The sequence below is a fragment of the Sebastes fasciatus genome, chromosome 12 (genome assembly GCF_043250625.1).
Source record: "Sebastes fasciatus isolate fSebFas1 chromosome 12, fSebFas1.pri, whole genome shotgun sequence".
Classification (NCBI taxonomy): Eukaryota; Metazoa; Chordata; class Actinopteri; order Perciformes; family Sebastidae; genus Sebastes; species Sebastes fasciatus.
Window position 1 is genome coordinate 11,702,120 of NC_133806.1, and position 287,064 is coordinate 11,989,183.

General features: G+C 40.5%; 17 protein-coding genes and 4 long non-coding RNA genes across 32 annotated transcripts in view; 14 read left to right on the forward strand and 7 right to left on the reverse strand.

The window, feature by feature from the left end:
* zc3h12aa (zinc finger CCCH-type containing 12Aa) overlaps positions 1-1,607 on the forward strand; it is a 10,005-nt gene extending 8,398 nt beyond the window's left edge. Inside the window, exons 6-7 of one of the 2 annotated variants that reach the window (XR_012596121.1) lie at positions 1-553; positions 603-1,607. The exon at positions 1-553 is cut by the window's left edge and continues 724 nt beyond it. Coding sequence is in view for 1 of the 2 variants with exons in the window: in XM_074653110.1 (XP_074509211.1) it covers positions 1-316 (316 nt within the window). In the remaining variant the exon portion in view is untranslated. The other variant, XM_074653110.1, reaches the window with a different exon arrangement.
* A 1,173-nt stretch (positions 1,608-2,780) lies between these two features.
* Positions 2,781-9,840, reverse strand: LOC141778705 (uncharacterized). Of its 3 annotated transcripts, none has more exons than XM_074653112.1 (8): positions 9,750-9,840; positions 7,032-7,142; positions 6,835-6,919; positions 6,130-6,314; positions 5,004-5,091; positions 4,762-4,909; positions 3,860-4,099; positions 2,781-2,919 (listed from the first exon to the last, which is right to left on the reverse strand). In XM_074653112.1, the coding sequence occupies exons 2-8, from the start codon at positions 7,104-7,106 to the stop codon at positions 2,862-2,864; spliced, it is 879 nt and encodes a 292-aa protein (XP_074509213.1). In that variant the 5' UTR covers positions 7,107-7,142; positions 9,750-9,840; the 3' UTR covers positions 2,781-2,861. The 3 variants fall into 3 exon arrangements, with proteins under 3 accessions (XP_074509213.1, XP_074509214.1, XP_074509212.1); XM_074653113.1 differs by lacking the exon at positions 9,750-9,840 and adding an exon at positions 7,864-8,060 and having other exon boundaries at positions 7,032-7,138; XM_074653111.1 differs by lacking the exon at positions 9,750-9,840 and adding an exon at positions 7,864-8,048.
* A 14,990-nt stretch (positions 9,841-24,830) lies between these two features.
* LOC141778244 (uncharacterized) lies at positions 24,831-29,767 on the forward strand. Its single transcript, XM_074652433.1, has 5 exons — positions 24,831-25,003; positions 25,238-25,397; positions 26,328-26,401; positions 26,632-26,727; positions 27,733-29,767. The coding sequence occupies exons 1-5, from the start codon at positions 24,905-24,907 to the stop codon at positions 27,982-27,984; spliced, it is 681 nt and encodes a 226-aa protein (XP_074508534.1). The 5' UTR covers positions 24,831-24,904; the 3' UTR covers positions 27,985-29,767.
* Positions 29,768-30,171: 404 nt separating this feature from the next.
* Positions 30,172-59,710, forward strand: inpp5b (inositol polyphosphate-5-phosphatase B). 3 transcript variants are annotated; one of them, XM_074653114.1, is made up of 23 exons: positions 30,172-30,439; positions 31,964-32,043; positions 32,340-32,437; positions 32,594-32,623; positions 32,734-32,844; positions 34,744-34,887; positions 41,743-41,836; positions 43,810-43,980; positions 47,306-47,407; positions 47,619-47,733; positions 49,211-49,327; positions 50,832-51,019; positions 51,315-51,426; positions 51,531-51,640; positions 52,961-53,096; positions 53,387-53,497; positions 53,748-53,913; positions 55,667-55,902; positions 56,073-56,180; positions 58,046-58,130; positions 58,464-58,591; positions 58,698-58,809; positions 59,239-59,710. In XM_074653114.1, exons 1-23 carry the CDS (start codon positions 30,383-30,385, stop codon positions 59,346-59,348), a joined length of 2,721 nt encoding a protein of 906 aa, XP_074509215.1. In that variant the 5' UTR covers positions 30,172-30,382; the 3' UTR covers positions 59,349-59,710. The 3 variants fall into 3 exon arrangements, with proteins under 3 accessions (XP_074509215.1, XP_074509216.1, XP_074509217.1); XM_074653115.1 differs by lacking the exons at positions 30,172-30,439; positions 31,964-32,043; positions 32,340-32,437; positions 32,594-32,623; positions 32,734-32,844 and adding an exon at positions 33,544-34,391; XM_074653116.1 differs by lacking the exons at positions 30,172-30,439; positions 31,964-32,043; positions 32,340-32,437; ... (1 more) ...; positions 32,734-32,844; positions 34,744-34,887 and adding an exon at positions 37,773-37,930.
* Positions 59,711-59,891: 181 nt separating this feature from the next.
* On the forward strand, positions 59,892-84,544 carry mtf1 (metal-regulatory transcription factor 1). 4 transcript variants are annotated; one of them, XM_074653119.1, is made up of 12 exons: positions 59,892-60,002; positions 64,049-64,584; positions 69,540-69,778; positions 71,573-71,704; positions 72,835-72,908; positions 75,058-75,191; positions 76,087-76,164; positions 76,377-76,479; positions 76,563-77,230; positions 78,211-78,280; positions 79,662-79,901; positions 80,001-84,544. In XM_074653119.1, exons 2-12 carry the CDS (start codon positions 64,114-64,116, stop codon positions 80,177-80,179), a joined length of 2,388 nt encoding a protein of 795 aa, XP_074509220.1. In that variant the 5' UTR covers positions 59,892-60,002; positions 64,049-64,113; the 3' UTR covers positions 80,180-84,544. The 4 variants fall into 4 exon arrangements, with proteins under 4 accessions (XP_074509220.1, XP_074509218.1, XP_074509221.1 ...); XM_074653117.1 differs by having other exon boundaries at positions 79,662-84,544; XM_074653118.1 differs by lacking the exon at positions 59,892-60,002 and adding an exon at positions 60,166-60,359 and having other exon boundaries at positions 79,662-84,544.
* A 37-nt stretch (positions 84,545-84,581) lies between these two features.
* Positions 84,582-85,223, reverse strand: LOC141778711 (uncharacterized). The gene is made up of 4 exons (XR_012596122.1): positions 85,083-85,223; positions 84,959-85,008; positions 84,778-84,879; positions 84,582-84,704 (listed from the first exon to the last, which is right to left on the reverse strand). It is a non-coding gene; the product is annotated as an uncharacterized LOC141778711 (long non-coding RNA).
* Positions 85,224-87,820: 2,597 nt separating this feature from the next.
* yrdc (yrdC N(6)-threonylcarbamoyltransferase domain containing) lies at positions 87,821-93,336 on the forward strand. The gene is made up of 6 exons (XM_074653121.1): positions 87,821-88,013; positions 89,371-89,566; positions 90,526-90,640; positions 90,735-90,854; positions 91,145-91,275; positions 92,233-93,336. Exons 1-6 carry the CDS (start codon positions 87,875-87,877, stop codon positions 92,300-92,302), a joined length of 771 nt encoding a protein of 256 aa, XP_074509222.1. The 5' UTR covers positions 87,821-87,874; the 3' UTR covers positions 92,303-93,336.
* Positions 93,337-95,233: 1,897 nt separating this feature from the next.
* LOC141778720 (glycoprotein endo-alpha-1,2-mannosidase-like protein) lies at positions 95,234-112,030 on the reverse strand. Its single transcript, XM_074653129.1, has 4 exons — positions 110,944-112,030; positions 106,501-106,610; positions 97,363-97,439; positions 95,234-96,133 (listed from the first exon to the last, which is right to left on the reverse strand). Exons 1-4 carry the CDS (start codon positions 111,434-111,436, stop codon positions 95,497-95,499), a joined length of 1,317 nt encoding a protein of 438 aa, XP_074509230.1. The 5' UTR covers positions 111,437-112,030; the 3' UTR covers positions 95,234-95,496.
* A 4,555-nt stretch (positions 112,031-116,585) lies between these two features.
* On the forward strand, positions 116,586-128,780 carry lin28aa (lin-28 homolog Aa). 2 transcript variants are annotated; one of them, XM_074653130.1, is made up of 4 exons: positions 116,586-117,081; positions 117,515-117,687; positions 121,373-121,557; positions 124,301-128,780. In XM_074653130.1, the coding sequence occupies exons 1-4, from the start codon at positions 117,051-117,053 to the stop codon at positions 124,521-124,523; spliced, it is 612 nt and encodes a 203-aa protein (XP_074509231.1). In that variant the 5' UTR covers positions 116,586-117,050; the 3' UTR covers positions 124,524-128,780. The 2 variants fall into 2 exon arrangements, with proteins under 2 accessions (XP_074509231.1, XP_074509232.1); XM_074653131.1 differs by lacking the exon at positions 116,586-117,081 and adding an exon at positions 117,261-117,402.
* On the reverse strand, positions 117,452-121,566 carry LOC141778722 (uncharacterized). Its single transcript, XR_012596124.1, has 2 exons — positions 121,364-121,566; positions 117,452-117,712 (listed from the first exon to the last, which is right to left on the reverse strand). It is a non-coding gene; the product is annotated as an uncharacterized LOC141778722 (long non-coding RNA).
* Positions 128,781-130,577: 1,797 nt separating the features above from the next.
* mecr (mitochondrial trans-2-enoyl-CoA reductase) lies at positions 130,578-136,014 on the forward strand. Its single transcript, XM_074653124.1, has 10 exons — positions 130,578-130,925; positions 132,720-132,817; positions 132,983-133,114; positions 133,204-133,347; positions 134,208-134,310; positions 134,474-134,576; positions 134,839-134,912; positions 135,008-135,068; positions 135,163-135,235; positions 135,638-136,014. The coding sequence occupies exons 1-10, from the start codon at positions 130,723-130,725 to the stop codon at positions 135,799-135,801; spliced, it is 1,155 nt and encodes a 384-aa protein (XP_074509225.1). The 5' UTR covers positions 130,578-130,722; the 3' UTR covers positions 135,802-136,014.
* A 273-nt stretch (positions 136,015-136,287) lies between these two features.
* Positions 136,288-141,246, reverse strand: smpdl3b (sphingomyelin phosphodiesterase acid like 3B). Its single transcript, XM_074653123.1, has 8 exons — positions 141,140-141,246; positions 140,843-141,056; positions 140,025-140,122; positions 139,238-139,381; positions 138,944-139,113; positions 138,424-138,604; positions 137,458-137,591; positions 136,288-137,096 (listed from the first exon to the last, which is right to left on the reverse strand). Exons 1-8 carry the CDS (start codon positions 141,198-141,200, stop codon positions 136,734-136,736), a joined length of 1,365 nt encoding a protein of 454 aa, XP_074509224.1. The 5' UTR covers positions 141,201-141,246; the 3' UTR covers positions 136,288-136,733.
* On the forward strand, positions 137,643-138,373 carry LOC141778716 (uncharacterized). Its single transcript, XR_012596123.1, has 2 exons — positions 137,643-138,200; positions 138,282-138,373. It is a non-coding gene; the product is annotated as an uncharacterized LOC141778716 (long non-coding RNA).
* Positions 141,247-142,844: 1,598 nt separating the features above from the next.
* Positions 142,845-150,894, forward strand: rpa2 (replication protein A2). 2 transcript variants are annotated; one of them, XM_074653126.1, is made up of 9 exons: positions 142,845-143,006; positions 143,171-143,265; positions 144,025-144,126; positions 145,788-145,901; positions 146,776-146,850; positions 147,085-147,199; positions 147,874-148,010; positions 149,155-149,249; positions 150,418-150,894. In XM_074653126.1, exons 1-9 carry the CDS (start codon positions 142,991-142,993, stop codon positions 150,503-150,505), a joined length of 837 nt encoding a protein of 278 aa, XP_074509227.1. In that variant the 5' UTR covers positions 142,845-142,990; the 3' UTR covers positions 150,506-150,894. The 2 variants fall into 2 exon arrangements, with proteins under 2 accessions (XP_074509227.1, XP_074509226.1); XM_074653125.1 differs by having other exon boundaries at positions 147,085-147,195; positions 147,864-148,010.
* An 897-nt stretch (positions 150,895-151,791) lies between these two features.
* themis2 (thymocyte selection associated family member 2) lies at positions 151,792-158,776 on the reverse strand. Its single transcript, XM_074653122.1, has 6 exons — positions 158,573-158,776; positions 158,042-158,182; positions 157,535-157,960; positions 155,182-156,401; positions 154,792-154,909; positions 151,792-153,421 (listed from the first exon to the last, which is right to left on the reverse strand). The coding sequence occupies exons 1-6, from the start codon at positions 158,673-158,675 to the stop codon at positions 153,309-153,311; spliced, it is 2,121 nt and encodes a 706-aa protein (XP_074509223.1). The 5' UTR covers positions 158,676-158,776; the 3' UTR covers positions 151,792-153,308.
* Positions 158,777-161,309: 2,533 nt separating this feature from the next.
* Positions 161,310-169,390, forward strand: ppp1r8b (protein phosphatase 1, regulatory subunit 8b). The gene is made up of 7 exons (XM_074653127.1): positions 161,310-161,452; positions 163,738-163,798; positions 164,858-165,011; positions 165,870-166,087; positions 166,519-166,663; positions 167,049-167,113; positions 167,297-169,390. Exons 1-7 carry the CDS (start codon positions 161,400-161,402, stop codon positions 167,648-167,650), a joined length of 1,050 nt encoding a protein of 349 aa, XP_074509228.1. The 5' UTR covers positions 161,310-161,399; the 3' UTR covers positions 167,651-169,390.
* Positions 169,391-172,722: 3,332 nt separating this feature from the next.
* On the reverse strand, positions 172,723-183,376 carry cyp4t8 (cytochrome P450, family 4, subfamily T, polypeptide 8). Its single transcript, XM_074653128.1, has 12 exons — positions 183,185-183,376; positions 181,704-181,848; positions 181,492-181,536; positions 181,258-181,385; positions 180,136-180,260; positions 179,849-180,003; positions 179,562-179,668; positions 176,960-177,150; positions 176,731-176,864; positions 176,311-176,375; positions 175,585-175,667; positions 172,723-173,250 (listed from the first exon to the last, which is right to left on the reverse strand). Exons 1-12 carry the CDS (start codon positions 183,374-183,376, stop codon positions 173,073-173,075), a joined length of 1,548 nt encoding a protein of 515 aa, XP_074509229.1. The 3' UTR covers positions 172,723-173,072.
* Positions 183,377-185,639: 2,263 nt separating this feature from the next.
* Positions 185,640-188,368, forward strand: LOC141778245 (uncharacterized). Of its 2 annotated transcripts, none has more exons than XR_012596020.1 (7): positions 185,640-185,774; positions 185,896-186,210; positions 186,331-186,600; positions 186,676-186,900; positions 186,991-187,107; positions 187,247-187,287; positions 187,427-188,368. It is a non-coding gene; the product is annotated as an uncharacterized LOC141778245 (long non-coding RNA). The 2 variants fall into 2 exon arrangements; XR_012596021.1 differs by having other exon boundaries at positions 187,247-187,291; positions 187,434-187,568.
* Positions 188,369-189,654: 1,286 nt separating this feature from the next.
* On the forward strand, positions 189,655-192,546 carry med18 (mediator of RNA polymerase II transcription, subunit 18 homolog (yeast)). The gene is made up of 4 exons (XM_074653132.1): positions 189,655-189,726; positions 189,991-190,065; positions 190,226-190,319; positions 191,876-192,546. The coding sequence occupies exons 3-4, from the start codon at positions 190,247-190,249 to the stop codon at positions 192,430-192,432; spliced, it is 630 nt and encodes a 209-aa protein (XP_074509233.1). The 5' UTR covers positions 189,655-189,726; positions 189,991-190,065; positions 190,226-190,246; the 3' UTR covers positions 192,433-192,546.
* A 7,607-nt stretch (positions 192,547-200,153) lies between these two features.
* LOC141778725 (forkhead box protein O6-like) lies at positions 200,154-235,791 on the forward strand. Its single transcript, XM_074653133.1, has 2 exons — positions 200,154-201,709; positions 231,582-235,791. The coding sequence occupies exons 1-2, from the start codon at positions 201,212-201,214 to the stop codon at positions 233,307-233,309; spliced, it is 2,226 nt and encodes a 741-aa protein (XP_074509234.1). The 5' UTR covers positions 200,154-201,211; the 3' UTR covers positions 233,310-235,791.
* Positions 235,792-261,884: 26,093 nt separating this feature from the next.
* Positions 261,885-287,064, forward strand: part of LOC141778726 (polycomb protein SCMH1) — a 79,642-nt gene continuing 54,462 nt past the window's right edge. The window contains exons 1-2 of the mRNA XM_074653136.1: positions 261,885-261,991; positions 262,515-262,604. The gene's annotated coding sequence lies outside the window, so the exon portion shown is untranslated. The remainder of the gene's footprint in view (positions 261,992-262,514; positions 262,605-287,064) is intronic.

Sequence of the window (287,064 nt, forward strand, 5' to 3'; positions counted from 1 at the left end):
GCAACATTACTGGTCCGATCCCTTTCAGGGGCTGCCCCAAGCAAGGACGTCATGTAGTCTCCCGTCTACAGTCCAGTCCTCACACTCCCACAATAACTCCCACTCTTACAACGGCCACCAGTACCACTCCTGGGGCCAACAACAGTCGTCCTCTGCTGCGTACGACCCACAAAGGTTGGAACTCCGCAAGAAACTGCAAGCCATCTTCAACCCGCATCAGGTGGATACAGTCATGGAAATGTTTCCACACGTGATGAATGCGGAGAAACTGGCTGCGGAGATCCTCAACATGAAGGCTCAAAGAGGGATATTCTGATAATTCTTCTAATGTTTTTCTTCCTTTGCATCCTCTCAGTCAGAACTAACATGATACTCGTGTTGACTGTCTATCATAGCAAACAAGGAATCTCTAGAGAAGCTTTTATGGCAGGCTGTTCTCATACACCGTTCTTAGCTATACCTACGAAAAGTTCAAAATTCACGCCTACGGGCAATTTAGAGTCAACAATTAACCTAACCTGTATGTCTTTGGACTGTTGGAGGAAGTAGTTTTGTAGCCTAAACCTAAATAAGTTGATCTTTTCCTAAACCTAACTAAGTAGTTATGTAGCCTAAACCTAACTAAGTCGATCTTTTCCTAAACCTAACTAAGTAGTGTTGTTGCCTAAACCTTACTAAGTTATTTCCTGTGAAGACAGAAGTTTATTTTGAAAAGAGCGGTAATTGACACGTGTTGCTGGACATTCCTAAGAAAACGAACGGAGAATGAGGAATAACTTTTCATAAGATATCATACAAACCGCTGTTTAAAGATATGTTTTTTATAGTGTCTATAGTTGAGTGATTTGAAAGCTAATTGAAAGGATGTTTAATTCTGTGTAATGTACCATTACAGAAGTGAGATTTGCCTTCCTATTTATGAACAGTCAATCTGTTATATGTATTTTTATGACATTGTCAAATGTGACCTTGTCATCCAATGTTTTGGATGAAAAGAGCCTCGACAACCAAAATGGTTACGACCGAGTTTCTAGAGTTTTGACTGTTGATGCATATTGTGTCAAAAATAAGTTCTCATGCAATAAATCGCTGGAATGGAAATCGCTCTATAAAGTATTACTTTTTCTTTTACTTTAACTGTAGTTCTCTAGAACAGATTGTTGTTCAATTTTATCTCTGTGAGGTGTAGCTATAGTATATTTTCAATATGCTGTGGCCGCCCGATGCATTCAGTTGGTGTCAATCCAGTCAAGGATCCAGGCTTCCAAATTATATGTACAGTAATCCTAAGTAAATAAAACCTAACAAAGAAACTGGGAAGAAGACTTTGACACTAGCGAAGGGAATTTGCCTGTGTGTCATCACCCTTTCCTGTAAATCGGCATCAGTTTCAGGAAACATTCTCGGAACAAGTGTTGCTGTAATACTACAGTGAATGTGTATCTGGCTCACTTTGTGATTCAAAAATGACAATAAAAATGTAGAATATAGTTCTCATGGACATGCAGATTTATGTTAGAAAATCTCTATGTACTTGTATACTGTAAGATAAGTTCATAGAAATTATATCTAGGAAAAAATAAACTAAGTAAAAATAAGAATAAAAAGTGTCAGATATTATGTGTGTCAGTTGGGTTAGTGCTGTCTTTCTTGTGCTTAGCTAATGCATCTGTAAATATGTCTCCAAAGTTTTTCAGGAACTGAGTAACTCAGTATTGGCACTCAATCATGCTTACATCATAACATATTGCCTAAGATTCCTACCAAACTCCATACATTTCACAATACATCTCCTACGCACAGACCTGTCTACTACACCCATTTTTCTGAAAAAATCAGGGAGAGCCCAAGGGTTTTTCTGCAGTACAGAACATTTCTGTACTGCAGCTCATGTTGCAAGCTTGAACATATCAGAAACTTGGTTTGTTTTTCCACTGTCTGAAGGTCAGACTGTGTGTGTGTGTGTGTGTGTGTGTGTGTGTGTGTGTATGAACAGTATGCTGAATTGACAGACAATTCAATTGAACAAAGTTTACGGCTTTTCTGGAGTTACTGTTGAGTGACACAGTTTAGCTCGACAACTATTTTATGGATTGCCACGAAATTTTGTACAGACATTCATGATGCCCACTGTATGAATCCTAATAACCTTGGTGATCCTCTGACTTGTCCTCTAGCGCCATCTTCAGGATGGATTGCTGTCAATTTAGGTAAACACATTCATGGTGCCCAGAAGGGGAATTGTAATCACCTTGATCTGACTGCCTTGGTTTATGACCAAATACCTGCATAACGAATGACATTCCCATCAGTCCCTGCTGTACTTTTGTAGTGCTAATAAGTGAATGTCAGCATGCTAACATGCTAAACTAACATGGTGAACATGATTTACCTACTAAGCATTGACATGCTATAATCATTGTGCATGTTTGAGTATTTAGCTTAGGGTAAGAAAAAAAATTTTTGTTCTCAGTGCTCAACCGGTTTTAAAGACCTATGGTTGTCATTGTTGAAGTTTCTTAGCCAAACCTGCTTGCGCTTGAAATTCAGCATTTCTCAGTGAGACTTATAGACACTGTATTGTTTGTTTAGTGAGCAAACTATTCTACCAACTAACCCAACAAAAGAACAGGCAAATACTTTCTGCAACTCCGTTTCTGTCCGCCCAAGCTCACACAACGGAACTACTGTATTTGATGAGATGGTATTTTTATTGTGAATAATATATACTAGGATAGGTATATACTTTGATACAAAAAATGATCTCATTATAATAAGTTATCAAATCAATGGATGTAACTGTTCTGCCTTCTTTCCATGCATCCAGATGGGCAGCTCTACATCAGCAGTCTGTGCTTGTGTTATTCCCAGGCCATCAGTAGTTTGTGGAATGATACAAAGGCACCGTAGCCAGGCTTGCTGCAAAGGAAAGAAACAGAAATAACAAAATATTAATTATGACCATGTTTGACGATAAGTTAAAGGTTCTCTACTGTATATGATATCCAGAGCATTAATTAGCAGCAAACATCGATTTGCTATGTCAAGATATAGCAGTGCTTCACTGTGCGTTATTGACATTGCCGGGGCCGGCCGCACCTGCCTTTTAGTGCATGTGAACGTGCTCCACGAGCTAGCTCGTGTCCCCCGCTCTGCCGTTGTTACCACTGTTAGCTGCAAGCAACCGGCTCAGCTGTCACCATGTTGAGAGCTGTGTGGAGGCAATAGCTCTGAATTTCAAATTTAGCACCTTTAAAATTAAATCTTCCTTGAGTTAATGAGCTAAACTCATGAGAACGAAAAGAAAGAAAACCGTATAGAAGTTTTTTTTAAAGATATTCATTTGGTTTACCCATGTGTAGAATAGTTCATGTGCTTGTTTGTGTATTTCACTACCGGGTTTATGAAGAAAAGACTACATTTGAGCCCTATTTCCAACATTTGTCGTTGCTGCAGGCAAATGAGTTTCCACCTCACATTCCAAGTTCATGCCTCACCTTGAATGCAGTAGTTTGAGGGTTTATTTGCTGAAGCGTGTCTGGAGGCATTGTTTGGCTGTTAAATACCTGAGGGCCACAGTGTGATGACTTCATTCAGAGAGACACTTCAATGTGATTTTACGTATTTAACCCATGTTGTGGGAATCATAATTTAATAACAGATGTTCCTGTCAGAACATTACAAGTTAATTTTAAATGTACTTTGTAAATCTGCAGTTTGATATCTGAGTGAAGCAGTGGTGAATACAGGACACAATAAATCCCAGTCTAGCAATGAATGTCAGGTTACACACCCTGAGGCGCATTTAGAAACTACATGTTGCTTGTGTTCACACAATAAACAAAATGAGATCCGTTACCATTCAAAGTAGCTGTATCCCCTGTGGCTGCCATCATGCAAACCGTGATCAGGTGTCTGCAGCTCCACCCCAAGGTGGAGATCTGCCTCCCCCTGCAGGTGGCCCAGGAAACGAATGGTTCCTGTGCTGATCCGTCCAGATGGCAGCATGATCCTGACCCGGTGACCAAGCTCCAGGTCCATGGGGGAATGGGGTACAAAAACCCGGTAGGGCCCTTTGGACGTCCTCCATGACCTCACACTGGAGGAGGAGAGGGTTCAATCAGTAATAAAACAAAGATAGAGAGGATCAATTCTATAGCACTTTAATTTACAGCTTTAAGAACATCAGTGATATTACATCATATTGATGGGTGTTTTTTCTTTATTGAAATATCTAACTTATGACGCGAAATAAAATAAAATATTAGTAATGCTTATTAAATCTGTAAACCATGTAGTGTAGTTTGGCATTTTGGGAAATACACTCAGTTTCATCAGAAGATTGATACCACTTTGATGCCTGTACAGCAAGCCTGACTCTGTCCAAAGGTAGCAAAATCCTCCTCCCAGCAGCTGTAAAGCTCACTAATTTGCATATCTCCTTTGTCTAATCCTCACAAAAGACGAAGAGTAAACATCATTTTACAGGGGGTCATGTGCTGGACTATTTCTTGCCTGGGAGCAGTTGTCAGGTAACCTGTGAACTCTCCAGGAAGACAATGCTCCCTCCCAACCAAAGAAATAGTCTTTCACATAACCCCTCGTAAACCGTCAAATGTTGTTTTTACACAAATTACCTACAAGGTGTTGAGTGAGCTTTAGAGGTAGCTGTTTCCCCGTTTCCAGTCTTTGTGCTGAGCTGTACAGATATGAGAATGGTTAAACTTCTCATCTAACTCAGGTGGAACTATTTCTTTGTACCTGGTGGCTGAAGATAAGGAGGAGGAAGGTCTCAAGCTCAGTGCCGATGATGAGGATAACTGACTGCCTGATAAACTGTGTGCATAAATGTCCCCTCTTGATGACGCCTCCGACCCTCTGTGTTGGTACATCCCTCTTGAGAGACCGCCTGTTCATTAGAGAACAGCAGTTGACATCACTATTGAATTCAAAAGAATGCATGAAAAAAACAATAATTCTGAATGAGCATCACTGTCATTTACTTGAACGCTCCTCAAATGCTTCTCCATTGTCCACCGCTGACTCTCCCTGCTCGTCACAACCGCCCTCTTTCACTAACACTCCAGCCAGCTAAGGAAAAGGGAAGCTATCATTACTGAAGTCCAGTGGTAGAAAGTAACTAAGTACATTTACTCAAGTTTTGTACTTAAGTAAAGTACAAGTACCTCAAAATTGTACTTGAGTATTTCCATTTTATGCTACTTTATACCTGTACGTCACTATATTTCAGAGGGAAATGTACTTTTCACTTCACCACATTTATTTTAGAGCTATAGTTACTTTTCAATTTAAGATTTTACATAAACATTTAATGATCCATTGTTATGGATTAGACAACCAAAATTACCAACATAAAGTTTCGCTTACATAGTAATACATCAATAATAATGATCCAATAATATAATACTATAACATTGACAGTGGCCACTCTGCATTACAAGTATTTTACTTTTATACTTAAAGTACATTTTGTTGCCAATACTACTTCTGTACTTTTTTTAAAGATTTTGGAGTTGGAGTATTTTCATACTGTGGTATTGCTGCTTTTACTTAAAGGAACAGTGTGTAGCATTTCGGGGGATCTATTTGTAGAAATGAAATATAATATTCATAACTATGTTTACATTAGTGTATAATCACCAGAAACTAAAAATCGTTGTGTTTTCGTTAGCTTAGAATGAGCCATTCATACTGTATATACATAGGGAGCGGGTCTTCTTCACGGAGTCCACCATGTAGCCCAGAACGGACAAACCAAACGCTGGCTCTAACAAGAGCCTTTTGCCACCGTAGTTCTCCGACACACATGTGAAACTGCGATAACGTGAGCCGCAGAGTGCAAAACCGTGGTACCACCAGCCGCTGTCTGACCTCCGTTGCTCCTAAAGTAATGTTATTATAGTAAGGATGGCCTCTGAGCGGGGCGAACGGCGTTACCACGGTTTTGGAAAGGGAGGAGTGAGCGGAGGGGTACTCAGTTGGTTGCTATCTGCAACCACACCACTTGATCCCACCAAATCCTACGCACTGCTCTTTAAGTAATTGATTGAATACTTTTTCCACTACACATAGACAAGACTTCAACCACACATACATTTACAAGCACACCTGATTACGTATCTCTTCCTGTTTTCTTTGCAGCTCTGCAAACCTCCCTTCCCATGATGCTCTCTCACAGGTGACCCTGGTCTTGAGTGTCAGGATCTCTTTCTCAGTTTTGGTTAGTCTCTTATGAAGGGCAGCTGTACGGTCAGGGCTGCCTGGTATGGCTGCAATGCCTTTACTTTCAGAACCTGACAAATGAAGTCAAATGAGGTCATCACATCATATCTCTACTTACACATAGTTGTGTCTAGAAGGGAACCAGCAAATTGTTAAGGTTAAGCATTGACCTCAAAGAGTTAAAGTTAGATATTGATCTTAGATAGTTAAGGTTAAGATAGGTCGTCGGGCAGCAAGTCTCAAATTCTTTTGCAAGTTTTTCCAGATCTCAGATCAGATTTTGCAATTTGTGGGTTACCTTCTAGACAGGACCCTTACACATGTGCTGAGGAGATGTAAAGTAGATTTATAGTAGAACACAGATAGACCTTTTGGCTTCATAAACTAGATAAGACCATACAGCTTGTTGTTGTTTACATTGAACCCTGATAGACGTCACAGATAGCCTCTAACAATTCATTTTGAGGAATACTGAAAGATAGAACACACCAGAATCTCTGAAGAGATTTAAGCCAGATAAGTTAAGTATTTTCAATTGAAAGTAAAGATTTTATGGGGCAGTTTTTATCCTTGATTTTATGAGATCCTTACCCACAACTTGTTTCAGCTGTCGGCCTGTGTCCTCTGTGATGTACCGCTCCCTTGGAAGGAATTTGATTGCATTGTATGGGCATATCTGAAATGCAAATAAGCATTATTTAAGCATTAGCATAACATAAGCAAGCACACCCTTATCAAAACGTATCCAAATGTCAGTATGTGACACATTTCACAGAGCATACACTCACCCAAAGGAACCTGCAGGTGCACAGTATCCCCTTGAATGTCCATGTAAACGCAGTCCACAGGATGTATGTCGTCATGTTGAAGCATGTTCACCTCACATTGTGGTATTCTGACTGGGGAAAGATGTGATTTATCTATTACAGCTCATAAAGGGGTGAAGTAATTCAGCTGAAATGATGTTGGATCTCTACCATACAGTATATTGATGGCCATATTGAACTGTGGTCTAATGAGTCCAAAGGATCAGGTTGCTAAAGAAAGTATGTCACCTGTAATCTGATGCTGCCACGCTATGACCTAAACATACACACGTTCATTTAACCTTTATTTATACTAGAGAGATCATTGAGGAGCGACGCTCATTTACAATGACATTGAGTCAATTACAAAAACAAAGAAAGAACAACAGCAATGAGATATACAAACAGAGAAGATGCAATATCATTATGAAAATAGTAAAAGCTAATAAAACTTTTCAATTAGGAAAAATTATTTGATAGATGCATTTGGATATTTAAGACGTACAAAAGCAGTAATTTTGCAATTACAGTTTATAATTTGACAGATTAAAATGTAAAATAAAACATGGTTATGTAAAACAATTACAAGTACAAGTTGGGAGATTAAAGATCAAATTTCTAAAAATGTCCAAAAGATATAGGTGAATAGATTTTAAGGAGATACTGTTTTTTCAGGTACACTAAAATTAAAAGCAGGTTTTCCCAGTTCAGACCTTCTGGAACATGAAGCAGGAGACAGTCAGGTGTCTGATAACATAAAAACATGGATGGAAGCTTACTATTGTAAAATGAACAGACAGAGCTGGAGACTGACCTTTGCCAGAAGCTCAACTGTAGGATGGGAGGAAACAATCCCATGTGAGGTCATGAGGAAGCAGTAGCTCCCATTTCTGCTCAATGGTTCTCTGTCCTAGTCCATGTTGAATGCTAATGTAGCGCACGAAGTTCGCTGACCTTATTGCTATGCACCCAGCCTGTGTGAACAGCGCTGCTGACGACTGCTGGGTAGGTAAATCTTGTCTAATCCTCTTAGTCATGCAGTTACACAGTCCAGTTGCATCCAGGCTGCTTAATTTGGGCTACTGAGCCTTATCTATAAACAATGTGAATAAGCCTCCACATGCAGTGCAACTGAAGGAGGATTCAGTGTCAGCATCCATCTGTTCTGTCTGTCTTTTGATTCAGTTGTAAGAGCTGAAGAGATAATAAACAAATGTTAGGCCAACAATTAGCTCTCTTTTTATCTTTTCTTGATTTCACATTTAATTTAAAACATACTTTTTTTACATTTACATAGTGGGATAACATCACATGTATTCTATGTGCTTGTTCCAGCTCTTCATTACTGCTTTTTTAAACTGAGTAAAATATTAAAACCCAAGGGTGTGTAGACTTTAGACCATTTTTTCCTCAATAACCCCTCATGGACGTATGTGGACATGGTTAACATATAGACAGTGACACTTGCTGTCGTGTAATAGGCAAATAAAATACAATAAAAAGAAAATGATAAGTAAAGAAATACTGTAAGTAAACAAATTACAATTGAGCAAGCAAACACTTTCGGGTCAATGTTCAATAGTTACTTAAAGGAAGCCATTATTATTATTATTATTATTATTATTATTATTATTATTATTATTATTATTATAAAAATAGCAAGATCGCTCAAAAATCATGCTCTTAAAATTTTTTTTTTTTTTTTTTTTTAATTTAACTTAGATTAATTCTAAGGCAAGTTTATTTATATAGCACATTTCAGCAACAAGGCAATTCAAAGAGCTTTACATAAAATGTCAAAAGCATCCAGACAAAAGAAAACACAAAAAAGCATTGAGACAAAGTGCAAAAGAAACACATCATAAAATGACATTTAAATACAATTAAAAACAGTCATTAAAAATCCAAGAGAATAGTAAATATGTATAGTATAGTGTTGTTTAACTGATCTGTTTATGTCAGTTGTTCCCAAACCTTTTCTGCAGGGGCCCCCTTTTGTAGATAAAAAATATTCTCCATCCCTCCCACCCCCCAGGCCAGTGCAGAACATGCATCATTTATATTTAGCCTAGCCGCGCCCCCCCTTTTACAACTCTGGGCCCCCTTAGGGGTCCCGTCCCCCAGTTTGGGAACCACTGGTTTATGTCATTGTAAAAGCTAGGACAATAAATAAATACATATTAAGTATAATATCAAATACTATAGATTTCACTTTATATAAATGTTCCTAAAATGTGTTTAGGAGTTCTGTGATCGCCACCTGGTGGTATTTTGTTTCCCTGCTGTTTGCTGACCAGCAGGTGACGATGATTTAAGTTGATTACTGCCTCTACAAGAAACGCTTGTTTCTCTCTCACATGTGCCTGAGGAAGATCTGTACAGAATGAAACGTTACCTTTCAAGGGAAAGAGTAACAAACCATTTGGAGCCTAACAGTGTGCACCTAAAATCCAGACATGTTTGGTATCTTTGGTATCTCCACTAGATTTTAAAATGAAGGTCAGTAAGTTTGAACAATGTTTGAACAAACAACATTAGTTAGTAAAGACTGAACCAGTGGTGGATCCAGGAGAGTTACAATGGTTGAACATCACAGAAATCAAAGCCCTTTTCTAGCCACAGTTTTAGGACAGTGCAGCTGGACAATGATGCTAAACATACAGACAAAGCAACCAGGGAAGTATTGTGGGAACTGTAAACCTGCTGCTGTGTTCCCGGAGGAACTGAAGATTGCCTCTTGGCTTGGGAGAGCTCTGGGTAGCCGAGGAAAGCCTCGAAACGATGCCTGTCATCACCGTTCCAGCAGAAACCAGACAGTGGTTGGTGGATTTTAAACTCATTATAATTAATTTGGTGAATAATGTTGTGTAAACTGTAAATAAAGACACTCGGGGACCATGAAATAATGCACAAAACATTGTAAGGGTTAAAATATAAAGATTTTAATTACAATATAGGAAGTCAGGCAGAGCATCTCATGGATTGTTTTACACAGTACGATACAGTATATACACCGTAAAAAAAAACAGTTTTTTTACAGTTTTTTTCAAGAAATTTTAAAATTTTTGTCTGTATTTCAAAATGACAGAAACAAAATGTCAAAATTACATGTTTCATTTGTGATTTATATGTAAATGGTCTTAGATTTACAGTATTTTTTGTAATCACAATCGTAATTATCTGTATTTAAGCTTTTCTTGATCATTTTTAAAGATGATTATTCTGTTTTTTAGAGGTTTATGACTCTATTTTAACAATTAATTTAGGTTAGAAGAAAAGGATTTCGTGGAATTCTAAAATTATTTCTTGTAAAAATACAGATTTTTTTGCAAAACTTCTGAGTTAATGTAAATGTGGGCTTTTGCAACGTAAAATTACATATTTAATTTGTGATTTATATGTAAATGGTCTTAGATTTATGGTGTATGACTATTCTAAGAATAAATATATGTTAAAAGTAAAATATTTCTTGTAAAATTACAGTAATAAAGTCTAATTATATAAAGATAATTACTGGGGGTTTTTACAGTTTATTTATGTTAATTAACGGACAGTATTTTTCCGTGTTTTAACAGACATTTTCCGGTGCCCCTGCTGCCGGAAAATTTCCGTTATTTTACACTTTTTTCTTTTACAGTGTAGTATCAGTATATCAGAGAGCCGAAATACTGTTGGCTCCCTAGCCAAAAGCAAAAATACATTCATCCAATCCTAAACTTTCAAGTTGACAAATGATCCCCATGCCCTCAGCTCATTCTACTGATCATCTTATACACATTCACATTCCTGAACATCATAAAAAACAGTCTCCAGTAAGCTGAGTTGAACAGTCACAGTAATCAACTTTTAAGGGATGGTGATTAGGAGGCCTCCACTGACCCCCTCCTTTCTCCCACATTCTGTTCATTGAGTGTGTATACAGTCTATGGTATTAATCAGTCATTTGTAATTAGTTTGTGTTGACCTTGATTAAGCACCAAGCACAAGATATACTGAAACGATAAAGACTTAAAACTAGATTGAACCTTTAGGCCCTTTTACAACATGGGAACTCTTATATTTTGATTTAGTGGTGCACACAGTACTAATGAAACAAATGGTCAATAAATTAAATTACCCTAAACTCAAGGGTCCGGGGCCCATTTTGCCTGATCGGTAATCCAGCCTTGAACCAAGGATGTTTTTTATGGTTAAACAGTGTAAAGCAGTGCGAGCCCGTCATCGGTGTCTGCTGATGTCTGTGGATTATAGACTTCAATTAGTTATTGACTACAAAGGATTTACATATTAAATATTTATTAAATTCTATTTAAATTTCCTAATTTTGCTTCTGTGTGTATAAAAAAAGGCTGCAGTTTTTTCTGTGTTCATCTGACGTGGATTTTAACACTCTCAAATTAGAGCTGAAAGCTGGAAGTTTAACATTGAACTAACAGTCTCATTTCTTTTCCAAAGTGTTGGAACACGAACCCAGAAAAAATGTGTCACCGTCCAACGCGTTCTCATCCTAACTCTTCATATTCTGACGCTTTGTCCGACCCTTCGGTGTCACTTTTCAGTCGCAGTAAACACGTGGTTAATGTTGTGAATTGAACAAAAACACTTGTTTAGGGTCAGGCAACAAAACCACTTTAGTTAGAAAATGACACTGAACGATGTGAACACGGGACATGAACGAAGAGCTGATTGTAATGTGAAAGTGAAACTTGAAGCACGGGACCCGAACAGCGGTCTCCGCAACGCATTCTCATCCCAACTCTTCATATACCGACACATTGTCAGACTCCTTGGTGTTGCAGTAAACACGTGCTTAATGTTTTGAAGTAAACAAAAACACCTGTTTAGGTTCAGGCAATAAAACCACTATAGTTAGGTTTAGGAAATAACTACATGGTTGGGCTTAAAACTACTATATTTGTACAGTGAAAATGACAATGAAGGTTGTGAACACGGGACATGAACGAACAACGGTTGTAAAGTGAAAGTGAAACTTAACACACAGGATGCTGGCAGCGGTCTCCTTGATGAAAGTCCTGTATGTGTCTTTTCGCTCTTAAGACTACATCACCACACTCCTGGAGCACTTTCCCTGAGCGTTTGTATTGATGCAGAGGGGTTTAAATTGTAGTTAATGGAAAGCGTCTCATTCCGACGCTAAAGGGTTCCTTGTGTGTTCTATCTAACGCCGACGGCCGTGACAAAGCGTCATTATTGACGCCCTGGGAATAAGAACGGGCTACATATTGTGACACTTTGTCAAACCCCTCGGCAACTACATGATCGGGCTTAAAACTACTCCATTTGTAAAGTGAAAATGACACTGAACGTTGTGAACACGGGACACGAACGAACAGCTGATTGTAATGCGAAAGTGAAACTTAACGCACAGGACGCGATGAAAGTCTTGTGTTTGTTGGACCCATCCACCTCCCCTCCTGCCCGCCCTGTGTGTCTCTTTCGCTCTTTAAACTACATCATCATAGCACTTTCTCTTAGCGTTTAATATTGACGTGGATATGTTAACATCGTAGTTAATGGAAAGCCCGGTGTGTCTCATACTTGCACTAAAGGGCACCTTCGAACACCGCCAGGCCCCGGCAACGTCGGCATTTGACGTCCTGAGAATGAGAACGGGCTGCACTGTCATACTACTGTACAGTCTGCACAATAAAGGGTCACTGTTCCCTAATGTTGTTTATTTTTGTTTTGTGTGGACACTGTGCCCTTTGTTCAATATTGCCAAGACAAAGTTTCCAGGCAATGCAAATCTTCATCGTCATATATTCCTCATGATTTGGTTTTGGACGTCATCCATTTCCTGAAAAAATTTGCTCAGAGGAACTGAAACAATGGCATTGGATTAAAGACTTTGTATATGACATTAGACAGAAGGTCTATAGTCAAATGTGAGAGGTGAAACTGCAACCCAGATTTTCATAACAACAAACAAAAACACATTTAAACCTCTGGACCCTCTGTATTTGACACATATTAAATAGCATATAACAGGATTATTTAAGAGACGTGTTCAGCCTAAACTACCGCGTCATGTGTGTCACTGTTAGGAAATCTGGTGTGAAAAGAGGCAGCATTTCTTCCTCGCTGATTATCCTGTTGAGTCTTTGGTTTCAAAGTAAAGCTGGTCATTCAAGGGAAATGTGAGCCTACAGGCAATATCTACATGGTTAATTGTTGTGTGTGTGTGTGTGTGTGTGTGTGTGTGTGTGTGTGTGTGTGTGTGTGTGTGTGTGTGTGTGTGTGTGAATAGGCGTATGAATTCAGCCCTTACATGGTCCGCTTCCGTTCAGGTGTGCTGCGTATATCTGTTGTATGCTTTCAGAGAGACAGAAAAACACTCTCTCAGTGAAACAAATGGTGAATAATACAGAAAACAATGTATACCCAGGAGAACCTGAGACAAATTCCTAAGGACAGTAAAATAATGTATTTCGATGAAGAGTGTGGATTGGAAATAGAAATTTATGGAAATGATGATAGTCCATGAGCCAGACCCCCAAAATTTAGCTGTCGTGCCACTTTGGAGGGACCATGTCTCATAGTGATTTTTTTAAAGGTCTATGTCCCTAGTGTTGGAAAACGCATGATAGCATTGCAGCAATGGTAGCTTTCTATGTGCTACCACTCCTCTTTTCATCCCTCCATCATTAAAACTTTTCCATCTTTTTTCGCCATTTTACACATAGATCCAGTATAAAAGAGGGAAACCAACACACAATATCATGAAGTCATATATTGGTGTAAAGCTTAGACTATAATCTATCCTTCAGTCAAATTGTCATGACACTGAGGTCAAGAGAATTTTACCTTTGACCTCTAATGCTGCAATGGGGCAAATTTTGAATGCAACTCCAAATGCCCTTATAACTAACTCCATATTGATCGATTGTGCCCATGGATAGTTCCAGCATAAAGAGCACAAAAAGAGCTTTAAATTGATATATTATATGACTAACAACATTTCTTATCAGAATAAACGTAACTTTGTGCAGTTTGTATCTGATAGAATGTTCAGAACTTTGCATTGGATTCTGTTATTGGGGCCGTTTGTAAATGACTTTCTTAGCAGCAGAAACACAAAATAATACAAAAACTCAAAAAACTTAACTAAGAAATTAATTCTCTATCCATTATTTTATGTTTTCCCACTCTTACCTCATGGTCAATATAAACATGTTCCAACTGATGAGGCCCTGACTCAGTGGCAATGGGTTATATTCCAGGTGATATGTGAAAATGATGTTCACTTTTTTATATAGGCATGAAACTTGGTACACTTGAACAGTTTGGAGCCCCTTTTTAGGCTATACTCCCGTACATACACCTGTATTAACGGGGTGGTCTAGCATAACAGCACCATAAATTAATTTTATATTACCACAACAGAAAATCATATTTTCCTCATTTTTTATTGTGATAACGTCATAAAATATGACGCCAGACATTCAAAGTTTCAATCGAACACCTCAATCAAAGTTTCAGATGTAAAAAATATGACAGTTGATAGAGCCTAGGCAACAGTTAATCCTGATCATTTTGTCCATTTTCCCGATTGGGATTAATAATCTGCTCTATCTACACGCTAACTACTAGCTTCTGAGAGAAGGCACTTTACTCAAATTATCAGCGCATACAACGGGGAATTTAGCAGCAAGTTGAGGAGAACAGGTATGTGCTCAGTCTGATAATCAGCCATGTGAAACTGTGTTGGAAATGTGAAATAGTGCATTATATCGTAAAGTCATAATTGTGTGTAATTTCCTGGATTTGCACCTGTCCAAAGTAGTTGCTGCCCCACCAGTTTCCCCCACCTAAAAACACCACTTTATACTTCTGACAGAAGTTGCCAGTCTTTTGATATGTGAAAATGATGTTCACTTTTTTATATAGGCATGAAACTTGGTACACTTGAACAGTTTGGAGCCCTAAACATTTTGAGACATGGAGTCATCGCAACAAAAATTACCATAACCAAATAACCAATTATGTATTTTGCATCATAGCTCCTGTGCCAAACATGATAACACAGAAAAGGTGATGTCTGTCCCTTTGTTTGGATGGCCAATGTATACAATGATACCATTCACAATATCATAAACTGTTCAGGTGAATAGTTAATGGTGAATTCAGTGATGTTTTATGAAGCAAATCACACTATCTGAGAACCTAGGCTAGACTTAACTACTACTACTTAACTAGACTATAATAGACTAGCCTCTTGATCCAAAGCCAGTCTGGTGGCTTTCTCTGCAGCTTCAGTAATGGATCTGATGGCCTTCCTCTATGGCCTCCCCGGTGATGCCCATTGCCTAGTGCCCAAACGCTTTGCAGCCCACCTCCACAGGCTCACAGCGAGTTCGCCAGCCTTGCCTTCTACATTCTTACACTAGCTCCTGGTACTTGGTCTCGCTTCCTCTCATTGGCCTCATCCATACGCTCTTTCCAGGACACTGTTAGTTCCAGCATGATCAGTTGTTTGGTAGAAAAATTACCATAACCAAATTATGTATTTTGCATCATATCTCCTGTGCCAAACATGTTACGGTAAAAGTAAGAGTATTGTTAAACTCTTCACAGTCACTGTATTGTCAGAATTAATAAACAAAAGGATTAAGACTTTATATGCAACAGACAGGATATTATAAAGTCTAGCCTAGATTCTCAGATAGTGTGATTTGCTTCATACAACATCACTGAATTCACCATTAACTATTCACCTGAACAGTTTATGATATTGTGAATGGTATCATTGTAAACATTGGCCATCCAAACAAAGGGATAGACATCACATTTTCTTTGCTATCATGTTTGGCACAGGAGATATGATGCAAAATACTTAATTTGGTTATGGTCATTTTTGTTGCGATGGCTCCATTTCTCAAAATGTTTAGGGCTCCAAACTTTTCAAGTGTACCAAGTTTCATGCCTATATAAAAGAGTGAACATCATTTTCACATATCACCTGGAATATAACCCATTGCCACTGAGTCAGTTGGAACATGTTTATATTGACAATGAGGTCAATATAATAAAGTCATAAAATAATGGATAGAGAATTAATTTCTTAGTTAAGTTTTTTGAGTTTTTGTATTATTTTGTGTTTCTGCTGCTAAGAAAGCCATTTACAAACTGCCCCAATAACAGAATCCAATGCAAGGTTCTGAACATTCTATCAGATACAAACTGCACAAAGTTACGTTTATTCTGATAAGAAATGTTGTTAGCCATATAATATATCAATTTAAAGCTCTTTTTGTGCTCTTTATGCTGGAACTATCCATGGGCACAATCGATCAATATGGAGTTAGTTATAAGGGCATTTGGAGTTGCATTCAGAATTTGCCCCATTGCAGCATTAGAGGTCAAAGGTGAAATTCTCTTGACCTCAGTGTCATGACAATGTGACTGAAGGATAGATTATAGTCTAGGCTTTACAACGATATATGACTTCATGATATTGTGTGTTGGTTTTACTCTTTTATACTGGATCTATGTGTAAAATGGCGAAAAAAGATGGAAACATTTTAATGATGGAGGGATGAAAAAAGGAGTGATAGCACATAGAAAGCTACCATTGCTGTAATGCTATCATGCGTTTTCCAACACTAGGGACATAGACCTTTAAAAAAATTACTATGAGACATGGTCCCTCCAAAGTGGCATGACCAACGGACTATGAAGGGTTCTCTACAAGAGCAGCAAATACAGCCAAGATACTCTTTCAACATATAGCTATGCAAACCGTCATTCACTCCCAGGACGTCAAATACCGAGGCTTCGTCACGGCCATCGGTGTGATGCTGCAGCACGAGGCACCCTTTAGCAGCGGTATGAGACGCACCGGGCGTTCCATTAACTACAATGTGAACCCATCCACAGCAACAACAAATTCTCAGAGAAAGTGTGCCAGGAGTGTGGTGATGTAGTTTAAAGAGCGAAAGAGACACACACAGGGTAGACAGGAGGGGAGGTGGATGGGTCCAACACACACAAGGCTTTCATCCAGGAGACCGCTGTTTGTGTCCCCTTGCTTTAAGTGTCACTTTCACGTTACAATCAGCTGTTCGTTTGTGCCCCATGTTCACAAAATCACATTTTCACCTAACAAACGGAGTCATTTTAAGACCAAACATGTTGTTTTTTCCTAAATCTAACTAAGTGTTTTTTATTGCCTAAACCTAAGGAAGTGTTTTTGTTTAATTCCTAACATTAAGCACGTGTCTGCTGCGACCGAAAAGTTACGCCGAGGGGTCTGACAAAGCATCTATGTGACGAGATGGGATGAGAACGTGGAAGACCTTTTTTAGCAACAGCGATGATGCCCAGATGATACAGACCCAGTCTTTTGGAAACGTAGTCTTCTATTTTTATATAAATATGTCCTAATAAATATAGGCCCTCTTTACAGCAACCGTTTTGACATGTCATAGCAGGGTAAACATAGGTGTAATTGATCAAATGAACTATGGTCCTGTTGTAGTTAGTATCACAGCCATTCCAGTGAGTCAGCATGCACAATCCCAGGCCCTGGCCCACCTCAATGGAACAGGACCATAATTATTGTTATTAGTTACGCCTGTGTTTATCCTGCAATGACAAAATGTAAAAATGTCTGCTGTGAAAAGGGCCTATGTTGCCTTTAGAGAGCTCCATAAATTAGAGAAATATGACAATACAAATACAATTCAAAGCCAGACTTGAATCCTGTGTATCTTCAGTAACAACAGTTTGAATAAGAAGCCGTACACAGCAGTCAACATTTCGTGTGTGTCATGCTGCTGTGATGAAAAACAGGAAGGACTCACCTGAATTGTGCCTTTTGTGTCGTGCCCAAGAATTCTACGTTCTTTAGGCCACAAAGGGGTAATTGTAGTGTGTGGGGGTTTTACGGCAGGCAGAGAGAGGGGGTCTGATTTCACATTGTGTTGAACAGAAACTAGGAGTTCCCTATACAATCACCCCACAGGGCTCTGAAATCTCACCTGTACTCTTATAGACTCACAAAGGCTTAATCCACTGAGTTATTTTAGCAAATCTTTAAATGCTGGGTGCACAGTTTGAGTTAACCTTCACCGAAGCCACCACACAATGTGATGTAACGTAATATATTCTTTTTATGTTGAATTGGCACACTGTAAAGTGGTATTAAAAGACATTTTGATCGCAGAAACTGCAATTAGAAGTATTTATTAACCTGTTGTATGTTTGTAGCACAATAGAATGTAGCATAATTTTACTAAATGTTAGATTTTTTTGAATAATTCATTACAATTTCACTGAAATTGTGTTTAAATTAAGCGTTTAATTTGATCTCCCCTGGGTTGATCAGATTCCAGGTACACAACAAAGCTCATAATCATTCATAATAGGATAATTGTGAAATAAGTGCTTCCAGTTTTGACGCATAATGCTGTAATTTAACCTGCCCATTATGAAAGTACCCAAATGTTATCCTGGAATCATTACAACATCACTTCTGTGGCATGTTTAGACCCACCCAGCAACCACAGGCCTCTAGTCTCCTCCTCTCACACTAGTATAGCTGTGCAGGTGAGAGTTTCCACTTGTTACGTTGCCTCTTCAGTGCTTTCGGCAGGAAGCAAAGGGGGGAGGTGACGGGGAGCAGCAGAGAAAGGGAACGCCAGAGAGAGAGAGAGCTCCTTCACTTCAACCACAGCTGACACAAACAAATAAACCTACAAAGTGCACCGCAGGTGAGTGGGCTTTTATAGAAACATTAATGATTTTAAATGTTGTGAGCAGGATTTAAATTCAGCTAAATAGAGCTTTGATTTGTGCACAGGGAATCACGACAGTGGTGCTGTTGTAAATGATACAGCAGGGGAATGTGGTGGTATCTGTTATGTTTTAACGTTTCTGTTACAAATGTTATTTTATCTATGCATTATCAACATGTTATGAAAAGTCAATCACTAACAATTATTTTTGATTAAATATGAGTGAATTTTGTCTAATGATTATAAATATTGGTCACAACAAATAAATTTTTCAGTCTCAAAAACAATGAATTGAGTCATATCCTTAAAATTATGCAATTTTGGTTGATTACAATATTATTCAGAAAACATTGTCAGGTTTTCTGTTTATATGGAAACATATAGACGCCGTTTTTCCCCTTACATCCATCAACAGTCTCTTACTCAGCAGGTGATACTGTTGTCATTTAACTAGTCCTATAATTAAGTCTTGAACATGATTCACTAGTACAACATGATGGAAATCTACATAGTGAGTTTATGTAAGGAGATCAACAGGAAGATGTGATTTACAGCATAAGAATTGAGTGCCTGAACACAGCTTTTGATGCACTTTTTCAAATTGAATTTCCTCTAAGAAATCTAATCTTCACTTTTTCCAATTGAACTCTGCATTTTCACCTGGAAGCCAAAATGGCCGCTGTTGTCACACAGTTTCCAGGGTGTAGAGCCCATAGGACACCGCGCTGGGCTCCGAGGGAGAGGGGAAAAAACAACCCGTGCTGCTGAGCGGTTCTCCCAAGGGGACTGATGGAGGAACAAACACATTTTAATTGTGTTCACTGATAGACCATTGCAAACAGAGACACTAATATAAAGTGTATGTCATTACACAGAACTAATCTTAGCAGAAGTGACCTGATGAGGCGGTGACCACTGATGGAAAATGCTTAAACTTAAAATGTTATGACCAAAGCTTTTTGTTTTGTTTGTGAGAAACGGTGTGTAAAAATATGAAAGAAGTTGAAGTGCAGCTTTAAATCACACATTTATCAATTTCTTATTATTGTAACTCAACCAAACAATGACATCAGTTCATGGGGAAAAAAAGGATTGTAAACAGAGGAGACCACAGATGACACACAAATCAAAAGAACTGCTCAGGTCAGTTACTATGAAAGAGCACAACTGTAATTGAGAGACGTATTAGTTAGCGTGGGTAAACAGTTTGCATTGTGCCCACATTACCATCCATCATACAGGTCTTTTGTCAGCACACAAATTAAGTTTGTTATTGCTCGGTTTATTCTGCAAGCAGGAATGTGTCTTTGCATCTGAGTAAAGCAGAACATCTGTCAGCTGTCTCATTCATGTTAACTGTATGTTTTACTCGTCCTTTTACCAGGATACGACTTCATTACAGGCTGGACAAAGAGCTCTCTCCCTTTCTGCCAACATCATAATGGCCTCCGCTACTTATAGAAAAAACACAGGTATGAATGTTTGCTTGTTTAAAATCACTGTTAGTGGTCACATACATGCTCACTCTCAGGTACATAAATCTGTTCTTTCCACCAACCTTGTCTGCAAAATCAAGTCAATTTTGTTCATGTAGCACAAAATCATAGCATTTGACACCCTTTATCTTCAGATTATAAATAAGGATAATGGAAAATTTCCCCCAAAAATTACATTTAACAAAGAAAAAAGAAAGAAATCTCAGGAAGAGCAACAGAGGAGGGATCCCTCTTCTAGGATGGACAGACTTGCAATAGATGTCGTACGTACAGAGAAGAGAAAATTAAAAATAGTGAAATTACAATATGGACAATTAGAATTACAAAATTAGGTGTGTCAAAGCACAATAATATTTTAACAGTTGGGATTTAGCTGTCCTCTTATGCGGAGCGACACTTGCATGTACTGCAGTGCAAGTCTTGCTCAAAGACACTTCGACAGGCCACGTGGCTGTTGTGAGGGTGAAACCTGAAGTTTCTCTCTATTACATGCCTGTTGGTTGATGTTTTCTACCCAAAGCATCACATATTAATGTATTGTACTGTAAAGTGTATATTGTGTGCCACGTAGGCTGCATAATGTATTGGATGATGAAATAACAGAGTCATAAAGCGGGTGTTTGTCAGGAAATAAATGCAGGTAGAGCCACTGAAACTCTGGGACTCCACTGTCCCAAAAGCAAAGATGTCATACTGTAGCTCTCTCATGAATAGATGATGTTGGCATAGGTACTGTGCACCAGTGTGGCCACACACTCATACAAGCATGCATGCTTACATAGGTTTACACGCACTTTATCTTACATTTTCACTTTTCCCATTACCTCTGATACTTGAATTTTTCTTTATTATTATTATTCAATTTTTTTCCTGTGGTACACCCTGGCCACGCTGTAGACTCTTATTGACTAAGTGTTGCTTTGAGTTTAATGTTAACATCAGCATGCTAACATGCTCACAATGACTTGTTAACATGCTGATGTTTAGCAGGTATAATGTTAAAGGAACAGTTTGTAACATTTTGGGGGATCTATTAGCAGAAATGGAATATAATATTCATAACTAATCGTTGTGTTTTCGTTAATGATCCCTTCATATCTACATGGAGTGGGTCCTCTTCACAGAGTCCGCCAAAGTTGCTGCGCTATGTTTCTACTGTAGCCCAGAACGGACAAACCAAAAACTGGCTTTAAAGAGAGACTTTCATGTTTTTACGTTACCTGAAGGCCACCGTAGTTCTCCGACATGCTTATGAAACTGTAGTGCTATTATGGTAAGGACGGCCTCTGAGCGAGGTGTAGGGCGTTACCATGGTTTTGCACTCAGCTGCTCATGTTACCACAGCCTTGGAAAGGGAGGAGTGAGCAGGAGGTTTACTGAGTTGGTTGCAATCTGCAACCACACCACTAGCTGCCACCAAATCCTACACACTGTACCTTTAACCCTTGTTCATCGTCTTACTTTAGTTTAGCGTGTTACATTTGCTAGATAACACCCAGGTCAAAGTATAGCTGAGGCTGATGGTGATGTCATTACAATTACAATTTTTGTCATTATACACCAAAGGGTTGGACAGATTAAAATTTTGACCTGGTGACGGCACTAGAGGGATCACCAAAGTTCATCCTGAGGGGAACATGAATCAGGCAATCCATCCAATAGACATTTTGCCAAAATCACAAATGTCAGCCTCATTGTGGTTCTAGAGTCAGACCCTGATGAAGATCACCAGCCAAAATGTCACAATCAAGTGTTCTGGTGTTGCTGGAAATGAACCTCTTCAGATTTTTTTCTCTTCTCCAGCAACTTTGAAGTAAGTGAAGTTGTGCCAGAAATCCCTGCTCTGGTGCTTGAGGCACAGTCAACTCAATACATCACCCGGAAACCTTGAATGTCTGACACAATTTCTAGACTGACAGACTGCTATCCTTAGAGCCAAAGTTTCTAATATTAGCCTTCAACGGGTGAGATATTGATATTGTTGAGATATTCAACTAAAAACCAAAAATGTCAACCTCATCGTAGCGGTAGAGGTAAAGTCATGGAATAACCAAAACCAGTAGGCTTTATCCTCAGGGGACCATGAATTTCTGTGCAAAATTTTGTTGGCAATCCATCCATGGATAACAAAAAGGCTTTCTAATAGTTTCTAATACTTATGATGGAGAACTGGAAGGCTACTCAAAAGCGACACATTGGCATTTTAGTATTTTGTTTTGTATTGATTTGTATTGTTAATCCTAATATACTTCTTTTTTTTTTTTTTTTATCTTTGAGCCATTTTAAGAAATTATTCCAGTGTTTATTTTTAGGGTAACCAATGCAAGACAAATGCAATTTCCCTGATATTAATGAAAAAGTGCAAAGCTAAGCTTAATAATTACAAATAATTTCACATCTGGTTTCCATACACTTATATACATATTTTCCTTTTGCACAGGCATCCTGTGCTTCCTCCTGTTAGGACTACTTCTGCCATCAGTATTAGTGTCAGGCCAGTCAACCGCTTCTACGACTTCAATGCCCTCCACAACAACCAGTACCACCATGTCTCCCTCTACTGCGACCACTGGAGGTACAGCATCCACCACCACCATGTCTCCCTCTACTATGACCACTGGAGGTACAGCATCCACCACCACCATGTCTCCCTCTACTATGACCACTGGAGGTACAGCATCCACCACCACCACCATGTCTCCCTCTACTGCGACCACTGGAGGTACAGCATCCACCACCACCATGTCTCCCTCTACTATGACTACTGGAGGTACAGCATCCACCACCACCACCATGTCTCCCTCTACTACGACCACTGGAGGTACAGCATCCACCACCACCACCATGTCTCCCTCTACTATGACCACTGGAGGTACAGCATCCACCACCACCACCATGTCTCCCTCTACTATGACCACTGGAGGTACAGCATCCACCACCACCACCATGTCTCCCTCTACTATGACCACTGGAGGTACATCATCCACCACCACCACCATGTCTCCCTCTACTATGACCACTGGAGGTACAGCATCCACCACCACCACCATGTCTCCCTCTACTATGACCACTGGAGGTACAGCATCCACCACCACCACCACCATGTCTCCCTCTACTACGACCACTGGAGGTACATCATCCACCACCACCACCATGTCTCCCTCTACTACGACCACTGGAGGTACAGCATCCACCACCACCACCACCATGTCTCCCTCTACTACGACCACTGGAGGTACATCATCCACCACCACCGCCATGTCTCCCTCTACTACGACCACTGGAGGTACAGCATCCACCACCACCGCCATGTCTCCCTCTACTACGACCACTGGAGGTACAGCATCCACCACCACCACCATGTCTCCCTCTACTACGACCACTGGAGGTACAGCATCCACCACCACCACCATGTCTCCCTCTACTACGACCACTGGAGGTACAGCATCCACCACCACCACCATGTCTCCCTCTACTATGACCACTGGAGGTACAGCATCCACCACCACCACCATGTCTCCCTCTACTATGACCACTGGAGGTACAGCATCCACTTGCATGTTGATAAGAGTATTAAATACTTGACAAATCTCCCTTTAAGGTACATTTTGAACAGATAAAAAATGTGATTAATCGCGATTAGATATTTTAATCAATTGACAGCCCTATTTTCACATATAGAGCCCTGCACAGTCAAGCATCTAAGTACATATCTGATCTGCTCCATCCTTATATCACTTACCACCTCACCACCACCTCCATAACCACCTCTGGAGGTATAGCAACCACCACTACCATTCACCCGCAACCACTACCACCTCTAGTGGGTCAGCAATCACCACACAATCTGGGATCAGCACAGTAACCAAAGCCAATCCTGCACCTTCAACTTCTATCACCACTTATAATTCAATCACTGCTAATAATTCAGGAACTTAACTTCCCAGGCTTTCTTTTTCCATGTGTTCATTTTTATTTTTCTGTCTTTCCCTTAATGTTGTATAGCGTGTTTCCCTTTTAGCCTCTCATCTTGATCATGCGCCTTTCATCTACATTTTATATCTCATGAGTTATGACTGCATGTTTATGGCTCAGTATCCACCACTACCGCCCATTCACTCGTAACCATGACCACCTCCGGGCGGTCAGAAATCCCCACACAGTCTGGCACCAGCACAGCCACCACTGCCAATTCTGCATCTTCAACTTATTTCACCACTTACAATTCAATCAGTGCTAATAATTCAGGAAACACCTCCACCTCTTCTACAGCCATGACCCAGACCAGCCCCACCATGACCACAAATGGGACCAGTTGGACATCAAACTCCACTGGTATGTTTTAATCACCAAATAATTAGGTGTTAACTTCCAGGGCTTTCTTTTTCCACGTAAAAAACACTATTTTTATTTCTCTGTCTTTCCCTGTCTTTGATTGTGATATCCATCTTTTTTCCGCAGATGTCATGAATGGAACCACTATGTATCCTACTCCAATGAGCATGGCAAGTCAACCTCACTAAAGAGATGTGTTATGTTGTATAGCATGTTTCCCTTTAGCCTCTCATCTTGATCGTGCACCTTTCATCCCTCTCAAACACAGATGTACTGCCCCTCTTTCACCTGTAACTACTCCGACTGCTATGCAATGTACACCAGGCAGAATGAAACTGCATGTGCTGCTGGTGTCTGCTGGTGTCAGGTAGGAAACTGAGCAACTGAGGCAATTTAGCAATAGAAATATGGAGTGGTATCTCTTAGTAACTAAAAGTAAAGGCTAATAATCCTTTTTCATACACTTTACACTGTTAATCATTATAATGTAATTAAGTATTATATCTTGATATATACAGTAGTCAATGACATTTATAGAAAGTAAAAAAAGACAAAAGCGAGTAAAATGCGTTTTCTAATGTGTCATTCTGCAACGTCTCAGGTGTGTAGACAGACAGACATGTACTACACTGTTGGCTGCGTCGCCTCCTGTTTTGATGGTTGCGTCAACAACTCTCAGACCAACTGCTCTGTGAAATGCTGCAATTCCACTGGCTGCCTCAATAGCACTCTTGAATCCATGATGATGACGACAACCACAGGTAAACAGATTAATCGTTAACATCCCCATTTTAGGACTGTCGTCATTGTTTTATTTATTTAACCATCCTCACATTGTCCTTACAAATGATTACATTTTATCTAGGGCTGTCAATCGATTAAAATATTTAATCGCATGATTGTCCATAGTTAATCGCGATTAATCGCAAATTAGTCGCACATTTTCTATCTGTTAAAAATGTACCTTAAAGGGAGATTTGTCAAGTATTTAATACTCTTATCAACATAGGAGTGGACAAATTTGCTTGTTTTATGCAAATGTGTGTATATATTTATTATTGGAAATCAATTACCAACACAAAACAATGACAAATATTGTCCAGAAACCCTCACAGGTACTGCATTTGACATAACAAAAATGCTCAAATCATAACATGGCAAACTCAAGCCCAACAGGCAACAACAGCAGTCAGTGTGCTGACTTGACTATGACTTTCCCCAAACTGCATGTGATTATCATAAAGTGGGCATGTCTGTAAAGGGGAGACTCGTGGGTACCCATAGATCCCATTTTCATTCACATATCTTGAGGTCAGAGGTCAAAGGACCCCTTTGAAAATTGGCCATGTTTGTCCACGCTAACATTTAGCGTAAGTTTGGAGCGTTATTTATCCTCCTTCGAGACCAGCTAGTATGACATGGTACAAATGGATTCCTTAGATTTTATAGTTTCATACCAGTACCGCCACTCTAGCTTTAAAACTGAGCCCGCTACAACATAAAAATCGCAAGTTGCCTTAATGTGTTAAAGAAATTAGTGGCGTTAGAATGAATTTGCGTTAACGCGTTATTATCGCGTTAACTGACAGCCCTAATTTTATCTCATGAGTCATGACTGCATGTTTACAGGCGTTCACTTTTAGTTTGCAATTTGTTTAATATTTGACTCTTTTCTTTTTTCATGATTTTAGTAATCCCAACCACGACGACAACAACACCCACCCCAGCCACTACAATGACCAGTCCGCAGACAACAGTAGACAATGTAAGATCAAAAGGCTGTGTATGTGACTGTGTGCTGGCGTGTGAATGGATGCATGTGTGCGAGCAGAAGGCCAGAGAGTTGTGTGTATCAATATAATCAGTTCATTCTGTCTCCTCTTGGTCACCTTGTCTCAGACAGTTGGCCACAAATTGTCTTTGTGACAAACAGTATACATCAGGCCCGGTGTGAGATTCGTATCATCTTTTCTTCTGTGTTGTTTTTGTTTTCAGGGAAACAAATGCCATCAAGGTACATGTACCGGTACAGACTGCTACACAACTTTTGCAGTAGCCCAGACATGCTCCTCCTCAGAGCCACACTGTCAGGTGAGAACTGATCACTGTTTAAACCTCTGAAGTTCAGGTGCATTTTGGTTCATTTTTGCCGGCTTTCTACGCATTAATTTGTGTCTTTTTTTAGCACCTTTTAAATTGTCCTTACCCCACACTTTTTTACAACTTTCACTATTAGTACACACAAATACAGCAGAAAAATGAAAGGAAAAAACTATAACCAGAATCAGAAATACTTTATCGATCCCCAGGGGAAATTGAGATGTTACAGTTATTCTTATATAAATAAAAGCATAAAGAAATATAAGAAAAATTGAAATAAAAGAGTATGTAACATGTAAATAATGAACATAATGCTATAATATATAAAACAATATATGTAGATAAATATAAATAATAAAAAAATGAGAAATATGTGCATCAAACACATAAATATGTAAATAAAACATAAAAATAAAAAATGCTGAGAAGTGGGTTAAATATAAATGCAAGAACAGTATAAATAACAATTAAATAAAAAATACTTGAAATGTACAGTATACCTGCAGTATTAATGACAGAGTGTTGCACAGTTAAATTATTGTACAATTTTTTGTACAGTTTAATCAGTATTGCTCAGAGCTACAATACTATTTATTTACATGTAAAGTGATTTTCATCGAAAGTCTATGTATGCCTGTAAATCACTGAAAATATTGATGATTCATAGTTTATAAATTCTTTCAAAAATATTTGACGTCTACAGACACAAATGATATACTGTGTGAAAGCCTCCCATCGGCACTTTCAACTTGAACTTTTCTCAGCTTGTCTCTATAGACCTTTTCGTTGCCCATCTGTTGCTAGGGCAACAGCTTACTTTCTGTCAGCTACTGCATTAACAAACATTGCAACAGGAAATACAGAGGGGACATATGTCACTAAAAAATGCTCAGTGTTTTCAACAATAGACAGAAAACAATATGTCATATTTAGATTTTCAACCACTTGTACTGTAGGTCCTGCACTGCTCCTTCTCACTCACTATTATCTTTGCAGCTGAAAAAAGAGACCATAGATACTGGTTTGCAGTGGACAGCAGGTTGCACCACTAACTGTTCTGAAGAAACCGCGTGCAAGGCCACAACTAAACCTCCATGTCATCTAGAGTGCTGCAACGCCACTATGACCTCCTGCCTTTGGTTGAATGGTACAATGAATGTCCCCAATTTTGCCACAAGAGGTCCTCATCTTCACACAGAATTGATGGCGTCCTTACTTTGCCTGCTCGCCATCACTTTGCTGCTGTGAGCAGACTGAGTAGGAGCTGGCTCAGCTGCTGTGTGGGCCATTAGGTAATCAGAGCTTTGTGTAACTCTCAGTTCCTACAGAAAATAAAGCTTAGCAGTGCAGAGGTTATTACACCCATTTATCTCACTGATATTCATATGTGATTGTAATGTATATATGTATGGAATAATGTGAAGCCTCAGTTACAATGTTGACTTTGTTTCTTGTTTTATTCAAATTTCCCAATCACGTTTTTATATCTGGTTCAAGACCAACGGAAAATAGCTTTGAACAGTATTTCTGAATGGAAAAACTATATCAACTTCAGGAATCAAGAAAAACATGCCAGACGCAACTCAGTCTTCACTTCACATTTAAGGTGCAAACCTTCCAGAAATCATTTCAAATAGCTAAACACCTTGTGATTTGTTTGAGCCATGACCTTGCCAATAACTGTAATTGAATTCAAATGCTGTCTTCTTAAAGGAACAGTGTGTAACATTTCGGGGCATCTATTAGCAGAAATGGAATATAATATTCATAACTATGTTTTCATTAGTGTATAATCACCTGAAATTAAGAATCGTTATGTTTTCGTTAACTTAGAATGAGCCCTTCATATCTACACAGGGAGCGGTTCCTCTTCACAGAGTCCGCCATGTTGCTCTGCTATGTTCCTACAGTAGCACAGAACAGACAAACCAAACACCGACTCTAGAGAGAGACTTTCGCCTTTTTAGGTTACCTGAAAGCTACCGTAGTTCTCCGACACGCTTGTGAAACTGCGGAAATGTTAGCCGCAGAGTGCAAAACCACCATCTGACTTCCGTTGCTTCTAAAGTTGTACTATATGTTGTTATTATGGTAAGGATGACCTTTGAGCGAGGCAAACGGCGTTACAACGGTTTTGCACTCACGTTACCACAGTCTTGGAAAGGGAGGAGTGAGAGGAGGGGTATTCAGTTGGTTGCAATCTGCAACCTCACCACTAGATGTCGCCGAATCCTACACACTGTACCTTTAAAGAAAGCCAAAAACTGTTTTTGTTTGTCTCACTTTAAACAAATTGTAAACATCTTTTAATTTTGAATGGTTGAGTGAGCTTAAACACAACATTTTATGTTAGCACAGTTATAAATGTTTTATTACCAAAACCTCTCCCTAGATTATCATCTCTTCAAGCCATTGTGAGAGTGACGCAGCTATGACTCTATTATGCACTTTATGAAACACAAAGCTGTTACACGGTGTTGTGAAGGTTTGCTGAAGCATTTCTGTACGTGTAATCATAATGAAATGTGCAATTCAGTACTTTTGGCTACTCTTTGTCTTATATTTTTGTGAATCGTGAGTTGGATGTCTATACTGTGTGGTTTACAGAGTATATTTTAAGGTATAATGGTGTCATGTAAATGTTAAATGAAATCAGAATTGTTACAATTTATTCTAGTTTTGTGTACTGTGTAAAATATAACTGTGCCTAAAGATGAAGTGAATCTAATAAACTATATGTCAGATAAATCTACATTTGATTTAGTCACATTTTTGCCATAGAAAGAGGTGAAAGGTGATGACATTTCTAGTGGCAAAAAGGCCCACAAAATTCCAATAAGATTATTTTTATCATAAAATGTTTAGTCCTGTGAATTTATTTTTTTTCCTCGATGTTGTCCACTTTTCTTAAACCAACGTGATCAATCAAGTGATTCCTCACATTTTTATATATATAATTCTGAGTATAGGCTAAAATATCCCAATATGTTAATTACTGGATTTTTAGTCTGTATAAATATATATATTATATACAAAAAAAGTTTGCTAGCCCACTGAACAACAAAATTGACCCAGGAATGCTGTATGACCCCTGTCATTTTAAACTGAATAAATACAGTATATGTCATGTTGGTTTTAACTTAAACAAAAGTCACTTTCACCTCATTCCATAACACCTGGTCTCCTTTCCTGCAGTACATTCAGAGGATATGTTATTAAAGCAAAAATTAAATAAAAAAAAAAACTTAAACAAAAGTCCACTTCAACTGAATTGACCTGATGGCTTTGATAAAATAACTTTGTAGAAATTGGGACTGGTGCTCTATTGTAGGATATAATCCTCTTTGGCTCAAACTGCTCGAGGCCTTAAATCCAAACCAAACTGAGCTGATGACAGCCCAGGTGTGACGTCACCGCGGCTGCACACACATATCAGTGCGTGGCAGTCAGTCAGACTGGGTCGGGCCAGCAGCTGGGTGGAAGGAGAAGAAAACATCTGGATCGAAAGGGAATAATGTCGGATTACACGAGGAACCTCTGAAGAGTCTCTCCTCCTGCTGCTGCTGCATTTAGAGAGATATAAGTGGAGTTACTGGAGTCTCCTTCGGGTATTCGTGGAGGAGTTGTCACGCAACAAGTCTTCACTATGGATCAGTCCGTCGCAATACAGGAAACTTTGGAAAGGGAAGAAAACTGCATCATAGTATCCTTTTGAGACGTTCATTTGTGGATTATCAGGACTTCAAACAGAGGATTATTACCTGCTGCAAACTAAACATGTTGAATAATACCAGAGCTCGGAGAAAGAAAGAGAGAGAGAGAGAGAGAGAGAGAGAGAGGCCTGTATAGGATTAAATCACATGGTTTGACATCTATGTGAATCAATATTAGCATATGACCTCACTCAGGCTGTGATTTCAATCCAGACAGTGTATTTACAGCGGGTGTATAGTTTACAGCACTCGTGTAGGCTTAGTCGGGTGTGACTTCCCAGGGATTTGTGCCAACAGGTGTAGTGACACCTTTCAACCACTAGATGGAGACTTTGTGTCACCAGCTGCTACTTTCTCATATAGGCCTACTGCATATAGGCCTACTGCATATGGGCCTACTGTAGGTGGTGGTGGAAGAAGTATAGATCCTTATAGTAAAATCAATCAATCAATCAATACTTTTATTTCCATGTCAACCCATAGTTGATTGGAATTTGTTTCGGTGCAGTGCTCATTAAAAACAGACAAAAGACAAAAGCACACACATATAAAAAAACATAGTGTACATAGGAGACAACCACCTACATTTATACAGTCATTCAGACCAATAAAATCATAAAATGCTAAAATACTGAGCCTTGTGCTATTGCAACTTCCCCTAAAGTGTCTAGGGCAAAAGTAACAACACCAGTTGGAAAAAAAAAGTTAGCCAAAGTAAGAGTCCTGCATTCATAATGTCACTTAAGTCAAAGTATTATCATGTGCATGCGCTTAAAGTATCAAAAGTAAAAGCAGAATTATATAGTATAATATTTGACTATTATTAATGACCACTAACATGTAAACAGCATTTTAATGTTGCATGTGGTCGAGGTCTAATCTTATAAACCATTTAACATACCGAGTAGTTTGATATATAAGAATGTATCATATTTTATAAGTTGTGTGGTGGGGTTAACATGTAAATTATTAATTTGTAAAGTGGTGTCAGATAAATATAGTGGAGTGAAAAAGTGCAATATTTTTAGGGCTGCCCCCTCTTAGTCGATTAGTCGACTAATCGATCGTTATGGTCTTAGTCGACTAAGATTTCTTTTAAGGTTTTTTCTTGCTGAATGACTTATTTCCAAGAAACTTATGAGCACATCTCTGGTAAACACAAGATTTAAAGTGGTGCTTTTGGAGCTCGGTTTTACAGATCTGTCGATTAAATCAACTGATCGATTAGTAGACGACAAAATCGTATAGGTGTTAGTCGACTAAGAATTTCCTGGGTCGAGGACAGCCCTAAATAGTTCCCTGTGAACTGTAGAGGAATTAGTATAAAATGGAAATACTCAAGGATAAGTACCCTAACCACTTGTTATGCTGTAGGAAACAAACGCCCATTGTACCGGAACACTGAGTTGAAATGAGAGGAAGGTCATATTTCCTGGTGATATATACTGTAAAAGGTGCAACTGAAGGAAAACATGAACATATTTCCACTACATCCTTAACTAAACTGTGAACATGCTGTCCAATGCGATGTCTTCTTTGATGACGTTACAGAGAGCAGACTGCTGGGATTGGTGGAGTCTACAAAAGAGCATGCGTGAGTTTTAAAAATGAGCTATAATATGGCTTCTGTGTGTGAGCAATAAGCTTATATTCAAAGGCTAATGCAATTTTGTAAGGAGTGGGAGCAACAGGATTATGGCCTAAAAATGAGTTGCATCAACCTGTCTGACACAGTAACCAAAATGATATATTATTATGAAAATGGTAGTAGTTACTGCAGAACTGCAAGGCTACTGTATTGGCTTGCATTATATTTTAATACAGGTGTCTTTTTATTGTGTCCACCCCTGCATATGCCATCAGACTAAATCTAACTGTAATATTTTGCAGAATCTTTATTTATACCCATCGGAGGATGGCTGTTACTGCTGATGACGTGTCACTGGAAGACATCATACCCATCTGCCTCGACTTTGCTGTCGTGGAGGGTGAGCTGCTTTCATATGTTGTACCTTACAATTAAAAGGAGAATGCCACATAATAATGTGTTTCTCAAGATAACTATTGTTTCCAGTGAATAAGGACATGACAGTAATTTCTCTGAAGTACCCTTACACAGTTCTCACGCTGCACTCTTTTTTTAGTTTCCTCACCAGAGGAACTTGCGGTCTTGGGTGAGTTACCCTCATTTCTATCACAGTTTATTCATAAAATGCTTCGTAACTGATCCATTGCATGAAACTGAGCATCGCATTTTTTCCCCCTGTTCTTAATCCAATTCTAGGTGCCGATACTAAAGTGAGACTGAGCTACCAGGAAGAGGAATTAGAGCTCAGACTTCCTTTTGGTTCCCACTCGCGGCTCTTCCTCAGCGAGGTCAACAGGGCGTGGAGCGGTAGGTCAGCCCTCAGAGATGTGGGATATTTTCACATGACTTCCAGCTGCATTTATTGCTTTAACTGAAGATCCTCATAGCCATTGAAAATTCCCAGAGAGTTTGTGGAAATTTTAAGAAAATAAGCCCTTTGAAAATGAATTTAACCCTAAAACACCCACATACTGTGGACCTATCCTAGAGCTCACAACAGGTCATTTTATACAGTGACGTCAAGTTTCAAAAAATGGTCTCACTACAATGAAATGGCTACTCTGGGGACTAACATTATCACATATGAATACAGTTGGGCTCATTGAATCCACAAGAGTCTCAGCTTTCCAGTCATACCCAATTTATGTAATTTCAAGACTGTTTAGTGACCCCAGTATGCAGAAATATTCAAATACTCCATTTTAGAATAGGCGAAAATAACACATTTATACTGCATGCATAACAACTGGATAGGATTGTCATAAAGTGGGCATGTCTGTAAAGGGGAGACTCGTGGGTACCCATAGAACCAATTTTCATTCACATATCTTGAGGTCAGAGGTCAAGTGACCCCTTTTTTCCCTCTCCAAAATATAGCCCAACTTTGGAGCATTGTCTAGCCTTTTTCCCAACGTAGCATGACATGGTTGGTACCAATGAACGCCTTAGGTCACCTAGTTTCATATGGTACAAGTATCTTCACTCTCTTTAAAAACAAGCCTGCTACAGCCTCTTAAAGAATGTACTGTCAGATCTCATCTTAGATGACATTGGCAAGGTGGAAAAATAATAATTATTCACACAGTGCAGTAACATGGACCCTGACGTCTTTACATACATAGTAGTTCACACTGTATTTCCTGAACAACTTCTTCATGTGTGAAGAAGTACAAAGACAAATAACCCTCTAACCATTTTAAAGGAGGAAACCTGCTCAGCCAGTCTTCAACTTCCTTGAGGTTACGTTAAGTGGCAAACAATGACATGCGTTTATTCTTAAAATTTGACAGTTCACAGGAAAATAAATTTAACATGTACAGAAATACATGTGTGAGACTGTAGGTGGCTGTGGTTCACAATTTCCGGCAATTTTAGAACTACAAACTGTTGGAGTCGATGCATCTGTCAGTTACTGGGTGTGTACATGACGCATGTCTTACTAACAAGGAAGACAGACAGACAGAAGGGGTGGAGTTTGGATGGACTCTGTCTTTTTTTATAAGTGTTTACAGAGGGACAAGATGAGAACAGTTTAAAAAGGACGTGTATCTTCCTCTTCAATACTTTTCTCGAACTACTTTTTACCTCCTGCCTCCTGTTGATCTGAATGGAATGGACCATTGAAAGGTTAACAGAGGGTCTGTTTTGTCAGGGATGTGTCACCTTTGCCGCTGGCTCACTATTTTTCAAGGTGGAAACAACACGTGAGCTCAGGCGAAAGGCTGACATGTGTGTGTTTTACGGTATTCTCGATGAGCCACAAAGGCTTTTAACCTGATGAGGGACACCAGTGATGGAAAGATTGAATGACCAGGCAGTTGTTGTTACAAGGAAGAGTGTGGGAAGGGGTAAAGGTAAGCAGATAGAAGTGAGATACAGTACCTTTAATACACTGCAGCAGCTGTCACTTGTAGTCACATTTAAAGCAGTAGAGTACACAATGTGAAGGTGATCTTACAAACTAGATGTAAGAGCAAGAAATAGACAGATGTAGCTTAAAAATTACTTTTTTTCTATTTCTTTAGTACAAGTATATAAATAAGCACTCTTGTTTAAACCATGCACCTTACCATTGCTCTTGCTCTAGCTTCTCCACTTTTGCCTGAAAGTTCAGATCAGGCTCTTGCTGTATTCTTCACTCACAACACATTGTGATTATCCAAATGTATTCTAATTATCTTGCTATCTCTGTCTGTCTTTCTTCAGATGTTTGCAAGTCGCCCACACAGGCACCCAAGTTTGAATGGACCAACAAGTACCACAAGTCCACCAAAGGCCAGGGAGTGGTCAAACAGGTCCTTGCTCCACTTGGCACAACACTCACTAAACTCAAACAGCACCGGAAAACAGGTTCGTCATCTTTTTCTATTTACAGAATTTTACTGCCAGTATCTTTGTGTCCAATAAATTGGGTCTACCAGTATTTGTGCAGCGGATGACCTGAGATGCTCGTCTTTATCTCTTTAGTGTTTGCTGTTGTTGAGCATAGATAGCCTCACACAGATAAAAGTCTACATCAAAGGGTTGCATGATGAAACTAGGCGGTTTTGCAAGTATCACTTCCTTTAAATGTAATTGGCCCAACGTGCATATGAGGTGTAACTCAAATGTACTCACAACTGGCAGAGAGCCATGTGGAGAAGGACGCCAGTCACACACTAGGTTAGACGTGTCATAGCAGAAAAGACACTAGTGTCACTAATGACGTTATTTATGTCTCCATTCCATTTAAGTGTAATGACAGCGAGCCAGCATGGACGACAGCAGTGTAATGGGCCTGGCAGAACTAAATTGAATGAGTCATTATGTTGTTATTAATAACACTTGTGGTTTTCCTGCTATGGAAATGACTGACAGGAAAGTAAGTCAGTAAGTAAATAAAGTAAATAAGTTCAGGGAAGGGTTTAACGTTATTGAAAGAAATGAAATAAAAACAACATAAAATCATCGGAGTAATAAGTTATAAAAATGCCGGCCCAACAGATAGGTTTTTAAAAGCCTTTTAAATTGTGGCACAGAGTTCGCTGAACTGATAATGAGAGTCAGTTCCACACCCATAAAGGGTGCGTTCCAAATCTCATACCTTTTACTTTTAATAAGTAATGCAGCTGCCCTTACAAAGTACGTATTGTTGCATGCAGTATGCACACAACTGGGACATACTACTTAATCATAACATTGTGTCTTGAACTTTGACCCTCTTGCTCATAATTTGTAAATTGTACATTTTTATTATTTTATTCTAACGTTTTTATCTATTCTTTTGTTTTTATCTATTCTTTTGTTATTATACAGTTTGTCTCGCACCAAAAATGCCAAAGAAAATTCCTAGTGTATACCTCTTACACCTGGCAATAAACACCATTCTGATTCTGATTCATATATCCGCTGTGCAGAGGATTGTGGGTCAGAATAGCCAGAAAAGCATGCTGGCTTTCATACTGTAAAATGCGACTGAATGTAGTAGGACATCCTGGTATTGTTGGCATTCTGCATTTTACATACTATGTATTGGGACATACTAAACCTTTTTCTGGCATAATAAGTACTATGGGTATTGGAACGCAACATTTGGTTGCAAAGGTCAAATAATGGAGGGTTTTAAAAGTAAACCTATGAAGTATTTATACACAATATACACAGAAAAGGCAACAACATATCTGCAACACGATTCCATATGAGATCTGTGAAATGTACAATTTGTATGCTTTGCATGTAAACATACAAGTTTGTGTAATGGCCCATTTCACACAGATTTCATACATTATGTTTTTTCATGCTAGATTAGAGCCATACTGTTTATGATATGGATGTCATATGCAACACATATAATGTAAAAAAAAGTATGTAAATAACAAAAACAACAAAAATGTAATGTTCATATACAAATCATACCATATTTTTCATCTAACTGGCCCTTACAGAGTTTAAATTGGCTATAAATTCAACAGTTATATAAACAAAAGGCTGTTTACTCAATGTATATGTCTTCTTGAAATGCATGAGCTTATAACTTCCTGATGTACCACTGATGTGGTGTAGCGTTTTCCGGTTGCATTTTCTGCATAGTATATATTTGTTTGTTCAGCCTCCTGTCTCTGCAGCAGGGAGGCAGGCAGTAGTGATGGGAATTAGGCTCTTTTTAGTGAGCCAGTTCATTTGGCTCACCTCACCAAGAAGAGCCGGCTCTTTCGGCTCCCAAACGGTTCTTCATTTTACCACTTCTGCCTTTTATAATTCAGCCAAATTTAGCGCTGTTTTGACCTATGATTAGTATGTGTGCAGATATATCACTTAAATTATTCAATATAATTATACTAAACCTTATAATTTCCAGAATACCGTAATTTTACATGCTGCTTTGTTTCTGACTGTCACTCATCTTGTCTGCTATTCGCGCACCACACTTGTCTCTCTATTCTCTCCTCCTCTCCCTCCTGCTCTGTACCTGTAGACCGTCAGCGCGCCGCGCACCCCCGCCCCTCCCTGCTTGATGTTATGCACCTTATCTGTCATCACCTGATTGGTCGCACGGACGTCATTAACACAACATTCATGGTACGTGTCCACAGGGGCGTTTTTTCGCGAGGGGACACAACGCTTCCCAACATTGGACGCTTGGTGAGCTGTCAATAGACACAGGCTGTCCCCACCTGTTTTGGACGAACGCTTTCCCTCCGTTGGCTGCTGCTCCCAGCTTTCAAACCGTAAAACAGTATTGAGGCTCATTTGGAAACTTTCTTCTCTTATTTCACGAAAATAGTTCACCGAAATGTGTTTCTGAAAACATTTGAGGCAAGAAATAAGCCATGCAATTGATGAATCTGTCTTTATTTTGGATCGACAACGTTTATTTTAAAGGATTCTTGGGAGTTTCGAGAGGTGGCGAGTCGCGTCGGACGCCCGTGATTTACATAAAGTAGACGAGCCCTCAACTTTATGCAAATGAGGAGCGAGCGTTGCAACGCTCTGTTTCTCGAATCGCGACGCCACCAGAATGCATTACGCGGCTGCTTACGTAGACAATGAATGGGGAGCGTGGAAAGCACGGAGCCTGTGGACACGTACGATCAGTCACGTTCAGTGCATGGAGTGCCCGTGGCGCGGAGAACATCATCCTGTTATTCTGCCTTGAATTAATTAAAAAAACAAAAAAAAACGGCTCTCGGTCGGGAGCCGACTCTTATCGTTCACTTAAAAGAGCCGGCTCTTTGAACCGACTCGTTCTCGATCCACACATCACTAGCAGGCAGCAGAGGATGATATCTATCTAAACTCCTCCTACAGCAGCACAGTTAGCATGGGCAGGTCTGACACAACCTGGACATTGCTCTTCTAGCACAGTATGCGTGGGAGCGGTCCATGGAGATGTCTAGAGAGATGAGGGACTCTGGTATGAAAAACATTCCTACATTTGTTGATTTCTGTGTTGTAGTTAAGGAGACGCCATAACATCACTCTGTAGCATCCAGTCTAATGAGCTAACTAGCTTCTTAGCTAATGCTAGCGAGTAGTAGTTGTTATTTCAAAGAAGCTAACTTTAGCCACATCAGCTAAAGGCTCAGTATTCGTCCAGGCAGAGTAATGTTTTATATTCTGGTTGTATTATTAATGTTATGATGATATGAAGCTACTGTGGATGCTACCTTGATACAGTAGGTAAAGGCTAATATCAGCTAGTCCTGACTAAATGTTGTTGCTATGGTGCTGGAAGATGACACACCTGCTGTGGTTTGGTGGTGTAATAACGTGTTTTAGTGACACAGAGTTGTGTCATTCAGTGAAACAATGTGTGTTTGTCTTGTTTCATAGGCACTGTGCTGTTTTATTTTCCAGATCATGTTAAGAGACTTTCACTTTGTGGCTTCATCCTTAACTTAAATCAGTTGTCTGTAAACTTTCTTCAGTCTGATTCAAGATTCAAGATTCAAGCCCTTTATTGTCATTGTGGAGGTGCTAATGAAAAGATAATAAAAAAAGAGATAATGCAATATAAATATATACAAGATAACACAATACAAAAAGAGATAGTACAATATAAATATATAAAAGATAAAACAATAAAAAAGAGATAGTGCAATATAATTTTAAAAAATATAAAAGATAATACAATTAAAAAAGAAATAGTGCAATATAAATATATAAAAATATATAAAAGATAATACAATATAAAAAGAGATAGTGCAATATCAACATAAAAAAATATATGAGAGTGCAATATAAAAAAATATATAAAAGATAATACAATATAAAAAGAGATAGTGCGATATATATATAAAAATGTATAAGAGATAGTGCAATATAAAAAAATATATAAAAGATAATACAATATAAAAAGAGATAGTGCGATATATATATAAAAATGTATAAGAGATAGTGCAATATAAAAAAATATATAAAAGATAATACAATAAAAAAGAGAGTGCAATAAAGATAATACAATATAAAATATAAAAATACAATATGTATATTGATGAGGTGACAGTTTTGCCAGATTATTACACAAAGTGTCCGTCAGATAACTATATAATTATTGCACAGCATCATATAATTATTGCACAGAGTGATCAGCATATGTTATTGCACATATCCATAACAGTAGATTAACAGCATTTACATTGCAAAAGTGACACAAAAGTGACCAACGTGTTATTGCACATTTATATTGCACGTGTTCAACTAAGACAGAGGAGATGTCACAGTTCAGGAGGTTTATGCGTCTCAATGAGATAAAATGTGCTTACTTACTGCCTGCTTTCCTTTCACTTGTGAGAAAAGTCTCTTTGTTATCCAAGCCTTTTATTAAGGCTTTTTTTTTTTTTTAATTTACAACAGTTGAGAATACAAAATAAATCGTTTCTCCTGCAGTTTTATTACCTATATTATAGTTTTAGGTCATGAGAGGAAGTTGTGCAATGTTGAACTTTGTGCAGTTGTAGTTTAAAAAAAAAGCTGTGACTGTTTTAATACTGAGGCGCCTGCATGATCTGATATATATCTTGACACTTATGCTGACTCGTTGTGATCAACCGCAAGATAGATAGAGAGGCATAGTGTGAAATTGCAGTTTGACACACTTCATGCAACTTACTCCTTGGTGGTTGAAAGTTTAGTTAAGCTCATTAAGAATACTAAAGCAAGAGCAGGAATGTAAAATATGCCATGAAATGACCACTACTACTTACACACAACCCTCATGAAGTCAGGTGCCTGGTTGAGTTGCAAAAACTGTTGCAGTATTGGTTTAGGTGAACTGTCATGAATGTGTTTAAGGACAACACAGGCGTTATTGTTCATCTGAGATCTGTGTGTTTTCACCATCTCATATTTAGCATTCCTATGCACATTTCCAAAAGCATTTCACAGTTTGCTGGCGGTTTTCTCAGTCAAACAAAGGTCTGTTTTCTTTTCCTTTTCCTGTTCCTGTTCCCGCAAACAACAAAGTCACTGGTTTGGAATTAAATTGTCAATCGATCGTACTGGGATTTTTTAAATAAATGATGGTTGAGCTGACTTATCCTAACCTCTTTTTTGTTCTTTTACAAAATGAAACAAACACCGTAAGCATTTCTGACAATGTTGACCTTTTCTCCGGGTCTAGTCAAACAGGTCACAACACAATCTGTTTCCTTAAGTAAAGTTGGAGTAATGAGAATATTTCCTTTGTAAAACTAAGTCACAGCAAAAAATAATTTTGTATGCCAATTGGGGTAATTGTGATAAAAGCAATAGACCTTTTAGTTATAACTGACTCAGACTTCAGTGCTGCTTTAGACGCAGCTGTGACAAAAATCACACCTTTCTAACAGAAATTGTGCTGTGAGCATGCCAGTCAGACTTATTTTAACTTTAATTTGCATTGTTTGAATAGGATTTGTTTTATGTTTCTCAGGTTTATGACTTCTCTGTTTTATTTCCTTACCTCGGTGACCTTTTTTTGAAAATAGTTGTATAATTTTATTAGTATTGGCACTGTTAATATCCATGTCCAGTCAGTTAATGTCAGTGTTTTTGAGCCATGGGGTTCTTGCATTGAATGCTGCAGTGCACACAAACAGATCAGAAAGGAAGTGCATCATGGGTTGTGATTAGTGCTGGGTAATATATCGATATTACATCGATATCGTGATATGAGATGAAATATTGTATTAGATTTTGGATATCGTGATGTGGCGTAAGTTCCTGGTTTTAAAGTCTACATCACAGTAAAGTGATGTATTTTTCTGAACTTACCAGACTGTTCTATCTGTTGCCTTTACACACTTTATTAATATATAACATATTACACACATTATATCCACTATACTGATGATTATTTATACAAATCTCATTGTGTAAATATTTTGTAAAAGCATCAATAGTCAATCCTACAATATCGTCGAATCGATATCAAGTTATTTGGTCAAAAATTGCGTGATATTGGATTTTCTCCATATTGCTCAGCTCTGGTTGTGATCCCATTTTAAGAGACAAACTGGCTTTCAGTTTGCCAAGTAGAGCTCATGTTAATAAAATGTTTACAAACATAGAAGCCTATTTGTATCTCATATTTTGGGTCATTGGTTTTGTTGGTCAGGTGCACTCTTAATGTGGCCTACTAAAACTTTGTAGAGTTTAATTTCCTGTTCAAAGAACTTGGCTTTCCCCTTTCAGAGCAGCCAGCTGTGTTCCCTGCCAAGCTGCAGGAGACAGGGACCATTGCTGTCTCATACTTCACACTCGCCCATTAAATCCAGCTACTTAGGATGCGATAACTGTAACCAACTGCAAAAGGCAGCCTCAGTCGATTGACCACAACAACTGAGCACTTTTGATTGATGATTGAATTGTGTGTTACTGTGCGTGTTTGTTTTTATTCTTAGTGATAATTAGCTTTAATCTAGTCTCCATATCAGTTGTTAATGAGTTGAAATATGGGTTTGCTCAGGGCTGGGTTGTTTCTTCTTAGAGTGAGTTGTCCCGGGTTGTCAATACCTAGGGCAGAGTTTAAGATAATGTTGATGGGAAGGTCTCCTAGCAGCTGGCAAATCACACACTGACACAGAAACTGGCAGCCTGCAAACAATATCTTAATGTGGCAGTTCTGATGGACATATTGCAGAACTGTGCTATAATGCTGCCATTTACCTTTATGTTTTGTGTTTAACATTGTAAACAAGTTAAAAGAAATTAACCTTCCTTTTCTCTCCTGCTCTTCCCAAACAGAGAAATCATCAAACAAAAAGGGAACTTTAGAAAGGGAGAAAGGCTCAAACAGTGGCACGCAGAAGTCCAAACAAGCCGCTTCCAGCCCAGAGAGGTAAGGCCTTTTTATTTATTCACATGCAGGAGCTCTCTAAACTCTTTACACCGCTATTTATTTTTACATAGTGGTAGAAAGAGTCTTACGGTGCTCTCACAAGCCACAGTCAGTAATGTCTGAATCAGGGTGAAATTGATACTTTTGGTTTGTTTTCTATTAAGTCTGGTTCGGTTTCACAGTGCACATATTAAAGTGGACTAAATAGAAAAAAATATGTTGCTGAGGGGCGTGTACGAAGGAGCGGATCTTTTTTTTTTGCGTCTCGAGAGCTGCTACTTCTATGCAGGGAAAAGCAGACTTTGAAATATTGCTGTAAAGATTTTTCACTTTGACTCTGCACTGATCTACTGTGTGCACAAGTCCTTTGTCCAGTTTATCTCAAATGACTTTATAAACATCCATCTCAACAAATGCCCATGCAGGCAGCCCGTAGTCCCCTGCATTTTGGTTTACTTCCTGCAATTGGGTCGGATTATGTTCTTTCTTTTTTTGTGAATACGTTTTTATTATTTCATGCTGACAGAAAAGAACATGTATACATATACAGATATAGTTCCAAAACAATTAAACTTAAATTGATTCATGGTATATTGTGCCCGTACATAACAATACCTAGCGTGCAAATAATAATATAGAAACATGCAAATCGTGATACAATATACCTTAACATGAATTGGTATGTCTGCACAAACGGATACAGGCGTACCTTGCACCTACGTACACATGACCTAATTCCATATACTTATATGCATGTATGCACACACACTTACACATGCTGTAAGTAACCCTCCAGCATCGCAGCTCCACTTACACTGCGCATGTGTCATAACCGATAGCTCAAGACCGTGTCCCAGCCTCTATTCAGCCGCCTTGGTTTACATGCCAGCAGTCTTCTTCTTTCCTGCCTTTTGTTGGTTGTTCTTGGTGCGTTAGTGCCATCTGTAGATAAGTGGAATAGTGTGAAACCATTGGCAGGAATGTGTATCCCATCACCTGTGTGCTTGTGTGGGTAGATGAGAACAATCAAAATTGGGACGCACTCACAAAAAAAACCTGTTGTGACCTCTATAATCACAGCCTCATGAAACTTTACAGCCACAAACTAGAGACCTAGGGCATGAGCTGCATCTCAAATTAATCTTCAGGTTCCCAGCTTTAAGATGATGTACACCATTACTATGTGACATCTACTGTTGACCTGCTATCTCCCTCTAAAGACACCCCCACCCACCCCTAAAAATTACAAAAATCGGTCCAAGTGGGTCTCAGAGGGTTAATATTACTCCAATAAAAGTATTAAAGTAGCTATTTTGAAGATTATGCCCAGTAAAGCCTTAAACATATACTATGTTGTCAAGGTTTTGAGTATAAGTGCATAAAAAAGCAGAATTATGGTGATTTGAGTACTTTCCTCCACCAGTTTTACAACAGATACTGTGTGCGTGCTTGGCAGCAGCTTGGTGGTGATGAGTGTTACATTTATTTAAAGTTGTTGAAGTCTGAAATGCAAATTTTCTCAGCTCAGTTGTTTAACCTGGAAGCCACTGCTGCCACTTTTGGAATGAATGCCTATACTCTAAGATGGAGTTTAGTTGCAGCATATTCCTGGAAGACTACAGGGTCCAGGCATATTACATTTCTTCCTCTCCCCTCAGCTTCATTCCATATTGACAACATGGAAATAGAGCTCCACTGCATAGCCTGGGTTTCTGTTGTCACATCTACTGTACACTAGACTGTTAGTCTGGATCAGAGTGTAATGTCTCTAATTTGACATCATTTTATTTCTAGCTTTGAGAATGAGTATCCTGATGTGAACTGGCAACTGTTCATACAAACAACCAAACACATAGTTTATGATAATTTGTTCCCTCTGAATCCACACCAGCATGTCAAAATGACCCTATTTCTATCTTGGTCTGTCTCTCACCCCCACACGTAACTGTTCCTTCTTCTCTCCTGGTGTTCAGTCAGGGCATCCCCAGTCGAGAGGACCGGGATGACATGGTACGCTCCTCCAGCCACACCACATCTAACAAAGCTCAGATACTGGCCATGCCGCAGTTCGGCCTGCGCGACAACCTCATCAAGTGTGAGCTGCTGAAGAATGAGTCCCGTTACACTTACCCGGAGGACTTCAGGTATTTCATTCTTTACTGCTTGTTGTGTCAGTTTTTGAATCTGTTTTAAAAAAGAAGTACGCGTTTGGCAGATCGGTGCAGGCACATGGGCGTAGAACTAGCTGATCATAATCGAATAGCACACCGCTATCATCATATGAAATCTAACATTTTTACTTCCTTGATATCTTGCACAGTTCGTGCAGGAACAGTGTGAGCCAACAGTGTAAGTGTGAGCACAGTTTCGAGCCTAGAAGCGTTATGTAAAATGAATGAGTCAACATCTGTGGGTTTGTATTTCTGTGTGCTTAGCTCTTTGCTAAACGAAGCTCCACTGTCTTAGACACTGTCAAGAAATGCACCAGTGCAGTGCATTAATATGCGTTAGCTCAGGTTGTAACTCTTCATCTAATTCCTTATTTATTGTATTGTATGAATGTCCCTGTAGAGGCCTAGACATTTTTATTGAGTTTGTTTCAGTCAGATGGTTGAAAAATAAGCATTTGCCAGAGTCAGCATCAGAGCTAAACCATGATGCTGACACTGCCTCCTGCTGGTAGATCTGTGCCTAAATATTCACACACATATAAAGAATTATAGCAAAGAATAAACAGGAATATATAATGAGAATGGAAGAAGTAATTTTAAAGGTATGATATGCAAGAATTAACTAAAAAACAATGTATGGACAGATACAAAAATAATCCCTCTCAATCATAACTTATGCCCCACTAGAAGTGTGTGATGTCTGTTTCTGCAGAGACTCGCTCAGTGCCTGTATTTCCACTTTTCTTCTTATCTTTCTTTACTCGGGACACTGTTAGGCGTCTGCAAACAGCCTTTGGGCCCTACGTGAAGGTGTAACCTCTAGCCAATAACAGCGCGCAGGGTGTGCAGCCCCTTCATGTGGTCAAATACCGCCTCTGTGTCAAGCCCCTCGGCTTCTAATACCGAAGCACAGTGGTCAGATACAAAACAGCCGTATTTCACGGATGATAACGGGTGGTGTTATGTGCATGTGCTCCAGCGATCCCACTGCTCCTCTGCATCTCATCTGCTGTGTGCAAGTGCTGATATGATCAGTGTGTGTGTGTAGTTTGACGAGAGCAGCGCTGAGCCACAGCCAGCAGACAGGAAGTTTGTTGTTATTTATGTTTTAGAATGTAGCCGCCAGGAAACGATATGAAAATAACGTTTTATTTCTCTGGTCTCTCACTCCGTTCACTCTATAGCTCGCTCGACCACCACTGCTCTTTCTCTCTCTCTCTCTCTCTCTCTCTCTCTCTCTCTCTCTCTCTCTCTCTCTCTCTCTCTCTCCCTCGCACGTTGAGCCGAGGAGGTGGAGCCAACTTTGAATGCCTTGTGTTTACAAACAGCAACCGACAACAGTTACATATTATACCTTTAAATATGAAAAAGATTAAAATACAAAGAAATGAACAGGGAAATACTCTATATGCTGTGTTAAAACATGCAAAAACATTAATGCTATTCAGTGTAAAACTGAAGAAATATAATAAGAAGCACTATATGTTGCATTGGCAGCATGTTGGCACTGTGGATGGTACGCCAAAATTTGTTTCTGTGTGGAATTTACATGTTGGGTACAGGTTTCCCCTGGGTGCTTTGATTTGCTCCCACACACCAGACATGAAGCGCAGGTTAATTGTAACCTCTAAATTGTCTGTACGTGTGAGTCTGAATGTGTGTTTGGCATGTGACTGACTCGCAACCTCTCCAAGGTGTTGTTACCTACCTTTTGCTCAAAGCCTGCTGGGAAGGCCCCTGTACCTGCATGACCCTGAATAGAAATAAATAAGCTTCAGCAGTTGCCATGTGCACACATGTGCATTGCCTGCTTTCATCTCATATTACAGTACATTCTGAGAATGTACTGAAAATCTATGCTGATGTGCAGATTAGGTAAAAAGTTCAGGAAAGCAGCAGTCCAAGATGATTGTATAAAGTCTGCCTCAGCATCTTTCTAGTTAGCTGAGGGTAGGGACATTAGGGCCGAAAGTGTTGTACAGTGCGATCATGGCGGTCAGTACAAAACACAGAGCTCTGTGCTGCTTGTGTGCAGCAGCATGAGCATAGCAGCAGCTGCCTGAAGGTCAGAGAAGGGGGCTATTGAATGGAGAGAAGCTGATTTTCAGTCTGGACCTGCAGAATAATTCTCAGTGGGGAGGTAAACGACAAAGGCTGGGTCCTCTTACCATTTCTCACAATGTAGATACCCTTCAGCAAGGCACTCAAGATCCAGTGGGGCTGCTCAGAGGTCAAAACATGAGACTATTTTTATTCTCTACTGTTACTTTGTACTGTAGACAGCTCCTAGTTGTAAGACTGCATTCACACAGATTAAGCATTGCAGTGATTCGCTATGTTGTGCGGCGGTGTAGGAGAGTCACTTTAATGGCCCATTGACTGTGACAATTAATGTCTTTTGTTCCCTCATGCCTGGGTTGTACAGCTCTGGATTGCCGGTTACGTGATAGGCCACTGCAGCATGACGGGAGGTTGTGTTTCTCCAAAAGTTGATTCTATTTCTACCTTTCTGCCGCAGACCGCTGCATTTTTATTTTGGCACCCCCTGCACCCCCTCAGTCGCAGCCAAAACACACTGCCCCATCCAAAATGAATGGGAGGACTTGCGTTTTCGCCGCACCTGGAAATCGAAAGCTTTTGTAGTTGTTCTGTACAGCTACACACAAAGGCGGAGTGAAAAGCCAGCCGTCATAGAGAGGGGGAGACGTGATATTGTTTAAATGTAGAGATAATAGCACACATTTTCATACAGACTCTCCTGCAAGACATTCGTAGTGTTGCACTCGGTTGTACACACAAAAAGTGACAGAAATAGTTGTGTCAAGAACGAAAAAAATTGCTCTCACCTCCACACAGCTGACCAGTGGGTGTGACTGTCGTATCATCAGTTTTGGAAAGTTACAGAAATGGTGAGACACAACCCCCTTATCTAGCGTTGGGAGGGGGTTTCTGAAGCTATTCGAACATCCGACAAGCAGCAGTGACGGAGTATACCGGCCCCTTAAATGAATAGGAACCATGCTGAAAAAGGGCAGCTGTCCTCATTCAACCTACATAAAATATTTCTAGACATGAGCTGGTGGGCACTGCAGTAAAGCAGCAAGGCATCATCTTAATATAGATTGAGGTCACTGTTTCACTATTTTAATCTCCCCTGATGTGAACTGAAAATGATTGGTCGGTTTTGCTAGAAACCCTAGCAGTCTGCAGGATAAACTCCAAATAGTTGGCAAACAAACTTTGGCTCTGTATTCCTCTCTTTTGTGCCAACTTCTCACCTCTCCCCGTTCTGTTTCAGCTTTTTTCTCGGCACATACAATGTGAATGGACAGACGCCAAAGGAAAGCCTCCGTCCTTGGCTGAGCTGCACTCCGAGCCCTCCTGACATGTACTGCGTGGGGTAAGTCACATTCACCCTGCTGGAGAATAGCCTTGCAGTTCTCCGCTTAATCCCATTACACAGACAGACATCTACTGCTCAAACCTCTGACAGATGTATGCAAGGAGAACATGCCCACACACAGATTCAGCTCTATGTGTAATCCTGCCTTTCAGTTTGTTTCATTTTACTAATTTGGTGTTGAGTGAAAAAGTTTTGTCCTTCCTGGTAGTTTTCAGGAGCTTGACCTCAGTAAAGAAGCTTTCTTCTTCAATGACACCCCCAAAGAGCTGGAGTGGACGAAGGCTGTGTCCGAGGCCTTGCATCCAGATGCCAAGTATGCCTTAGTAAGGAAGTCTTTTTTTTTTTCTTTAATCTTGTTTTTCCTGTATTAATATAGTTATAGTTGGTATTTGGACTGGGCCTTGAATGTTATGTTATGCACAGCCCTCTATATTCTTCTGTCGAGCTTTTTTAGCTCTTTTTACCGTGGAGGCTGGTACTGTATATATTTATTACCTGAAATTAATTAACAACACAAAACAATGACAAATATTTTCCAGAAACCCTCACAGGTACCGCATTTAGCATATAAATATGCTCAAATCCTAACAGTTCAATTCAGCAAACTGACGCCCAACAGGTAACTAAAACGGTCAGTGTGTCAGTGTGCTGACTTGACTATGACTTGCCCCAAACTGCATGTGATTATCATAAAGTGGGCATGTCTGTAAAGAGGAGACTCGTGGGTACCCATCGAACCCATTTTCATTCACATATCTTGAGGTCAGAAGTTATGGGACCCCTTTCAAAATGGTCATGACATTTTTTCTCACCAAAATTTAGCGTAAGTTTGGAGCGTTATTTAGCCTCCTTCAGTCTAGCTTTAAAACTGAGCCTGCTGTAACCAAAAAATGCAAGTTGCGTTAAAGAAATGAGTAGTGTTAAAACGAATTTGTGTTAACTTTGACAGCCCTGGATTGAAGTGTTTTGTGTTAGAGTAAACTGGCAGATAGTTCATGCATTTTATCCCTGTGGGCAAAGTAACTGTCTACATAACACTGTACCATCACATTATGCAGATTATTACACAGTATATTCTTAAGGAACCGTCCTGATATCCCTGTTTATTTGATGAGCTTAGGGACGCCTTATAACTTAAGTTACTTTTGGTCTTTCTCTTTTTCTTCCCCCTATACGCTTTCACCTACTTCCCTTTTCTCAGAGTGCTGACTCTAACTCATTAGCTTCCTCCTCTCACGGCTTGGCTGTTTTGTTCTGGTCATTTTAGGGCTCACAGGATGTCTGCAAAGTCACGTAGGCAGCATAATGACATTTCATTCAGTCATTTCTTCATCCACTGTCAGTGCTCTCACTAAAGCACACTTAGCTGATCTGTAACTGACACTGAACAGCTCAGAAAGCTTCAAAATAAATGTTTTCACCTTCGTCTCTGAATGTTGATTCATGTAATGTTGACAGGAAGGCTTATCAAACTATTTATGCTTCCTCCCAGGCACAACTGCTTCGTATTCTGGGATGTACTTTTTTGCTTCTGTTTTCTTTGAGATAAGACGGGGGATGACACTAAATGTCTTCAACTTTAAATGTTGTCGTTGTTCATAGTAGTTGCGGTTGAAAGACAGTTACGGTGCTGATACAAGCAGCAAAAGCTGTACGAAAGCACTTCTGAGCCTGCTTCATGTGGCTCCACCGACTACCCATTAAATAAAAATATCCAGCAAATGTGCAGGTTACATTACTCTGTGAATTGTTGTGTATCTTTTCCCATTTGACATTTGTAAATCTACTCATCTTCCACAGGTGAAGTTGGTGCGTCTGGTGGGCATCATGCTGATCTTCTATGTGAAGAAGGAGCATGCAGAGTTCATCTCTGATGTGGAGGCTGAGAGTGTGGGCACTGGCATCATGGGAAGGATGGTAAGGCCTGATTTTACATGCATGGATCCTCATGTAGATTTGTGTTGTGTATATTATAAGATATTACGACATTATAAACAGTGCTGAGCAGCCGTGATCAGAGTCCATGCTTCAAGCTAGCTGTTTGCATGTCCACAGGGCAGATACATAAAAGAAAAGGTGTCACTCCTCTCCATTCATTTCCTCTTTTTGCTGACGTACCAAACGTCAGTCCTTGTTTTCTGATTAATTCTCCTTTATCTTGCTTCGTCAGAGATGTAGTAAAAATGCATTTCATCCTTTCAGAGTTTCAAACCAACTTCCAGCCATCAGGTGCCAAAAATGGCAAAATCAATGTTTAGATACACTTTAAGTAACGTCCCTCGTATTGTCTTTGGCTTCACATTAGGACTGTCGGGTTATCAGATTTTATCTACACGATTATTGTGGCCAAAAGAATTCACGATAATGATATATCTATTGAAAATTTGAAAAACATGCTATCAGCCAATTCATCTTTGTTTATTGTGTGTTTTTTTTTCTAATTTTTGGCAAATTAATTACACTCAAAATACGAGTGTAGGGAGGAGGAGACAGAGTCTGTAACCATAACTGTACAAAGAGAACAATTACACTAATGAATAGTGAAAGGGCAACCAGATGAACTGATAAGCAAAAAATCTACAAGACCATCATCTGCCGTCAATACAATGTCATTGTCAACTGAAACAAAATCACGAGCGGAGAGCAGGGGTTAGAGATTCATACGATATTATCATATGTTTAATATTAGCATTATATCAGTTTTTCCTTTTTTAAATATCACGTTAATACCGGTATATCACGACACCCTACTTCACATTAAAGCCCTTCCATTGCCATCATATAAATGCATTAGTTATGCCACACAACAAGTGTTGAGTTTGTATCAACAGTAGATTTACACATCAACCCTAGACTATCAAATGAACGAAGCGGAAAAAAACAAACATTCAGGCTCCTACAATGACAGTGTTGTTTCATTGCCACAACAGCTGCAGGCAAACCGCAATGAATAAGGTAATATTATGCACAAGGGTTTTACTGCTTGTCTGGTTCCTCCTTTGAACTGTTCTTCACTTTAGTGCTTCATCAAGTGCTATGTCCAGCAGCCTCAACTTAACTCCTTATGCACTGCTGCAGAATAGATTATTCTTGTCTTGTATGTGGCCATGCTTACTTAGCAGTCCCTGCAGTGTAGAGCAGATGGCTGGCTGGTGACCAGTGGGGGCCTTTGTAAGGTTTCTCCATCCTTTCCTGCAGTAATGAGAGACTGATTTATGACCAAGAACTATCTGAAATACGTCAATTGTCAAAGTGTTTGCATAATATCAGACTACTGTCAAGCAGAGGAGCATATATAACTACATAACACATTGTGTTTCCTCTGAATCTTTTTGCAGGAGTTTTAGTTGTGTTGCATACAGTATATTATCCTGCCTGAATTTCTCTTTCTCTCTCTTTCAATCACTCTTTCAATTCACAGGGAAATAAGGGTGCTGTGTCGGTCCGTTTTCGCTTCCACAACTCTGATATCTGCGTGGTCAACTCTCACCTGGCTGCCCACATTGAAGAATTCGAGAGACGTAATCAAGACTACAAGGACATATGCAGTCGTCTCCTGTTTCGCCAGCTTGACCCCACCCAGCCTCCACTCACTATCATGAAGCATGAGTATGAAACCAATTTAATATTATAGAGTTACACTGTCATCATATGTATCAAGTGGTTTCTTTTAACATTATGCCACAACATCAAGAATTTGTCGTGCAAAACTTTGATCATAAAACTGCTTTTGCTGCCTTTTTTTGCTTTAAATCCAGATATCTATGTTTAGGATTAGTATGTAACGTTTGTAATAGCTGCGTGACATATTGCAAATTATTATCCAATATCTAACTGTGACAACATTTGCTCCATATTCAAGTTATCTCCATGTTTCTTCCTCTGTGTCTCTGTCCCTCACCAGTGTGATTTTATGGATCGGGGACCTCAACTACAGGATCAGTGAACTTGACGTCTCAAACGTGAAGGAGCTAATCAGCAATAAGGACTTTGAGACGCTGCACAGTTATGATCAGGTGATATCAATAACTTTCATCTCTTCTTTCGCCTATTTAAATCGTCTTTTCTCATCATTCTTGTTTGTGAGTGGTGATACTAACCAGCTTCATATGGTCCTCAGCTCAAGAGGCAGATCGATGAGGAGGCCGTGTTTGTTGGCTTCGCAGAGGGAGGGATTGATTTCCAGCCCACCTACAAATATGACACCGGCTCTGACAAGTGGGATACAAGGTAATCTCATACCAAGACCTGACTGCAAGTAACAGAATGGAACATTTTTAGTAATTTCCTCAATGATATGGTTATGTTCATAGTTAAAGTGAGGATAGTTGAAATGTGAAGTACTCCGACACTGAAACTACTTGTCTGAATGTTTGTGGAAGCTTTCCAGTCTACAAACCATCAAACATTTCTCAATTTATAGAGCAATGTCTTTGTATGCTTTGTTCTACTATTTTAAAACCACTTTAGTGGAGTATTCACAAAATTGCCACAAGAATATATCACAGTAGCTTTATGATAGAAATATGGGGTTCAGGGAGAAAAACTGATATTGTAATGTAATGCAAATATAACGCACCCACAAAATGACCATTTGTCATCAGTTACTCACCCCGTGTTACCTTGAATTCTTGAAGAAAACTTTTTTCTCGCATGCCTCCGCGGGGAACAAAGAATCAAAACATTTAGATAAGTCTTGATGAATTGCTGAGTTTAAAGCAAAGCTCTATCAACTCACACACAACTTGTGCCACATAATTCAGGTCTCATTTATCCAGTCGTATGATCAGTACTTCCCAAACACATGCATCTTTGCTAAAACCTCACTATTTAAAACACTTCAGACTTGCACGGATGAGTAGCGTGCCTGTGCAGGCGTGAGACTGTGCAGAAGTGTTTTAAATAGTAAGGTTTTAGCGAAGATGCATGTGTGAATGCATGTGGAAACGGTGAGCATGCGACTGGATAAATGAGACTGGTATTATACTTCACGAGTTGTGTGATGGTTTGTAAACGGATGATTTGATATAGTTTTGCTGTTGTTAAACGTAGCCCCCATTTAATTCAATTCATCAAGACTTTTCTCCGTTTTTGTATTCTTCGTTCGCCGTGGAGGCTTCAAGAATTCAAGGGGTGAGTAATTGATATACAAATATTAATTTTGTGGAGGAAGTATTCCTTTGATTGGACTCTGCTCTGTAGCAATGTTAAAACGGCTCTCCTTACATGTTTCACCTGGTGAACATGAGAAAGGGCTTCTTACATTGAAACAGAAAACTACAACATACTTTACTTTGCGCCGGTGGCCTTAATAGATCAATAAAGCCACCCAGTTTTCAGGCCATTAATTAACATTATCAATAAACATGCCTTACAGTTAATGTGGCCCTAAATCGCAGGAGCAGTGTTGTGTGGCATCTTTTGCTTTTTCACCTCATTAACTTTTTGACGTATGTACAAATACACTGTAATACAGATGTAATGTATGTACAGTAAAATATGTAATAAACATACTTGAGTATTAACATCTGTTCTTTCTTCTGCATTTAGTGAAAAATGCCGCGTGCCTGCGTGGTGTGACCGCATCCTGTGGAGAGGGAAGAACATCAAGCAACAGCATTACCAGAGTCACATGGCTCTGAAGACCAGTGACCACAAACCAGTCAGTTCCCTGCTTGTCGTTGGGGTAAATAATTTAACCTTCTTCTAACTGGTTTCATTTTGTTTGAAAGAGATGTAGTGAAACATATACTGTACATACCTTTTAAAAAGTAGGGGAGGAGAGAACAGATGATACATCAATGAAAATGCATTAAGATATAACTATCGGTTCACTTCACGTCAACAGGGTCCTTTTTTTTTTGTTGCCATACCACATATACTGTATATTGCAGTATTATTTAAAGGTCATATAACACAGATGTCTATGCTGCATTGTTTCTTTGCCTCTTACATCTTTCTTGTCTGTCCCTACAGATCAAGAGAGTAAATGCTGAGGCCTATAAGAAGACCTTTGAAGAGATTGTACGCGATATAGACAAAATGGAGAATGAGTGTATTCCGTCCGTAACCTTGTTCAAGCGAGAGGTAAAGTTCCCTAACACATTCAGTCCTATTACAGTGAAATGAGAGCACTAGTACCTCTCTGATACACCGTGTACAATCAATTTCCTTCTCATTATGTTCCTTTGATGAATTCAGTAAGTAAACCGCCACTAATGAAGCTGTGTATTGATCTCGGGCTGTGAGCCTAATGCACATATTTAAAGGATACATTTACATGAAATGGAGTCTAATTTTTCTATCTTGCCTCACAAACCCTTCCCTCTTCTTTCAGTTCCACTTTCTGGATGTGAAATACATGCAGCACCAAGCACAGACATTGAACCTCTTCAATGACGGGCAGGTCCCGTGTCAGTTTGAGTTTATCCAGAAGCCGAACGAGCCCACGTACTGCAAGCCCTGGCTCACAGCCAACCCCCCTAAAGGCTTTATCGCTCAGGGTGAGTATCACATAAAGTCAACGTTTCATCTCCGAGTCACATATTTCATTTTGATAAAGCGTCATTGGCCTGCCTTTAGGTTTTAGAAATTGTTAAGTACACAATAGCTGCGTTTACACCAAGAAGGTCCTAGTCATTTTAGTCCCGGGTACTACTCTTCAAGAAACTAAAAGGTTCCTTCAACCCACTGATGTCTGTGTTTCCATAGCAATCTAAAGACATGCGAAGATTTGACAAGCAACATGACATGGGACGAGGGCTGCTGGTGGTCGCAGGGGTAATATCTATGGGGTAAACAAACTGCAGCCTGCAGATCGGTGTGCCCGCCTGTTTCATCTAAAAAACATGTTGAAAAATAATAAACCTTAGGTTTAGTCTCACTGCGACGACATTTACTGCCGCCTGGTATTTAGTTTACAGAGAAGCAAAATGAAACTAAAAGCTTCTGTCTCCAAAGTAAATCCAAGTGAAGGAGTTTAAGTATCTCGGGGTCTTGTTCGCGAGTGAGGGGACGATGGAACGTGAGATTGGTCGGAGAATCGGAGCAGCAGGGGCGGTATTGCATTCGCTTTACCGCACCGTTGTGACGAAAAGAGAGCTGAGCCGGAAGGCAAAGCTCTCGATCTACCGTTCAATCTTCGTTCCTACTCTCACCTATGGTCATGAGGGTTGGGTCATGACCGAGAGAGACCAGGTCGCGGGTGCAAGCGGCCGAAATGGGTTTCCTCAGGAGGGTGGCTGGCGTCTCCCTTAGAGATAGGGTAAGAAGCTCAGTCATCCGTGAGGGACTCGGAGTAGAGTCCTTGCTCCTTTGCGTCGAAAGGAGCCAGTTGAGGTGGTTCGGGCATCTAGCACGGATGCCTCCTGGGCGCCTCCCTTGGGAGGTGTTCCAGGCACGACCAGCTGGGAGGAGACCACGGGGAAGACCCAGGACTAGATGGAGAGATTATATCTCTACTCTGGCCTGGGAACGCCTCGGGATCCCCCAGTCAGAGCTGGTTAATGTGGCCCGGGAAAGGGAAGTTTGGGGTCCCCTGCTGGAGCTGTTGCCCCCGCGACCCGATCCCGGATAAGCGGTTGAAGATGGATGGATGGATGGAGGTTTAGTCTCACTGCGACGACATTTACTGCCGCCTGGTATTTAGTTTACAGAGAAGCAAAATGAAACTAAAAGCTTCTGTCTCCAAAGTAAATTATCTGTTGAGTGTTTGATGGTCTCTCATTCGAAGCATCGCCGTGCTGTCTCTCTCTCTCTTCTGCGGTTCGCCCTCTCAGCTTGTTTGCCTGATATCTCTCTCTTTTTCTCTCTCTTTTTTAAAATGAGTCGAGAAGCAGACAGCAGAGCCTAACTTTACTTTTAATGTTATCAAACAAAGAGAAATGCTCTCCCCTCGTTGTAAAATGGTCCTAAATTGACACTGGAGTATAGGTAAAACCGCTGCGCTGTGTGTGTGTGTGTGTGTGTGTGTGTGTGTGTGTGTGTGTGTGTTTGACCAATCAGCGATGGTCATCCCTGAAAATCCCACAACAAAAGTTCCCGTACTTTCAGAAAGTAATACCCCCTGACCACAGCCCCAAAAAGGCCGTGGTCAGGGGGTTTGGAAAGTTAGTGCTTTACAAATCCTCAAACAGTACTACCTCAGTAAGTGATTGTAGTGACCACAGCACAAAATAACAACTCACTTGGGCAGCAGGCATCAGTTCCTGAATTATGACAGTTTCACTTTATGTGTGCATCTCTCTCAACATCTAGGTGGTTCTGTGGACATTGAGCTTGAGGTTTTTGTAAACCGCTCAACAGCAACTGAACTTAACTCTGGCAAGGAGCAGATCGAAGACATCCTGGTGCTCCACCTGGAGCGTGGAAAGGACTACTTCATCTCTGTGACAGGAAACTACCTGCCCAGCTGCTACGGCTCCTCCATCCGTTCATTGTGTCAGCTGAGGGAGCCCGTCCAGGACATGCCGCAAAAAACCCTCCGTGAAGTGGTTAGTGCTCCCATGTGCAGAGCAGGGACTGTGTCCTTGAAATGCCTCTTGTTGTCTCATAGGCCACAGCATAGTAGTTTCTTTTGTACTGTTTCATATTTGAAGTTAAACACTGTTAAGTCCATTTTGACTTAACTGTTTCGCTTTTCTCCATTTGTCCTCAACATCAGGCGGAGATGTCTGGAGATGAGAATGCAACAGACACTGAAAAGCCTCTAGACATTCCTAAAGAACTCTGGATGATGGTGGATCACTTGTTCCGCAATGCACTTAAACAGGTATGAAAATGTGTTGCTGAAGCTTCTATTTTGGTGCTATAATAAAATTTAAAAAACACTATAATCCAATTTTGTATTTTTGAGGCAGTTTTCTTGTTTGCAGGTTCATATCCTCAAAGTGAATTATATAACTTGGCCTCCTTCCAAGCTTTTTGTGTCTTTTGTATAAAGGACAAATAAATGAAAGTTACTGCATGCCACAAGTATTGAGCAAAATAAAAAGTTTCAATGTTCTTGAGTCTACAAAGACAGTGGTATGACTCAATAGTTGTGCGTAAGACAAACAGTGTTGGGTATGCACATCCAAAAAACTTCTACAGTTGCCTGTACTATGAAGCAGGATTTGGGGTAAACAAGGTAACTTCAGGGTTAACCTTGGGTTTTCTGTCCTACGACGGTGGTTCACTTCTTACCGGGGTAGATTCAATTTGATTTGTATAGCCCAAAACCACAAATCACAAATTTGCCTCAGGGGACTTTACAATCTGTACAGGATACGACACCCTCTGTCCTTTACAGTGCAACCCTCTCATCGGATAACGAAACCCCCCCCACCCCCCCACAAAAAAAAAGAGGAAGAGCAACAGATGAGGGATCCCACTTCCAGGATTGACAGATGTGCAATAGATGTCGTGTGTACAAAGTAACAACATAATGAAAATAGATTGCCATGGTAACTGATGCTGAACACCTAACCTGCTCCGGAGCAGAGATAAGAGATCAACTCGTATAAAAGCACCGCTTACTGACCAATCAGAGCTCGGTGGGCAGATCGTATAAAAAAATCACACAAATACAAAGAAGTTCAAAGTTCAAAGAAGTCCAGCATTTGGCAGCTTCAACCGTGTTATTATTAATCTGGATTAACGTTTCAACTTGTTTGTATTTGTCTAATATTATAGTTTGCTCCTCCTTTGTTAAATGTGCCGCTCTGCTGACAGTAGACTTGTCCATGTTTGTGATTGGTTATATTCAGCAAACACCACAACAACAAAAAAACTGATCTGCAGATCTTTGTCTTTGTCTGACTTTTACCTTTAAGTGGTGCCAGCAAGCCAAGTAGCTTTGTAGAGTTAAGGGATTGATTCTGAGAAGTAAAGTAATAAGGATGCACCAATTCCAAAATGATGGGCCGATACCGATGTTTGAAATACAAATTTAGACAATAGCCTATACCGATGTTTTGTTGTTGTATATTTTGTTGTTACTTATTCCCCTTTGGTGCCAGGGAAACAAAGCCATCTTCATAATAGTAAAATACCTGAATTGTCTTCACTCTTAAAGCCATTCAGCCCTTCATTCATATATTGAATGAGCACAAATTAAATCGTACAAATTTATGAAACAAGCTTTAAAATATCTTCTGTCACATGAAAAATATCTGCTCCAAAAGCCCCTTTAGCCTGTACACACCTACTACCTACTAAATGAGAGGAATTTGTCAACAAAAACAAAAACATTTTGTGAAACAAATTAAATGTAATTAAATCAGCAGCTAACAACACAACATTTACTCAGCACAAAATTAATGCAACACGACACACAAACCACAGCCTCTGCCATCAGTGAAAAACATCTCTTTTGCCGATAGGATGATTGCAGTCACCGAGTTGAAAATCGTCCAATACTGTTGTTTGGCCAATAAATCGGTGCATCCCTCGAAATTAATATTTACTTTTAATAATTTAAACATAGGATTGTGCTTTTAATTTTAATTAAATCCATTGCAACTCCGCTACGCCTCAAACCAAAAAAGCATTTTATTCAGCCCACGTGAACCTGTTTGTGATATAACTCATTGTCACCATTAATAACTGTGTTTTTTTAAAGAAACAAATATTTAATATTTACTGTCCTATTTGCAGGAAGACATATTTCAGCAACCTGGGCTCCGGAGTGAATTTGCAGAAATAAGGGATTGCCTTGACACTGGCATTCCAGATTCTCTTCGTATCCTTCAACACTATTGTCATCATAACCATCAGTGGGGAAAAAATGTTTATCTTTATAGAATATTTGAAAAGTAACGCAGGGTAGACCATACATATTTGTTTACATACATTTTGTTGTTTTGACAACAACCTTTTATATATATATTCCCCTTTCCCCCAGTTAATTTTAGGTGCAATATGCAGAAATACTGAGGTAATGGAACAAAAATGTGATGTGTCTGATGGTTAACCTGTTCCTTTGAATTAATCTGGGGGATTACTAGTGTATTAGATTCTTATTTTGCAACTACTACATTTAGCATTATATCCTTGACTCTGTATTGACCTGCAGCGGGCAGTAACCACTCAGTGGCAGAGGCGTTGCTTCTCTTCCTAGACGCCCTCCCAGAGCCTGTGGTTCCCTACTCCTTTTACCAGCAGTGCCTAGAAAACTGCTCCAATGCCAGTCAGTGTGAGAAAGTGAGTGAGACAGCCTGATCACCATTATCTATTCCAAGATGTGTTAAATTATAAAAGTTAATCTCTATCTTTTATATAATATAATGTTAATGTCTTCTGTCTTCAGGTTATTTCCATGCTACCTCAGTGCCATAAAAATGTGTTCAACTATTTAGCTGCCTTCCTCCGTGAGCTGATGAAGAATTCTGCTAGCAATCGATTAGATGTCAACATCTTGGGTAAGAAAGGGAAGCAGGTTGCACTTCAATTTCTTTAATTCATGAATGTGTTATTATTAGATGCTGCTTTGTGCTTTAGTCAGCTTGTTGAATAAGTGAAGAGAAACTACCAAATAAAGCAATAGAAAGTGAAAATGAATAAAAGTCCTGTTTAATATTCTGTTTATGACTCAAGGACTTTTGCACTTATCTCTTCAATACTTGGAAAAGAGAATGTATGCTCTCTGTATAAATAATGGTTGAATATGAACTAAATTATAGCAACAAAAGGAATTGTAGTGACATCTAATGTACATAATGATAATTACTTTAAAAAACAAAAAATAATTTCTTCTCATCTTCTCTGGAAACCCTGCTAATAAAGATATAACATTACAACCCTTTGTTATACCATGCAATATAAATAATTAACTTTCTCTCTTTGCATAGCCACCATTTTTGCCTCCTTGCTCCTGAAGTCACCTACGAAGCAGGATCTTCTAGAAAAGAGGAAAACTCAGGAGTTCTTTCAGCACTTCCTGTCCCAAGGCTCCTCCTAGACGGAGGACGTCTCCCTCCCTCTTGTCCATCATGCTGAAGCTGAACACTAAAACCCTGTACAGTCCCAGTATTTGAAATAAACTATAATGATTTCTTATATTCTTAGATTGGCTCTTTGTTTAGATATGTAGTATAATTGCAAGTGACAGATCTTATTTGATATTACATGTTTCACACACACACAGCAATGTGGTGATCTGTTGATACAGAGTTTATTGTATATCATGGAGCATCTGTAGAGACCTAACAATTTTTAATGTATGTATATTTTATTTAAAAAGAAAAAAATAATTTGTATTTTAATGTTTCTGATCTCAACAGCATATTGTTTTTATATATATATAAAAATGTTGGAAGCAAAGTGTGTCAGTGGTGATTTTTTACCAATCAACAAAGAAATTAAATTATTTTTTCTAATAATGTGTGTTTGTGTGAGAATGCCCTTCCCTTAAAATCACATTTGGCACATAAATAAGTCAATAAGAAAGAATAACATTTGATGTTTTAATCTGGCATTAAGTAATGATATTTAATTTCCCATAATTCATCACGAATGAGTGTGTGACGTTGTTTGGTATCCTAGGGAGGAGGAGAGGAAGAAAAGTGCTAAACATCCAGAGCATAGTGGATATAAAAGGCATCAAACTGAACAGGTAAATATATTTTAATGTAATATCTGTGTAGTCGATGAACTTAAGCTTCAGCGCAATACTGTGCGTTAGTCAGTTTATCACTTGGTTTGTCATGAAACTAGTTTAATGCAAGAGAAGGGAAGATAGGTAGTCGACAGCTAAGCTAACTAGCTAGCTCCCTAGCTAAGTCAAATGATTGCTAGCTAGTAAATATCTGCACGTGTAGAGACATAAGTGATAGTTGACGTTCATTTAGCTTTCAAGCAACATACTAAAAATGTTTGCTGTTATGTTGACTGTGAAATCAAGTCGCTAAGAAGTGCTTCTAATGGATGTGTGTTTGTAGCATGAGGCTAGCTGTGAGGCTAGCAACATCAGGTCAGTATCAACCAGCGGGTTTGTTAACTGCTAAGTGTAAAAGGCTGACAACAACATCTCAGTAGCTTTACGTATTAAAGTTATTACTGTGTATTGTCAGTCTAAAGGGGTTAAACTCGGTTGTGTTCATGTAATCAGGCCACTCTTGTGTTTATTATACATGTTAGCTAGCAATGTAATGCAAAAGTAAACTGTCATTGTCCTGTGTGACATGTTTTATACACAATGTGTTATAAAACGCAGTATGCGGGGGATTTTAATCGATTAATCAATAATGTGAGTTAACATTTAGCTGATTTTAGCAGCTGCTGTTCTCGTGACTTCTATTATTGAAATCAGAAAGTTCTAGATGAACTGTGAGGTCTCTTAGTGTCCCCTGAAGAGGGATTTGTTTTATTGACACGTGATTACATTAACATTAAATACAATCAAAGCCCCAAATCTAGACATAGCACAAACACATTTGAGGATTGTTGGTAATTGTTCTGTCAAAACAGGCCTTCATGATGCCAGTGCTCTCTAGGAGTGTATTATTAGGTGTTATGATGAACCTAAACCTGTTTAATGTTCAAGCTGAGCTCTTTTTATTTTGAATTGAACTCATCTTGGTCCACTGCTACCGGTAGATCTGCTGCTATGTTAAGGTACTGTCAGTCCAAACCTCTCATCATTCAGGATAGCATTACTGGGAAGCAGCATTCAGGCTTTTTACATCACATATCTGGAACTAACTCCCAGAAAACATGAGGTTTTGAAATCAGAAAAGTTCTAGATGAACTGTGAGGTCTCGGTAACGTTAGTGTCCCCTGAACAGGGATTTTTTTTGATTGACACACTGATGTAATAACATTTCATATAATGAAAGCCTAGCTCTAGACATATAGCACAAACACATTTGAGGCTAACCAGTTGTTGGTAAGTGTTCTGTCAAAACAGGCCCTTCACCATGCAGTGCTCTCTAGTAGGTGTTATGATAAACCTAAACCTGTTATTTAATGTCCAAGCTGAGCTCTTTTAAGAAAGGCAATATGGCTCTTTAGTTTGAATTGAACATATCTTGTCCACTGCTACCGGTAGATCTGCTGACTGTCAGTCCAAACCTCTCATACAGGATAGCATTACTGGGAAGCAGCATTCAGTCTTTTTTACATCACATATCTGGAACTAACTCCCAGAAAACATGAGGTTTGCTCCAGTTCTTTTAAATTTAGACATTTCTGTTTGGCACTGCCTTTTATTGAGTTAAACTCAGGACTATTTATTCATATCCTGCGATCATAAAGTTCTAGATGAACTGTGATGTCTCGTAGTGTCTCCTGAACACAGATTTTTTTTTGATTGACACTGATATATTGACATTAGCATTAAATACAATCAAAGCCCCAAATCTAGACATAGAACAAACACATTTGAGGCTAACCAGTTTGTTGGTAATTGTTCTGTCAATACAGGCCTTCACGATGCAGTGCTCTCTAGGAGTGTATTAGTTGTTATGATAAACCTGTTATTTAATGTCTAAGCTCTTTTAACAAGGCAATATGGCTCTTTTTATTTTTAATTGAACTCATCTTAGTCCACTGCTACCAGTAGATCTGCTGCTATGTTAAGGTACTGTCAGTCCAAACCTCTCTGATCATTCAGGATAGCATTACTGGGAAGCAGCATTCAGTCTTTTCACATCACATATCTGGAACTAACTCCCAGAAAACATGAGGTTTGCTCCAATTCTCTTTTATTAAGTTAAACTCAGGACAATTTATTCATATCCTGCACTTCACTCTAATTGCACAGTGATTTTCGTGATTACATTAACATTAAATATAATCAAAGCCCAGCTCTAGACATATAGCACAAACACATTTGAGGCTAACCAGTTGTTGGTAATTGTTCTGTCAAAACAGGCCCTTCACCATACAGTGCTCTCTAGGAGTGTATTAGGTGTTATGATAAACCTAAACCTGTTATTTAATGTCCAAGCTGAGCTCTTTTAACAAAGGCTCTTTATTCTGAATTGAACTCATCTTGGTCCACTGCTACCGGTAGATCTGCTGCTATGTTAGAGACTGTCATTCCAATCCTCTCTGATCATTCAGGATAGCATTACTGAGAAGCAGCATTCAGTCTTTTCACATCACATATCTGGAACTAACTCCCAGAAAACATGAGGTTTGCTCCAATTCTCTTTTAAATTTAGACATTTCTGTTTGGCACTGCCTTTTATTAAGTTAAACTCAGGACTATTTATTCATATCCTGCACGTCACTCTAATTGAACAGTTATTTTCATTCCCCTTGTTTATCTGTTTTATATGATTTTAGCTTAAGTCTATCTTCTATTTTATTTGACTAGTTTTAATCCCCGATTTGTGTCTTTTTATGACATATTGTGTTTTTTTATTAACCTTCTGAGACCGACTTTACTGTCTTTCAGACAGAGCTAGCATGAAGATACTGATCTCATATGAAACTAGAAGAATTAAGGATTTGATACCAACCATGTCATGCTATAGCTTGTCGGGAAGGAGGCGAAATAACGCTCCAAATTTGGGCAACGTTTTGGCGAAGAAAAACTGGCATGGCCATTTTCAAAGGGGTCCCTTGACCTCTGACCTCAAGATATTTTAACAAAAAATGGTTCTATGGGTACCCACGAGTCTCCCCTTTACAGACATGCCCACTTTACAATAATCGCATGCAGTTTTGGGCAAAAACCATGTTGTTTTTTGCATGCAGTATAAATGTGTTATTTTCGCCTATTGTAGAAACGAATTGTTTGAATATTTCTGCATACTGGGGTCCCTAAACAGTCTTGGATTTGTATAAATTGGGTATCGCTGTAAAGCTGAGACTCTTGTGGATCCATTGAGCAAAATTGTATTCATTCATGTGTGATGACGTTAGTCCCCATAGTAGCCATTTCATTGTAGTGAGACCATTTTTTTAATCTTGACCTCACTGTATAGAATGACCTGTGGTGACCTCTAGGATAATCACAGCCTCATTCAACTTTACAACCACAAACTAGAGACCTAGGGCATTCAGAGGATGTATGTTTTTTGGTATTTTGACAATAAGGGGGTTTCTGAGCAGCTTCCATAACAGAAGTGCTCGGCATTTAATCGTCGAAAAATGCAATTGCAGAAATCTCAAAATGTCAAAAGCTTTTGAAGCCAAATCACATCATGGCTTTTTCTATGGTGTTCCTTTAGTTATTGGTGTCATAATGTGGTATTTGGAGATTTTATTGATCATTTTTATCAATTCTCGATTGGTAAAAATGTTAAGTTTAGCACCAAATCTGTATAACAAATGGTATTAACAAAAAAATTGATTCAACAACATAATAGAGCATGGGAATAGCCATCATATACTTTGATCATAATGTTCTAAGCTTTTATACACTTTCACAATTTAATTAATTCATGTTTATTTCTGATTATGACTAGAAACAACTTGACACAGTGCTGAGCTGCATTTCAAATTAATCTTCAGGTTCCAAGCTTTCAGATGATGTACACCACTTCTATATGACATCTACCGTTGACCTGCTATCTCCCCCTAAATACTCCCTGTGCCCCCCTAAAAAAAGAGAAAACGGGTCTATTGTGGGTCTCAATTTTATGTCTCATGTAAAGCTCTTTGAATTGCCTAACTTATATATATTAATAATTTTGCAAATTTATATTTCAGGCTGTAACGTTTAACAGTGTGAGTGTGCAGTCCTCCCTGCCAAGGAAGGAGACGCACCAGGGACCATGAGTGAGCATGGCCCTCATACAGAGGCGCAGATGTACTTTGAAGTGGAGGTGGATCCACTGGGGCGGGACGACGACGAAGAGGAAGACAAGATCCCCTTTGACAAAGATGATGACGACCTGATCGCTGAACCTTCATCGTCCTCTGGTCGGGTTTACGACCGCACCACGGTACTCATTGAGCGGGACCCTATTCGGCTAGATGAGGAGGGCGAAGAGGAGGGCCACTGTGGAGGAGACGATGATGGGGTCACTTTCCTAACTGAAGGGGAAGGTGATGGAGATGAGGAGGATGGCTCTCTGGCCTTTATGTCAGACCCTGATGGCATGTCACAGGGTTATGTGCACCACACCATTTCTCCAGACCAGATCCAGTTCACAATAAATCCAGGCTCCACCCGCATGCCACGCAACATAGAGGGGGCCACCCTCACCCTGCACTCCGAGTGCCCAGAGACCAAGATGAGAGAGGTAAGCCTAAATACATGCATCTCCTGCAAATGTAAAGGATATACAGCAGCTACATTTTAATGAAATGTGTATATGCTTGTTGGATGAGCAAGGGCATCTCTTTTGTCGAGTTCTCAAAAAGATATCTTTTACTTTGAATGTTTAGTGTCAACACAGGTGCACAATGATTTCAATAAGCAGTGTATCAAAGGTGTTGTGCTTCTATTCAGTAACCTGTGGCGTAAATACATTTTCACACCAGTAACAACACAGATGAGGTTAGATTGTGATTACTAGAAGGCTGTCGGCTATTACTGCTGAAGAATGCTTGGTTTTGTTTGGTTAGTGCTGAAGTAATTGCTTGGTTTGGCTCATGGAGGCTCTTCCAGTCATTCCTGCTAATTGGTTTAAAGATTAATCTAACATGTCTAATGGCCTTACAAACTGTGAGATGCATAATGTAACAATATAGCAAGTGTTATTACTGACATGCTTTTCTTTGGTGAAATGCAAAGTACAATTGCAAATATGTTAACATGCTGTAAGGTCCACAACTCACTCTGCCTCCTTTCCGTATTCATGTGGTGAATTTGCCTTATATTGACACCTATCACCAGCCTAATTAGTGGAAGTAGACTGTAAAACCATCTGACAGCATGTGTGCACTGGTAACGCAGGTCCTTGTGGAAGGACTGCAGGGAACAACTCAGTCCTGTGTTTAGTCAGTTGTTTCAAATGTCAGATGATGCACACTATATGCCTATTAAGGAAATGCCACATACAGTTCTTGTGCCAAACACACCGAAACAAGAGGTTGTTAATTATTGACCAGTTGCCTCAGCGTCTATTATAATGAAGCGTCTTGAGAGGATTGTAATAAATCCGGTTCCTCGTGGAGTTTCAAATACATTTGACCCATTACAGTTTGTATAGGAGGGACGGAAGCATAGGGGATGATATTGTGGACATCCTGCATAACATTTACTGTCATCTTTATAGACCCAAGCCATATGGCCATGTTCTTTTTGTTTGTTGTCAATATGTGGTTAATATAGGGCTGTCAAAGTTAAAGCAATAATAATGCTGCAACTTGCAATTTTTGATCACCTCTTAAAAATCCGACGGGCCGCTGTCGGGCCCTGCCGCTATTCAACCTTTCGGAGGTTGCAGCAGGCTTAGTTTTAAAGGTAGAGTGAAGATACTGGAATGATATGAAACTAGAAAACATTGATACCAACCATGTCACACTAGCTTGCCACGATCTAAATAACGCTCCAAACTTGCGCTAAATTTTGGCAAGGAAAAGCTGGCACGGCCATTTTCAAAGGGGTCCCTTGACCTCTGACCTCAAGATATGTGAATGAAAATGGGTTCTATGGGTAAACCCATGAGTCTTTCCTTTACAGACATGCCCACTTTATGATAATCACATGCAGTTTGGGGCAAGTCATAGTCAAGTCAGCACACTGACACACTGACAGCTGTTGTTGCCTGTTGGGCTTGAGTTTGCCATGTTATGATTTAAGCATATTTGTTATGCTAATGCAGTACCTGTGAGGGTTTTTGGACACATTTGTCATTGTTTTGTGTTAATTAATTTCCAATAATAAATATATACATACATTTGCATAAAGCAAGCATATTTGTCCACTCCCATGTTAATAAAAGTATTAAATACTTGACAAATCTCCATTTAAGGTACATTTTGAACGGACACAAAATGTTTGACTAATTTGTTATTAATCACGATTTAAGTATGGCCAATCAATCAAGCAATAAAATATTTTAATGGATTAACAGCCCTAGTTTAATACTGTTAGACTGTATTTTAATGAAGATACTTCTACAGCTAGATGTGATTAATAGCATCCTTAGATGGGTTGAGTGCTGCAGTGTTTTTCCCTAATATTATTAGGAGGCCTCACAAGGGAGCACTTTCTCTCCAGTGCTGTTTTTAATCTGGAATTTTCTGATGACATAGCCAATGTTGGTATGATCAATGAAGATGAGACAAAGTATTGTGGATGGACTGTTTGTTAGTTGGTATCAGCCCAGTTTTTGACACCGAGAAAAAAAATCTCAGAATTTCGTAAATACTAAGAAAATTGTTTTGTTTGAATTGTAGACCCCAATCACTGCAATAGACTGCAATCACCAGGAGTCATTTTGTCATGTCATTGTGACTGTGAATGAATACACATTTCTCTGGGAAACAATAGAAACATACTGGTTCTCGTTTACTGTGAATTTATGAAGAGTTTGTGGTACTTGTTCTTGTCTTCAAGTAAGAAGAAACTGCACAAATAGTTCATATTTCTTGCAACAACAAAATGATGCAATACTGTTCTGATGGTTCTGAGTCAAAAGGAAATGGCACACAATTCCTGGTTATGTATCATATCCCCTTTTCAGTGAAAATAATTTCCTAACATGAGGTTTAGGGTACAGGGTGCTGTCTTTGTGAAGTAGCGTGCCTGTAAGGTTTTTTAAAGCAAAAGCATAATATCACTAAACAAACAAAATATGATGCAGTGTGTGTGGCGGTTGGTCAGTATTTGTGGGTGTTACTGCTGTACGCCGAGCACAGTGTTTGTTTAATCTGTATGTAATGTTGGATTGTCTTGATCACCGCCATTGTCCTTGCATTGTTGGTGGGTTTTTATCTGTATTGTTATCTTTGCCAATGTCATTGTTATGACGTTATGCTTGATTTTCTGTGTCATTGTTATGATGATTGCCACAGGCACAGAATAAATTTCCAAGAGGACAATAAACTTACTTATCCCTAAACTGAAGTGCACACGGAAAAAAGTGGAAGCAACCTCAAACAAAATGAAGCACCATCTTGCTTCTTTGTCAAATATTATTTTGATTTAGCAGATCAAACTGTACGTCTTTTCAATGGAGTCTTTACATTAAATCACAGTGGGTAGTGGCAGTCACATGCTGCGTTGTGATGTGGTGCAAAGTATGCTGTGTGCATTCAATTCAGTGTGTACTACACAGAAAAAAAAAACAATTTTAGCCACCCTTTGAAAAACATGATGAGTAGAGAGGACCCAAGAGTGGCTATTTTCTGTGAACAACAAATAAAAGATTCCACTTCAACATGTTTCAGGGGAAAAAACGATGACAAGGAGCAACGTCAGACAAGCACTTAGTGATATTGCTGTAAATACACTCGCATAACCATTTAATTTGTAATGAAGTGGTCTTTTTGCGCTATGCATGTGGAGGACCAAAGTATACAATGCTCTCTCACAATGATCGAACTGATGGTGGAGTCACGATTGTGTGGGAGACGAGTACAGTACTGAGCTATAAGCTTTAGCAGGCCTCCTACGGTGGCTTCGCATGGATGTTTGCTTCACAAATGATCCCTCCCACATCCTTGAAACCAAAATGAATGGCCTTAGATTACCCATCACTCAGATTAGTGTTTGCTAGTAAGACTGAAAGGAAATTGAATCAGCTTTCTATCACTTCCACTGTATGTACAACAGCTAAGCAGGTTTTGTCTCTTTCATGGTTTGATTAGGTGTGTTGGACAAAGTCCTCCTGAAGTAAAGCATTGAGGCTGCGAGGATGAACAATGTAGGGTTTTCACTGATGTGACAGTTATTTTCCAAACTAACAAAGGCATCACTTGCACCATAAGAAATGTTAAACATGAAGAAAATGCTTTTGCTTCTGAAAATAAATATCAACATGCATTAGCACTTAACTGCTAAGTGTATTATCATTCACAGTCAGGCAGTTTTTAAATAAATTGTTCAAAACTTTGTTTGAATTTGTCATCAGGCCTGTCATACAAATGTTATTTAATTCTTTTGTGCTGCAATTTTTTTCCAAAACTCTTGCAAAACTAATATTTTGATCTCAAATATCTTCAGCAAAATGAAGATTTCATAAACATACATTAGAGTAGAGCTGCAACAAGTAATCGATTAGTTGTCAACTATTAAATTAATCGCCAATTATTTCGATAATTGATTAATCGATTTGAGTCATTTTTTAAGAAAAAAAATTAAATTGTCTGATTCCAACTTCTTAAATGTGAATATTTTCTGTTTTTTTTACTCCTCTATGACAGCAAACTGAATATATTTGAGTTGTGGACAAAACAAGACATTTGAGGACTTCATCTTGTTATTTTCTGACATTTTATAGACCAAACAACTAATCGATTAATCTAGAAAATAATTGAAAGGTTAATCGACAATGAAAATAATCGTTAGTTGCAGCCTTACTTGTGTAAAAATGACATTACAATAAAAAGTTTTCTCTCACTTTCTAATTCTCCCACTTTGCTGGCTACTCAGCATTTGGGAATTACCTGATCTATTGCAGTCGGGGGTAAACATGCAGTTTTCTATCTTGAGTCATGATAATGGGACATTTTATGGTAGGATTTTTTTTTTAATACAAGATCTCTAAGAGGATCAAGACAGTGAATAACAGGAATAATGTTAGCTGAGAGAGGGGGTCCTCTTGTCGAGGTAGCCCACCACAAGCTTTCTCCTCCTGACTTTGTGTTCAACACAGGATAGCATTTTTGTTGAGGAAGAGAATGAACTGCTTTTATTCACATTGCCCCAGGGCTTTTGTGTGAGAAGAGAGCAGGAGACTGCCACACTGCAGTGCAGATTGGTGCTGTGAAACAGAATTGGATGGGATGTATTCCATGGGGGGTTAGTCATCATCGCTGTCCTTTGTGCTCACCCGCTTCATGTGCTGATGGTTGGCTGAGTCATTGAGTTCAGGTCCCGTCTGAAAGGTCACACTGAGTCAGACTGTCACTTCATCGTATGACTAGGCTGGTTATTACTGAGAATTAGCAAATTACTTTTTCACTGGCTTTTTTGAAATACAGGTTTAAGACTATTTAAGTGATTTTTAAGAGAGGTGATGTTATCTGTTTCTTTAGTTTCAGGTTGATAAGCGCTGATGTCCTCCTCCTCTTCTTCCTCTATCAGGTGAAGCGCTACCAGTGCATGTTTGAAGGCTGCACCAGGACGTACAGCACGGCGGGAAACCTGCGAACACACCAGAAGACACACCGGGGCGAGTACACGTTCGTGTGTAATCAACAGGGCTGTGGAAAGGCCTTCCTCACCTCCTACAGCCTCAAGATCCATGTCCGTGTTCACACCAAGGAGAAGCCGTTTGAGTGTGATGTGCAAGGCTGTGAGAAGGCCTTTAACACGTTATACAGGTAAGCCTTTACACAGCTTTGTTGATTACACACGAACGTGCTGTTCAGATCATTATCACCACTGTAGGTTCTGATAGCGGTGTCTAGAAATTGTAGTTTAAGTAATAAACATTGGATTGTGTCATAAAGTCAATTGTTAGGCAGTTCCTGCCATAAAGTAGATCAGCGGTTCTGAGGTTGTCAAAATTAGATCTGCACATGTATAACTATAATCATAATAACACACTTACTGGACAATTTATACAAAAGTCTGTATATAAAACTATTTAAAAAGATATATTTTTTTGCTAAACCCGGTGTTTCTACACAGTTGCGGATAAAGATCAGGCTAATATTATTAGTATTATACTATTTGTAGATGTAGATTCTAGTGATGGCTGCGTAGGATTGTTTCCGACTCCTGTGATCCCAACATGTCCAATAACTCCAGAGTGTCCAAAAGTCCAAATTTATTGGGAAAAGATAGATGTAAACATTTCCAAAATTCACGTTTTTATCTAATGAAATATCCATATTTGTTTGCGTTTAGCTTGACGAGTGATATTCATTAAATAAGGTTGATTTAATAAAAAAAGACTAACTCATTTAATACACCAAAACACCTTATTCAAATGAGGGATTTGTTCGAGGATTTGCAAATTTTGGGTGATGACGCCAGAAAATATGGAGGGGGGGCTTCGAGAAAGATAGGTTGGGAACCACTGAATTAGATGGCCTTACTAGTGTTGTCAAATACTGTCATGTCTTACTTTTGTTCAAATAATACAATATGAGATGGACACAATTTATTATAATTTAAATATATAATTTTCTTAGCTTTTATATAGAGGTGTGCTGTGTGTTGGCAATTCTTCTGACAGTATTTTAAAGTTTTTTTTCCGTGTAGCCTACAAATCTCAAGTGTAACTTTATTATCCAAAGAAGGATATTTATGTGGTCAGAGGTGTACATAATACACAGGGTCAGCACAAAAATACATAATGTAAAGCAATCGAAACAATCCATAAAAGGAACAAAACCATGAAAAAGCAGAACATTGTCACCTCAGGGTGCTCTGGCCTGTATGTTCTCTCTTTCTAATCGCTGGCTTATCCCTAATTACCAATTCTCCCTAAATGAAAATATCCTCCTATAATCCTGAAATTTTCAGTTTCCGTTGCAATTTGTGTGAGTTTGGTCATTAAAGATGTTGCGTATTGTATTTTAAAATTAGGTAAATCTGCCATCTGAAATGTTTTTGTCTGTCTGAAATGAGAGTGATACTGCATCTATTTTTGACAACACCAGACTCAATTAAAGTTTTAGTCTATTTTGACCAGTGCCGGGCATTTTCTTCATTTGTAGCGTTTTCACTGTTCAGATGTTGCTGTGTTTTGCCGTGATCTTAAGCAGTCCACATCCGAGACCTCTGGTCTGTATTGGTTCGGTTGCTATGACAACCTGTTTGTAGCTTGGTGGCGCTGTGCCACTGCCAGCTCCACCTGGCAGTCCACCAGCCTGTCAGAGGCTGGTACGCAGGGCAGCCAACCAATGCCACACATGGGTGGACTCTCCTTTTAATAACATTGCATTCCTCTCCCCATCTTCCATGACACCCAGATTTCTCTCGTTTTCTGTCTAGATTCTGTTTTCTGAATGTGGACTCTACTCTCTTGTTCATAATGCTTTTTAGACATTCTTTAAGAAAGTGCAACAGGAATCAACACATGCCGTTTAATGCCACTGTGCTTAGTTTGTTTCTCTCTGCATGTCTCCCGTTGTGGTTTAATGAAACACACTTCATTGTCTCTGCAGACTAAAAGCACACCAGAGACTTCACACAGGCAAGACATTCAACTGTGATTCAGAGGGATGCACAAAGTACTTTACCACACTTAGCGACCTGAGGAAGCACATTCGCACACACACTGGGGAGAAGCCATTCCGGTGAGCATTTCCATTATCACACCAGGTTTAATCCACCCCCTAGTAGAAGATAAAGGAACTGTGATGCTAATTGATACTCGCAGACAGCTCTTTTAGTCTGTTTTAATGTTTTGCTTGTCTACACCAATGAAATGTTTAGGTTTTTTTCTAGGGCTGTCAAACCATTAAAATATTTAATTGTGATTAATCACATGATTGTCCATGATTAATTTCACATTTGTTATCTGTTCAAAATGTACCTTAAAGAGAGATTCGTCAAGTATTTAATACTTTTATCAACATGGGAGTGGACAAATATGCTTGTTTTATGCAAATGTATGTATATATTTATTATTGGAAATCAATTAACACAAAACAATGACAAATATTGTCCAGAAAACCTCACAGGTACTGCATTTAGCATAAACATTTTTTCAAATCATGGCAAACTCAAGCCCAACAGGCAACAACAGCTGTCAGTGTGTCAGTCTGCTGACTTGACTTGCCCCGTATTGCACGGGAATATCATAAAGTGGGCATGTCTGTAAAGGGGAGAATCGTTGGTACCCATAAACCCATTTTCATTCTCATATCCTGAGGTCAGAGGTCAAGGGACCCCTTTGAAAATGGCCATGACAGTTTTTCCTCGCCAAAAGTTAGCATACATTTAGAGCGTTATTTAGCCTCCTTCACGGCAAGCTAGTGTGACATGAATGGTACCAGTAGATTCCTTTTCTAATTTCATATGATGACAGTATCTTCTCTGTAGCTTTAAAACTGAGCCTGCTACAGCCTCCGAACGATCGATTGCGTTAAAGAAATTAGCGGCGTTAAAACGAGTTTGCGTTAGCGTGTTATCGCGATAACTTTGACAGCCCTAGTTTCTTCATTTTCAAATTTGTTATGTCTTTAACTCACTTTTTTGTGGGAGCTGCATTTTGGTTAAGCAGAGGCCTTTCCCATCTGCTGTACATACAGCACCTGTGACTCATCATATACACATAGCCAACTATATATGATGATTCACAGGTGCTTGCTGTTCTAGCAGGCTTTACTGTAGATACATTATCAAATCTAGTGTATTGAAAATGTATCACTGTCTATTTGCATATTTCTGACATGATTTTTTTTGTATCTGTTTTTGCCTTCAGGTGTGACCACGATGGCTGTGGCAAAGCCTTTGCTGCAAGTCATCACCTAAAAACACATGTACGGACGCACACAGGTACATATTACTGGTTTGTTTCATGTATCCTTGATTGTTCTAGAGAAGCTTGAACAAGGACATGTTTGTTTTTCAGCTTTGCCTGATTTGCATTTACAGTTTTACCAGTGCCTCCCACACTTAATACATTTGAATAGCCCAAACAAATAGATTTTTTTCCTGCAGCCAAAAACATTTTATGTGGTTTTGTTTTTACTATGTCATTCTTTCAAAAGTCTGTAGAATTGTAGTTAAAGAAGCAGTAACTAAAGAGCCTGTGCCCACGTGTACTTGTATTGATTGGACAAATAACTTTCCTAATCGTTGTTGGCTGTGCTCCTGGATCTGATGGATTAGAGACTAAGTTTAATATATAATAAGCTCCTCAAGTACTTATTTTCCTACTTGCTGACTTATTTAATTTGTTCTTATCTAGGCCTACATGTAAACTTCCATCTATTTGTAAAAGTGCTATAGTTACTCCTCTTCATAAAGGAGGTGATCTTTATATATATATATAGACCAGTTTCTATTGTTTGCACAACAGCTAACGTATTTAAGAAGCTAATTTCCTTCTTCTCATGACCTCAAGGCTTATTTGCTTGTTTTTAGTTGTTTTTTAGTTTATAGGTAGACTCAGTACGTTGACTTAATGTTATTTTGTTTGTTTGGTAGCATTTTTTTTTTTTATATATTTAATATGTTTATTGGGTTTTCTTATTTTCACAAACACAACAATAAGAATAAAAACAACAACAACAACAAACAAACAAACACTGGTACAGCTCAGATCAAAAAACATATATAGGAGGTCATAGGAAATAGTCCATAGTGCAGGGAAGTCACAGGATATATGAGTTCATGTTCAGGAGACTCCTTGTGAGATAATGGAGGAGAGATCAGATCCAATATAATTCAGATAGGGCTGCCAAATATTGTAGAACTGATGAACTTTGGCATGTAGAATATTTGTAAGATATTCCAAAGGGACCATCTCAAATATGACTTTACGCCAGCCTTGGACAGAGGGTTTCTTATCACTAATCCACTGGAGTAATATATTTTTTTCTAGCAGCAAATGTAAGAATGTTATATAACCTTTTGTTGGCTGCAGTAGTTATATTTGTACTTGGGATTCCTAAAATCATTCAATCAATTGGATTCATTTCTAAATCCTTATCAAATATCTTTTCCATTTCACATAATATTTCAGACTAGTACTTCTGTAATTTATGACACGACCAAAGGCAATGGGTTATGGTACCTAATTCGGTTTTACATTTGGGACACAGGTAGCATTTATTATATTTCTCATTAGTTTTGTGCAGATTACCCTTTAAAACTTATTTTTGTTTAAATGTTTGTTAATTTCCATGTTTTTGCATCTTGAGGAACCCTTTCAAAACGAGATGATGGGTCTCAAGCGGTTTATCCTCAAATTAAAATTTGAAATAATAAATAAATCGGAAGTTCCCAGTTGAGCAGATGAAGCAAAGTCCTTTGCCCATATTCTTTGCCTTGCAAATTTCCCCTCTGTGGGACTAATAAAGTAATATCTTATCTTATATCTTGTTCGGGGGGGGGTTTCTAATATGTGGTTCCCTATATGTAGTTTTTTATGGGTGATTCTCCCAAACTAGATTGAAAGAATGTGGTAGAGCATTAGACCAACCTATCAATCTCCTAAATTGAGTCCTGTTCCAGTGAAGGAGAATATCCCTTTGGTTTTTAATGCTATGCATCCATGAGAACTTCCTGTTGGATAAAAACAAAAGGTGAAACATTAGATTCTGAGCTCAATATGCTTGCCTGTGTTTACAGTTGCGTGCATGCTAACAAATTAATCAGATATAAGTGCAATATCACAGCACTAAATATGACAGACATGAATATATTCAATGGTTGTGTTTTTGTTTTTTCGGTTTTATTGTATCATAAGTTGCAAAAGCCTCACTCTGGTGATGAAAAAGTAACCAGAAAACAGCTGTAGTTTACCTCATATTATAACACGGCGTTGATATAAGGACATGTTACATTTTTAGTGTCTGCAATAGGAAATGAAATATCAGCTTTTATCTTGGCTGAAGTTAATGATTGAGCTGTAAAGATTAGCTTTTACCTGTCAGCCTCCTTCTGTATTCTTCCCTCATTGTCTCTGCTCGTTCTATAGGGGAGAAGCCATTCAACTGTCCGAGTGACGGCTGTGAGAAGGCTTTTAGCAGCCAGTACAGTTTGAAGAGTCACGTCCGGGGCCACGACAAAGGACAGCCCTTCACCGTCACCCTCACCCATCCGCTCTCTGAAGTGAGTCCCAGTACAGCAACTTCATCTCTCGATGGCGCATGTCCTCCACGCACAGCGGCGCACAGCTGCGTCTCTTCTAGAGATTCGAGGTCTCGCCTATTTATTCCATGTGCGGCGCGGTTCACAGCAAAAATAGACAGTGAAAATGATCTTTTGACAGTATATTGACATCATACCAACAACATTACTACAGTTTCAATGTCCATATCTGTAGAATATGTTACACACATGAAAAAAGTAAATATTTGATATGATATTGTGTGGCGCGGGCATGAGAGCTACATGACACTGTGGTCCTCATAATATTCACTTAATTTAAAAACGTGTAAATTTTACGCTTGCTATATGTGTACAATGTGCCTTTTGATGTCGGGGGCATTTTCACATACACAACACCTGTGTTATGCTGTCACACACATAACATTCTACAAAATCTACATACCTGCATGATGTGGACACTTTCAAATGTCTCCAAAGACCTGAGTTAGAGGGATTCACACTACACTGCGTTAACCACAGTAAATCTGAAAGTCATTATGAAAAAGAAGTAGCTTTAGATTAACTTTCCGACTGGATTTAGGGATTTTGGAGCTAGTGCTGCTAGCTACTTTCATTGGAAACGAGTTGGCAAAACTGGGCTGCATTTTTTGCTTGGATAATTTTTAAAAGCTAGCATACTCTTACTAGTTTCTCAAAGTAACCAACCCTAGCTTTAATTATGTCATTACCTGCTAGTTTACCTTTTGTGGTAAACTGTTTCTTTAAAGTAAAACTATTTTTACATTTACATGCTCTAGATGTTGCCTTTTGTTTCCCAGTTTCACTCCCATATCATGACGCTTGATCCAGTAGCAGTGGCAAGTTTAATCAGGTCCATTTCTTCTCTTAATTACAGGATGCAAATCACTCGCTGTGCCTCAGTGACTTGAGCCTCATCTCTACAGACTCAGAGCTACGGGAGAACATCCATAATGTAAGTCTGGCCTTTGTTTCAGATTTGTCAAACAGACAGTGGATTAAAAATGTTGAGGAGTTGTCAAGATAGTCTGTAAAGATGTCAATGAACAGGCAGGTATTTTGACACCTAAGTTTAGTTGTCACTGTAATAAGAATTTACAAGAGTTTCTGGCTGTAATACTTAGCAAAGTCATTTATTGCATTTATTAAGTTTAAATTGTATTGCAGGCTCAACATTTGGACCTTAGCAGTGTCACCCCTGTGAAAATCTTTGAGCTCATGTTCCAGAGTCCTGAAAATAGCATCAGCCAAGATGATGCCCATCCAAACGGTCAGTATATTTCCAAATCCGTCAGCTTGAATTGCATTGAATGTTCTCATTTTCACTGATGGGAGTTGTGTTTCCTTCCTCAGAGAGCCTTGCTGAATCCTTCAGCCTAGAGACGCCTACCCATCTAGGAGACGGATCGTCTCTAATATCTTTCTCTCTCCATCCTACCTGCTCATCTTCCTGTTCCCACTCAACCGCAGCCTCGGAGGCTCCTTCCCGGCTCAGTCAGAGCTCTTCCTCTCAGGCCTCCACCTCTGTCTCTTTCACGGCTACTATCAGCTCCACGCGGCCTCCCCCTTTCATACAAGTAACCAGGCCTCAGCAGATCTCCGATGTGCCTGCCCAAGCATCTGTCCAAGCACCAGACCATGTCGCCCCCCAGCACTTCGTGGCACTGCCACCCACATTCCTGCAGCCGGACAGTGCCACCCAGACCACTCCTCTACCACCAGACATCTCCGCTCCTCCTCCTCCAGTGACTCCAGCACTGACCACCACAGCACCAAGCGCTGCTCCTGTGTCTGTTGTTGCAGCCACCGCAACAGACGCTGCTGTGGCAGCTGGGGCTCTACCTGTGCCTTTGGCCAACAACCCTGTCCCCAACTCTGGCCCTGGTTTGGCTACCACCCCTGCCACCATCACCATAGCTCCCACCCCGAACCTGCTGCAGCCCAGCCTAGTCATGTCGGACCAGAACCTCCAGTGGATCCTCAGCAGCGCTGCCAACAGCCAGCAGAACCCAGAACAAGGAGTGAGTAATGCTCCCACACAGTGTTTTACACAGAGAAATGGTGACTTCATTTGTACTAGTCTTGATTTTTGTGATACATTCAAGTTTAAAAAAAACATTCCTATATGCATGAAATTAGGGATTTCTTGCATTTTGTCTCCTAATCCTGAATATATTCATGTGAGAGGATTAGCAAGGAACATGCCATGCACTTATGTTATTATGCAAAAACTGAAACTATACATTTAACAAATGTATATGTAAAGTAAACCAGTGTGGTTATGGCAGTGGTCAGCACTGACTCACTATTTGCAGTTAGTTTAGCAAAAGAATAGGTGTTACTTTTTATCAATACAACTTTTAAAGGTACAGTGTGTAGGATTTGGTGGCATCTAGTGATGTGGTTGCACATTGCAACCAACGGAGTACCCCTCCGCTCACTCCTCCCTTTCCAAGACCTCGGTAACGTGAAGCGCTGAGTGCAAAACCATGGTAACGCCGTTCACCTCGCTCAGAGGCCATCCTTACCATTAATAACACTACTGAAATCAGACGGCGGCTGGCGGTACCACGGTTTTACACTCTGCGGCTCACGAGAACTACGGTGGCCTTCAGGTAACTTAAAAACGTGAAAGGCTCTCTCAAGAGCCAGTGTTTGGTTTGTCCGTTCTGGGCTACTGTAGAAACATGGCGGAGCAACATGGTGGACTCTGTGAAGAGGACCCGCTCCCTATGTAGATATGAAGGGCTCAATCTAAGCTAACGAAAACACGACGATTCTTAGTTTCAGGTGATTATACACAAATGAAAACCATTTATGCTAATAGATCCCCTGAAATCCTACACACTGGTCCGTTAATACAACACAGATACACCTCACACATCTCTTCAATACAGTTAGAAATCTGGTGCAAATCAACCTCATGATACTCTAGCATGTCCCCAGCTGTTTTTTGTTTTTTAATCCTGCTTGAGACGTGGTGTTTAATGTTTGTTTGCAGTCCCATCAAGGAGCTCCAAAAGTGGAAAAACTTTTCTTCACTACAGCCATACCAGTAGGAGGAAACGGTGGTAAGTCAATGAGTAGTGAATTATTATATATTTTTATGTTTTGGACATTGGCCAAAAGGCTGTAATGAAATCATAAATTTGTTTTGACATCTATTGCGGTACTTGGCTTTAATAGGATTCATTAAATAGTAGATGGGTGTCCGGAGAGCTCCGCTAAGATACTGTCACAGTGGTTTTATTATACAAATGCAGTTCCAAGATGCTGACAGTCAATTAAGGCACAGTGCTAGAACAGTTAAAACGGTATCCCATTAAAATATGAAATAATAAATTGACACGTAAAGGCACAGGAGCAATAACATTCAAAATATTCAGGACAAGAAGAGGACAAGTACCGTCGACTAATCAATTCATTGACCTCTTGTTTCAGTTTATTGTCCTCTTCAAAAGAGTTATGACGAAGTGTCTCTGATTGATCTTAAAAGTGAACTGCTCAAATGCTGCGGAGGAACAAGATTTAAATGTTGATGTTCTTTTGAGGAAAAATGTTTTCCCTCCGTCACATTTGGTACTTTTTATTTGTTGACCAAGAGGTCTATCAGTACATGTTCTCTTCTCAGTCAACAACTGATGAATGACAACTCGTTACTAAGCAGTTAGTAATTTCTATACTATACTATTTATACTTCTACTACTTATATTATAGTAAACTAAAACTAAAATAAGTGGTGAAAAATATTTGTAGAAAACTGAAACTTAATAAAAACTAAATCCTTTTAGTAAAACTAAACTAAAACTATATTTCCTGGTTAAAAACTAATAAAAAACATAATAAAAATGAAGGTAAATTTGTTTCAGTTTTATTTTTTTTTTAGCTATAATATGTCCCCACTGACAAAAGGCGACAGCATGAATTTCTCTCAACTCTCATGATATTGAACCACAGAAATTGAACAAACTTGACATTCCAGAAGACGGTTTCATGCTGCAATTGCTTCACATTGGACATTAAAGTAGCACAAATACTAGACATTAAACATTATGGCCATTCCTACACAGTTCTCCAGCCACGTATTTTGTATGTATTTGTAGCTACATACTTCTGAGACATTATACCTGGCCCTAACAAAAACAAACTGCTGAACTGCAAAACTACTGAATGTATAAAAACTAACCCTTTCTGAAAAACTTAAACTAAACTGAAACCAGCAAACACTTAAATCTGAAGTCTACCTAAAACTAAACTAAAATGAAATTGGAAAGTTAAAATTAAAATATAAAATTTAACTTAAAATTAAAAACTATTATAACCTTGTTTCTCACCCCTTGCAACTTTCTTTTACCTTATATATGTTCATTATCTTTTGATATGCTTTGCAGGACAATTTGGAAAGCAATTTGCACTTTTCATTGTAACTGAAATGGTGTTTTGTGTTTTCAGGCAGCTCAGTCCAACAGATCGGCCTCAGTCTGCCGGTCATCATCATCAAACAGGAGGAATCCTGCATTTGTCAGTGTGCATGCAGGGACGCTGCTAAAGACAAGATTTCAAAGAGTGCCTCCTCCACGGTTTCAGCCCCAGCACAGCCACAACCACCAGAGCCCCCTCCTTTACCACCACCACCACCACCACCACCACCCCCAGAGCCTCCACATCATCCAGCCACCTCATCTTCCTTATGTGAGTCTTCCTCCAAGGAGGGTGAGCTGAGGCCGGAGGCCCCCTCTTCTTCTTCTACTACTACTACTACTTCTTCTTCTTCTCCTTCGTCCTCCTCAGCTCAGACTTTCTCCACGATAGTGAGCAGCACTGCCACAAACCCTCCCTCGTCTGACGGGTTAGCCAACATGGATGTGTCGGACTTCCTCTCCATGCAGAGCCCTGAGACGGCCGCCAACATTGAGGCTCTGCTGCTGGTGGCTGAAGACTTCAGTATGGCCCCTGATGGCAATCCTTAGAAGAGCTGCCTTCTGAGTCTGGCACCACGTGTTCATCTTTTTGCACCCACTCATCCACAGGCATCAATTCCACCCACATCTCGAGTCATTCTCCACAGCCTCGCCTCTTCTTTCTCCCTATATAGTGTGTATATCAAACCCCCCTGTACCTGCAGTGCAGTCTGTTCTGTATGGCATTTTGCAACATATATATATACACAAACTATGAATACTTTTTTCTGTTGAGTCTCATTGCAGTAGTTGAGTTTTTAAAAACAGGATTATTTTGCTTAACGAGATTTAGCAATGTTAATGCTAATGAATGCAGGGAAAAGGCAGTAGATCCTCTTTGTTATGAACATAATCAAACTGTATATAATAACCTTCGATATCCACTCTGAATTGATCGAATGAAACAAATGAGTGTTGTCCAAGCACTGATAACTTAAGAGTTCCATTTTCCTTGAAGGTCAGACACCTTAGGAAAACAAAACTTGTCTGTATATCCTTGTACTGTACTACAGGTTCTAACAAATGCTTAAAGCTGGTATGCAACTGACCAGAATGCACTGTATATTAGAGGAATTTAATTCTAACAAGCATCGCTCCCTGTAGGAATTAGAAGGGGTTGGCTGTCATATAATATGAAGTGATTTCCTCAGTATTTTTTGTTTTCTAGGAAGACCGATGTAGTTCAGAAAATGTGATTATTCTTTTTTTTACTTCTTTTTTAAAGTTATTTACTAATCGAGAAAAGAACCTGTGATCTGACCTGCCTGTCTTTAAGTGAAATTAATACATCAATAAGTTGCCTATAACTTAAAAACTAATTTAAAATTGTAAATGTTAATTTATTTAAATACTTGATTCTTTTTATTATACTGATAATACTATTATCCACAAGATAGCAGAACAAATCTATTAATTTATTCCAATCACTTGTATGTTTAAGTTGAGCTGTTTTTATGTTACTGAATTGCTTTTATTTTTTTTATTTAAAGAACATAATGGGTATTGCTAAAAGCAAGTTTGAGAGAAGAGGCACCTATAGGAGACTGCACAGTGAAACAAATTGTCCTCGAGGATCTGCTTGTTTGCAAAAAAACAAATTGTCCACAATGAAACAGTAAGGAAACTGTCAACATCCCATGTTTTATAGGGTTGTGACCCTCTCAGGGATGCATCAAGTCATAACTGATCCTGGTTCCCTTAATTTGTTACTCAGACATACGTTTTTTCTCACCAGATGCCCCTACACTTGCAGTAGCCCTACGTTTTGCTGCACTCTTCCCTGTTTATTGCACACTAACTTGTAAAGTGAGTAATCTGAGGTGCAGCACCACTACAGACTTTTTTGTATACAACTGCTGTAAAGTAGCATTTAAAAAGATGGTGTCCTGGCGACCGTGTAAATACAGTACATTTTAGTGTAAACATCTTTGAGAAACTTGTAGATTATTCTAGAATTTGTATTTTTGTATAGACTTTTGAATTACTAACTCTCAGAGTTTGGAGCTAATGTATACCCCCTCTATCCTTGCGTTCTCAGCCCCCCTCGTCACAGTTATGCAGAAGAGTTTTGCTGTGTGTTAGTTGAATAGTTCTTCAAGCAGCTGGGCTTTTGTACAGTCCCCATAGCAACAAAATATATGTAACACATAGCCTCCTGCTCAGAGTATAATTTAACAGTATTGTTTCACACGGGACACAATGCAATGATGATAGAACGAAAGGCATTATGCCCTGTATACTATAGAGTGTAGAGCTACTTGGCCTTACAACATAACTGTTCTATGAGCCTCCTTGCCTTCACAGTCTCTGCTTCAGACAGACTTGCCATCGACATGCCAACACACTCGTCTTCATTGAGTCTCAGGCGATCACTTCCAGCAGCAGATCACAACAAGGCAAAAAAAAATGATGAAAATTGACAGAAAAACTTATGTTTTTTCCTAGAAACTGTATTGTTTTCCAGCTAGCTGCCTGTTTGGAAAAGTCATGAATGGCTATGCAGCATAATGGTTACATGTGATATGATACTACATTTTAGATCCATGTTGTAGGATCAAACTGACATGCATGTCACATAAACTCATGTCTTTTCTTTTTGCCAAAATTTAGTGAGAGTGGAGCTTTCCCTCGCTTCACAGGTGCCATGAAGGCAGATAGATATGTTGTGAGTTCTCCAGTCACACATGTTGTGCTCTAAACCATTCCATGTATGCAGTATTAGATATCAGGAGTGTCTCTACTTGGTTCCATTGGATTACCAAATGTTGATAATTTACTCACCATTTCCTTCTTAAAGGATAACTTAGGTATTTTTCAACCAGAGGCCTGTACTATACTACGAAGCAGGATTTGGGGTTTGGGAGGTAACTTCAGGGTTTTCAGTCCCACTGAAGTGGTTCACTTCTTACCGGGGTAGATCGCCACGGTAACTTATGCTGAACACATAACCTGCTCCGGAGCAGGTTATGTGTTCAGCATACAAAGAAGTTTTAAGTCATAATCCAGGCTGAAAGCAACACAGTTTAAACTGACAAATGCAGGAAGGACAGCTGGCTGTGGGTGCTTACCGCTTTGAATAATGTTTTTATATTTGTTTTTTTTGACTTGTTCTCAAGTCTGTTTCACACCGCCGGAGTCGGGGACGCAGCTGAAAGAAGGCTAAAATAGTCATAGGCGCCACATCCTTACCAATGGGCATAATGAAGTGTAATCTATTCATCCATTATGTTCTGAAAACTTTTTATAATATCACTGCCCCAACTAGACGAATAAATCCGACTTTTGAGTATTCAGTTAAATTAATAGGTCTTCATTCACACTTTTGCCAGTTGTCCTTCCTGCATTTGGCAGCTTCAATTGTATTACTTTTAGTTTGGATTATGTGTTTAACTTCTTCATATTTGTCTAATATTATAGTTTGCTCTGTTTGTAAAATGTGCCGCTCTGCTGACAGTAGACTTGTCCATGTCTCTGATTGGTCACATGCTGCAAACACCGCCCCTTTCATGTGAACGCGCTCATAGCCAGATTGAGAAACCCTGGGTTGACTTAGCGAGTTGATAACTACCTTCGTAGGACCGCTTAGCAGGATCTCGGTTGTTAGGGTTAGTCAAGCCAGATAACGAGAAGATACCCTGGGTATGTGGAGCTCGCTTCGTAGTACAGATCTCTGGTCAGACACTTATAACAATCTGCCTGTCAGTGGCTAAAACAAGCACTTTTAGTGGACGTAAATAGACGGTGTCAGATTGCCCCAAATGATTACATTACATCCCGTTTAGTGGCCGGCTGCAGCGTTCTCCCTCAATACTGGACCAATTTCAAAAAGTGTTGTCCGCATTAGTCATTTAGACACAAAAACATGGGAAAATAATGTCCAGGTTGAAAAATACCTAAGTTACCCTTTAAGGCACTTGTGAAAAATTACTGCCAGGAGTCAAGTTCATACCATCAATATATATTTTAATACATGCATACAGTCAGAAAACGCAACTATGCAATTTTACATGTGGCATTCACAAGTTTAAATACCGACTCCAAGACAAAAAGATTTATCCCTCCCTCCATTAAATGATATTCTGCCACAACCTTATATGCGGATCTTCAGAGGCAAAAAGTTGCCTTTCCAATGCATATAATGTTATGCATGTTTCTTGAACTCCAGTATATTGCATTTCATATTTGGAGTGGTGTGTCCAAGTACTGTTTCCCATGAATGTTGCAACACATGCTGTTTAAAACCAACTGGATTTGTTTGAAGGAGTATTTAATGAATGAATGATTCTGTTTTAAGAATTATTTTTGGTCAAATGTATGCAGCTTTTCCTTTTTTTTACTTTACACATAATGCGTAAACATGTTTCTTTTGGGCTCACTCCATTTATATAATCATCTCTGCCTTTCACATATTAAAATCAAATTCGATGTGGATAATTTGTTGGCTCATCTTCACAAATGAAAGTCAAACTTACTGCTGCCCATATTTGTTTTAATCAATAAGCAGAGAAATGGTTTATGACATGTGACCCAGGTTTGAAGTTTATCTGAAACGGAAACATCAGCAAATCACTGATGGAGACATTAGTTTGGAAGCAGATTGTTTGATCATTAATGTTATAGAGTGTGTTCTGATAATTGAGATCCATAATTTACCATTATTTTTTCCAATTGGGCAATATTAAAAGAAAACTATATGCTTCCAAAGGAATGTCTTGACACCCAAAGAATGAGGACTTGTTAAGGATTTGTATTTTTAAAAAAGAATGTATAATGTGAAAATGTTTGCTTATGCTTGTTTCGTATAAAGTAATATGATAAATACATTTCTGAATTGAGAGCAATATAATACTAATAAAACCTTATCCTTGTCACTGATATGTTTGCTTCTTCTGCTCAATGAAGTGTTTTACAGTTCAAATTAACAGTTGGATTTATTTAGTCATAAAATAAAAAGAAAATGGGAGGTGGAAGGGGGATACTGTTCCACTTCTGGTCACTTCTGCGGCGGTAAGGACACATCCTCGAGAGATTTTCTCTGTGGGAAATAAAGATTGACTATTAAAATCTACATTAATCACAAGCGTCCAAGGAGAGAAAAGCGAGCTCACCACTAGAATATCACTCAGAATCTTCAAGTCATTCAGGACTCTGTTGCACAGGGTCATCTTATCAGACAGGGTGCCCAGTCTGTCCTCGACGTCCTGCAGGTCCTGTGGAGGACAAAACATGTTGGTCATTAGTTTTGGGGCAGACAGCCATCAAAAGTTCAAGCTTCAGATCGTGGCTGACCTGTTTGGTCGGTGAAATACCCTCATCAGTCTGCAGGGTCAGGTCTGTAACTGTTTTACAAACATACATAAGAGAAATATGAATAATGTAACTGTTAAACTGAAAAGTGCATGTATTATATTACCTGTGTCTGAAGCCATGATCATAGATTTATTATCTGTCCTGTAAACACTGCATTTCCATTTTGTGTGTGCCTTCTGTGTTTTTAAGGAGGTGCTCACAGGTGACTTAAATTCCCCTAATTAATGAGTAATGAGGTCAGTGTGTGCTCTGTCAGAGGGTTTGAAGAGGTGCCAGGAAATGCTTTACCAGATATTTTCAAAATAACATAAAGCTTTTAAGCAGTGCAAATGTATTTATTTCTATAGCAAAGTTATGTAATGCTAAACTTTAACGATAAAAACAAGGGTTCGGGGCGTAAATAAAAGTAAAGGAAAATAAAAAGTAATTTAACAAATTTTCGGCAGTCCAAACAGTGATCTTGAACAATTAAAATATATTTAAGAGTTTTCAAAAAGGTTGGGATCATTTGAATACAATGTTAATTTTTTTGTTGTTTTACATTTTAAACAGGGTTTCTGTGTTAATGGTATTTTTTTGGTATGTGAGTTTGCTAAGATGATTTAAAAAATATTTTTAAAATGTTCTCTTTTTTTACCATCAAATCCACAAAAAAAGAGCATTCATATCTTTTCTTTTTTTGCATAAAATGTTTTGTTCAATATCATCAATGGAGTAGTTTAATTCAAAACTGGCATCACACATCAATTCTCCAAAGTCAAAGCTTTATTTTCCACTGTATATCTGATACAATGGTAGTTTTTTGGATATAATATTTTGCTAAGATGATAAAAAAATATATTTATAATATATACTGTTTTTGTTATGAACTGCAGACATAATAAAAACGTGCAGAAATGTTCACAGAGTATCCACAAAATAACAGGACAGCTAATAGAAAAACAGACTTTTTTTTACCATCAAATCCACAAAAAAAGCATTAATATCTTTTCTTTTTTAGCATAAAAAGGTTTTGTTCTATATCATCAATGGAGTAATTTAATTTGAAATGGACATAACAGATAAATTCTCCAAAATTAAAAACTTTATTTTCCACTGTATATCTGATACAATGGATATAATATTTTGCTAAGATGATAAAAAAAATATTTTTAATATATACAGTTTTTGTTATGAACTGCAGACATAATAAAAACGTGCAGAAATGTTCCCAGAATATATCTGGAGAAATCTTTCCACAAAATAACAGGACAGCTAAAAGAAAAACAATTTTTTTTTTTTTTACCATCAAATCCACAAAAAAGAGCATTAAAGGGACTGTTTGTAACTTCTTACATGTATAAATCAATCCGGGTCGGTGTCCCATGCACGCCCGCGTGTAGCTACTCTGTTCAGGCAAGACTCCAACACAAAAAACACAGAAGCACCAAAACCGCAAAGTTATATCTAGTGAAGCCGTCTTGCAAAACGGTTTTGGCCGCGTTTTTTTTCAGACTTTTTTTTAAGACATTTTTCAGATCTTTTTTTTTCAGATCTTTTTTTCAGATCTTTTTTCGGACATTGTTTTTCAGACTTTTTTTCAGACTTTTTTCAGACTTTCTTTTCAGACTTTTTTTTTGGACATTTTTTCAGATTTTTTTTTTCAGATCTTTTTTTTCAGACTTTTTTTTTTTTAGATCTTTTTTTTAAGACTTTTTTTTTAGACATTTTTCATATCTTTTTTTTCAGATATTTTTGCAGACATTTTTCAGATCTTTTTTTGCAGATGTTTTTTGTCTGGCATTTCTCAGACTTTTTTTTCAGACTTTTTTCAGATGTTTTTTTTCAGACTTTTTTTTCTGATTTTGTTTTCAGACTTTTTTTTCAGACATTTTTTCAGACTTTTTTCAGATCTTTTTTTTCAGACTTTTTTTTCAGATCTTTTTTTTCAGACTTTTTTTTCAGACTTTTTTTTCGGACATTGTTTTCGGATATTGTTTTTCAGACTTTCTTTCAGACATTTTTTCAGATCTTTATTTTCAGACTTTTTTTTTTGTCATTTTTCAGATCTTTTTTCAGATCTTTTTTTCAGACTTTTTTTTCTGACATTGTTTTTCAGACTTTTTTTTCAGACTTTTTTTTCAGATTTTTTTCAGACTTTTTTCAGATCTTTTTTTTTCAGATCTTTTTTTCAGACTTTTTTTTCGGACATTTTTTCAGATCTTTATTTTCAGATCTTTTTTTTCAGACGTTTTTCAGATCTTTTTTTGATGCAGAAATAACTGCTGCAGCTCCTCCAGACCAACAGGTGTTTCCCGTGTCTTGTGAAGTGGCGGGGCTCCGCAGCGAGAAACGTTATCGTCTCCGACCGGGTGCCGGTGTCTTCCCTGTTCCCTTTGGCACCCGGTCGGGAGGCTGAAGCAGGAAAAGCAAACACTAGGATCAGCAGTGATTCATGGAGAGACCTCTGTCTGTGGTTTAGGCTGACATTTGTCGCCTCACTGTTTTGAGCGATGCTCGTTCATGTCTATTTAGAGCGAGCACAAGCGAGAGCCCGACGCTGACTTTCGGTTGACCTAACGACCACAGGTGTCGCTGTTAACAAGCATTTCTGATTCTTACAAACAGTCCCTTTAATATCTTTTTTTTATTTTGCATAAAAGGTTTTGTTCTATATCATCAATGGAGTAATTTAATTTTAAACGGACATAATAGATAAATTCTCCAAAGTCAAAACTTTATTTCCCACTGTATAATTCTGCTATAACGGGCTGCTGCTGGCCCTTTAAGAAATGTGGCGTCATTGTTTGTGGGCGTAACCCGGAAGCTCTGTCATTTCATCAGGCAACAACATGCTCTCTGCTCCTCCGGGCTGTGAAATGACACATCCGCCGCTGACTCTGTAGCTCTGGGTTTATGAAGTCAATTTGTAGCATCGCAGTTGAATTAATCAAATCGAGAAGAGCTCTGAGTTCAGCCGGAGGAGAGATGATGTGTAAAGAGCTCAAGACCAAAGTGCTGCGACTGTCGTCCGTCCATCAGGAGGGAAACACAGGTGAGCTCTCATTCACTGCACAAGTCCACATGCATCCCCATAGACTGCAGGTTTTTGACCCTTTCTTTTGATAGATTTGAGCTGCAGTAATAAAGAGAGATGTTTGCCAGTAAGTAACACAAAAACATTGCAGCATGTTACATCAGATTCCTGATTTTCCTGTCATGCATGTCATGGTCCTGTCAAATACACACCCACACACAGAGCTCACCTAGTACAGTAAAGTTAATATACTTTACAATTAAACACCTGTCTGCCCACACTTGACATCAAGGCATCAAAGCTTTATATACAATGTCATCAGGTGAAACTTGAGAAACTCCATGACATCAGATGTTAAACAGCTTTGGGAGCAGTATCCTATCTTTATATGCAAAAAAAGAAAAGGGGCAGTGTGTGTAAGAAACTCCTTTACAAATCTGTACTTAATGTAACACATTTAAGTATACAGTCCATCCACAGCACAAGTCCACGTGCATCCCCATAGACTGCAGGTTTTTGACCCTTTTTTGTTGATAGATTTTAGCTGCAGTAACGAAGAAACATGTTTGTCAGCAAGTAATGTAAAAACATTGCAGCATGTTACATCAGATTCCTGATTTTCCTGTCATGCATGTCATGGTTCCTGTCAAATACCCACCCACACACACAGAGCTCACCTAGTAGTCCAATACAGTAAAGTTATACTTTATAATCAGACAGCTGTCTGCACACACTGGACATAATAATAATATAATAATAATAATTTGTATTTGTAGAGAACTTTTCAAGCCCAATGCACAGGAAATGCACATCATAGACAGCAGAATACAATGAAACATAAATAATTAAATGAACAATAGAATGGGAAAATAAAGAAACAAGCATATACATATTCATACAATTACATATGCACATACATACATACACATCAGCACACAAGCATACAAAAAACTAGAATTCAGCTGATTGGAAAAGCCTTTCTATATAAAAGTGAGTTTTAAGACTGGATTTAAAAAGTCATGACAGAATCTGCTGATCTAAAGCTCAGTGGAAAACTGTTCCAGAGTCGGGGAGCCAAAACTGAAAAAGCTCGATCACACTTTTTTTTTTAACCTCATTATAAGTAAATAGACTTTCACATGTGAAGTCAGTGGAGTGCTCTACATGTGCACTTCTAGAGCAATGCATATCATTGTTACCGTCCACCTCTGCAAGTTTATCTCCCTTCACTACCCCCAAAGTCAATTTCCAATATACAACTGACCTGTTCGATACAGTATGATTAAAAATGGCATATACAGTATATGTTTTCTACCCTCAGTGTTTGTTTTCATGTGTGATGCCTCCATTGACCCTCCTTGTTTTTGAACTGCAGATGGTGCTGACATCCTGAGTTGCACGGCGAAGGCTCTGAAGGAGGGTAATGTGGTCGGCGTGCCCACAGACACCATCTACGGCCTGGCGTGTCTGGCCCAGAACTCCGCAGCCGTCAGTAAAACCTACGACATCAAAGGACGAAATGGACACAAACCGCTGGCCATTTGTGTGGGAGAAATCCAGGATATCTATAAGTAAGTGTGTGTAGTACGGGTGTCTGCTGCTGCTGCTTTAATCTGATACTTCCAACAGTTTGAGTGCAGATTTCTATTTGAAAATCATTTTTTTAAATATCAGTGGTGACTGTTGGTGTCAGTCCATCAGACAGACAAACATATTAGTCATCCACAGATGAGTCATACGCTGTCTCCACACCAACAAGACACATTTTTTACATTTCGAGTCACAGGTACACCTGCTGTCACAGAAATACCCCGGTGTTCTTTAATTAATTTGATAGGTAATAAAGTCTTAAATTAAAAGAACAGTTGTGGGGGATCTATTAGCAGAAATGGAATATAATATTCATAGTTATGGTTTCATTAGTGTATAATAGCCTGAAATTAGTAACTGTTGTGTTTTCGTTAGCTAAGAATGAGCCCTTCATATCTACATAGGGAGCGGGTCCTCTTCAGGGAGTCTGCCATGTTTCTACAGTAGCCCAGAACGGACAAATCCAACACTGGCTCTAGAGAGGGGCTTTCGCATAATTTCACATTACCTGAAGGCCACCGTAGTTCAGCGACACGCTTGTGAAACTGCGGTGACGTGAGCCGCAGAATGCAAACCGTGGTACCGCCAGTCTGTCTTCGGTTGCTCCTAAAGTAGCGTTAATATGATAAGGATGGCCTCAGAGCGAGGTTTTGCACTCGGCGGCTCACGTTGGAAAGGGAGTAGTGAGCAGAGGGGTTTACAGTTGGTTGCAATCTGCAACCACACCACTAGATGCCACCAAATCCTACACACTGTCTCCTTTAAGGCATTTGTAAATAAATCACAAATTAATACAGAGGAGATGAGGCAGACTACCAAATGACAACATCTTCTTCACAGACTTCCGATGTGGAACTGTGCAGTAATATCATAACTTCCTGTACCACTGGCTTTAAAAGCACTGCTCAACTTCAACATATTTTTTTGTTTCCATGGTCAGGTACTGTAAGGTGAAGGTGAAGGAAGCGCTGTTAGGTGACCTGCTGCCAGGTCCCGTCACTCTGGTGTTTGAAAGATCCGAAGTACTAAACCCAGATCTCAACCCCTTCACTTCAGTAAGTCCACTCCTTTTTAACTGGATATTACTGAAAATAAAACAAATGGTTTATGAATGAATGTCTGTTGTTAAAATGTCCATGTGCCCCTCAGCTCGTAGGCGTTCGTATCCCAGACCACGCCTTTATGAGACGCCTTTGCCAGATGTGTGCTGAACCTCTCGCACTTACCAGCGCCAACATCAGCTCATACACCAGCACTGTGGCCGTACATGTAAGTGGAGAAATGATACACGACAAGTTGAGAGATGCTTTTATCAGAGTCTCACATTCACTATGTTTTAAAAATGTCATTCAGGTAGGTTTCCCTGCAGCTTAATTCAGGTTGGAAGGATCTCTGTTTTATCTCTTTGTCTCCGTTTGTTTTATTGTCTTGTATTTTAACGTGTCTGGCTGCTATGGCATTTTAATTTCCCTCTGGGGATTAATACAGACATCCGTCTATAGTCTGTCTAAGTTTACAAGATTGCTTTTTAATGCTGCTGCTGTGTTCTTCCTCTGAAGGAGTTTCAGGAGCTCTGGCCCCAACTTGCAGTGGTGGTGGATGGCGGACCAATAGGAGACCAGAGCCGCCTCGGATCAACAGTGGTCGACCTATCGGTACTCGGCAAATACCGCATCATAAGACCTGGCTGGTGAGTTCATGCCGTTACTGGGACCCAGTTAGCTTTTACTTGCTGCGGTTATATGTACCATTTTTCTCTCTCCAAATGAAATCATACCCACTAATAATATCAAACAAAATGGTTTACAGAAGCACTAAACCTTTAGCAAAGAAAAACTCTGTCACCGCACCGGTGACAGCTGCTGGTGAAGGTATTATGTGTTCCGGTTGCCCATCCGCCTGTCTCTCTAGCTCAGGAATCGCCTGGAGGGAATTTTATCACATCTAGCACAAATCCACTTGGATTCAAGGATGAACTGATTAGAATGTTGGAGGTCGAAGGTCACTGTGACCTCACAAAACACGTTTTTGGCCATAATTTAAGAATTCATATGCTAATTATGACAATTTCACACTAATGTCTAATACGGGGTTATTCAATTAAAATTTAGAGAGGTCCAGTTAGAGAATATTTCCTCAAGCAAAGGTCCAGAACATCAGAATGACTATCTTGTGTCATGATTCAGTACCCTATTGAAGTAGCAGCTCAGTTAACCCCCGTCACTCCACTCAGCTGTCAGGAAACAAGACACACCAAACCTCTCTTGGTCTCGAGCAGCTGCAGCATTTATTTCTGCACAAACTGCAATTTCCACTGTACATTCACTTGATATTCTCAGAGGTAACTCTGTCTCCTGCTCCATCCATCAGCTCCATCCACCAGCTCACTTGTTCTCTATTCTCCAAATGATCTCCTCTATTCTTACAACAACTGGCTTTAGACAGGGTCATTTGCATTTTCACGTCGGCCACCATAGTTCTCCAAAGCGCTTGGCACACTGGAGACGTTTCATTTGGTTACAATCTGCAACCTCACTACTAGATGCCGCCAGATGTTACACACTGTACCTTTTAATCAGCAGACTAAAACACGGCTACAGCCACGATTGTACCTTTGACTCTGAAATGACTGTAATTCTGTTTTCAGTGCCTTTTCTTCCACGGTTGATGTGCTGCAGCACAAATATGGCCTGTCAGAGGACTCGGGGGAAGTTTGACCTTTGAACTCTCCACACTCCACAACATACGCTGAGACGCACAACCAGCGCTGACCACGGGGCTCCTTCAGAAAAGATGAATCCTTCTCATGTTCACAGGGAAGAACGAGTCTTTCCCTGGAAGGATTGGAAACTCAGGAACAGCTCGATGGCCGATATTGTTCTGGTGGCTGCTTTAATGTCTGGAGTAACTTATTTTTCTTTTGATGACCATATTTTCTGCCGTACTATGCGTCAACTATCATGGGATTATGTGGGATTTTAAAGTGTCACAGTTCTCTACCATTTATTCAGAACAAGCTCAGCTATACAGTATGGGATTTATTATTTTGCATCTTTTTGTATTGCCAAAGCAACATGTCTTAACGGAGAATACAATGGTTTGAGTTTTTATTTTAATATTTCCTTTTATGGCCTGAATACTTCGTTGTGGAGTTCTGTGAATAGCATTGACTATACATCAAACTTGAGTACAGAACTATATTTTATTATTAACCTATGAATCCCCTGTATTTATTTTATCTGCATGTCAGTTTACCAGTGTGAGGCTTGCACGATCATTGGTCACCTGCTACAGTTTCAGTAACTGTTCTATGTTGTAGTTTAAACTACATTTACAAGTTTGAAAATACTGTAATATTTCAGATTTGTGTTGGTTAGCACATATGGTGCCTTCAAAGAAAGAAAAACAATATACGACTAAAATGACAACATATTAACCTACTATGCACTGAAAAATTAACTTCCATGGCCTCTGCCATTTCCTGACAACGTCAACAAACACGTCACAACTCGTGAGCTCTGAGTTTTCAGAAACCTTCCGCTTACGATGTCGTGAATACCACAAGAGGGGGGTGTTAGTATGGACTCTTCTCGTGAACACGTTAAACACGACCCCATTTGAAGGCACCAATAGGCCAAGTGGATATGACATTCTTCTGCCCACTTGCATGTTGAAAACACCGTCTGACATAAACTTGTTTTGATGGATTGTACAACCTCGGCACAGCCACAATAAAATATTTTTTTCAGTATCACAGTCTTATTCATGCATAAGAAAATATTTGAGACATACGTCTGTCTTTATTTTTAGGTGTCTGAGGGTTAAGTGTTCAAAAAAAAAAGCAGAAACCACTCAGAAGCGCCCTTCACAACCAAAGAGCATACTTTTATTCTCAAAAATGCCTCCGTCTGAAAGTAGCTTTTACTTTAATAGACAGCAGGATTTCATCAAATCTAAATCACACCAATCCATACAGCAGAGTGCTCCAGTAAGTGGTCCGTTTTTATTCATATAGCCACTCCAAAATATTGAACCTTGGCCTTAACACTTAACTTCTGATTCTGGTGATGTTACTTAAGTGACAGAAGGTGCCCACGATGAACACTGATTGATGTAACCATTAAGTTGCCAGGCAACCAGAAGGTCACTGCACCTGGCCAAGAAACAGTCGTAAAACCCCAACAAGTCATTTTCACACTTAACTAAACAAATGAGGTATAATGTGTTCATGAATTATCTCTAGAGGTGATGGTACTTTTATGACCGTTGGATAGAAGCAGGCAGCTGTTTCCCCGTTTAACGGGCAGATATGAGAGCGGTATCAACCTTCTCATCCAACTGTCTGCCAGAATGTGAATTAAAGTATTTTCCAAAATGTTAAACTGTTCTCTTTACGTGCATGCTTAATCCCCACTTACTGCTTTCAAAACACCATGGCTGTGTTCGAAATTGCATACTAAAATACTATTCATACTATTCATACTAGTAAGAATTAGTAGTGAGTTCAAATTAAGTGTATTGTGTTCCAACTGCACAGTATGTGGATTTTGAGTATGTGAGAAATGCCCGGATGTACGCTAGATTAGCAAGAATTTATGAGTATGAGACATGAGCTTACTGGACACACTCAACTGCCCCGAAATGCATTGCGGCTCTTCAGACTTTCCAGTGGCAGACTGTGCCGCAGACAGTTTAAATAATTAACTGTTGGATAAAATTATTAGGAATGATGGGGAGTGGCCTAAAGGAACATTTGATCAGACAGAGTGCTTTTTGTGATTTTTTTTGCATTTTTACAGAAAAGTGCCCAATGTCATTAGCGTTTTTTCCTCATTGTGGTGGCTTTTGCTGGACACCCGTATCTATATGACTTCACCAACTGTAGTTACGGTGATCTGAAGCCTGGGCGCAAATTAGTGCTGTATTTGAGATTTTGGGTAAGTTGTTTTCATTACTTTAAACTGTGCTAACTATTAGGTAGCGTACAGTTCAAGGTTTGTGTGAAGCTAACGTTGGCACTAATTCGGTGGTTGCCTAGCAACAATACAATAAAAAAGGTGAAGCAACTGAAAAAACGCCCTGTCTGATTGGGCGTCTTCAACAAAAAAAGGCAGTGTGATGTGCCTCGCTTTTTAAACCTGCAAAATACACTCTGTCTGATCAGGGCCTCGGGGGGGAAAGTGCGGGAGCTCACTTATACAGTATAATGTACTGTATTAAACACAAAAATATTTTATACTTTTAACTTGAAAAAATACTGAAAATATATAATTGAGTAAAGAGGTGATGTTGATTTATATTTGTGATAAACAATTTTCATTCTGTAGCATCGTGATCGATACAGTCATGTGATGGAGAGAAGACTTATTGCCTGAGTTTACTTCAGTCTCGTGGTAATGCCATACTTAATCGTCAATTGAATAGGCAGTACATACAGATTGAGTATGTAGTATGTAGTATGCAGTACAGCATGCGATTTCGAATACACAAAAAAAATCACCATTAGTTTCTCATTCAGTTTGACAGCCGGTCGTGGATGAAAGTGAAACTATAAAAGTGTCGCGCTATTGTAATTAATTCTAGTATTTAACTGTAGAGAGGGAGACGAGGCCCGTACGTGGTGACGGTTTTCTCAGTGTGTTTGACCAAAGACCAGAGAATTCGCCTTTTAATGCTGCTTTACCCAGAAACTCAACCGAGATGAGTCACACCAGCGACACAGTGTCCTGTTATTGCAGATCTGCATGTGTGCATACCTGCAGAACCTCTCACACCCGGTCAAGTCAAAGGTAAAAGCATGTCCTTGTGGACTCACATCGACACTGATCAGTCTCTACATTCTCCTTTGTTCTTTCTCCTTCATGTGTACACACACTTCCACTACAGCATGCTGTTTCAGTTCGACGAAAGCTCACATGAGCCAATGCTCCTTCTCTTTGTTGAACTGCTCAACCCAGCGGCGGGTCAACTCCAGGTAGTGATCGGGTCCATGTGGCTGATAGTCCAAGTATACACGGGTCACTGTTTTTTTGGGCGTCGCCCTCTCTATCTGCGTCCCCTCGTGCCATTCATTAAAAGACGTGATGGTGACGACCTCCGGCCTCACATTCAGCGCTGCCTGCAGGGCCGTCTCGTAGTAGCGACCGTTCACTCTGTTGCGCATGTTGTGGTTGTTCCACGGCCGGATGCTGGTGTCGATGTAACCGGGTCCGACGCTGGGGATGAAGAGGAGGTTGTTGCCGTCGCAAAAGGCCTTGATGGCCTTCCAGTTCTGGTGAGAAGAGCCGAAGGAGAAGCCGTTGGAGGCGAAATAAGTGTAAATGCCGTCAAAGCCACCCGCGAGGATGTCGTGCTTGTGGCGCTCCTCCACGATCAGCGCAATAAACATGGAGTCGTAGGCTGAGCCGCGCACGCTGTGGGAGCCGGTGGGAGTCAAGAATTCAGCCCAGGACTCTGGAGGAGTCAGGTAGGAGTCGTAGACGTAGAACAGAGGAAGACTCTTCCCTGTGCTGGAAGTAAACTTGTAGAAGGCTCCATGGTCACCATACCTTTAAAGACAATAATACAGTAGATTAATAACATGGCAAGTTAGTGCTGAAACAGTTAGTTGATTAATGATTAGTTGATGAAAGCTGCAGTCGCTAACTTTGAGCAAATATGATGAAATGCTAATTTTTATAACACTGTCACTACATCCTGACAGTAGTACATGAGACAGATAATCTGAAAAACACAATGTTCCTCTGGGTTCTCCGGTGCTCCTAATGTCATTTGCAAGATTTCACTGCACTGAAGGAGAACAACCAATCAGAGCCGAGAAGCAGCTGTCAATCACTGCAAGCGAAACTGCTCGCTGGTGGGCGCTGCTTGGTTTTGGCTCGACTGTTTTCAACATGGCGGCCGGGTCACAAACTTTCTCATTTTACAGCTAAGCAGTACACTACAAGATGTTTCTGAAAACATTTGAGGCGAGAAATAGGCATTACAATAACAGAATACTGATTCTTATTTGATCAGCGCTGCCTAGTTTGACAGTTTGATCGGAGTTTGCAAGTTTCGCGAGCAGTGACTGAGAGCTGCTTTAGAAACACACGAGAAAAGCTCATGTTGAAAATGGAAAGGGTTTATCCTCTGGGGAGCCCGAATCTGCTCAGTAAGTTTCTTGACAATCTTGTTGTTATTTTCCTCAGGAGTTGATGGCGACCAAAATCTGAGCTAAACGAGAGTTAATATGGGGGAAACTGTCTATTAAAGAAGGTTTATAGGGTCACAAAAAACATTAAGATCTATCCTCTGAGTACCATGAACGTCCACAGCAAATTTAATGGAAACCCAGACAACAGTTTCAGGATACGTTGTCATGGACAAACATGTTGGTTGAGGGGAAAATATGACCAAATAGGGGAGCTAGAGAAAAGGTCAAAGGGTAACTGACTCCTCATTTAATGACAAACTGACCTCACTATCACTATGGAGGCAAAATATGAAGACTTGCTCTATTTCTTGTTAAAATGAGTTGGAAACTGAATATATTTGGGGGCTTTGTGCTTTTAAGTTTGCATATACCTGACTGGTGCTCCTTTTCAGAGCAACCTTGATTCTTGGAAAAATTGCTGTTTCTTCAAAAACTCATCAATAAGTCATGAAAACTAGCCTTATATAATCACATGCTTTCTAAAAGTAATCCAGTTTTGTAACTAATGTTCTTTCAACTGTGCATGAAATCTTAATGGTTTTTCTATCGAAGTTGAGTCAGTGATGGAGAAGAGCAGCCTACCTGTCAATGATATACTTGATGTTGTCGTGCACGCTCTGGTCGTTTCTTCCTCTGTATGGTTGGATGTGAAATGCAACCTGGGAAAACATGCACAAAAGAAGCACACCTTGTTACTTTCCATGAAAAAAAGACACCACAGTCATAGATGGGGGCTGAATAGGGCGACAGTATAATCCCATGACAATATGGTTTTTAATTAAAGTTTGTTAGGAAGGAAATAGCTTAGTAAGAATCATATTATCTGATAGTTAAAGGCTGTTACAGCTGATCTGATTACTGATTAGTTATACTGTTTCGATTCTGCAAAACAAGTTAGTCGTGCACCATTTTGACCTTGTGTGGCCCTAAAGCATAGCCTCTGGCATCTGGTTTCTCTTCCCTAGTACCCTAGTCTTCCCCCTTGTTTATATGTTTTCTAAAAACCTATGAATAAAAGAGTGTAACACAAGCTTTGGCCACCAGTACAGCATACCACAGTTAGCCATTCAAGCAGATCTTTTTTGGACAGGATGCGACTGTGAAGAACCATGTTTTCACTGTTTCATTTTCAACTTCAGTCACACTAGAGGTTTTTCACCCTAAGTGCGGCCCCTCTGGAGACTTCTGTAACGTTAAAGTCAATGGCTCACTTAGAAACGTGTATTTGCAATTGATGAACAAAAGCAGCAGGAACAAGGGGACCTGAAGTGACACAAAAAGTGCTTAAGTTGAATATTTTAAGGAACGGCCAGAGAATTCGGAGACTTTGAATAATGCATGATCAGAGTGAAACACTTTTCTTTTCTCGAGCAGTGGACACCCAAGGGGGACAATGTGAAGGATAGGGGCTTTTTAAGATGCTGGAGGCCAACAGCAACTGGATGTAAGATGTCATCGAGTGAGCATACCTCGCCTGTGTTGTATGATTCCTTTCTTATCTCTTATAAAACCCTCATGAAAGTCTGCATTTAGACCAGTATTTAGCTTGAACAAGAATAAGACGGAGCGGATAAATCACATTTTTGACCTGATCGTTTAAGTGATCACCAGAGTTGTTAATAATAATAATAATTGTTACATCCTGAGAGGGACATTAGTGTAGCAAATTTCATGGTAATTCATTTTATAGTTGCAGAGACAATTCACTTAATGCATACTTGTGTTTTCGGTTTCTTATTTTTCTCATACCAGCTGTGCTGCAGCTATATTCCATTTCTGCCAATAGATCCCCCTAAAAGTTACACACTGTTCCTTTAATCTTGGTTACATGTATTTTATAACGGTGTGCCTGTTGTCTGTTCAAATTTTAGGGACGCTGTATTGCATAAAGATAAAGAGTGCTCACTGCACTGGCGTTTCTCTGTGGAAAAAAAGGACCAGTTGGCTGCTCTGACTGTGTCACGATGACATTGAGCATAAGTGTACTAATGGATTAAAGTGATGTTTGGAATTGGCTAAAGCCTAGCAAATTGTTTTAAACTGCAAATGTCTATAGATAAACTGTCAACTGGAGGCAAGAAAAGCAGAACCACTCGTGTCACTAATGGAGATGCTAAGTGCTTTTATGTGCTGCAAAACATACATTTGGATGGTGCACTATGCTGGCAAAATGTCAATTTGAAGAAAGATAGAGGGAAGGAAAATCCTGGCTGTCTGAGTAAATCATAGCACGGAAACAGTGTTTGTGAAGACATAACTCTCTGGACTTCTTGTAAAGTAATAAAGCGAGATCAAATATGAACCTATTTTTGAAAAACTGTGGGCATTAGCGGATATATAATTATCATCCACAGAGGGGGGAGAAAAAAAAGCTGGTATGGTCTCCTGTTCACTGCAGCAGAACGCAGGCCACTAGAAAGCTCATTTTCCAAACACACTGGCCCATTACTCTGTGGTAATTTAGAAGTAAATGAGACAGAGTCTACGCATTTTAATACCTCATAAACATTGACAGCATAAGCCAGGATCAGCCCCATGATTCATGCTGAGCAGAGTGGAATTTAGTGCCATGTCATGCAGAAAGCACTAAAGGAGGGATGTGAGCCAACACGAAGATAAAGGTCCAGACCCTTATAACAATTCGATCAATTTCAACAAAGCTGAGCATATTTCTCCGTGATAGAGTGTCAGTTTCGCTCTGTGGTCAGACACAATAATGTAGCAGTGTGGTGATCTATCATAGGGCACCCATTGGCGTTATTCCCCTGTGTACATGCAGCTACATGGCCTACTTACTGGATAGAACTTTTACAGCCCCTCAGGGTGCAGATTGTTCAGAGAGGCAAACTGAGTCATGGGACCCATGAAGCACATTTCCCCCTCCGCTCCAGCTTCCAATCAGCCCTCCCACCCTGTCCCGCACCAACCCGCCCCCACCCTCCCACTGGGCAGGAGGACTATTTCAGCTCCACTTGGAGCTGAGGTCGAACAACAGCTCTGTGCTTTGGAGGCTCTATGCGATTCGCTCTCCAACTCTGCCGTACCAGAACACAGGCTTCTACATGAGCTGTGTGTGGGTGCTGCTGAAATACTGTTCAACTTATATAATGAAAAGTACATTGCTTTCTTGTGCAGCGTTACCTGAAAGAGGGGTCAGTGTATTTTTAGCCGTGTGTGGTGTGGGTTTGCCAGTATGATGGATGTTGGATTTGTTTTTGGTGAGATAGCTCTGCTCCAGTTTCCATTCATCTCAGTTTTAACGAAGGATGCACAATATGTATCGGGTCGATAATGGAACATTTATAATGTATTATTTTGATAACGAGTATAGCTGAAAAAGTATCGGCCAATAATAGGAAGCCAAATTGCTTTCATTGACTTAACAAGCACACTTCGATGCAGTAGGCGTTTTGAGTATACATTGACATGTCTGACTTAACAGAGATTATATGTCAAAGCATTTGATTTTAATTCCTAGGCAAAATGCTCCATAAAAGCCAAAGTATGTTTGTGAAGTTTTTATGTACTTTACTAGAAAAAAAAATAAATGAACATTTGAAGAGTCAGAACTGTTCTTTGTTTTCGTTGTGTTAACAATAGTGATGTCAGCTAGATTTGATTAGGTCGGAGCTCTGAAATATTAAATCATCCATCGTTACTCGCTACATCTTAGCGTTTCTTACCCTCAGGTGTGCATAATGAACTACAGGTTATGAACTTCTTTTTAGAATACAAAAATGTAAAACTATCGGTTATTGTATCGGTGTCGGCCATGAGAGGCAGGTAATTATCGCTTATTGGTATCAGCTGAAAAAAATCCATATTGTGCATCCCTAATTTTAATTTGTGAGCATGCAATTATGCCAAATATGTGATATGTGAATTAAGGTATCTCGTTATATGCCAAAAATATGTCCCAAAAAAGTCTTTTTGAGAATGTTTTATAGCAAAATCCCTCTTTTCTCTTGTAAAACATTAAAATATTGAATCATCATCTTAAACTCGGTGGGCATATACATAACTTTCTCCAATCAGATGTGGCTTCGGGCGACTAGCCACCCATCATTTGACCATTAGCTCGTAGGTCATTGTAGCTAGCAGAGTAATATCATAGTAGGAGGCGTGTGTTTGGATGTTAGTTAGCAAATGATGGTGATCATACTCTAATTTATTAATTTTTCCCTCCTCCTCCTCCTCCTGAGAAGAGTGCAAGTGAAGGAGGAGGTGTTGGTGGAGAGCAACAGTCCTCTACAACACCAAGTCATGCTGTATTTGCTTCAGTTCCAGCTTCTAAAATGTGAGAATCTGATGTTTTTCTCTGTCTTATATGATAGTAAACTGAATATCGGGGGGAGCAATAGGGGCCCAGGTGCAAACTTGTGCCCGGGGCCCCGCTAATAGATGAATCCGGCCATGAATCTTGGAAAGGTTAATGCCGTATTCATGCCGCAGTGAGCCACATAAAACCACTGTAAAGACTCATTCACATGCTGTCGTAGATTGCTCTGTCAAGCAGTTAGTTAGGAGACTGCCGAGCTCACTGTAATTCTTGTCCTCAGTCAGGACGAGTGCTGCTGTCTGGCAAACAAGACAAGACAGCGCAGGACAAGGAAGGACAAAGATGTCAGATGGAAAACAAAGTGCATATGGACAGGTATCCCATCTCTCTTTCACAGAATAAGTTTTATTTGTTTTATGCAGAAGATTTCTGAAAGTTAATTCTTCCTGGTGTTTTCTGTCTTTGTCTCATCTTTGTATCATTTGCTCATCTTTTTCCAGTAATATAACATTAGTATTGTGTCATTATACAGAATCTCCAAGGGCCAAAGCAAAACTGCTCATGCATTCTCACAAGCATTTCTCAGTTTGGCTAGTAGCCACTTTGCTACTAAAAGCACATTGCAGATATGTGTGTTTCCTGAATCCTGATCTGATACATTTTTTTGGACTGTTGCCGCTGCCCCTTCGGGACCATCTGTCCTCCTTTGGGCTCCCCCCCCCCTTCCTTTTAGCCTTCAGCCTTTCAGTAGAAAAGAGCAAAGAAATTATTTAAGGCTGTTGCTTTAGAAAATTTGCATTAGAGTTCCAAATGATCACAGCAAAAGTTCTTTACCTTGTCAGCATTTTTGCTGAAATTATGCAAGAAGAAACACTCCAAAGATAAATGTCCTTCTGTGCCGAGGGAGTGGGAGGAGTTCATCACAAACAAGCAGAACTGGAAGAGGATGCTTGGAAATGCTGCACTCAACATGCTGCTGTATACGGAAAGAAAATATTCTAAGGTTTTCTCCGCTCTGCTGTCAGATTGTGATGGTCTGTGTGCTTTCTAAAGACAGCACTTTCTTCTTAAATGTTCAGTTGATTTGTTGAAAGCATGTCACGATCTGTTTCTCCCCACGCGTTTTATGTAATTGTCGTGCTTGCTCGGTCACTCATGACAATATAGCATGGCATTAAATTCAATCTATTAGCTTCTCTCCTGACAGCATTATGTGTAAAACCTCATCAGCTCAGTGTTGCATGTCTAATCCGGGCGTTCTTGTCTTGCCCTCACGGAGATACATTATTTCTTCGCCTGCAGCCAAACAGCAGACTAAACAAATGTGATATCAAATCTGACAGACTGGCCTGACAAACCGCCTCTCATCAGAGTTGTTTATACGGCGGACGAGGCCAATATGTGTCACATCGCTGCTGGAAAATAAATTATCTTTATCTTCTCATCAGGATACAAACACTGGCATCATAATGAATTGCGTTATAATGATCCTTCCAACGACTTTGCTTTGTAATTAACCTTGGTGATAACTTCAGCAAGTTGTAAATACAACTTGTTTCCTTGTAGTTAAGTGATTGGTTATTTTTGGTCCTATACGTTAAAATGGGAACATACATCAAAACTAGGGCTGTCAAAAGTAACGCGATAATAACGCATTAACACAACTTGCGATTTTTGGGTTGTAGCGGGCTCAGTTATAAAGCTAGAGTGAAGATGGTGAGAAAAACTGGCATGGCTATTATAAAAAAGGGGTCCCTTGACCTCTGACCTCAAAATATGTGAATGAAAAGGGGTTCTATGGGTACCCACGAATCTCCCCTTTACAGACATGCCCACTTTATGATAATCACATAACGTTTGGGGCAAGTCATAGTCAAGTCAGCACACTGACACACTGACAGCTGTTGTTGCCTGTTGGGCTGCAGTTTGTCATGTTATGATTTGAGCATATTTTTAATGCTAAATACAGTACCTGTGAGGGTTTCTGGACAATATTTGTCATTGTTTTGTGTTAATTGATTTAGAGTAATGAATATATACATACATTTGCATAAAGCAAGCATATTTGCCCACTCTCATGTTGATAAGAGTATTTAATACTTGACAAATCTCTCTTTTAAGGTTCATTTTGAACAGATAAACAATTTGTGATTAATTTGCGATTAATCGTGATTAACTATGGACAATCATGCGGTTAATCGCGATTAAATATTTTAATCGATTGACAGCCCTAATCAAAACACAATTACATGTGGAACCTCCTGACTTCTGCACAGAAATAGGAATCTTACTCAGTAACAGTAGTGGTGTTTTTTCCCCGAAATTTGATACATTTTGTATGATTGCTCAAATGTAAGACAGGTGTGCTTCTTAAAGTGAGACACCACTAAATTGGAGGTCTGAATGCTAAAATGATGTCAATTTATTAACAAAAAAATCTCAATACTATTGCCCCTGTTTAGCTTTTTATTTCCTATGAACATCATTAGGGCTGTAAGTAACAATTATTTTTCATTAACGATTTTTTTTTTTTAAATCGTTGGTCTGTACAATAACAATAAATAGTAAAAAAAAAAAAGAAATCATCTTGCAAAAGGTGGCATCTTGAAATGTCTCCAAAACCCCAAAATGTTTAGTCACAATAATTTGGCAAACAATAGCAGCAAATCCTCATATATGAGAGGCTATAGAGAATAGTTTCCATTATTTTTCCTTAAAAAATGATTAAAACATGAATTATCAAAATACCTACTGACTTTCTGTCAGTAGGTATTTTCGTAGTAGGTATCGATCGACTAACCGATTAATCAACTAATCGTTTCAGCTCTAAAAACCATGGTAACTCAAACAAAACCTTACAGTAATGTTGATGCTTTTATCTGGTCGGCTGGCTGATCTGTCTTTACTTAAACATTTAGTGTGTTGGTGCATTATTAATGGCACCTGCTTTGACATAGAAAAACTCTTACGAGCCTGTCTCTCTTATATGTCATTTCAAATTCATACAGATAGCTTCTGAGTAGCTTTTCAAATATGCACATGAACACATGATGTATCTTTCTTCAACTCTCATTTTAGAGAATTTTTGAGGGGGAAATCTGACAAAAAAAAAACTCAAACCGGTAATCACTGTGTCATAATCTCTTATCTTTCTTTACCCTTCCTCTTTATCTTTATCTGGAGAGTATCTGACATGAATTGTATCGCATTACGAGCAAGCTTTCCCTGTAAAAGTTTAATAAGCCTTCGATATAGTGACAGGAGGCAGTTATTTCCTTCAACATGCCATTTTCCAACCTAATTGGCAAATTGGTCATGTGGGTTTGCAACCCCCCACCTCTCCGCCCTGCTGACTTGCTCCTGAGCTCATTCAATCCCCACTGAACAACTAATCCAGCAGCTATTTGACCTGTTTTTTCGCCCTAATGCTGGAGATGTCACTGCAGCTGCAAACATCCGGAGTCAAATCCCTGAGTAGCACAGACAGCTTTATAAGAGGCAGCAGAACAAGTTCAAAAGCTCCCAGCCTGCCTCTCCTGTGACAAAAACAAACTGCCGCTTCAATGTATAACTCACCACAGCACATCGGCTGCTTTGAGATTACTATCCTGTGCAGTGTTAAGCTCTCTACTCACCTCTGTGAAGCATCATTAATCCTTCTCTAGCTCCAGTGTCACTGTGCTCTTAGTGAGATGAATGGATGGAGAGATAATGGACAGACAATCATACTTACACATCTAACCTTCAGCCTCATTCCTATTCTGGCAACCTGAAATAATGGATATCTCTCCTGGCAATGACATTGAAGTTCAACAAGTTGGAAGTTTTACACAATTAGCCTACTTAAATACTACTATAGAGCACATTATCTGTGTTATCTGTAGCCTTTAGTGTAGTTTGTAGTGTTTGAAAGTTAGTGGGCACAGATCAAGCTGGCTTACTGTATCTAATGGAGTGCCTCAAGGTTCTGTGCTCGGCCTACTTTTATTTTCTCTTAGTCTATCTCTTAAAGGGCCAGTGTGTAGCATTTTGTGGGATCTATTCGTCTATCTCAGACGAACCAAACACTGGCTCTAGAGAGAGCCTTTCATGTTTTTACATTACCTGAAGGCCACCGTAGTTCTCGGACTTGTGAAACTGCGGTAACGTGAGCCGCAGAGTGCAAAGCCGTTGTACCATCAGAAGACGTCTGACTTCCGTTGCTCCTAAAGTAGTGTTATTATGGTAAGGATGGTCTCTGAGCGAGGAGAATGGCATAACCACGGTTTTGCACTCGGCGGCTCACGTTACCACTGTCTTGAAAAGGGAGGAGCGAGAGGAGGCGTACTCAGTTGGTTGCAATCTGCAACCACACCACTAGATGTCACCAAATCATACACGCTGTACCTTTTAATGTGCATGGAACTAATACTCAATGCTATGCAGATGATGATGTGTTGTATAGCTGTCGTTCTTCTCTCCCGGATACATTTCATAAATACAGTCCACCACTAAAGTCAAATAAAACAAGGTTGATGTTGTTTTCTAATACTGGCCTACAGACATTGTGGACATTGTGGACAGCTCAGGGGACGACAACTGTTACAAATATTCTGTATATGTATTTGGCTTTATGCATGTCTTTCTGTTAAGCAACCTGAGACTGAAGTTAGGTTTGTATTTTAGACACAAGTCCTGTTTCTCCCTGGTATATTTTAATTTATAAAGCTGTTCTGGGTATATTACATTCATATCCCTGCTAATTTACTTCACAGTGTCCATCTTGCAATCATTATCTCAGATCACAAGACATATACAGTATGTCTGTGTCTCGTGTACGACAGAGATAAGGAAGCCTTTATGTTTTCCGCTCTAACCACTTGGAACAGTCTGCAAAAGGGAATTAATTTGATGAATGTCTCACAGAATTTAAGATAACTGTAAACCTTCTGGTACATACTTTTATTCTTAATTGTCTTTTTTCTCTTTTAGTCTTATTTTAGTATTAAAATGTGCTTTTGGTATTGTTTTATCTGTTGCCTTATTTTGAACTGTTTCATCTCCTCAACTTTTTATGCTGCCGTCTTGGCCAGGTCTTGCTTGTAAGAGAGGCTTGTTCAATGGGATTTACCTGGTTAAATAAATAAAAAAATACCCACTGCAAAGCCCATGCCAGCATTATTGATGGAAAACCAACTCTTCCATCAACAACTGCTGATTTAAAATGGACAAATCAATGAACAATCAACACTCATTTTATTGCGACAACATGCATTAAGCATAAAAACTGAGCTGAATATCATTACTCACTATGGATTTGATTCATTGCTCTTGTTCCAGCCTTGGACTATTTCACCACTTTGTTTCAGGTCTCACAAACACACACTTTTACACACACACCCACACACACACACACACACACACACACACACACACACTCAAAATGTGCTGATGCCTTTTACCTTGAGGTTGTGTCTATATGCAGCATCCAGTACAGCTGGTACCAAATCCTCAGCGGGTTCCCCGTTGTCATCAGCCAGGCCGGGAGGATACCAGGACAGGATCAGAACCCCTGGAGACACACGGAAACTCATCAGTCTGATCATCCATCCTGGACCAGTACACTGGGTAATACCTCAGAGAGCATCTACTGCTGAGAACTTATATCCAAAATGCATATGAACCTCTAAAGTGTTATCTTATTGTTGAGATGATGTATGAAATTCATGCTGATTGTAAGAAATGCTGACAATCCTGTGGGGAGAAACGGGAGCTGAAAAACTTTTGCATTCATTAATCTATAGTGGAGGTTTTCACGCAGCCCTTCACACAGTTTTACAGACCTATTTGAGACCATCGAACGAACACAGTCAGTTGCGCTTTTATTGAACACACTGAAATGTCTGCCCTGGTAGAACATTAGGGTAATTACCGAATTTTCTAAGACCAGACTGTTGCTGGTAAGGTTTGTGGTGAGACACTGTATGCATAGTTGGATTATGAGACGATGGGTTCTTGGGCACAGATATGTAAAAGGCCCCAAACCCCACCTAAATAGAAGCAAGACACCACATAGAGCAAAACGTGTCTCTTTGTAGTCATTTTGCGTCTCTTTGTGGCCATTTCACAACTGTCTGTGTTCGTCTGACGTGACTTTGTTGTCATTTTGCAACCCTCTGTGTTCATTTGATGTCTCTTTGTGGTCGTTTGCAACTCTGTGTTTGTTTGGCGTCTCTTTTGGCCATTTTGCAACTCTTTGTGTTCATCTTACGTGTCTTTGTAGTAATTTTGCACCTCTCTGTGGTCATTTTGCGTCTCTTTGTGGTTGTTTTGCATATCTTTGTGGCCATTTTAAAACCCTCTGTGTTCGTTTGACGTCTTTTTGTGATCGTTTTGCAACTCTCTGTGTTCGTTTGACATGTCTTTTTGGCCGTTTTGCAACTCTCTGTGTTCGTTTGACGTCTCTTTGTGGCCATTTTGCAACTCTCGGTGTTCATTTGACGTGGCTTTGTAATCATTCTGCGTCTCCTTGTGGTCGTTTTGCGGCTCTCTGAGGTCATTTTGCAGCTCATAGAGGTCATTCATGTTGTGTGTTGCACAAATATTGTTAATGCAGTAATCATGGCATCTGCTTTGGCATAGAAACACTCTTAAGCCTGCAGTTTGTTATCTATAGGAACTGCTGACATTCACTGCAAACAGAGGCTCTGGCTCCGTGGCCCCCTGAAGCCTCGGGGGCCCTGGGTCTGTCCTCGGTAGGCCTGTTCACTAATAGATCCATGGCTGTATGAGAGTGGATTCTTTTCATCTGAATGCCTACCTGCCCATCACCCATATCCTTGATGAATATGCACTTGTCATCTTTGTACTATTTATTATGTCTTGTTTTAGTGGCAATCTCTACATGCAGCTTGTGTGTGTGACACCTCATAAATTCCAGTAGAGAAATGCCTCCTCATGCTCAGATGCTGGCTGAGAAATAGCTTCATATCAGCCACAATGGTGCCTGGCACCAGAGAGGATCTGGCACATTGGATATGCACTAAGAGCTAATTCATTAAATAAATGTCCGCTTGCTGTTGGGCTTTAGGGACTATTAGATTACAATATCCAACTATGTCCGTGTCTATTAAGAAGCCGCTGCTACTCATTTTATTTATGGGGCTCTGTGAAGTGGTGGGGAATCAGTCATCAAGCCAAATGGGACTATTTGGAATTTGGCTGGCCGTGGTGTCTAATTAAATGGATTATTTTAACTGAGCATTGTGAGCCAGCACTCCCATAATCCATCTGTCACGGCGGGGAGGTTTCACAGGGCTGGATGGCCTGGTCATCATTCCGGATGGTGTACAATAACCCACTGAGCTGCAGGAGAGAAACATCAGGGCCTATCATGTGTAGGCTGCTGACGGCTAGACGCACCAGGCTGTTACTCGACACCAGGGTACAGGACTTTGCTGTCTTTTAGGGAAGCCATACAAGTTTTTGAAAGGACTAACAACATACCTATTAATATTTTATGAGACGTACAAAAAACAACTCTAAGCCTGAAGTTCTCAGAACAGAGATAAGGGACGTTAGGGGTCTCTCTTATACAAGTCTTGTAACTAGTACAGCACACAATTCAACTTAACCTCAGATAATTACACACATTTTAAATTGACCTTATTTTATTCCCCTTGAAGATTTTAAAGCTCTTTTATCAGATGTGTTTTATGACTCTTGCCATGTTATTTTTTGTAAATAAATCTATGTGTCACTTGATTGTTGATTGTCTAGCTTTTGCTGTGTTGGTTCTTGAATGCTGGTAGTTAGTGGTTGTTTGACCATCAATGTTTTGTCAGGCGGTCTCTCTTGAAAAAGATCTTGATCTCAATGAGGCTACCTGATTAAATAAAGTCACAAAAATATTAACATTTATTAACTCTCAGTGGAAATATATCCTAATGATACGACCATATTTACCCTCTTAGCCGATTAATCAACTAATCGGACGATTTGGTCTTAGTCGACTAAGATTTCTTTGGTTGATTAGTCATTTTTTGTGTTTTTTTCAGGCTGAATGACGTATTTCCAATAAATTTATGAGCATGTGTCTGGTAAACATATGGCCGGCCTAAGGCATAGGCCATATAGGCGGTCGCCTAGGTGCGCCACCTTCTGCGGGGCGCTGGTCGCACTCTAAAAATAAATTAAGAAAAAAATATAGATGTGTTTTTTTTAAAGTGCCGGTTGGCGCCTTCCTCAATTTCAGCATTTAGGTAACAAAGAAAGAAAGAAATACACTTTTCACCCCGTAACTCTCTTTCTCACACTTTTTCATCTGCCCAGCTGCACTTGTTTGTTAACAAAAGTGTAAGTTGTAGTGAAACTGACTAAACATTTGTATGCCACCAAATCCAAATTTCACTTATAGGGCACCAAAAGGGCTTGCACCGGCCCTGGGTAAACACAAAAGTTAAAGTGGTGCTTTTGTGTGACTCTTTGTGGGGAAACTCAATTTTACAGCTCTATCGATTAATCGATAAAACCGTATGAGTGTTAGTAAAACTAAGAATTTCTTCGGTTGATGACAGCCCTTTGTTATTGTTTTACCTAATTCTGTTAATTAAAGTAACGATTACAAAACAGACAAAATTGTGATTTTCGAATGAAAAGCATAGAAGTGGAACAGTTCATTACATTAAACATTGACTATTTCAAATGTGGTCATTGCAATATGAATATTTTAACATATATACTTATTGCATCTGTCTGTGCAATATCGTTGATGCAATATACACCTCAAGTACAACTACCTTTGTTTACATTTATTTATTTATTACATCTACCCTACCTGTTTTACAAGTACAATTACCTCTGTTTACATTACATCTATTTTTATATTGTATACTTCTAGTGTAACACTTCTGTTTATATTTATTTATAACATCTACTTTACCTGTTTTATTTGTTTTATATAACTGTGTGTGTTTTACCTGTTATATGTTTTATCTGCCTCGTTTAGTCTTGTCAAGTAATTGTTTTAAAGCACATGACCAGAAGTGGCAATTGGGAATCTCGTTGTATTTAATACAATGACAATAAAGCTTTCTTCTTCTTCTTCTTCTTCTTCTTCTATTAATATCCTGATATTGATTTCAACCACACCAATATTTTGATAGTCAGGAAGATATAGTCTACTCATAATGTAGACCTAATAAGTTGATCTCTTGATTACTGAAGCTTTTAAAAGAATGAAGTTTCTCTGTGTGCTGTGCAGCAGCAGCAGATAATATACAGTATACTGTATTTGGGGACTTTGAGCTGGAGCATGTATAGGGAGCTGTCCAGTGGATGTGTGGTGCTGAAAATGTTTTGTGGCTCCTCAAAGCAGCTTTATAGAGTCCCACATTGTTGTGTGCATCAGCTGATCACGAAAAAAACAACACACCTCTTTTTTTTTCTATCTCTCTCCAAGAAATTCAAAGGTGCATCTCTGCATGAACTGTATACCTGCTGCAGACGCTCTTGTGATAGTCAGGAAGGTATAGTCTACTCATAATGTAGATCTAATAAGTTGAGCTTTTTTAGAGTTCCACATTATTGCTCAGCATGAGAGTTGACTATTTTAATAATTTTTTTCTTTCCTATTGGTCTTAACGCTCTTATTATTTTAATGTCCTGTTGGTTTTAAGTTGGCCTTAGTGTTTTATTGTGTTGTTTTTATGTTTTTATGTATAATTGTACAGCACTTTGTCAACTTTTGTTCTTTTTAAATGTGCTTTATAAATAAAATTGGATTGGATTGGACATTATTGTGTGCAGCAGCATCTGATCACAAAAAACAACAACTCAGCTCTTTTTTTTTTCTATATATCTCTCTCCAAGAAATTCAAAGGTGCATCTCTGCATGAACTGTCTACCTGCTGCAGACGCTCCGATCTGCTCCATGTGCGACTCCAACACGTCCGGGTCCCTGGAGCTGTAGGGATTCAGTTCTGGGTAGAAACTGGATCCGATGTCCTCTGGAGGCATGTGTCTGCCTCTCGGGTAGCTGGAGGCGATTTTGGGGTCCCAGTGTGGCACCAGGATGTGGTCCCAGTGGATGTATTTACCGTCCATGTGTTGGTTTCCGTACCAGGTGTAGTAGAAAATATGCACATCGTAAAATATAATTCCCTCTGGACCGGAGTTGGACAGAACCGCTTTGGTGTTGCTGCCAGCTGGACGCGCTTGACCACCCGGAGACGTGGAGGACGAGTGTCTGTCCATCTTCACCGGCAGGAGCTCCAAACCTGGAGCCAGATCCGAGAAACCATCACTGGGCTTCAGGGTCCTCAGTCCCATCATGGTCCCGAAGATGAAGAGCGTGAAGAGGAACAGAGCGATGCACGCTTTCCTGCGTAATCGTGCCATGTTTTGGCACAAAGCTGCAAGACCAGGAGCGACAATAAAAACCTCTTCTCTGTCTCTGGATCTGCTTTCCCTGCAGAGTTCAAGTGTCCTGCATGGCTGCAAGCTGCAAATATCCTTCTGAATGCACAACTAAAAATAAAAAGTGCATGGCTACATGGTTGCAGTCCTGTCGCAGAGGACTGACTACTTGACGCAGTTGGATGTTAGATTTTTAACTTTCTTCTGCAGATGCATGTTTTTTCTGCAGATGCTGAGTATTGTATAGCCTGTGAGTGAGGAGGTATCACCACAACAGATATAACAGGGAATATGTATGCGATGTTGTTCCCATCAACACGCTTCACTCACTGATCTCTCCAAACTGTCCATCCTCTCTGGAGCTGCTTTACTCCAGCTGGCTGCAGGAGTCCCACCCAGAAGCTGATCCATCCATCCACCTGACACCGGACACAGACAGAAGACAGAAGGGATGATGCTGCCTGGTGATGGAGACCAGAGGGGTTTTCATGCAGCCTCTGTGGTTGGTTGGTTTCTCTCCTTTAGACAGTCCGGTTTGGGTATCAAAGAGGCGGAGCTCTTATGATCTCTCTTTTGCAGAGCATCGCACAGACAATATAGGCTATTATGTGTAAGGGGGGGGGGAATCATAATATGAAAGCTGTCAGCATGATCAATATGCAATGACTCATCACGGAGTCTATAATATTTTTTGGCAAGAGACACACTATCAGTTGCACATAATAATATTGTTTTTAAAGTTCAAACTCCAGTGTTTGATTGAGTTCAGAGTTATACTGACATCTAGAGGTCATTTTATAGAACACAAGGACACCTCACCATGCTGCCTTCAGGTACTGCCGGGAATTATGACACACTAGATGTCTAAATGTTGTGATGTCCAGTTTAATATGCAGAGAGCTGGGAAGATGCGGTTTGAATGCATTTTATTTATTTTTATTTTGTTATTTTTGTTATTTATTTTGTATTATCATTATTATAATTATTATAATTATTATTATTATTATTATTATTATTATTATTATTATTATAGTTATTGTTGTTGTTATTGTTATTATTATTATTATCATTTTAATTTGTTGATTTATTAATTTCATTTTAATTTATTTGTTTATTTATTTATTTCATTTTAATTTAACTTTCTATTATTATTTTTATTAATTTTGTTATTTGTATTTATTTATTTATTTATTATCATTGTTATATAGAGTTTCTCTGATTAAGATATTTTTCTTGTGTCTATTTTTAAAGTAAAATATCCCTTTTAATTTTATTTATTACTGCGGATTTGAACAAAATGAAGGATCTTAGCTTCAATCACATAAAGGAAAAAAAATGTGAGTTTAATAAAAACAGTAGTAGATAGGCTACTGGATGAATTAACAGGAGACAGTCATCTTTGCAGTCCATTGGCTCCTTGCTCCTTGGCTGCAGTCCAGCAGTGAGATGTTGGCTTCTGGCCAATAACAATGTGAGGCAGCACTTTGGAGGCACTGACTCCTCCATCTGGTTTACTGATACTTCATTACATTGTTTTCTTTGTTGTCTACTGAACAGTTTGTTGAGGTATAAAATGTTTATCATGATGCAAACGGCGTTTTAACTTGTGTTGTTTAATGTAAAGTTAAATCTAAAGTAACTGAAATTTCCAGTTCAACAAACTTCATCCTCCTATTCGAGCACATAAAGTATATTACCTCATTTTATAATAAGGTGGTGTAAATATTCAGCCTTTACAGTGTGAAATACAATATTAAAAGAGTTGGAATAGCTAAAATATCTATTACTGGCAATATTAAAAAGGGCAGTAAAACATTTTGTGCCAGTTTAAAGCAGATGTGGTGTATTTAAAGCTCATTATACTCATTATTTTGTAATCTCTCCAACTGCACCAGCAATAAATAGACATAGCAATTTCTTTCTTTCGTACTTAGCCTACTTTATTGTGTAAATTGCTTAAAATCCTATAATCTTAATACTTCAGGTTATCCCATTAGAAATCATTTTAAGGAAGTAGTAAAATATGGAGATGCTCTACGTTTACAGATAAAAAAAACATGCCATAATAAACTAGATTAGGAATATTATCATATAATTTTGCAGATTAAAAAGTACCACAGAAAAACCTCTCGTCATTTTACATTTCAACATCCCATAATATAATATAATTTTCCAATCCAATTAAAAAAAAAAAAAAAAAAAAAAATGATGTGTAAATTTAACAAGGAAAAACAAATGAATACCTCATATATTCATTATATTCATTATATTTCGTTAAATTCATTGAAATCTATTTGGTGTGTTATTCGGATTTATAGCAAAACAACATTTCCTCCTTGTTTTATCTTGCAGGTCTGGAGTTGTTTCAGTAAATCTTTACATAATAATATAATATAGCTCCTCTCTGACCAAGAAGCCTGTTTATAAGCATATTTAGTTCCTTGAAAACACCAATTTACCATCTTAACGCATTGGTATATGGTGCACAGCTTTCTCTGATTTGTGCGGTTATCATTTATAGAAATTGGGATATTTAATGCTGTAGATTATGTAATGTTTAGGTTGCAGGTCCACAAGGGGTCGTTGTGGTAGTTGTGATGAAATCGACAGGTCACCTCTGAAACATCCTTCAGGCATGTATTATATATTATATATATATTATATATAATATATATATTTATACACACACACACAGAGGTGGAGATGAGCTTCCATTCATCAAAAAATATTGAATAGTTAATGTTCAGGTTAATCTCCAAATAAATAAATAAAATTAATTAAATTGTATCCTCCCTCATACAGGTTGACAATTAAGCTTTTAATTCTAACATACTTAAAATAAAAATGTAAAATAAATGTTCCTTCTGATGTTTGTTGGTATAATCAGAACGAATTAATTTTTCAAAAAAATACTTTTATTCTTTCTATATTTATTTTAGCTTTTTCTTTTATTGTAGTTCTTTAATGTGAGTTATTATTTCGTTTTGATTCATCATTTAAAAACAATTAATTTCGTTATATTTTGTTTGTTTGCAATCTTGGACTTAGCTTTGTTAAAACTAAAAAGATCACTTTCCTCTTGTCTTTGATTCATCCATCACTCCACAAGGACACGAGTCAACATCTTAACATGATGTGATCAATCACTATTATTGATCCATGAATTCGTTTGACCAGCTTGGCTTGTTTACGTGCTGCCACTTTGCATTGTGGGCTTTTTTAAAAAAAAAATCTACTCTGCATCCTTTTTTGTTTAATTCAAATCCGCTTTCGTTTCCTTCTTTATTTTAACCTCTCCTCCTCTGTGTTTCAGTCAGTGTAGCTGCTTCACCTCTGCTGCATCATGGGAAGAAAACACTTCCCCCCTCCACGTTTTCCATCTGGATTAACATTACAAACCTTTCTGTGGCATGTTGGGACAGCAGCTCACCAACTCACTGATCTCAACCAAACCAATGCACGACGAGACCAAATACTAAAGAAATACAGTAAACGAAATCATGTTTTATGAAAATATACACTTGATTCTTAATTAAAAAAACTGGATGTTTTAATAACAAGCTTCCGACTTCCTACTCCACCTTGTGCATGTAGCCTGTGCATGCATTTAGATCACATTTTAAAGGAGGTATTTTATTTTATTTGTATTTAACCTTTATTTATCCAGGTAGTACTCATTTAGATTAAGAATCGATTTTGCAAGAGAGACCTGGCCAAGACAGCAGCATTTAAACATACAATAAAGTTTCAGACACCACAACATAAAACAAATGCAAAATAAATAAAAAAAAAAAAAAGATATTTAATTCTGCCTATTTTAGTGTCATATAAAAACCCCTTTTTGGATATAGGGTAGTGGTTATTTGAGAAATATTTAAAATAGAAGCAGGTTTTATACAGAAATATACCTAGTCCTGAAAAAAAACACCTCTATTAAACCAAAACTGGATGTTTTAAAAACACACTTCCTACTCCACCTTGTGCATATAGCCTATTGCATGCATTTAGATCACATTTTAAAGGAGGTAAAACAAAAATGTTATTTAATTCTGCCTATTTTAGTGTCATATAAAACTCATTTTCTTTTTTTCTAATATGTTTATTGGGTTTTCTTATTTTCACAAACACAATAATAAGAATAAGAATAATAAAAAAACAAAAAAAAAACAAACAAACACTGGTACAGCTCAGATCAAAAACTCCAAAAAAAACTTTTTGGATATAGGGTAGTGGTTATTTGAGAAATATTTAAAATAAAAGCAGGTTTGACAGGTTGTATACAGGAATATACCTAGTCCTGAAAATTAAATACTACAATTGGACATATTTGTGAAAATAAAAAAATACTGTAAATGATTTAAGTCACTGAACTTAACCCTAGAAATAAGGTGATTGGTCACTTCCCACATTTGGGGAATAAAAAAACACCTCTATTAAACCAAAACTGGATGTTTTAAAAACAGACTTCCTACTTTACCTAGCCTGTGCATGCATTTAGATCCCATTTTAAAGGAGGTAAAACAAAATGTTATTTAATTCTGACTGTTTTAGTGTCATATAGATTCAAGATTCAAGATTCAAGATGTTTATTGTCATGCTGGTTATACAAGTACAATTGTGTGAAATGCTTTTTGCTGGGAAGCTCCATTAAAAATAATAAGTTATATTACAATTATAAAAGGAAATATTTTGTACAAGGTATATTAAGAACATATACATATCAGGAAGTATGAATGTACATATAGAAGAAATACTATAAAACCCCTTTTTGGATACAGGGTAGTGGTTATTTGAGAAATATTTGAATAAAAGCAGGAATATACCTAGTCCTGAAAATTAAATACTACAAATGGACATATTTGTAAAAAAAAAAAATTAAAAAAAATACTGTGATTGTAAAATGATTTAAGTCACTGAACTTACCCTAAAAATAAGAATATCATGGTGATTTTTTTCCTAAGAGATGATTGGTCACTTCCCACATTTGGGCCCTTCTATCTACACAATATGCAATCTATATCCTTGGGGACTATAATTGTGAATCACGTGGACGTGACCGAGAGTGTGTGTGTGGTGTGGGGGGTTTGTTGGATGAGAAATGGTCATTTTGTATTGACCAACAGAGCTGACCACTGCAGGACAGACACAGAGAGAGAGAGAGAGGGAGAGAGAGGAAAGAAAAGGAAAGAAAGACACTACTGGGAGTGAACTGGCCCACAAACATGGCAGAAGGTATGTTGGGAGCTTTTTTTTTGTGGGGGGGAGTTATCTTCTTCTTCTCTTCTTTGCATTGTTTTAAAGGTTTTTATTCTAAGGGGGGTTTCAGTAAAGATCCAGCCTGGTGACCCCCCACCCCCCATCCCTCCACCTCCAGCCCTCATTGTTTAGTGGGAATAAGGTTGCCAGCCCCCTTTTGTTTACCTCCCTCTCCCGCTTTCCCTCTCCATGAGCAGTTTCTGCCTTTCACCGCATTTTGCATGAAAGTGGCGATCTAGGAGGATTACCCAGTTTGAGGGCTAAAAAAAACAAAAAAACAAAAAGGATATACCGTATAGCTTTGGGTGCTTATTTTGACTCATAAGGCAGAACTGAAGACATGGGTTCCGTTTCTCACCAAGAATTCCCAGGTTGAGTAACAAAAAAATAATTGTGTATGAGTTAATTAAGTTTGCTGCTGATGCGACTGTTTCTCTGATGATTGCTGTGCGGAGCATTTAAAGGCATTGTTCACACACACACACACACACACACGTGATGATCAATGCATTAAATGCTCCTGCAAACACTTATTTTGCACTAAACTCGTGGTTTATTCTTTGAGAAAAAAAAGGTCGTGTTTTGCTCAGGTGCTTTTTTAATGAAATAATCGAAATTAAGCCAAAATTACTCATTTTCATCGATTCATATTGATTGATTGATGATGCAGGAAAGCGACAGAAAGGAGACAAGTTTGTTGATTTTTTTGCATACTTTTCAAACAGCATTTACAACAGTAGCCCACATAAACTTATTTATTTATTTTTTATCTTTTTTTCTAATTATGCACTTTTTGTGTTGCAGGAGTGTGTAAGACCGAGGAGGATGAGGGACCGAGCACCGAGGAGGATTGCCAGTCTTTCCTCGGAGTCGGTGTGTGTAAATGGTTCAACGTCCGCATGGGCTTCGGGTTCCTGTCCATGACCGACCGGGAGGGAGTGCCACTGGACGAACCGGTTGATGTGTTTGTCCATCAGGTAGGATGACTAATGCTGTTACTATCTGGAAGTGCATAGGACAGAAACAAGCACTACATCTCAAAAACACTGCAAAAAAAAATTTCTAAGGCTGTAAATCTACTTTTTCCTAAATTAAGTGATTTGTTTTGCCTGCAGAAGTGAGATCATCCCACCTGTTTCCAATACAGTTCATTTTTTGTGTCTTTGAAACTAGTCATTAGTTTTGAAATAAAACCATACCCGAATAAAACCCCTGCTATAAAGTGTATTGAAAACATCAAAATGAACACTCCCCTAGTAGCAGGAGTTTTGATATGTTTGATTAAAGTTAAAATAACATGTTTTACTGGGCTAGATTGGTGGTTCTTATGTTTTTTTGCAGTGTGGTGGGTAGTGGGTGTTTCTCCCTCAGGGGAACACGTGTTGCAGCCAGGGGAGAGCTGCTGGCCTCCCTCGTGGTTTTTTTTTTTTTTTTTTTTTTTTAACAAAAGAGGGACACTGATATAATGTGATGGAGAAGAAATAAAAAGTGTGGTTACACTTAAATAGGCTGCCATCAATGCTTATAGGGTGAATATAGATCCCAGTGAAGTGCTGTGTGAGCTGCATGGAAACAGGATTCTTTTTAAAGAAGGAGGAGGAAACGTGTAATTGATCCTCTTCAGTCGATATTTGTTCACTTTGTTTGGGCATATATAGTTTTACAGTTGGTGCTGTTCTGGTCAAACAAGAAGTTTTTCATTCTTCACTTGAGGTTTTTATTGTTTCTTACTCAGTCTGAAGAGATAAAACTTAATTTTAGGTTTAACCAAAACCTTCATTCACCTTCTTCCATATAGCCTACAACACTGGTGAAGTGGGAGGTAGAGAGGTGGGGGGTGCGTTTCCCTCCTACTTCTCATGTGAGTGAGTGCCTCCATTGCTGTCTGATAAGATAAAGGCTTAGCATGTGAATGGGAGGAGTCCCCATAGCTGCTCATTCACCTCAAGGTTCCTGTCATAAAGTGATTAAAGGCTCTTTGCTGTCTGCTCAACCCCCTCTCTGTGTGTGTGAGAGTGTGTGTGTGGCATTGTGTGAGCTTTAAAGAGGAAAGGAGATCTCAGGGGTTTTTGTTTTAGGTACATTTCCTTGTCCATACCATGCCACAACTCTCCAAGGCCTCATGTTGTGGAGTCATTCTAAAGATTTAACTTTATTTGCTATAGATGATTTTGAAATTGGTCTATCATTTACATTTTATTCTCATAAGCTTGCATGTTCCTCGCTTGGTTAAAGTCTGTTTTCTGGCTCTTGCAGTTTTTTTTTTTTTAGTTGTCTGCTTTCTGCTCATGATGATGCATATAGAGAGATTTCATTGTCCTGTGCAGCCGTTGTAACTGAAATATTGTTTGACTATACACAGGAAGTTGCTGCCTGATTAATCATAATGCGAACCCAAAACACAAGTTCAACCGGGGATAGAAACTTACAGTTTGGTGCTCCAGTAATTACAGAGATTTACAAGGAAATATAGATGAAGGGGTGGTTTTACTAGAAGTATAGAGTATCTTGTATCTCTGTCATGAAAACCAGTTGATTACGGCTCCAGATACTTTAAAGGAAGCTCAAATTGAGAGAGAAAAGTTTTAATGCTCACTGCTTTACTGAAGCAATAACCTCACACGTGCTCTCAATTTATCCACAAGAAATGCGTAACCAATGACTTACTTCCCTCTCTGTCACTAGAAAAGGTAGAGACACGCGTGTCCATGATGGATGTAGAGGGGTTATGGCAACGTAAAGGGCCTCAGTCCTAAAATTAGTAGCCGCGTGTCAAGGAAAATTAACTCCCGGGGTCCACTGGCCTTTGTGCAGGTGGACAATAGAGCCATGCATCCGAATGAAGCACCCCTCGGCCGTGACCGAGCCCCTCTTTGTCTCAGCAGCAGTCCTGCTATTGTCCCTCGCTGCTCTGATGTCTTTCTCTGCCTCGCTCGGCTTCCAGACCCATTCTGGACAGAGTTTACAGTACTGATAACGCCTCAACATCACATCCTTGAAGTTAAAGCCCCCACCCTGATGTGTACCTGTATGTGTGGATAACCTGATGTGGGCATGTGGCTGCTGAGGGTCCGTTATGGGGGGTGGGGAAGGTCACACATGGGAGAGGAAGTGGGTTAACGGTCACCAGGACAGAGAGGCCTGATGGGATTGGGGCTCCGCGGACGTCCACGTTGCCACTCAAATGTCACGGCTCACCAATTGTGTTGCTCGGGGACTCTGCAGCAGATGCTCAACCGTAGAGGCGTCAGGATTAGAGAAGAAGCTTTTGTTTGTTTTTGTTGTTTTCATCGCGTAGGGCGTTGCTAGAACTATTACTCGTATCCTTTAATTGATGAACCGTCCTGTTGGATTTAGTTTAAAGCAAACCACAGACTGCTTTGAGAAGCTCGGTTTGATCCCCGGTGGTTTTGGCAAACGCAGACCGTCATTCATAATGTGACTTTACTCCAAAAATGACATAAAGAAAATAGGATTAATGTCTATCAAAACAAACCTGCTACATCATGGATCTTTCTTCTTATGTCAACAGTCTGCTATAGTTGTGACAAGTTAATCTCACTAGGGAATTTTAGAGAGGGGTTTCCCATGTTGTGTTAGCCCAATCTCTGGGTTTTACCCCCCAAACCGCTCCACACCTTTTCTTCCCTTCCTTTCATCGCTCTTCTCTTTTCTTTGGAATCGGAAATGTTTCTGGCAAGACGAGTAGAAAAACTTCCTTAAAGGTCACTTCAGGTGAACATTGTTTTGGTGAATTTATAGCTAAGCAGGAGGTTAAGTTAGTATTTACTCTCAGCATAATCATTTCCATTGTTGATTAATTAAGCTTAACACACCTCTCCAATGTTCATCAGACATGCTACAAAATTAAACCACCATGTTTCTTTCACAAAAAAAGATGTCACGCATTCGAGCACTGATATCAAAGGCAGATATCAATCATTTGTGCTTTCCCTCAACTTTTATCTTCCACGTCTTTCTGCCAAACAACTATCCAAGGAATGTCACCCTGACCCCCATCCTCCCAGAGAAGCCACGCTGCCTTCTCACCCCACCCCCAACCACCGTAGTGCTAACCCCTGCATCCTGCGGTTTAGGGTTAGTGGTGGTCAGTGTGTTAGTGGAGCTTTGTGATGTGGGTGGGGGCAGCAGTGTGGAATGCTGTTCCTCCGGAGGGGGGGATGGGTTGAAGGTTATCCTCGTCAGGTTTACCACTCAAACACAGCAAAAAGAGACAAAGACAACTGTGCCTTTTCTTAAGCAGGGTTGTGTGTTGACAAACTGATGAGTAAAGTGGGAACAGCAAGCTTTGTAGTGCTTGTTTGTTTATCAGGTGAGACATAATGATCACCTTAAAATACCTGATAAGTCCTATCGGGCTCTGATGGTATCACACAGCGAGGAATGGGTGGGGGTTGTACTCAAGGGTCAAAGTATCTACAGGCTCAATGTGGAGCTGATTTGGTCTCTGGTCGTGTAATAAAGCAGGTTATGAAAAATCTATTGATTGCTATATATAAATATATATCCCACTAAGAACTTTGACTCTTCCTCATCTATTGGGGCTTGACAAACATCATAAGTCACCATAAAAACTGGAGTTCCACAAACACCAGACAATAATTTTGATACTGAATCCTCTTCCTGTGTTACCTTTTTCAGAGCAAGTTGCACATGGAGGGCTTCCGCAGCCTGAAGGAAGGCGAGGCGGTCGAGTTTGCCTTCAAGAAGTCATCAAAGGGCCTGGAGTCGCAGAGAGTTACCGGGCCATGCGGCTGCCACTGCGTGGGCAGCGAAAGGAGACCCAAAGGCAAGAAGGTCCAGAAGAGACGCTCAAAGGGAGATAGGTAAGCAGGGAAGATCTGGGAAAAGAGCAGGAAAGACATTTAATGAATGCTAGAAGGGCAGTTTTTTTTTTTTTTAAATCTGTAAAGAACCACTTTTATCTAAAACTAAAATGGTTTTCATTGGACGGAGGGACCTTTTAGAGGCTTTATTTCTCAGGAGTCCACAAACAGTTATTGTTGTGTCCAGTTTGGATCAGATATACAATGGTGTTTTAGTTTCTACCCCATTCTCCTTCCTCTTCCTCGACCCCAACCCCCCACCTCCAGCCCTAGCAAGGGTCACTCCAGCAGGCTTGACGTGTGACCTGGATCAATAACTGTTTAAATCTGCTGGCCCCGAGTGAATTCACACCCATTGACTCTCTCTCTTTCTCTCTCTCTCTCTCTAAAACCTTCCTAAACCACCAATGTGATTTGGAATGACAAAACCAATCTCATAACCACAAAAATCATAATTTGAGTTTGTTGGTTATAGAATGATACATTTTACCAACTCTATGTGATGGTCATTCCTTATTACTGCAAAAGAAGTAATTTTTATAATTTTTGTTTGATCTGAACCTTTACAGGATCTGTGAAAAAGTAGAGTTCAGGTCCCGTGAAAGTTACAAAAAAGCCCCAAAAACGTAATGATTAAACTACAGATCTATCTTTACATTTCTTCTGAAGATTTTCATGCAAAGGCAACAGTGTCCCTCCAAGTGAAAGAAAAGGAGAGCCAAGGGGGCCTTGATTTTTGGGTCATTCTTTGAATATCAATATAGCGCAGGGTTAGAGGTGTATCAACTTCACCCCCCTGTCAGTTGTGATTAGAGCCAGAGAGTAGTCAGTGTGAGAACAGGGATCATTACCGCCTCAAAGAGTCCTGGGAGGCCCGCTGTGGCTCAATAACTCTCCCTAGATCACACTGATCCATGGATAAGATATCGTTCCCCTCTAGCGTATTTCATTATGCAGCTGGATGGTGTTTCATTGGTTCATATATGATTGATTGATCATAACCAATAGTCAGATATCACTGGGACGGGAGTGAGGAGTATACGTTCCAGTTCTTAGCTCGTGTTTTGCCACCAGCTGTTTTTTCCGTCTTCCTTTTTATAGACCACCTTTGTGAGTGTGTGTGTGTATATGTATGACTGAGGGTGGGGAAAAAAAGCTCCTGTCCATTTAATTGATAACAGATGTAAGAGCCCGGGCAAGGGGGTGAAAGGTCACCGTTGTCATGGCAACAGTGTATGAGTAAATGCAAGAGGGCTGGGATGGGATTGGGGGTTAGAGAACTGAGGAGAGGGCGGGGAGGGCAAGGTTCAGAGGTCATTACTGCAGCTTTTTTAGACAAAGGGACCACTTCCCCTTCCCTCCACTTTCCTCCTGATGGATGCTGATGTAGGAAGATCCTGCAACGTGGCGGTATAGACCTTGACACCACCCCAAACGGCCAAAACTGACCCCTCGGCAGGCGTGCTGTTCAAACGTCATCTGCCGTTACAATGGTGGCAGGGGGTCCGCGGTGCCACAGAGCGACCGCCCCACGCCCACCACCCATCTGTCTCCCGCCCCTGCACGCGTGGCCATTCTATAGATTAGGTTGGAACAGAGGTGGCCGATGGCGCCCACGATGGCTCCCGCTGACCCCTCATGGTGTTCATTTCTAAAGTTCAATGCCGATGAAACGGGTGTCTTACTTTGATACAATGGAGTCCAACGGGAAGCTTTTGGCAGTGACAAACTGACAAATAGGACAAGCTGTTCACGATACCTTTAGATAATGAGTCATGGTAACCACACCAGGTCTATGGAAAAATAGTACTCCACTTCAATAGTACAACCTTCCAGAAACTTGCCCAAAGGTTGGTTGTATTTTTTTGACCATCTAAGCAACTATGACATGTTTTTAGATGTGTTACCTCGTGTGCTCCTCCACAGAGCAATGTGGTGTGACCTGGAATGCCCTTTTTAAGATTTATGACCAAACTCAAGTCATTCCAGGTGAAGTGTTGCCATCTAGTGGAAAAAAGGTGCAACTTAAAGTCTCCCTCCACTCAAAAAATGTGCTTCATACAGATGTTTTACCGTCACTGTGCAGAGTTTCACACTAGAAGCCCATTTACACATCTGCTGAAGGAGATGTGGTTAATCTTTAATCTGAGATTTGTGACATCACAACTAGTTTGTTATATTTTCTCGATTAATCGATTAGTCGTTTGGTCTATAAAACGTCAGAAAATTGTGAAAAAGTTTCCTAAAGCCCAAGATGACGTCCTCAAATGTCTCAAAAGCTTGTGTTAACCACAGACCATATTTCAGGCATCTAACTAACAACCTATTCAAAAAAAAACATTGACTTTCCAAGACGAGGGAACCGGGAGTGCTAAAATGCAAACTCATTTCCGAGTTTTAGGCAAGGCCTATTGAAAGAGGCTGGGACATGGGTCAAGGGTAAGGGGTGCGCAGTGTAACTGGAGCTGCGGCCATACGTTGCAATTGGCTCAATTTCAGCGAGTGCAGATCAGATTGTACTGCGCATGTGTTGTACCCCAAAGATATGACGCGTTGATGATGTGTGACATCTCCTTTTTTCGCCCTCCCTGGTTTTAGGACTCCTGCACCACTCTATTACATGTTATAGACAACGTCATTGTTGTGTTCAGAGCTTTTTTGTTGCCCCAATGTGGCCAAACAATCATTTATTGCATGTTCAAGCACACATTACATGTGACTAAAATGCTCTCTGCTCTCGTAGGTGCTACAACTGCGGAGGCCTGGACCACCACGCCAAAGAGTGCAAGTTACCACCCCAGCCCAAAAAGTGCCATTTCTGCCAGAGCATCGACCACATGGTTGCCAACTGCCCAATCAAAGCACAACAGTCCTCACCGGGCTCTCAGGGAAAACCGTCCCCCTCGAAAGGAGACGAGGAGGAGGAGCACAGCCCTTCGGCACCGCCTCCCGAGGCCTCTGATTAAGCGAGAAATTGGGCAACACTGACGCCGGGGGAAGCACAGAGGCCAATCAAACTGCTTTGATGGAGAGACGGGACACACGGATCCCCTTCCACCTGTCGAAGCTGCTTTTGGAACTACCTCAGGTTAAGAAAAATGCTGATGAAGAATGTTGCTGAATTTTTTTTTTTTTGTTTGTTTGTTTTCAGTTGGTGTAACACACACTCAGGAATACTGCTGTATTATTGCACTCAGGACGCTTTCTAAATGTTTGAATCACTGCTGTGGCTTGAGGGCTTTGAGATTGTAGTGAGCAATGCCATATAACGGATTATCTTGATGATGAGTTTATGTAGAATCTGTTTTCTTTTATGTGATACTGTGCCTCTGTGGTGGGCATTATACCTCTTCTGTTTTTGTGTAATACTCAGTTAGTGTGGAGTTACACTTTTGCTGCCTTACCATTTAGTCTCTGACTGTTACACCTCACTATCCGACAAGGCAGAGACGTGACAATTGGTACCTCTGTAATGAATGTTAGTTTGCATATCGCATGGGGGGGGGGGGGGGGGTTCGTGAAAACACATGGGACGGGTTTTAGGGTATAGCTCTAGGCAATGTATTGGCATCTGCCAATATTGCAATTGACCATCCAGTTTTCCTGGGGCCAAACGAATGTCAGACCAAAAGTGGTTTCCAGCTTTTGGTCAGAGTTATTGTTTATGTTATTTCCTTATTTTCAACCAGTGTTTTACTGGCTGTCTAAAGGTACACGGTCTACCTCATTGGTGCATGTGTGGTCTGCTACCAAAATTGTCACTCTAACCGCTGATGGTAAACCCAATATTCTCAGAATACGACTTTGGAGATTGTGATTTGAATTGGGATTAAATCAAATCCTTTTTGCACTACAGTATTTATACAGCATTGCCATTAGTTGTAATAGACCCCATTAAAGCTAGGGTTGGTAATGTTACATGTCATTACATCCTGACAGCAATCAATTAATTAAATGCTCTGACAAAAAAAAATCTGGTATCTGTGGCTGTCGCAGGACTGTAATAAACACGTCCAATCATTTTATTCGGCTGCCTGTCTACCTACGCGCACTCTGCCCGCCCCATTGTGAGTCACCGGAGACTTCCACGAGCTGCTAGCTTGACAGCTGTGAGTACTAAAAATAGCCACGTTCATTGTTTACGTTCAATATGATAATTTTGGGGGAGTGGCTTTGGAGGGCGGCCGGAAGGGACGGACTATCAGTGTTGCCGACTTGGCGACTTTCTAGCCAGATTTAGGGACTTTTGGAGCCAGTGCTGCTAGCTACTTTCATTGGAAAAGAAATTGAAACACTGGGCATGGTTTTTCGGTTGGATAGATATAAAAATCTAGTGTACGGTTTTTAGTTTCTCAACATTACCAACCCCTAGCTTTAACGAGTAACTTAACACTCCCTGAAAATCGCACCCCTTCCAATTCAGACACGGGAGAGGTGTGGGGGGAGGGTGTTTCAAACGTTTGTCGCTACATCACCTTGCATAATGCAAAATGCAACTGGATGTAGTAGGACATCCTGGTATTTTTGGCGTACTGCATTTGACAAACTAAGTACTGGGACCTACTCAATCTTTTCCTGGCATACTGAATAGTATGGTGGTATTGGAGCGCACAGGGGTGTAGTTACTCTCTTAAGTCTCAGGGATGGCAGCAAAACACTGTTTTTCAGCCGAGTGTTAAGTTACTCTTTAACCTCTGGGAACTTCTACTACGTCTACTTTCCATCAACTGTATATTCTCATTTTATTGGCTGCTGTGTGAAATACTGCTGCTTTATCAATTACCTCAACTTGGATTTGATAGAATTCCAACTAATATGATACTAAACCCAATACACCATCACTTCTTATAAGATACTTGACCTGGACTGAGTTACTGAGGGTTCCAGCTAGCTCTCCTCTTGATACTTGAATGAAATGAGGCAGAACTAGACATGATGTTGCCAGTGGGAAGGCTGGTGCTTTTGTTTTATATCCAGTGTGATCCATTTCTAGGTAGTTATTTAAGACATTGCCTCCCTATGACCCTTAGTAGGGTAATAGTTCAGGAACACCAAACCTGCACAGAGGAGCATGTAGAACTAGCTAGCTATACAGCGTTTTACTCCCGTTTTACAGGAGACGCTGACACGACTTTTACACTCAATTAATATATATGTAAAATTATTCTAAAGCCTTTTAAATAAAATCATGCTACTTATTTATTTTCATCCAAGAGTGCTGCCGCTTCTCCCTCTGCTCCTGTTGAAGCCTCTCAGCAATGAATGTTCTAGTATCTAGTATCAAAACACTGCCAAATGTCATTCAAAGCGCTATATACTGTATGACTTGAGAATATATTTGGGTAACACATTTTTAACATCAAGGTACTCATATTACATTGTGCATATGTGCTTGATAAATCACTGTCCTTAACAATAATCCAATGCAGTATATAATACAGTGTAAAAACAGTAATGTATTGCAACACTTGAGTAACTATACATACTGTACAGGTACATAGTATTATGAGGACTGATGTAAACTGTGAGTTTTTACTTTCGTTGCCTTGTATGATTTTTTTTTTTTATTCTTTATTTTTGTGCACAATGAGCCTTTCGGAAGAGAGTTCCATTGTTATTCCTATCTATCTATGCCAAAACCAATGCAATGTTACTCTGCACTAATCATGTGTAAGATGCATTAATTAAGTTTTATATTCAGTTTAATCTTTTTGAATATATGTTCCTTTTTTATATTGTATTTTTTTTTTTTTTTTTGATTTTCATATACCACATAACAGTCCACTTGACTCTTAGGCTCATCTCAGGAAATGCCAATCTGAAATCTCAGGGAATACTTCAGATTGATTGGAAGGAGTCGAGGAGTGTTTATTCAAGACAAAGATGTGAATGAAGCATAGGACAAAGCTGCCAAACTAAAATGAGTTTGGGAATGTCTTGGTGCAACAATTTCTTTTTACTTTTAAGGGGGAAAAAAACTAAGATTATGACCCAAAAAGCAATGATTACAAATGATGTGAAATTGAGATTCATATGCTTTTGACTCTTATACTTTGTCAACTTTCCACCCAGTGTGATGATGTTCTTTATATTTTCCTATTTGACATAACTTGCCATGATATGACATGATATGATATGAAGAAAATGTTCCACTATTATTGTATTTTTTTTTTTCCTCTATAATCGTTGTAGATGGGGATGTAGTAGAATATTGTTAAAGGGATTGGGGCTAGTAGTATATAATCTGGGGTTGTCTCATCTCAACACATGGCCGATACTTGGTGTTTCAGACTATCAATGCTTAAGACAAAAAGAATGTGTCAAGGATGACTTACTCAAATACTGTTTCATACGCTGCAGTTAGGTCGTGTTTATATACGTTTAATAGTAAAAAAAAAAAAAAGACTGTTTTGATAACTTCACTCAGGATATGAAATGACAGAAAGATTGTTAAAGTGCTCTGATTAGATGGAATGGTTTACTTTTCTGTGTATTTTTATGTTGAATTTACCACTCGTGACATGCCAGTATGTCCTCTAACTTGAACACTTTTCTTTCTCTCCACTTAAAAAGGGACACACATGGATGATTTTTGTTATCAATCTCTGTGATTATCATCTATCAGACTCTTAATCGGATTCCGACACCCACTATTTAGAAAAAGGTTGAATTAAAGTGTTGTTTTGTAATGTTTGCAATATTCTGCTGTACTTAGTGATGTTTTCAAAGTATCATTTGGAAACTAAAGTCCACGAAAGACATTATGATTGCAACAAAACCCGTTTGACCCCTAAGTGGTGTGTTATTGTGATTTGATTGTCGGGTGTTAGATGGGTCAGATATACCTTGAAAATCCAAGGACTTGTAAGACTTATGTGCTCAGGGCAACATTTGAAGCACACCAAAGCATTCTGTATCACAGTTTGCATTAAGTGTTGCTTTTCATGGTACATCTTGTTTGTGACCATCAGCCACTAAATGTGTGGTGTTGCGTCTTATCAGATAAATGGCTAGAGCTACTTCCCCAAAAAATGGGCATTTATTACTGATGAATGTATCAATGTTTACTGCCATGGAACTACATTTATCTTGATCCATCTTATCTTGATTTAATGGCTAGTTTGTCAATGATGAGCAGCATGTAGGCTTTTCAAAGTATTACTGTGATTAAGTTTCTATATGTAAAGATCTGCTCCATTTCCTAGTAAATATGTCAATATTCATGTGTCTTTTGCCTGCTTTTTTCCTGCTCTTACAACAGATACACTAAAAATCTTACTGAAGTAAATGTGCATATGCATTAACAGCAAGGTGTACTGGAGTACTCATGAAGAATGGCTCCTTATAAAGGAGGATACACAATCCAAATGGATTTGTGCAATACTTGGCAACCCACATGTTTTCCCTTTTAATGGTTTGATTAATCTATAAAATCTTAAGTGTTTTTTTCATATATATTAATGAAGCTGTTCATTAGAACTTGTAAACATAAAGTAGGCCTTGTTACAAACCATCACCCAGCATTTTAATGGTGTGGCAGGTCAAAGTTGAACTAATTTTAACTATTTCCTATATAGTGTTGAGAAGTTTATTCTACAAGACATAATTTAAATTCTTAAATGGTTAAATAGCTATGGTTTGAAAGTAAACTATGAAGCTTAATAATAAAAGGTAACTATAACTTTCAAATAGGTATAGTGGTGTAATAAGTACAATATTGTAGTGCTGAAACTTTAATTGATTTATTAGATCAAGCAAATCCTGCTTTTCTCTTTCAACATATCAAGATATTAATTGTAAATTGTATATCTTTGGGTTTTGGACTGTTATTCTGACAAAAGGAGCCATATCGAGTTGGAATAGATAGATAGATCGATAGATAGTAACTTTATTGATCCCGAGGGAAATTCAAGTTTCCAGCATTGCAGTTCTATAGTGCAAAACATGTGAGTAAAAAGGCAGTAAAAAAGCTAGTAGTGCAAAGTACAAAGTACAAAAAAATATACCTGATATAAAAATACAAGAAGATGAAGAAAACTTAAAACTGAATATAGAGCATGGTAACAGCTGTGATACAGCACTATTAAAAAAGTGAATATAGTGCAGAAGGGACTGTTAAAAATGAATAGTGCAGGGTAACTCCAGTAGCTTAGTCTATGAAAGTGCACTGTGTGCATTATTATCTGTCCTGCAGACTGTCCTCCTCCCCCCCTCCCTCCTCCCCCCCAGCAGAAGCAGAAGCAGAAGCCCCACAGCATGTGCGTCAATATACTTAGTTACACCACTTGATAAGATTTCCTATGTGTACATTTCTTGTTAACTCAAAAAAAAGAAAAAATACTCACAGGGTGTGAATGAGATATTTCAGAGTAAAATGTTCACAGTCTGTCAACTAGTTTACATGAAGTGAAATACCAAAGAAAACCAATTCCTCTTTTTTTTCTCTGCGTGATAACCCCTGAAACCCCAAGTAACCTACTGTACTAGTGATCAGGAGGGCCAGCTCTGTCCTGGGATGCCCCCTCGACACAGTGGAGGTCTTGGGAGACAGGAGGATGATGGCTAAGCTGTCATCCATGATGGAGAATGACTCCCACACTTACACACCAAAAACTGACAATAACTGCACTATACTGTATAATGACATGTGCAATATCATTATCATTATTACTACTACGGTGTAATTCACACTGTGCAATATTTTCGGGTGGAATTTCATTTCATTCTCACTGTGCAATATCATTTTCCACTTGTGCAATTTTGTTAATAGTCTGTTTATTGTCAATACTGTATATACTGCTCCTATTTTTATACTTCCTTCTATTTAAATTGTTCATATTTTGTTACACTTTGTTTAGGTCTTTTTTTTTTACTGTGTTAGCTGATGCATCTTGTTTTTTTGCACTATCCCTTTGCTGCTGTACACTGCAAATTTCCTGCAAATAAAGGTATATCTTATTTTATCTTATCTTATAGCAGTGAATTACCTGGTTTAACCACCAGGGGAGCTGTTCTCTGTTTATATTCTCAATGACACACAACCTCAAATCCAACATGGCTGCACAGTGAGAGGAATGCTAAATGCAAAACTCACAGTACAAATGACAAATATTATTGCATAGTGGGGTTATTTTTTAGAGTTGAAAGTGAACTCTCTGAGTCGCGATGTTGCTGCCTCTTAGCACAGTCTGTTTAAGAAGCCAGACAGCCTGCAGAACAAGCTTCACTGCTGCTCTTTTAACATGCTCAAGACACAGAGCTAATACTAATGCTAAGGTGTCTCTCTTCAGTCATTCTGCTGGACTTGCAGCACAGACATGCAAAGCTCTTCTGTTCAGAAGACACGGAGACCCTTCTCAAGTCGTTCAGTAAGTAAAAGCTCGGGGCACACATACAACGACAGGAGCGCGTGGCGGCTGCGTGATACACACGTCGTGTCTGCTGCTGCTGTCAGCCCTTTCTTTCTACATAGAGTTTGCCTTTCATAATGGCCATTTCATTTCATTATAAATGTCATTTATATTTATTTTAGACAGAGAAAGGTTAAGAAACGTGTGGTAATTAGTAAATAATAGTAATAATCCACAATTAAAACTCCATACTATATTCATTCATTGCACTCTCCAAGCTGTATGTTCTAGAAAATTATCCAGCACATATTTCAGAATAAAAGCCTTGTGTTAACAAATTAAGGAATTCTGTCCACAGAAAAAACGCTTGAGGGTTTTTATTTTGAAATGAAAGCAGGAAGTGTTGATTTAAAATTAAGTCTTTCCTTTTTTCATCTCCCTAACATATTCTACAGATAGACATCGAAACTGTAGTAAAGTCTTGCTGGTATGATGTCCATTTACAGTCTATAGATCACCTTCACTGTCTGTTGTTGCTGTGAGATGCAGCTGAGATGAGTGGCTTGAGTCAAAAATAGGCGAGACCTCTATTCTATTAAAGAGACGCAGCTGAGACGCTCCTCTCACACGCGTGAGACGTGAGAGGAGCCTCTCATGCGGGCAGTGTGGTTGCTCTAACCTGTTAACACGAAATAAAAAACAACAGCCGCCACGCGCTCCTGACGTTGTATGTGTGTCCACACTGTAAAAGCCTGTCTAAGTAAACCTATATTTTATTCGTTCATGTGACCCATGTAAATGCAATAGCTAGTTAATATGTGGCTAAAGATGCTCTTTAACGGAGGTACGGGTGGTTATAACCAGACGTATACTTGCCAAAACAACCAGTTAAGTCTTCATTCTTGAAGTCTTTTCTTTTGTAAATTAAAAAAATACAGTTTGAAAACACTTTTAATTAAGTATAAATGTCACGTTTTTCTTTCCCTGTCCAAGTCAAGGCCTATAGAAGGAGGCTGGGTCATGCGTCATCAATACGTCATAGCTACGGGAGTACCACACATGCCTGTAAAATCTGGTCTGCACTCGTCGAAATTGAGCCAATCCCAACGCAGGACTGCAGCTACAGTTACACTGCGCATGCGTTATACCCCGCTCCCATGTCCGCCCGTGTCCCAACCTCCTTCCATAGGCCTTGGTCCAAGTAAGTGCGACTTCTTCGCAATATTGTGATGTACCAAGCCGTACTGGGCTCATTACTGCCCCCCTCACATAGCATATTGTCTACATTGGCTTCAACTAACAATCATTATCATTATCAATGAATTTGTTGATTAATTGTCTAAAAATATCAGAAAAAGAGGAAACAATGTCCATAAAAATTCCCACAGCCTAAAATGTCATATTCAATTGCTTGTTTTGTCCAACCAACAGTCTAAAACCCAGTGCCAATTAATTTACAGTAACAGGCAAACATCAAATTCATCTAATTATGATAATCGACTAATCAGTTTGAGTAATTTTTAAGGGGAAAAAAGTAAAAATTCTCTGATTCCAGCTTCTTAAATGTGAATATTTTCTGGTTTCTTTACTCCTCTATGGCAGTAAACTGAATATCTTTGCAGACAAAACAAAACATTTTATGGACCAAACAACTAATTGATTAATCAAGAAAATAATCAACAGATTAATCGACAATGACCATAATTGTCAGTGGCAGCCCTGCTGTATTTCATACATTAAAATGCTGCCACCAAACCAAAAACAATACGGAGTATACCTGCTTTTTAATATGTGAGTTCTTTTGGTTGCCAGGTTGGAGGATGTAGACCTGCCCCCCATAGGTGCAAAGGATGTCCTTGTTAAAATGCTGGCCGCGCCAATCAACCCATCTGACATCAACATGATTCAAGGTACCTGGTTGGTTGGTTACCTCCACACCAAACAGCAGCACCCATACAGTAGCTTCATTCGAAAGCAGCTCTACCAACAGGAACAACATAGTCAAGAAATAAATACAGTATTTATTTTTGTAAGGTATGAAGATCAGTTGTTTATCTGACTGTTTTTTTCATCAGGTACTTATGCTATCCTGCCTGACCTCCCAGCTGTTGGGGGCAACGAGGGAGTGGCCCAGGTCGTAGAGGTAGGCGGCCAGGTGAAGTCCCTCAAAAAAGGGGATTGGGTCATTCCAAAAGATGCTGGTCTAGGTAAAAAAACAAAACAGCTTGAATTACATGAATGAGTCTACGTGATCACAACTTGAGCTCTTAAGAGTTTTGTGCCTTTTTGTGAGCAGGGACGTGGAGGACAGAGGCCGTGCTAGCAGAGAACAGTGTCATCTCGCTGCCGAATGACATTCCCTTGTTATCTGCTGCCACACTGGGGGTCAATCCCTGCACTGCCTTCAGGATGCTCTCCGACTTTGAAGATCTCAAACCAGGTAAACATTTCCACACACAGGGTCATAACATTATTTTTCTTTCATAGAGAAAGAAGCTGATAGATTACACATACAGGGGCAGACATAGTTGGAGTCCCTTTATTTTACTAATATTCGTGGTTCAAAAAGGAAATATTGGTTGAATTGTTTTTTTTTAGCAACCAGATTGACGAAACCATCAGCCATGGATGGATTACTGAACAAGCCTACTGGGCACAGGCCTAGGGGCCCTAAGTGCCAGGGGCCCCCCCTTGCTTTCACATACAAAATGTCACTCAATGAGACATGTACCAGCCAGGAAGAGACTCAACATGACCACAAAGAGACACAAAACAACTACAAAGAGATGCATAATAGCTTCAAAGAGACACAAAATGATCACAAAGAGTCCCAAAAGAACTACAAAGAGACACAAAATGGCCCCAAAGAGACACAAAACAACTACAAAGAGAAGCAAAACAGCTGCAGAGACACAAAATGACCACAAAGAGACGCAAAACAACTACAAAGAGACACAACATTATCATTATGAGACACAAAACAACTACAAAGAGATGCAAAACAACTACAAAGAGACACAACATTAACATTATGAGACACAAATCAACTACAAAGAGACACAAATGACTACAGAGAGACACAAAACAACTACAAGGAGACACAAAACAACAATAAAAAGAGGCTAAACAACTACAAAGTATGTGTCTTGGTGGTGGTGGGGCCTTTTGCATGTCCGTGCCCAGGGGCCCATTGTCTCATAATCCGCCCCTGCCATCAGCCCCCTGGTTGCAGAAACTCAAAACATGAAATGCTGTGAAGTAGTTTTAGCCATCATGTGACATGTTTCTCTCAATCTGCAGGTGATTCTGTGATCCAGAACGCAGCCAACAGTGGAGTTGGACAGGCTGTAATACAGATTGCTGCTGCGAGGGGAATAAACACTATCAATGTCATCAGAGACAGGTGAACTCAAGTCTATTCAGGAGACTTTTCAGTACTATCGTTGGCTCGGGTAATCAGTCCACCTGAGATAATGGGGTCTTTTGTCCAAGGGTAACTGAGAGTTTTTTCTCTGCTAGAATTTATGACTGTAATGAACTTCTTCATTGTTTCTTCCTTTTTTAAGGCCAGAGTTCACAGAGCTCAGTGATAGGCTGAAGGCCATGGGAGGAACTCATGTGATCAAAGAAGAGGAACTGAGGCGGCCCGAGATGAAGGAACTGTTCAAGGTCTGAAGACATCTTACAAGATATGATCACGTGGGATAAACACAGTCCTAAGTAGAGATGTGATGAAATTGGATTTTATCGTATAGTATAGTATAGTATAGTATTTTTTAGTGTCATTTTTTGAGTTTTAAGCATATTTTGATGGTTATTGGGATAATATCATGAATTCAAATTATTTGGGCCAGGATAGTCTTGACATTAAATTTTCACATCGTCCCATGCCTAGTCCTAATATAATCATGTTTTTTTTCTTTTTCAAAAGACCTGTCCGAAGCCTAAACTGGCACTGAATGGAGTCGGAGGCAAGAGCGCAACAGAACTGCTCCGTCATCTACGGTGAGGAAGCTGAATCATCTTTGTTGTCATGATCTAATACCTTAAAACTGAGGAGAAAATCTGATCATAAATGCAATAATTCCCATGTAATCCAGGTTTGGAGGATCTATGGTGACGTATGGAGGGATGTCCAAACAGCCAGTTACTGTGCCTGTGGTGAGATGAAACCTCCTACGGCCTCCCAGATTTAACATTACACTTCACAGAGACACTTTTCTTTCAGTTCATTTACTAAACTTATTCTCTCCAGAGTGCTCTTATTTTCAAGGACGTGAAGGTTCGGGGATTTTGGGTCACACAGTGGAAGAGAGATCACTCAAGAGGTGAGAAGGCATGTTTCCTTTCCTTTTTAAAATAGGTATCTTAAAGGTACAATTGATAACATTCAGCCGCTATGTTGCATTCTGCCTCCCTGTTCCATTGCATTCACTTCACAACAAGTTGTTGCCAGACACTTACCGTCAATCTCAGCTATTTATCTGTTTTTTTCCACACTAACTGATGACCCAGAGATACCACATGACACAAACGTTGTTTTACTATTGGCTCTTAAGCCTTGTTAGAAGTAGGACTGAGAAGTTGGGTGATGATTGTATATATATCTACATGTCAAGAGGACTATAATGTTTTTTGTATAATGAAAAAATAACAATAAAAACAAGTTAAAAAAATAATAAGTCTCTTAAAATGAATTTAATGAAAACTTCTGCTAACTTTCTCCTCAGATGGAAGGGCATTCAGGGCCATGCTGGATGAATTGTGCCGCCTCATCCAGCAGGGAAAGCTGACAGCTCCTGGCTGCACAGAGGTGAGCCTCCGAGACTACAGCACAGCTCTGGACACAGCTATGCAGCCTTTCACCTCAGCTAAACAGGTCTTGATCATGTGAATTAAACACTATGTTGTCATGACGAGAGTGTAACCCCAGGACTTCCACATTATTGTCGGTTTGTCAATCAAATACGCTGCTCAAGCACATACTCAATAAATGTGTCTTCACTGTCATGACCAGAGTGTAATCCCAGGACTGCGACATTATTGTCGATTTGTCAATCAAATACACTGCTCAAGCACATACTCAATAAATGTGTCTTCACAGCAGGCTCAAAGTCCAGGATCTGTAACGTTATGACATTTTGAGTTCCCCTTAAGTCTGCTGACGGTAATTAAAAAGTCATTCGATCTTTATATAGAGATATGGGATAACAGGAAGTATTATAGAGCGCAGATAATGCAGCTTTATCTGATATGTCAAGACTTGTTTCTAAGTTATATGGGCATGAGTAAGAGCAATTGATAATCAATCAACAGATTTACTGTTGCAATAATGTTGCATTGATTCGTGCTGCTAAAATAATGTTCAACCAATCGACAACTGTTTGAGCCTTTTCTGGTTTTATTAAAAAGGTAAAGTTTGACAGGAAAGCTTTGGGGAAAGAAACATTTGACAAAAGTCTGGATTTGATCGAGAACATCACAGTTGAATGATATGTACTTTATCCTTTGGAGCCACATGAATACCACATAGTTTTTTCTATTGACTGGAAGTGAGGTATTCAACCAGCACCAATAAACCAAGGTCAACCGGCCATACCAAAGATTGCTGAAGCCAAAGGTTGTTTTTTTTCCCCTGCTCAAGTGCATCTATTGCATGACTCACCTACATTATAGATGATTTAAAATATGAAAACACATCCTGTAATGTTAGCTGTTAAATATTTACATGACCACAATTATCTTGAGTTTCAGTTTTTCTGTCCAATGACTCCCTGAAGCTTCAATAATATATTTTAAACATCATCTGTGATGGATAGATTATCATTACCGATTGGCCAGCACCAGACTTACAGCCACGGAAAGGACCGGCAGCAGCCCACCGTAAATGGCAGCTGCTCCTTCTTTCTCCAGACAGTGTTCATACCTCTCAAAGTCTACCTCTCTGGCTGCACATACGTGGTCGACACGGCAGTCGCTGTCGCACTCTGTCAGGTCATAGCTGACCGAGTTGAACTCGTAGTACTTCTGTAGGTAGCAGCGGTCACTAGTTATGCGCTCCAGAGCCTGATGCATGGAGGCCGGGGAGGCATCTGGTACTCTGAAGCTCTCTGTGAAGCGATACTCCTTCTCCCAGCGTCCGTTGGCTGCGTTAGCACGTGTCAGGTTCAAATAATGGGTCACCACATCCTGAGTGAGTTCCAAGAGTTCAAGCAAAACAAGTTTGAGTTTCCCTTTTATTTGTCATGTGCAGGTTAACACAGTTTCAGTGGTACAATGAAATGTAGAGGATGAGAGAACGGGTCAGCTCAGCACTAAAAGCAATATGTAAGATAAGATCAAATAACAATAAGTGTAAGTTAAAAAAGTGATGACATCAATCAAAAGAAATATAGTACTGTATACAGATGAAAATGAGGATTGTGTGTGAAAGCAAGTGACAGTATCTCCAACAGTATTGCACAAATGTAATGAGAAAGAGGAGGCTGTATATTGCAACTTAGAAAGGCTCCTAAACGTGTGTGAATGGATACGGACAGCCTTAACTTACTTTGACCAGGAGTGTTTGGGTGTCATATTCAAAGACACGAATCCCAGGGTTGTTGGCTCCATCCACGACGCCAGGAAGTGTTGTTTTCCACGGTGTGACACCTGGGCTGAGGAACATCGTACTGATAGGAGACCCTGTAGAAACAGAAGGATAGTCACCTCAGGTTACCACAGTATTATGTGCCAAAAGGTAAAAGGTAACATCAGGACACTTAAAGGATAACTTTGGTATTTTTCAACCTGGACCCTATTTTTACGTGTCTTTTGTGTCTAAGTGACTAACGGGAACAACAATTCTTGAAATTGGTCCAGTAAACATTAACAACATTATGGAAAGGACCCTACAGATAAATAAAAAAAATTTCTTGACCTTGATCCGGTCTGTCAGAGAAGCCTTAATCTGAAATCTCATGTCGCATCCACATTGTCGAAATCAGCGAAATATTCAGCCATGACATTGAAAATCTTTTAAATAACACTAAGCTACGCTTTCTGTACTCCAACACAACAAACTCTGACAACACTGGTGTCCCTTGGCACTCCTCTCTTCAACTCTCACTCACATTTCCACTGTCGTCTCTTCCGGCAACAAGTCACATGACACATTTACAAACGGAAAGCGAAAGGTAAGAAAAAGGTTTTATTTCTCTGTAGGGTCCATAATGTTGTCAGACGCTTATAATAATATGAGCCTGTCAGTGGCAAAAACAATAATTTTTAGTGAACGTAAAATGACGGTACCAGGTTGCCCCCAATGATTACATTATAGCTCGTTTAGCGGCTGGAGGCTGCTGCGTTCTCCCTCAGTACTGGACCAATTTCCAGGTTGAAAAATACCAAAGTTATCTTTTAATGTGAGAGTCGCTGTGCATCATAGTCAAGAAATTAAAGAGTACAAAATAAAGACACAAACCCAACACAGTGCAAAACAAGGAAAAGCAATAGTATTCCTACAGTCTGACCTTACCCTCTGAGTCGTAGAACATTCGGAAGCTGTCGGTATGATGATGACCAAAGAACTGTCCATATATGACTGAATGATGCTTCTGAATTAAATCCACGTATAGCTTGTTGAATGTAGACGTGAACCACGGCTTACTTCTCTTCTTCTCAAAGAAACCCGGGGGAACGTGGCCAATAATGTACACCTGGTAGAGAAACCGATTTAGAGTTATCAAAAATTAACTGTTTTTATTCACAGTAGACAGACTTCTACTATTTTAATGTATTCATCTTTTTGTTAGAGCACCATTAATTTCAGTGAGTGTCTGGCTGTGAAAGTTGACCTTTTCCATGAGATAATTATTAATACAGGGGATGTAAACTGAAAGTATTCTTCCTGTTAACCCTGGTAACCAGCGTTAAAAAGAGGAATGAGTTAGTCATTACTCGTTGAATGTTCTATTAATCTCTAAGCAGTAATTCAAACATGACATTAAGTTCAATTTAACCCCTATTGCGATGCACAGATAGACAAGATGTTTTGCCTTTTCTTTGTTGTTGGCGGCCTCTGTGAGGACCTGGTCCGCCCAGCTAAACTGGCCCGCTGGGTCGTCCATGTCCTGGGTCACCTTGTTCTGGTCATAGTAGAGATTAGTGTTGAGGACCAGCATCCTGAAACCTGTTCGATTCAGCAGCTTTTCTGTGTAATAACCACCTACGCAAAGAAAAATATTGCAGAAAATGCGTGACACAATTTGGCGTATCCCTTTAAATTCCAAAGCGATTGTGTTAATATCAAAAGAATGAATGTCAACGCATCACAGGAGACTCTTATTAACCTTTTTGAAATGTTCCTTGGGACTCTGGATCCAACCAGTCTTGCCACATCTCTGCTGTTCGGGTATAGATGTTGTTCGGGCCTCCAGGAAGCTGGCTCTTAGGGTGGTAGTCATGGTTACCCAGGGCAGAGTACACTTTAGTGTCTAAGGAAGGTTTAATCAATAACATGAGTTTATCAAGACTACAGCAAATGTTGATCTCCGATGTTTTCTCCGTTAAAGGTCCCATATCGTGCTCATTTTCAGGTTCATACTTGTATTTTGTGTTTCTACTAGAACATGTTTACATGCAGTAATGTTAAAAAAAAACTTTATTTTCCTCATACTGTCTGCCCGAATATGCCTGTATTTACCGTCTATCTAAAACGCTCCGTTTTAGTGCATTTCGAAGGAATTGCAACAGGATTGCGTTGCTAGGCAACAGCTTTGGTCCATGTGTACTTCCTGTCTGCTGATGACATTCCCAGTTTATTTCCTGTTGCAGTGCACATACACTGCAACAGGAAATAAACTGGGACACTTTTAGTATGTTTATGTTTAAAACTGCTTAAAGGGTCTAAATATTGTATATTTGTGACATCACAAATGGACAGAAATCCCGACAGCTTGTTTCAAATGCAGAGTTTCTGAATACGGGCTGTGTATATTTCCCTGTGGATTGAGTGTTTTGATACTTTCACAGTATTTAGTTATTTAGCGTGCTTTATAATAAAAATACATGAAAATCTCACTTTTTTATAATATGTCCCCTTTAAATACACATGATGTCTCTTGACCTCACACTTACTTGGAAAGACCTGATTTATAATATGGGTGAGGTTGCTGATAATGTTGAGCACGGCTTCTTCTCCCAGATCCTCATTGGGTACATGTGGTGTGTCATCTCTGAGCAGCAAAACAATACATAGATAGTTTCAGGATTAAATGCTGATTGGGGAAAGTGATTTTTCGGTCACCACAGTTGGAGAGGGTTCACTGATGTCTGAATATAATTTACAAATGGAGCTATGGCAATATTCTTTCAGTGGATCAATTCACACAATATGTGTTCCTTCCTATGCATATCTCGTAAAAACATTATAAAGCTGTACAAGCATTTCTCTCTCTAGAGATGGACTTGGGACTCAACAAGCCACCAGGATTCATAAAAAAACGTTACAATCAACCTACACTGTAAACAATTGCTGTTAATTTACAGCAGGATTTCAACAGTATTAACCTGTTATTGCTAAAAACAGTGCTTTACTGTTAATACAATACTGTCTGTAACCTGCTAAGTCTATTCATCTAGGCAAAAAATAATGTTTATTAAAACGTATGTAAAAAAAACACAACCTAAATGGTGCATTAAAACAAATCAGTAAGACAATGTAGAAAGAAAGGTGAAAAACAGCTATATAATGTATCTTTAAACAGTAAATTAACTGTAAAATACTGTGAAATTAATAAAAAAAAAAAAAGTTCAAACTGTATTTTTCATTAACAGTACAAAGCTGTAAATTTCAGCGAAAGTATAATAATGTTAATTTTACAGTAACATAAAGGCAACCCTGCTGCCAGTTCTTTACTGTTATTTTACTGGGAAATTCTTAACAGTGTACCTACCCTGTCCATACGATGAAGTCTGGATCTGGCAGAATATCCTTCATGGCATACACAGAGGAGTTTATAAGGAGCCATGGAGAGTCACAAGCATAGGCTCCAAATCTCCCAGCATTGGCTGCAGGTCGTTTGCCACTTGATGCACATACCAGTTCAGGATCATCGCTCAGTTTGTATGTCGGGTCCCAGTGCAGATCTGTGATGTGCCAGAAGTTCCCTGGATAAAAAACATGCGTAATTACGCACACCAAGTTGTCCCTGTGTTATTCAAGAAGCATTTAATATAACAAGACTACTTACCTGACAGTGCAACGACCTCTTTGACAAGCAGACAAGATAGGAGCAACCTTACTGAGGACATGTTGAACCCTTGGAAGAAAGCAAACGTCCGACAAAAGTCAAGAGCGCGTTTAAGAGGTAAGTCTATAAAAGCAAGATAAGATACAGCTGTTCATGACGCGTCTTTGGCCTGAAGGTGGTCCATTAGCTACTGATTTTTTTTTTTTTTTGCATTAGGCTACACTTTATATTTTGTTCCCTCTATTGTTCAATTTTTAAATTTAAGATAAGATAAAATATGACTTTATTAGTCCTGCAGTGGGGAAATTTGCAGTGTACAGCAGCAAAGGGGATAGTGCAAAAAAACAAGATGCATCAGCTAACACAGTAAAAAAAAAGAGCTAAACAAAGTTTAACAAAATATGATCCATTTAAATAGAAGGAAGTATAAAAATAGGAGCAGTATATACAGTATTGACAATAAACAGACTATTAACAACATTGCACAAGTGGAAAATGATATTGCACAGTGAGAATGAATGAATGAATGAAATTTCACCTGAAAATATCAGGATATTGTCAGTTGTTTTGTTGTGTAAGTAGTCTACTGGGAGCAGTGCTGGTTGTGGAGTCTGACAGCTGCAGGAAGAAGATTAGACTATCAACCTACCCCTCATAGCCCAGTTTAGACTACACGTGTCATATAGGTGTAATAAATTAGTTCAAACATCAGGGTGTATTTTTCTGAATTAAAAGGAGAAGTAACGGATTTTTGGCAGCAGGCCCAGAATAAACCTACTGTAGTTTCCTAGGCTATAAATACCATATAAATATATATAGCCTACCATGTAGATGCCATGTACCATATAGCCTACTAAAAAGATTGAATTCAGAGATTGAAACAGTGTAATGACTAGACAATATGTATTTATAGGCTCCATATTTGAGAATGCCATAAAAGGGCATCAGATACACTAATCAGGGTACAAACTATTTTTTATGTGAGCTAAAGATAAAATCAGTGGGCTAACATTTACAGTTGCCCGCCCTCTTTGGCATGTAAACTTTAATTTTTACAGTAGACCTGTAAGGATTCACAGCACTAATGTTTTTTTTTCAAACGCATGTTTTTATTTATGTTTATTTTTTTGTTAAACTCTAAATAATGTATAATATAATAAGGCAGAACAATGCTGCCTTCAGGTGATGCTTGTACTTCCCGGGGATGTTGTGGAAATTGTTAAACGCTTGAGGATATTATGTCTATTGTATTTTATAAATATATTATGCAGCCTAACGTTTACTAACTGAAAAAATATATATATTATCAAGTATTGAGACTTTGAAACTGTGTTGTGTTGGTATCGTTCACACAGACAGCAGTTGCCATGGATGCAGCGATAACCTCTTTGGATATAGTGGTACACGCAGTATGTCCAACAGGACTTGAACGCAGCACAATGTGATTACTATTATCCCCCGAGTAATAACTGTCAGGCACACCTTTCTCCAAGGCTGTGTAACCACCCCCAACAAGCTCTATCAATCGAATTGTAGTTAGACGCTTAAAGGTATGGTTAGGGCCATTGTTGAGAGTCGGAGCCGCCACAAAGACAGGTTTTGTACTCATCCAGAGAGGAAAAACTGCCTGACATCCCAAAACCAGGGCTAATAAACCCTCGAATTTTTATCCGTTGGGTAGCAGGTTTCGCGGGACTTCTGCTACGCGCATGCGCAGTATATGAGTTTTGGCGCGCTGGACGACACTAGGAAGTGTATACAGAAGTGTGTGCTGCTGTTAGTCTCTCTGCTCCACAGTGTTAATAACATTACAGATTTAGACTTTATTAAACTTAATTACAAGAAGCCAACATGTGGAACCAGGGTGGTGAGTTTAATGTCCATTCATAAAGTTGGTCAGGTCGGCTTGTTGATGTTGCCTAGCTACGACTAACTGTTAGCTTAGATTAGCTGTTGCCTCTTTGTTGTTGTTGTCTTGTTATAGATGGAGAGAACAAACAGCTCATTATCTAACCTGTTTGCTTGTTTTAGGAGGATACAATGAGTCGAGTGCAGTGGGAGGAGGTTACACTCAGTCTCCAGGAGGCTTTGCATCACCTGCTCTCTCCCAGGGAGGAGAGAAGAAGGTTTGTACTGAAGTCCACTTTCTGTATATAAACCCACTGGACACTTGAAACTGATACAGAGCAACACAATACAGCAATCAAAACATCAACATCCCTTAAGTTGCACATTCATATCCAAAAACAGAATAGGTTAATCAACCTATGTCCATTGTGTCGAGTGGGCATCCAGCTCTGTCCTGGGATGCTCCCTCCACACAGTGGAGGTCGTGGGAGAGAGGAGGATGATGACTAAGCTGTCATCCATGATGGAGAATGACTCCTTCAGCTACAGGCTGCTCCACCCAAAGTGTGTGAAGGAGCACTTTCGCAGGTCCTTCCTTCCTGCAGCTGTCAGACTCCACAACCAGCACTGCTCCCAGTAGACCACTTACACACCAAAACACTGACAATAACCTGATATTTTCAGGTGGAATTTCATTCATTCTCACTGTGCAATATCATTTTCCACTTGTGCAAATTTGTCTAGTTTGTTTATTGTCAATACTGTATATACTGCTCCTATTTTTATACTTCCTTCTATGTAAATGGTTCATATTTTGGTTCACTTTTTTTAGCTCTTTTTTACTGTTATCTGATGCATCTTGTTTTTTGCACTATCCCCTTTGCTGCTGTATACTGCAAATTTCCCCACTGCGAGACTAATAAAGGAAAATCTTATCTTATCAAAAGCTTAACCCCTCTTTCCCATTTACACATTTTGTTTACACACACCTCTGTGTACTGATGGAAACACTGATTATGTGTGTGTGTGTTTTGCAGAGAACCCGTGCCACACAGATCATCCCCTGCACAGTGTCTCAGATGATGTCTGCCTCCCAGGCTGATGAGGCCTTCAGAGTGGGAGATGTGGAAGTTTCCCAGGTAAGCTGAAGCAATGCAGGGGAATACATGGTGGCAGATAACTGTCAATAGTGTCTAATGGTCCAATTGTATTATGGTTTGAAATTAATGATTAAATAATTATTAATTCCAATCCAAATTTATTTAAAAACAACAAAAGTTGACCAAAGTACTGTACAATTAAACATAAAAACAACACAATAAAACACTAAAACCAACAGGACATTAAAATAATAAAAGCGTTAAGACCATAGGAAAGGAAAAAAGATTAAAATTCTTAACTCTCATGCCGACCCAAAAGCCAAGGAATAAAAGTGCGTTGTGAGGTTTGATTTAAAAACAGGCAGTGTGGGGGACAGCCGAACACGTGGCGGAAGAGCCTTCCAGAGCTTTGGAGCTGCAACTGCAAAGGCTTGGTCACCCCTGAGCTTCAACCTCGACCTCGGGACAGTTGATCTGAGAGTCCTCGATAAAAGATGTGGTTTTAAAAGATCAGAGAAATAGGTCGGAGCTTGCCCATTTAATGATTTATATGTTAATAATAAAATCTTAAAATCAATCCTAAAACACACAGGGAGCCAGTGAAGTTAAGCCAGAATCGGGGAGATGTGCTCACGTTTACGTGTACCAGTTAAAAGACGAGCTGCCGCGTTCTGAACGAGCTGCAGGCGAGACAAAGAGAGTTGCTCTTTTCTTTTCTGTTATCAGATGTTAAGGGGGTTGTGGCAGAATAAAATGTGAGAAAATTGCCTATTTATGTCCAACAAACAGTCCAAAGCTCAAAGATATTCAATTTATAGTGGTATAAAAGAAGAGAGGCAACAAATCCCAGTTTGAAAGCTAGAGCTAGCAAATGTCTGGCATTTTTGTTTGTGAAGTGAAAAAATTGTTGCCGGTAGAGCTGAAATGATAAATTAACTAATCAGAGTCGAGTGACAGAAAAATAATCTGCAGCTATTTTGGTATTTTATTTCATTGTTTCAATAAATCCTCAAGCTAAAATGTCAAACATTTACAAATTCCTAGTTTCCCAAATGTGAGTTTTTGGTTTTTTTTGCCATTTGATAGTAAACTGAATATCTTGGGGTTTTGGGCTGTTGGTTGGATTAAAAAGAGCAATTTCAATACATAATTTTGGGCTCTAGGAAAATTTACATTTTAATCTGGCATTTTCTCAAACAATGATTAATCCCAAAAAATAATTGCCAGATCAATCAAGAATGAAAATAATCACTAGTGGCCTCCTTAGTTGTCGGATTAGTTCTGTGGTTCAGTTAATCAACTTCTTGCTTCAACAATAAAATGGACCTACAGTAATCTGTAAGGCACATTTGTTGATCATTCTGCTTTTATGCAAATGTATTAGTGCTCACAAATTCTCAAAATTAGATTGAGCCTGCAAGTTGCAACCTCCCACTGAAGTTTCTCTCTCTTTGGTCAAAATAGGTGGGTACTTTCCACCCGCTCAACAGTGGGAGTTAACGCCAAAATCACACCAGGCAGCGTCTCGTCGCAATAATAATAGTAATAATAAATTGTTCTGCTTCCGGGAGGCGTATTCATATTCTTGGGGGAAAAAAGATGAATTGTTTGGTGCATCATTGTACTAACTCAAGAAATGATGCAGCCATTAACATTCTTGATCTCACTGTTGTGATAACAGTTCATGTTCTGTGTCACAGGTTACCATTGTGGGTATCATCAGGAGCACAGACAAATCCATGACCAACATCCAGTACAAGGTCGACGACATGACAACTGCTCCCATGGATGTGAAGCAGTGGGTAGACACAGAGGTCAGTGACGGTGCTTTTATCCTTGCACAAACAATTTAAACATATTCTGCTGTTGTATTAACAATCTCAGTCACTTGTGAGAGAAGCATGAAGCATTTGTCTGTAAAATATAAAACGCTGACTGATGAATAAAACCCAATACCAAGAGGGCGACAGTCTGGATGGTTTCCTGTTCAGCGGAGGTTATTGGACCATTTTGAGAGTTGGATTATTTTTGGATGTGAGATCATTTGATTGTGTGAGTCATAGTTAACGAGACAACTGTCCTATCATTTCTGGTCAACAATGAGTTTCACTTCTCAATTATTATTAAACTGAAGGAGTTTTGGTTCAGTGCAGGCATTAAACACACTACATTTAATCTCAATCTCAATTAACTATGGCCAATCATGCAATTAATAGCAATTAAATATTTTAATTGATTGACAGCCCTTATTTTTATATATTCTTAAAATATACACGAATTCATGAATATGTAGGATATTACTACTGCTGTCTCTTGCCGGTTAATAAAAACAACACATTTGGTCTTTGCAAACGGAAATGATGCAGTCTGCGTGTTTATTTGCGAATAGGGTGGGTGCCAAGTGTGAACTAACGGTTTAAGGCTGTTTACTTGTGATCGAATCACCCAAGAAACATGTTAATGTCAGGTCTGAACAGGGCCTTAGATCAAGACCAAGACCAAATGTAACATGCAATGTTAATTGCCGTGGCAATAATCCCACACTGCCACGAGTATACACTAACATATTCCTGTTGGAAAACTGAACATCGTTTTATTCTTCTTTGTTCAGAAGCTGTAGAATATCTTTGTTTGTTAAACTACTCAAATCAAAACCCCTTAGCACCACTGTTGTTTTGGTTTGTACAGGACCCCGGTGTGGACAGCACTGTCCTGCCTCCAGGCACATATGTCAAAGTCTCTGGCAATCTGCGCTCCTTTCAGGTGAGTTCACTGTTTTTAAATCCTCTCTACAGTACCCAGAAACAAAGAGGAACTTTAGCCTTATGATCCCTTGGGAGGCCACGTGACATTTAAGTTGCTGGCAGACAAGCTTGTTTCATGAGCAGTTCTCTGAACGTTGTATGTTCCAGTAATGTTATTCTTATCTATAGCATATTAGTTCCTCTGTGATTTCAGCTGTTTTAAATTGACCGAATCTTTGTCTTCCTGCCTCAGAACCACAGATCTGTCGTGGCATTCAGCGTCAAGCCCCTGGAGAACATGAATGAAATAACCTCACATATGATGGAGGTTGTTCAAGCGCACATGGCGCTCGGCAAACCTCAGGTTGGTGAGAAATCTAAAGCATAAACCTCAGCACTCTTCTTTAGCCCCTTTCACTCACAGATTCCGCCATACTGCTGTAAAGAAGATCACACTGAAGGGAACAGCGGCAGTATAATGCTGCCCCAGTGTGTGATTTTTAGATGGCACGCCGGCATCGGGAGCGAAAGGGGCGAACCGTTAAACAGCGTCGGTGTCTAGTGTGTGCATGCAGAACAGAAAGGCGGAATAATGGCGCAACATTCCCACCTTGAACAGGCTGTGTGAAAGGGGCTATAATTGTTGGTTTCAAATGCAAAGTGAGGGAGTCAGGTTGGCTTTCAGTTCTTATAAATACTACCTATGTTAGAGAATGCCTAGTTTAAGTTAGTATTGAGAAAATCAACCAAGTATAAAACATGCCATCACTTTGAAGATACTGACAAGCTGTCAGAAACACATCAATGTGAAGCTGAAAAGCACTAAAATAATGTTAGTTGGACGATTATTATCCTAGTAGAGTATACTGGCCCTGGTTTCATCACTGTTGTCATGTAGTACATTTGCTTTTCTTAGCCTTTTTACCAGGAGTCTAATTTGCTCACGTCAAGTTTCGAAGTATCTATCTTCCTTCTGTTTTTTGTGATGCCAGGAAATATGTCGCCACATTTTAGTTTTGTTTTCTCTTTCAGTCGGGGGCAGCAGCAGCAGGAGGAGGAGAAGGAGGAACGAGCAGCAACGTCACGCCTCCACCACGACCGGTCACGGAAAGCACGAGAGGGAGCTATGCAGGGGCTCACGACATGGTTAACAACGGTTTAAGCGCAAACCAGAATCAGGTGAGCCTAAATGGCATACTGATATTAGAGTTTTAGAATACATTACTTTTGAGAAAGATTGTCTCCATTATTATATACAGATAAGCACAGAGCCAGCCAGTGTGTCCTGGATACTGGACACTGTTTGTGCTAATTTATGGACTTTGGACTTTTAAAACTTTTCAACCAATGCAAAAAAAAAAAAAAAGCCATACAATATCAACCCCCTGAATTATTAATGAGACCACAAAAGACCTTCGGTGGAGCTGAGACGGGCCCGGGTGACGTAGCAGAGGAGACAGCTAGCAGCTAGCGACCGTGTACGTCACCTGTCACTCAAAGTGGCCACGCCCTCAATTATGTCTAACTTTACGCCTTAATATAATTTAAACGGGTGAGTTATATATAAATCCACTGCCGTACAGTTGTCAAGAACGGATATATTAGCTATAGAGACTAATCATGTTTATTTCTGCTGTAAAGTGTAAAGGCATTTTAACATCAGCCTTAAGTGGTCATTTGAAAAACTGCAATTTTTGGCACTTCCGCATTGGCTTCATTTCTCAGCACCGGAGGTTGATTCAATTCATTCATTCATTTATTATTCTATAGCATCAAATCATAACAGAAGTTTTCTCAAGACACTTTTTAAATAGAGCAGGTCTAGACTTTAATCTATAGGTTGCTGTTTGGTTGAAAGGTGTAGACGTTAAGCCCATTTATTAAAGGTCAGGCCTCATTTATTATTGATTTTTGCAAATTAGTGTGCCATGGTATTTTTTGGTTCTGACTTATTGGTTGCAAATCTAAGTATAAGTCTAACTTCTCTTTTTTTTTTGGTCTCATATGTCTGGATTCAAAGTGCACCTGTTTTTTTTTTTTTTTATACCTGCATTCGTGAAGTAACACTCCTCAGCCAATCTACTGGAATTTGTTCTCTCTGTGCATAGTGTGAAAAGAAAGCTCAGAGAAACTAGTTGCACCACACATTGCTTTCGTACTTCCTGCCCTTCCTCATTAGACCTATGACTTAGATGAGAATAGCTTACTCAGAAAGGTAATTAATGGTTTCACAATGAGATGAGTTGAAGGATGCTTTTTTTAATTTTGCAGTTTGATGCTGTGTGCATGTTTTTAATATCTATGTCATTGTGTTTCTCACAAGGTGCTGTGCTTGATAAGAGGCTGCCCAGAGCCGCAGGGCATCAGCATTCAGGACCTGAAGCAGAGACTCAACGTCATGAGCATGGCTGTCATAAAGTAAGAGAAGTTCTGCTTTTAAGTTGTAAAGGGATCACCCATAAAATAACATTTGCATTTTAGTGTTCTAGTGAATTTGGACAGTAAAGACAGTTACTGTATTGCAACCATCAAAAACATTCTCCCTTAGATGAAAAGCAGAGCATTAAAATAATGATGGTGACTTTTGGGAAATGGCTCATTGACACTGAAATTCAAAATATGAATGCAATGTTTTAGTTCTCTTTTACACATAACTCTGAGTCATGTTTATTTACTAACGCTAGCATGACCACAGATGTCGTAAGATTGCCTTCTCTGATGCCATTGGATTGCTTTATCTGTTAAAATCGACCTGTTGCGTGGATGGATGTTGCTGATAAGTGGTAAAGGGAGAGTTTTGCAATACACACTTTGTTTAGAGAATGACTAGCTCTCATGAGCAGCAGAAGATTATGTTAAACCCCCAAAACACTTTCCAAGAATCTCCTCTCTATTGTCAACTATAGGAACCTTGTAGCTGCCGTTTTTGTCCAGGTTAAAGAGTAAAGGTGACCTGGTTTAAAATGACCAGTGTGGACTAAGGTTGTCAAATTTTTAATTTCCTCATAAAACATAGTTTTGCCGTCAAACCTCTCAAATAGAAGAATTGCATTTTGTTTTTTTGTATTTTTTTTTGTGTGCATTAACTCTAATGACCAAGATTTTATACTATTTTACATCAAAAGTCTTTTTTTTATCTCTTGTGAAGCACTACAGTCCTCGTTCTGTATAAAAAAAATATATTCTAAAGTTTATCTGTAGCTATTCTGAGGCTTCAGCAGTTAGTCAAATCAAGTGGGTATCATCTAACGCTACAGCCTTTTTAATACTAAATTCCCTCTTTGTTGTCCCTCTGTTTCCTCAGACAGCGTCTTGTTTTGAGTCCAAAACCCTGAAATGTTGAATTTACTAGAATATAAGACCAAGAAAAGCAACAAATTCTCACATTTGAGAACTTGGAACCATCAAATGTTTGGTATTTTTGCTTGAAAAATAACTTTAAAATGGTACCCAGTTAATCATCTCTCTATCAAAGAGCTACCTCTTCAGTAAAGATAGCAGAAATCAGACGTCCCAGACTGTTTTAAGTTTAAATTTATATAAAAAGGGCTTCAAAATATTCATATTTCTCTTTGTGCTCTAACAGGCAAGCAGTTGAATTCCTGAGCAACGAAGGCCACATCTTCTCCACCATCGACGAAGATCACTACAAATCAACAGACAACGACGAGTAGACGCCTTCACCTTTTGCCACCAGTTATTGGAGTCCAACCTGATAGAAGTCATTAGATTTCATAACTCAAACTTATCAACTAAATCACAGCCTCTCTGCCCTGAGTGACATCCTGTCAATTCATCCTGTGGTCGATGTTAGTTGAAGAACACATGGTTTGGGTGTGACCTTTAGGTTTACACGTCCTGTATTCCTTAGGTTGCTTCTGCTATTTTGCAAGTCCCAAAGGTGTTGCTGTTGAAGAAGCTGTTAGAAATGAATACTGTTGTTCTGTATTTCCCGCCTCCATTGTAAAGCATTTTGTAATTTTAAAAGATTTGGTACATAAGCACTCAGTTTATTTTTGTCTTTGTAACTTACTTTTGCCAAAATTAAAAAGATAATACAAAATACGTCTGCCAGGAAATCTTTTGTTTCATAATTTACAAGTACACTTTTTAAGCGATGTTTTTTCTAACTTAATAAGATAGTCTGTTCATTCCCAAAAAACTGGATCAGGACCCACAGGTGGGTGGCAGGATATTTTATCAGCGCCACCAAATAAATTTGTAGAATTTCTTCCATAATCTTTTATTTAACATTTATATCTGCAGTACACCTTTGAGCCACATGAGGGAGCCTGAATGTTCGTATTCTGATAATTGTAGCCTAATTATATATATATATATATAATTATATAATTATTATAATAAATATATATAATAATAAAACATTGAATCTAATATAAAAGGCTAGCATACAGTTTGTTTTACTGAGAGGGATAAAACGAGAACCTAAATGTATTGATTTGGTCTCATTTCTAAAGTATTTTACTCGTGTATATGATTTTAATAACGTATAAAATTAAGTTGTGATTTATCAAACATATATCTCTTCAAAATGGCTTGTTTACTTATTCAAGATAATATAAGGCGATGTAGAAATGGCAGTAAAGGAACCTTCCTTTATGCACTAATTCGCTCTTATGATTTAGAGATAAGGCCTGTTGTGAATTGGGTCGCAATGGTTTGTCATTTATAAAAAGTGGGTCACCAAGAAAAAAGTTTGGGAAACACTGATACTCTACCAGTGTACAAACACTGGTCTGTACGTTGGGCGTAGAAATTATTCAAGCCCTTTCAACTTTCTACATGTTGCTGCATTAAACCTTAATTTAAGACAATTATAAGCCCCATTTCATCCACACACAATCACACGATGAACAAGCAATATGTGCAAATTTATTCAAAATGTAAATACAGAAATAGTTCATTTACATGTGTGTTTAGCTGTGACACCACAAAACCGAAGTTTGCATCCTGTATATTAGGGTCGCTCTTGTTTGATGTTTGTGTGTACTGGATTAGGTACATCTGTGGCAAATTCAGTTGATAATACAAACATGTGGACAAACACATCTGTCTACAAAGTTCCACTAGTTTACACAGTTTACAGGTTTGAACAAAGTTTGAATAAAACAGGTGTGAGTGCATTCTGAAGCTACTTTCTTTTATGATACATGTTTTAAATACAAAATAAAACTCCAGTGAAATTAATCTACAATATGTTTGTAATTAAAATAAATGGTTCCAACCTTCAGAGAAATGGAGAATGTACACAAAATGAACTCCCTTACTATTTCGGTATTTCTTTGGCAGTGAGTCATTTCAAAGAAACAAAGAAAAAAAAGAAAATAGGATTTGACACAATGCATTGCACGTTTGCTGTGACGACTGGGAGAACTTCTGCTATTTCGTTATCATTATATGACTGCATGTGAGAAGCTGCAGAGTTGCCTTTTGTGGTTAGGACTGTTGCCTCCCCGCAAGACTAGTTTGAGCCCTTCCTGGTTAGAGTCTGCATGTACACTGTAGGAGGTTGCCATATACATGAAATGCCTGTACAATAAAATATAACACATTATTACAACTCCATGAAATAAATAGGCATTTTTTTGAGACAACAAAGTATTGTTTCAACTCTGGTAATTTTTAAGGCTGTTGTTTTTTTATTAGTCCGTAATATACTGGGGGGTGTTGCTGATGTTTAGGTCCAGGATAGACTATATAAAGTAACTGCTATACAATATAGTGGTATTATATAACAAACTACAAGCCGCAGACCCCAAAACTACAAGTTTGAACAAAAAGTACTAATGTACTGTATCATATTTCAAATACTACAAGGGTAGTATTTGTTCAAAGTTTGTGAAACAGCTATAGCCACGCTTATAACCTTGAAGAGGGTGAAAGTTTCGCTGACCACATCAGAAGCAGGGGTGTTACTTTGTGTTTTGTGGATGCTGTCTTGAATGCAGATACATAATAGGATTTTTTTTTTGTAAGAACTTAATACATTTACTATAACAGCACTAGAGCCAAAATAGATTTTTTGTTATTGTGGTTAAATAAATGTAATTTATGGTGTTAGAATACAGGTGCGTTAAGCAGGAGAGCAAATAGGTTTTTGAAAGGCTAAACGCCGACAAATATAGTTTGAAACTGAATATCTCCTTCGATTTTGCTAATAGGTAGTAAAAAATATATCTTTTGAAACAGTTTTATATCCAGACTTTTGTATAAATTGTCCAGTAAGTATGTTAAATTCTGACAACCTCAGAGCAGACAAATCCTTGAGCATCCTGATCTTTGGACCCAGGAGCCAAAAAGCCATTGGAATATATAGGCGAGAATACCCACTTCCTCCTCAGTAACCTACCCATCTACCTAGTAATACAGCCACCTCATCAATGACCACTTCACCACTGGCCACTCTTAAATTCAGTTCCTGCTGCCCATATGTGATATTTTGCTAGAATATAAACTCTAGTAATACATGACATGCTCTTGTGCGTCCTTCATCATTATTGCAAAAGAGTCATCCACAGTTTCATAGTCATGGTCGCTGTCCACATCTGATGAGATTTCTCTCAGTAGCACTGTGGGAGACAGAAGAGTACAATCAGTAATATTCACAATATATAAATTTATCTTACAAAGAAAACGAGGATGAATTGAAAAGCCTGATACGACTTTCTGCCATAGAGCTAAAAATGTTCTGTTTCACTTCCTCATTTAAACTACAGGAAGACCACATACAATACACTGTCCTGATGCCATAAATACTTACTGTACTAGAGCACCAAATGTGTATTTGTCTGTATCTGAAAATAGTCCCAAATGAGCGCCCCACGCACCATGCTTGAGTAATATTAGCTGCAAACTACAATGCCCATCTGTTTTAATAAGTAACTTAGCCTTTTTTTTTTTAAAGGTCCCATATTATGCTCATTTTCAGGTTCATACTTGTATTTTGTGTTTCTACTAGAACATCTTTACATGCTGTAATGTTAAAAAAAAACTTTATTTTCCTCATACTGTCAGCCTGAATATGCCTGTATTTACCCTCTGTCTGAAACGCTCCGATTTAGCGCATTTTCACGGAATTGCAACAGAATTGCGTTGCTAGGCAACAGCTTGGATCCATGTGTACTTCCTGTCAGCTGATGACACATACACTGCAACCAGGAATAAACTGGGACACATTTAGAATGTTTCGTTTAAAATTGTGTCAAGGGTCTAAATATTGTATATTCGTGACATCACGAATGGGCAGAAATACTGACAGCTTGTTTCAAATGCAGAGTTTCTGAATACGGGCTGTGTGTATTTCCCTGTGGATTGAGTGTTTCGATACTTTCACAGTATTTATATAGGATTTAAGCCTGTTTTATAATATAAAAGACATGAAAATCTATTTTTTTTATAATTTGGGACCTTGAAAAAATGAACTATATATCTAAGACCTGTTTTTAAATATCTACATCTTAAGTTGGAACACATGGACTTGGGGCACAAATAGAGAAGTCAAGTTGGAAAGTAATGTTGTTTTTGGTCTTTTGTTTACAATAAGAAAAATGATAGAATAACAGATTATCCTTTAAAGGAGCAGTGTGTAGAATTGGGCGATATTTAGTGGTGAGGTTGCAGGTTGCAACCACCTGAAACTTCTCCTGTGTGCCAAGCGTGTAGGACGACTACGGGGGCCGACGCGAAAACTTGAAGTGTTTGGTTTGTCTGTTCTGGGCTACTGTAGAAACATGGCAGCCGGCTTCACAAAGAGGACCCGCTCTAGATATAAAGCTCATTCTAAGGTAACAAAAACACAACAATTCTTTGTTTCAGGTGATTATACATTAAAGAAAATTCAAATTTCTGCCTGTAGAGCCCCCTAAATGCTGCCCACTGTTCCTTTAAGAGTTGCCAGTATGGCTGAAACCAACGAGATAAAGTTTGCAGAAAGCGTCACCTTTCTTCTTCGACTCCTCCATTCCCACGTAAGTGTTCGGCAGAGCCTTGCCTGTCGTCATTTCACCCCCTGAGTTCTTTCGGGGTATGACCGGTGGGGGTTGATCATCCAAGAAAGCCTGCACAATAAGAGGAAGTCAGAAGCATTCAGCTTTATTACATGCATGACTTGCTTACCACAGCAAAAAGTGGAAGCTTTGTGTGTTTTGCATAGTCGGTTTCTGATAAATTTCCTGAAAGTCACATTGTGAGAAAACGTCTTAGACAGAAGTGATGTGTTTTTTACAGAGTAGCGTGACAAGAGCAAGAAATATTAAAAATGACAGCTTGACCACAATAGATTTTGAATAGCGATTGGGACTGTAATACGTGCATGAGACGCCGTACTTACTGGAGGTGGGGGGGCTGGTGGCCTTCGTTTGCTATTTAAAGTCAAATTGGCGAACTCCTTGGTTGGGGAGCTTTTGTCCGGCCCATGTTTGGACTTGTCTGCCTTGGAGGATTTCTTTGTGGATTTTGATATTTTTTTCAAAGGCTTCAAAGATGACAGATTTCGCTTTGGTGGTCGAGGTGGAGGATCCGCATCTGAGCACCCCTGTTTTCGGAATTCATAAAAGAACGCGTCCGTCACTTCGGTGACCCTATCCACGTGGCACTTAGGTTGTTGGTCGCTGGGCCATGGCAGGGCGTCCTTGGTAAAACAGACAGACATAGAAAGCCACTGTGTTGGGATCTCGAAACAGTGGTCCGGCTTGTCAGGAAAGCTTGCCTGGATGGTGGGCTCCAACATGGCCCCCTCTATTCTGAGACCTGCAAACCCAACAAGCGGATCGGTCTCGAGTTCAGTGTCCCGGCTCACCACTTTAACATCCAGCGGCAACCTAAACTCCTTCCCCAAGTCCCTGAGTCTGTACTTCTTGTTATCACCGATCACCTCCACAAAGTGACCCTGCATGTACAGAGGCAGGAAAACCTCCTCTCTCTCATCCTCCCGCTTGACCTCCTCTTCGTCGTCATCGTCGTCGTCGTCGTCATCATCCGGCTCTTGGAGGCGATGACACAAAAGAGCCTCGACGGACTCCTTCTGTCCCTTGCTGCTTTCACAAGGCAACTCCATTGTTTTGCAGCAGACAACCTCCAGCTGTTCTCCCACACTGAGGGCAGGCAGGCCCTCCTCTTCGACCTCCTCACAGTTCCTCGTCACATTCACCTTCAGACCCGGTGCCTGGACTGAAGCGACATACAGCTCATACACCGAATTAAACTCTCTCGGCCGCCTCCGAAACCGTCCACCATATTGCTGAGATACAAGGAAGAACTGCTGTGTCTTTCGGCTCTTCGGGCTGGATAATAAAACCATGGCTGAGGTTCCCGTCTTGTGGAAAATCAGGTGGTTTCTCTTGCTAAGTTCTGGCAGCCAGCTGCACTTGAACAGAGAGCGGGTCTCTGGGCCTTCCAATATCTCAATTACTGTAGGGAAGGATTCCGCTGGCTGGGAAAGGACCTCCGTCAGACTGAGCGGGGTCACAAAATTCACATCCTGACACAGCTCAGTGACATCCACAACATCCACCTCTAAGCTGGAGGGAAACCTCAAGATGTTCTTCCTCACTGTACAGAAAATGAGAGAAACTATGTTAGAAAATGTAATAGAGGCACATGATGATGCTTTATCAGTGAAGGAAGACATATTCAGAACCTTTTAGTAGAAGAAAAGTACCAATATCCTAGTAAAAGTATAGCCACACTGCATTCAAAATCTTACTTAAGCAACATACAATATATATACTACTATTTGAGACTCCAAAAATAAATATGTATTATAAGGTGGAGCCCTGCTATGGCTGCATCTTTGTCATATTATCTTTCATCTTATCTCTTCCCTGAATTGCACCCTCTCTCCTTTTCTTTGTATTAAGCCTTCTATTTATCCTTTTTTTCAATTTGTACCTCTGTTCTACTATAACTACAATTAATATTTCAAGCTGAAGTGATTTTATTTACTTATTTTTTGTATTTCAATTTAATTTAATTTAATTTAATTTGATATTTTAAATTATCTACAGACCATATAGATACAGCTGGAAAAATAGAAAAAAAGGCTAGATGGTGAATATGATTGTATAAGTTGCTGAAACTGAAATTAAGAAAAAATCTTACTGAAGTAAAAGTACAGCAATATTAACACCAGCAAAATGTACTGAACATATCTTAAGAAAAAATACTCATTATGCAGAAAAATGGTCCCTGTGTGTGTTATATTTTAATACAGTATTACTGATCACTGATGCATTGATGTTGGTGAAGGGGGGCTAATCTTAACTACTTTATTTACTGTAATGTAATCTATTACAATGCATCATATTTAATGAGATCATCATTGGTTTTGTAAAATCTTAATCTGCACATAACTACTAGGCTTAACTATAAACTGGGAGATAAATATAGTGGTAAAAGGGCAATATTTGCCTCTCAGATGTAGTGAGGTATAAAGTAGCATGGAATGGAAATAATCAAGTAAAAGTACTTCAAATTCATATTTGAGTGCAGTATTTTGAGTAAATAAAAACTTACATTCCTCTGTAATTGACATACAGATAAACAGATAAACAATAATAATAATAATAATAATAATAATTTATTATTAATAATAATAATAATAATAATAATAATAATAATAATAATAATAACCATTATACATGTAAGATGCAGATAACTTAAATGAAAAAATGTTTTATGCTCACAGTTCATGATGGCTTGGACCTGGTATATTGGACTGAGGACAAGGGGCTGTTCACGCTTGATGGTGTTGATGAAGCGAAACTTTCGACTACGCAGGCAGGGCGAGGACATGATCTCCCGCAGAGTGAAGCGCTCCTCGTTTTCACACTCCTTGAACTCCCCTTGGGATGAGAGTGGGATGCACACTTCTGCAGAGGCTTCCTGTTGTCCTTGAACGTGGCAGCGCACCTGATCCTCCTTACCCTCATGCCTCTCGATGGAGAGCACCGTCAAAGCTCTCTCGGCCCCCAATGTGAAGTTGCCAAGGGTGATCTTGGAGCGGCTGGTGAAAGTGAAGGGCAGGCTGGACTCCAGGCCTACGGGCCTCAGGCTCACCATCTCCTCGACTGTGCTGTAGGGCATCTCCTCTGGAACAACCTTGAACAAACCTGAGAAACAGAAACAAGTGTCAGAGGTCAGCTATGAAACAAAATTAGCTGTTCTCACGAGATTCTTGTCAATTGACCAACCTGTGTGGTTGATCGGCAGCTCAAACGTCTCATTGTTGCTGATGTCTTCACAGCAAACTGACAGAAGTTCAATGTTGATGACCTTTATTAGATCCCCGGTAGAAAAGCACACTTCACTCCCAGAAATTTCATACACGGACCCTGAAATGGAGAGTCAGAAACAGAGCAAAGAAGGAACTAAATAACAAGATCAACATTCAATAATGAGCAGATATATCAAACATAAACATGCTTTCTTGACACAATCTTAATCTAATATGAAATATTTCTAATTACCAAACATGAACAATAAATGAACAAATGCTCTCTGTCTTATTTGGCTACAATAACGTCTGATTTGGGGTTAAGAAAATCAGCAAAAATGTGTACTATACAGATATAAATCTATGTAATAGATACAAACAGACACAATACAAAACTCCAGTATATATAGCGATTTAATCTCTTCAGATAAGATCTAATCTCTTTCATTTTGTCCTCATTTGCCCTCGCGGTTTCACTTTACAATGAATAAAACAATTAAATGCCCACCTTGGAAATACACTCCAGAGCAAACCTGTAGAATTTTTGGCAGACAAGAGTTGTCCAACGAAGCAATGAATTGTTGAAGTGGAAAAGAAGTTGGGCCTGCCATCACCGCTGCCTCAGCGAGCTGCGATCAGAAATGAAGGCAGACAGCAAATGGCAAGTGAAGCACAAAAGGAGGTTGCTTTTCTCAGTCAAAAACCACAAAAGTGAATGAGGAAGTTACAGGAGCTGCCTGCACAATGCTTGCACTCACAGGCTGAGAACAAGTGATATGACTTATGCCTTGTTATAGTGTGAAGTTGTGAAAGAAGATATCTGAGTTGTTATTCTGTTATTTAATTGAATGCTGCACAACACATTGATATACTATCACCCAAAGAAAGTAGACCAAGATACTATAATATATATACCTTTATAAGGTATATTCAAGGTCTAAGAGATTCAAAACACCTCATCTTGTTTTGGCATGTCAAGATGGACAACTTGGTGGTCTGGCGAAACACATTTTTGTATCACGTAACAACTGTTTGGACAGATTACACCGAATAGAAAATCTCCCCCATTCTGTTTCACAGCAGCACTGAAGCCAAACCACAACAATAGCTAATACTTGACAGGAAGGACAGACATCTTTAACCCAGCCGAGCCAGAAAAGGGTTCCCTGAGCTCTTGAGAAAATGTAATTTTAGTCACTTGTACCATCCTTCTCTCCAAATACATCCTGGTTCCAGTGCCCTTCATGACACTGCCCTCCATGTGGGGGATTTACCCTCTCAAACTACCTCAGACAAATAATGGAAAAAGGATACCACCCTTGCTTCCTTCTGCTGATCTGCACTATAGAATAAACTCGGCATCCTCCCACCAGGTGTGACGTGACGAGGTTGCCCCTCACCGCATCTGACAAAACCCACAACACTTGAAACCCTCTCAAAGATCAGCCTGGTCTGTTGATTGGACCTCTTGATCGGTTCCACCTCCTCCCTTTCCATGGCACTACTTGGCAATGCCATCTCTTGTCAAATGCTACCTTGGCAAAACACTGGTGTTCCAATACCCATACTACCATACTATTTAGTATGCCAGAAAAAGATTTAGAATGTCCCAAAACATATTATGTCAAATGCAGTATGCCAAAAATACCAGGATGTCCATACTACATATTGCAGTATGCAAGCCAGCATGCTTTTCTGCCTATTCTGACCCACAATGCTCTCTGCAGTGGATTTGATATGCGTAAGAGGGTCAAAGTTAAAGGCACAATGTTATGACAAAGTAGTATGTCCCAATTACATGCATACTGCATGCAACAAACTTTGTAAGGGGCAGCTGCAGTATGTACTAAAAATAAAAATAAAAAGTATGCGATTTGGAAAGCACCCAGTGACTCATTGTAGAGAACATGTATGTTCTTTTTAGTAACCACAGTCAAGACACATCAGCTCATTAGGTGACAATAAAACCAATGCACCTGTGCTACTCACGTTCTCAAACCACTATCTATCTCTCCATAACAACACAAACCAGATACATTTAAAAAAAGAAAATGTTTGCAGCACGTAGCTATTTTGAGTCAGAAATTTAGGGTCTGGGGACCCCTAGTGGTTGTTGAGAGAATTTAATGTTGTTCTTGTTCACTGTAATTGCCCTTGATGTTAGCACAGTGAGATCATGATAACATACCCAATTTAATTTGAAATTGTGGACATAGTAGATTTTATTATTGGTGGTCTAATTCGGATGTAACGTCTTACACACCAAAAAACTGACAATAACCTGATATTTTCAGGTGGAATTTCATTCATTCATTCATTCATTCATTCTCACTGTGCAATATCATTTTCCACTTGTGCAATTTTGTTAATAGTCTGTTTATTTTCAATATTGCTCCTATTTTTATACTTCCTTCTATTTAAATGGTTCATATTTTGTTACACTTATTTTAGCTCTTTTTTTTACTGTGTTAGCTGATGCATCTTGTTTTTTGCACTATCCCCTTTGCTGCTGTATACTGCAAATTTCCCCACTGCGGGACTAATAAATGAATATCTTATCTTATCTTATCTTATGGCAGACAGATTTTCTTTATATTGAGAAATAATATTTTTAAAAAGCAATTCTAACACTTAAATTAAATATATGGTAACACTTAATTTTACAGGTCCACAAATTTAATGGTAATTAGGTAATAATTAGCAAGTAACCTATTTGAAATTTCTTTGGAATTATCTTATTAATTATCTTACCTTATCTTAAAGGTCCCATATTGTGCTCAGGTTCATACTTGTATTTTGTGTTTCTACTAGAACATGTTAACATGCTGTAATACTAAAAAAAAACTTTATTTTCCTCACACTGTCAGCCTGAATATACCTGTAATCACCCTCTGTCTGAAACGCTCCGTTTTAGCGCATTTCAACGGAATTGCAACAGAATTGCGTTGCTGGGCAACAGCTTGGGTCCATGTGTACTTCCTGCCAGCTGATGACATTCACATCCACTGCAACCAGGAAATAAACTGGGACACATTTAGTTTGTTTACCTTTAAAACCGTGTAATAGTCTAAATATTGTATATTTGTGACATCACAAATGGACGGCTTGTTTCAAACGCACAATTTCTGAATACGGGCTGTGTGTATTTCTCCGTATATTGAACGTTTTGATAGTTTAACAGTATTTATATAGCACTTAAACCTTCTTTATAATATAAAAGACATGAAAATCTTACTTTTTACAATATGGGACCTTTAAAAGACTACAACTCCCAGTTACCCCAAAAGTGACGTTTTACCCAGCATGCAGTTCGGGCTGTGAGAAGATGAGGCAAGATGGCGACTAAAATAAGCAAAGAAAGTGCTCCTCCTTTTGATTGTCCAACATGGTGAGCAAATGCACATGTTAAAGTTGTAACTTTCTGTCTGTAATGCAACACCAGATGCAGATGAGCAAAGCAGCTCAGTCACTCATTGATATAACTGGTCTTTTACCCAGAGATAAGCTTGTGTAGCTAGCATTAGCAACTTAGAGCTAACTCGCTGCTATTCATTTACAAATGGCGTTTAGGCAGGTTGGTTTGATCCAGAAGATGCTTCACGTGTTTCACTTTAAGAGAGACAGATATGAACAGCAGCGGTCCAGAGATATAGATACAAGGCTTTTTAACATGTCGTTGCATTTGTGTTGGTGTGTGATAGCATTGCAATGAATGACGAAGGCTGCAAAGGTTTCCATGAGCTGACACATTACTCTGTTTTATGAATGCTAACTCCTTAAGCATGACAGGAGAAGCAAAGATAAGATGTTCATGCATGGCTTGTGATGATCAACGTTGCACAAATGCCAGGAATGTATACACACACTTGTATTAAGCCTATTATTTATACTTTTTTTTTTTTTTAATTTGTACCTCTGTTCTACTATAATTACAATTAATATCTCAAGCTGAAGTGATTTTATTTACTTATTTTTTGTATTTCATTTTAATTTAATTTATTTTAAATTAATTTAATTTAATTTAATTTAATTATCTACAAACCACACTGCATTCAAAATCTTACTTAAGCAACACACAATATATGGACTGATTAGGTATGGGAGATTTACCAGATGGAACAAAAAACCTACTATTTGAGACTCCAGAATATATATATTTATTATAAGGTGGAGTTCTCCTATAACTGCAATTAATATTTCAAGCTGAAGTGATTTTATTTACTTATTTTTTTATTTTATTTTAATTTAATTTAATTTAATTATCTACAGACCATATAGATACAGCTAGAAAAATAGAAGAAAAAAAACAGTAGGCAACAGTAGAAAAAATCTTACTTAGGTAAAAGTACAGCAATATTAACACCAGCTAAATGTGCTGAACATATCTTAAGTACTCATTATGCAGAAAAATGGTCACTGTGTGTTATATTTTTATACAGTATTACTGATCACTGATGCTTTTGGTGTTGGTATTTTATATTATTTACCCCTTAAGCATGACAAGAGAAGCAAAGCTAAGATAGTCATGCATCGCTTGTAATGATCAACGTTGCACAAATGCTCGGAATGTATACACATGTATAGATGTTCTTCCTCACTGTACAGAAAATGAGAGAAACTATGTTATAAGATGTAGTAGAGGCACATGATGATGCTTTATCAGTGAAGGAAGACATATTCAGAACCTTTTAGTAGAAGAAAAGTACCAATATCCTAGTAAAAGTATAGCCACACTGCATTCAAAATCTTACTTAAGCAACATACAATATATGGCGTGAGAAGGTATGGGAGATTTACCAGATGGAACAAAAAACCTACTATTTGAGACTCCAGAAATATATATTTATTATAAGGTGGAGCCCTGCTATGGCTGTATCTTTGTCATCTTATCTTTCATCTTATCTCTTTATGAATATACACACACTCATACCATTACATATATTGACACAAAACTCCCTTCCTCTGAATTCCACCCTCTCTCCTTTTTTTTGTATTAAACCTATTATTTATCCTTTTTTTCCAATTTGTACCTCTTTTCTACTATAACTGCAATTAATATTTCAAGCTGAAGTGATTTTATTTACTTATTTAATTTAATTTAATTATCTACAGACCATATAGATACAGCTGGAAAAATAGGAAAAAAAACAGTAGGCTAGATGGTGAATATGATTGTATAAATTGCTGAAACTGAAATTAAGAAAAAATCTTACTGAGGTAAAGTACAGCAATATTAACACCGGCAAAATGTATTGAACATATCTCAAGTAAAAGTACTCATTATGCAGAAAAATGGTCACTTTGTGTGTTATATTTTAATACATTATTACTGATCACTGATGCATTGATGTTGGTGAAGGTGGGATTAATTTTAACTACTTTATTTACTGTAATGTAATCTATTACAATGCATCATATTTAATGAGATCATCATTGGTTTTGTAAAATCTTAATCTGCACATAACTACTAGGCCTAACTATAAACTGGGAGATACATATAGTGGTAAAAGGGCAATATTTGCTTGTATATTTTTTATGAATACTAACCCCTTAAGCATGACAAGAGAAGTAAAGCGAAGATATTCATGCATCGCTTGTAATGATCAACGTTGCACAAATGCCCGGAATGTAGACTGTAAATGTCTAAAATGTTCATCAACTGGTTTCTTTCAGGGCAGGCAAGCCGCCCCAGGGGCTCCATCTAGACGTGATGAAGGGAGACAAACTGATGGAGGTAACTGGCCTTGCTATCACTTTAATGTTATTGTAAACTCGTGTTAAAGCATGTAAAGTGGGAAAACAAAGTTCGGAAACTTGTGTTTGGTGGATTATTTCTCTGTTGTTACAATGCTAATTGGCATTGTATTTTACATCATTGGAAAGCCTGTTTATTTACCTTCACAATGATGTCCAACATGTAAGGATCATGCATTTGTGGGATGAGCAGCACAGCTGATTATGTGGGTAGCGCCCAAGAAAAATTTGCCAAAATGCTCTGCCAATGGTAAACAGTGTATTCTCCTGTTGGTATTGACTCTTGTTTTGAGTTGGTTGGTAGATTGGATGATTGAATAGAGTAGTGTTAGAGTGACCAACACAACCACGCTGGCTGACCTGCACCGAATCCTGGTTGAAGAATGGAACACCATCCCACAGCAACGGGTGACCAGGTTGGTGACCAGCATGAGGAGGAGGTGCCAGGCTGTTGTGGCTGTGTCTTGTTTGTTCCTGATAGAGTTCAATCATCCAATCACCAAACAACTCAAAAAAAGATTCAATACCAACAGGAGAATACACTGTTTACAATAGGCAGAGCAAGAAATTTCTTCTTGGGCGCTACCCACATAATCAGCTGTGCTGCTCATCCCACAAATGCATGATCCTTACAAGTTGGACATCATTGTGAAGGTAAATAAACAGGCTTTCCAACGATGTAAAATACAATGACCATTAGCATTGTAACAACAGAGAAATAATCAACCAAACACAAGTTTCCGAACTTTTTTTTTACCAGTTTATTTGATACTATTGTGAGATGTAAGGTCGTTGAATGCACCAGATACAAGCATGACAGTCCACTTGATCCCAGGAGTGTTGCACACTTGGGGTTTTTTCTATGGCTGCATGGCTTCAAAACGGTGCGAGAGCAGAATCAGCCCTGATATTTAAGCTTTTCAGTGGCAAGCAGCACTGTTAAGTTATGACTCAGCGGCACAGAAACATTGTAGACTGTTTATTTTTTTTACCAGTTGTTTGAATGACCGTGATTCACTGAAGCTGTCTCTCCCTGTAGAAACTGATCATAGATGAAAAGAAATACTACTTGTTTGGGAGGAACCCCGACTGGTGTGACTTCACCATCGACCATCAGTCATGCTCGCGTGTCCACGCTGCCTTGATCTACCACAAGCACCTGAAAAGGGTCTTTCTCATAGACCTCAACAGCAGTAAGAGATCATTCACAATCACACTTGTATACTCATGTTATATTTAGAACTAGTGTCTGGAAAGACATGTACATTATGCTAAGGGCTGACAAACTAATAAAACTAGCCTGCAAAGAATCATTTTTACTTAACAGGTACATTAGAGTTGAAACCGTTGACCATTGATTAATCGATTAGTTGATAGACAGAAAATGAATTTGCAACTATTTTGATAATCAATTAATCGTTTTAGTAATTTTTTTGTTAATGTAATGTTTTCCAGCTTTGTTGTCTTATATCCCTGTAAATGTAATATAGTTTTTGTGTTGCTTTTGGCAAATTTGACAGACATTGTTTTTCCTTTTTTTGCCTATATTCTGACATTTTATACACAGCAATTGTGTAGACGGAGTCTGCATGCCATTTAAAACGCCGCTGGATGCCCTGCTAAATTCAAGCAGCAAAAGCAGCGTGCACGCCTACCACGACCACATGGTTGATACAAATATAACAGGATATTTGGGTATACTGCGATTACAGTCTTAACCCTAAATAATGGAGTAGTTATGCTGTTACAACTGACTGAGCGAATACCATGAAATATACTTAACATACAGCAGAGGAGTCAGCAGGTGACTGCTGGTATAATTTTTTTCTCTGTGGCATCGTTGTCTCGTCATCGATTAAAGACACAATAAACCTTGATCGCTCTGACAGATCCATGCTTTGTTTAGGCTGTCTCCTCCTCCTGCCGGCAAATGTTTTCCCCTACATTTAAGAGAAAATGCTCCTCCCATGCCGCTCTTCATCACTTCTCGCCGGAAAAGGAGCGCACCCTGTCTTACCATATGCAAACCTCTTTGATTGTCATCATTTTAGCACACGGTACTTTCCTCGGACACATCCGCCTGGAGGCACACAAGCCTCAGCAAGTTCCCATAGACTCTACAATATCTTTTGGGGCTTCAACAAGGACCTACACCATCAGAGAGAAACCCCAAACCCAAGGCAGCTCTGGCACAGGAGACAGTAAGACAGGAGAGGACGAGGAGCTGAAAGGACTGCTTGGGCTTCCAGAGGAAGAGACGGAGCTGGAGGTACGTTTGGTTTCTCGATCATAACAATATTCTCATGCTCTCAAACATGAACTATATAAAAGAGAAAGAAAATGGCTGCATCTTTTGTCCTAATTATTAAATTTTTTGCCCACAAATTGCTGGTTTAGGTCGACTGCACAACAATGTTTAAATGTATTTTAGTCCTTTACAGTTATTATTATTATAGCTATCTTTATGAAGTGTAATATTTTGCATTTTGTTTTAATCCTCATAGATTGTATTAATGTAACGAACATAACATTACACAAGATCTAATGATTACATGACCTGTTTATGCCTATTTATTAACAAGTAGTTATCTTTTCCCTTAGTGTTATGATGCTACCTGTTGTTATCCTGCTCAGTCTGGAATATTGTTGTGTTGTAAAGTAGTAATATCTTAATATCAATACCTGTCTGCATCTTGCCAGAACCTGACAGAGTTCAACACAGCTCACAACAAGCGCATCTCCTTACTAACCATTGAGGAAGGTAATCTGGAAATTCAGAGACCTAAAAGGAAACGGAGGAACTCCAGAGTTACCTTCAATGAGGACGACTCGATCATTAACCCAGGTACGAATCAAAGGGAAAGCAGTATTGAACACTCATACATTGAAACAACTGTGTTTAACTCTATGTTGTTTCTACTGATGATGTCAAACCCAACGTGTTTTTGTAAATTATTTTAAGATTCTTGAGTTTTACAGCATGTAACTGAGAGGGAAATTAGTTTTGAGGATTTTAGTTTTGACCTCAGCCAAGACTTTTACAGAGAGTAAACATGTTAAGTCATTTGTTTAATGAATGTGATTGGAAGGGTTTTGCAGTGAGGGCCCTCCTGTCATGCTGTATATAACCAAGCTATATCAATGATAAGATATTTGCAGCATTTCTACTTTTCAAGAGAAGAAATGCAATCCGTAATAAATTGTAAAACTTGTATTTTAAATACTTACAGAGGATATAGACCCTTCGGTGGGACGGTTTAGAAACATGGTGCAGACTGCTGTCATCCCTATCAAGGTAAGCTTTGGTTTTGTCATTTTAAAAATGTCTGATTCAGTTGATACATTTAAGTTGACAGGCTATGAGCTGTGTGTCACTCATCACATTAACAGTGCTATGTTTAAGCAAAATGATATATACACTATAATGTGAGCATGGCACCAGTATTCTCCGAATAATTCTCTGTCATCCCTGCTGCAGAAACGCAGATCAGAAGGCCACAACACTCTGGGTCTTGATGACCTGACTTCAAAGCGCATCCACGGCTACAGCTTGGGCGGCGGTCTCTACGGGGACTTGCCTCCCACCAGTCACGAGAACCAGCCAACGGGAGCTCCAGGAGGTGCCGCTATGCAGGGAGGGCTTCCTCTGCCCTTCCCCAATCCAGCACCAGAGGTGGACCTGGCCCCAGAGGCTCCCCAGCCCCCCGTCACACTCAACCCCACCCCCGTCACAGCCCCTTATCTACCAGAGACCCACAACGAGCCGCGCAAAAAGAAGTACGCCAAAGAAGCTTGGCCGGGCAAGAAACCCACCCCGTCACTACTCATCTAACCAGTTTGTTAAAGCTGCTGACTCTCAGGTTACCAGCAGATACATCAGGGACGGTGACCTGGCAGAGGTGGAGTCGTTCACTTCTCGATCTTTTTTTATCTGTTGCGTTACTCATCGTCATCCCAAAAAGGCACCACACAGTTTCCTCGCGGTCTGTCACGAGATATCATCTACATCACCAAGTCAGCAGTTGATAAATCGGGCCAGAATACGGCAGAAGCTTGTCGATTGCATACACAATTAACGTAAATTTACAAGACTTGGCGGTTAGCATTTGAGCCTCAGAGTGGCAGTTACATGTTTGTCTTTGAGTAACGGGTCATGTTTTGGATGTAAAGTTGGATTTTTGTTTTCTACTAAACACGTTTCAATATTTTTTTTCACTCCTTCTGTGTTTTGATAATGCTGTTAAACAAATGGCAAAAAAAGTACTTTTATATAAAATATTTTACTGTGAGGGGAAGCCAGAGAATCCAGACATGAAGTCAGAAACACAGGGCTGCTTTTTATTTTGAAAACCTATTGATATAATGTGAAATATTTCCATTACATGTATTAGACCAATATCAACTGAAGTGTCTTGTATTTGTCCAACAAGCCACTAGATGGTGCACAATGGTCAGAGTTTTCAGTGAGGTTTGGCTGCAGGTACCATTGTTTATGGCCTGTTGCACTAACCTTGTCTTTATGTGGCATCCCATGAAAGCGGTGCTGCAAGCCTCTTGCTGTTCATTTGGGTTCTTCTGCCTATAAAAGCCATTTGCCCAGTCCAAACAGTACCTTGATCACATTTGTCCTTTGGCTTTTTCCAATAATAGATTAAGTTTTAAAAGGTTTGTTATCCATTTTTGCCTAGCATCAGTAAACTGAAAATACAAGGATTTTACAGTTTTCTACGTTGACAATTAATTGAACTGTTAAGTAGTAACAGAATATTGCAGCACAGTAACAAATACCAAATTTGCTGCAAATAAAAAGGTAGTAAAAAAACAAAGGTTTGGATTTAGTATCTTTTAATGGTCATGTAGCGTGTTAATATCTTTCAAATGCAACACAGTGCAGTTTATATAGTATACCGTTCGTATTTAGTTTGCCCTGAACTGACTTGAGACATAGGAACCGTCTTTGCACAGTAGGAGAAAATCATAGTTAGCCGTTTCAACCTGGTGGAACACTAAGTAATCGGTTTATACAGAGTGAACTTCAATGTGTAAAGGTCACATGAAATGGTATTCTAACTTTTATTCAAAGGTAGACCGTAGAGAGGTGACCAGACATGAAGGGAGTAACAACAGTTCTCTAACATAATCACACCCAGGTCATTGTGGTCACAGTATATGGTATGCATCTAAACCACAAGGCCACCACGACGCTTTTTTGTATTCCCTTCTGAAAGAGTGTTATGGGGGGCAGTAAACTCTAAGCTATCAATCTTACTGTAAAGAAAGGGGCTAGTAGTTATGGTAAGAGAAGGCAGGTTGAGTTAATAGAACATGCAGAAAGATGGTTAAAGGTTTGACTTTTAAAGTTCTCCTTTGCTACAGCATGACGTCACCACTAAAGAGACGCCGTTTTCTAGGAAGTTCAAGTGGTCATTTCATGGGAAGTTATAATCAGTGAAAGGTTGGAGAAAACAACAAAAGACGAGGTGTTTCACTTTTACAGAACCATGCTGGTGACTTTTTGTCCTTGTGGATTTTGTAATCATATAACTGTAAATAAAAAATGAATTACTTTTGACTCTCTCTGCAGCGTTGTGATTAAAGGTGCTATTGATGACATTCAGCCGCTAGATTCTCCCTCCCCCGTTCCATTGCATTCACTTCACAACAAGTCGTTGCCAGGCACTCACCGTCAAACTCGGCCATTTATCCGTTTTTTTTCCACACTAAGGCCCTGTTCAGACCTGGTATTAACATGGATCATGAGGGATCTGATCACAAGTGGACAGCTCTAATTACAGGTATGAACGCACTCGAGACGCATTGAGGACGCATTGAGATCGGATCTTTCAGACCACATTCAGAGGTGGTCTGGGCCGCACATGGCCACATTCTTTTAGCAGTGTGTACGCGAATGTGTGTGCCAAGTGTGAACAGGTGTATTTAAAACTGTCCACTTGTGATCCGATCACTCAGGACGCATGTTAATGCCAGAGGCCTGTACTACGAAGCAGGATTTGCGGTTATCGAGGTAACTTCAGGGTTAATCCTGGGTTTTCCGTACTACGAAGCTGGTCCACTTCTTATCGAGGTAGATCACCATGGTAACTTATGCTGAACGGCTAACCTGCTCCGGAGCAGGTTATGTTCCAGATAAGAGATCAACTCGTATGAAAACACCTTCTACTCACCAATCAGAGCTCAGTGCGGTGATCGTATGGTAATAATACACATATATGAAGAAGATTAAGTCATATTTCAGGCTAAAAACAACACAGTTTAAACTGACAAATACAGGAAGGACAGCAGACTTCATGTTGTGGGTGTTTACCGCTTTGAATTATGTTTTTATATATATATTTTTTTACTTGCTCTTGAGTCCGTTTCACACCGTCAGAGAGGAGGAAGCAGCTGAAAGGATGTTTAAATAATCATAGACGCTATTGTTTATCAGCAGGGTAAAAAGATAAGTTATACATTCATCTTTTACACTCTGAAAAGTTATTTATAAACCGGAAAAACAAAGTTTGGAAACTTGTGTTTGGTCGATTATTTCTCTGTTGTTACAATGCTAATTGGCATTGTATTTTACATCGTTGGAAAGCCTGTTTATTTACCTTCGCAATGATGTCCAACTTGTAAGGATCATGCATTTGTGGGATGAGCAGCACAGCTGATTATGTGGGGAGCGCCCAAGAAAAATTTGCCAAAATGCTCCGTCAATGGTAAACAGTGTATTCTCCTGTTGGTGTTGACTCTTGTTTTGAGTTGTTTGGTGGATTGGATGATTGAACTCTCTATCAGTAACAAGGAACAAACAAGACATATTGGCAATTTTACACTTCATTCATTTAATACAATATGTCAGGAGCCTCAGTAGAGGTGAAAGATCCATACGCAGCCACAACAGCCTGGCACCTCCTACTCATGCTGGTCACCAACCTGGTCACACGTTGCTGTGGGATGGCGTTCCATTCCTCAACCAGGATTGGTTGCAGGTCAGCCAGCGTGGTTGTGTTGGTCACTCTAACACGTACAGCACGCCCAAGCTGATCCCACAAGTGTTGAATTGGGTTGAGGTCTGGACTCTTGGCAGGTCGTTCCATTCTCTCTACTCCCACGTTGGGGAGGTAGTCTGTGATAACCCTGGCTCTGTGGGGGCGAGCGTTGTCATCTTGGAGGATGAAGTTAGGTCCCAGATTGTGGAGATATGGGATCGCCACTGGCTGCAGAATCTCATCTCGATATCTCACTGCATTGAGATGGCCTTCAATAATGACGAGCCTTGTTTTGCCAGTGAGGGAGATGCCGACCACCAAAAGCTGTTACTCGATCGGTGCAACAATCAGCATAGCGTTTTCCGCGTCTCCACCCTGCCATCCAACTTTCGCAGACAGAACCTGGACTCATCACCGAACATGACCATCCCCCACATGTTCAGGTTCCATTGTCTGTGTTGTCGACACCAGCGCAAACGTGCCTGACGGTGAAGGGCAGTCATTGCGGGCTTCCTGGTAGCCTTATGAGAATACACTTTTTACCATTGGCAGAGCATTTTGGCAAATTGTTCTTGGGCGCTACCCACATAATCAGCTGTGCTGCTCATCCCACAAATGCATGATCCTTACAAGTTGGACATCATTGCGAAGGTAAATAAACAGGCTTTCTAACGATGTAAAATACAATGACCATTAGCATTGATACAACAGAGAAATAATCCACCAAACACAAGTTTCTAAACTTTGTTTTTCCAGCATATTTAGAAGAGTATATCTGACTTTTGAGTTTTCCGTTAAATTAATGAGTCTGTTAATTTACGCATTCACACATCCGGAGTTTTTTCTTTTTCCAGCTGTCTTTCCTGCATCTAGCAGCTTCAACTGTGTTACTTTTAGTCTGGATTAAGTGTTTAACTTCTTCGTATTTGTCTAATATAGTTTGCTCTTCCTATGTTAAATGTGTCTGTCTGCTGTCAGTACACTAGTCCATGTCTGTGATTGGTCAGATGCTGCAAACTCCTCCCCGTTCATGTGAACCCGCTCACAGCCAGACTGAGAAACCCTGGGTTGACTTACAAAGTTGATAACCAGCTTCGTAGTACCGTTTAGCGAGATCTCGTTTGTTGGGTTAAGTGAAGCCAGATAACGAGAAGATACCCTGGGTATGTTGAACTCGCTTCGTAGTGCAGGCCTCAGGTCTGAATAGGGCCTAACTGACGACCCAGAAACACCAACGTAATTTTACTATTGGCTCACAAGCCTCGTTAGAAGCGGGAACCAAACATCTTCCACAGAGGTAAACAAAACATTAATTTTGGACCCACCAAAATGTTTAAAATGATTCATTCACAATCATATAAATATATTTTTTTCCCAGGAAAAGTCATACTTTTATTTGGCACCTTTCTAAAAGCTCTGTGGATTTTTATTTAAAAAATATTTTTTTACATAAAAATGTTATCAATAAGACCTTTAAATAATGTTGCATTGCATCTGTATTCCATGACAGGTCCTGTAAAGGCAAGTCATCTGATGGCTTAAACAAGCAAACGGCACAGACTGAGAACAAAGGTGATCCAGTGTATTCAGAGCCTATTGTAGTTCATCTTTGGAAAACATTGACTTCAGGAGTACTTTGGACCGGATTTTAATGAGTTCAAGCGGCACACATTCACACAGAGGCAGTATACTTTGTTAATATTTAAGTGCTGTTTAGAGAAATAAAATAATTTAACTTTATTCTTCGTTCAGTCGCGTGAGAGTTCACACTACCTTTTCCATGGAAATGAAAAACTGCTCAGGTTAACCTTTTGACCGTCGTAACAGCCATCAACCATTTACTAAAACTAAGAACCACTAAGTATATATTATAGTGGATAGTGCATTTACAAATGAAGAAAGGAAAATGCTATTTTTCAAACATTTTGAATTTATTACAGATTGATTTGGTGCAAGTTTCCTACCACAATATATAGGTCCTATTTCTTTTTTCACATATAAAGTACAAACATTTCTCATTAATAACGGTTCCAGTGTGAGAAAATGATTCCATAAGACAATCACAACTTCCTTTTCATCAAGTAATTCCCCCAAAACATGTTCAGCAACTGAATAAAACAATGCACACTTAATCATTTCATTATAGGTTTGTGATTCTATGTAAGTAGTAAAATATTAGAAATCAAAATACTTCAACTCCTTGAAATGTTCCCTTACCCCGTGTATTTTCCAGGTTAATAGCATTCCTACAGTTATTTCCCTTTACTCTTCTGGGTCTACAGGTTTGAGCGTGATGTGGATACCGTTGAGTGAGCGAAGCACCACTCTAGGAACTAACAAGGGTTTCCGAGCGGGGTCCGCGATCAGCTTGTATCTCTTCAGCGTCATGGCCGTTGCCACTTTCAGCTCATTCATGGCAAAGTTCTGACCGATGCAGTTTCTGAGTGAGGAAAACAGATAAATGAAAAGCTTTTAGTAAACGTCATAAGAGGACAGCAACATGTCATGAGAGTGGTAAATATCATCCTTTTCACTCAGAAGGAAAAGACAAAGTTTGTTTTATGGTCAAGGAAATCAAATCAGTACCAAATAATTATAATTTTTTAATGCGGCTGACATAATATTAGATTAGACAAAAATATATGGCAATAGCCCTGCAGTAAATGTAATGATGAAGCCCATGGGCATATGTTGTCACAATCAATTGATTAAAATATTTAATCACACTTTTCTCGTGGGTACCCATAGAACCCATTTTCATTCACATATCTTGAGGTCAGAGGTCAAGGGACCCCTTTGAAAATGGCCAAGACAGATTTTCCTCACCAAAACTTAGCGTAAGTTTGGAGCGTTATTCATCCTCCTTCGCTACAAGCTAGTATGACATGGTTGGTACCAATGGATCCCTTACGATTTTGAGTTTCATATGATGCCAGTATCTTCATGCTATCTTTAAAACTGAGCCTGCTACAACCTAAAAATCACATTGAAAGTTGTTGAAGTTAATACTTTAAAGAAGTTACTGGCGTTAAAACGAATTTGTGTAATTATCGCGTTAACTTTGACAGCCCTACTTGATATAAGAGCGTTTTTATCTACTGAATAAAAACACTATTTGCTAGCGGATGGTGCTCTGTTATTTAAGCTAAATTGATAACATGCCCTGGTCTAAAGTCAACTACAGGATGTTTCTATAAGAAACACTGCAGGTATGATCAATATTATCACACTGAGTAAGTATTTGAACAGGAACTTACATCAGCATAACTTGCATTTAATATTCTGTGATAAAAAAGGAGAGACATGTTTTCACCTCTACATAAGCTGCTAGACTATTTTTAGGCCACAATGTACTGTATGTGGTCAAAAGTTTTATTATTCAATTACCCCCTCCTCATTGAGCTTCAAGAGTCTTCGCAAGTTTGGAGCGTTCGACATGCTACTATGACATGGTTGCTACCAATGGATTCTTTATGTTTTCTTGTTTCATATGATGCCAGTATCTACACTCTAGCTTTAAAACTGAGCCTTCTACAATCGAAAAATCGCAAGTTGTGTTATTGCGTTAAAGAAATTAGTGGCGTTAAAACGTTATAGCGTTAACTTTGTCAGCCCTAGTTGTCACAATGTGTAAAAATAAATCCTCTGCTCAATGAAGTGATATTTGCAATGTGTGCTACTGATTGAATTACACGATTTGACTATCAATAAGTGTACCCAAATTGGTTGTTACTGCGGTATATTGCATTGTATTGTAAAGTGTTTCTTTCATGTTGTCCATAAATCCCAGGTCATTTAACTAGTGCATTTTGTTTAGCTGGTATCATGTAGGGCTGCCCCCTTTTACTCAACTAGTCGACTAATCGGTCGTTTTGATCGTAGTTGACTAAGATTTCTTTAGTCGATTAGTCATTTATTTATGCTTTTTTCATGCTGAATGACTAACAGTTTTTTCCCCATGGCAGTGGGGCTCTCCAACAGCCCCTCTGCCCCCCTGTGACTCTCTCCCTCCCACACACACACTATTGCCCCGCCGACACTGGCTCTCCCCCTCTTTCATACACTCTAAATACCACCCCCTACTGTATCCCTCTCTCTCCCTCTGATACCTGATTGTTTGCACTCCGACAATATTTGCACTATCTGTATATATCATGTTTATTTTTGTTTATAGCTTATTTTGTATATTGTATATTCTTAAAATTTCAATTTTTCTTTTTTAATTCTATTTTATTCTAATGTTTTTATCTATTATTTTGCTATTATACTGTTTGACTTGCACCAACATAACCAAAGCAAATTCCTAGTGTAAATCTCTTACACCTGGCAATAAACACAATTCTGATTCTGATTCTGATTCTGATTATTTCCAAGAAACACATAGGCACATCTCTGGTAAACACAAGATTTAAAGTGCTGCTTTTGTCTGATTCTGTGTGGAGAAACTCAGTTTTACAGATCTGTCGATTAAATCAACTAATCGATTAGTCGACAAAGATTTCTTTTGGTTGAGGACAGCCCTAGTTGCAAGAGTTGTTTACTAAAATCCAAATATTTGCATAAAGTATTTCCTTTTGGGGTTTGTGCATTGTTTTAAATTGGATCAATCCTAGATTACACTGAGTATATCTGGTTTGTATTGTGTTGGTGAAAGGGGGGCTGGTGGTAGGTTACACATTTACATGCTGCAGCCTTTTGTCAGATAAATGGTTAGACAGCGAGAAGCTGTTGTCCTAGTTCATAACGAGCCAGTCATACACGGGTGAAGACAAACCTTGGCCCAGCAGAGAATGGCACGAACGCATGAGGTGACCTCTTGGAAACATTCTCCGGTAGGAAACGCAGTGGGTCATAGACCTGTGTTGACACAACACAAAAAGAAAGAACAAACACCAGTGTGGCGTAAATCACACATTTTCTTCATTTGTCCACTGAAAATGTGATGAGTTTATGCTCACTGACACCCCTAATGCAGTGAGTGAATAAACTATGGCATACCATAGGTGTCAGTTTGTGATATGCTGACATCTGGGACCAGGGTTTGCATTAATTGGCAGCGCTGATCAAATATGAATCAATATTCTGTTACTGTAATGCCTATTTCTCACATAAAATGTTTTCAGAAACATCTCGTCGTGTACAGTTTAGCTGTAAAATGAGAAAGTTTGTGACCAGGCAGCCATGTTGAGATCGGTTGAGGAAATACCAAGCACCGCCCACCAGCCGGAGCCAACTTTCTCATTTTAGAGCTAAACAGTACACTACAAGATGTTTCTGAAAAAATGCGACCAGGGTTTGCATTAATTGTGCACTAATTTGAGGACTATGTCCCTTCTATTATTTGACACATTTTATGTAGAAGCAGGGCGCTGGGCCACCACAGCAAAGAGGGATCATACGTTTACTTTGATTCTATTAATCACATACACCATGTAGTGAGTGGGCACAGGTGAGCTTTCATTTCACAAAGATTTGCTCAGTATGAGTCATCTTGACTCACATCAGGATTTTCCCAGACAGTTGCATTCATGTGAAGCGCAAACACACTTGTTGCAATATGAGAACCTACAAATAAGGGGGAAAAAAAGGTTGGTTTAGGATTGTGCAGGGACTCCCCAACAAAGTGTATGAATACAAACAGAACAACATTTAATATATTTAAATGTGAGACATATTATTGTAAACCTGCCACGACCATTTAAAACATGTAGGTTAAAGGGTTAATATGTGCTGTATGTTGTGCAAGGCTGACTTTGTGAAACAAAGCTAAGGACATAGGTCAATTATGGAAAACCAATCTGAGACAAAACCAATACAAGTTAATATTTTATCTTTTACCAAAAGGGGATAAAGGTTACTATCTACTCAAGATTATGCTGTCTTATCTATGTGACATTTCCAAAAAACATTAACAACAAACCTTTCGGCAAAGTCCTTCCATCAAAAAAGGTAATGGGTTTGGTGGTGACCCTGGACATCCCTGGTACAGGAGGGTAAAGGCGGAGGGATTCTTTTATGCACATCGTAGTGTACGGAATTTTACTGAGATCCTCCCTTAAAACAAGACAGACACGCATTAGTTGTCAATATTCTCAGATAAAAAGTGATGGCCTAAAGCGCACCTAATCCAGCTGTGACTGTGAGCCTACCACTCGAAGGTGTCCTTGCCATCCAGGACTTGAAGGATCTCTTCCCTGCACAGCTTCTGGTGTTCTGGGTGGCAAGCCATAGAGTAGAGGATGAAAGACAGGCCACTGGCTGTGGTGTCATGGCCCTCAAACATGAAGGTGTCCACTTCTGCTCGAAGATCTTCATTTGACAGACCCTGCTGCTTCTCATCCTGAAGGTGGGATAAGAGACAAAAATGTAAAACAGTACGAGAAATAAATGTACTGTTAAAGCAGCAGTGGGTAGAATTGGATCAAATTTGATTAAAAAAAGTTATTTTTATAAAATGGTCACTATATCCTGACAGTAGTGAGACAGGTAATATGAAAAAAATCATGTCCCTCGGTGTCCTCCAGTGCTCTTCATGGCATCTGCAAGATGTCACAGACCAGAGGAAAACAACCAATCAGAGTCGAGCTTGAGTCTGCCGTCTCTGAGCAGCTGTCAATCACTCGCGAACTCCGATCAAACGGTCAAACTAGACAGCGCTGATCTAATATGAATCAATATTCTGTTAGTGTAATGCCTATTGCTCACCTCATATGTTTTCAGAAACATCTTGTAGTGTACTCTTTAGCTGTAAAATGAGAAAGTTTGTGACCTGGCCGCCATGTTGAGATCAGTTGAGGAAATACCAAGCAGTGCCCCCCATATGGAGCAAACTTTCTCATTTTACAGCTAAACAGTACACTACAAGATGTTTCTGAAAGAAAAATGCGAGAAATAGGCATTACAGTAACAGAATATTGATTAATATTTAGTTTGTGAGTGATTGACAGCTGCCTCCATTGAATGAACAGGAACGCTCTCTCTCTGAAATGACCTGTGATTGGCCAAAATCTCCCATCATGGGCTAGCTTTTTTAAAGCCTGTAAACAGAGCCATGAGGAGGAGCAGAAGTCTAGTTTTCTCTCAGAACACTTGAATTACAAAATGCTGAAAGGTTATTATGGAATTTTTGCCCAATGATGCCAAAAACATTCTGCCTACTGCAGGTCTGTGCCACTACTACTACTAGTACTATCTACTTTTTAAAAAAGTGCTGTAGTAATAAAACCATAATAAAAGAGCATATAAAATACTAAGATAAAAGGTAACTGCAGTCAGGTCAGAAGTCACATGTCAGTCAGCTCCTTCACCAGTCAAAGGTGGAGCTATAGCCACTCGAGTGTGTTTGAACAGAGGAGATTCATTAACATAGGCTATGTTGTTTGAGTGGGAATATTACATTGTGTAACTGAGTTACAGAGGTGTTTATGGGTAGCTTATTGTGGCTTATTGAGACAGAAATGGGTAGAAATAAGTTAATATTTTCCAAAATTTGGGTTAGGGTTTTGATGGAAACATGGCAATGACTAGCCTACCGAACGAGTTGGACATAATGACATAATGCCATAGTGTGAGAGCTATTTCTCTAGCTAAATGTTGCAACTAAGGACAAGATCATCTTAGATCTTAGAAAGTGTTAATCTGCCTCTACTGTGACTGATATCTAAGGTCAGAAAATCAAGCTAATGGAGCACTACATAAATCATAATGCATGTCAGGCCCTGGGAGCTTAGGGATGTTTACAGCAAGCAGAAGCTTTGTACGGCCAACATTGTCCTATATAGTCTTATTTATTTAAAAAATGTGAGTTTTTGTCTTCAGGCTGCCTGACTGTTGCCTTTGTACCAGTGGCCATTGATATGCTGAACATGAGGAAGCTTCTGCACATTAACAGAAGCCTTCTGTGTTTCATTTTGCACTGGGATTTTGCCACTTGCAGGTGATAGCTGCACATTATGCCAAATCATCTCTATTTGATCTCAGGTTTTACACATGCATACATAGCTTTTTATTGTTTATCCCCGTCAATATTTTTATTATCTCACAGTGGCCTTTGTCCTTTTTTATGTTTGTGTGGTTGTCCCTAGTGTCCTATGTATTTTGTGAGGTGTTATAAACCTTGGCAGAACATTAAACTTTCCTCCAGTTACTTTGAGCTTGAAGTGCCGTTTGCCCTAATGACTTGATGGCAGTATATATATATATATATATTGTTTGCTGTTTTTAAAGGAACAGTGTGTAACATTTCAGGGCATCTATTAGCAGAAAATGGCATATAAGATCCACCATGTTGCTCCGCCCAGTGTCTACAGTAGCCCAGAACGGACAAACCAAACACTCTAGAGAAAGCCTTTTGCGTTCTTATGTTACCTGAAGGCTATAGTTCTCTGACACGCTTGTGAAATTGCGGCTCACGTTACTACAGTCTTGGAAAGTGAGGAGTGAGTGGATGGGTACTCAGTTGGTTGCAATCTGCAACCACACCACTAGATGCCACCATATCACACTGTCCCTTTAAGTTTGATTGCTGCTACTTTAAGGCCATTTATGCTTTAAATAAATGAAAAAAATAAAATCTCACTATCTTTAAATGATTTTCTCTATAGAGGACTTTGTAACTTAATGTTTTGACTGTTGGTACACAAGTGCAGTTTACAGGTTTGTGGTTTGATACAGATTTCATGACATTGAGCAAAAGTGAGAATGTGTAATTTTTTGAATTCAGTAGATTGCAGCTGATATCACATAACATACTCTTGCGAAGAGAAGGATGTCCAGAAAGTCCAAGTTTCTCTTGGCCTGTATGCGGTCCAGCTCACTCTCTTCCTTTAGTGCTTCTTTCCTCTTTCGTATGACTTTTTCTTCAAAAGACAAGATAATGAATGAATTTCCAGGCTCACTCTTAAAATACAGCAACGTCAATACACACCCAAAGCTTAGTTTATGGGTACTCTATATTGCAAAATGATCAAATCCAGTATGATTGGTATTTGGCAATCGTTTCAGATTGTCATAATTCAAATCATGTGTGAAGATCTTACCTGTGTGACTGTGAGCCACCCCGCAGGCTTTTCTGAATCTGAAACCATGTGGGCTGAGGTAGAAAATGATGTCATTGTGGTATGGAAACGTCCTGACCCGCAGGTTAGACAGATAACTGAGCTCATACACTGCTTTGATGTATGCATTTGTTCCACTGAAAGGAGAAGGTAGGCAAACATTACAAGCTCAATTTCCTCCACTCATGATTCAGACAGCTGAGGCAGTAAACAATTGAGAACACAGACCTGCAATTGAGAATGGCGGGAAAAGGTTAGCATGGACTCACCTATCTGTCTGACAGTTGCTGTCGTAGCTGAAGGCACACTTCAAGATGCTGTCTAGTGTCATGAGGCTCACGTGATGAAACAATTCCAAGGGCTCATTGTTGTTTGCATGACTTTCCCATTTGTCCTGGCAACAGTGAGAGAACAGATGTGACCTCTCTGCAGGAGATGGAAAAAACTCCAACACACAACATTAGCTCGACCAACTTAGACACAAAATATCAGAGGTGGGACCAAGTCATTGTTTTGCAAGTCAAAAGTAAGTCTCAAGTCCTTGAACTCAAGTCTCAAGTAAACACTAACAAGTCCCTAGTCTAGTCCAAAGTCAAGACTGACAAATCTCAAGACAAGTCTCAAGTCAAGACTGACAAGTCCCAAGTCAAGTCCAAAGTCAGCACTGACAAGTCCCACGACAAGTCTCAAGTCAAGACTGACAAGTCCCAAGACAAGTCTCAAGTCAAGATTGACAAGTCCCAAGTCGAGCCTAAAGTCGAGTCCAAAGTCAAGACTAACAGGTCGAAAATCCCAAGTCCTAAACTTTGAGTTTTGAGTCCTATACAAGCCATAATGCACTCTTCGACAGATGTAATGCATCGTTTTGCATACTGCAATTTGTTTTTTGTTGACCATCGCCTAGTTTTGGTATGCAAACAAAATGATCTTTGTTAACATTTTTTCCAACTGGCACTCAGTAACTTAACGTGAGTTTTTCACGGTTCTCTCCTGCAACTTGATTGGATAATGTCTGATTGGTTCAAACAAAGTGGATCTGGGGAATTAAGTGTCGACTTGCTGGGAGTGAATAGCATTAACATTAGTTGATTCAGGAAATGAACTGATTTGTGGCACACTTTTTAAATAACAAACTTTTAAATCTTTGGGTTTGGGGGAAGGTATCAAGTGTTTTCAAGTCAAAAGGCTCAAGTTCAAGAGAAGTCACGAGTCACTAGCGTTAAAGGTCAAGTCGAGTCTAAAGTCATCAAATTTGTGACTCAAGTCCACATCTCTGCAAAATATGTAATCTAGACAGCCCTGGCCTTTTTGTTAAACATTACTTCACCATTATGGTCATTGTTTACTTATTATGACTTGTGATCTACACAACTATACTGTCATTTACATACCAGCATAGTTTTAGCAGAGTCTGACATCAGTTTTACGTATGGTTTCAAAACATCATAATGGAAACCTGGGGTCAAGAGCCTTCGGGCCCGAAACCACTTCTGACCGCTTGACGTCAATAAGCCATCACCTGAAGACAGAGACAGGCAGCATGTGTGTCAGCGAGTAAAGCAGCTTAACAAACAACTCTGTTATAAACCAAAATATGTTGTAGGAGAAAGGCAAAGCAGTCTTACCAATCCAAGGCAAAATAAACTGATATCCTAAAACACCCTTTGGCTCTGTCAGGAAACAGACAAAAACTAATTCTGTTACATTGACCTTTGGCTGTAAAAATGGAGCCAATGTCCCCATATAGGAGATTATAAACAGCACTGAATTGATTACACTGTTATGATGGTGTATCATATCTGTAAAGATAAAAAAAAAAAAAAAATCGCTCACATACCTGTTGATGCCAATATTGTTTTCACATAATCTGGATGGTGGATGTTGAGGATACCAAAGAAGGGGCCCAGCCACACTGGGAAAGCATAAGGGTACTGCTGTCCCCATTCCAGTAACCTGGGAAGTTCTTGCCCATATTGTTTAAACTGAAAGAAAAATTAAACATAGGAAACTTAACCAAACCTTTCTATCCTGTAGTATAAATGGCCCAATGGCATCATTTAAATGTTGAAAGTGGTCTAGGTGAAGGTAATTTGACTTGTTTTTTATACAGCATACTGTTTATTCAATAACACATCATTATTTTATATGATTGTTTCATGTTTTTCATATACTTTACTTGAGGGATGCACTGATCAGACTTTTTCAGATACCGATACCGATACCTGGACTATGGATATCGTCCGAAAACCAAGTACCAGTACCAGTTTTGCCACATACCAGTGTTTAATTAATAAGCTACACGCATCACTGTGTGGAAGTGACTGGTATCATTCTGTTATGTGTAAGGCAAAATCAGGCTTGACTTAAACATTACTTTCTTTGTAAAACTAAATGTTACAAATAAATACATATATATAAATGTACGGAACTGTTATTTATTATTAAGATAATAAATTATACACCAGCAACTTGGTAAAAAAAAATCTTAACCAAAAACTAAAATTAGTTAGTTAACCAAAATTAACAGGAATTATTTACATTAATTACAGTTCAGGTGTAAACCTTTTTAACGCAGCAACAAACCTGATATCCGATCCAGTATCGGTGCATCCCTACTTTACTTTACTTATTTATTTTGAGTCAGGGACAAGACACATTAATTAACATGAATGGTATGTCAATTTGTCAGATTTATCCTAAAGGATAATAATATGTAAGATCTGCAAAGTAACTAAAGCTGTCAGAAAATATATAATGGAGTAAAAAAGTACAATATTTCCCACTGAAATGTGGTAGAATGGAAGTATAAATGGAAATACTGGTACCTCAGGCATACATGTACATCGAAACTATACTATAAGTTGCACTTATTAATTTGTTTTATTTGTTTGTTAAAAATGGAAATATAACATTTTAAGCTGAGAACACGCAGTCAGCAATTATGATGGCTTATTCTGACTCATCAGGTGAATACGCGTCTTCAGTTCAGTGTCCTGATGGTGCCAGCCTTTAAATGTTTTCTATAGATCTGGTTTTATCAACATGTTCTCCTCAGGGCAGGTTGCTGAATGAAGCCATATTTTGCATCTGCAAATGAATGCATTAAATGAGCCCAACCTTGTGTATGAAGCACTTTGTACGTTTGGTTTGAAAGGTGCTATAAGTTGTTTTATTATTATTATTATTATTGTTGTTATTATGATTATGATTATTATGATTATTGTTAGTGTTATTATTATTATGATTTCGATTATGATTAATATTAATCTGATTAATAATAACAAACAAGTTGCAGTTACTGCAACCTTACTGAATTACCTCATTCACATTTCCATAAAGCCAGTGTGGCGGTGGTCCTGGAAAATCTTCAAAGCTTCGTAACGTGTCTCTTTTTCGGGCGAGCAAGACGGTTAACTTATAGACGACGACCACAAGACACAGCAGAGCAAACAAGTGATGCATCTGAGGCCGGCCCCACTGAGACTTCACGAAACCTTCAGCTGACTCCATTCTGCCTGAGCCTGCAGAGTAAAAACTCTCTGAGCACAACAGAAGGTGTCCTGCTTGATGATGAAAAAGGTGCACAACAAACTCTCAAGTAGATGAGTAGTATGAAGCAATCAGCAGCGGGTGGGAGGAGAAGTATGTTGCTCGGGGGACCATTGACCTCGAATGGTCTCAGGAGTCTCGCGAGAGTTTGTGCAAGTTTTCGCAATTTGTGTGTTACCTTCAAAACACGGCCGTGCTCGGGCCTGACTATCAAAAGGCAACTTTACGTGCTGGCGGAAAAATAGGATTTTTGACTTTTGAGAATTTTCATTTATTTTGCAGAAACTGTTTCAGAGAGGTGTTAATTCAAATGTTAACGTTGGAGGTTTGTGGTGCTGTTAATCAAACTACAATAATAATAATAATAATACATTTATTTATATAGCACTTCTCAAAACAGATGTTACAAAGTGCCTCACAAGACAATAAAAGCAGATAAGTAAAGTAAAAGATATGGTAACTGTTAAAACAGACAGGCTATGATATGTAACAGTGTTGTTGTTGTTTTTTATTTATTTATTTTAAACAATATTTTATTGAATTTTACATATAATAATAATAATAATGATAATAATACATTTATTTATATAGCACTTCTCAAAACAGATGTTACAAAGTGCTTCACGAGACAATAAAAGCAGATAAATAAATGAAAAGATATGGTAACTGTTTAAACAGACAGGCTATGATATGTAACAGTGTTGTTGTTGTTTTTTATTTATTTATTTTAAACAATATTTTTATTGAATTTTACATATAATAATAATAATAATGATAATAATACATTTATTTATATAGCACTTCTCAAAACAGATGTTACAAAGTGCTTCACGAGACAATAAAAGCAGATAAATAAATGAAAAGATATGGTAACTGTTTAAACAGACAGGCTATGATATGTAACAGTGTTGTTGTTGTTTTTTATTTATTTATTTTAAACAATATTTTTATTGAATTTTACATATAATAATAATAATAATGATAATAATACATTTATTTATATAGCACTTCTCAAAACAGATGTTACAAAGTGCTTCACGAGACAATCAAAGCAGATAAATAAATTAAAAGATATGGTAACTGTTAAAACAGACAGGCTATGATATGTAACAGTGTTGTTGTTGTTTTTTATTTATTTATTTAAAAAAAAAATTATTGAATTTTACATATAATAATAATAATAATAATAATACATTTATTTATATAGCACTTCTCAAACAGATGTTACAAAGTGTTTCACAAGACAATAAAAGCAGATAAATACAGTAAAAGATATGGTAACTGTTAAAACAGAACACCAAACAATAACAGAAGATAGGGTAAAACAAATATGGTAACTGCTAAAACAGAACATCACAGAACATATCAATAATAATAGAAGTGGTAAAATGGTAGGACAAGTTGATAAAACAAATATACAGTTTATATACATAAATGTGTATAAATGTACACATGCGTCCAGCAACGGATGTATATATACATATATTTATACCCTTCTAATTATAGGAATGCTATCCTAAAAAAATGTGTTTTCAAAAGTTTTTTAAAAGTGGATAGAGAGTTAGATGATTGTATCTAGATTTGTAGATTTGTCCAAAATTCAAGAATGTGCAAAATTACAACATCAAACTCATGACTGAATTATGCAACGATATTTAAAAGGTCCTAAGCATTAGTTAGCTTGTTGTGCTTATGTCACTCTCATCTGATTCATATTGCTCATGTCATGTAGGCTAAGATTTTCCACTGTTGCACTTTCCAGACATTGTGCTCGTTCTCAGTGTCTGTCCTCTGTTAACCTAAATAATCGTTGACTACTCAAATAAACTTCTAAAACTATTACTGCAACCTATATTTATGAAGTTAAGCAAAATGGTCATCGCAAGAAACTCCAGTTAAGTTTAGGATGGCAGTTGAGTAAATAACACAAGAGCACAATTATTTTTTTTTGTTTTACTCAAATAAATTACAAATTATCTCATAGGTGTATAAACAGCTGTGAGTACAGTTTGACACCTTTATGTGAGAAAGTACTTGTGGCTGATGTGCATACTGTATCTCAACACCTATGCTAATGCAAAAAGTGGAATAAATGCAACGCCATCAGAAAAACAGTGTGGGTGAAAGACAAGCCACGGTATATTTCCTCTTCATTGGCTGTTGGACCACTTCCGGTGTGTCAACCTGAATCTGATCTGTGTGTGATGAGCAGTATTAGTGTTACCTCTGAGGGGGTGTTTCATCTGTTCAGTATTTCCTTTTTATTTGTGAAGAGACTTGAGTGCCTCAAGCATGATGCGAAAATACTTTATTTTTCTACTGTTTATTTGGACCTCATGCCCTTTTGCCTCAGGAAACAGTAAGTAACTCACTAAATCATTGATATTACACTGTATTTAAACTACAATTTTGGGAAGTTAGTGTTATTCATATTTTACATTTTTCAAGCTATTATTAACAGAAAACTTATATTTTGGCAGCAACAAATCACCTTCAATTCTCGCTGGGATGTCAAGCTGTGATACCGTGTCAACAAAACAAAAGTGATTCAAACTCTTTCTACTGGTTTTACAAGAAAGATGAACATAGCAAAAAAATTCAGTTATATTTTCAAGATAAGAACGGAATCGAACACCATCAGCAGCTCTTTCGATCCAGAATGAAGGTGCCGCGCAATGGTTCCTTGGTCATCGATCATTTCACAGAGAATAATCAAGGCCTTTACTGGTGTGAATATAATTGTTTTCACTACCGTTGTTGGAATAAACCGCCCACAGTCATCAGCGTGAAGAAAGGTCAGAACTATAATGATTGTTTGTTCTCTTAAAACTGAATATATAAGGCACCCAACTGCTTTGTATACATTTGGAAAAGTCCATGTTCTATTCAAACAAACTATCTTTTTTTATTTCCAGAAAGTCTGAAAGAAACTCGTAAACCATTCTACGTTATTGCAGGCAGCAATTTTACTCATGCATGTCCGGGTGAATTGACTAACTTAAAATGGACATTTGAAGCAAGTAACAACTCGAAACAAGGACCAGAATCAGACTTTAGGACTTCCAACAAGTCTGTACACATTGCAAATGTCAAAGGAGCAGATGCTGGGAAATACACTTGCTGGAAACATGGATGTGATGGACACAGGCAGAAGCTATTTACCATCAACTTGTGTGTCATTACGGGTGAGAAAATACCACACACGTACAATGTCTTATGTCAAAATGAAATGGCTTAACTTCGAATATTTTTAATTACAGTACACGACAGTGAGGATTCACCTGTTTCTTGTGTTGTGATGTGTGACGAGGAATTCAGTAACATCAAACCAAACAGCACATTAAATGTGGAGACAGGCACAAGGACGATATCAGTGCTTGTAGCTCCAAATGGGTCTTTAAATTGCAGTGCAAAGCAGATGTTTGATGGATACAGTACAGTTAACAGCACTCACAGACCATCAAATGCTTCAAACAAAACAACAGGTGGGTGTTTTGTTTTGCCGCATCTCTCTTTAAGGAGTTTATGACCCCAATCAAAAAATAATTGTAATTCTTATGTTTTGGGTTTTACAGATATACCTACAGAGCCTGAATATCCGATTGCAGTTATTTATGGAACATCAGCAGCTCTTACATGTCTTATTTTAATGGCACTTTTCATTTGCTACTTCAGACCAAGATTGCGGGCAGGTAGGATAATTATGCAACTCTTTGTCATATTGAACTTCCTGTTTATTGTTTTTTTCAGTGGTCTGCTGCCTTGAAAGAGATGTAGATGTTTCATACATATATCCCCCCTGATTCTGTTTTTGTTTCCATCTCTTCAAAGCGTTTCCTGTTCACTTTTGTGGCTGTGGCTTCAACGGCACGGTGGGTGTTATATGACGACGACGATGATGATGATCATGATCATGATGATGGCATAACCTAATACTATCTACCATGCAGCAATGAATTTGCAAATGTGTTGTTCTGTTCGGGTAATGACATTTCTTACTTCTTACTGCAGGTGGAAGAGGAGAAAGACGTGGTTTATTCATCAATTATCATCACAGGACCTGCGAAGACAACAAACAATCATATGACTTACAGTGACAGTAGTTGTGTCTATAGTGAAATAAAAGTAAATAGAGAAAAGGTTCCAAATTAAGATGTTCCATACATGCCACTATAATAATAGCTCACTTGTATTTCATGAGAAAAAATGTTTGTGACTTCACCCACGTGGGTCTGAAGGGGAATTTTCAAGCATTGAGTTGATTTGTTTGATTAGGAAGTTTCCTAACTGGGTGAAATCCAAGCAGCAGTCATAATGAGAGCTGATTTAATACTACACAATTAAAAAAGTAATTTATTAGTTACTTTCCTTTTTTTCAAACACAGGAACATCCTTTCCATAATTCCTCACTCCAACATGACTGATAATTTCAAGCCAAAATATATATACAGTATATTAGTCGAGAGAACTTTAATGAGAAACTTCTGGTTTGATACTAATGACTGATAATGTGTTTTATGGAGAACAAAAATATCACTTGTGTCTTTAGATACTGTAGCTACAGTGCATAAAGTGGAAAGTAAACTAACAGTCCTACATTCATGCATGTATTGTATATCAGTACAATATTTTACTTTACTTGAGTATTTATATTGCTAGCCAGGGAGATATAGGCCTCTGTAATCTACCCTTTTACTCCACTACATGAAGTAGGCTAGTTAAAATTATCTCCCCCTACAACAATTGGCCTATTGTGGCTTGCATGCTGATGAGTAATCAGCATCAGTAATAATAAAGCAATGATAGGCTATAATAGTTTAACAGTACGAAGAGTACTTTGACACTTTCAGCACATTTTGTATTTACTTCTGCACTTTTAGGAAATGTTCTGTACGCAGCACTTTTACATGGAATGGTAATAAAGTACTTTTACAGCAAGTTTAAATGATCTGAGTAGTTCTTCCATCATTGCTTACATGTTAATGCATAGCTAATTAATGATAATCCTATGATGTGTCTAACGTTATACACTGAAAGTGGCCCTTATGCACAATTAAATAATAGGCCTTTTTCACAGCAGACATTTTGACTTGTCATAGTAAGAAAAGCTCAGGTGTTACTAATATCACACTTGATTATATACCCTTACAAAAATAGGTTTATTCAAGTGTGCTATTTGTATACAGTACTTATTTTAAACTCAAAATAAGAGAGTGTACTTTCAGTTTACTTTCTACTTATCAGAGATATACTCAACAAAAGTATACATAAGTATACTTGGCTCATACTGAACAAATTTATACGATAATTACATCAGTAATTCATTTATATTTCTGTATGACAGAGATAAAAGGTAATAATTATAGTAAGACAAATTTAGGAACATTTAATTAGAGTATATGTATGGCTCAATAAGGAAGCTGGTTAATAATTAATGAATGATTTATGGAGAAGGGGTGGGATTAAATATATATGTATATAGATATGTAAATCAAGGCATCAAGTGTTTGACAATTTTTTTTTTATGCTTTCCATTGTACGTAAATACTACTTGTTTCTGACTGTCCACTTGTTGCTATGATCATTCTCTTTTTCTTTATTTAATTTTTTGTATTCTACATATTCGAAATACATTTTGAAATGAAAATGAATGAATTATCATCAATTAAATATAATTCCCATGTAGGCTTAATCAAATGTCTCAAGTGCAGCATTTACTTTAATTGTAATTAGCCAAGAATAACTTATATACTTATAATGAATGAAACAAAACAAATTAGATTTTAATGTATTTTATTGAAGCAGAAGTAGTGTTTGACAATTTATTTTTCTTATGCTTTTCATTGTATATAAATACTACTTCTTTCTGATGTCCACTTGTTGGTATGATCATTCTCTTTTTCTTTCTTTTTTTTTTGTATTCTACATATTCAAAATAAATTTTAAAATGACAAATGAAATGAAAATGACTACATGAGGAACATGTATGCAGGAGTTGTACATCTTCCATCGCTTATAAAATAACCTACTATATTGTGATTTAGTTATATTATAAGTAATGAATTGGTATTCTGGATTGATAACACATTTGTATTTTAATAAAGGATAATTATATCAGTAATTAATTTATATTTCTGTATGACATAGATTAAAGGTAATAACTATAGTTAGACAAATTTAGGAAAATTTAATTATTACTTATTATATATATATATATAATATAGTACTGATAACCTCCAGTAGGGGGCGGTAATGCGCCTCACAGTTGGATGCAACCACCGAGAAACAACAACAACAACAGAGGGAGAGAAGTAAGATGATCTTCATTCACTTCTGCAGGCTGAGTTCATCATCCTTTCTCTGTCTCATAGTAAACAGAGCGGGTTTGCTATTCTCATATTAAGCAGCTCTTTGTTTCCACAGATATATATATATATATATATATATATATATATATATATTCTTAACGTGGCTAACACAGCTTTCACTGTAGCTACCTGATGCTAACAGACTTAGCTGCTAGCCGGGTGTTGATTGAACAAACACGGATCCTCTTGTGTTTCTTTACTCTGGAGGCTCTATACCGAAGACGAACACAACCAACATTTACCCCCCAGCAAGTGAAGAGCTGCATTTCTTTCATTTCTCAGGTAAGCTTAATGAAACATGCTACTAGTGAGTACTTGTGAAGCTAACACTGGTTGCTAGGTAACGTTAGCCTAGCATGTGAGCTACGTTAAAAGTTGACAACTCAGTTAGTTAATGGTGACGTTGCTGATATATAGTTAATAATACCCTCCTCTTTTACAGACAAAAACAACCTGAGAGAAGATGGAAGCTCCTCCTGTTTCAGTGATGCCTGTCACTGGAGGCACCATCAACATGATGGAGTACCTGCTGCAAGGTGAGATAACATTAGAGACATCCACAGACAATGAAACCAGTGATATCTCTAGACTATAAACTATCCTGAAGTGTAAGGTATACATGGCCCCGTAGGACTGAATGATACAAGGACATATGCGATTAGTTAGTTTGTGTTTATGTTTGAAAGCAGGGAATGAAATCAGCACCTGCCACCTGCCAAATATCAAATACAGGGTGAATGTTGGCTGTGGAAGGTAAAAATTTCAGGCCACCTGTGGCTGTTAAGTCAACGAAAGTCAGAGTCGCTCTACATAGACGTGAACGAGCATCGCTCAAAACAGTGAGGCGACACACGTCAGCTAAAACCACTATATCACTCTATATTTCACCTGCTTGGCAGTAATGTCAGCTGACCAGACAAAGGTCTCTCCATGAATCAATGCTGATCCTAGTGTTGGCTTTTCCTGCTTCAGCCTCCCGACCGCGGTCGGAGGGAACAGGGAAGACACCGGCACCCGGTCGGAGACGATAACGTTTCTCGCTGCGGAGCCCCGTCACTTCACAAGACACGGGAAACCTCTGTTGGTCTGGTGGAGCTGCAGCATTTATTTCTGCACAAACGTCCACTGTACATTCACTAGATATTCTCAGAGCTAAACTAACTCTTCTGCAGTGTGGAGTGTGCGCGCATGCACGTGAGGTGGAGCGAGCTGAGTGAAGGCAAGCAGGCAGAGGAGCAGAGTACAGCAGAGACTCCGGCCCTGGAGACCAAAGCTACGGTCTCCCCCGCGTCCTCCGACCGTGGCCAACACTGTTTAACAGACGGGCTTGATTAGATATAACTTTGCGGTTTTGGTGCTTCCATGTAGTTTGTGTTGGAGTCTGAGTCTGAACAACGTAGCCACACGCGAGCGCGCATGGGACACCGACCCGGATTGATTTATACGTGGAAGAAGTTACAAACAGTCCCTTTTAAAGGAAAAACCAACACAAAGTGCCTTAATGATGTTTGGACAGATCAAGCTGCAAGAACTTGTGACATACCTTCTCTGGAACTCAAGAATTTCTCAATTTTGGATCAATAAAGAACATCTATAAATTTATCTATCTAGTGGTGGGATGAATACCGGTCTTCCGAAAGATATTTCCTCAGTTGGTGTTTCGATGATGATGATGATGATGATGATGGTGGTGATGGTGGTGGTGGTGGTGGAGAGTGATGGCTTAACATGTCATTTCAAAATCTTCCAAATAGTCTGCCCTCTTTGATATAAACAGGATAAACAAGATATTAGAAACTCACTAAAACTATAACCTTCATGACGGGTAGAGTGCAATATTGCCAACATGGCAATGGTGACAACATATCTTTAACATCTGCCATGTTTGTGACAAAGATCTATTTCCTTTCTGTCTCAGCTCTCTGTGTCTTAAATTTCAGCTGATGTAATGTTGGATAAGTGTTGAGTGTGTAAATGTATGTTGAAACTACAGTTCTAAATACAATATCTTGTTCAGCCCAGATCATCACACCACATTGTTTATATGTTGTTTATACTGTATGTCTGTTTTTTTTACCCTTTATTAATGTAGGCAGTGTGTTAGACCAGGCACTGGAAAGCCTCTTGCATCGCCTTCGAGGTCTGTGTGACAACATGGAACCTGAGACCTTTACAGATCATGAACTGGTTTATCTTCTGAAAGGCCAACAAGGGAACCCTTTCATTCTGCGTGCCCGGCGGTCACTCTCCCACCCCACATCACCATGGCACCTACGCTACCTAGGCCAACCTGAGGTGGGCGACAAGAGCCGCCATGCCCTGGTGCGCAACTGTGTTGACGTGGCTGCCTCTCACAGCCTGCCGGAGTTCCTCAATGAGATGGGCTTCCGCATGGACCACGAGTTTGTGGCCAATGGACACATATTCCGCAAAGGTGTTATGAAAATTGTGGTTAGCAAGCTGTCACGCATCCTGGTACCGGGGAACACGGATAACACAGAACGTCTATCACTTTCATACCTGGTGGAGCTGAGTGTGTTGGCTCCCGCCGGCCAGGACACTATGTCAGAGGAAGTGCGCAGCTTTGCTGAGCAACTTAAACCCCTGGTTCACCTGGAGAAGATTGACCCCAGCAAACAGAGACATTGAATGACATCATTTAGAGTGGAAGTCATCTCTGACTACCATGGACAAATTAGACCTCCTGTTTTTTTTACACAATGTTTACATTTGAACTAAAAATTAAATACAATTCAACTTTGACTTAACGGTTCCACTTCTGGTCAATTTGTTATGTGAAAATGACAACAATTACGACAGAATATCACTGCACTCCATAATTTTCCAACAAAGTGTGGTCATAAAAGTTTTGACATGGTACCTTGTCACTTTTTCATCAATAAATACTGCATGGTCTCAGTTAGTCATTGTTAATTTCATTTACGTTTTTATATTTGTTGTAGATCCATAAGTATGCACCTGCAGAAAAAAATCATCTCCTGCACAGTGGAGTTTACTATATCTACATAAGAAACAATAGTAATGTCAGGGCTCCAGACTAACTTTTACATTAGTTGCACTGGTGCGCCTAAGTTTTTCATTTAGGTGCACCCAAAATTTGTTACCGTGCCATTTAGCGCCACAATAATCCATTTGAAGTGTTACAGTTTTTGTCAGTTCCCATACACATTGGTAGGCTAATTTCTTAACACATTATGTAAATAATTGTAAACAGGAATAAAGGTGCAGATGAATGTTTTTTTTAGTCCAATGAGGCCCCCTCTGTGCCGAAGATGTTGGATCAGAAGGACGCTGGAAGTAGGGGGTTGCTTTGCACTCTGGAGCCATGGATGTGTTTGGGAATAAATACAAGAAATGCAAGAAGCCAGTGCCTGCATTGAGTGTCAAGCAGTAAAAGAAGTAAGTATTGCTAAAAAAAAAATACCTATCAGTCAAGTGACATTTGTCATAATAATGATAGATCTTTACAACATGACATATAGTTAGGGTGGCTTTTGGAATTTTTATTTCTTTAATCCGTTTAAGGTCTTGATTATGTTCTTTGATTAAAAGAAAACTGATTTATTTTGCTCTATAAAGCAGGATTAACGTCTAAAAACATCAGTTTATATTTACATCACTAAACCGTGTCCACTGTTCCAAGAATATGATGTATGTTGCACAAAGACCTGTGTTTTACTGGAGTAACATTTTTTAAAATTGGATATGATTTGTGTTCTATGTTTTAACACGTTCATTTTATCCCACTAGGGGTCTCTCTTGCTCTTTGTGTGACTGGCTGACTCGCCGGCTGAACGCCACCTCAGATCATCTACAGGAGCTGTGGTTGCCATGGAAATAATTAGCTGTGAGATCTGCACATCTTTTCCCCCCACTCTAATTAGCTTTCTCAATTGCTTAATGATACATAGACCTGTGAAAGCCTTTCTTTCTTCCCCTCAACAAAAGCATTGATTTTCCCTCTCTTCCCCTCTCATTTCTACTGTTAACCCATTAGTGCCTCTTTCATGGGAACTTGAGCTGGGACTATTACGCATGAAAGCTCTACAGCTGCCTCAGGTTCTTCCCTCTTCATGCTGAATTCCAAAATGGCTTGTACACGAGTGTGTCAACGTTATGGCCAATGTGCTGCGGAGACTGAAGTAACTAATGCACATCCTGTCAGTTATGATAATAATGTGGGCAATAAGACATGAGTGCTTCTAATAATACCCCTACAGGAGGATGCATTTGCAGGGGTTGCGATGTAAAGTGACCGTGTGCGTGTCTGAAGGGAGAGCTTGAGGGCAGATGGCTGTCTCTACATGTTGACCTACCTGCATATCAAGGCTGATGAGGACGAGCTCGCTGAGGTGGAAAGGTGAGATGACATTGCGTCCACATACATTTGATGCACCTCGAAAGCCACCCTTTGAACATTTTAATATACTGTACATTATATTGCTGTAGGATTCTTTTAATTTGTGTGTTTTGAAGGCCAATCCGATCCATGCTCAAGTTGAACCTAATTTCATAGTTTGGAAGTAAAAAAAAGTTTCCCGTCAATGAGAGAGCGGATTATCTGATGGAGACAGTTTTATGTTCCAACAACCAGAAACAGACTACTGGCCCTTAGGACTAAAGCATGATGTTTCAGCTCTGAGTGAATTATGTATTAAAGAGGCAGATGCCTCCTTGCCCAAGGCTTTATATGTCCAGCATGGATACACTACAGTCTGCTGGCTTTCTTCCACTTAAACTTGTGTTTAGCACAGTGCTCTTTGGTGATGAGCTGGACTCCCACTGCACCTCCACTCCACATTGCCTGGAGAACAGAGGCATAGCTAGGCTAATCAGTGTCTTGGCATCAGGCCTTCTCGGCTATTGTGGATGTAGCCAAATACTGACTTGCAGAAGTGAGGGATTTAACTCGTTGCCGGGGGCAATGTGATATTCTGCATAGTTTATTTCAAGAAACAGACGAGAGTGACGCCCTCTTTCAACACATACATGCAAACATCATGATAAGTCTATAAATATGGTGTGTTATGGTGGTTAGAGTTACAATATGTGATTGATCGTCAAACTGATTACTTTTCATTGTGGGAATGTTATTCTGAGTTATGAAAAATGTGTTAAATGTGGGGTCATATAGGCGCTGCTATTCTCAGAATACTTACAAGCTGAGCTACTGCAGCAGAGCTCCAAGTATTTTTCCTTTTTTATTCACTTCAAAATGATTTAAAAAAAAAAATATATATAAATATATATATATATATATATATTAATATACATAAATGATTAACCGTCATCCTACCAACTGCAGACCCCAGAGGTATACTTTTTGTCATATCTCACAGGTGCTTTATTCTGTCATTCCAATTTTTCATGATTTAGTCAATCAGTTTGTTCCTAAAGACTTCATATCAATGCTTTTGGTTTCTTTTTTAATTAGTGGTTTTTAAATAACTTTAAATACCATTGTATTGGGGTTCTGGGGGACCCCAGTTAAAGGCACCCATTTGCAGCCGATGCAGTTTTAAAGCTACTACGAGGAACTTTCATTTTGTGTTGATTTTGGCGGTCCCTGTGTCAAAAGCTGTAGTGTTTCCGAGCACCAGAGTCCCTTTAGAAAACCTCTCATGTTACTACAGCGTGATCTGACAGTGTGCAGGTTGAAGGTAGCAGTGAAGCCGGATCTGGGTCTGTCTGCGGTGGGCTGATCGCTGCCGGAGGTCCCGCTGAAGGAGTTTCTGGTGAACCTGCATGCCGTATATCGTTTTGTCTGATTCCGTGGTGAATCCAACTTGATGACAGGCATTAAGAATAACTATATAGAAACAGCCAATATTCTCGCTGATGGTTTTGTTTGTTTGTGTGGGTCATAGAGAGGCATCAGTATTAAGTTTAGACTGTTTCATAACCAGTTAAAAGTTTCTTGTTGTAACTTTAATATGCAAATTAACTTTAACTTTCCCAAAATAGTAATAATAATCTGTTTTTGTTTCCTCAGATGACATTAATTACATAACCAATAGTGCTTTGAGAAGAAATAAGCCAACATTTTGTTATAATGGTTGTTTCTTACAGTAGTGTATTCAGTTGGTAGTCCTTGTATGTTAAATATGTTGCTGGAATGAGGCTTAATTGATTAATCTATAGACACCTGGTGAAAAGGGTACAATCTTATTGTACAAGTTTCTTCTATATTATACATACACCTTGATTTGGAGTGCACCATTTCAGTGCATTATCAGTTTATTAAAATACAATTATGCTGGCTGCACTTTTGGGTATGAGAGCAGAGCACGCTGGTTTTCCTCTTTGGGCCATTTGGTTATTCTGGGTCTTCAATTGTTAACTATAATTAATTAGCTATGGCAGATAGTGTTAGTTAATCATATTTCCTTAGACCTCTGAAATGGCGAGAGACGCCATTACCTGCACATCCCTTTACCTTCCATTCCACAACGCACTACAGACTTAATTAAAACTCTTGGCTTCCATTGTCTTTGCTGCCTCTGAACATAATGGTCATAGTTTGGCAGCGCACATGCAAAGATGCCACAGAAAGCTGGCTCTTGCTGGGGGCAGGAAGTCTTTAAGTCATCCTACTTTGGGTCAGTGCCATGAAGGGGTGAAATCCGGCTTTGTCTACTCAGGAACCTTCCCAATACTTGGAATTGAGCCCTCTCCTTCATGTGTCATTGGGAGCCCATATGCTTGTTAGAGAGTGTGGGTTGTTTGCTGAGAAGGGAGGAGAACCAGAGGGAAGTGTTTTCCCAAACTAAGCATCGATCTCCCAAGGGTGTTCTTGTGGCTTCTCCAGCTTCCTCTCGTCCTAATCCCACTGGGCAAGAATGGTTGCAGGGAGAAATTGCACAACATCATGAGGTTGCGAGGGACGTCTGCTGGCAGGGCCCAGGAAATGAGGATTGTCCCTTTCCTTATGTGAATGAAATTCCAGAGAACTTTTTCAGGGTGCTAATTGACAGGCACAAAGCTCTGCCTTGTTGTTGATGTGGTGCTCTGCCTTGCTTGTGGCTGGCTGAGGTGATTACCGCTGTGCAGAACATGCTGTTCCAGGATCAGCCTGAAGCCAGCCACGCTGCCTCTGGAATGTCTGGTATGGGGACAGCGTAACAGTCAGCCTGGAGGGGACCGAACACATATGTAGTTTTAAAAATCGTGCTGTCTGGGCCTCCCTCCTCTCCGTCTGTCTCTGTCCTCTCTTCTTCCTCCGAGTCTTGTTTCTCTGGAGGTTCAGTCCTGCTGTGAGCCTCTGAATCTCATCATTTGTCTTCACAATTACTTTTCTTTCACTTTATGTGTAATCAAGATGCATTGTGTAAGTCTTGTGTCACCAAAACTCTGGCACTCAGAAGAATCACTTGTGAACAAGAAGCACCTTGTGTTACAGATTAGAAGATATGAAAGGGCTGTCATTCTCCAGCATTGGTTTGATTTTTACTCTTGGCACATATTTAAAGCTGGGGGAGTCAGTTTATTTTTGGCATTAATAGGCAAATATTCCATAATAACCTTTCAGCATATTGTAATTCAGATGGTACCCCAGGGTAGGCAGTTTTCTGGGGAAAAAAGCCCCAAAAACCCAGCCAGAATTTGGAAATACAGCTCTCATCCTGCAGCTCTACTCTTTATCCTAAACCCCTCCCAGCAGACGAGTATGGGCATGTACACATGCTTCATACAGTAACCAGTACGAGTACTAGTCAGTCATTTCAAACATCATCATCCCGATCATTGTTGTGATCCTGATGCCGTTATATGGCGGCAACTCTCTGAGAATTATGGTCTTGTTTTCTTTGCAGATTTGTGGGCCTGTAAAGCCCCTTTGAGATGACATACTGTGATCCGAGGCTCTAGTGAGCTACAATATCGGCGAAAAGTTTCAGACATGGAGAACATTTTTTGCTGATAGTTTAACCTTCTGCTCACCGTAGCCGTCGCATTGAGCTCACGCAGAAGTCTAAACTAGCCGCAGCTATGAGCAGAAGGCTTAACTAATAAACATTTTTTCTCCATCACTGAAACGCTCTGCCGATATTGTTCGACTTGTTTTGATAAGTCTGTCTTCCTTTTTTGGGTTGCTTTGCAGTATGCAGTATGCTGCCAATGCTGGAATAGCAACTTTTCCTGCAGGATATTCCGCCGTTGAATCAGTATTATCTGAAGAGACGTGCACACGCATCTGCATTTCTAGAACAGCCAATAGGAACGCTCTCTCTCTCTGAAATTACCTGTGATTGGCCAAAGTCTCCCGTCACGGGCTAGATTTTTTTAAAGCCTGAGAACAGCCGTGAGGAGGTGCAGAAGTCTACTCTTCTCTCAGGGCACTTGAATTACAATATACTGAAAGGTTATTATGGATTTGTTTCCCAATAATGCCAAACATATTCTGTGTACCCCTGCTTTAAGTGACCAAATGATAAATGAAATATTGTAAAAAACAAATTTATTGGTGCAATAGGGCTTGAGGACTTCTTACACAAACAAACTATTAGCAGCATGGCATTTCAACCATCTGATCCCACTGACGTTCAGCATTAAGTCATTCCCATGACACACTATGACACATCCTCCCGCATTTTGAAGGCGTGCTATTTTTGACACACATTTCTCAACATCAGTCATGTCTGAGTGCACAGTGTGGCCACATTGCGCAAGTTTTAAGTATAGCTTCACTCCGTCCATGCACGCTTTGCACGAAGAGGGCGGGGTCCTCAGACAGTTACAGTCACCTTGCTGCACAGGTGCTTGTTTTGACTGTGTCACTCTTAAATATGAGGGTGTTTTTTTTTTTCAACGATGAGTAAAATATGTTGAGTAGTCAAGTCAAAGTCAAGTCAATTTTATTTGTACAGCCCAAAATCACAAATCACAAATTTGCCTCAGGAAGCTTTACAATCTCGACACCCTCTGTCCTTTACAGTACAACCCTCTCATCGGATAAAGAAAAACTCCCCCCCAAAAAAAACTTTTGACAGGGAATAGACCAGGGGAGTAGAATCCCCTCTTCAGTTTCTGACTGTTCACCTCCATGTTGAGGGACAATTTATTATTCAGCTGTTGAATATTTTGACTGCAGTCCATTCATACCAACATGTCCCCCCATAGGTCACACTGATTACCCATGGGCGGTTAAAACGCTCGCATGGAACGGCTGCCTATAACTTCCAAATATTATCAGAAATTGTAGCTCTGTGTGTGTGAGTGAGTGTGTCGAAGTAGGACTGCCGGTAAAAGTCCATGAATAAGTAATATTGTCCCCACAGCAACCATCAACATAACAGGTGTGAATGTGCATAAAAATGGGAAGCAGGCTGTTGCTGTAGAAGAATAGCTGGTGAGCTCAGCAAATCGTTTGGATAAAGGTGAAAGGTGAAGTGCAGTGTGAGGCTACCATCCCACCAAAAAAAAAAAATCGAATGGCATTTATGAGGGAAATAAACAACCAATGGGATTCGAGCACCTGTAACTGTGTGCCAGCCCTCCACTGCTGTCAGATTTGGTGGTGGGGGGGTGGAGGGGTGGAATCCCCCCTTGGTCAGTGTAGCAGAATTACACACAAGGGTCTGACCAGGGCTGCGTGTCTTTGGCGATTTGAGATGATAATGTGCAAGTGTTGCATGCCTCATCACTTTGGTTGGAAGTGCAGAGCACAGATGATCTTTCAATCTGGCCTCTGAAAAACCCCCCCCAAAAAAAAACATTTCACCTCACTCCTCCCGGATTAAAATCTAGGGTTACCTAATCTCTTTTAATCTGGACTAAATCGGTCTAATCTGTAGAGAAAATTACACAGGCTGAGGGTATAGCCCGAGAATAATCATCTGAGGTGAAACCTCCTGTGACTTCTCCTCAGGAGGGAGGGCATTTGGACGCTGCACACGTTGCACAGGACAATTTGTTACCACAAAGGCAGATCAGACACTGTTTTTTTAAAAAGACAAAAAAACCCTTGTCGGGATTATGCAGGAATTTCCCCCTTGTATAATTTTCATATTTTTTTTGTTTGTTTTTTTATAGTTTATTTTGTATATTGGTAGAAATTTAATTTTTTTATTCTAATGTTTTTATCTATTCTTTTGTTTTATTATACTGTTTGACTTGCACCAACAAAACCAAAGCCATTTCCTAATGGATATCTCTTTACACCTGGCAATAAACACGATTCTGATTCTGATTCTGATTCTGATTTATCACCGCTTGGACGTGGAGGAGGCTGACACACACACAGACACACAAAGCGCCAGTGTGACGCTCCGCCAGAAAAGATCATTACGCAGAGTTTTGATTAAGAATTTGGTTTTTTTTTACTCCCTCAGTTCATATCAGACATAGTGGTGGTGTGAGAGAGACAGAGAGAGAGAGAGAGAGAGAGTTCGGGATTTCGCTGTAATCATGTTCGCAGAGTATTGATTTCGTGAGCGCTCTCCAATTGGCAGCATCTCCACTACAGCGCCGGCGCGTCATCCTCGGTTCACATCGACGGAACGAGTTGTAAGCAAATGAGAACATGTGTGGGGATCTGAGCGAGAGAGAGTGAGAGCAAAGGCAAAGGGGGGAATAGATAGAGGGGAGCAAGAGAGGAAGGTGTGCTAAAAAAAAGACTATTTTATCAAACCCTGACAACTGGATACGAAATTTTAAACGCTGGACTATTATTATTATTTTTTCTTTATATTTTTTTCTGGGAATTTATCGATTCGTCACATTTTTGCGCGCACGCCTCTTCCATTATAATCGCAGACAGTTGCTGTTCAGGCTGAATGGACTTGTGTGAATGTTGCCGCTGCCAGCTTTAATCCGTGCAGACTGGAAGATTTAATAATTCACGGTAATCACGCATTATCGCCTCAGTGGATGCTCTCAACACAACACAGCTCTGGTGATTTCTCTCTCCACACCGCTTCTTCTTCTTCTGGAGGATTTATCGACGGGGCTCTGCTTTTTTTTGCAAATATGCTCCTTATCTGAAATATCATCTGTTGCTGCAACTGGATTTTTTTTTTTTTTTTTTTTAAAAAGCCCTCCCATGACTGGCTCTGGCACGCGTTTTTCATATTGACTGCCTATCCTGGAGGTGATGATGATGTGTGGACTGTTTAAATAAGAAGAAGCATTTCTAAAAATTTGATATTTTGACTCCAGGTTAAAAATGGACGAAAAATTACTATTACTTTTATTACTTCTCTTGTCTCTACACGCCAGGCTGTGATTCTGCTATCATGATCCTTTCACTCTCATTGAATTGCCTCTTTATTGATTCAGACTGTATAAGCTTATAATAATAGCAGTATATTACAAGGTGTGCTTCTGAGGAACAGTTGGATACGCGGATCGTTGAGGTATTTGTTGCTCTTCCATTTGATTTATTCCGTTTTTTTTCGCAACTGAAGGGTAAATGTTGATGATGGAGGACGACGAATTAGACGCTGCTCATCAGGTTGATGATTCGGATTTCGAGCCGCAGAGCCGGCCTCGTTCGTGCACCTGGCCGCTGCCTTGCCCGGAGGATTTCCACGAGGTCACCGGGGGTCTTCCTCTGGTCAACATCAAGGTGGAACCGGAGGACGTCCCGGCTTGCATAGGAGAGCTGAAGCATCCAGCTTGCTCACTACCGGCACACACCGAGGGCGTCACACAGACGCACCCACAGACGCACCCATGCCTGGCCGGCGCGGTGCCGCTCCTCGATGTGACCGGACCACCGCCGCTGCGCAAAGCCAAATCGTCGCGGCGGAACGCGTGGGGGAACCAGTCCTACGCGGATCTCATTACACGGGCCATCGAGAGCACCACAGAAAAGAGACTCACGCTGTCACAAATATACGACTGGATGGTCCGCTATGTGCCCTATTTCAAGGATAAGGGCGACAGCAACAGCTCAGCCGGGTGGAAGGTAAGAAAGAAAGACACACACAGGGATTAGTTTTTTTTGACTTGTTAATCACAGAGTGTCTAGTAATGGTAAATGGACTTGCATTTATATAGCGCTTTTCTAGTCTTCCGACCACTCAAAAAGCGCCTTACACTACATGTCAGCATTCACCCATTCACACACTGATGGCAGAGGCTGCTAAGGTGCCAACTTTGCCCATCAGGATCTAATCTAAATACTCATTCACACACCGAGGATAAACATGTGACCCGGAGCAGCCGGGGATCGAACCACCAACCTTCCTACCAATGTAATAGACTGGAGGGTAGTCACTTGCTGTGTGTGGGTAACAAGGCTTTGCTCATGATGGGCAACAGCGTTAATCACAGAGTGTCTAAGATAAGATAAGATAAGATAAGATAAGATAAGATAAGATAAGATAAGATAAGATAAGATAAGATAAGATAAGATAAGATAAGATAAGATAAGATGAACCTTTATTAATCCCCGGAGGGAACTTCAGGTGTCAAAGCAGCAACATCATCAGCAAACAGAGTGAATCACAGGAGAGGTATAAAGGTATACAAAAATTATAAAAACAATAAATAGAGATATAAAACATACAGAGTGAATGGGTGAAACATAGTGTGTGCAGTCCGTCAATAAATAAATAAATGTAGTATGTGCAATAAATAAATGTAATGTGTGCATATGTGGCTGCACGGTGGTGCAGTGGTTAGCACTGGCGCCTCACAGCTAGAGGGTTGCAGGTTCGAATCCGGCTTGGGACCCTTCTGTGTGGAGTTTGCATGTTCTCCCCGTGTTAGCGTGGGTTTTCTCCGGGTACTCCGGTTTCCTCCCACAGTCCAAAGACATGCAGGTTGTGGACTCTAAATTGCCCGTAGGTGTGGATGGTTGTCTGTCTCTATGTGTCAGCCCTGCGATGGACTGGCGACCTGTCCAGGGTGTACCCTGCCTTCGCCCAATGTCGGCTGGGATCGGCTCCAGCCCCCCCGCGACCCCTAACGCGTCAATAAATAAATAAATGTAGTATGTGCAATAAATAAATGTAATGTGTGCATATGTGGCTGCACGGTGGTGCAGTGGTTAGCACTGGCGCCTCACAGCTAGAGGGTTGCAGGTTCGAATCCGGCTTGGGACCCTTCTGTGTGGAGTTTGCATGTTCTCCCCGTGTTAGCGTGGGTTTTCTCCGGGTACTCCGGTTTCCTCCCACAGTCCAAAGACATGCAGGTTGTGGACTCTAAATTGCCCGTAGGTGTGGATGGTTGTCTGTCTCTATGTGTCAGCCCTGCGATGGACTGGCGACCTGTCCAGGGTGTACCCTGCCTTCGCCCAATGTCGGCTGGGATCGGCTCCAGCCCCCCCGCGACCCCTAACGCGTCAATAAATAAATAAATGTAGTATGTGCAATAAATAAATGTAATGTGTGCATATGTGGCTGCACGGTGGTGCAGTGGTTAGCACTGGCGCCTCACAGCTAGAGGGTTGCAGGTTCGAATCCGGCTTGGGACCCTTCTGTGTGGAGTTTGCATGTTCTCCCCGTGTTAGCGTGGGTTTTCTCCGGGTACTCCGGTTTCCTCCCACAGTCCAAAGACATGCAGGTTGTGGACTCTAAATTGCCCGTAGGTGTGGATGGTTGTCTGTCTCAGGGTGTACCCTGCCTTCGCCCAATGTCGGCTGGGATCGGCTCCAGCCCCCCCGCGACCCCTAACGGGATAAGCGGTTGCAGATGGATGGATGGATGTGTGCATATGTGCAGTCTATAAAGTGATATATAGGATGTATAGTAAGTAGTAGTAGTAGTGATCATATCGAGTATTATTCTTATTCACTAAGACATTAGGATTTTTTTTCCACCCCATGGTGCCCATCATACACATGTCACTATATGGGATTCCAATGTGGGTTTAAGCATGAATGGCGCCATGCGTTATCTTGTCTTAGTTCATTAGTTCAGTCACTCTAATAGATCATTGATGGCAGAATGTAATAGACTGGAGGGTAGTCACTTGATGTGTGTGTGTGTGTGTGTGTGTGTGTGACAAGGCTTTTCTCATGATGGGCAACAGCGTCTGTAGTATAGTGCATGCAATCCTTTCACCATGAGCAGGACCACAATGGTTAATGATTTATCTCCATATCTGCTGCGAAATAAACGAGGCAGTTAAATAGAATAAACTATTGAATGCATGCAAATGGGCAGCACACATTTTCTACTTATCAGTTTCAAAAAACACATCAACGGAGGGACACTTGTAGTATATGGGATCACAGGTTAGCTGTCCACACAATGTAAATATTCAGATTGGGTTTTTCACAACTGACCACAGTCCACCACCACCGCTGCCTGTCTGTCTGGCTGAGAGCCTGGAGTAACCTCCTGGACATCTGCCCATGTTATCAGCCTCATCATGTTGCTATTCATTATGGCCATCTGAGGACAGGGAGATCAGTAGGGCAGCAGAGCTTGTCCTCACGGTGCACCTTTGCTGAGCTGAGACCATCTGAAAAAGAGCATGTGTGAGAAGTTAGAGAGGCTGTATAGCTCTTTATGAATGCATTGTCAGTCATCCGAATCTTGCTGTTTTTAAAAAAAAAAAAGAAGCAAGACCACTCACATAAATACTTACAGGAAGAATTACTGAGTTGACAGCATCACATGATTTTCCCGCCCGGAACTACCAAGGCGTGTCATTTCATATCATTAAATACAATCAAAGTTGCATGTGTCCAACAACGTGCGTTCATATTTTTCGTCAGTCTGTTGCAAAAACGTGTTGCTTTGCTGTTGCATAACATAAACTCTGTCAACCTCTTAATCACAAGCACCTGACTGACATCTTAAGCCCCGCGCCATTAAAGTGAACTCTGACAAGGTGTGTCTCCAGGTAGACTTGGTTTCATCAGCCCCAGCAGTTGCACAAAGAGTCTTCCAGCCACAGGGCCTCTTTATCTCTAGCGGCAAAGTCCTAGTCTGCTATTTATGAAACTGCAAATTAAGGGGGGGTTGACGGTGGCAGTCTCGGGGCTATTTCAGGCCACAGGCGAGACATGGGGCCCATTCCAGGTAATGACCGGGCATTAGGTAAGTCGTTTAAAGCAGGCAGCCATAATGTCAGTAACAGGGTTGACCTGGTTTCGGTCAGAGTCTGAACGGTAATGTAAACATACACTTATAGGAGTCACATGTGTAGCTTACAAGCAGCATAAGGAAATATTCACTCAGAAGCATGTGTGCATGTACAGTAAACCCTAATTTCTGATGCAACTGCCTACCTTGGCTCTTGCAATAAATGTGTTCAACTTTTAAGTGGCTCGTCAAATGAGAATCACATTGAATACATGATGAAGCCCTGTAGGATATTTTTTTGGCTGGCAGTGTGACAGAAATTTACAAATTGTAAATTATTTCATTAAGGTAGTTATGAAATATAAAAAAAGGGTGTGCAGTGGACACATAAAACTGTCTGTTTTAGGAGATATTAACAGTGGCATCGCATGTAAAGTCAACTGGTAAGATCAAGTTTGACGAGGTTAATACAAAGTCACGTGTTCAGATACTCCATGAACCCAGGAACCCAAAATCACTCTACCCCCCCACCCACCCCTTACTTGCGCACAACACAGGTGCACTCTCATACATGTAATTTTACAATCATATCAGGCAATTATATTTGACAGCAGCATTTGCGAGTTGGAAAACATTACTTGTATCATCCACTACATTTTCATCTCAATCAACAATATCACGCACGAGCAAAACATTTGATGCAAAACAGTCTGCCTTTTTTTTAGTTGTTGTTGTTGTTGTGGCAGGGAAAGGAAAAAAAAACACATAAAAGAATTGTTGGTAAGCTGCTGATGAAATAAAATGAAATTAGGTGGTATAGCTTGGCAGTTTGCGTAGGAGGCGGGCGGGCGGGCGGGCGGGGGGGTTGGGTTGGGGTTGATGGCTTGATGATGGGTGCTAGACAGCCAGTACACCTAGACAGTGCCATTAAGCTCCTATAAATACCTAATGGCTTCTGACTTCTAGGAAAGCTGCAGTATTCTGAGGTCATGGCTTCCTGATCACCTCCTTACTTAAGGGATGTTACGTAGAGTCGTGTATTTGTGAACCTGATTACACTTTCTACCGTCACTACTCCAGCGTAGGTTAATGGCAACTCCAGTGGCCTTTATTTTTTCCAGTGTTCTGCAACTAAGCTGATCCAACATTTGCAGGATGCTGTGAAGTTGGCGATTGTTTCTGACGCCCTGTATTTATGGTTGTGTTTTATGGCTAATTATATCTAAATATATCCATGGCTGCATGTGGATGCGTACTGCATTTGTGCGTGGGAGAAGCACATGTCAATTGCAACAAAGCGTCAGGGTTGTTGTGTGTGTGTGTGTGTGTGTGTCTTTGTGGGGGCTAGTGCAGGGGGGAGGGGTTGTCTACTTCTATAGACGTGTGTGTTTGGGCCCGCTGATTGGTCTGACAGCGTGTCACTGCAGAGAACGCTGCGTAGTCTCGCTCTTGACTTCATAATGCCTCTAATGGGGGGGTTTAAAGGCAACTTGGTGTGGGGATTGCCCTGTAGGCGCCCAGAAGTTCATTAACTTCAAGGGGGTTAGATACTGCCATTGTTATGCTTGGGGGGTGGGGGGGTTGCTTTGTATATGTCAGCGTGGGTAGTTATGGGATACAAAAATCCATAATACACTAATGCTTTTGGTGTATTAAAGCTGCAGTGGGTAGAAATGGAGCAAATATGATTAAAAAAAAGTTATTTTTATAAAACGGTCACTATATCCTGACAGTAGTTCATTAGATGGGTAATCTGAAAAAATCATGTGCCTCTGTGCCCTCCAGTGCTCCTAATAGCATCTGTAAGATTTCACAGACCGGAGGAAAACAACCAATCAGAGCTGAGCTGGAGCCTGCCGTCCAGCTGCCGTCTATGAGAACCAGCTGTCAATCACTCGCGAACTCCGATCAAGCAGTCAAACTAGGCAGCGCTGATCAAATATGAATCAATATTCTGTTACTGTAATGCCTATTTCTCACCTCAAATGTTTTCAGAATCATCTTGTAGTGTACTGTTTCGCTGTAAAATGAGAGAGTTTGTGACCCGGCAGCCAAGTTGAGATCTGTTGAGGACATACCAAGCACCGCCCACCAGCCGGAGCACAGCCAAAAGGAACGCTCAATAGGAACTCTCTCTCTCTCTTTGACCTGTGATTGGCCAAAGTCTCCCGTATCAGGCTAGATTTTCTAAAGCCTGAAAACAGAGCCATGAGGAGGTGCAGAAGTCGCTCTCAGAACCCTTGAATTACAATATGCTGAAAGGTTATTATGGAATTTTTGCCCAATGATGCCAAAAACTTTCTGCCTACTGAAGCTTTAAGTATATGTAAATAGAAATGTATGATGCCTCACATTATGTTTAGGGTGTATGCGATTGCAACTGCAGTGCATCTGTATGGAATTTGTCTGTTTCTGCCAGCTTTAATGTACAACACAGTTTTTCCCAGTATGTGTTTACGGGGCTTTTTGTGACGCTTGGGCAGTCGGATGCGAGGGGATTTCGCAGCAGGTCGGCAAGGGTGCCAGCCAGTCACTCAGACACTTTAATCCAAAGCGACTAGACTGTTATTTATAAAGTGTCTTTAGGTAGCGGCCGGTGCAGGGCCAACAGGGTAAAAGGTCACAGGGCTTCCTTTAATGATAGAAATCAGACAGACCAGAAAGATGGAGCTCCAAAAAAATAGAGATGTGACAGCGACTGTAGGGCAGGAAGACGACCTGCATGTGAGGAAATGAAGAGGAGAGAAAGAAAGATATCTCTCTAGGTATGTGTACAGTCTTCTGTAAAGGCACATAACCCATGTCTCCACAGGCAGTAGTATTTATAACAGTTCTGGATCATATCACTTTATCTAATTGATTTATAGGTAAAGAGACAGACAGACTCTCGTTTCTTGTCACTATGCACGGGCTCCAGCAGCTGCAGAAGAGAACACACTTATCAAATATGAGGGATACGAATGTCAAATGTGCAGCAGAGAGTGTGTTTGACAGAAGCTTAGCATGAAGTGGAGAGACTTGAAACTTTCTGAGTGTGCGGAGTTGCTCGCGTGTGTGTGCTGCGTGTGTAGGAATGCACGCTCGTGTCGCTCTTTGACGGTCGGGGAGTCTGGAGAGACTGGAAACTATCCTAGACTTTAGCTGATTCATATTTTATCCTCCGTCTTGGCTCAGGGGAGCAGAGTAATTTGAGAGTGCGACAGATACACATGCACACACACACATTTGCGCACTCCGAAAATGAGAGCATATGATGCATGCCGGACAGATTTATGGCGTAGGATTATGAGCACCTTACATCTCCCCTTGGCTCCAGCAGCCTGAGCCAAGTTGGGTTCAGGCAGTATATTCGGGTTGAGCCGGGTATGTGACGCCAAGAAAAAAGCCCGCTCTCACTGCCTTTTCCCCCTGCAGCCGTCAGGCAGCCGTGTGGCAGTTCATTTCTCACTGAAAATGATTAATGTACATGCAAATTACCAAAGCATGGGCACGCATTCAAATCCGGGAGACAGCAATCAGGAGACAGTAATATGAAAAACAATATAATTTTGCCTTAGATATTACTTCTCTCTGCTATCACTCCATCTAGCAGACACCCGTGTTATCTCCTCTTTTATCTCTCCGCCTTTCTCTTTCGCTCCATCCATCTATTAGACATGCTATGCATTTTAGTGTTTTTTGGCACAAGGGCCAATCGAGGTGAGGCGTCTTTCTCCAGGGAGCTCCGGCGTCGGTCTCCTGCCAGTGATCTAGACCGCCTTAAGCCGCGTGCCTCCTCTCATCTAAGAGGACTCTCATATCTCACATTATCTCCGAGATAATAGGATAACAATGCTGGATTTTCCCCAGCTCGACTCCTCTCAGCTACCGGGTCTTTTGGAGCAGAATACAAGGGGATGAGACCGTCAAGTTCCCAATTCGACAGGGTTGAACTAATTTGGATGTTCTTCTCAGCTGAGCTGAACTTCAGCTGTTGAAGCATTTCTAGCCTATTACACATGGCTCTGCTGGTTTTTTTTATTTTATTATTTTTACAGCAGTTTTGGTGACATTTCTCCGAATATTAAATACTCCTCTCAGTTCATTTAGTTCTTCCTAAACTGAAGAAGCATACTGAAGCAAAGAGAAATTGTCATTCTTTTCCCATCGCACGATTTAAGGGTGATGGTTTCCACTATTCCCCTCTGGCTCATGTACACACACATTTTGCACGAAACACACTTGTGCCTCCTCGAACCACCCATGGAGGAACACTCTGTTCTTGGGTGGGGTGAACCATTTTTGGGAGAGGAGGGGGCTGACCGAGAGCGGAAGCGACTTTTTTTCTGCGGTGCTGTTTTTTTGCTGTCTGATTTTGTTTTGAAACCTGTCTGACTCGCGGCGATTGGCTCACACGGAAGGCGTGGCTCTGTTTGGTAAGCGCCCGCGGAGTTTTTGGCAAAACCGTTCACAGCTGCAGGGACAGAATGTGGTGTGTGTTTCTCTCTGAGGCTGTGTTAGTTTGATGTCATGGAGATGTGATGGGAGGAGGAGGAGGAGGAGGAGGTGGAGGGGAGACAGCCTTGAGTGTTACACCAGTGCTGGGTGATTAGAACACATCTCTTTTTATTTCCAGGGAACAGGGGTATGAAATTGGGGAGGGAACAGAAAGAGGTCCTCTTCTGTCTATATGTCTGGACGCACAGTGAGCTCCAGGCATACAGCCACAATTCCCACATTTCAATAAAATGGTCGCTGTGTTCCTGCTCAGTTACCCCCCCAGCCACATCCTATTGACACCCTGTGACTTGTAGTCCTACTAATAAAAACTCACATGTATTGCTTATATTCCAGAGGGAGGGCTCACATATCTTTGTCAGCTGACTTAATAGTAATATTACTCCCAGAATACACTTCTTAGAATAAATCATGTTTCATTCATGGCCATAAATACTTACCAAAATGACTAATAGGTAACATATTACTCATCTAATCACTGGCTTACTTCACAGAAATGAAATACCTCAGTATGATGTTTCTCAATATAAGAAAATACTCATTGTTGTGAGTCGAATGGACAGGATTCACTCCTTGAAAAGGGTTCTTCTATTGGAGATATTTGGCATTTTTCAAAAGTGTCACGTTCAAGTCGTTTATTCTAATACAGAGAAAAGTCTGTCAGTTTCAATCTGAAGGCGGCGTAGGAAGTTATTTAGTCCCAGAGAACTGTTATTTGTATTGCAAATGTTGTAAACGGCTTTGGATATTCACGTCAGCGTGTGAATAAAACGTGTTAGCCCTCGTGGTGCTTGAAATTTCGGTCTCCGTGTGTAGCAGCAGCACGCTTGTTGATCATCTGTGTCGATGTGCATAATGTGTGATCGTCGTCGTGTGTGTGTGGATGTTTATGACTGCATTTCTCTCCCTCTTCCTTGCATCGGTGTGTGTGTGTGTGTGCACGTGGGTGTGTTGGGGGGGGTTGATGGGCTCAGTGGGAGCCCGGGTCCCGGGGGAACAGCTCTCGTTAATAATTCAGACGAGGCTCATTATCAAGGCAGCGCAGATTTCTCCCTGATTCCACCTTAATTGCAGGCAGGCTGCTCCACTCAGGCAGGCGGTAGTCACGCTGGGTCGACTCTCTCTGTCTTTTTCTCCACGACTACAGGGCCCGCTCTGCTCCACTCTGTTCTGCTCCGTCTCCAGTACTCACCCCTATCACAGCGAGACGGCCTCGGGCTAGCCCACTCCGTGTTAGCGTACACCTTAATAGCCGTAATGTACTATGAACAGGCTATTTCTTTGTACTTAAAGATGTGCCTCATATATTTCTGATTAGATGCAGACCGTGCACTGTTTGGGCATCGCTGTGGAATGTTTGGTTTTGTCGGCCAACAAAGACGCAATCTGCAGGATTGTTGTGGTAGGTTGTTGAGCTGAAACAATAAGTTGATTAGTCATATTAGTTGATCTGCAGAATATTAATCAGGAACTATTTCGTTAATCGATGAATCAGTCATCTGTCAGCGTCTCAGATGGGACGTTTTTAGGGCTGGGACAATGAAGGACTATTTTCATTGTCAATTAATCGATCATTTCCGCTAGGGATGCACCAATCTGACTTTTGCGGTACCCATACCGATAGCGATACCTGTGATTTGGGCGATACCGAGTGCCGATCCGATACCAGTGTTTATTTAATAAACTGTATGCCTCACTGTGTGGAAGTGACTGGGATCATTTTTTTTTATGTGTAAGGCAACATCAGGCTCAAATTAAACATTGCTTTCCTGACTTTAGAAAACAAAATATAACCAATAAATACATAGCTATACATTTACTAAATTGTTATTTATCATGAAAATAATAAATCGCACCCCCAGGAATTGCAATTCAGATGTAAACCTTTTTAATGCAGCAACAAATTGGTCAAAACCTAAACAGGGATTCAAATCCCAGTATATAATGTATATAGTATATAAACATATTGAATTGAATAGATCGGCCACGTTGTCACCGATACCCGATCCAGCCGCTTGAGTCAGTATCGGCCCGATATCCGATCCAGTATCGGGGCATCGGTAATTTCCTCGATTAATTGATTAGTTGTTTGGTCTATAAAATGTCTGAAAATTGTGAAAAATGTTGATCAGTGTTTCCCAAAGCCCAAGATGACGTCCTCAAATGTCTTGTTTTGTCCACAACTCAAAGATATTCAGTTTATCGTCAAAGAGGAGTAAAGAAACCAGAAAATATTCACATTTAAGAAGCTAGAATCAGACAATTTTGACTTTTTTTTTTCTTAAAAAAGGATTCAAACCGATTAATCGATTATCAAAATAGTTGGCGATTAATGTAACAGTTGACAACCAATCAATCGTTGCAGCTATTGAAGTTTTTCTTGGTTTTATATCATTATAAATTGAATGCTGCTCTTCAGTGTTCTAACATTTTGAAGACGAAACAATTAATTGCAAAAAAAAAGATATAAAATAATCATTAGTTGCAGCCCTTGTAGGTTATATGATTTATGGTTCATTATGACTGAAGTACCATTTGTATATTTGCAGATCCATCTTAAACATAAGCCATATAATGCCTTATGATGATGCACACTACACACAGCCTAATGTGTTTTAGTGTGGTTATATGCTTTGTGATGTATTATAATGGCGAGTTTATCCTTGAAATAGCCTATAGCATATTATCATACTGATGACACTATAGAACGTGTGTTGCCATGATTGATACGAGGCTACAATAATACTCCTCTTCATGACCATCTATAGGCTTATGTAATGTATCTTGTCTTCATAATTTACACTGACTGATGGGTTTCCATTCAGTCCATTCACTGAAGCCCCTTCGAGAGAGCAACATAATGGGCCTGATCTTGTCATACATGTATATGAATATTTCAAATCAAGCCATTGTAACTAGATGGGGCTTTAGATAAACAACACAGATGCTTCTTCCTCTTTGCTCTCGCCATAAGATGAAGTGCGCTCCAAGCTGTATTTCTCTCCCGGCCACAAAACTCGCTTCCCACAAATCACGGTGCCCATATTTCCTAATTCAATTTTTCTCTTCGTCGGATATCTCTTCCTGTATGCACGGGATTGATGGCCGTGTGCGCGCGTGTAAATGTGTGTGTTTACGTGCACGCATATTGCCATGTCTGTCCCTGAGAAAGAGATGATGTATACCGAGCTAAACGGTGTATTTCACAACGCTCCATCTCCGCGACCCTTCCTGGCAGCCACGTGCCGGGTCTCTCGCTCCTCGCTGCCTGTCCATCAAGCCCCTGTCATGTGCCAAAGGATTGTGGGGAGGGGAAAAGGAGAGCGCACGAGGGCCGTCGATCAGTTTACCTGAGCTTCGGCGGTCCCGGCAAGTGATGGAGGGAGCCGGCTCACAAAGGGAAATGTAGTTAACGTTGACTGATTACAGGTGGATGGAAAAAAAAAAAAAAAGGAGGGCATCGGAGAGGAGGAGTAGCAAAGAGTTATGTTCAAGAAAGATGCTTGTTATGCTAATGGCTGGTGGATATGCTGCGGCTGGGCCGTGCGCCCGCGGCTGATGGATGGAGCTGCGGAGGTCACCTCCGGTAGCGGCCGGTCAGGAACCGGCGCAGCGCCCCCCGCTGAGCTGTAATGTCTGCTCACCTGAGCTGAAAAGAGGAAACTGACCTTGGAAAGAAATCACTTTACGTGTGTGGTTCTTTCCTGGGCGTGTACATGTGTATGTGTAAAAACAAGCCATGTGTGAGCAAATCTGTGTGGGAGCCAGCATATGTGTGGCGAGGTTACAGGATTGGGGCGAGGTTGTCGGGTTACGAGGTGACTGCGAGACCAGCTGGGATCGAGGGGGGAGGGGTGCTATAGTCAGACGGGGGGGGGTAAAATTCTTCCCTCCCCAATTGGATTTGTATGTCACTGGCTTGAATCTGGGTCAGGACACTGGGCCCGGTGTTTAGTATGCTGACCGTGTGAGGTCTGAACTCCGAGTCTGCTCATAGCCCTGAATGAACCCAGCACGTCTGCCTCGCTCTGTCTCCTCTCCCCTTTTCTCTTGGACCTTTTCTTTTTTTTCATCTCCGTCTCTTCCCCCTCTTTCTCCTTCGTATTTTCTCTCTGTGCCGAGAGCCTTTTTCTATCCCCTCCTCTGTCTCTCTGCCTTTTTTCTCTCCGTACCCCAGGCTTTTTTTTTTCATACCCTTCTTTCTCGTGCTCTCTTTTTCACTGTCAGTCACTCACGGCCTTCTCTTCTCTCCTCACTTGTTCTATTTCACACTCTCAGTCCTCTCCACAAAGTAGCCTTTTTATCACTCATTTCCCTCTTCCCTCGCTCATTTCTCCTGCTCCTTTCATGTGCTTTTGAAATCCCCTTTTCATCTTTTAGCTCTCTCTCTCTCTCTCTCTCTCGCCTCGTCTCTTCCTCACACACACATACACACACACACACACACACACACACACACACACACACACACTGGCTCATTCAGTCATTCCTTTATTATCCCAAAACTAAAGTGATAAATGGCTCTCTTTCTTCTCCGTAAATGTCACTCGGGGAATTGTCTCTGCGCATTGATTGACTGGAGTAGAATGATGGCCACGCATGCACATGCGCCAGTCGCGCACACGTGCACAAAAGAGAAAGACAGAAGAAGAAGAAGAGCGAGAGTAGGGAAATGATCTATCATTAGAAGTACAGCTTGGCTGAGACTGCAGCCGTCAGGGTTAACATCTGGCCCTCACAGGTCCAGCTTTCTCTCCGAGGCTGATGCATCATTTGAAGAACTTGTGCGGTTGGTTTATAATGAAGCATCAATTCTCAACAGGACTTGGCATTCACGGGAGTGCTGGGAAGCTGAAGCTCGACAAGGGATCAATCACAGTTAAACAATCTGAGCAGGCAGGCCGGGCCGGTCTTGCCATTCTTTTCTTTCTAAAGTGACGCGACGCAGAATGCATAAGTGTTATTCCCAGTTTGGTCATTTGTCTTTAGCATATCCTTAAGTGTCAGAAAAGTGGCGGCCAAGGAAATAGGCATCGGAGCCCGTTGTTTAGACCAGACAGTGTGTGTGTAAGTAAGTAGGGGTTAATAATGCTCAGTCATTTTCTTAATGTCTCATTCACCCTGCCTCAGGCGTTAGAGCTTGATAAAGGTCAAGACTACTGGTGGTTGCATGTCGTCTTCCCTTATTTTCATTCTCTTCACTGCACAGCGGGGAGGGAGGAGGGAACCGAGAAGAAAAAGGGAATGTCCGCGGCCAGCCAGCGACGATGCTGATCCACGTCTCTTCATTCTCTGAACCAGGATAAAGAGATTTAATAGGGAGACAGCAGGGAGACGGGGGCGGCCCGACTCAGTCAATGAAGAGGGAATGAAAATATTAAATTGATAGAGAGACCGAGATAGAAAGACAAGGAGAGGGAAGTGAGGAAAATGGAGAGGGGAAAAGAAAAGAGAGCTGGAATAGTAGAGAGTAGATTATAGGGCATCCAAGCAGGACTGGAAGCCAGACTTGGCTGCACTTCAGCTACACTCTGCACTTTTCAGCTCAAGTGTGCGTCCATTAGTGCACTCCCATTGCACTCAGAAAGCCATGCACTCCGAGATGCAACACACGAGCATGCACATACCCACACAAACACTGTAAATTTCTTATATACTGTTCATACATGCAAAGCCCCACAGACGTACAGTAGCTCTGCCCTCGCACATTTACCCCCAAAAGCTACACTGACCTAGTCCTGCTCCGTCTCTCGCTCTCCCTCCCTTTCACACACATACACACACACACACACACACACACACACACACACACACACACACACGCACACACGATCCCTTCACTAGCCACCAGATTGCTTCCCGTCAAAATAAATAATTAAATGAGTGCAATAACAGCTTCCGAAAAAAGATCCCTCAATTAGCGCAAAATGGGTAAATGGCGTGGGGGCTGCGCGGGGGGGGGGGGGGGGGGGGGAAGAGAGTGGTATTTCGGGAACACACACACACATGCATACACACAATCTATTACATAAGGCAAATCATGACCCAAGAAGGTTTTTTACGCAGTTGTGCAAGGGTAATTTGCCCCCCCCTCCCCTTTAGCAATCAGCTTAGCGAAGTCTTTTCTCAAATCCTTACAAGTGATCCATGCCCCAAGACCGGCCGGGGGAGAGATCTAGATGAGTGTCAAGGAGGTGTAAGAGGGGATGCTGCCGGGGTCAAGGCCGTGTGTGTGTGTTTGCGGAGCTGTCTTTGTACATTTCCAGGGCTGTGTTATCTGGAAAAGGTTGTAATTCTTGCAAGGGAATTTGTGTGTGAGAGAGAAAGAGATACAGGGCTAGACGTTGATGATCCTCTTGAGAAAGGTGTGTGTGAGCATCAAGGTAGTGACAGGTGGATGTGTGGTGTCGGGCATAGGTTGCAATCAGGGTCTGAAATTTTTTTTTTTTTCACTGTCTGCCACTGTGGCTGGCAAGTATTTTTTTCGTCTGCCACTCAGAAATTTCATCTGCCACAAACAACTGAATTTATTTAAGTTTCTCGCCAAAAAACGACATTTTATAAGATTACATTCGAGCACGTCAAGATAACGTTATAATTTACCTTTTAAATACTCATTTGAATCAGTATTGTAACTCAATGGAACATGGAATGGAATATGTGAAACGCTGCTTTTTTTCTCTTCACCATGGTTTTGGTCCCAAACAAACTGAAACATGATAAAGCGTGCGTATGTCGTGACATAATTGTGCATGCGTAACTGTCGGGAAGCATCAATAAGAGGAATTGATAGTCACAGGGGTATGCGATTCCAAGGAATCGGACAACTAGGAACTGGTTCGGAACGGGAACTGATTCTCGTTTCCCATTTCCCGACTTTTATACCCGACACTGCAAACAATTTACCCGTATTTGGCGGGTGGCGGGTGCTAATTTCAGACCCTGGTTGCAATGTTACCTGACTGCGATGAGAGAGTGGAAACTGTAGGATAAATGTGTGTTTATTGACATGGATTGGCGTGGTTGGGAGCTTTACAGCCCAGTTTGACCGTGAAGATCAGTAATTACGTCGGGATTGCCAAATCCCCTTTGTGGAGATAAAAGCATGATTCAGCCTTTAATAGGGCTGCAACTAACGATTATTCTCATTATTGCTTAATCTATGGATTATTCTAATTAATATATTCATTGTTTAGTGCATAAAATGAAGAAGGACAAAAGCCTATGTAAGCATCCAAAGACCAAGGGGTCGTCTTGGGCCAATGTTCAAAACATCTCCTAGAGACGAAGGCTTCAGTTGTTTCAGTGTTTGCCTTTGTAACTGCCACATTTTCCTCTGTTGCACCTGGTCAGCCACGTGTTCCTTGCGCATATGCACACATGCTAGTTTCATTCCTGACTCCGTGCCATCCAAAAATCTTTTAGCAGAGCTGGCACCTGGCCAGATTGTACTGTTGTCATCAGCAGGGCTATAATACTAAACTACACTCGCAGCAGGTGCCAAAAAGCAAGCTCACAAATGTTTCACTGGGACAAATATATTACAGAACGGGCCTAATCTGTGTGTGATAAATGCTACGACAGTACAGAAAACAGATGGGATCCATGAACCTGGAAACCTACTGAGTAAGCAAACGAGGGGAGAATTAGCACTTGTGCTAACACGGCTAGCTTTGTCGAAGCTGTTCTGTTTGTGAAATGTCAGGCATGTTGATTCTGGTATTCAGCAGCGCAGGTCACAGACCTGGAGGGATAGAAGGAGATCAGAGGGATCACTCTGACTAAAGAGAGGGAGTTGGTGAAGGGAATGATAGAGAGAGGCTGATGGTCGAGTGGTGCACGACATGAGGCGTGCTGACACAACGTGTCAGATGAATGGATGGATTGATGGGGTAAATGTACAAATGAATAAGCCGATGGTTGAAGGAGTGAAGGGGCTGGCACGAACAGCATGCATGGGATGAAGTGCTGAGTGTGGGAGGAAAGCAAAAAGAAGTGAAAAGAGCTCATGTCTCACATGTGTAGAACAGTTGTTTCACCTTGGTGCGGTTAAGAGTAGGTCAACTCGCAGTGATGCTTAGTGCGAGGAGAGGAGAGGAGCGGCTGTGCGATGCCGAGTGGGGAGTGAAAATGGGAGCAATGGGCTGAAATGGAAAGATGTAAGCGGAAAAAGGGAAGTAGGATGGTTAAATCTGGAACTGGGGAAATGAAAAAGCTGCAACGCACCGTGCTTAAGTGACGGCACGGCTTGAGAGATATGGGGAGGGACAGAGAGGGTCAATCAGAGATGCAGGGTGAAAGGGGGTAAGATGGATGGAGGGAGGGAGGGAGAGTGACAGAGGGGAGAAAATGACGGAGGAGGGGGCCACGGTGGGGTCTCCGCGGTGGGGCGATTGCGTGACTGAGAGGAAAGTGCACTGCTGTGTGTGTAATGCTCTCAAGACGGATATTAAGACGCGCTGCCCGACTCACACAGTCACTGCCCCTCTCTCCCCTTTACTCTCCTCCATTCTGCTCCCTCTCTCGCTCCCTCCGCGTCCACTAATGATCCTCGCGTCCTGCCACACTGCCAGGCTGAGTGATGCCCGCTGACAGTCGCGCTCAGGCGGAAACGCTGCACCCCCCCCTACCCTCTTCAAGGAGTGCTGTGACACACACACACACACACACATAACATACAGAGGTGTAGCACTTTCTCACATGCATGTATCAGCTCATGCAAAGCTGCTGACAGATGCGTATGTGTGTGAGTATATGACCATCACCGTCTCTGCAAAGAGACACCGAACCCCTCCCCTGCTCACAGTCACGCACTTACTGTAAATATGCTTCCATCCAGCTGCATCTGTCTGCAGGAATTTTGATGTGATGGATAGACGCGGGCCATCGAGGTAATCACAGGGTACAGCGAGCTCGATAATGATGCCACCAGTCTGTCTTTTGGCCTGTGAGCTTGATGACAAATGAATTTGTAAAAGCGGACATGGTGAAAATGAGATGATACACAATGGTCTGCATGGAAATACGAGGCTACATAGAATTTTTCCCTTTTGTTTCTGCAGGTACGGCCTTGAAGTTGCAGATTAGTCATTTGACATACCGCATATGTAATCCACTTTATTTCGCAATTTAGATGACAGAATTAGACAAAGGGTGATAAATGCACTGAAGCATCCTGTTGACAGCGAAGGGAAACTCAACCTCTTAAAGTACAGCGAGCTTTGCCAATGCAGTCCCTTCTCAAAGGTTAATTCCCCTCTCAGTACCTCCACTGGTTTCCCTCTATCATGCCTAGAGTGTGTTGGCAGTCGAGGCGGGGAGCGGGGGACAAGGGGAGGGAAAGCAGCTTGTGGTGGTCAGTCTGTGGCTGGAGCCCAAATGCATGAGAGCATCCTATTGAGGTGGCATTTGTAGGCAAGAAATAGTTATTTAGTAGTAAGGCTCTACTACTAAGAAGTCTTTTTTTATATTTACTATATATTAGGGCTGTCAATCAATTAAAATGTTTAATCGCATTTAATTGCATGATTGTTCATAGTTAATCAAGATTAATCGCACATTTTTGATCTATTCAAAATGTACCCTTAAAGGGAGATTTGTCAAATATTTAATACTCTTATCAACATGCAAATATGCTTGCTTTATGCATATGTATATATCTATTATTGGAAATCAATTAATAACCCAAACCTATGACGAAGATGAAGAATACAGTGGCTCCTTAGGCAGAGAAAGAAATTCCCTTTCATGAGCCGTAAGTTAAGTAATTTCACTGTACGACAGTGTCTACAAAATGACACAGTTAACTTTTAACACTCAACAAGACAACAGAAAAAGCAAATTTGATCATTGTTTCTGTTTATTTCGAGGAAAGTCTTAAATACTTCTGTGATCCCATGAAGTGATCTGACCAAGCCCCCAGTAAGAGCTCCGGGCTTAGAAGCAAATTTTTGTAGTGGCCAAACGATGGAATTACAACCTCCGGCTCCGTCACGTGATACCATTGGGCCCAAAAATACTTTTTCCCATTGACTTGCATTGGAAAAGAGACGTCTGGTAAATCAACTTCCCAGTATGAACACTTGAATAGCCCTTATTTAAATCATTAGGTCCTAAAAGTTGTAAAATGCACTAATAGCCGAATCCAGAGTTATTTACCTTCCTCTGTTCATGTGATGAGACCCAGACCGAGGCTGGACCGAGGGCTGGGAGGCGGAGTTAAAGGAAACGTTACTGCGCCTGCTCTACGGGCCAAATGGATGCGGAAGATCGGCAGAAGATCCGGGTACTTTATTATTCGGCAGTCGAGCCATTTTGGCTTCATGCGCCACTGAACAACTTTCATAGGAATGAACGGGAGCCCGCCTCCAACGCTGTATCCAGTTGTCTTTATATATCTGACGACAGTAACAACTAGAAGCACACATTTATGATCAACAAGTACTGTATGTCTTTGATAGCCGACGAGCAAAATCTGCAGTTTTATAATGTTCTGGAAAAAAGTGCAGTTTAAAGTAAAATGTAGGGTGTGCATTAGTGTCACACATTGAATTGAGTTGCAGTCACATGATGGTGTCTTAATTGTCCCAGCCTCTCCAAGTCTTCCATACTCCTATCATCACTACCCCTCTGTCCAATCCCTTTCCATTCCCATACTTCTCTCTGCGATGCACCTTCCATTTTCCCGCCCTAATCCAACTGATCCAAGCGGAGGCTCCGATCCTGACTGCCGAGGAGAGGTTAGGAATTAGGTCACAGCATCTCACTCTTCTAATTAGATGCTGTAAGTGTATGCATGTGTGTGTGTGTTAGTTTATGCGTCTACACGCTGGATGCTCTTAATCCGTAGGTGGCCTCTATGGTAATGGAGAGTCCTGGGAAGACGCGTTAACCCGCATTTCTGGCACTCTCCACATGTTATCGAAATGTGTCTGACGTCAGGACTCGAAATGACAATGAGGAGAATAGTCAGTGATGAGGATGCAAAAATGTATCCAAGGGGTGAAAGAACAGGTCAGATTCAGCCATAAAAGATGCATGTGGAGCATTAACATTCCCAAAGAACAAGCTCCGGTTGAGGGGGCGCTTTGGCCTTTACACGCCCTGCGATGCATGGAGGTTAGGATTCTGTTCAACCCAACTTCTCTGCGGAGGTAAATGGCATTTCAGGTGAAAGAGCTCTTCACCTTGCTCTTCAGAGACCCTGTGGAGTTGTTCCATCTTCTTTTCTGAGATGTATCCACGTAGGGGGCGAGGAACGACATACCTGCCTTTGCAGTTTTAATGTCGGCTCGTGTTTTTTTTTGTTTATCTCGGGATGTGTGCGCACGTTAACATGCCTGAGAAATTGACGTAAAAAAGCCTGCGTGAGTCATTTTGAAGTTTTATACCCAGAAATGTATTGTGCTTCAGCTCAGCGGGGTGTGTGCAAAAGGGCAAGGGGGTAAACAATCGGCATGCACTAGGAGGAGAGAGGATAAGAGCAAGGGATCATAGAGAATTTTTTGTATGTGTGTATGTGTGTGTGTGTGTGTGCAGGCATGCGAGCGTGAGCCAGGGTGTGTGCGTGGGAGAGAGAGTTAAAGAAAGGAAGAGTAGCGCGGGGCTAGTCTTAATTAAGTTTTCAGGAGGCTCTTAAAAGGTCATGGCACGCCTCTGCACCCCCTCGCCACCACGCCCCGCCGAAACACCCCCCCCCACCATCATTCCCTCCCTTCCTCCTCTCCCCTCCCTCACCTCCCCGTTGCGATCTATCCAGTCATCAGCCCCCCATCTGTGCACATTAGCCATTCATGAACACACTCATTAGGGTGGGAGTTTGAAGCGATTGTGTTCACTAGTCTGCGGCTGGAGCGTGGCGATTAATATTTCAGCATCTCCCGTCGAGGAGCTGAGAGCAAGTTTGGCCCTCTTAGGCGAAAGAGAGAGAGACAGAGAGAGAGAGAGAGAGAGAGTGCCTCATCCACCCCTTTCTTCCCCACAACCCCAACAAACCTCCCCCCTTCCCCTCTCAGACAGTCTCTCAATTTACAGTACGTTACCCCCCTATTTCCATTTATTGCACACACACACACTCATGATTTGGATCCACATTTTTGCCCACACACACACACACACACACATAAGACCCTAACTCAAACTGACTTAATTGGGCTCTTTTTGTTTCAGGAAACGGAGAGAGGAGGGGGTAAGGAAGGAGGGGGAGAATTGGGGGACGAGGGGTAAAAGCTGTCTTTTCTTGTCCCCCTTCCATCTCCTCATTCCTCTCAGTTGGACAGGAGTGTCTTACTCTCGCTATCCTTCATTTTCTCTCGCGTTAAATTGGTCGAGCTCGGGTCGGGGTGGGAGAGGTTTAGGTGGGTGGTGTTCTTAACCGTATATAACCACACAGAGTTCATTCAGACCAGATCGATACTCTCTTTCGTTCATACTGTACACTGCAACTTAAAGTATGAGAATTTGAGTCAGCGAAGGAGCATCATGGGTTATCAGGCAGTCAATATTTGAAGCTCTGCTCCTGAATCCAGAACTCCCTTTGACCCTTCAGGAGTTGAGCTCTCTTCTCCTTGATTTCTCAAGCATCCTGCTTCTGAGGCTATGTCCACATTGATGTGGATTCATTTTTTCTCTCCATATGAATCTACACTGAGGCAGCACTTTTGAATACCAACAGTTGATCTCTTTGCAAAAAAAAAAGGAAATATTTGAAAACACTGGTTCTGTAATGTGGACAGAGCTTAAAACAGTTATATATTCTTATTTATTCTCATTTTTAGCAATTCAATTAGGACTGTTGTACAAAATGATCTCCAGCTGCCACTGTGGAGTGAAACTTTTGACACACAGTCAGATTTTGTGAAGTTTGTGAGGACAGTCTTGAGTGATGCAGTCAATGAAACCCCTTCTCTCCTTGATGTCATCCTTCAAAATGAGATACACCAAGTGGATAAATCTGAAAACTGAGATGGATGCTCATAAATGCCCCCTATTAACCAAGGCTAATGGTACTTCAGGGCTGCCACATTAAGGTGATAGACAACAATTTCATTGTAAAACCAGTTACATATATTGACAATTTAATCAACTTAATAAAACTTATAATCACAGGGACAATTCTGGGCTTAGAGGAGACGCCTTGGCTGTGTTTAAAGAAGCGGGATAGCTTGTCAATCTTACATTAGTGTTTTCGACAGCTCCGTTAACAGGCAGCGTTTACAGCCATCATTCACAATCAGATCACTATTTTATCGTCATTGACAACAGAAACTGAACGATGTGTCAATGACAGTATCGTAGTGTGTGTTTGGCTACAGTGAAACACAAAATAAGGGATCACAGAGGCCCTTTTCAGACCTGGTATTAACATGCGTCCTCAGTGATCAGTTCTAAGTGCAGGTGTGAACGCACTCAAGACGCATTGAGATCTGATCGCTCGGACCACATTCAGAGGTGGTCTGAGCGATCAGATGTCAAAGCGTCTTGTTATGGAAACAGCCTCTTTGCTCTACTGTATTCTGTCGGTACAACTGTATTTTATTAGAATATAACTTATCTATAGGCTACATATCTACAGACTATCAGGCTAGGCACGCAAAGTGCATTATTATCATACTGTCGGAGATGTGTTGGTGTTTTTGTTCCGGTGCTTTGCACGGAGCTGACACCCGTCCGCCCACTCAGCTCGCCCGCCCGCTCGCTCGCTCTCATCTTCCGAAGCTCTGTACCCCGCTGTTGCCCGGCAAAGGCAGCAGTGTCTGCGGCATGGCGGTCCCCAGGGACCACTGGTCCGGTACAATAACCTTATATTGTTGATGTTAATAAAATAAATACAAATTCACAAATATGTAGGATATTACTACTGACATTCATGTAATATTACGTAAGCCATGTGTTTACTACGTGTTTATTTGTATATAGATCAGGGAAGTGAGATCGGATCACAAGTGTTTACTCAAGACGCATGTGGAGAAGCGTTCTATTGCCAGGTGTGAAGTCAGGACACACGTTAATGACAGGTCGGAACAGGGCCAGAGTGAGCAGAGCATTACCACGCTGATACCAAGCAGAGTATCCGACTATGTTTTTCTTTGCGTTTTTAACCATGTGTTGGCATTTCAGTGTGCACGGCAAACTTTTAGAAAACAATCTGAAAACGCAAATTTAGTAAAAATCAATTAACATGTGAACAGAATTTTCAAATTTGCACCGTGGACATGGCATAAGAGAAAAAATAATCACAAATGGTAAACCAGCTTGTTCTAAAATAACCTTACAGACTATTTAGAGGAATGGCTGCAGTTGTTTGCTTTGTCGTGCAGCTTGCATTGTATACGGAATAAAGTACATGCACAATGCGTCGTATGTTTGGCTGAACCGTGCTATTCTATGGTATGAAGAATAGAGGCTGTAGCTGAAGGTCAAGGTTGGTTAGGAGGAGGCACAGTTACAGAGGGAACTGCTTTCATACAGCCTTTAACTACCAAAGAGCGTACCACTCTTCTGAGCGGGCCCCCACATTCAAGACCCTCTCTTTTGTTCACCCATCCTCTTTTTGTTCTTCACCCACCTCTGCCCTCTCAACCCCTCCCGCTACAGATACACTCGACCCCCCCCCTCCGCCCGCCAACTCCCTGCTTTTCATTCTAAGCATGCCATTCTCCGTCTTCTCCTCCGTATAGGTGTGCGAATAAGTGGGGGTCTATGGGCTGTGCGTGAGTAAGTGGGAGTCTGCAGGCTGAAGTGTTGCATGTGGGTAGGCATTCATGGGAAGCAGCGGTTGGTGCGGCGCACACTGACGGCTAATGAAGTTCCTCTGCACCTCATAGCCCTATTAAACCGCTGCCCCCTACCTCTACCCACTTCACCCCCCACCTCTCGCCTTGTTTCTCCCCGAGGGAGAGAGTTGGCAGGGAGCGAGCCGGCTGCTATGGCAACAACAAGGAACCCTCCCTCTCCCACAGGTCTCCTTAGCAACTGGTAGCTTGGCATTGCGGTAATGAGTGTGCCCGGTGTGCCAGGCTTTGTGTCATGTTGGCATGTGTGTGCAATCTACGAGTGAGCGAGTGTGTGCATAGGTGTGTGTATGTGTGTGTTTATTTGGTACAGGTTGCCAATTTAGGTGAGAGTTAAAATGTGTGATGACAAAGAGATGTGGAGCCACTACTTGGTGCCGGTCCAGAAAAATTGTTAAGCTTATTTTATTAAAATGTAACCAAAACTGGCACTTGACTGACTCTACTTATCTCTTCTGTCTGGGTGTGTGTTTGTGTGTGCTGCAGATGTGTTTCCGTGCATTTTGTGTGCGTTATTTTTTTCTTCTCCGTGATTGCGGTCATTCTTCTCCGCACTGTGAAAGTGAAGCAATTAAAGGGACGATCCGATGAATTTTGCATGGCTGCCTATGAGTTTCCTGCTCTGCTGAAATTAAATTAAACGCTGAGAATGATGTTTATTAAAGTGTGATCAGAGGTGTGCACTGACCTTTAGAATGTGGGAAATGAGATTCTCATTGTTATGAATGAGATTATGTGGAGGCCGAGTGTGAAAAAAAAAGAAAAGCCTGGGCCTGCATTGATTCCATCGTTGGCCGACAGTTTCTTTGTATACAGCAGAGGGAGGTTTCAATATAATCAAATCCACACTGTGCCTGTTGGCTATTAAATGGACTGATACACAAATAAAGACACGCAGGCGCTCACATAAATGCAGATTGACTTGTGCTTGTGCTTGCACACACGCATATCATGCAGATCTTGTAAAAAGAGCTGTAAAAAGCCTCTCCAGAAACGTGTTGGTCTTTAACAAAAGCATGGCAAGCCCAGTGGAAAATGTTAGTTTGCTCCCTAGACGAGGTGTGAAGTGCGAGCAGGCGGCCGGCCCCACAGGTGGCCCAGCCCAAACACCTGTTGTGTGAATCCTCAGTGGGAGGGCGCGAGCTCTGCCTACCTTGCAGGTCCCGGTGGAAAAACCACACCCATGCTATCCTGTGGCACGTGCTCGCTCATGTGCTCGCACCCACTCTGAGGCTCCCCCGTTTTGTGCGTGGGCGTCAGACGCGAGGCCCAGATTGTGTCCCCTTTGCGCCCACCGGAAACACTCAGCTGTCCCTGGCATCAGAAGAGCGGATTTTCCGATCCCCTGTCCGGGTCTCAGATGCTCTACTAATCTGTCAGCATCTATTTTTACCCAGCAAAGCCGCGGCAGCCCTTCTCCATCCCACACCCTGCCGCCCCGATGCCAACCCTTCCCTTGGCGCCAGGGTGGGCACGGCTGATGACTCGCCAGCCATTGGATGCAATTAGTGCACAGTCAGGCAGGAATCCCCTACCAACTCCATTACACCCCTCTCCACAGCCACTTCCTGATCTCAGGCTACCAGACACACTACCACACACTTGCTTTCCATTTTAAGCCTTTTTATAAATGGCACTCCTGCAGTGTTGTGGAATAATAGGGTCGAATACAGAGCACCTTTCACAGTGCTTGAATCACTCTACTGTGCAAACTCAGTCTATTCAAGTACAACGGCAGCCGAGGGAATGCACATTTGAATTGTACCTGTTCAGATTTGACGTTGAGATTAAGTGAAAGATCAGTATGTAATAACACAGTTTTTGGTGAAAAGTCCTTGAGTTTCTTACTTTAGCCTTTCTCTGTAATGATTCTAGAAGAAATGAAGTTTTTGACTCTTTCCCGTAAATCGCATTTATTCAGCAAGAAATTAGAAATGCTGCCAATCCTCAGAGACCCCACAGTGATATACCGAGATATGCAATTCCTAATCCCAGGTTTATTTCTTCCCCAACAAGGGCTGTAATGTGCCTCGCATGCCAATGCAGTCGTGACCACTGCTGTGGAGGCGATGATGGCATGTGGCAGAGAAGTAACTGTTTCTCACCTCCTAATAAAAGAGACTCCTTTTTAATCTTTTCAATTTGATTGCATTCCAAAAACAGGCCTGTCTGCCCATCTGTCTCTCTTAAAGAAGCCTCCTAAAGGGATTTTAATCATCTGACTCTGGGCTTCTCAGGCAAATAGCTACATCTCTCTCTTTCTCTCTCTCTCGCTCTCTTGCACACATACACACACACACACACAAACAATTTCCAATTTTCTTTCTTGTACTCACTGTCATAGTCTCACTTGTCTTCCCTCACTCTGATACACCATATCGTCTCAGCTCCATTGTGCCATATCTGTGCAGCCATTAGGCCCTTCAGTCCCTCTTCAAGTCCCCCTCAGACACATAAAATTCCCCCAACCCTGTCCCTATTAATCCACATGGCTCTAAATTCTTTATTTCCCTTCAAAGGGACAACGCAAGCCGTGACATCAATCATGGAAAGCGAATATTTAGCCGGCGCTAATTTCCACCAATAGCCTGGAGACAGGCTTAGCTGACAAAACTCATTCCTGTGCTGAACAAAACTGCTTGTGTTGAAACCTCCCCTCCCCCTGATCCCTCCTGCCTTCTGCACAGGCAAAAACAGCATCACAATAAACACAGTTAGTGCTTCTGTTACTCCCCCTTGATTTAGGCTTATCAAATGAATGTGCACCATAGAGGGATACCCTTTGACAATACATAATGGCTCCATTCTGCATGAAATGGTTTGGTAATACCAGTCGAGTGTGGCAAACGGCTTTACCCGGTGCCACTACAAGAACAGCTGCTGTGTTCTTAGCTGGGCAAGCGCACCACGCTGCTTCACCCTTGAGGTTGTTTGAATCGGGTGAGTGGTTTCTTTTTGCTGGTTCCCAGACCCCACTCGTCCTTAGTTCGTCACTCAGTTCTGTTTGAATGAGTGCACATTCGCCACAAGATGGGTCCTATAAACCGTTTGACCTGTTTCCTCGCCCCTCTGTGTGTGTCTGTGAGCATGTGTGTGGGTGTGTGAGCGGGAAAAACCCTGAGTGGGTTCCGATGGGGGACTAATGGAGGGGGATGGGGCGAGTGGGGGGCATTTTGAGGGCACCCCTTTGTGTGGCGTGGAGGGGCCCCTTGTGGTACCTCTATATTCCCACCCTTTACCCTCAGGCCCCTCCACCTCCTGCTGTACCCCCCAGCACAGCTACCCCCATGCCAGTCAGTCAGGTTATCCCAGATGAACCATCGGGCCCAACATAACAACACCCTGCCCCCATACTCATATACTCAATGCTAATGCCTGACTGACATCTTGGGAGAGGCAACAGAGGGACGCGTTGGGCAACGAGCCAATTTGCACAAGTGGGCACAGTCACTTAACTGACAAGCCTGTGGCAGTTAGACATTGTTGTGCGAACAGTGGGGATATGGCATATTGAGCGCCCATATTGGCCTCATAATGCAGGTGGATTGTGTAGTTAGTCAGACCTTGATGTGTGCTAAGCCTCAGCACTGATAGCCATTAAACTTCATTGATTCCCCAATGCTAAATAGGCCTCTGCAGTCACTGAATCAAACTGAGTTTGCATGGAAGAATGGAGGGAGGAACAGGAGAACAATTGATTGGTATTGTAAGATCTCAAAGAGCCAAATGAATGGATCTTAAAGAGAATTATTATGGATGAATTCCTATTTCTGCTCATCAACAAATATCGAGCTATAATCTGTTGGACGCATGGATGTATAAAGAGAACTGGATACAGCGTTGAAGGCGGGCTCCCGTTCATTCCTATGAGAGCTGCTCGGTGGCGCACGAAGTCAAAATGGCTCGACTGTCGAGTGATAAAGTATCCGGATCATCCGGCGATCTTCCGCATCCATTGGGCCCGTAGAGCAGGCGCAGCAGCGTTCGGTCTGGGTCTCATTCACATGAACAGAGGAAGGGAAATAACTCCGGATTCGTCTATTAGTGCATTTTACAACTTTTAGGACCTTATGATTTAAATAAGGGCTATTCAAGTGTTCATACTGGGAAGTTGATTTACCTAAAAAAAAAAGATCTGCTGATTTACAGATGTCACTTTCCCAATGTAAGTCTATAGCAAAAAGTTTTTCTGGGCCCAATGGCATCTCGTGACGGACACAGAACTTGTAGTACCGCCGTTTGGCCACTACGAGAATTTGCTTCATAGCCCAGCACTCTTTCCTGGGGGCTTGGTTGGACCAGATTCAGGACACGTCTGTTTCTGTCTCCTTCCTTGAGCCACTGAAATACCCTCTTACCGTTTAGTCCACCTGTGTGTTGTGGAAAAAAGTGTCAACATGTCGGATTTGCTCAAAAAGAGCCTAAGCTTTTAATCTGAGGACAAAGAGGGCTTTCCTGCGGCTTGGTATCTATTGTCTAAATATCTAAATCAGGATTTTTAGGCCTTAATGAGAGTTGAACCCAAGCTGATTGTTTTCCTGCAACCAAGAGAACCTTGTTCACCTTAATTGGCTTTGATTGCTCCATAAACCCTTAACCTTATCCTCTTTTTTACTTTATGTCCAAATTAACTCCTTTCAGTCTGATTGAGTTGTGTTTGTAGACTGAAGACGAGGGCGGTTGTCCCTGATAACAAAACAAAGAGGTCACAACACTACTTATGACTGTGTCTGTTCTTTTTCGTATTATGGGCCCAGGCAGTGCATCTCTCTGCATAAGCCCAGCCACTGGTTCATTCATTATTTAGAGCCCTCTCCACTAGGCCCATTGTATTAAAGGGGTATGATTTGAATAGGAAGCAGCTTCCTGGACCCAGGCGTGTGATGTGTGTGTTCCTCTCTGTCATTGTATGTTTCTGTGGGCTTCATCCGTCTGCCTCAGCAAGCCAGGGGGCTGAAAGAGAATTTCCATTTTATGAATATTTAATACATAATAAAGTTTTCAATTTTATTCTATTCAACCCGAAGGGGTAAAAATGTGGCAAAGCCAACCCTCAAGGACAGAGCACAGAGTAAAGGTAGGTGATTCGATGGAGGCATCAAAAATGCGGTTAACATCAGCGCGCTGCCGTAAAAAATCTACTAAAATGCACAAACATTAGGAATAGTTTAACACTACATCCTATAAGGGGTTTATAGTGTCCCTATTTCACACATCTCACACTTCCCTTATGCTGTATTACTATTGGATCATAGCGTATCCGGGCTGCCCGCTGTGTCCGCGGTGACCTGGCATGGCTCTGTGTGAGACACCCAGCTGGGAGTGCCCCTGAATCAACTTGGGATTAGCCCAGGATTGTCTGGGATTACTCGGGGATGGAGGGGGATTAGCAGTGACTGCTTGTTTCGGGGGCGTGAGGGCCATAGGCTGGCCAAATTGCCCCTGACTCAGACTCAGGGAACAGGAGGCGGACAGAACCACACCCACAGTGGAACCACCTGCAAGCTGAGCTATTCTTAGACTCTAAAACACACAAACAGGATGACAGAGAAAAACATGTGGTGGAAAACTACATGACAGGAAGCCAGCAGCTAGCGATGATGATGATGATGATGATGATGCCATGGCTTGGCCACCGTCCGAAATCTCTCAAATCTCTCTAGCAGGTGGATTCATCAGATAAAGAGGGTTTGGGATGATGACAAATCCCTCCAAGTTCAATGGGGCTGCTCTCCCCTCATACGGGGATAAATCGCGATTTGAATCCGACAGGTCACGCAGAGTTGCAGCATGAAGTGGTTCAGCTCTCTGAAAGATGCCCCATTTACAACCGGCCGTGGTGGAATGGCATGAAAGCTTACATATGTTTTAATTCAGGCATGCACAGGACTTGATGGGGATGATTTGGAGTGGTATGATAGGTGGATGATCCAGCCAGGGTGAGACAGGGAGTTGGCGCGGCACGTAGAGAAGCCGTCAGAAGCAGGGAGCGGGCATCCCCTGCGGACCTGCACTGCCGAGATGAAAGACTGTTTAGTGTTGGAGCAGCGGCATCAAACAACCGCCTCCTCTTGCATCCTTTTCCCCCATCCCCCACTCTCCCTCCATCTCTCCCTCTCTTGACTCTCACCACAATATGATATAGTTCTGCCGTTGCACGTTTACCCGGTTGCCATGGTTACCCAATGCCGGAGGTGTCACAGCGAGATAACCCAAGGAGGCATTCACAGATCACCTGAATTCAGTTCGCCTCCCATTTATGTGTTCTCCGCCGCAATTTGATTTATTTGTTTCCCTGCCGTGCAATTCAGTGTGAATACAAATAATCCGCAACATAATGGAGATGCTGGAAGTATGAGTACCCCTCAATCTGAAACAATCTATTGTCCCTGTATATTCCTAAACCACAGGAGGTGCTTTTGATTTGATATTTTCCCGCATGAGCGTCAAAATGCCTCATGCACAACAAAGAGGAGAATTGCAACAACAGACTCTGTTGCACACCAGGAACCCTCCACATTCAGCAACACTTGAGATAAATGTTAGTAAAATTAGAATAAAAAAACATATATCCTATGAATGACTGAGTCAGTGACTGTACATGCCGGTGTAGAGGATAATGGGAAAGTAATTGATGACACACTGTATAATTGGAAGCACATAGATTGAAAGCAGAAGTGGAAAAAATGACTGTTGTGTGCAAAGAAGTGTGTGAAATAAGAAAAATACAAAATATGTAGTACTCTGTGATAAAAGAGAAAGAGGGATCGTGATAAAGACAGAGCAAGGGAGGGAAAGGGAGATAGGCAGTGAAGGTAGATGTCGGAGGGTGGGATACATCCATTAGCCTTCCTTGCTCCCGGCTCAATCTTCCGATACATCCCCCCATTCAAGCTACGAGAGCGAAAGAGACGGGGCTGGCACTAAGCCAGACTGGCACCGACTTCAAACATACAGTACGCCCAACCACAGCAGCTTACATCAGCCTGGCTGAAAGGAGAAGTAGAGGAGGACAGATGGATTGATGGAAATGAAAGTGGGAGGATTGACGTACATAAGGAGAGTGTCTGAAGACTGAGTCTCAGGTCGTTTCAGGTTGGTTTGAGGCTGACTGGGTCGTACGCCGTGCCAACTGTAGCTGTCCTTCGTACATGTTTGGGTTTTTGAATGTGTCTGACTTTGGTTGACACTGATTGCAGAGAGGGCTGTGCATCTACTTCTGTGTGTTTTGTATATCTAATAATAGACGTGGAAGCGACCTGATAATTTGGCACATTTTTTCTGACTGAACATGTATAGTCTGAATGATTTATAAGTATGTCTGCATTGTTGATTTTTTACGTTTGATGTCAGAAATTTTCTTCTGGAACACTTTATATGAATCTTATGCAAATCTCTCTCATTTAAAATGTTCACCTCAGAAAAACAGTTTGTGTACAAATGATAAGTGATGTATGTATTACAATTTAATTTGATCTCTCTCTCACCATGTGTCTCTCTCCTCTCTCTGCAGAACTCCATCCGACACAACCTATCCCTCCACACACGTTTTATCAGGGTGCAGAATGAGGGAACAGGGAAGAGTTCTTGGTGGATGCTGAACCCAGATGGAGGGAAGATGGGCAAGTCCCCCCGCCGGCGAGCAGTCTCCATGGACAACAGCACCAAATACCTAAAAAGCAAAGGCCGCGTCAGAGGCAAGAGGGTTGGCCGTCCTGGGATAGGAGCGGGGTCTGTTGTGGTTGGGCTCCAGGGCTCTCCCGACCATGGCAGCCCACCACGGAAAGGCCTGCCAGGAGCTGGAGGTGTATCCGGGACGGATGGAGAGTTTGATGCTTGGACAGACCTTCATTCCAGGGCTAGTTCATCAGCCTCCACACTGAGTGGGCGTCTGTCGCCCATCCTCGCGGAGGGGGAGCCAGAGGAACCAGAGGAGGGTGCCCTGTCCTGTTCCACCTCCCCCCACCTCTACCCCTCGCCGACCAGTGCCCACTCTCCATCCAGGGGAGCAGGGAATCTCTGTCCTCCCCTCGAGCAGTTGCCTCAGCTGGCTAACCTGACTGGTGCCATCAGCCTGGATGAGCAGCTGATGGAGGATAGTTATCATCACCATCACCCAGCGCAGCAGCAGCAACACCAGCAGCAGCATCCAGCTGTTGGCAGACATAAGCACCAAACCCCTGTCTACCACTACAGCTCTGGAGTTAAGGTGCAGAGCGTCTATGGTGCAGGCGTCTATGGTGCAACAGGCATGGGGATGCTGCGCCACCACTCACCCATGCAGACCATTCAGGAGAACAAGCCAGCAAGTTTCTCTGGAACCATGCGGGCGTACTCCAGCACCAATGCCCTGCAGAGTCTGCTAACAGGGGGTCCAGCTAGGCAGCAATACTGTTCCAAGGACATGATGCTGGGACAGGAGAGGGAAAGCCATCCTATGATGGCTCAAGCTAGTAACGGAGTAGGCTCCAACCATCACAGCCACCTCCCGGGCCACCTCAATGGCCACAGCCTCAATGGACCTCATAGTCACAGCTCAGCCCATAGCCATAACAGAACTCACAGCCATACGAGTAGTCATAATCACAACAATGTCACTAACCACAACCACAACTCACCTCACAGCCTCGCTCACAACGGTCACAACCTCAGCCAGAGCCATAACCACACACCGCCCAGGGCTGTGGCCCTCATCCCCCGCGGCAACGGCAATCAGCTGCAGACCTACAACCACAAAGCTCCCTATCTGTACAGCCCCCCATCACATGCCCACCTCCCTGCCTCCACCACCCTCCCCCCAAACCCAGCAGGTATGCTCGGCATGCCCCAGGACTCCTGCCATGTGGCCACCGCCCCACACCCCCGTCACAACCATTATCCTGACACCCAACACCAAGGCATGACTAACGGACCATACCACCATGGCCAGGGGATGGGGAATGGTAGCATTGGTAGCAACTACCATGGCTATCACCAACCTCTCCCCCACGAGAGACTACCAGCTGACCTGGACATTGACATGTTCCACGGTAGCTTGGACTGCGATGTGGAGTCCATCCTCCTCCATGACATTATGGACTCTGGGGAGGAGATGGACTTCAACTTTGACTGCTCCCTAGCCCAGGGGGTGGGCATTGGCATGGGTATGGGCATGGGCGTGACCATGGGCATGGGGATGGGAATGGGCGGTCTGACTGGTCCACAGCAAGCCCACAGCAACCAGAGCTGGGTGCCTGGCTGAAGTCTAGGACAACTCATCCTAACCTCTGAACTAAAAGAAATACCCTACCCATGAAGCACTGTGCTCAACTGTGACATTCCTGACTTGACACAGAGACTAAAGGACCAACACTCCCGTCCCGCTTTGTTGTCTTGACAATTCTTCTGTCACCCTATCCTTTTTTGGTTCCCCCCCCCGAGAGATCTAGTTCATGTCACATTAGGTTTTTCTTCATATCAGCTATACTGTGATGACAATCTCTCAGCTGTGCTTGCCCAACATCGCTTCTCATCTACCATGAGAACTGAACTCTCAATGCACTTTATTGCAAGTGGGTCACATCTCGCAGTGCAGCGCGTTCACAGAGCAGCTCAGGCAGAGCTCGGCATGTTTTGTAAGGTGGCTGCAGTAATTTGACGGCAGCAAATGAGGAAATGACAAGCTCCGTTGATAAAGTGTCACATCTTGGCATTGAATTAAATTTGGACTCCCTTTCCTCATATGCTGTCATTGTCAGTGGTGGGGACAGTTTTTACAAAAAATCCTTAGTTGCTTTGTGATTAGATCCATGTTTTTTCAAGCTTTAGCTCAACACCTGAGACACTGCCTATTCCTCATCACACAGTACCAAATTTAAAATATGAACAAATACAATTTTGTTAAATTTAACCCTGATTTGATACTGGTTTGAATGTATTTATGCACTATATTTAAATAGAGATCTCATCCGAAACCAGTTTACCATTTTAATGATAATGACATTCACATGCTCATCAGATCCAATTAATTATCTTACACCAGCAGTCCTTTTATTTACAGCGACATGCATTTAGTCCTTGGCGCTTTGACTTTACTTTTGGATGTAACATTTTGCCCTACTGCCTTCGGTTAGTATATTGCCACTACATCGTCAAATGGATTCTATCATTACTGGCTAGCATGCAATTTGGTGAATTAAAATGTTGTATCACCTTATCTCACCTGGGCTTCTCGTGCCTGCTTCTCTCTCTCGCTCTCTCTGCCTGCCAGTGGAGACAAAGTGACCATTCCTCACACTGAGCCATTAATGTGGCTTGATTGAAATTCAGCATCTTGCTTTTAATCTCCAAAGTGATGCGGCAGCGATGCGTCATTATTGAGAATCTAACGCGTTGTCCTCCCATCTCTCACCCCGGCCGTCCGGGCAGCCGCTCGCTTCTCCGACTTAATGTGCCAAGAAGCGAGACAAGACTGTGATTAACGCCAAGTCACTCTGCCTGCTGTCCTGCTCTGAGAAGGGCCAATGTCACTGTCCGCTTGCCTGCTCACAGAGGGTACAAAAAGGAAAAGATGGAGACAAGGATAGAACAAAAGTCTGTTATTGCAGTGGGATCAATCATCAGCCTCAGTTTCCATACTCTTTGGGTGTGCGTGTCTGAAAACAGGTAGTGTATTCGTATTGTAAATCATCTCCAATCTCTGTATTTTGTACTCCCCTGTTCCCATGTTTTCAGTGCTTATACCTTGAGCTTCAAATACTCAAATAGGTGCAATGGGAGGGAGAAAAAGGAGAAAACAATCAGCCAATCTGAGTGGCATGAGTCTATGTCAAACAGGGTTGTAATGCCCCACAGCCATCCACATCCACTTTTTGTGTGTTTATTCTGTTGTCTTGTAGTTGTTGTTGTATTGTTGAAATTCTAAGGACCAACGAGGACAAGCGCTGAAATATCCATGGTGTAAGGATGGAATTCAATGGTGAAATGATGTTGGTAGTGCAGTATGACCTTCCTATGCTCCAGTACCGTGCACCCCTCCCACACGTGCTCTCCTCAATTGTCTTTGTTTGTGAGTGTGGGATTCTGAAGCTTGTTTCTCACTGGCCTTGAGAGAGAAAAAAAAACTATTCTCTAGTTCCCTTAAGGAGACTATCTGCGCTTGGTCCGCACCAAGTACGGCACACAAAGGAAAAGATGGGGGTTAAAGGTGTGTGTGTGTGTGGGTGGGGGGGGTATTGTTACAGCCAAAGGTCAAGCACGGCACAGACTATCAGACCCATTATTGAGGTAAATACCTTTATTTCAGGGCTTTTAGTCGCGGTGGTTCCAGCTAATCTCCGTGTGGAAAATGCGTGGAATTTTCTAAGCAAATGGGCCTCACGAAGCAGTTATGTTATGCTACAGACATTTAGCAATGCCCTGCTATTGGAAAGAGAGCTATATATGATGTCTAATTTTCCTATATTTATTTATGAAAGAGATTGGTCTTTGTCACTCCTAAATGTGGTAGTTGTTTGAGTCAACTCCTATCCCCTTCCTCTTTTGTTTTTCTTCTCTGTTTTTTAAGATGTCACTCTCCCTTTGCTCCTTTTACTGACTTTTATTTTGTACAAAATCTATATATTAAGAATATTGTATAATAGTTTTTAAAATCTCGAAATAATATCAGTTTTGTTGTCTATTTCTTTTTTAAGAGAATGTATCTCATCATCTGGTGACTGTTAAATAAATGAAATTAAAAGAAAGTCCCTGTCGTTGCATTTTTGTGAATCTGACCGTGAAGATGGATTCATTTTTGTTCATGGAAACACAAAAAAGTGACCCTTTCGTTACATTTTACAGTCTTAAGTAGGGGTGTAAGAAAATATTGAAAATATTGAATATTATGGAATATTATGGTATTATGTTTTGTGATACTCAAAAACGCCAATGTACTACTTTAATACTTTATTATTTATATTTGCAAAGATATGCGCCCTCATAGTGTATGTGACCTCCCAAAGTAGTGCTATGATGTTGGATGTTACAGGGTCTGTGATAAATGCTAATGCAGATCACACTGTTCTGATTGCATAAACATTACTCAGATTTTATGCATATGGTGGTGTGTTCTTCATACTATGACAGTTTTCCTAAAATTTTATTTTAAAAATCACAATATATCACCTTGCTTAGAGTATCGCAATATATTGAATGGTAACACCTGTATCATGATACGTATTGTATCGCCAGATTCTTTCCAACACACAGCCGTAGTCTTGAGTGGATTCTCCTGGGCTCACTTGTGCCATTTCTCTCGCATGCTCGTATACAGTAGCTGACGAGATGAATGAATGCGTGTTGCTTATTTATTTATTTATTTCTTCATTGTGTGGTTTGTTTCATTTTTAAAACATAACTCATTTTGCACATGCAGACAACCCCTCTTGGCAGTCGTGTTTGACCGGGACACCAAGTCGCTGAGTGGGAGGCAGAAAGAGTGGGCTGTATGAATGAAGAATGGGGGGGGGGGAGGTACCTTCACATATGTCAGGAAGCATCAGTTGTGCTAGAGACTGCATGAGAAAGAAAGAGAGAAATAGGATGAATTTTTCAGTTTGTGTGTGTGTGTGAGAGAGAGAGAGAGAGAGAGAGAGAGTTCCTGACAGACAGACAAAACAAGGACAGACATCCAGACAGAGTTGGCAGGATTGGAGTAATAGGTGTGTATGTGTGTGTATGTGTGTGTCATAAGGCTTGTTATGGCCCATGAAGCGGTATAGGTTGGCCACAGCTGTCCCGGTCCCATTGGAGGCGTTTTCACAGGAGGAGTGTGCAGCGCTACAGCGCCATACTGCCGGGCCCCAGGGGAGCCCCCGCCTCTACACTCACTCAGACATGTGCACACACACAGACAGACAACACACATGCACATTCACACACATACATTTGAAAAAAATACCACAAATTCACACATTTGCACAAAGAAGCACACAGCGCAGTTATGAAACCGTACGCACCAACACACCCTCTCAAATAGACATTTCTCACTTTAGATGTACAGTTTTAATTGACTCCACTTGGCGAAGCCTCCCTGCAGGGGAAGGAGTGAGAAGAAGAGGGAAAGAGAACGATATAGGTGTGGAGGGGGGCATCTATTTAAAGCTAAAGATGCCTGACACAAAAACACATACTTTAAAAGTGTTTTTGTAGACATCTTTAGGGGTCAGATGAGCTCAAACGTGGTCACGTAACTTTATGAGATGTTTCATAATTTCGCAATTAGAGCAAACGGAGTGTGATTGAGTGTAAGTGAGACTGAGAGCCTGGCGTACGGCCAGAGTCTCACTCTTCCCTGCCCATCTCCTGAGAGGGATAGAGGCTGAGACGGGAAGGCAGTCCAGTCCAGGTGCTGTGCCTCGGGGAGGGTCTGCTCTTCTGTTCCTCATTATCAGAGAGAGAGAGAGAGAGAGAGTGTGTCATTATTCATCCACTCAAGCATCTGGGAGCAGGTCCTTCCATACTTGGCCCAGTGATATCGCTGTAGAGACCGCCCTTGGAGCTAAAGGCTGGCTGGGGACACCGCTAACTGCTAACAGACAGACCCACCCAGGCAAGGCTCCAGGGTACTGATGTCCTTGAGTGCTTATGAGGATTCAGCAGTTCTCACTTTCCGGCCGCGCTGCAAAGTGAAAAACTGCTATATTTCCAAAGTTCAATTGTTCATAGAAATGATTAATTCACCAATATGGACGGGTGGAGTTTGATGAAATGCCACCAGAATGAGACTTTTTCTCAGCTACTGCACTCAAAAATAGAATTAATAATTGGCCATACTGCCAATAACATTGCGTCATCATTACATATAATCAAGTGTATAACTATATGACTTTTAAAGAGGACCTATTACAACCCCCAAATCTGCTCTGATTGGTCAGCTTGCCCACTCTGTTGTGATTGGTCAGCCACACTAAACACTTTGTCCGCTCCAGCTCCGCTCTAACTTGCTTTGTTTGAGGGTGGGCCAAATCAGTTGATAGGCAGGTATTATGCAAATGCATTACTTTGTGACATCACCACGTTACGGAAGAAAAAGGCAATACTTCAAGCAAGGCGTTTCAGACAGAGAGTAACTCCCTTAGGAGTGGACTTTGGGCTTCATAACTTTGCAGACTTTTGACATGCACAAAAAAACTATATAACACACTAAAGGAAAGGGAAAAGGCATAGAAGCATAATAGCATAATAGGTCCCCTTTAAAATGTAACAGAGCTCCACAGACGCATACAAACTGTGATCGCTGTGGCTTGTCCTTAAAACAGATGATTCTTGAAATAAATTCTGAAGCTAAGATGTAACCGGTCAAAAAGCACAAAGGTTGGAGTAACATGATCTTGATTTTAGACTAATGAAGGAACACAGACTTAAGGTAATCTAATCAAGCAGGGATTAATACAGGAATGACTTTCACAGATCAGTGGAGGAAAAAATGTAATTGTGGATCTCTTAGTGGAAAAAACAGGCTGCACATTTCTTTTACTGTAATATGTTGTTGTGTCCTGAGGATGCTGTCCTCCAAATTGACTCCATATGGGAAAAAAGTTCAGAGAGGACACAGAGAGGACACCAACAGACCACCAGGAGACGATTGCTGCTCTCTGAGCTCTTGAATTTATTTGTTGTATTTTAGAAACCAACGTCCAACAAGTTTTAGCAGCATCATGCTCTGCCCCAGACTGAAGGCAAGAGCGAGGACAATTGAAGGCCACAGAAATTTAAAAGAATGAAGGAGCACTGTGCTTGTATCTGCTGGTAAACTAAGGACAAGAGCAGTCTTTGTGCTCTATATTCCTAAGATTATATCTAAAGATATCATTTGGCCTGAACCGTAAGTACTGTAAAAGCACTTAGAAGACAAGCAAGTTTTACAGTATCAAGGGTTTTCTCAGCGAGGGGATGATCTATTGAGGGTTCAACTAAATTGAAAAAATGTGAGTTTGTTATCTCGAGAAAAATGACTGCGTCAGTCGTTTCAGCAAATACCCAAAAACAACATATCAGAGATTATGATCAAGAGGTTATGATATACTTAGAGATTTTGGCAAACAATACCTTTCTGCTAATTTGAAAGAAAATGGCCAATCATAATATTACATTGTACAATTGTAGTATTTCTTTTATTTTTAGCTCTCTAAAGCAGCAAAAGCATCAAGAATATAGTCAAAGAAGAGGTGTTAAAATGGTGAACAACCTCCTTGGGGTTGTGGCGAGGCACGGGAGTGGTGTTAGAAGAGGTTGTCAGAGAGGCCTCTGAGAATTTACTGCTGAAAGCGGAGTTAAACGCTGTGAGACTGGTGCACAGAGACCCGGACAATAGTAGGAAAACAGCATGTTAAAATTAGCCTCATGGACAGATAGAAACATTTCTTTGAATGTAACAAATGACAACTATGTACTCTCTCTTTCACTACATTTACAGTGTAAATTGAACACCATGGTACAGTATAAACATATTTTTTAGTATCATTTATTCCAGTTACTCAGACAAATCATGAAAGACTGCACAATTTAGCTTTAAGACTCTATAAACTACACCACAGAGAGGTCTTTATATCACTTCGCATGGCTTGAATTTTCCTCACATTGATGTAAACAAACCTTAACAGCATCAGCAAACATTAATAACTTGGATTCAGTTGTTGTCTAGTGTTGTATTAAAAGACCTGTCAATCTATTTGGGAGTGATAGAAGTTTCAGTTCTGTGTTTTTGGTAGTGAGGCTATTCTTTTCTTTATTCTTGAGCCTTAACAATGTCTAGCCATCTAGTTTCTCTCATAATAAATAATTTTGGAATATATCAATGGAATGCATCAATCATGCAATCAAGTGTTTTTTGTCAGCCCTAGCTGAAAATAGACTGAATAGCTATCTAAGAAGTCCAGTTATCATGAAACAAGTCTGACTAAAAGGGCACTCGAGACCGCAGACCTCCGCCAAGACCAAATGCCCTATCTCGCAATCAAAAGTGATAAATAATTTGTGTATCCGCCCCGTAATTCAGATCCGCTCCAACATGAATGGGTTCTTCCATGGCCCATGCTGCACCCTTCAACCAAGTTTCATGAAAATCGGGCCAATAGATTTTCGGTAATACTGCTGACAAACAAACTCAACCGAATATATAACCTCCTTGGCAGAGATAATAATCTGATGCATATGGTGCTTGATAACACTATTTATCTTAAGAAACAAATGAAATCTAATCCTTGAAAAACAGGATCTTGTGACTTTGCTAATTTGTATTTGGCAGTGCAATGAGATCAATTTTAGCATTCTTATGTAGTTGCTTGAAGGCTTGTGTAGAAAAATGAATTGTGAACACAGCTTGTCCAAGTCTTCATGGCCTAGAGAGCTGGGGATCTACGTTAAACCAGGAGGCAAATGTTCAAGACCCAAGCCTGAACAAGACAATGAATCCCTTCACATTTCAGGGTCCCACCAGCAGTTGGTTTCAGTAGGGTGTTGTGTTGCTGGCATAGACTGTATATAAGAAGTGGACATAATCATCCATTGGTTTGTGAACTGCCGTTTTGAAGCCTCGAGTTTGGCATTTTGGCTATTGCCATCTTGGTTTTTTGCCGTCGGCATCCTGGTTCTTTGTAGCCAGAAGTGACACAAGAGTATGGAGCTATAGGCTAAGTACAACGGAATGCTGAATAATACATTTTTAGGTGACCAAAAAGGTTATAATCAACTTTCATGAATTGAAAACACACTGTGAAAGGGTTAAAGTTCAGACAGCTCTTATGCTGGACAACGCTGTGATAGCGACACAAGGTATCCACGCCCAAAAGCATGCCCTGCTTTATGATCTATCTGACTCTAACTGGGACCATCATTTACTAAATGAACATCATGCTGTATTTAAGAAGACTTGAAACTAGCGATCGAGACCATAAACTCATGTTTACAATGTTTACTGAGATAATAAATCAAGTGATAAGTAGGGTCATTTTCTCATAGACTTCTATACAATCAGACTTCTTTTTGCAACCAGAGGAGTCGCCCCCTGCTGGCTATTAGAAAGAATTCAAGTTTAAAGCAGCTTCTGCATTGGCTTCACTTTTCAGACCCGGAGGTTGCCCACTGGTTGCATAGTAGCAATCTGTGTCCAAGCAAATATTGACAGACATATTTTATCTACTCCCCAAATTAGGCCTACAGTTGTTGCTATGATTGTTGATTTGTGATTTTGTATAATTTGGTTTTTCTCTCATCAGCTTACTGCTAATCAAGCTAGCCATTATATTAACTAGCTGTCGGGAACTGTTGTATTGTATTTTACTCTTTTGCCTTCACTATGTGTAAGTTTACGAGATTAATTGCTGTGCTGTACTTAATGATGATCTTTCACCGGGTTCCTCCTGGCATGAAGCACTAATTTGACAGCTACTTTTGTGGATCCAATTCCCTTGTTACTGTAGGCTACTAATTCATTTTTACATTGACTTTGGTCTAACTCTTGTTTATGGAATCTCCTCATTTTCTGATTTGCAATCACTATCACTGAATTTGCCACTAATACTATTTGCATGCAGAAGACTTAACATACTTTATAACTACTCTAAGTTTAAACAGTTAAACAGGCAAAAATAATAACAAGGGGAAACTGTAAATTTTGACTCAAAGCTTTCTCAAAGCCCATGTCATTAATTATTTCTCAACAAAAAAAAAAATCTCCATAAAATTATCCAAACCCCCCAAAATAAAACAGATTACATAATCAAGCTGAGCGTCCCTTGGGTGTCCATGCAGGGCTGGGCTACCGAGTTTCTCCTGATTAAAAGAAAATGACCTACCAGGAAATCCTCCTATCCTCTGTCGCTCCCCTTCGCGCATTATTAAACCAATCACTGTCCTTAATGACTCCAAACCCCCCCGCCTTCCTCCACCTCCTCCACCTCCTCCCTCTTGTCCCCGTTTCACCCTCTTCCAGAGCAGACAGACAAGACAGATCTAATCAGATCTTTTCTCTTCTCATCCGCCAATGATCCACTCATCAGGAGTGGGAGAAGAGGAGGTGTGTGTGTGTGTGCAGCGGAGGGGGGGGGTGACCTAAAGCAGCGATGACACAATTAATGTCAAATTAATGCTCCTCCTGAGCACCGACATCGCCTCACCTCCCTCTTGTATTCCTCCCCGCCCTCACCTCACTACCTCTGTCTTCCCTTCCTCTCTTCCTCCTTTACATCCTCCCAACACACATCCAGCTCGCCTGCCTCACCCACCCTCATCCTCCCTCCTCTCCCTCTCCTATCTAACCGCACGTGGCCTCATCTCACACACGGGGGAGCTCATCTCAGCATTGTGCTACACTGTGCAGCGACTAGCTCAGCTCGCTAGCACACAGAGTACGGTGTGGAGTGCTAATAGGGACTGGGGGGGTGGCGGGTGAGGAGGGGTGGCAGAGCGGGGGCCTGATTGGTGTCTCTAATTACGGCTTGATACTAAAGAGTAATTAATGAGTTTGTGGCTGATGGCAGCAGCTTTGGAGCGTCAGACTCGATCGCAGGAGATAAGAGCTGTTTGTGCGGAGGCCATGCGGGATCCCACGGGACGGGCATACATACAGGCACACACACACATACATACACTGAATGTGCTAACTATTAGCCTATTAACAGTTAGTCTTTTCATTAAGTACACCTCTGAGGTGAATCCGGGTAAAATATTGTATCTCACTTTTATTAAAGGAACAGTGTGTAGCATTCAGGTGGATCTATATTGGCAGAAATGGAATATATTAATAAGTATGTTTTCTTTAGTTTATAATCACCTGAAATTAAGAATCGTGTTTTCGTTACCTTAGAATGAGCCGTTTATATCTACATACGGAGCTGGTCCTCTTCACGGAGTTCACCATGTTTCTACAGTATAGCCCAGAACGGACAAAGCAAACACTGGCTCTAGATAAGGCCTTTTGTGTTTAAGGTTTTTCACGTCAACCACCGTAGCTCACAAACATGCTTGGCGCATGGGAGAAGTTTCCATTGGTTGCAATCTGCAACCTCAAAGCTAGATGACCCCAGATCCTACATACTGCACCTTTAAACCAATTAAAAAAGGAGAGTTTTTCAAGTGTTTATTGACATTAGGCCTATATTGATTTTGGTTATGCTATATCTGTTCTGTATAGTATTGATCAAATGTAGGCCTATGATTCACTTTTAAAAAAGTAAATTTTTTTAATGGGTGAAAACATCACCTGAAGTTCGTCTTTCTGGAAAAAGTCTTAATTCTGCCAACCAACTTATGCTACAACCGCTTCAATTTCTGCGCTCTCCGAGTGCCCTTCTATTTATGTATATAAAATGTTAAATATTCTCATTCATTTGCACACATGTTGTATATTAATTCTTGAACCCACATCCAGCATACAATACTGTCACACCGTAACCAGGATTTTAGAAATACTGAGTCCCAATAAAGACTAATTATTTTATTACGTTTAAAAAAAACAAAAAAAAACGTTTATTCAGGTAACTGCTCAATCATATTATCTGCGAGATTTTATTTCCCAACATGTAAATGCTGTTTCAAAGTCATCTACATTGTATTTGTTGACCTAAAACTAGTCAAAATTAGAGACATACTGGAATTACCTGTGAACTATCCAACAATGTAACGTAAATTTCCCCAACCAAATGTCATGGAAGGGGTATAAATAGCACGGCATTACAATGACTTTTCGTGCGTCATTAGGACACATTTTAGCGTTTTCAAGTGTCATTTGTAAGACACGCAACAAAACTACAGTAACGTCTGCAGTTAGTAAAAAAAACACTTAGTTAGGTTTAGGAAAAACATCATGGTCGTACTTAAAATAACTATGTAAACTAAGTACAATATGTATAGAAACAACGTAACATAACTACGGAAAACACGTGACAAACGTCACTACAAAACACATGACAGAGTAACTAACGTGACAAAACACCAGTCTCGTGGTTGAAAGTCCTGTGTTTGTCCCATATCCAGTTTTGTAATTCTTGACTTTACAACAAATCACATATAGCCTACCAGGCCGCAGCAGTCTTTTAGCCTTGCATGGTTTAGCTGAGAGAAAAAGAAGATAAATCAAGAACTTATCATTCGTGTAAGCAAGTTTTAAATGCCGCCTTTTGACAGTAAGAAGGCAGAAAATAGACTCCAAAACAAAGTCACAACAAGACGCCGGGGACATACTATATCAACATGTCTTAGTAAAGATTTCTAAGGCAGGTCCAATAATAATATTGTGAAGACTTTACCATCAAATATAGTGATTCGTTTTCTTGTGCTGCAGGAAACAGATTTAGATGTGAGGGATAAAATTCCAGGTGTAAATCTGTGTAAATGAATTGCTTCTCCGACTACTACTTGTGCTTTTACAAAATGCTGGTACCTTATGATGAAAATCAGTAATAAACTAAATTGATGAGCCTTGTGATTAGTGGTCTGTGTGAGAGACAGATAAAGAGAGAAAGAGAAATACAAAGCATGACGGACAATATGTGCATCTGCAACTGTGTGTGTGTGTGTTAGGTGCTGTGAGACGGAGAGAGGAAGCTGAGTGTGTGGTTGTGAGAGAGAGGGCTAGAGAGAGAGACAGCGTGCTGAGGAGTGTCTCTAAAACAGGGGCAGCTGTAGTGTAGTTAATGAGGCCTGCAGTCGAAAGCCCAGTGTGTGAGCACATCGTGCGCGTGTGTGTATGTGTGTCTCTGAGAGAGATATCGAGAGACGGTAAATGTGTGTGTTTCCGTGTGAGCGAGGTGAGTTACCCAGTGTGCAGTCTTGCTTGACCCTCAGTAAGCCTGTCACCTGGAACCAACGGGCCTCAGAGAGGAGAGGGAGAGCAGGAGGGAGGGCGTGGGGATGAAACAGAGACAGTGAGGGAGAGTTTAAAAAAAAAAAAAGAGGCGCCTCTCACTCAACCGAATAACTGGAGCAGACTTTAAGCATGGCTGCTAACAAGCTCTCTGTCTCTCTTTCACTCTCTCTCTGCTTCCTTTCATTTGTCTCTCTCTCTCATTACCCCTCCATTGCTTAGCCCTCTCCAGAGTGGCACTTTAATGAACAGAGTGTGTGCGTGCAGCGGCCAGGTTACCATAAGAGATGCCTCACAAGTGCTTCTGATTATAAAAACCCATGTAAAGAGACAAAGAGAGAGAAAGAGAAAAGGCCCCTAGTGAGACAAGCTCCAGCTTTTCACAGCTCACCCCCACAGGGAACTGAGCTGACAGGCGATATGAAGTCCACTGGCTTCAGAGCAGCATGCTAGGCTAGCCGCTAACAGATGCTCCCTCTGTGGCTCCTTAATGGACTTTGTGTTAGAGACGGTCGCTATAACAACAAAGCAGCACTGGAAAAAACAACCTTATCGGGTAATTCTGGGCTAAAATTTTGGGTTTTTCTTCACGGAGGTTTTGTTGTATCACTGTCTGTTCTGTGAATGAAATGAGAAGATTGATATCAATCTCATATATTAATCTTGATATTAATCTTCTCGTCACACTCTTAGAAAGAAAGCAAATAATCAGATTTCCCTAAATGTTACACTATGCCTTTAAAACACTTCACAATTTATGCCAGTGCAGTTAGAATATTTCAACCTGTTTCTGATGTAGATCAACCTGTCTCAACTATTAGGCAACAGACATACAGAAATTCATCTCTTGAAAATTCTGTAAACATTTTAAAATAATGTAATATTTATTTGAATTTGTTTTAAAGGTACAGTGTGTAGGACTTAGTGGTGTGGTTGCAGATTGCAACCAACTGAGTACTCCTCCACTCACTCCTCCCTTTCCAAGACTGCAGTAACGTGAGCCGCCGAGTGTAAAATTGTGGTACCGCCGTTTGCCTTACTCAGAGGTCGTCCTTATCCTTATCTTTGGACAACGATACAATATTTGCTGATATCTATAAGTAAGCCACGATACGATTTTGATTCAATTCAGGGGCCTGTGATCGATATAACACAATTTCATATGCCCATTTAACTCAGTCAGTTACATTTATATCAACTCACAAAAAGCAACTATGATTTGACAATTTTATTTCTGAGCTCTTCCAGACATTGGTTGCATCCAAAATTCCATACTAACATGCTATTTAGTACGTTAAAACAGTATGTGAGATATTTTAGTTTGTCCAAAACCTTAGTATGAAACCAATAATACGCAAATTGCATACTATTTCTGATGAACATATTACAGTATGCAACGCTGGACACTACGGCGGCATAAATATCCCACAATGCAATGCGGTAGTGATGACAACATTCATAACAGACGTTGATGAACAGCTCTCTAACGCCAATAACGCTTCAATTTAACAATTTTATACCTACAGTATAAGATTGCACTTTACTAGGCGTAATATATATTCTAAATTAATCCAGACATTGATTCTCACACATTGTCGTTTTGGTCACAGGAGGTTGACACGAGTTACCATAGTTACATGTCTCCATCCGGCAAGGAGGCTCTCAGGAAGTGACGATGTAAATTACTGCTCAGTGCGTCCGAAAAAATCCATGCTACTGTTTATTCACACAAAAGTATGTTGAATGATAGATACTCTTTTTAATAATAAAGAATAAATATAAAGTGTTAATTTCAAAATAAAGGCATATCTTAAAGATGATGATACGGATCGATATTTTCACTTTGCATCGATGATATTGGATTGTTGATCAGTGAATCAATCGATCTAGATCGATTATCGATTACACCCCTACTCAGTTATAGAGAAAATTATTTGATTAGATGGAGAATTTCGTTGTGTGGCATCACGGTGGAACAGACATCTATCATCTTATCTTCCTTGGTGGATTTGGTGGCAGTATGTTTTCTATTTGTGAAATATTGAAGCAGCCTAGTGGGCAAACGGAGACAAGAGTGGAGATGGATGCTGGGAAGCATGTGTAACTGAGTACTTGTGATGACTTTGCCGGTGGAGAGGTCTCGCCAGAACAACAGAGGTCCCCCTGGTGTTAGCAGAGGTCCCTGTGGTGGAGCTCCGCCATGGGCCTGCCTATCAGGAAATAAAAAGGGGGCTTCTGCAAGCAGAGTGTGTGTGTGTGTGTGTGTGTGTGTGTGTGTGTGTGTGTGTGTGTGATGGTGGGATTTGGAGGGCAGATTTTTTTTGTCAGCCTTGTGAGAGTAGAGCCCTAACAGGCAATCACAGTGGAGGAGGGTGTGTGTGAGGGCATCCATCATAATATTGTCTGCCCAAGGGCCGCTTTCTCACACACTCGAATTATAGAGATAGCAATGACAGTAGCACACACTGTCACTCAGACATGTCTGTGCACGATATACACAAACACACTCATTCCCCACAAAATACAGCTCTGCCAGTGTACCCCTCAGACACACATGGCCAATGCCTTCACATACTGCTTCTACACACCCCCTTCAGACACACACTCTCCTCTCTCCACACACAAACCTTGCCTCTCGCTATTCCCTCAGCAGCAGCAGCAGCAGCAGCAGGCAGGGTACAGTGTGTGTAGTACAGTGCGGTGGTGGTGGTGGTGGTGGTGGTGGTGGTGGTGGTGATTCTTTGCTGAGAGGAGCGGTCCAGTCTAGACGGAGGCGATAGACATCTCATTAGGCTCTCGCTTGCTCTCCCTCCTCTACAGCACCCGCCGGCTAGCAGCCTGTCCTCACTCTGAGGGCCAGAATAGAGAGGAAAGGAGGGAGGAAGACAATGGAGGGGAAGAAATGTGGGAGAGAAGGAGGTGAGAGGCATATCAGAGAGGGAAGGAAGAAGGAGAGGCAGATGAAATGAGAAGGATGCGGGGAGGGAGTGAAGGAGGGAAAATTAGACAATGATAATAGCAATAATAGTCTTGATCCTCCAGGAGGCCCACTCCCTGAGGCTCTCCCCTCTCTCTCTCTCTCTCTCTCTCATGCTTCTTCTCTCCTTCAGTCCCTCTGCCGCCCTCCCTCCCATCTTCCCTCCTGCTACTGTTTCACTCTTAATTAATTTCTCACTACTCACCAGAGCCCAGAGCTGCAGCTCTCCTCAGCCGGCCTCCGAGACTGCTCTCAGATCAGCGCTCCCATTGCCTCACAGCCACAGCAGCTCATCTCTGCCTGCACCGCGTTTGGCTTCAAATCAGTGCTGAAGATACAGGCCTGCACCATGACATTGCCACGAAGCACGGATCCACACTTAGATCATTTTCACTTGCTTGAGTCACTGTTAGGCTATGTGTTGTGTCAGTCCATTAAGCTTCACAGGGGGGTCAGATGATGTGCACTTCGTTGTGCGGCAAAGTCAAATGGCCTGCGCTCAGATCAGATTGTTTTCTTCCATAACCGCAAACCACTTGTGTGACTTTTAGAAACTACCCCTGTCATCTGCATATTTTGGTGCAAATGGAGAGAAATCCTAAGAAATTAAACCTAAGAAACAAAACTTTTACAGATTGCTTCTTAAACTGACCCATTTGAAAATGAAAAGCATAAAAAATGGAGTAAAACTTTAAAGGATAAATAAGATTCATGACAACTTGGATCTTATTTTTGTAGTTTGCCCATCCTTCCTATCAATAATATTAAGATTTTCCTTAAAAATATGATTACTAAAATGTGTGAATTTAGCAACAATGCTGAAAAAAGAAGTCAGACGAGGGAAGAAACAAGCATTTAGATAATCATACAAACAAAAATATAAGACAAGCTGTACAATTATTGCCCAAACTGTCCATTATATAATTACATCAATGGTTCCCAAACGTTTTGACTTGCGACACCCTAAAATGAGGCAGTTACATGTTATGGCCCTAATGTGGACATGATTGGTGAGCAGTTCAACCAAAGAGAGATTTATCCTTCCCAGATCGTTTGATTTGAACGACCTTTAGAGGTGCTGAAGAGGTGAACGTCTCCAATCTTTCACAGGAAGAAAAAGTCTGAAAAAATTAGGAACCACGATCCATCACAGTTTACGTACCGACTTCCAGAGTCAACTTTAACCTACTGCACTTGCCATAGTTGGAATTATATGAACAGCTTAGCTCACTTTCAGTTTTACCTCCAACTCTGGCTTAACTATTAGCTTGTTTGCAATCTGTCTGATCTTTTCACTGCTCACGTGCTTTTAGCCTTTTCACGTGTAATTTGTATGCCATGCAAACGTCCTCAGTTAGGTTTACAAAAAGAAAAAACACAAACTTAGGTTCAGGCAAGAAAAACACGTAACCCAACTACGGAAAACGTGTTACAAATGTCAATAAAAAACATGTGACAAACGTCACTCCACTAACGTAACTTGCAAAACCAAACACGGTCAATAGCTTTCTCGAACACGGGTGTCCTGGCTAAATCTCCAGTGTTTTTTGGGCCCATCCACCTCCCTACCCGCTCACCATGTAAGTGATCCTTCTCGCTTTTTATACTACGTGACTAGCTCTAACTGTAGCATTTATACGCAGATGCGTTTACATTGCAGTCAGTGCAAATGACACGCGGAAATCAAGAAAGACGTTCTTATTGCACGCTAAATGTCTTGTGCATCGTGGCAATTATACGCCTTTTCGTGCAAACGGGCTGCCGAATTCACACCAGGCAGTGGAGGCGTGTTCATGTGTTTCAGACGGGAAGAAATTCTTTGTAATGCAGGTCGACATGTCAGAGATCTGTCTACTGATCGGCTACTGGTCCTCTCTGGCCGCAGAATCAAACGGCTGCAACTCGCCGAGCTCGGGAGTGACCGACGCAGCTTTTCATAAACATTGCATGGCAGCTTTCACTTCACCGCTGCTCTTGTGTGAATTCAGCATCAGCATCAGATCTACTAACGCTGTCACTGTGTTCCCAGATCTCTGCAATTAACTATCTAAGTATAATGGTATCCCAATCAACAAAAACGATGAGCCAAAACTATGGAAATAAGACAAACCGATTCATCTCCTAAACAGTTGCTGGGTCAGTTCCATTCTTAGGACCAAATGCACTTAATCTCTGCTTACATCAGCAGCACCTAAACACACACACACACACACTCACACCCCTGCACACACTTTGCCCTCCGACCTTTGCCTTCCTCCCTAATTCCCAGCCCATAATAATCCTAGCCCAGAGTATACCCTAAAGTGCTCACTGAAGCTTTTTCTGCGGGCTACCTAGTGCATCAAGAAAAGAGGAAGGGGCCCTGACCTGAAGTTTACCCCCAACACCCCACCCCAATTTCAATTTCTGCTTTCCCTTAGCAGAAATTGGGATTCCTTTATTTTGGAGCTTCCTATATAGCAGTAATTGTTCAGTGAGTTAGGGGAAGGATGGTGGGACAAAAAAAAAGGAAAAGCAAGAAACTAAGCAGCCATTCTCAAGGTCGCTCCGCAGTGTGGAGAGAGACAGAGAAGGAGAGAAAGAAAATACATGGATGAGCTTAAGGGCAGATCTGTGTTGTGACCTTCCTCAGGGGAACCAATCACTATTGACCTTTAGGTTTGACCTTTAACCCCCATGGCCACCAATTTAACTAAGAGTAAACCCTATACAGCACTGCACTCCCTGTTCTCCCAGCCCAACTACTCACAGTGTTTATCTCTCCCTTTAGAGACCACTTGCCCTCTCTCTCTCATTCAGTGCACTTTAGTTACCTGGATAGTCTCAGCTGTCTGTCTGCTTGAATGCCGCATCACGAGAAAGCTGGCTTGCTAAATTGGGGGTAAAGGATGAAGACAGAGGTGGTTAAGTAAGCTAGATTTCTGCTGGAGAAACTGGATTTCTTGCCCATTATGCAGGGATTTTTTAGTTTTACATGTGTGCATGTGTATGACAATGACTTCAGACAGAGAGTGCAGAAGTGGCGGGATGAAAAGAAACATGATTACTCATAGCGATGTGTCCTTGGATCCAAAGTGATTAAGTCCAAAGTCTGACTAAAACTGAAAAGTTTAAATAAGTCAGTTTCCATTGGCGCAGTAACCTGATTTCACCCAATAATCAGGCTTTTGTGCATGTAAATGTAGTCATTCCCGTCTTTTGACCAAACCTCGCTCGGTCTGAGCTCTGTCATTCTTCCTCTCCTCTCCTCTCCTCTCCTCTCCTCTCCTCTCCTCTCCTCTCCTCTTCTCTCCTCTCCTCTGCCTCCTTCCCTGGTTAAATGAGCCACAGGGGAGCGTCAGACAAGCCATAACCTAGCAGCTGGAGCTTCCAGCTGGGTTAAGAAGTAGACAGAGAGGAAAGGGGAACGAGAGACGGAGTAGATTCTCCTCATGGAGATGGCAAGAAGCAGGGCTTACTGGGATAGAGCCTGATGCTTAAAGTCAAATGTGTTCTTTGTGTGAGTACACATGACAGAAAATATACTCTTTCTCTGCTCTGTGTTTTTTCCCATCGCCCACAATCTCCACATCGTGTCTGTTTTTGGTACATTTGTATGCACTCTTATACCTCAGTTATGATCAGGTTTTTGTATGCTGTTTATGTGCTTTAAATCCTAGCTTCAGAAACCTGGATAAAACCATATCCCTCTGTTATACTCGCTGGATTACTACTATAGAAATAGGGATACTGTGGGATGTAAACACTTTATCCAGGTCCCAGATCACTATCTGCTCTTTGCACAGGTGAGTAATCACCTGGAGTAATGAAGTACTAACTGAGAAAAAATATATATTATGACAGATGATACAATGTTGATCTATATGCTGAAGTGAAAGTGAAGCTGTGAAGATGTGGTGGATAACTTGGGTATCACTTGGAGCTCTCATTTTACATTGCTAGTGATAAGATAGAGGAGCTAAATCCAGCAGTCAATGTAAAATTTTCTTTTCAGTGCACCAGTTGATTAAAAAACAGGGTAAGAATCGTAACCAGGATACTAGCGTACATGTAAGCATACTCTACAGAAACCTGTCCATCTGTTGCTTCATTAGCCCCAGCCTCACTCTCTCCACCATCCACCATCTTCTCTCATCACTTTCTGGAAGTATCTCTGTTTGCTGTCCTTCTTCTTGCTTGTTTACACCCCTCAGACCACAAACCAGTAATTTGAGGTTTAAACCGGAAAAAAAAAGTAATGCCCAAACCTGATGGGAAGAGACCACCAGGAAAAATATGATGAAAATCACATAACTAACAAGAAAGGCCTGTTTCACCAAATTTGCAACATGCAAACTGTGGTGTGCAAATGAGATCATTTCCCCTTTTTCACACATTTCACTAATCAAAACAAATGCCATCCTTGCCTCCAATTCATGAACATGCAAGAGCCCTGTAGGACTTTTTCCTGCAATGCTCGTAAATCGCAAACCTGAACTGAAACTCAACCATTTCCAAGCTCTTGCATGAACGTAAAGTGTTTTACTTTGGATCACTGTTAGTGTATCAAAAAGATAAAAAAAAAAAAAAAGCCCAAATAAAGCTTTTTGCCACTTTTGTTCTCATGTCGGTTACATGATTTTCATCATAGTTGTTCTTCTTGTGTCTCCTAACCTGATGGAAATCAACTTGACCTGATGAAGACAGGTCCGACCCAATCCCGGAACCCATCGGCTTCCGGTCTGATGACAGAAAAGACTCTGGGGGTAAGGGGCTATATGTTTGGGTTCCGGTGTAGCCAGCGGATATCCAAGACAAGACTTCCTTTTCCGTGCGCTGTTAATTGTTTACAGTCCGATTAGCGACTTGAGACGCGAGACTGGAGTTGAGAGACGACGTGTACAACCGGATTGTACACGTCGTTTACCAACGAAGTAGCCAGTTTACCAACTAAATTTAAACTAAATTTAAACTAAATTAAATCTAAATCATCGACAGACGATAGCTGGTGGGTTCAGAGATTGCATTTTGGCCAATGCGTTCCGCCTCTTTTGCTCTCCACATGGACTGTTCACCTGCGTTCAACCAAAGCAAGCTCAAACGTTAAAGGTCGATACTACACGGACTACAAACGGAGACCAGAACGCTTCTGGTGACAAAATCTTGTGCCGTTGTCGTTACAGCTTCTACATGTGAATCTGTTTATAGAGATTACGTCCGACCAAGCCAAAGTCACCAGCTGGGATTTCTTACAGTAACGTGATCTTAGTAGCTTCCAATCACCACTTTAATTTGAAAGACATGCCACTTGCAATAAATATAATTGTTTGTCAGTCGGTACAAATTATATGAATAGTAGAAATAATGCAGTATGTTATTCATAGGGGTCTAATAGGATCAGGAAGAACCAATGAATGAGTCGAGCAGTCTGGCTCTGATGGTAAAATTACGTAACTATCCTCGTAGTCCCGTAGGCGGGATGCTGACACAGGAGGTATACTTAGAAGTGAGGTGGTAGGGGGTGCTAATCCAGATAATTTGGACTATTCTACATCACCCAAAAATGTGCAGCTTCTCACACCTTGAACTATAAATTTACACATCTCTTAAGTCTTACGGTAATGAGATTTGAAATCATGCAGAGGGGCTAATCTGGGATTGTTATTTTTTGATGCAGTTCTACACATTTTTTGCTACCATTTAATGTTTTATGACAAGCCCACCTCACCATCTGTGCACCGTGAAAACCATGACAAATGTAAACGTCTGAGTCTTGAATGTGGCATCCCGTGGGATTTTTTTCAAATTCATCCTCCGTGTTTTCACATTTAGAATAACACCGTTATCACATTTAGGAAATTATATCAGATCAAACCGTCAGGAATCCCCAATGGTGTCTCGTTCATTATGATTTGAAAAGCCCCGAAGTGAACCTAAATCAGACCTCCTATTGTGTGCAGGGGAGGAGGGGGGAGGTAGGGGGTTCGATGGTACAGGCCAAGCTTGAGCAGGCGAGCGGGCCAAGTAGACAGGGACTGCTCCCCAACCTCCCACCCGTGAACACTGACACTAATTGAGAGGTCTATGAAATATAGATGATCTCTGTGGTGGCCCCCCTCTCCCTCTCCTCTCCTCTTCACTATTCCTCACGTCCTCTGTCTGCCTGCTTGAGTGACTCGAGATCAAGATTGCATGCAGACGCCGTGTTGGCATGCACATGCCCCGCTGCACACTAGGTATATCAGGGACGGTCCAATGGACATGATCGGTCAGCCCAGTCGGTCAGTGTGTGTTTGTATGTGTGTGTGAGACAGAGACGGCATAGAGAAAAGTGAATGTATAGGATTGTTATTATCTGAGCAAAGGAGAGAATAATTAACGAGTTTATATGCTTGTATGTGTGTGGTCCTGCTTGCTTTTCTGTGTTTTTATTCTTGCAATCAAAAAATGACCTGATTGAGAGAAATATGAGAAAAATGTCTGAAAACAAAATTCCCCTTACTTGGGGACTATTTCAGTGCTAGGCTGAGGTTGTGGTTAGGTTTTCCTTGTCCACATCAGAAGGGGCATCTTCGGTGGAGAGGAGTCATGGTGGGTAAGAATGTGGCAAGAGGGGAAGTAGTAAACCGGAAACATACGACCCAAAGGATGCAGGCAAAATTCTCACAACATTGTTGACCAATTTAGGTGACAGTGTAGTGGGTGGCAAATAAGGCTGTGGGAACATTTTCACAAGTTCCAGTCACAATAAAAAAAAGCCACATATTGTTCTGGTTGCAAAAGCTGCCATTTTTGCATGAGTTTACTGGCCTAGTGTCTGTAGAAGTGATGTTCATATTGAATCTGCAGCTTGCAATTTCAGTCAAAATTCATTGACAATGCTGGAAGTAGTGTGTCCGTTATGTAGCAAGGTGGATAGAAAGAGAGGATCTATTGGCAGAAATGGAATATAATAATAATAATAAGTATGTTTTTCTTTAGTGTGTAATCACCTGATAATAAGAATCGTGTTTTCGTTACCTTAGAATGAGCCGTTTATATCTATATAGGGAGCGGGTCCCCTCTCCACAGAGTCCGCCATGTTTCAACAGTAGCCCAGAACGGACAAAAAACACTTTGTTAACTTTTCCTGCTTGGGCCAGAGTCGATAATGTTACTCTCTCCCGTCGCCGCCTCTCTCTCTCTCTTTCTTACTTCACCACTCACTTCCCACGTACACACACACTCTAGGCGCTCTACTCTTAAAACAGCTGGCTCTAGAGAGGGCCATTCACGTTTTCCTGGCAGCCACCATAGCTCTCCTATACACACTTGGCACATGGGAGAGGAAGAAGAGAAGTTGTAATCTGCAACCTCACTGCAAAATACCGCCAGATCCTACACACTGTTCCTTCAAAGGAATAGTTCGAAATTTTGGGAAGAAACGCTCATTCGCTTTCTTGCTGAGAACTTTATAAGAAGATAAGATAAGATAAGATATACTTTATTGTCCCAAGAGGAAGTTTTGCGTGGGCAATAATGCCGCACCTAGCTGCAATCAGCTTAAAACAATACATAGCCAACAAGACATTACAGTTGTACACCAAGACACATTCGCTGAGAAAGCTATATATAAATAAATAGGCATAAAAACAAGACATTACAGTGATACAGCAAAGATGTAGTAGAAAAACATGTCCAATATTGCACATTCCCTGAGAAATATATATATATAAATACAGGAGCAAAAGAGAATCGTAAAAGCCATAAGACATAATACAAAACTGCACTGTGCCTCCTTCCTGTTAACTACAGAACCAAAGATTCGCCTGTTGAGTAGTGTTATAGACGCCAGGAGGAAAGAAAAGTGGTTGCTTTTACATTGCCGGCTGACAATAGTACTGTCATGCCTGTATGACATAAGGCACAGACTGGAAACAAGTAGCCAGAGTGTAAATGATGTGCTTGAACTCCAGGAAGTTACAGCACCTAGCCAGGGAATAGTCCGTTTATACACTTCCCTTTTTGCACAAAAATATCAATGTCAATGTAGTCTATCTAATGAGCTCTAGAGATGCTGGTAGGTGGATTTTGTTACCTTTTGACAGAGCCAGGCTAGCTGTTTTTAACATTTTCAATGTTTGTTCTAAGCCAAGCTACCCGGCGGTTGGCTGTAGCTACATATTAATCGTACAGACCTTAATAACCTTAACCTTAATAGTATTATTTGCCCACAATGCACTAGCCATATGCTAATATTGTAGAAATAAGTAACTTTAAAACATTGGCACTGACCGTTCAAAAGCATCGCTGAATTGCAGAATTGTCAAATATCAGTAGGTTGGTGTAAACATGCAAATTGGATTACATTTGTAACTTACAGCCAACCTTAAATCAGGTGCCCAATAAATGCTATTTAATGTCATGGACATTTTTTTTGTCCAGCAAATGTCTGTCTTGACTTGGCCAGATTGACAATTAATCAAATGTGTCACATGTCAACATGGCTTTCCAAACAAGGTCAGGATCTCAGGAGGGAGTTTAGATAGAGACACACAGACACTCAGTCTATCAGTCAGGTGAGCTGCATACTGACTCTACCTATGTGGCTTGTTTGGAGTCATTTATCTAGCAGGCGCTTGGCCTTATCGTCATGTGTGTAGGGTGGTGAGTGGAGGTCAGGGTTAGAGGTTAGTCTGTGAAGGTCTTCACAAGTGTAATTATACAGACTTGTATGTGTGTGTGTGTGTGTCTTTAGAGGGAGCACTCGGATGGAGAGGTCACTAACTTGCCCCGCAGCTGCAGAGGAGATGTTTAAAGGCCAATGGTAGAGGACGGATGGAGGCCCGTTGCCACTGTGGTTATTTTTAGGGGATTCACAACAAGCACACCAAGACCACAGTCACTGAGGAATTACAGTATATAACCTTATATCTTAACTATTTATTCTCTCTTTTTCTCTTTCAGTCCCTCAGTCTCTCTTATTTCTCCTTCTTTTTAAAAATGTTGCTCATCTTGTGGTTTCGTTTACATAATTTTTTTCTGCTTATTTCCATTCAGTTCAGATCAAGTAAATCTGTTTAGTTAATTTAATTAAATTGAAATGAAGCAGCTATTTTGACAATTGTATATATACTATATACAGTATATAATATATAAAACAAAAATATCTCAATACATGTATCTTAAGAAGTAGTACAAAATTCAATATGAGAATTGTCAAGCTCTGTCCCAGTGTGTGTATATCTGGCAAACACTCATACACACTCACACACCTCCTGTCCCGGCTTTCGAGAATTCCAGGAGAAAGTTGCTTACCATCAGCACTTTGCCTTGGCTGTCAGTCGTCTCCCTGCTCTCTCCGATGGCTCACACAAAAGTGGGAAGTCGTGCCTCTGTGCGAGTGTGTGTGAGCGCATGCTGTGTGTGGGTGCCCTCATGTGCAGATGCACTCGACTGTTAGAGTACATGTGTGTTTGTGCATGATCAGCTGAAAAGCCTGGCGTCGTTCTCAAACCGTACTGTGGGACAATAACGGGGTGTGTAGCTCAGAGGAGCAGGGAGACCTGTCTGGAAATAAAAGATCTCAGTTTCGATGGAGTGCTCAGTTTTGCCCTTTTCCAGATGATAAGTGACACAAGCTGACATCGGGGTCAGCCAAGCAGTCAATTGTAGAGCAGTGGAAAGCCATTCTGGACCACTCCAGCGGTGTTAAGCCCCTTTAAATCTCATTATCTCCCCTCATTGGCATCTGCAATGCATTTTCCACCAAATGTCACATTATAATTTGTGAGAGTCCAAATCAGCCATACTTACTTTACAGGTGAGTGGGAGAAAATCAATGAAGTGAGCTGCAGGGGAAAGTCGGGGCATGAGAGACGGAGACAGCAAAAGAAGGACAAAGGTAGTTGCTGAGCTTTCTTAGCATCCATCAACTGACTATTGTAAGTTTTTACTCATATAATCCCATTCCATGTGTGCTCTTTTCCTCCTTTTTTAAAATATGTTTCTTTTATTACTGTATGTTGTAGTATGGTGTAGGTGTCAATTGCATCAAGGCAAATCAAATCGTATACAGGTGAAAATCGTATCAACCTTTTGTCCATATTTATTTTGAACATGCTCAATGTGGAAAGTACCTGGAATATACAGTAAATATAGATTATATAAAACTACCTCTGCTTTAAAGTCCATGCACACCCACACACGTGTTTCCAATTACCCCGGGTGATTAAACCTCTGCTCAGGTCGAGTTTGTGTGCATCTGTGCTGGGAATTAATTCATGTAACAAAATATATAATATATCTATAAACCAACGTGAATGATAACAGTGTAAGTTGCCCTGGCCTACCAGGTGCAACAAAACCTGCAGGAGAGTGTGGGAGCAGTTTGAACACACTGATACAGTCCAGAGGTCTAATCAGGCAATATAAGTAAAAACACCTGTGTGGGTGGACTATGGGTGTGCAAACTACATCTGCTAAGCTATACCACACATGAACTAGGTCAGCCCACTTACCATGGTGATATTCCAGTAGCTGTATAACATGTAAACCTAATATTCGTTTGGATACCTTGAGATCTGCATATTCAGTAGGCTACAGTTGCATCTAATACAATATTAGTGGGTGAAAAGCCACATTATTTGGTGCAGAAACGTTGGAGTAGTTTGCATGTTGATTATAGAGAGGCGTTGTCTTGCCCCTTCCGGTGGACCCCATGGGACCTTATTTCGGAAAAAAATATGTAGGCCTACTGGAATCAAATGCGAGAGACAAACAGTTTTTTATCGGGTTTTTTTTACGTTCAAAGTCACTTAAATCCCCTTTCTTCCCCATTCTGATGCTCGGTTTGAACTTCAGCAAGTCGTCTTTACCACCTCTAGATGCCTAAATGCATTGAGTTGCTGCCATATGATTGGCTGATTAGCTATTTGTGTTAACAAGCAATTGAACAGGTGTGCCTAATAAAGTGGCCGGTGAGTGTATATTGTGTGAGATGAGAGATGTAGTTCACTGAGCGGTTTCAGACCAAACTCAATGATATTACAAAAAACCTACGACAAACTGCAACAAAGTTATCTTTTAAACTGACAAACATCACACAGTATGTGTAATTCATCGCACACTTCAAACAGGATCAAAAAAATATATGTCTCTCACCGTTGACTACCGTACATATTTTTCCGAAATAAGGTCCCATGTGGGACACTGGACAAGGAGGGATTTCACTCTCCATACTCAATATTCCATATTCAAAAGAGCTGTTGTGCATTCGCTTGGTTAAAGTGATTTGTTTGACATTGCCATAGTGGGAGAAGCACAAATGTAACTAACAACCTTGATAATCTCGGCATAGCTTTGTTCCATTTGGGTGTTTCAGTCTAAGGCCGTCTGTGAGCCAGTTGTATGAATGCCGATTTGGTTGTGTGAGAATTAAAATACTGTGCACTGACAATATAACACCATAAACGATGGTCTGGCTGATGTGAGGCCACTTTCGTGTTATTAAGTGCCAAGTGAACTCTAATGTGACATGAATGCAGCATCAAGCACAGATTCCAGGAACTGAACCTCCAGTATAGGCTATGTCTCTGCAGTGTTGGGTGAGTGGTATCAGTTAACTTTCAGGCAAACTATGGTGAAGTTTGTGTTTGTGACGAGAATGCAACACTGATGTTTTTGATTCACCAGGATTATCAGTGAATGAATCATGTTCCGCCCCATTTTGTGGTGTTGAATAATTCATGAAAACCCGTCAGTCAAGCCGGTAAAATAAAAAAGAAATAAATGCGTAAAAATAAATGAATCCGTGAAATGATGAATGTAGGTTTCATTTTGAATGTTAATATAGTTACGTCTTGATATAAGCCTGAGTAGTTAGACAGTTAGCTATAATTTCTCACCTCCAAAGTGATATATACGGTGCTTCCAAAAGTCACTCCTCTCCGCTTTCCAGACTTCTTCTCTGTTTCGTAGCCCCTTCAACCTCCCTTGTGTTTTCTTTCATACGGGCCACAGTCTCTCCATCCAGCTCTCAAATCATCAGTTTCTTTTTTTCCCCAGCCCTCCCCTCTCCCTTCCTCCCCCCGAACCCACTGTCCTCCGATCTCCTTTTCCCTCCTCACCCAGGTTTGTCGTCTGCCACTGTGGCATGCTAACACTCTGACAATGCGGGGAGCTGAATAATTGATGTGTGGATGTGAAAGTTTGATGCCTGACTCGCGGGCAGATTGAACCTGCAGGCAGCATGCCTTTGCCCATCAGCCGACTCCCTGCTCTCTGCGCCACTCAACACTCTCTCGCTTTTACACACACACACACACACACATACACACACACGCCTTCCCGTACAGTACACACACCTCCCAATGGACTCCTCTACTCCTTCTCTCAAACTCATTGTAAAACCTCTCAGATATTTGCTGCAAGATTCTGTAACTGTTACTTATAGAAATGTGTTGTACTCTTACCAATACTTGGCCTATCACCTTTATGATACAGATGGAATAAACAGTATTTTCTGGAATATAGAAGCTATATATATAAAGAGCAGAAGTGGAAAACACCACCCAAGTATTGACAGAGGAAACAACTTATTTCTGGAATGTAACAAAAGCAATAAACAAAATGCCAGAAAAGTCTAAAACTCACATGACGCTCATCATTTGACCCCCACCGCACACATTGGACACACACTGTCACATAAACAGAACCTCACAGTGTAAAATATGGAGCATAATATAGCATGCAAAGTGAATAAGGAGTGCTGCACTGGATTCATGAGTCTTCTGTGTAGCATTTCACTTGATTTATCACCTGAAGAGCCAATCTCTCCTGTAATGACTAACCAGGAAATGTCTTTTTTTAATATTAACGTCATAAAACTAAGACTGGCTTATAGAGGTCCGGATATCATTATACTTCAACAATACATTTCTCCTTGACAGCTACAATCCCCCCAGAAGAAGACGTGCTATCACCCAACTAGAGAAGTCTCTAAGTGCTGTGTGCGCAAGACTTTCAATGTCTGTAGCAGCTCAAGTAAACTTTCATTACAGTTGACTCATATTTAAGGCACATTGTCAACATAAGCAGGTTAACTTACGGTATGTTTACCATGAAGGACAACCTGTGACTGCATTTACTCTTAAAGCATTTAGTAAATATAACTGACTGCTTTTCTAATTTCTTTCAACATCATTCATATTCAGCAGCACCTGCACAAATTAAAGATGAAATCAGAACTATATTTAGGAACAAGGCGTTTTCTTTTGCAGCTAAAAATAACTTGGTCAGCACTTTTTTTAACGCTGGTAAATTATTATATTTATATGAACATGATTTGTTATGCAATGGGCAGTGTGTATAATAGTGGTGTACACTAACTGCAAACTGCAACAAACTGCACTGTATTATAGGTAGAATAACTAAATAATTACTTGCTTTACAACAAAGGCCATCATTTACCAATATATAGATTTTTAGTTACCCATAAGATTAGCAATTATTATGTCCAATAATTGACTTAAAGGTGCAAATATTTAGTCTCTGTATGTGCAAGGCTACCATAACACAGTATATTATTGGGGGTTTGCAAGTGTTGCTTATCAATGACAGACAGTCACTGGAGATTTGGACTGCAATGATAAAACACTTATTTTCATTATCGATTAATCTGTCGATCACTTTCTAAATTAATCAATTAATCATTTGGCCTATGAGAAAATACAGAAAATAAAGAAAAAATCATAATCACCTGAAGCCCAATGTGACTAATTGAAATGCTTGTTTTATTTATTATTTAACAGTCCAAAACTCAAAGATATTAGTCAGTTTATCATCACCTAAATAAAGAAAAGCAGCACATTCTCACATTTGAGAAGCTGAAACCATTTTCATTTGAAAAAATCAAAAATTTCTGCCGATCAACTAATTGATTAATTGACTAGTTGTTTCAGCTCTTTTGCATATTTCAAGCTGTTAAAACAGGCAGTTTTTGGATATAATGCAAACCGCCTCTAAAAACAGAAGAAGAAGAAGACACTGTGCATTTAGTTGGGGATACTCCACATTCCCAGGTTCCCTGAACTACCCAACATGTGCTCTGTTTGCTTACCAAAACCTCCTGTGCAATGAAGTTTCCTTGATATTTGTTGGACAGGTAAGAAACTCCATGTAGCTAAAACAAAATCAAGCTTGCAAATGCTAATTGTTGACACAACCTAGCAAACATCAGCTCGCCACACCCTCAAATCCATTCAAATGTTCCAAACACCCCGACACTCATCTGTCATTTAAGGCTAATCCAAACTGAAATACATGGATGAAGCTTCAAATGAGAGGTATGCTGGTCTGCCTCTGGCATGCTAGCAGCACATTGTCTTGTTGACCAGGCAGTGTGTGGCACCAAGTCACCTGAAGCCTAAAGTCTCAAATGTAGTCAAACTGAGACTGAACATTTGTATATGAAGCCTGAAGTTATCTCTGTAGTTTCCAACAACTGCTGCAAGATGTTAAGGAAAAAAAAAACATTTTGTTAATCACGCCCTTAAGCATTAGAGTCCGATTTAAAATGCCTCGATTTAAGCATTTTTTCTTTAATCTACAAGGCCTCCTAAGTGTTTGTGCACTGTGGAAATGACTGTTTATAGCCCCAGGATTTGTGTCTCATATTTCTCCCTCAGGTCAGAGCTGAAATGGGCCGAAAGTGCCTCCATGAACTTCATCTTAATGGAACTCAGAAATGGCTTAAAGCAGCAGGAGCTGGTCTCCAGGTGAGTTTAACCTGTTAATGAAGAATCTTATGGCAGACTCAACGTAGATGTGTCCCTGCTTTGTTCACTTAAAGGACCAGTGTGTAACATTTCGGGGGATCTATTAGCGGAAATGGAATATAATATTCACAACTGTTTTTATTAGTGTATAATCACCTGAATCTAATGGTGCCCTTCAAATGCAGTCGGGTTCACCGTGTTCACTAGGAGAGTCCATATGAACGCCACCCTCATGTGATATTCACGACCTCGTAAGTGGAAAGTTTCTGAAAGCCAGAAATGGCGGAGGCCTTGGAAGTAAATTTTTCGGCACACAATTATTGAATATATTGTAATTTTAGTTATATATTGTTTTTCTTTGTAATTTTATAATATGTCTGAGTAAAATGTTGATATTCCCAACGACCTCATCTTTTTCCTCTGTCATTATGCCTTTGCATTTCCTGCATGATGTTACCCACTTGCTGGCTTGCTAAATTGTTAGCCTCTGTGGCTTTTAGACGGCGACAGTAACGTTAATATTGCCGTTGCTTAGCAGCGATGTTCTCACGACAACCACTTGAACGCCAAGCATATTGTGCACACGTCTTCCCATGTTGTAAACACGAGGTCACGTGTTTCATTTGAAGGAAGGCTAAGCATCGTTGTGTTTTCGTTAGCTTAGAATGAGCCCTTCATATCTACATAGGGAGCGGTTCCTCTTCACGGAGTCCGCCATGTAGCTCCGCCATGTTTCTACAGTAGCCCAGAACGGACAAATCAAACAATGGCTCTAGAGAGAGCCTTTGACGGCCACTGTAGTTCTCCGACACACTTGTGAAACTGCGGGAACGTAAGCCGCAGAGTGAAACCGTGGTATCGCCAGCCGCCGTTTGACTTTCGTTGCTCCTAAAGAGAGAGCCTTTTGCTTATTTTAGGTTACCTGAAGGCCACCGTTGCTCTCCGACACGCTTGTGAAACTGCGTTAACGTGAACCTGTTGTTCCTAAAGTAGTGTTATTATGGTAGGGATGGCCTCTGAACCAGGCGAATAGCGTTACCATGGTTTTGCACTCGGTGGCTCACATTATCGCAGTCTTGGAAATGGAGATTGAGTGGACGAGTACTCAGTTGGTTGCAATCTGCAACCACACAACTAGATGCCAGCAAATCCTACACACTGTACCTTTAAGTATACACAGTATATATTTCACTTTGCTATCACAAGCTAAAACAGCAGTATGAGGCGCTTTTCAAGCATATTGTTGTAATTTTTCAAGCAAAATTGCCAACAAATCATCGGTTCCAGCTTCTTGATTGTGAGGATTTGTTGCCTTTCTTTGTCCCCTGACAATAAACTGAATATCTTTTGGTTTTTGGACTGCTTGTCAGACAAAACAAAATAATTGTTAGTTGCAGCCCTAGTTTACAGTATGAGTGTATTCATCAGTGTGTGCCCACTTGTGTGCTAGTATGCATTGTGCTGATGGCATCCGTGTCCCTCCCTCTCTGTCTTCCTCTCCCTCCGTCTACTGTATGTGAATGTGTCATGAAGGAGACGTTGGGGCCCTGCCTGCTGATTTATTCATGATATGACTTTTAATATCATTTACTGGGACATGAGAGTCTGCATCTCAAACAGGCCTGCAGGCACCTGTGTGTGTGTGTGTGTGTGTGTGTGACAGAGAAAGAAAGACATGCGCATACATGTGCGTGTGTGTTATTGTGCATCCATGTAGGTGTGTGTGAATTGGCACATACTTTGGGCGAGGATTTCTTTTCTTTTCATCGGGGAAGAAATCGAGACAAATTGTGTTTGTGGCAACGTGTGTTTGGGCCGGGGAAGAAGGTGGACCTTGTGATGATTGCCTATAGCACAGTTGCGATTGAGTTATCGGACAACAGTAGGAAGTCACATTGTGTAATGGGCAGTAGCCAGCAATGGGGGCCGATACCAATCTGTTAAGCAGCATAGGGTGTAGAGAGGAATGTAGGAGGAGGTGTCTAGTTTCTGTGGTGGGTGACTGTTTTGTTCGCCAACGTGCGTGCTTGCTTCTGTGTGTGCGCTTCAATTAGATTTATTGCTATGTATTTGTCGGTACACGTCTGACAGTTGACACTGAACACTGCCAAGGCGGCTAATGTAAAATTAGTTTTGCTTACCGTATGTTGAAATCCAGTTTCATTCTTACTAGATGGAATTTATCAGCCACAAAGACATATTCCATATATATATTTTTTTGTCAATTAGCTCCATATGTGCAGAGGTTTTTTTGTCTGTCTAACCATACCTATTAGTGCCTAAAATTAAATGATGAGGAATAGGTGGGTGGATGGAACAGGAGGCAGACAGAGAAGGGGGCGGCTGGAAAGCGTGATTTAATTTGGTTATGATCTAATTTGCTTTGATTAAAAATGTATGCAAATCCCTCTTAGCATAAGGGATCAGTGAGGAGAGGCGACACCTCTCTTGCTCTTCATCTCTCTCTCTCTCTCTTTTTCACTCCCGCTGTCACCCCCTCCTCCTCTACTTTCCTCTCCTCCCTCTGTCTGTGGCCACTAAAGTGAGATGTGTGAACTGGAGAGCGCAGTGTGTACACGTGTGCATGTGTTGTGTTCTTTTGTAAAGCGACGAGAGGAGCCCACTCACATTGGGGTGTTATTGCACCTCATATCTATTGGCTGAGTACCTGCTAGCTCTGGGTGTGAGGTGCTTCTGTGTGAGTGTGTGGTTTTTGTATATGTGTGTGTGTGTTTGTTTGGCCTGACCCCGTCTGCCAGTGAGCCCTGTGTGTGTAGGAGTGACTTTGCCAAGCCACCCTTGTCTCCTTGGTTGATCCTCCCCACAGCCCGACACTGAAGGTCACACTGCTGAACGCTATCTCCTCTTTCCAGTTTGCTTCAACATGCCTGATTTCTTGTTGATCTTTCTTTCTTACCGTCTTTCTCTTGTTCTTAGACTCACAACTCTTCACCCTCCACCTCTGTCCAGTCTGTCCACTGTGCTTCCGGCCACTGACAACCTTCAGCCTCACACACACAGTGTGCATGTGCAACCGAATGTTTTTCTACGTGTGTGTGTGTGTTTTTACCTGCTACTCTCTCCATTTTGTGATTCTATTGTATCTGTATAAGGAGCAGGCCATCTAGGTAACTGCATCTATTTGCATGGGGGCTCCGAGTATTCACGCCACTCTCAATTTCTTCCCGTCTCTGCACTCTCTCTCAACCTGTCACCACCACTGCCTCTCCAAGTTTACTGTAATGAACTCTGGTTTGCCTCTGTGCTCCCCTCTCGTCTCTCTCTCTCTCTCTTCTCTCTGTTGCTCGCCTGACTCCAGCCAGCCAGGCAGCCAGCCAATCAGACGTTTAATCAGACATCCAGGCAGCCAGCGTACCTTTCAGTCCTCCTGTGAGTCAGTTAGCCTGACAGCTGTCATGTCGGGAGGGTGACTAGTTAGTTGGTCAGCATCACTAAGCCGGTGTGAGTCAACTAGGTAGGCAACAAACGTTACAATTGTTGGCTCAGTTACACTTAGGGTGACCAGATCCCAACAAACCAAATGTGGGACAAAGAGTATGTTTGTGTGGGACAATGTGGGACACCAAGATTACCAAGTCTAAGAGGTAGTCTACAATTTTGATCTAATGTCTATTTAACTTAAATAATAAACATTTCTATTCTGCCCCTTATCTTGTAACATCTCTATGCTTCGCCCGAATGCATCCATAGACCGGCACATCTCCTTTTGAGACGTTTCTTGTGAGACTCACATGAACTGTGTCGCTTCATGTCGCATTCCCTACTGCGTGAAATTGAATAGTAACTGGCAAATTTCACAAAAAAACTCTGAGAATCGCCTTCCACCGGCTTATAAATACTGATAAGTAGTTTCACAGTCTTTGTTGTAGCTGCTCTTCCTTTTCTCTGTGATAGTTTCCATCATATTCCGCCTAAATCTGCATAGCTTGTGACTTTGCGTTGACTCGCAATTTTCTCTGTTATAGCAAAGACGGTGAAGCGTTAACCTGCACTTCACTTGACCCACGTGTGCGCAGTTTGACAGCAAACGCGGCCCCGTGATGACAGCCTTCCCTGCTTTCTTCACAGCCATTGGATAAAAGCCATTTTTAAAAAAGCGTCTGTCCTGCAGTGGTTTGATTTTTGAAAACTAGAGCCAATGAAAATGTGGGACATCGTCTCAATATGTGGGACAAGGGATAAAATGCTGTGCAGTCCCTCGTAAAGTGGGACACCTGGTCATCGTAGGCGCAATTGTCATTGCTAGTTTCAGCCCGACGCAGTTGTCATTTTCACGCCCAGCACCCACGTTGTGTAAGTAGTACTTGCGCCCATCTGTTCGTAATGCATCTCCGGAGGATTACATGCACTTGCGCTATAGATAGTTTAAACAGTGCCCTTAGATTTAGACATCACAACTAAGCAGACCAAGTTGGACCAAGGGCATTTCAGTCTGGGCCAATCGTTGTTGGCCGTTGGGAGATGAAATACTACAGTGTGTGGTGTTTAAAGATTTTGGGGGGAAAATGTAGGAAGAAAACTGTGAAATAATGTGGTCTTTCGCAAGGGAGAGGGTATTATTTTATGATCCAAGTAAGAGTTTCAGTGCAGAGCCACAGCTTACCTGACGTTCATCTCTCTCCTCCAACTCTCTCTGCAGAGTTTCACAATTTTACATTTTCCTCCATTTTTTTCTTGCCTTTTGCTTGCAAATCCCAGCATAAATTTGTGAGACAAACAGGTTTTTTTTTAAAGGATTTCTGTTTTGGTACAGGAACACATCAGAATTCAGTCTCACAGTAATTCTGGGGTTGACTAGCTATGCAACTACCTCCTTTATTTGATAGTTGACAGTGTGCAGATTGACAGGAAACGAAGGAAAAGAAGAGAGGGGTAACCAGGATAATATGCAACTCTAAAAGTGTATTCGCAATTTTTCCCCCTCATTTCTGTAAGATAACGAGGCTGATTCATAAAGCCCCAGGATATGAGCACATTTTTCATTCAATTCACAACATTTTCTACACACGTGGACGCGTCTTCGCATATTCGCGCCTAATTGCATCTTCCCATTAGGGATGTCACGGTGCCGGAAATTTAGTAGTTGATACCAATACCAGTGAAATGCCACGATTCTCGATACCCAATTCGATACCACAGTAAAAAACAAAAACAAAACAATAAATCCCATATACTTCAACATACACTCCTTTATTACCGTTTATACGAAATTATTATTAATCCCCCATGATCCGACACAAGTTTCTCGCCAAAACCTAAAGTTTACAAGATTATATTTGAACACAACTTGATGACGTTGTAACTTACCTTCACCCACTAGTCATTTCTACTGAATAGAGCTTGAATGCATCACAATGTACTCAATGCAACCTTTGTTAACGTTAGATGTTTGCTCTGTTATTTAACCAAGCAGGATTGCGCTGCCCACCGGCTGCTAACCGCTAAAGTTACTGCCGATTTCAGCACCGATTTGTTGTTCACAATGTAGCATTATCAGGGAAATTTTCTATCGTCCCCGGGATGGCGTGACGCCATTAGTCTCGGGCCCTGATCCGCGGTACTGTAGAAAAACGAGTACCGTCAAGTATACTTATATACTTATATACTTTATACTTTATACTTTATACTTTATACTTTATTGTCAGACAGGTCTGAAATTTGTTTTGCATAACAGCAGCTCCGTTTGCAACATCACAGAAAGGACAAAGACAATAAACAAGGATACAAACATTTAAACATTACAATCACAGAAGACAATATTCAGGGCCCTTTAACGCACATTTGATCTGGGATTAGGCTCCATATTTAGTTTAAGGATTGACTGATGCAAAAAAGAGTGCTTCAGTCTAACCTTATTAAATCGTGGAACCCTGTATCTCCGATTCGATGGTAACAGTTGATATTCACTGTTCAAAACATGATTGGGGTTAGAGACGATGTTGTTAGCCAGCCTTACGATGTTATTATGATAGGCTGATTCATAGAGTTTCTCAAGGGGTTGACCTACTATCTTTGAGCAGATTTTCATTTGTTGGAGCAGTTTTGACTTTAAAGTAGTTGACAAATTATTGTACCATGTAGTATAACAATACTGCAGGACACTCATAATCACAGAAGTAAAAAACAATAGAAGAATTTGTTTACTCGCCCCAAAAGACCTGAGGCGGCGGAGAAAGTAAATTCTTTGTTTTGTCTTTTTACAGACAAATTCAATGTGGTCTTTCCAAGATAACAGATGATCAATCATTACTCCCAGTTCAATTCAAGTATCAGTTTTCGTTCACATTTCGTATCAGATTTTCAACTCGCATGGACGTGTCCTCACTAAGATTAGGCATATATGCGCCTAATCGCCTCTTACCATTGACTTTGTATGCAAACATGCTGCCTCTCAAAATGGCTTTTACATTCATGTCTGAACACACAGCAAGTCCACCTGTGGTTCACTGTGTTCTATTCTTCATTTACTTCAATATGTGCTTCCTTCTGACTGTCAAGACTAAAAATGTGTTTATATTGATGGACGTGGTTACGTGGGTGTCTAGTCTTTGTAAGTTTCAATAATCTAAAAATGGTTTTCCCGTTTTAAGCTGGACAGCTGATCAGTCAATCAAGCCAGACAGTTTTTCGTCAGTCTGAAAGCCAGCAAATCAGTCAGTTTGTTCACTGAGTCAGTTGGTCAGTCAGTCAGTAACTCAGCCATTCATCCATCCAGTCAGTCAGTCAGCCTGTGTCTGCTCTCTTACATAAGCTGGGCGACAGATGCTGAATCATGAGCTGCCCGCTGGAATGCTCCCTCTACCCAGAGGCTGCCAGGAGGGAAGACAACACACACACACACGGACAGATTTCCCCTCAAACACACACACGCACAAACTGCATGCATTCATGCAAACACTGTGCACACACCGGCATGCATGTAGAAACGCACACGCACTGCATGTCATGCACTATTTCACATGAGACTCACTCCTCATGAACTCCAGAGGGGAGAGAGACGGAAGAAGAAGAGAGACAGGGTGGGTGACAGAGAGAGAAAGATTGAGTGTGAGACAAGAAGACAGAGAGAGAGAGAGGGAGGGAGAGAGAGAGAGAGGCTTGCAGATAGACTGACAGAGAGTTCAAGAGAAAGAGAGAAGAAAGGAGAGTGAGATCTTCCCTCAGCTGTCTGTGAGGGTTTTGATGTGGTTTAAAGGGTTTTTCATGTTACGCAACTTTGAAGACGAAGCGTTTGATGTTTAGTTTGCTAGTTTGTTAGCTATTGGATTAATCTCTCTACCTTCTACCTCTCTTTCGCTGCAATTTATCTGATTAGTGCTAAGGGGCTTGCGTCACCCTCCTTTTTTTTTTGCCTTTTGTCTAGAGCAATACTCAGAAGGGTGTTTTTCAGCGTCTCTTCAGAAACTTGGCACCTATCATCTATTTATGGGAGAAGCAATTGAAACTGGAATAACGGCCCTATTTGCCTGCCTGTCTAGCCTTTCAAAAAACACGACTGAAATGCTGATGGAACAATGACAACTATTTCTCCCTTATTTTTCCCCCTCTCTCATCTCCCACTTTCTCTCACTACCTCTTCCAATCTCGCCTCTCCACGTCCCCTCAGCATGGGTGATTCATTTGTCTCCAACACAATATAGCACAACATGGGCTCGCCACCGTCCATATTGCCACAATGCTTATTTGTCGAACGCCGGGGATTTCATAAATGTATTTCCACATACTCTCCTTGCAGCGTTTTTCCTTCTCTGCCCTTCGTCTTTCCCCCCTCGTTCACTGATTCCCTTTCCTCTCCAGCAGCAACGCACACTTTCCCAGTTTCTCTCTCTCTCTCTTTTCCATCCCTCTCTCTTTCCCTCTCTCATCAGACGAATGTAAGAATAGAATAGGGGAAGCCCTCTCACCTCTCCCTGCACACTGGCTAATTAGCATATTCATGAGAGGACCATAAATTATACATGAGATCTGGAGGGGAAACAGAGGCAGAAGAATGAGACACAGACACACATTCTCTCTCACACACACACATTTACACATGCACTCCCATATGCAGGTATGCTCACACTCACACACACACATAAACACACACATAGCCTCACTTTCTCTTCCTCTCGCACCCTCCCTCAATCACACAACACAGACGGAGAGATACAGACAGGTAATTGGTGAGAAAGAGTGTGTGCTACAGTGCATTGGCGGTGTGCAGGACAGACAGACAGCGTACACAATATTGAAAGGGAGAAGTAGAAGTCAATGCACACACAGGCACAATGCTTAGGTTAGCTCTATTTTTTTTTTCTCCACACTCAAAGGTAAGAGGTTTCAGGGCACTTTGAGACGCTAAGTAAGGTTAATGCAGCGAGGGTTAATGCTAAAAGGAAACCGTAGAATGGAGAGCATCAGATTAAGACGGATTTGGAGGTCACAGGTTTACTTTATAATAGGAGTAGACCGATTAATCAGCACCGATAGGACGTTTTACAAATTATCGTCAAACTGGGATCCGATAGTGGCCAATGGCTGCGCACACAAAGAGGCTACATACATAAAGTCAAGGTAGAGGGTAAGAAGAAAAAGTGATCTTTCGAATATATAACGCAACACTATCCCCGATACAAGACAGGCAGACAGGGAGGAAAAGAAATCCTTCAACTGTCACTTTAATTTACCAATTTGTTATTCTCTCTTCCAAATAATCCAGCTATGTAACTATCCATTCATGAAATAAAATCGCACACTTAAGGATCCTCCTTACCCCGGGAATATGGACAAACATTAATGGTTTGTGAGAGTGGCATTTAACGATGTAACGGGACGCGCAACAGGAGTAATCCTGGCCCGTCATACGCCACAGAACAGCGAATTGCACATTGTAAATAAATTAGGACTGTCAAAGTTAAGGCGATAATAATTTGTTTTAACGCCACTAATTTCTTTAAACGCATTAACGCAACTTGCAATTTTAGGTTGTAGCGGGCTCAGTTTAAAAGCTACAATGAAGAAAACCTAAGAAATCCATCGGTACCAATCTTGTTATAGTAGCTTGTCGCGAAGGAGGATAAATAACGCTCCAAACTTAGGCTAAATTTTGACGAGGAAAAACTGGCATGGCCATTTTCAAAGGGTTCCCTTGACCTCTGAACTCAATATGAATGAAAATGGGTTCTATGGGTACCCACGAGTCTCCCCTTTACAGACATGCCCACTTTATGATAATCACATGCAGTTTGGGGCAAGTCATAGTCAAGTCCAATAATAAATATATACATATATTTGCATAAAGCAGCATATTTGCCCACTCCCATGTTGAAAAATGTATTAAATACTTGACTTATCTCCCTTTAAGGTACATTTTGAACAGATAATAAATGTACGATTAATTATGGATAATCATGCAATTAATTGCAATTAAATATTTTAATCGATTGACAGCCCTAAAATAAATAGAACATATTCCTCTTACTATTGATTAAATTCAAAGTGACGAAAAACTGATTTATTAAATATGGTGTATGCAAAAATAGCCGACTAGACTGCTGAAGAAGTAAAGAGGATATCGGCCAATTAATCGTCTGTCAGCTTTTTCCTGCTCGTTATTATATCGGCCTTTAAAAATCCAGTATCAGTCGACATCTACTTTATGACTAACAAAAGGGAAAACTGAAAGGAGAGAAGGTCCCTGAGATTATTTCCGAAATGTGACATCCATGTTAGATGAAAAAAACACAGTTTGAACAGCTTGAAAGTAATTAAAAATCGGTAGTTGTAGTAGGTAGTTTCCTTTTGGTCGAGCAAGAGCATAGAAGTTATATGCACCATCATTCAAACCATACCATATTTGTTTTAAATCCAATTAATGTGTTTTTCTCTCTTACGTGATGGATCTCCCAATTTGGAGCCAGACTCTGACTCAGCATGCTGACGGATGACTAGACGTCTTTCTCCACATATATCATATTTACATATGGTTCAGAATAAATGCAGTCAGATGAAAGCTGACAGGAGACTGGAATACCTCCAAGATTTGTGCTGTTTTGGATGAAAAGGGTCTTCTTCAGTCTTGAGAATAAAGCCTCTCTACGGCAGCTAGTGCTGTGTATTGGCAAGAATCAGGTGATACGATACATATCGTGATATCGTGATACAGGGGTTACGATTCAATATATTGCGATATATTGCAATACTGTAAGCAAGGCGATATGTTGCGTTTTTTCTTTTTTAGTGTAATTTTAGAAAAACTAAAAGTTTAAATTTATCACAGTCCTTGTAGTATTCAAAATCATAGCACTACTTTGAGAGGGCACATACATTGTGATGACGCATCTCTTTGCAAAAGAAATAAACTACTGACTTAATCTTTGCATGTAAACTATTAATTAAAAATCGGTACTTTGTTTTTGAGAATTGATACATTACCACAAAATACAATATCGCGATACTTGATATTTTTGATATTCCCGCAAAAAATAGTCTGATTGTATAGAAGTTTATGAGAAAATGAGCCTACTTCTCGCCTGATTTATTACCTCAGTAAACATTGTAAACATGAGTTTATGGTCTCAATCGCTAGTTTCAAATCTTCTTCAATACAGCATGATGTTCATTTAGTAAATTATGGTTCCATTTAGAGTCAAATAGACCATAAAGTAGGGGATGCTTTAGGGCGTGGCTACCTTGTGATTGACAGGTCGCTACCACGGTGTTGTCCGGTCTGGAAGTTGTCCGTGTTTTCGTCTTAGAACTTTAATCCCTTCACAGTGTTTTCCAGTCATGAAAGTTAATTATAACCTTTTTGGTCGCCTAAAAATGTCTTATCTAGTGTTCGGTTGTACTTACCTCCACCGTCTCGTGTCTCTTCTGGTTGCTAAAAACCAAGATGGCGACGGCCAACATGCCAAACTCGAGGCTTCAAAAGGGTAGTCCACAAACCAATGGGTTACCTCACGGTAACTACATCCACTTCTTATATACAGTCTATGCTTCATACACGCAGCATGTTAACAGTAGTATATTTAAGGGGCCCAAGTTCCACATATCAATTAAAACTAAACAGGCACAATTTACATATTACATTTCCACTCTCCCATACCTCTTAGAAATAAACTATTTTTGAGTAGATGAGATTAGAGCAAGATGTGCTGTTATTAGATAATGCTGTAGATCCATATGTCAGCCATGGCTGCATGATAGAAGTCCTGTTGTGACGATGCGGGTATGGAGAAGTAAAGCCTGAAGTGGAGGCAATTGATTTCAGAGAGTTGCTGCTATACATTACATTACGGTATGTGATGTTACAGCTAAAAGGTTCCCCCTCTGGCTTGCATAATGCTCTGTCACCGTTCTAGCCCGCGGATAGGCGGCAGGGATCCTGCCATACATGCTTAAGTGCTTACGACAATTAGCTGATTCTGGGTGGTTTGGATCTAATTGAAACACAAGGGAGTGAGAGTGATTGAGAGATTTGCCTCTCCAGTGTAGATGGAATATTCATGAACATGTTGCCAGGACTTATCGTGTTCAACCGAGTCCTTCAGTGTTCGCCTGCAGAGAAAATCTGCTTTCTTTCATCCGTCCGTTTCCTGGATATAGAAACAGAGGCTGAAGATGAATTTTTCTCATATGTCGTTTAGTGAGTTTGTGTGTATGAGAGCTTGCATGTGATGTTTATCATGAATTTGTGGTGCACTGTAAGGGAATTTCCAATGCACATGTGTTTGTCTGTAGTGTGTGTCGAGCATGCATTCACATGGACATGTAACATGGCTCCGTTGGTGTGTACCTGTTGCTCACTCTCGTATATCAAAGTTAAGTGTTGACTAATGCACACCTGGTGGACAGGCACCTAAGAAAAATGAAATCATGTGAAGGAAAAAGGTTGAATTCACGCACACTGACGGCACTTATTCCGTTATTTGTCATCCCTATTTCTAACTTGCATTATTACACAGCTTTGTTGAATACTCCATTCTGATTGGTCAGTTACTTTGACATTATTCTGTGGTCTGTTATTTCTTTATAGCAGACCGCTGCTGTGTATAACAGACTGTTGCTTTGGACGCAGTTCTGACGTCGGACTCCAGAGGACCATTTTTGCGTCAAATGATTGATTTCTAAGTAAGTAAGTAGCCGTGTAATAGACGAGATAATGTACAGCGAGCGGGTTATCGCCCTATTGGGGTTTCTTTCACAACAATGACTGGCTTGCTGTACATTATTCATTACTTATTTTATGTCTTAGATTCTCATTTGTTTTTTTACTTGTGTGATTTTATTTTATACATATTTATGTAGCTTTGTTGGAGGGAGCTTGAGACCCAGGGGTTTTCATCGACAACAACTGCTTCTGTAATTGTTATGCATTTGACATAAATAACTTGAAACACTGAGACACAACATTTCAGTCACGGACCTTCGTCAGGCGTCATATTCACAATGTGAAATAAACACAACTTTACGCTAAAGCCACAGGCTGTAACAGCCAATCAAAAGAGGAGAGCAAATCTCAAACACCTGAGACAATTAGCACGTCAGTAACTGAGATTTTTTTCTCTTGGTAACCAATGTGTATTTAAAAGGGTCAGGAATTTTGATTGGTTGTCACAAACTGTGGCTTTAGTCTACAGATGTTTTGTTTGTTTGGCATTGTGAAGGTCCATAACTAAAAAAAACTGCAAGTTTTTGTTCACTCTCATATACAAAATTGGCTTGCACACACCTCTGTACATCCTAATTTAGAGGATTTTATATTTTTAGTTGAACAATTTCATGCTCTTCTATGGGTTGAGCAAAGTCTCGGACCCTTTCAAAAGCCTTTAGGATGCCATCAAAAGTGAAGTGTCATATACTGTAACTAAAAACAAGGCTCTTCTAGCTGAAAAATTTACATTTGGTAAACATGCATTCTTGAGTTGTGCAAACGCATGCAAGAATGAAAACACGCACAAATTAAGGAAATGCACTCCAAACCTGCTGCAAATACTAGAATACATTCAAGAGTTAAAGTACAAACACTGATAGAAATGCTCTCCAGTTATATTAAGGCTGTGCAATTAATTGGATTTCAATTACGATTTTGGCTTCTATCAATTATGAAAACAAAATAATCAATATAGAATGATTATTGTGCCGCATTCAACCAATGTGTTTATGATCAAATTCTTTACTAGAGCACAAAATTCTTCATAGATCTAGCCTCTTAATGCACCAGATTGATGCATTTAACTTTAACATGGGGGTTACAAAATGTTCTTTCTAAATACACGTTTCCAAAGTGAACGAGTAATCGTGTTAAATAATCTCAATATTGACCAAAATAATCGGGATTATGACTTTTGACTTAATCAAGCAGCCCTAGTTAGCATTACTAACATTACCTTCAGTCAAGTGAGTGTTTTGATATTTCTGTTTTTTGGAGCATATTGCCTTTGTCCTCAGGGAGCACTGTCGTTTTCACCCAAAAGCAGTTCTGCTCTTTTTCATGAATACGAATACCTAATTTCAAATGTGTGTGAGTGTGCTGCGCTGTCTGTCTGCCTGCAAAACGTGTGCACGCCTGACTACACGTGTGTGTGTGTGTGTGTGTGTGTATGTGTGTGTGCTCCTTCGGCGCGGGTGGCGGGAGGTAATATCAGATTACGGATGTAAATTGGCAGAGTGGCTCTCTCTCATTATCACTAATAAGACTATGGCCTCACTCTCTGTGCCCTCTCTCCCTCGCTCTGTGGTCGGTTAGATGAGAGAGAGATGAGCTGATAGAGAGAGAAGAGGGCCGCTGCAACCCTGTTCCTGAAAGCAAACCATTTCAGCATGCACACACTGATTCAACACACACACGCTCACACATTACACACTGATAGCAAACCAGGGATCCAGACTAACTTTTTCCACGAGGAGCACAAAAATGGTCCCAATCTGAAGCTCTCAAATCATTCTTATCTTATGTATAAAAACAGAAATCCTCTCTAAACCGAAGGCTCTTTCTTTCCGTCTTTCCTTTTATCGCTCTTTATCACGCATGTAGACATACACCCGCTCACTGTCACTGTTTCTCTCCCCTGTCTTTTGTCTCATACACAATTACACATGTACGCACCACCACCATTCTTCACACATCAGTCCAAGGACATTACACTAAAACGAGACAGAGATTTATTTATAGTCACGGAAAAATTTCTGAGGCAGAACTAACGCTTAACATGCAAACTAACACTCAATTACTCTCACTGCTTATTGTCACAAATGCACTGTAGTTCATAATCTAAGCAGCGAATCTCTTTATTATATATGTATTTCTCCGAAGATATGCATTAAGATTGACGACGCCAGAAAGACTCGCGAGCAATTCTAATGGTTGCTGTAGAGTCACAATCAATCATGTAGCTTATTGGATATATGGAGCAGTTCAGCGATATCACCGTAAGTCATTTGAACATATGTGGGCATGCTTGTTTGGGAAAATACAAAACACTGGTGTGTGTGTGTGTGTGTGTGTGTGTGTGTGTGTGTGTGTGTGCAGACAAACACAATTTCCTGTATTTGTGGACACATAAACATAATTATCCCAGCACAAAGATAGACGCTAATATTTTTAAGCACTGGCCGCACGGGCCACTAAGCCCCTGAATTTGGTGGCCAAAGTACATTTTTGGTTGTTGTGTTAACTTCTGTAAAAACAACACAGAAAAGGCGATTTAACACAGACTACCTTAACTGTGACATTAACAGGATGAAAATATATTTTTATTTTACATTGAAAACTCAAGTTCTTTGTCGTCTCTTAGTGCACCCACTACAAAAGATACAGTCTATCTGTTTCACATAAAACAAAACACAATTTAATTGATTAGGAAATAAATGATTGTATTTTTATGTAAATATTTGCTTTGATTTGATTGGCACTAGTAGTTTTAATTATGTATTATAAACTGCTTAGAGCTGGTGTTAGGAAGTTAATAATATATATTATATATATATTCCCTCTTATCTATTTTATATTGCTGTGAATAGACTTTGATAAGTTTCTCGACCAAAATCAACATTTTACAAGATTACATTTGAGCACATCATGATGACGTCATAATTTACCTTCGCCCCATAGTCATTTTTACTGAATAGAGCTTATATATATAATAATGTAACTCAATGGAACCTCTGTTAACAGCTGTTAGCTCCATCATTTAGCCAAGCTTTGGTTATGCTTTCCGCAAAGACGGTTGCACAGACATGAGCTGACATGGAATCGTGACGAGGAAACGTTTGATACGTCTTTTATACTCAATGCAGGTTTCTCCTCACGGCAAACAGACATTCTCAAAGTTCCTGAAAGTTCTCCATTTTCGCCGCTCATCCACGTTCACGTTGTTACAAAAAATGTGGATGTGCGCGGACAGGTGTTAACCTGCTGCACGCTTCATTCTCAAGAGAGACCTGATAAAACTTGATGGCCACAGAATAACTTTTTGTGGCTAGAGGCCATCGGGCCATGGTTAATGTCGAACCCTGCTGCACATAAACGATGCAAAAATGTGCACAAAATTGTTTCATCAAGTATTAATAACATTATTCCAACCACACACACAGCACCAACACACTCAATGAATGCAATAATCTCTCTCTGTCTCTCCTTTCCTCTCTGTCTTCATCGCTCCATGGACCGCATTCGTTCAGTAATTACATTTCCGCCATTATTCTCAGCTGACATTTCTGTACAGTTAATCATTCCCATTTTGCCATCATGCACAGGTCAAAGTGTGAGGGTAAGTATGAGAGAGAGAGAGAGAGAGAGAGAGAGAGAGAGAGGGAGACAACCTAAAAAGATAAAATTACATGTGAATCATGTATGCCTAGCAGGATGTCTGCTGTGAGCACCCACTTGACTACGTGTCTGTATTTGTGTTTGTGCATTAGCTGCATATTTGCATGTATTACCATCTTGGAAATGTATAATTAATATGTCTGTGCATTGCTGCATATGTACTTAACATGCGTTTGTTTGTCCCTACACACTTTATACGTCATGGCCCTGTTCAGACCTGGTATTAACATGCATTCTGAGTGATCAGATCACAAGTGGACAGCTCTAAGTACAGAGGCCTATGTCCTCGGAAGTACGTAGGCTACTCATTCACGTGCCAACGGCGTTTTTTAATGACAACAGGCAAACAACAGCAGAATAGAAGAGGAAGAGAAAGAGAGAAGTACAACAAAAGAACAACAATAACACGCAAAATGGATTCCGGTGGCTGGAGCACACAAGAAACACGCTGTCTGATTTCCATTTGGCCCGAATCCAACGTAACCTTGATGATTCATATTGCAACCGGTCGATATATGAGGAGATTTCGGAGAGGTTGAAGGGGAATAGTTATAGTCGAGCTTGGCAGCAATGCCAACGTAAAATAAATTGTCGTGAACAGGCCAAGGGATAAACCGGCCTGTATTGTTTTGATTTCTTTTCCCGCTTCTTCTTCCGCTTCTTTTCTTCGTCTCTTTCCGACCGATCGGATCACAAGTGGTCACTCGAGACGCATGTGGAGACACATTCTAATGCCAGGTGTGAACAGATGTACTTACAGCTGTCCACTTGTGATCCGATCACTCAGGACGCATGTTAATACGAGGTCTGAACAGGGTCTTTGACACAATATACGACCAGAGTAATAACGTGTAAAGTGATGATGTGCAGCCGCCCACTCTCACCAGGAGGGTCACAACCCTTGGCCTTGGATGCACCCTCGCATACGCTTGTGTTCGTGCATGTGTGTGTGTGTGTGTGTGTGTTTCAAGCCAATCTGGCTGGCGTCTGCTCACTCCTCTATCCACTGCAGGCCGTCTGCCGTCTTTTATTTCTGCTTTAATGACCTATAAAGGGACTGTTACTTTTTAAATAAATCATAAAGCAAGGGTCATAAAAGGGGAGTGCAGTGTTGGGCACAGGCCAAGCTCTGAGAGAAGTGTGTGTGTGTGTCTCAGTGTGTATATATATACGCTCGAGTGTTCACATGCGAGTGTGTGTTTGCATATGTTACCAATGTACAGCAAGCTGAACCCGCCGCCGCCAAGGAGATATCACAGTCTGAGAGAGCTCTGGTCTGTAAAATGATAAGCCTACATAAGTGGTGACCTTGCTTCACATAGAGATGAGTGGGTGGGTGAGGAGCAGGTCCAAGGCTAGAGTCCTTTTTTTTTTTTTTCCAAGCCACTGTCTTGGAGCCGCTGTAGTGGGTGTAGAAAGAAGCGAGCCCGGGGCGGCTTCAGTAGCTCTTCGTACAATGAATAAAACCCCTTTGCAGCAACTTATATCACGGAGGACTCTTTTATATTCCCACGACCGACAGAGGAAGCTTATGAAAGCGCTTAGAGATGCTGAGAAGTGGTTGAGGCAGGTTCAACCAAGCACTACTGACAGTAATATATGGGTCTTAATAGGTGCATGGTGGTGATATCTGCAGGAGGTGTAATTTCAGTAATGCTTGTGACAGAAAGAAAGAAAAAAAAGTTTAGGAAACAGTAAAGTGCCTGTCTCAGAAGAAAGGTCTTTGCACCATGCATATTTACGTCTTAGTTAGAGGAATGTGTGGGTGCAAGTCATCGCTCCCTGTCTCTCTCCTCTACCCCCCTTGTTATGCGCTGCGATTCTAAAGCCAAACATAAAAAACGGGGGAAAAAAAATAATTGCCCGTTTTAGCAGAGTGTAACGTCGAAAAATGTGTGTCGCTCATGCAGAGCTTCAAACGGGCTCGGCGAGGAACAGAGAGCAAATCTTAGCACGCCGCGTTTAGGACATCAAACGGGCCGCAATCAACTGCTTCGCAGAGAGGAGGAGGAGGGACAGGAGGGGTTTGGAGGTGGCGGCGGCGGCGGCGACGGGGGGCTCATTTCCTTTGACGTTCATGCACTTCTTCTTCCATAAGAAGAAGTTTAGCTACTTCCAGCATCTATCGAGAGAGAGAGGCACCGACTGTGAGACGAGGTATTGGGTGATACAGACATGTGGAAGTGGAACAAAAGCTTGCAAGAGGTTATGTAGGAGGTTGTGTGGGTTATGCAGACAGGTACAGAAGGATGGGCAATGCAGGGTGTCAGAGTGAAATCCCCGGCTTTTTAAAATATTTCCCCGAGATGTCATCATCTGTTTGTGGTCTTTTCGTAATTAGGAGGCAATCTTATTTTCCATGCAACTGACAAAATAGACCGATGTAGATTTTACTGCAAACATATCTTGTTGCAGCGCTCACGAGGAGCCGTTTGGTGGGAAAACTTCTGGTGTTGATTCAGAATAGATGAAGGGCTGGCAGAAATATAAATTGAACAGACTGTTTTTATAAATCTTTAAACATCAAGGATTCAAATGTTGCCTTAAAAGTTATTTTCATTTTAATTAATCTACCATCTTTTGGATGAATCAGTTTGTCAATGAAATGTCACAAAATGGTGAAAAAGGGCCATCGCAACTTAAAGTGGCATCCTCAATTGCTTTTTTGTCAGACTTACAGTCCAAGGCTTTAAAGATACTCAATTTACAATGATGAAAATGAGAAAAGCAGTAAGTCTTAACTTAACTCTTTGAGGTGCTGGACCCTTGGGTTGGGTGATATGTTAAAATTTTCCAACCACCCACCGTCAGACAAACAACCAGCGACCACCGTTATATTCGTGCAGGTGTGGGCATAACCCCCCACTGCGGTAGTTTCAGCTGCGAGATCAGCGGCGAAGCATCGTAAAACACACACTTCATTCAGAACCTAAATAAAACTCACCAAACAATCTTGGTTAGTCTTTTCAGCCATCGCCAACTCTGGTTTGGTTGAAATAAACCTTTAATTCACAGTTAGATGTAAAACTATGCCGGCTTTACACTTTGTTTTCCCCCGCTGTCTGTCTCTCTGCCCGCAGAGCAGCAGATGAGCAGCAGAGGCGGACCATTAAATTATTAAAAAAAAATGACAAAATCGCTCAAAAAAACAACCCGTGATGTACTCAGCCAATTGCCAATAGCCGATGTATTCATCCAATCGCCCATCCCTACTGGGCATTTTTAGCTACACGCTAGCGGCGTGCCTCTATGGTTGAGAATATCGGTCTGTCAGTCAGTCATGCTACCAACTGGTTAGGGATTTCATTCGTCACATAATTTGGTACCAATACTTTGGTTTATGATCAAATACCGTATCTGCAAAACCCACCATCCTCAGCTTTATTTTGTGTGTTTAGTGCTAATTAGACTTGATTTAGAAAGACTAGACTGAAGTGTCACAAAATAGAAAAAAATAAAACAATTTTGAGAACTCAAAGTGGCATCCTTGGACTCACAGTCAAAGACACATCATTCTAAAGATGGATATTCAATTTAGAAAGCTGTAAACCAGAGATAAACAGGAAATACTCACATTTAAAACATTGAAACCAGTGAGTGTTTAGCATTTTTACTTTTTCTTACTTAATTTTCTGTTGTTCAGTCGATTAAACAACTAATCGCTTCAGCACTACTTGTCCCAGCACACCGGCTAGTACCTTATTGTATCCAGGACATATGTATGTAATTTGCACCATTATGGTTTGTACCATTAGAGACTCTTAATGCAGCTCAAGTGACAAATTTGTAGTTTGAAGGGATGCGTTGACATTTTAAAATACCGTTTTCGTCAACGCTTGTCAAAAAATGTTTCACATTTGGCCTTCACAATCACACACAAAACACACTATTAGAGCGGGACTTGTGGGAAATGATAACAATGCGAACATTGTTTACAGAAACTCCAGAACAGATGTCTCTCCCTCAAAGTGACAAATATCTGCTGACAAAAAAATCATTTAAAATGTCAAAGTATGCCTTTTAATATCTTTGAAATGTACCTATTCCAAAGATTTGCCCTTCTATGGGCACTGCTACAGTGACAAGCTATTTGTTGCAAGCTGTTCTTTTAAAAATGCAGACAAAACACGCAGGGAGAAACATTTCCCCTGGATGCTTACTTCAGTGTAACAGTCTTTTATTTCATAAACCTGCAGTAGATCGACAGGCTGACAAGCTGCAATAAAGTGTTCTTTGATCCGCCTCGCACTCAAAGATGCACTCCGCTCATTCCAGTCTTCAACTTAACTTGTAACTTTTACATTACAAAGATCCTTGCCTCCAATCACCTCTTCAAACACGTCATCTCCCCGCGAGTCGCGCTGTATTTCTCCTGTCCTTGCCTCACCTCGCCTTTTCTTTCGTCTGCCAAGTCGCTTTGTGCCTTTTCTTTCTTAATGTTAATTCACCTGTGATTTTTCACTGCTCTCCCTCTCTCCCCGCTCTGTCTTCTCTCTCTTTTTTTTCCCCCTTTCTTTTCTCACATCTCTCCTGCACTTCTTTTGTCCTTGATTACCTAGTAGTGAGCTCCTGGCTGTGTCTCCCTGCCACTGGGTAATGGACTATTTGCATGCAAATGGCAGTGCCTGGAAAGATTAGACAGGGTGGAGTGGATGGTGGAGGAAGCAAGGGAGGAGGAGGAGGAGAATGAGGAAGGCAAGGAGACAGACAGACTTTATTGAAGGAGGTGGAAAAGAAGCTCAAAACCAGATGAAAGGCAGGGATGAGTGCGTTCTGCTTTTTATCGTTTTGGCTGTCTGGAGGTCTAGATGATTGTCTTCGTTAAGACGCCATTATTGACAGTTGCTTCTATGTGTGTGCGTGCATGTGCATCTCATTGCAGCTGTGTGTGTGTTTGTGTATGCGAGTGTAACGCGATGCTCAAAAAGACTGAGAAAAAGAAAAAGTTTGAAGGCCTGTGCCTCAGTATTTGCATGTTTATGTGCGCCTAACTAGCTTAGCTCCGAACTTGGGGAAGATAGGGCACTGCGGCATCTCTATTTCTGAAAAATTAAAGCTGGAGACCAAAGGTTTTTTGTCTGGAGAGAGAAGCCCAGGCCTCGCCGCCTCCTCCCCCCCCTCCTCCGACTCCTCCAAATAAATAAGAATTTTTGATTACAGTAATCAGGGCCATTAATAATGCAGACGCTGTGATGATGCAGAGGAGATGAAAGATGGCTCTTCTCAACCTTTCTGTGTTAGGAGCGAGGGGAGATAGCTGCTAGCTAGCCGCACACACACATTTTGCACATGCACGTACACGCGCGTGTGCAAACACTCACCCCACAAGTATTCAGAATCAGTGGAGACATGAGACCCAAAACACAACCTTAAAGAGATATAAAAGTTTTAGGGCTATTTTCATTCCGACTCCCAATTATATTTGGTAGAACGACTAGTTTTACTGCTCAGAACAAGGGTTACGTTTAGGTCATTTTGAGAGTTGTCGATAGACATTATAGATATAAGACGCCACAGCATGTCGCCTCTTTATTTACGTTATTTCACAGACAGGATCGGCGGAGTCGTGAATTGGATTTGTAGCATCTTTAGCACTCTTTGAATGCTCCCCCTCGCGCCTACCTCGCTCTCACACAATCAGAACATATTACATACCTCACCTTCCTCACACACACTCAGCCACACACACACACACACACTCCTCACACCGTGTGTGTACCTCTCCCTCCCTGAGGGTGAGTTGGCAGCGGGCCAGCGGTGGGGAGAGAATGCATAAAGAGCTATTGTGGCTGTTGTCGTTAATCAGGCCCGTATGCTTTCTGACAGCAGCGTGCGAGGAAGGGAGACTGTCTCTCCTATAGCCTCTCCATACACTCGCTCTCCTCCATTAGCTTACACCAGCCAGACAGACAGTCTCCAGTTACAAAATGCTAAAGCGTAATGGCACACAATATCGAAAGGGAAGAAGGAGGCAGAGGGAGGGCGAGACGTGGGAGAGAGGCGTATAGCACCGGGGTGGCATAAACTGGATGCCCCGGCACCCCCCCCCACCGGCGTCCTGAACCGTGATAAATGAGGGGTTAAACATGGAGCAGTTTGTGTGTGTGTGATCCATCGTGAGTATGCACTTCTGCCGGGCACATGGACGTATTTACATCTGGAAGCGTGCACGGACCATGCATATGTGGTTATATGTGTGTGTGTGTGTGTGTGTGTGTGTGTGTTCATCACAGATCCACAGAGACCATGTCAAAGACTGCGTCTCCTACAGGTGTAAGCCCCGAACATCTGGCTGGCACATTTCAAACGCTCAGAAAGGCAGAAGGGGTGGGGCGAAGCCACAGTGGAGGGCTGTACCACAGTCATTAAACAGCGGAGGGTTTGGGGGGGGGGAGACCAGGACTGCACCACTACGGCATACACCTGCTCCTTGCACGTCTGTCTGCCCACAAAACCAGTATTTCTTCCACGATGTGTTCACGCAGCGCGGTGGCCACCCATCGAAAAAACGACAAGGCTAAAAAAGCAGACATCTGGAGCCAATCAAGACCGCGGCGGTTCATCAGCAGCGAAAGGGGAATACCAGTTTACAGATTTAGATGCATTATTTTCATGGCAAAATCCAGTCATTGATGATGAAACAACAACTCGTTTTAAAAGCTAGAAATCAGAAAACTGTGATGTTGCATCAGTATTGATCTCCTGGGGGACTTCTGATGTTTGACTAATTAGATTCACTCAAAAAAGAGCAAGCGTGATTTGAACTTGTCTTGTTATATGCCTGGTCTGACAAGGCGTTGCATGTAGTTTATTTGGAACCCTTAAAAGCTGGTTACATGCTCCTTCAGACATGGTGCTTGGACAGTCTGGACAAAAAAGGAAAAAGACACTTTTTAGAAGGCCGGATAATGGGCTCTCTTATGCCCAATTTTTTCAACTCTCCGAAGCGTAAAATTTGACAGTCACCCCCGCTTTCTAGAACGATTGGCCAGGTGTGGAAAGGTGTGAAAATAGGCAGAGCACCAAGCGTATTCTCTGCGTTGCCAGCAAAGGAGGTGTTGCACTGAAAAAAAAAAATGAGGAGGGAATGACTGAAACCTGAATCAAGTTCTGAACAGCAAAATATATACTGTTTCAAATACGATCCGATAGACAGAATCTTCCTTCACTTTAAATTAATCTTTTGCATTTGGTATTAAACACATATTAGAAGATGTAGCTATCTGTATGTTACTTGTAAATGTTACATTATTTTCAGCAGCCTGTTTTTTGATCTCATGTTTCAGTCAGTGGGCAACTCCGGGGTCTGAAAAGTGAAGCCAATACTGAAGTGCCTTCAACTTGCATTCTTTCTAATAGCCAGCAGGGGGCGACTCCTCTGGTTGCAAAAAGAAGTCTGATTGTATAGAAATTAGTTTATGGTCTCAATCGCTAGTTTCAAGTCTTCTTAGATACAGCATGATGTTCATTTAATAAATTATGGTCCCATTTAGAGTCAAATAGACTTACCTTGTGATTGAAAGGTCGCTACCATGGCGTTGTCTGGTCTCGGAGTTGTCCGTGTTTTTGTCTTACAACTTTAACCCTTTCACAATGTGTTTTTAGTTCATGATAATTGTACCATTTAGGTCACCTAAAAATGTCTAATTCAGTGTTCAGTTGTACTTAGCTCCACCCTCTTGTATCACTTCTGGTTGCAATGAACCAAAATGCCGAACTCGAAGCTTCAAAACGACAGTCAACAAACCAATGGGAGACTACGTCCACTTCTTATATGGTTTCAATGACTATCCCCGCTTTATTTTTACCTCTACACTTAACTTTGTTGAGCCTTCACATGTTTCATTAACTGCCGATAGCAGGATGTAATAAAAGATGATTTGTGAAGGCGGTTAATGCCAAATGAGCCTATAAATTTAGAATTAGTTATTTCTACCATATACTGCTTTAGTGTCTTGATATAGGCTACGCAGTAATAATGTAAGCCGAAGGCGTTTACAGTATGTTGATCTTCTGAAGACATTATTGCCACATGAATGCAGTCATTACATTATGCGGAGTCCAGTAGTCATCTACGGCCAACGCTTGACCTTCCAGTTACATCACCTCCAGTAGGGCTTAGCAATGTACACATACACAGCATGGAGTTTACACATGGATGATGGAGGCACAGTGCCGTATTTAACATTCACACTATGGGCACTTACATGTCAGCACACATCAGCTGGAGTCAACTACGCTCATGGTGTACGTGATTCACATGGCAGAGTGGAGAGGGGAGATTCTCAATGGGGTCCGCATGCGTCGGCCACGTCGGCTTCAAACGCGTCTGGGTGAGTCAGGTTGAGGGGGCGATGCGTGGTCGGACTCCCAATGCCTCACGATCGGGTTTTTAACCTGGATGTGGCTCATATTTGCTTCAGTCGTGTGACTCAGACTGATTCAGACTGGACGTCCACTCAGTTTATCATCTGTTTTCATTTGACAGAGAGTCACTTTATGTGACAGCGGAGTCTCTCAGCATGAATGTGCCGGTCCAATCTACTCCAGTCACAGCCTGCGAGTCGTGTAGCACGTCATCCGATGCCTGCTGTGCCTGCAGATGCCAGGGCGGCTACCTCTGTT

Excerpts from the sequence above, each read along its gene's own strand:
- inpp5b (XM_074653114.1), top strand. The coding sequence starts at position 30,383 with ATGGATCAGTCCGTCGCAATACAGGAAACTTTGGAAAGGGAAGAAAAC. Across the intron at positions 32,845-34,743 it reads GGTCAACAGGGCGTGGAGCG|ATGTTTGCAAGTCGCCCACA; the intron begins GTAGGTCAGCCC and ends GTCTTTCTTCAG. Across the intron at positions 58,810-59,238 it reads ATTAGATGTCAACATCTTGG|CCACCATTTTTGCCTCCTTG; the intron begins GTAAGAAAGGGA and ends CTCTTTGCATAG.
- ppp1r8b (XM_074653127.1), top strand. The coding sequence starts at position 161,400 with ATGGCGACTAAAATAAGCAAAGAAAGTGCTCCTCCTTTTGATTGTCCA. Across the intron at positions 163,799-164,857 it reads AGGGAGACAAACTGATGGAG|AAACTGATCATAGATGAAAA; the intron begins GTAACTGGCCTT and ends CTCTCCCTGTAG. Across the intron at positions 166,664-167,048 it reads CGACTCGATCATTAACCCAG|AGGATATAGACCCTTCGGTG; the intron begins GTACGAATCAAA and ends AAATACTTACAG.
- themis2 (XM_074653122.1), bottom strand. The coding sequence starts at position 158,675 with ATGGCAGGCCCAACTTCTTTTCCACTTCAACAATTCATTGCTTCGTTG. Across the intron at positions 156,402-157,534 it reads GGTCCAAGCCATCATGAACT|TGAGGAAGAACATCTTGAGG; the intron begins GTGAGCATAAAA and ends TTTTCTGTACAG. Across the intron at positions 153,422-154,791 it reads GGAGGAGTCGAAGAAGAAAG|TGCTACTGAGAGAAATCTCA; the intron begins GTGACGCTTTCT and ends TGTCTCCCACAG.
- yrdc (XM_074653121.1), top strand. The coding sequence starts at position 87,875 with ATGAAGTCAATTTGTAGCATCGCAGTTGAATTAATCAAATCGAGAAGA. Across the intron at positions 89,567-90,525 it reads GAAATCCAGGATATCTATAA|GTACTGTAAGGTGAAGGTGA; the intron begins GTAAGTGTGTGT and ends TTCCATGGTCAG. Across the intron at positions 90,855-91,144 it reads CCAGCACTGTGGCCGTACAT|GAGTTTCAGGAGCTCTGGCC; the intron begins GTAAGTGGAGAA and ends CTTCCTCTGAAG.
- lin28aa (XM_074653130.1), top strand. The coding sequence starts at position 117,051 with ATGGGTTCCGTTTCTCACCAAGAATTCCCAG. Across the intron at positions 117,688-121,372 it reads TTGATGTGTTTGTCCATCAG|AGCAAGTTGCACATGGAGGG; the intron begins GTAGGATGACTA and ends TACCTTTTTCAG. Across the intron at positions 121,558-124,300 it reads AGACGCTCAAAGGGAGATAG|GTGCTACAACTGCGGAGGCC; the intron begins GTAAGCAGGGAA and ends CTGCTCTCGTAG.
- mecr (XM_074653124.1), top strand. The coding sequence starts at position 130,723 with ATGTTGCTGCCTCTTAGCACAGTCTGTTTAAGAAGCCAGACAGCCTGC. Across the intron at positions 130,926-132,719 it reads GACCCTTCTCAAGTCGTTCA|GTTGGAGGATGTAGACCTGC; the intron begins GTAAGTAAAAGC and ends TTTGGTTGCCAG. Across the intron at positions 132,818-132,982 it reads TGACATCAACATGATTCAAG|GTACTTATGCTATCCTGCCT; the intron begins GTACCTGGTTGG and ends TTTTTTCATCAG.
- LOC141778725 (XM_074653133.1), top strand. The coding sequence starts at position 201,212 with ATGTTGATGATGGAGGACGACGAATTAGACGCTGCTCATCAGGTTGAT. Across the intron at positions 201,710-231,581 it reads ACAGCTCAGCCGGGTGGAAG|AACTCCATCCGACACAACCT; the intron begins GTAAGAAAGAAA and ends CTCTCTCTGCAG.
- rpa2 (XM_074653125.1), top strand. Across the intron at positions 143,266-144,024 it reads CCCAGGGAGGAGAGAAGAAG|AGAACCCGTGCCACACAGAT; the intron begins GTTTGTACTGAA and ends TGTGTTTTGCAG. Across the intron at positions 149,250-150,417 it reads ATGAGCATGGCTGTCATAAA|GCAAGCAGTTGAATTCCTGA; the intron begins GTAAGAGAAGTT and ends GTGCTCTAACAG.
- LOC141778720 (XM_074653129.1), bottom strand. The coding sequence starts at position 111,436 with ATGGCACGATTACGCAGGAAAGCGTGCATCGCTCTGTTCCTCTTCACG. Across the intron at positions 97,440-106,500 it reads CATATAGACACAACCTCAAG|GTTGCATTTCACATCCAACC; the intron begins GTAAAAGGCATC and ends ATGTTTTCCCAG. Across the intron at positions 96,134-97,362 it reads ATCAAGTATATCATTGACAG|GTATGGTGACCATGGAGCCT; the intron begins GTAGGCTGCTCT and ends TTGTCTTTAAAG.
- mtf1 (XM_074653117.1), top strand. The coding sequence starts at position 64,114 with ATGAGTGAGCATGGCCCTCATACAGAGGCGCAGATGTACTTTGAAGTG. Across the intron at positions 69,779-71,572 it reads GCCTTTAACACGTTATACAG|ACTAAAAGCACACCAGAGAC; the intron begins GTAAGCCTTTAC and ends TTGTCTCTGCAG. Across the intron at positions 76,165-76,376 it reads TACGGGAGAACATCCATAAT|GCTCAACATTTGGACCTTAG; the intron begins GTAAGTCTGGCC and ends ATTGTATTGCAG.
- smpdl3b (XM_074653123.1), bottom strand. The coding sequence starts at position 141,200 with ATGTCCTCAGTAAGGTTGCTCCTATCTTGTCTGCTTGTCAAAGAGGTC. Across the intron at positions 141,057-141,139 it reads AGAGGTCGTTGCACTGTCAG|GGAACTTCTGGCACATCACA; the intron begins GTAAGTAGTCTT and ends TTTTTTATCCAG. Across the intron at positions 137,592-138,423 it reads AATGTTCTACGACTCAGAGG|GGTCTCCTATCAGTACGATG; the intron begins GTAAGGTCAGAC and ends CTGTTTCTACAG.
- LOC141778244 (XM_074652433.1), top strand. The coding sequence starts at position 24,905 with ATGTACTGCCCCTCTTTCACCTGTAACTACTCCGACTGCTATGCAATG. Across the intron at positions 25,398-26,327 it reads GATGATGACGACAACCACAG|TAATCCCAACCACGACGACA; the intron begins GTAAACAGATTA and ends TCATGATTTTAG. Across the intron at positions 26,402-26,631 it reads CGCAGACAACAGTAGACAAT|GGAAACAAATGCCATCAAGG; the intron begins GTAAGATCAAAA and ends TTTTGTTTTCAG.
- cyp4t8 (XM_074653128.1), bottom strand. The coding sequence starts at position 183,376 with ATGGAGTCAGCTGAAGGTTTCGTGAAGTCTCAGTGGGGCCGGCCTCAG. Across the intron at positions 181,386-181,491 it reads GTTTATTTTGCCTTGGATTG|GTGATGGCTTATTGACGTCA; the intron begins GTAAGACTGCTT and ends CTCTGTCTTCAG. Across the intron at positions 180,004-180,135 it reads AGCAACTGTCAGACAGATAG|TGGAACAAATGCATACATCA; the intron begins GTGAGTCCATGC and ends TTCTCCTTTCAG.
- LOC141778705 (XM_074653112.1), bottom strand. The coding sequence starts at position 7,106 with ATGACGACATACATCCTGTGGACTGCGTTTACATGGACATTCAAGGGG. Across the intron at positions 4,100-4,761 it reads TCCTTATCTTCAGCCACCAG|TGTGAGGTCATGGAGGACGT; the intron begins GTACAAAGAAAT and ends CTCCTCCTCCAG. Across the intron at positions 2,920-3,859 it reads GGATACAGCTACTTTGAATG|CAAGCCTGGCTACGGTGCCT; the intron begins GTAACGGATCTC and ends TTTCCTTTGCAG.
- med18 (XM_074653132.1), top strand. The coding sequence starts at position 190,247 with ATGGAAGCTCCTCCTGTTTCAGTGATGCCTGTCACTGGAGGCACCATC. Across the intron at positions 190,320-191,875 it reads GATGGAGTACCTGCTGCAAG|GCAGTGTGTTAGACCAGGCA; the intron begins GTGAGATAACAT and ends TTATTAATGTAG.